Genomic DNA, 282,846 nt, shown 5'->3' with positions numbered 1-282,846 from the left:
TCGTTTATTTTTGTGGTGAAGATAGTCCTAATTTAGTGTTTTTTCAGTTATGGACCAAACTAGAACAACCGTAATTACCGATTATGCCGGCAGCAAAAGCGTGAACGGCCATACGCAAGCAATGCAACGCCCACAAGGCTATGACATGAATCCGCGTCTTTGATCAATATCGGTTTCCAGACGTGATCCTCTGCAACGGCATTATCACAGCAATTGTATCCCTCTCCTTGCAACCTAGGGTTTCATTTTTGGGGAGATCTTTGTTTTTACTTCACCCTCTATGGATACTGCTGAACCTGCTTTTTCCTATTTTTTTTTTCATTCACAAAAAAAAAATCAAGTCTTTTTTGGCTAACCAATTCACTGCTGTTAAAGTCCACTTTAACAAATCTATCATCTTACATTTAAATCAAGTAAGTTTGATTAACTGGCTCAACCACCCTTAAAACAGACAAATTTTACAAAATAACACTAAGTATCAATTTCATATTCACTCAAAAAAAAAATATCTATAAATCTGTACCAATTTGCATCAGTACCATAAATTAACCCTCTTTATAAACACGTGATAAAAGTTTATCGGTTTAAGCCTTTAATTAATGCAATAATGAGCGGCTTTTTAAAATTTCGTGGGAACCTTGATTACCAAAGAAGAAATAATTTGACATGAAACTATTTTTTAGTGGTCAACAATTGCATGTTGTGCTGCCTCGGAACTTTATTGTTATAGATAGTGATAGAAATATATTGAAAAATACTATCAACCGTTAAAATTAATTATTTAATATAAATATATATTAATTAATTTTAATAGTTTTTTTTTTTTTACTGAACATAACACAAAGAAAAAAGACCTAAGAAAAAGAGTAGTACTCTTTTCTAATAATAATGTCTAAATTATTAGGAGGCAGTAACCATTCTAGATACACTTGCTTGTTTAAAACAGCAGTCTTAGCCATTAAATCAGCCGCTTTGTTTGCTGTTCGCTGGATGAGTACTAAAGTAGCTGTCCAATTGCGCTGGAGCATCTCTTTGATTTTGTCAAGCAGACCAGAGTCATTTCTAATCATGCTGGTTGTGCCTCACGAAACAAGAAGAAACGCATCAAGATTATCAGTTTCACATATGACCTCTTTGCACTTGTAATCCCAAGCCATAACAAGCCCTCTCCAAATAGCATGAAGCTCACAACAGAAAACACTAGAAAGAGGTATACTAGCAGAACAACCTTTTATCCAGATTCCCATGCTGTCTCTAATAATACATCTAGAGCCAGCTAATTGCTCATTTTCAAAAACGCTTGCATCGCAGTTCACTTTACAGACATTCATTGGAGGTGGTTCCCATTTATATTTCAAAGAAGAAGGAATAATATGTTTTTGGTTGATAACAACATTAGAGAAATCTCGAGCAGCATGTTTAACTAAGTGAACAATTTTCTCCTTACTCCATGGATCATCTTGGTGGAAGATGTCATTGTTCCTATCCCTCCAAATCCACCAAAAAGCCGCTGCAAAGAGAAACTCATTTTTGTTGAGGTTAGAATGAATCCAAGACACAAATTCCAAACTAAAATCCTCAGCGGTCATTCCCAAATTTAAGCTAATCCAAATCTGACGAGCTTTTTGGCAAGTCCTAAAGCAGTGGTTAATATCCTCTAGAGCAAGATAATATCTCTGACAAAAATTAGAAGTAGAAATACCTCTTTGAAACCGGTAACTAGCTGTGGAAACTCCGTTGTTGAGGCAAAGCCAAAGCAGACACTTTATCTTCTCCGGTATTCTCAAGCGCCAAAGCCAAAGCCAATTTTCATTATCATTCCAGCCAAATTTCTTCTTCAGTAGCCATTTATACCCGCTTTTAGTCGAGTAGGTGAGAGTATTTGAGTTTGTCCAAAACTAACCTGTTTTATCTCCTGCCTGCTTGATAGGATCAAAGAGCATCAAATCAAGTTTAACTTCTTCCGAAATCATTGTGCAAAGAATATCCCACCGCCAATGCCCATGGTGCCAGACATCTTCTAACTTCAAGTGAGAATCAGAAATGTGCACAAAAGGAACCAAATGAGCTAGCGTTCTACATGGTCGCCAAGCATGATACTAAAAGGATTGAGACATCCTACTTGTACACCAATCAAAACCATCACGAAGCTTTTCTATTGTCTTATAAATCGCTCGCCAAGTGCTTGAAACATTATTAGAAAATTTGGGTGAAAAGCAAGAACTCGCAGATAAATATTTTGCCAACATAATTCTTATTCAAAGCTTATCTTTATTATGCAATAATTGCCAAACAAACTTTCCGAGTAAAGCAAAATTTACACATTGAGTATCTCTAATTCCCAATCCTCCATATTTTCTTGAAGTGACAACTTTGCTCCACTTGACCAAATTTAAGCAACGCTCCCCCACCTTTCCCTTCCACAAGAATTGTCTAAGCACAGAATCAATCTTTTGACAAACCGAAGTAGGAAAAAGAGTCACTTGCATCTGATAAATAGGAAGAGAAGAAGCAACAGATTTAATTAAGCAAAGTCTGCCTGCTCTGTTAAGGAGCCGACCTTTCCAACTAGCCAGCCTATTCTTGATATTCTCTAAAGAGTCCGAAAAAATAGATCTAGCAGCTCGAGAATGATTAAGGTTCACCCCAAGTATTTGCCTAGGTCACTAGTAAAAGGAATATGAGAAATACCAGACAACATTTCCTTCCATCTATTAGAGATATTTCTAGAACAAATAGCTTTAGATTTTTCAATGTTAACCTTCATACCTGAAGCCTTACTGAACAACTCCAAGGTGTGCACAACATTCTGAACTTGACTTTTCTTCGCTTTACAAAAAAGGAGGAGGTCATCTGCAAACATTAAGTGAGAAACTCTAGGTCCCCCTCTAGAAACATCCACACCATCCTAAATACCCTCGTCAACTTGTTTGGAAATGAAACACGCCAATCTCTCCATGCACAAAACAAATAAATACGGAGAAATTGAATCTCCTTGCCTGCCCTCTGCGAGGTTGGAAGCTGTCCAATCTATTCCCATTCCAAAGGATGGAAAGATTTGAGGCCTGAACACAATTCATTACAAGCCGAATAATTAGAGAAGGAAAGTCAAAAGATTGAAGAGTGTGCTCAAGAAAATTCCAATCAACTCTATCATAAGCCTTTTCTAAATCAATCTTAAAAGCCATAGCTCCTTTTCTAGACTTTGTCCGCTTAAGAAAGTGAAGAACTTCTTGGGCGACAATAATATTATCAGGTGCTCCTCTACTATGAATAAACCCTCTCTGAGTTGGGCTAACAATCTCATTCAAAAATGGTGGTAATCTATTAATCAGCACTTTAGTCACTAGCTTAATACATGATTATAAAAATGAAGGATGAAAATAAGCGATATTGGTATCTGTTTCTTCATTTTATTTTTTTAACGTACTTATAACAATGGATGTTAGATATAAATCTAATTGAAAAAAATTATATAAGGTTCACAAATTAATTAAACAGTCAAAGACTACTAATAATATTGTAGAGTTAGAAGATTTGGCAAAACAAAGAGATCATAGATACAAGAAAATTGGAATGGAGGTTGTGACATTCGGCCAGCTAAAAAGGCGAATGTTCCTTCAAAATTCACAAGCACAAGCATTGTTCAATTAATGATTCACATTGTTTGAAGATCGCAAATTCGGTAAGCTTTTTTTTTTTTTTCCCGCAATTCTTTTACATTATAATTTTGAGATGTTGAAAACAATAATAATAATTAAGAAGGGTCACTTTACATGAATAATAATAACTCGTGTCTGAATTTTTCGCATCAAATTTGGAAGGGTTGCCGAGGCTTCAGATTTAATGGCATTGGTTCTGTTTGTAGAAGGTTTGATTTACTCAATTCAATTAGGTTAAATGTTGAGAAATCAGAAAACTGAGATGTGAAAATTTGTTGGTTGCTATAAACTACTAGTTCGTTTAGCTACCGATCTATAATTTCATCTTAGACTTGTTAGGTTTTAGTATCTTAGACTTTTTAGGTTTTTAGTAAATGATGATAGCATCTGGAATTTCAAATTGTGCGATGTCTCTTCAATTTTGTGCTTTATATGCTTATTTCTGTTGTCTTATAGAATAGGATAGAAATTAGAAATTACTCACCAGACAGCATAAGAATGATGAGTTAATAGAACTTTGAATTTTTCATTTTAGGCATATCAAAGAGTGTAAAATGATATGGTATTTCTGAAGCTTCACTTTTTTCCTTTTCTTCTTCTAGAAATTAATAAGCATGAATCCGCCCACGATAGACTTCAAGGTGGATCTCAATTCAGAGAGGGTTGAAGAAGAGAAAATGGAAGGGGGTTCTATGCTTTATTGTGATCTTTGTGATACAGAAGTAGTTTACAAGTTGGCGCAAATGTTGCTTCCAGGGCTAGCAACTTCCTGTGTTGATAGCACAGCTGGGAGCTTCAAGACTCCTGGTTCAGTGGCTGTTGATTTGAGAAAGGAAATGATAATCTATATTACGCAGAGAAGCGAAACGTTTGTCGCTGAGTCTATTGTCTTGGATGGTGGTCCTAATGGTGAAGAATCGGATCATCCTTTTGATATCATTTCTAACTTCGTTGATGACTTTGCTATTTCAAAGAGGAATTTATTTACCCGGGTTTCTGGATTGCTACTCACTGATATGAGAGAAGACAAGATTGATGACTTCATGCAGGAGATGGAACTGACTGGTTTTTGGCCACTGGAAAGAAGAGAAACGATTGCAGAGGCGATTCTAAAGAATGTTGACATCAAGAATGAATTTCATTGCGCCATGAAGTTCAGATCTGTAGATGATCTCGCTGTTCATGCTTACCATTGTAACTTCAGACCTCTATTCTGTGAAAACGAGGGATGCAATGCAAGGTTAATTGCAAAACATTTGGAAAAGCATGACTCAATTTGTCCTTTCAAGATAATTCCATGTGAGCAGAAGTGTTCAGATAGCATTATGAGGCGTGCAATGGACAGACACTGTATCACTGTTTGTCCGATGAAGCTTGTAGATTGTCCATTTCATTCGTTAGGTTGTCGATCTGCTATAGCACAATGTGTGATCGAAAAGCACTGCGCAGATGATGTTCGTTCTCACTTGTGGCACTTGCTTAAAGGCATGTACAAGCAAGCATCTGGGGAAGATCTTCAAAGACGGGTACAGCAAATTATACAGGTCAGTTTAGCTAAAGCATTCACTAGGAGAACTCATTAGATAAAGTTTTGTTATATTCAATGTTCAAACATATGGTTTCTTGTTTTAGGCATCACCAGGCAGCAGGTTAGCAGAGGCCCGGGATGTGAGATCTCTAAACTTTGTTGTCAAGGATATTGAAGCTAAGCTAGGGCCGTTTGAGTTGGGTTCTGTGAAGAAAAATAGCACAGAGACTCTCGCCAAAAACAACGGTGGGAAAAATGTTGCCACCAATGCAAATGGCAGTGAAGAAAGCACAAAGACTCCAGATTTGGTAAATTCATCACATAAAGCTGAAGTCAGTGCTGAGAAGAAAAATAGTGCAGAGACTGTCGCTAATAACAACATTGGGGGAAATAGTGTTGCCAATGCAAACGGCAGTGGAGAGAGCACAAAGGCTCTGGATATGGTAAATTCATCAAATAAAGCTGAACGGAGTCTTGAGAAGAAAAATAGCGCAGAGACTGTCGCCGAAAACGACGATGGGAGAAGTAGTGTTACCAATACAAATGGCAGTGAAGAGAGCACAAATGCTCGACATATGGTAAATTTATATACAACTGAAGTGAGTGCTGAGAAAAAAGATAGCTTAGATATTACAACCTATGAGAAGGGCAGTGAAGAGAGCACAGAGGCTTTAGATATGGTAGATTTACTAGATAACGTTGAAGCGCATGGTATCATCCATATGGATAGTTCAGAGAATACTGAGAACAAAGATGGCGAACATAGTCACATTGAAAGCAGGAAGAGCAACGAGAGGGAAACGATTCACATTGAAAGCAAGAGCAACGAAGTTGATAAACAGAATCCAATTATGGCTAGTTTATCAAATGAAGATGAAACTAGCCTTATGAACATGGACGGTGTGCAGATGTACATCAAAACCAAAGATGGTGAAGGTAATGGTGAACATAAATTCAAGGGCAATGAAGAGAGCACCCAGACAAATATGAAAAATTTATCAGACAAAGGAGAAATTAGTGCCGCAAATGAGGACAGTGCAGAGAATAGCACTGTAAATAAACATATTGAATCTAATAGCTTTGAAGATGAAGATAATGAACAAAGGATACAGAATCCAAAAATGGAAACTAACGGTAATGCACAGCACAATGTTAACAACAAAGATATCGACAATGAAGATTTAGAAGAAAAACTACAACTTCAAGCTTCAAAAGTGCAACATTTATCAGATAAAGCTCATGTCATGGATGATAAAGGATATGCTATGGAGAGTGATGTCAGTGAAAGGCAGATATACAACCAATCAAGTTCATTAGACTAGAATTCAGACTTTCGCCGAAGTTCTCTCCTGCTGAATTTTCACTGCAGAGTTTTTCAATCGTACATGAACTTAGTGCACTCGATCTTTTTATTTTTGAGCTATTTTTTCTTGCAGAATTAATATTCTCCAGTTGAGTATTGACCATTGTATCTTTTGCAGACATGCATCTGCCAATAATGTTGAATTGTTTCAAGGGGAAAAAAAAAAGAAGAAGAAAAACCATGGCTTCGTGTTGGAAAGATAATAATAGCCATATTAAACATTTTCGGTCTAAGCAATACTATTGGCAGAATAGTAACTTATTTACTATCAAATGTAGAATTTAACTTTATGTTAGAATGTTCTATCCTTTTTTCTAGTTTCATTAGAATTGATGGCAAACTCATTTTTCTTCACTAACTATTTAACTATATCTTAGACAACCTCCCAGGAAAATTGAACAGAGTTGAAATCGCTAAACATCGACGGACGATTAGTGTGACTTCTTCAGATTGGTTAGCGAGCTAAACCTAGTCCATGAGATTGGTGTCGTGCACTAAATCGTCTCTAAGATTCCAATTGCACCAATTAAGTCCTTGAGATTGACAAAAGTGTATCATATTAGTCCCTGACCCATTTTTAATTAACGTGATGACATGACTTGATGACGTGGACTATTAGTGACACGTGTCACTTCATAGTTTAGACACGTGTAATGGTAGGATAATATGGTGACCAATAACACGTGGCATGCTAATGTGGATGGTTATGCCACGTGTCACAATGCAATTTGGCTATGTATCCATTTGTGCCATGTGTCACAATAATATTCATTCACGTATCATCTATTGTGTCATCATTGTAGATGTACCAAATTAGTCCCTCATTTTGTATTAAGTGGCTCATTTTAGTCTCTGAAATTGAATATCGTGCACTAAACTAGTCCTTTTATCAATTTTTTCTCCTTTTTTTTTTCTTTCTATAAATTCAAAATTTAAAATACCTTTAAATTCATTAATTTCAATTCTATATTTTCACATGTTATTCAAATACAAGTGCTTATCTTTTATAAAATATTTTTCTCTTGCGGATATCCCTAACCGCCGTCTTGGAGTTGACGTGAAGGCATTTCAAGCAGTCTCACTACCATCTCCGACCTCTTTCAATACTTTTATAAAATATTTTTTCTCTTGCAGATACCTCTAACCGCCATCTTGAAGTTGATGTGAAGGCATTTCAAGCGTCTTCACTACCATTTTCGACCTCTTTCATCTAGACTGAAGAGGTCGGAGATGGTAGTAAGGACGTTTAAAATGCCTTCAGTCTAGCCCATTTACACACAACGAAAACGTGTATTTCATAAGAACAAAAAAATGTTTATTTTAATTATTAATTTCTTGTTAAAAACACATTTTTTTATGAAAAATGTGTCTAATCAATCATATAATTCTTTTTTTTATAATAACATACTTGTATATTACAAAAGTTACCAATGTTAAATTATCATAGAAAAAATTATATAATTAAAACTAAAATCTTAAAAATTTTTAGAAATCACTCGTATTTAAACGATATTGAAAAAATAGAATTGAAATGAGTGTATCCAAGATATTAAAAATTTTAAATTAAAAAAATGAGAAAAAACTGGTGAAAAGACTAATTCAGTGCGCGACATTCAATTTTAGGGACTAAAATGAGTCACTTAATGCAAAGTAAGAGACTAATTTGGTGCATTTACAATGATGACACAATGAATGATACGTAGGCGAATACTGTTGCGACACGTGAAAATAATGGACACATGGCCAAATAGCATTGCGACATGTGGCACAATCATCCACGTCAGCATGCCATGTGTCACTGGTCACCACATCATCATACCATTACACGTTGCCAAACCATGGAGTGACACATGTCACTGACAGCCCACGTCATCAAGCCATGTCATCACGTCGTTAATAGAAAATGGGTCAGGGACTAACATGGTATATTTTTATCAATCTAAGGGACATAATTAGTGTAATTAGAATCTGAGAAATGTTTTTAGTTTACGCCAATTTCAAAAATCATTTTGGAGTTTAATTCGAGTTTTAGCATTAGTCTCACTTGAACTAGGCTCACCATGACACCATTAGCCTTCACTTTTTGTTGTGCAGGCTCTTTTTGATGATGACACGTGTTTAAAATTATTAAATAGTAAATATTTTGCAAATCAGTTTTGTTTTTGCTATTGAAATTAAAAAAGATGAGTTGTTAATGAATTCTGAATTTAAATTCAAATTTTAATAACAAAATAAAAATATTATTTTAAATTTTATTTCGCTATTTAGAATTAATTTTAAAATAAACAATTATTTCTTGCATCATATTACAGGATAATGTGGTCATCTATTTTTTTTAATGGCAATTATTGTTGAATAAATTAGTGTAAGAAATTAGAGTAAAATATATTTACCAATCTAAGGGATAATGATTCATTTTTCAAAAGAATAAATTATTGAATAACAAAAATTATTACGGTTTCTTTTCACACAAACTAATTCTCAACAATGTTGTTCCAATAATGTTACCAAGAAATATCAACCAAAGTAATAATTTTTGTAATGATATAAATCTATATAAATTTGAAAGCTTAGAAATTATGTCATAAAATATGAACTTTTGCCAGGTACCAACATTGGTCATTTTGTTTTACTTTAAAAAATGAATATAATGCCGACAAATAAAATTATCCCAAGTAAATTTTAGCAAAGACAAATCTCCATATAAGTATTGCTATCGATGAAAAATTATTCTACTTTAAAGACATTATTTGTTTTACGATATTTTTCAATTCGGCAGACCATAAAGACAAATACTATTTTTTTTCACGGCATTTTTTAGCTCGGCATGCTGAAGACTAATCTATCACGGATTAGAGCTTCATTTAAGGGCCTGCTGCTAGCCAATGGGTTACTACACACACAAGACGGAATTCGAATCCCTAATACTTACTTAAACAAACAAGTAAGATGACCACTCAACCAACTCAAATTGGTTGAGACAAATACTATTTAAAATCAAGCGACAAAGTACAAGTTAATGTAAGAAGTTATACAAAGAACTCGAACAAAGTGACCTTAATGAGATCGGATAAAAAACTAGCGGTAAAAGTAACTTAATAAAGACTAACTACTCGAAGTCAGCGCTGTGAAAAGAAACTAATAACTTATAGAGTTAAACCCCAAAGTGGTCCCTGAGATTCACGGTTTGCACCAATTTAGTCCCTGACTTACCAATTGCACCATTTATGTCCCCGACTTTATAAAAATTGCACCAAAGTCGTCCCTAGCCACATCTCCGGGCAAATTAATGAACGCCGGCAGTGACCTGGCGCCCGCCCAACCTTCTTTCTTTCTTCTCTTCTTCTCTGAAACCCAGCCCAGCCCGCAGACCTTGACACCAACCTTCCGTCCGTCCGTCCGCCCTACCGCCGGCGACCACCGTCGCCAACCCTCCCTCCTCCCTTCTTCCTTTTCTTTCTTCCTTTTATTTCGCTAACACCAAACAAGGAATGAATTCTAAAATTCCAGTTCAATTTGGTGTTAAGCAAGAATATTCACCAAGTGCATAACCAAAATTCAATCTCAATCATCATAAAAACTTATAGAAAACTGCACAATATGAGTTACAATGCCTAATGAGAACAAAATTTGAAGCCTATGATGATCAGACATAAGATTTAACTTTCAGGCAATTTATCGAACAGGTTGTATGCATGATTCATAAACAGCAATTTCAGTTTAATGTAAGCATCAATCAACCCAAAAATTTCAACCAGCCAATACACATTCAGTCCAGAAACATAAATAATCAACTATCCTAAGTCTAACAAGATCAGTAAAAGCAGAATCAAAAGGCACTGAAATAAAAAAATAATTAGAAAAAAAAGAAACAGACACAGAGGATGGAATGGAACCTGCGTTGAGGAGTGAAAAAAGAAGATAGCGTAAAGAGCGGAGGTAGTGTCGTAGCGGCACAGAGTTTCGCCGCCGCTGGTGGTTTTCACCGGAACTGGAAAGTGCAGACAGAGGTGGCGCCACGAACAGGGTTTTGCGTACAGGAGGAAAGAAATGGAGAAATAGGGAAGAAAGAAAAGGAAGAAGGGAGGAGGGAGGGTTAGCGACGGTGGTCGCCGGTGGTAGGGACGGACGGACGGACGGAAGGTTGGTGTGGAGGTCTGTGGGTTGGGCTGGGTTTCAGAGAAGAGAAGAAAGAAAGAAGGTTGGGCGGGCATGGCTTCTCACCTGGCCGGCGTTCATTAATTTGCCCGGAGATGTGGCTAAGGACGACCTTGGTGCAATTTTTACAAAGTCGAGGACATAAATGGTGCAATTGGTAAGTCAGGGACTAAATTGGTGCAAACCGTGAATTTCAGGACCACTTTGGGGTTTAACTCATAACTTATAACTCAACAAAGTTGCTGAGACCCGAAGTCGTGCAAATTATATTCAACTCGAAAAATTTAGCTTCATTTCAAAAGGGTTCTTTGACATACAAAAATTCTGAGCATTACTTTATAAAATTGTGGAAATAACTAAAATAAAAGGTAAAAGTGTTCAAAAAGCTACCAACTATTACAAAAAAAAATTTAAGTGTTATATAAAACCCACAGATCAATCATTTTAGACATCTAAAATAAGGAGAATTCAAGATTTCTCATCAAATAGCTGGTTGAGATCCTCTCCCGTAACAACATCCTTTCCCCTAACACGAGAAGTCGAAAGGATCATGAAAACCGACACTACCAGAATAGTATATTATTATTATTATTATTATTATTATTATTATTATTATTATTATTATTTATTTTTTTCTTACGTTAGTAAATAATATTTATGATTAAAAAAAATATATAATTAGAATTTTTTTAGTTTAATTAAACAAATTTTTGTAAGCATATTCAACTTTTATATATATTAAATATAATAATATTTAATAGTATAGTATTTGTTATAACAATGACTAAAAATATTAACTCAAATGAGCAAGATTAACCTAGGTATATTGTTCGAATCTCAAATCTGAATTTGCTTCATTATCTTAGGACTCAATAGTCAACATAGATGAAGTCTACGTATCCCATCTTAAATTGGCTCAAATTAAATTTCTGTTGTTAGTTAGAGATGATAATGGATATTTGTGTGGGCGCGGCGGACTTCCTTTTTCTCGTCCTTTACTCCTATTTTAAAAAAAAAAATCCTTTGTCTCCTCTATATCTTCGTCGCAAGTCCGTATTTAATTATTCTCTTAGGGAATGCAGATACTCATAATTATCTATAGATAATTTTTGAATTTTTTTTTAAATTAACATAAAAAATCATAATATGATAATCATAAAATAATCAATTCAATATAATTCAACACAATTCATAATATATTCATTATGAAAAATAACATTTTAAAATTAAAAATATGAAGAGTACAGTGTTAATAGCAAATGAGAACTTAAAATTATATGTAAGCAAATTAAATGATGTATTTAATGTGATTTGCAAAAAAAAAAAATTCTTGTTATTCAAATATAATATACGTTTTATTATATTGTACGGAATAATATTAGTTCTAATTTATATATTATTATTATTGGATATTAAAAATAAACCGTGTTTATATTATTAGTATTTTTCTGACCTTCTTCAATTCTAACTGTGATTAGGTCTAAAAACTCGTTCACCTCATTAGAAATAAATATAATCTAATAAGTTTTTATCTGATGGTGTTATACATTGGAATAATCATAGGAGAATTATCTTTAACGAGTTAATGGTACAATGTTTAGTCATCACAGGAGTATTTTTACACAAAATTAGCAATCAATTATGCATGACTTCTAATGAAAATAATATATTCAACATGAATATTGTTTATTAGGTAAAAGATAATAAATTGGCAAAAAAATTATTACAATGAGTATACTCATTTTAACAAATATTCTTCTATCCAATACTATAAAAAAATCAATACACTGGTCACCTTAATTACTACAGATCAAACTTTCATCGGTAGCGATAAGATGCTTAAATTGAGTCATTTCTAAGCTTTAGTATTCATCAAACAAACAATCAATGAAGCATTCATCTATGCCTTCTCTTTTTTAGTACATTTATACATAAAAAAAATTATACATAAAGAAAAAAGAAAAAAAAAAAAGAAGAGTTGAAATAATAAGAGCTTTAAAAATGATGATTTTTAGAACAACTCCAATGAAAACAATTTTAGATATCAATTTTGATCTGTACAGTAAATGAACTCATTTAAAATTGAAACTTGCATTGGATAATAGTATGAGTAAAGAGATACCATATCACTTTACAACAACAAGAATGAAATATTGCCACTTGTTTAAACTCATCCATTAAATAAACATTAATAATGTTACTGTAATGTTGTTTTATTGTAACATTGTAACAAAGACTCAATTAAAATTTACTCAAATAAATTAGATGTACTTATTTATACTTTTCATTTTATTACTTTATTTTTTATTATCTTATCAATTTGATAGAAAAATAGATCCAAATTAATTTAATGTAATTTTTAATTATTTATAAAATTTTAATTTTTCTCTCAATCTAAAAATGGTATATAATTATTAATTTCATAATTTTATACTTTTATTTTAGTTACATTTTCACAATTTAATTAAATTTATTTAAAATAATAAAAAATTTTAAAATTTAAATTAAAATGAAACTAAGTATTGGAGTAATAAATTTTACATTAAATTTTAAACCAAGTCTTATGATATATAGTCCACAAATATTTATGTGGTATCTTGTGAAACCTAAAATAAAATAAAATTAATATCAAGTATTAGAGACGCTCTTATAAATTTGTTTGGCCATCTATATATAAAAGACTAGAAGTTCATGATTATCTAACAAAATTAATTTGTATTTATTACATTCAATTTGAATAAGCAAGATATCATCTTATTTTAATTTTGTTCTTAATTCGCATAATTTGAATTTGACACAATAGATATGATTTGATTTGATTTAATATGATTATTAATTGAAAATATCTCAGTTGCATATTAATTCATAGATTTATTATTTTAATGACTAATAAATTTATCAAATTAATTAATTAATATATATAATTAGTATAATTAATTTGGTTTAATAAATTAAAAGAAATAAATTAAAAAATATTACCAGAATATTAAAAGAAATAAATTAAAAAATACTACCAAAATAAATTGATATAAATTATAATAAATTATGTGATATTTAAATATCTAATCAAATCAATTAGTTAATATAATTAATTTATCGTAGTAACTTATATTTAATGAGTTAAAAAAATAAATCGAAAAAAATTATCAGAAGCATGCCACATCAGCTTCATCATTAGGTGTAGAAACCCGATTTTTATATAATAGAATAGATCAGAAAAATAACATTCAGATGTGCGCATAGAAGTTATAAGATATAATAATCTCATAAAAATATATATGTATAGCCCAAGTGAAAGATTGTTAGGAAATTATTATTTCTTAATATATTTATGGGCAATACATATATTAATTATAATCACGAATTAAATAATTTCAAAATGACTTATATAACGGTGATCTCATTTATTGTCATAAATGTTTAATTAAATAAGTTATTATTACTTTTGATTTGGATAAATGAGATTAAAACTAGAGATAATATTTTATTTGGATTTTAGGGTTTAATGAGTGTCACACTCAAATATAAATAATGACTTCAGAATTTTGGTCTCCAACGTATCAAACCCACCTCCGTAGCTCTTTTCCTACAGACAGAAGATTTTGGTTGACAAAAATTAAAGAACCACAAAAGCCAAGCTCTCTGATCTCAGTCATACTCTCGAATGAAGGGAGGCTTCTGCACTCTCAGTTATATTTTTTAATAATTTAACATGGATGATCTTGAGGTTGAGAAATCCTAAAATTTTTAAATAAAATAGAATTTTTATTCAATCAAATAATGACAAAATCATTTTATTGAATTAAATTATATTAATGTGATCATTGGATGATAGAGAATGTTAGAAAAACAAATAAATAATATTTTAAGAATATAGAAATATTAAATTGTCATTTCAATTTACTTTTTTAATCAATGACAATAAATATTTTAAATTAATTAAATTTTAAAAAATGATATAACTAAAATGATTTTATTTATTCAAAAATCTTTTGAACATAAATGGTTCAATTAGAGGTTGACCATTGAGAATTGAATATAATATTTTTAAATTTGTATTTTCAATAAAAAGATGTATTTAGTTTTATCCATCCTAAATAATTCTATATTCACTATTTCTTATCCATCTAAATTGTAACACCCTACCACACAGAGCTTTACACCTAGAATGTAAAATAGAGGTGGCGATGCACTACGACCTCTAAAATAAAATATATAGTATAATAATTGAAAGGATTTAATATACGAGGAGTCTTGATGAAAATATAAAGCAAAAATCGTAAAATATAAAAGCACAACGTTCAGAAAATGTGGTTACTTGCGTACGAAGAAATCTAAAGTCCACTATCATAATTATACAAAAGATAAGAGTAGAAGATCAAAGGTACAAAATAACAAGTTCCTAATTCAGCTTGCGAAACTAAGGCTGGCCGAAAAATATTTATGTATATATACACATAGTCCCAAGTCCCAAAATGCACATACATAAATCCTAGTTCTCCATAAAACCTCTAAAAGGTACATAAAACAAGCATTCTTATACACAAGAGGAGAAACTATAAATTTACATATAATAATATCAAAATAACAAAAGAAAACTCCAAAGTAAACCACTTCGCCGCAGAAACTCTAGACACCTACCAATGTGCCTCTCGACCTGCATCTGAAAAACGACAACACAGTATGAAATGAGAATCGGAGGTTCTCAGCATGGTAAATGTGCCACGCACATAAGATATAAGGTCTTGGGAATGCCAGAGGCAATTTTAGAATGCCAGAGACAATCCTATAATGCCGACATTCAGATTATAAAATTTAAGAATTAAAAGTGAAACCATAAATAAGGGTGGTTTTCTAAAAATTCCTAAACTTAACCAAATACTTTAACCTAACCCTCCATCATCCTCTTTCCTCCAAAACCTCCATCACCAGTATAATCACATAGACAAGCAAGCAGACAATAACAAACACAATTAGGACACAAGTAATGCAAGGAGCACGTATACAAGTAAGCATATGAAAGTCACATAGGCATTCCCAATTAAAGCATGAACAATCAATTCAAGCAATATGCTTATGATGCATGCCTGTCCTATGGCTGTTTATATCAACTGTCGGTTACTTAGCCATCCCGACATGTCCTGGTAGCTAACCATGGACAGTACACCAAACACGGAGCAAGTGGGACAACGTCGCAACCCTTGCATCTTACCCACGTACCCGGAGCAGGGGACAACTTCACTCTACCTCTTATCCAGGTGGCATATAGCTCTCAACTCGGAGCAAGCGGCGACAGAATTTCACCCTTGCATCTTATCCGGAGCTTTAAACTCTTAACCGGAGCAAGTGGATACACCACTGCATCTTACCCGGCAATCTCGCCTCTTACCTGGAGCAAGTGATTAACACCACTGCGTCTTACCCGGAGGCACATCATAATCAATTTCAGTTTCATTATCATTATAATTCATTCACAATCATCTATAACCAATGCATAATCATCCTTTACAACCACGGCATCACATATACTTCAGTTCTCTGCATTTTTCATACAAAATTCATCATTTTTCAACCTTGTTTCACCCTCAAGTTATCACTCTTTTCTAGTTCCATCTCATCACTAGGCTTACTAACAAAATCTAGGACCAAAGGAATGAAAATAGAGGTTTTGAAGTTTAAAATTAGGTTTAAAATTCAAAAACCAGATTTGCTAAAACAGGGGCCATGCGTACGTGTGGGCGTGAAAAATCTTTGCTCGTGTACGCAAGCCCCTGCTCGTGTACGCATGAATCTCAACCTGAAAGGGTTGGTCGCGTCGCGAGCAGCTAGGCGCGTACACAAACCCCAGCTCACGCGTACGCATGGAAGTACGTTTTTCCAAAAGTTTTGCTGAATCAAAAACTGCAGAATTTCATTTTGGGACACTAAACTTTCGACGCGTATAACTTTTTTTCGTTTTCAATCCTTTTTCTTCCATTCTTTGAACGGCATAAACTTCTCGGACCCAATTTTTATATAAAACAAATTCGAAATCATTTGGAAATTCGGAAGTCAAGTTATGCTTTGCCGAAATTTGGCCAAAAATTAATTTTACACAAAAGCTCCAAACCTTAATTTTCATTAACCCAAACTCAAGTCACACTTCCATTACATATAATCGGCATAGCCACCATATACCATTTATTTTACCAAAGTCATTCACAACCTGCTTCAATCAATTATACATCAATATGTACCTAGTTTCATACTTAATTCTCATGACTTTAGTCACAACATACACCAACATACCACCACAAACTCATGTTCATTCCTTTTCCTACTTTACAAGAACCAATAAGTCATCATTTAACAGCCCAATTCTAACATCAATAGTTAAGCAAAAACTCATCATTTATCATTAAGTACTAATCAATTTACATGCTCATACATTCATTCCTATTTTAAAGTCAACTAGCCTAAGTCTTCAAAGAACATTATATATTATATAAGTGAAACCTAAATCATACTTTAGCCGATTTCCACGTATTACTCAAGACAACCCCGTAAGACAAGCTCGCAAGCCTTCCACACTGAAGTTCAATTCTAACACCAACCAATTTTCCAACTAAGCTTCCAATGGCTCCAAAGACTTCATATCATACATACATACACACCTAATACAAATATAACATATTTATACCCAAAATTCAATACCCAAAGCACTTAAACAATGAATTAGCTAGGGTTCTAGGATTCTCACCTTATCAACGGGAAATTGGGACAAGACTCGACAACTCCACCAAGTTAATTTGATCCTAAACACCGAAATTTAACAATTTTCAACATCTTTACACAGGAATTTTCAAAACTAAAACTGAGAAAATCGAGGAAGAAAATGTGACTTTCTTATCTTACAATGTACCAATTTTTGCAGAGCTCGACGCCGCAGACGCGTGGCCACAAACAGTGCAACGATCGAAGCTCAGAGCGGAAAGTTACGTGGATTTAAGTCAATGCCAAGGGTTTGGAACCTTGGAAATGTTCTTCCTCTCCTCTCTTGCTGGATTCCAGCGTTCTTGCATGCAGAAGGGAGAGAAGTAAGCTGAAGCTCACTTAAGTAAGTGAGTTGGTTGAGCCCACGGGTCCGGTTCGAGTCCGATTTGATTGGTTCGGTTTGTTTGGCCCAATTTTGGGCTAAATTCTTTAAAATTGGTGTCAAAATTTTTGTTTTAATGAGCTCTATCCTAATTTAATATAATATTCATATTTCTAATTTTCTTTATTAAAATTTAATTTATTGACTAATTATTCGCTAATTTTGCGGGATTTACATAAATAATTCTAACATTTATAGACTATTGTTTTTAGATACAAAAAATTTAAAATATATTTATTCTATTTCAAAAATTAATATTTATATTTAACTTAGAATTTCAACAAATATGACAAAAATATTACATTTTTTAGTTAAAAAAGCAAAATATCTATAAATATATTTTTGTGCTTTAGCTTTAGATTTTTTAAAAAAATTTGGCAAATTAATGGAATCAAATCATATTTGTATAACATATAAGAATATATATTACACATAAATAAGAAATGTTAGGTGTAATAAGAACAAATATATAAATTAAAATAAAATTTAAAAAAATAAAAACTAATAAAATATTGAAAGAAAGAAATATAAATAAAAGAGAAACAAAATTATTAGACAAAAGAAAAATAATTTAATAAATTTTATATATATATAAAAGAGGAATAAAAAGAAGAGATACAGTACCTTATTTTTTAATTTAACAAGATTTATGGAAATAAATATATAGAATAAAAAAAATAATAAAAACTAAATATCTAAATTAATATCAAAAATAAAAAAGTAATAAAATAATGATAATCTATTATAATCTTAATCTTTTAATATAATTAATTAATAACAATATAATTAGTCTACCATAATTTTAATATAATATTTTAATATAATTAATTCTAATTAAATAATCAAATAAATTGAATATAAATATGTCTAATCTAATCGTACAAAAAAAATAGTAGATTTTTTATAATTAGACGTATTATATATATATTGGGAATAAAATATCATTTTAAAATAAGATTATTATTATTATTATTAATGACATATAAATATTAAAATTATATTAATTCATTAATTAAAATATATTATTAGAATAAAAAGTTGTAAGAATAAAAATAACTGAAATTTATTAACTTTAATTAGTTAAATTAGCATAAAATAAGAAAAAGATGATTAATCGAATTAAATAAAATAGAAAATATTACTGAGTAAAGCAAATGTCACAATAATTATATTACTAATTGAAAAAAAATCAATTCAATTAATTCAAATTTTTATTTAAAATAGACAATCAAAGATCACCAATGAATAAAAATGAATGGGATATAATTAAGAATAATTTTAGTAGTATAAATAATTAAATTAAATTATTATATACCATTTTTATTTTTTACCTTATTATAATTTAATATTAATGGTAAAAAAATTAATTTTAAATATCCTCAATTTATATTTTACAACATAATTAAAGCACAATTCATAATTTTTTTTATTTTGTGATTAACCAATATTTTTTAAAAATTTTGGTTAAGTCTTCTGTATTTTATGATTGACAAATTTTTCTACAAAACAAAAATTTGTGATGGATTATTGTAATCATAATTAATTAAAAAAATTAAGAAAATAAAAAAAATAAAATAAAAGATACAAAGTAGAATAAAAATTTATTTCGAAACTAAAAATTTGTCAATTGTGCTAAAAATTCTAAGAATGTGTATCTTATTATATAATCAATTTTGTTACTTACTTCAACTTCATTCTCTTTGTATCCAAAAAAGTATATAGTGTCACACTTATTTCAAAAAAAATAAAACTCTTCAAATATATGGTATAATGTATAATTTAAGAACAATAAAATAAAAAATATCTATAATTTTATAATAGTATTTTAAATTTTCAATGACAATAATACAAAGAGTTTAAATCTATCAAAAGAATTCTAGATCTCAATTCAATAGTTGCCCTTTACACATCTTATTTAAATTTGAATTTTAAAATTTAATTTGTATCTTCTTTTTTTTTCTCCTAATAATATATATTATTTTTGACAAAAAATAGGAAATAAATCTATTAGACTAAAAAAATATTCTATAAAAGAATTATTATGAGGAGATTTATAATTAGAGAAGAAAATAATAAAAGTATTAATAATAATCAAGAATAAAAAATGAAGTTCATATTAAAGAATGTTAGAAAAAATAATAAAATTCATATTAATATCAAGTCATAAAAAAAATAAACAACAATTCAAGAAAACGAAAATAACAAGATCAATAGTAATGATACAAATCAAAATACATAGGAAAAAAATAAACTATTATATGATAAAACTATCATGAGTATATTTTATCATTAAATAAACAAAAGTTAACGCAAAATAAAATTATACGTAAAGAGAAAAAAATAAAAAAAAAGAGTTCAAATATCCAAAATGATAAAAAGATTATTTATACGATTTTATTATATTCAATTAATTAATATACATAATATTAAATTGTGTGATATTTAAATATTTAATCAAATTAATTAATTGATATAATTAATCCATCGTAATAAATTATATTTAATGAGTTAAAAAAAATCAGAAAACACTCTCATAAATATGCTACGTCAACAATTTTATCATTAAGTTTAAAAATCTAATTTGTATATAATAGAATAGATAGAATAGATATTGGATATTAAATGCATATTAAATGAATATTATATGCAATCAATTAATTATTACTATATAATAAATAGATATTAAATACAATCAATCATCAATTAAATAAAAATAATATTTATATTAATTAAATATATTACGAGTAAATAAAATCATCATAAATTTTAGTTAACTAATTAATATCGATTAAAGCTGAATCATTTTTTTCCTTATCCTCCTCTATAAATTAAATAGATAGATGCCTTGATATTTGGTAGCGATTAGTTAATCTTATTCTCATCCTCGTGATACAAGAAATAATGAAGAATCAGATTATGTCCACTTCTCTTATAGTTTTGTTTATTATTCTCTCTTTTGCCTCTAGTATGTATTACTAAGTAACATTACTTATCATATGTTTATGATTCATCTTTGTTATGTGTTCTAGAAATAATTAATTATTAATAAATAATAGTTTTATTGTTGCAGATGGTGGATTATTAGCAGAGGCAAAAGTAACTGTATGTCGATCGGAAATACCAATGATTCAGTGCATTCCGACGGAGTGTGAGAAAGTGTGTGATCATGATTATTCAAGTAACAAGGGACGTGCAAAAGGCATTTGCTTGGATAGAACAAGATGCATTTGTATTTACCCGCCCTTCAACGGACGTTGCTTTTGATTTGATTTGCTCCAATCATTATTATGCCTTCCGTAGCCCTTTTTTTATATTATAATAACAATCCCGTAGCTTTAAATACCACATCCTTGAATAAAAAGCATTTAATAAAAGAGCATATGTAGATGGAGGTGAAGATGGTGATGGTGAGATTTAAAGGCAATTGTTAAGGTTGCTTGTATTAACAATAAGTGAATATTCCAATGAAAATATTATAATTATCTTTGTACCAAGACAATTCTTTTATATAACGATAATTTTATTTATTGTTAAAAATATTAAATTAAATAAGTTATTATTATTTTTGATTTGGATAAATAAGATTAAAATCAGAAATAATATTTTATTTGGGTTTTAAATTTTAAAGAGTATCACATTCAAATATAAATAATGACTTCAGTCTCCAATCTATCAAATCTGCCTCTATAGCTCTTTTTCTAGCGTGAAATTGTGCGATTCAACCCTATTAAGAATATAAAAGGTTTTGGTTGACGAATATTAAAGAATTACAAGAGCCAAACTCTCTGATCTCAATCATGCTCTCAAATGAAGGGACGCTTTCGCGCTCTAAATTATATTTCTTAGTGATTTAACATGGATAATCTTGAGGTTGAGAAATCCTAAAATTTTCAAATAAAATAGAATTTTTATTTGATCAAATGGTGATAAATAATTTTATTAAATTAAATTATATTAATGTGATCATTAGTGATAGAAAATACTAGAAAAATAAATAAATAATATTTTAAGAGTATAGAAATATTAAATTATCATTTTAACTTATTTTTTTAATTAATGACAATAAATATTTTGAATTAATTAAATTTTAAAAAAATTTGTATACTTTAAATTATTTCATTTATTCAAAAATCTTTTGAACATATAATAGTTCAATTAGAGGTTGACTATTGAAAATTCAATATAATATTTTTAAATTCGTATTTTTAATAAAAAAATGTACTTAATTCTATCCATCATAAATAATTCTATATTCATTGTTACTTATCCAAAATTAAATGATAAAAAGATTATCTTTACAATTTTATTCCATCATCTTTATATATATATATATATATATATATATATAATAAAATTTTAACTAAATTAATTGATATACATAGTATTAAATTATGTGATATTTAAATATCTAATCAAATTAATTAGTTGCCAATGAGTTATATCTCAAATGGCATAGTCTCTCAATACTCATTTAAGAGGTTGCGGGTTTGAGTCTCTTATATTTGATAAAAAAAAATCAAATAATTAGTTGATATAATTGATCCATTAAAAAAAATAAATAAAAAAATACTGTCAGAAATATGATCTTTATCATTAAGTATAAAAATCATATTTTTATATAATTGATAAAATAGATAAATAGATAGATATTGGATATTAAATACATATTAAATGGATATTATATGCAATCAATTAATTATTAGTATATCATTTTTTCCTTATCCTCCTCTATAAATCAAATAAATAGGTGCCTTGATAATTCTATTTTTACACTAATATTTAATAGTGATTAGTTAATCTTATTCTCATCCTCATACACAATATAATTCTCGTGATACAAGGAAACAATGAAGAATCAGATTATGTCCACTTCTCTTATAATTTTGTTTGTTGTTATCTCCTTTGCTTCTAGTATGTATTACTAAGTAACATTACTTATCATCTGTTCATAATTCATCCTTGTCATGTGTTCTAGAAATAATTAATAGTTTTATTGTTACAGATGGTGGATTATTAGCAGAGGCAATAATAACTCAATGTCGATCGAAAGTAGCTATGCTTAATTGCACTCGGACGGATTGTGAGAAATTGTGTGATCATGATTATTCAAATAACTTGGGACGTGCAAGAGGCACTTGCGCGGATAACGTAAGATGCATTTGTGTTTACCCAAGCTTCAACGGACGTTGCTTTGCCAAACATCATTTGATTTGATTTCCTACAATATTGTTATGCCTTCTGTGTCCCCTTATATATTATAATATTAACTACCACATCCTTGAATAAGAAGTATTTAATAAAAGACAATTGTTAAGGTTTCTTATATTAATAAATTAGTGGATATTTCGATGAAAATACTATAATTATCTTTGTATGAAGACGATTTCTTTTGATAAGTAGATAGAGATTGTAGGATTTAATTGTATGACACATTTTGCATGTTGGCGGGATCTCACAACTAGAAGTGCCAGATCAAAGAAACGCATCACATGTGAATTTCTGCATCAAGGGATTAAGTTTAGGCACCTACTCAAATTAAGGTGTTAAAAATATTTTTTTATAAAGAACTTTGTGGTAAAAGTGTGCTTTGTTTGTTTGGTCACACTTTAAAAAAAATATTTTTATAACATATAAAATCAAATCCTACAATTCATCATCTAATAATAAAAAAAATACATCTTCACATAAAAATAATAATAAAATCTTTATGATAATATCCACCTTAAGTTTATACACCTATCAATTTTCCAGATCCACTGATTTCATACACCTCGTTGGTTTCATAAACATGAACTTATCTATTGTTTTATTTGTAATTAATTGCATGTTTTTTCTTCTCTTGAAAACCCATTATAGGAAGCTTCGGCATTAATCTGTATTGGGGCCATTACATGAAAATCCATTATCTCGCAGCCCATGTGTCCAAAAACGGGACCATATTGTAAATATCAAGTTTTTAACATGCTCATGTATATTATCTCTGGATGGTCAAAATTGAGTTAGACAAGACCTGTTACATAGGCAGTAACCTGTATCAAAAAGTACATGCTAACTATTAACCTTTCAAGTAAGGCTAATGCTAAAACTCACCCTTCAGATCATGTCATCTTAGAAGTTAACACTGACACGACTGAAATAAGCCTACCAAATTATAGAATCAAGCTCAAAAATTTATTTAGTGAAGAGTACAATTAAATAAAAAATAAAAAATAAAAATATTTTATCTTATGTATTTCACATAATAAATTTTTTGGACGAACATTTTTTTACCAAAAGAAAATCTTCACTCCATCATAACCATTTTCCTTATTATTATTTAAAAAAAAAACGTTGATTTGTGAATCAAGTCGAGATAATATACCATTCGTTAAAGCATGCAAGATCTCAAGTTCACTAATGTCACACAACAAATTGCCAACATACCGACCTCACAGTACAAATCCAAAAGTTAAGAGAAACTATCAAATAAAGAAATGGATTCCTCGTTGCAGGATGCAGTTTTATGTAAAATACGAGGCAAAAAAATGAGAGACTGAATGTTATAATACCGCATTAGCCGAATTATCAAAACTGAGCATAGCAGAAAATGTCAATCTTCAAAGATAAACAACGTTGTCAACAATACTTTAAAATAAATACTCTCCGAAGCCTAGCAATATGTAATAATAGATGATAGATTTAAGCACGCACACCCTTGAGGCTAACCATGCGCGATGATACATCTCCATGAGGTCCCCTCAATGAGGAACCACCTTGAGTCCTGCCTGAACCTCCATATGCAGAATCTTGATACCGGCCAGATCCACGTCCTGCTCGGTCCCTTGAATATCCAACCCCACCTGCTTGGCCTAAAGCCAATGGCCTTCCACCTCCACTGCCATATCGCCCACCACCTTGTCTTGTCTGAGAACCCAAGTCCTGCCACCTGCCACCCCCAGTGTTGGTTCCACCGGCAGCAGCAGCAGCATAATCCTGGCCATCCCTACGCCTCATAGGAAGATCCAGTCCACCACCACCTATTGTTGCCTCCATTGCTCTTTCATTACTCTCAGCAAGGATGGATAACTTCTCTGTTAACTGGAATGCCAATGCCTGCAACCTAGAGTGCTCCACATCCTGGAAAATAATGCAGCCAGTTGGCTGGTCCCAGCTTGCATGAAGCTCTTCATTGATCATCATCCTACTAACAATGCTATGAGTATGAGCAACAGAGAGATCAAAAATTTTTGTGAGTTGATCAATGCTCAAAGAATCATAAGATGATGAGAACGTAAAGAGATATGTCCTCAATGCCTCCTCCTTGATCTTATCTTTCAGCATTGCAAGTACAGTATCTCTGTTTCTGACAAACTTCCAAACGTCAAGAGACACAATGATGTCATAAGCCTTGTTGAAGTCTCCTTTGGCAAGAGCCCTTGTGGCAGCCATAACATGGTCTCTGACATTTTCAGGTGGACCAGTAAATGTTTGCTTGTCACTCACCTCAAGTAAGCGGCGGAAATTCTTACTAATGACTTTACGCTTTGCATCATGAACATTGGCTGCCATATTGGGAACTTCAAGAAGCATGGCCGTTGTAAGATGCACTGCCTCCAGGAGCTCAAGATTTATGTGCATATGATATGGCATCTGACGCCTTCTTTCCAACCTTTCCTGGAAGAGGGGAAAATAGGGTATGATGTCAAGTATAACAATGGAAGTTCTACAAATAAATAAATAAATGACGCCTTGGGAAATTAGAAAAAAAAACTATAACAATTTGCAAATATGAGCTTTTGAAAGATATAATGCAAGCGAATCATGCAGAGACAACAATGCCCATGTGTCGAGCACAAATGAAAAGCACTCATTAAAGGAAGTTTAAAAATTAAGCAGTTCTACTTTTAAATAAATAACTAAGAACTATTTCTCACAAAACAACTTGCTCATTTATTTTGGGAAGTGGGCTTGAACAAATATTTGTTGCCCTTGTTAAGTTTTGGCAGACTTATGCAAACACATCATGCAGTGCATATAATAGTTCAATAAAAAAATGGAACATAGAATTTTGCAGCTGAAAATAATCAGTTCTGCTTCTGAATAAGGAACTACAGAGCTCTATTTTTAACAACAAAAAAAACTAAATAAGCCATATGCAGAAAATAAAGAGGGGTAGATTGGGACCTGTTCTGGGGTCTTTTCATGATAACGACTCTGTGACACACCTTGTGCAAGCAACTCCTTCACCCTTCCACCAGAATAAAGTTCAGATAAACAGCCATGTGCTTCGGAAATCAACCCAACCCGAAAAGCACATAGACCCAACTGTGCCATAGCCCTGTTAAACAGTATCTGTGTTGATATGTCCATATGCTGAATGCTGTCTTGCAAGTGGCTCATGAGCAGCAGATCACGGGATATTGAGAACTCGTCAAGAAGAGCATGGTGGTATATGTCACAAAGCATTGCCCGTGCTTTAGTGCGCTCATCACCATACTTGTATATCAGGGTCACCAATATGTCCATTAGAGTCCTGCTGTTCTCAGGGAAGGTAGGTTTGCGGGGCACAAGCTCAGGAGTAGCAATAAATGGAGTGGGAATTCTTGTATCCTCAAACCCTTTCTCCTCGCCAGCCCCTTCATTATCCCCATCTTCAGCCAACTCGGCCAATTTTCTCATTGCATCATAAACCTCCTGTGGTTTGTAGTAAACGAGTTCAACCCTCCTCAAGGCCACCTTAGAAGCAGCTTTGAAATCTCCAACCCTTTCAAGGTATTCCTGGACATTCTGAGCAAGAACAAGAAACATTGGCTCATCCCTGAGTCTCTCAACATACTCACGAGTATGTGGATCTATGCACTGCAAACTCTTGAAAAACTCGGAATCTATTCTTTCCAAGAAAGCGACCAAGTTTCCCCAAATGCGAATTGGTCCATTATGGTCAGGGCCCTTCTGTGTTTCATTCTCATCTGGCTCCACGGCATCATCAACAACTATGTTAGAGTATTGCACTAAAGTGTCAAGAATGACCAGCATGTTATGCACACATTTTTTCCAAACATTAATGGGCATGTGCCCACTTAGGCCAGGGTTAACATCAAACTGGGCAGATACCACACTAAAAAGGATCTCCAACTTCTGTGCAGGTGTTTTAGCAACTTTTGTAAGGAAAGTAAGCTGCTCAACCTGCTCAAACCTTCCAGTTCCCTTCCTGCCCCTTGCTGCCACAACCTCCTTGAATTTCTTGTTGACTGTGTCCCAAGTGATCTCGCTAGGGTCTTTCATGAATTGCCTATCCATAAGTCTGTCTCTCTTGCTAAGTTTTTGGTCCCAGGGTCCATCACCAGCATCCACCTTATCATCTTCATAGTGAGAGACTTCAGAATCTGATTTCAGGTCATCTCTTCCCTTAAGCTGATCCGGCTCGATAATCTCACCATCACTCTCATACTCTTCCTCGGATTCTTCCTCTTCTTTCTCCTCCTCACTCTCAGGGCTCTCCCTGCATTTGTTAATCAGTTCCTCATATTGCTTATTGTTCTTCTTCAACTTCTGCTTCATCGAGTTCAAAGCCTTAGCATTGCTACTACTCATCTTCTTTTTGGCATCCTTATTGGCCAAAGCCTGAGCCAAAAAGTCTTCCAACATCACCAGGGCCTTGATGTAGAGACTGGGGACCTTCTCAGACTCGGTAACACGCATGACCTTCTCAAGCTGCTTGTTGATCTTATCAAAGCTCTCCTGCAAGCTCACCCAATCATTGATCTTCATGGCATTCTTCATCTGATCAACGGTAGAAGCCATCTCCTCGAATCGCTTATCCTTTGCCGACCGGACAACTCGCCGTTGGCTATCCGAGTCATCACTGTCACTCACCTCAGTTTGCAAATACTTGCTATTGGCAGCGGGATCGACCTCACCGGCCGTCGTCTCTTCAACCTCATCAAAGTCACTGCTTTCTTCCTCAGAATCGCTCGCACCCTAGTATTATAAAAAATAACGTAAGAAACGGAGTGTTCTTCAATCCCATGAAATTACAAATTAAACCAACGAGGCACTGAAATTCGAAACAAACCTGGGTCCAAAATCTTGACGCCATCGTTTGTCAAAAGCTCTGGAAAAACGAATCTATTAGAAAACAACGAAGAAAAGCGATATATGCATGCAGGCTTCCCTAAGTGTGTGCACACTCAGATGAACAGAAACAAGCGCTTACGGAATTTATACAATACTCGGATATTTATAACTGCGAAAACAGATTGGCAGGGAAAAAAAAGAGCGATTGAAAAATTAAGAGTGAAAGGATACACACACCTGAGAAATCCGGGGGAGATTAGGGTTTTGCTAGTTGATGGATTTCTGCCGCTGAAGCTCGACACAGTCGATAGGGGATTGCGGGAAATTCAGAAGTTGGGAGGAGCGGTTAGGGCACAATTTCCATTATATACGGATGGCTCTTGGGCTTCATCTTGGCCCAAAACTGTATTATTGCTTTTTTTATATTGTAACAGGGCCAGAGCCCACGAACAAAACGTAAAAAGGGCTTCTCTCCGACCCAGAAGTATCGGGTTTTGTAGACATTTATTCTGTCGGAAAGAGATAAATTGTGTATTAAAGAGTCAATTTAGATTCAACTCCAAAAAAATAAATCAATTTAGATTGGTGTATTGGTTTATTTAATTAAATATCGAAAATTCGAATCTTGACCTGTATATATATTACCTATTTGTTAACCTACTGAGTTAGAGAATATCGTAAAAAAAAAATTGCGCACTAACAATATTAAAAATAAGGGAAAGTATGGGACAATAGAATATTTGTACAATGCGTACAATGGAGGTTTAGAGAGTATTAGAAATATAATTATTAGTGTTACTTTTTTTCATTAGCATAAACTTCTGGGATGAGTGGTATCAGGATATAGTATTAGAGTTCTAGATCTAAAAGGTCAAAAGTTTTATCTTTAGTGAACCCCAAAATCAGTTTAAGTTTTTGGGATGAGTGGTTTTATTAGGGGTGTGCATGGGTCGGGTGAAATTAGGTTTGATGTGACTTAGACCCAATCTGAAATATATACCGTGCCTATTTATTAGATCCGAACCCGACCCTAGACCCGATGAAACCTATACACTTTCGGGCCACGATTATATCGGGTAAAAACCGGGTGAAAACCGGGCCGTTAACACTACATTACCTTGATACCTTCTTATAAGATAGCATGTGAAAATATCCAAATTTCCAAGACTCCAACCATTATTTGACATGGTAAAATTCACTTAGAAAAATATAACAAGAACCAACTATTCTCTAAAATTAAAGCATAACCATAATCAATACTAATATTGTCTAATAACACCAAATATTTAAATCAATATAAATAACACAATATTATGCATTAATCTAAAATCTTATGCATTTTAAATATAAAACATTAACTTATAGTCTTATAATAACTAATAACACAAAATATTAAGGTTTACAATACTTAAATTCCACATAAGAATAGCCATCATCCATCACTAATAACACAAAATATTAATTGTGTATGATGATCGGGCCACCGAGCCGACTTCGGGTGACCCGAGTCATGGCCCGGACCCGACCCGAAATAATGACCGGGTCTATTTTTGAGACCCTTACCCGATCTTAGACCCAATGAAATCACACCAAAATAGCCCATAAAGTGTTCGGGGCCGGGCCGGGCCGGGCCGTGCACACCCCTAGGTTTTATGACATCTCGATGAGTGGTTTTATGACATGAGATGTTTATTATCCCTAGTATTCGGATGATTATTATAGGTGATGTTCATTTTATAACTCATATAGCCCATTGTACACATTGTACAAATAAACCAGCAGGACTCTAAAAATAATACTACACATTCCAAGTTTTCTTGTTAACCAAGTCTAACCAAATTATTTAATATTTATCTTGGTTGGACTGGATTTATAAAAATATTTAAATCTGTATCTTTACTCTAAAATTAAATAATTAAGTAATTAATTAAATCTTTAATTATTACTTGTGCATTGAAATTTTTTTTTAATTTAGGTTAATATCTGTTACAATAAACTTGAAAATGTTAAATTGATAGCCATATAGCTTATTATTTGGTACTTATTTGTTATGCTGTTATCCAATTGACTCCGAGGACATTGCCAAAATAGCAAAAACGTATCATTATTAACATTTGCAAAACCTTTCTCTATATTTGTGCAACTTTCTTCCTTATTCTTCTCATTCATTCTTTGCACCTTCCATTGATTCTCTCACATTTTTTTTTCTTGGCTCTGGCTCTCGTAGAGCACATTTTCTTTTCTGCTCCCACCGGCACATATCAAGGTACGTTATTGACTTATTGCTATTCGAATAGGGACATTTAATTTGTTCTAGGTTTAGAAATGCCAAAATTATTGGTCTTATGATTGATGTATATATGCAATGTCCACCTTCACATTGTGGAATAATCTGCCATTGAAGATATTGAGCATCGTTTCTTATTATAGTGTGCAGGGAAGATGGTATTCAATGAATCACATATATCAAGATCATGCAGTACCTTGTCCGAGAAGAAATTCCAAACACCATCGCAAGTGTCGCGGAGCGAAATGGATGAAGCTGCGCTTAAGTTGCAGAAAGTTTACAAGAGTTTCCGAACAAGGAGGCAACTAGCAGATTGTGCAGTCCTTGCTGAACAGAGATGGTTAGTTTTGAACTTTTTGAGTGATAACATTAAATGATAAAGATGTCTCTCGTGCTTGTGTATGATACTAAAATTGAATTCATATAAAACTCAATACAGGTGGAAAGTTTTAGATTTTGCTGAGCTAAAACATAGTTCTATATCATTTTTTGAGAAGCAGGAGACTGCTGTTTCGCGTTGGTCTAGAGCAAGAACGAGAGCTGCCAAGGTAGCTTTCTTTCTTCCTTCCATTTTCTTTTTTTCTATTACTCTCACTTTTTGGGTATATCTATAAATCACTGTATCTATTATTGTGTTATTCTTGTGGTTTAAAGTTCAAGGATTGTTTTTGGCAGCTTGGAAAGGGTCTATCGAAGGATGAGAGGGCTCGAAAACTTGCTTTGCAGCACTGGCTTGAAGCTGTAAGTCTCATAGCTAATTAAAGTGATGTTGTTTAAACAAAGCTGGAAGTTAAGCTAACTAGTTGTTAAATTTAACAGATTGACCCGAGGCATCGCTATGGCCACAATCTTCAATTCTATTATGTTAAATGGCTCCAATGTGACAGTTATCAACCTTTCTTCTATTGGTAGGAAGAAAATATCAATAATGGATTATATTTTTCTCACATAGTTGATTCACTTTTTTCAACTGATGAGTATTTATCAATGTTGGTATTTATTTGTAGGCTTGATGTTGGGGAAGGCAAGGAAGTGAGTGATGAGAGATGTTCAAGATCAAAACTTCAGCAGCAATGCATCAAGTATTTGGGTCCAGTGAGTTCTATTAGGCCTTTTAATATATCTGAATGCAATTATCTCTAAATATATAAAATTTTCTATTACATAAAAGTTTGCAATTCTAAATGTTGCTTTTTGCAGGTGGAAAGAAAGATTTATGAAGTGGCTATTGAGGATGGAAGACTATTTTATAAGCAAAGTGGGGAATCTATTAATACAACAAGAGATATAAAGTGGATTTTTGTGCTTAGCACATCAAAGACATTATATATTGGGCAGAAGAACAAGGGTACATTTCAACATTCAAGTTTCTTAGCAGGTGGTGCTACACTATCTGCTGGTAGATTAGTGGTGGATGATGGTGTTATTAAGGTATGAAAAGGAAACTAAACTCTTGATTTTCATAATATGACTTTTTTGGACATGATTTGGAAGCTGATAGTGTTGTTGTTTTTACAACTCCAAAGGAAGTTTGGGCTCACAGTGGACATTATCTCCCAACAGAGGAAAATTTCCAGGAATTCATGTCATTCCTTGAGGAGCATAATGTGAAACTCACAGATGTAAAGGTAAAAGAATCAAAACACAGCATCTGTAAAAGAAATGCAAAAAGGTTCAATTAACATGTTGCATACAACAAATAATCCTTCACCTCTCATGCTAATATTCTATTTTCATTGTATCCAGAAACACGGAATAGACCATGAAGAAGAAGATAAAGCCAAAACGAACAACGGAATTTGCTTGGGAGACAATCCTTTAGAGGCAGAGTTAACTTCAGCCCAAGAACTAGTACTACCTGACATGGAAAATGAAGATTGTAATGCTGAGTTAAATTTTCATGCACCCTTGTCAAGATTGACATCAAAACTAGGATCAGAAATGGACAATGTGTCTGACAATATTGTAGAGCAAGTATACACGCCTAATGGCGACGATCCTTCTCTAGAAGAAAGTGGCTATGGGACAGCAGAAGAGTCCTTTACTGATGAGGAGGAATTCATGGTTCCGAAATCCCACTTGTTTGAAGAACAAGAAGAGGAAGAGAATGAAAGACATATCCCAAAAGAAAACATAATGAAGAGAATAGATTCACACAAAGGAATGAAGTCATGTCAATTGGGCAATCACTTATCCACTGAATGGAGAACAGGTTCTGGTTCAAGAATTGGTTGCTTGAGAGACTACCCTGCAAAGCTTAGTTTTAGGATTCCAGAGCATCAACATTTGTCTCCAAGGAGAGGAAGAACTACTCCATCTCATAGTGTCTTACAAGCATTTCATTTAAGCCTTGCACATCTAGATTTTGTCCATGCAATTTCTGCAGCTGATGTTGAGAGTCCTAATTCCAACACATTCAGGCCAATTGCTAGCCTATGAATTAATAAGGTTGCTTCTATTAGGAACCATCATCTGGTTAGAGAAACTAGAATAGGAATTCTTTGGCAATTTGAGGCCTCTGTTCTTTTTGAATGAGGCTATTGTAATGTTTATTAGTTTATAACTTTATATAGTTTCTGTAGGTCGTGTGAATGAGAAGAGCTTGCATATTATAATTCTCATTTAGAAGAGATTAATATACTCCCAATATCATTATTGTTAGAAACAATAGCCCAAACTGGAGAAAGGATTGTTTATTCTTGAGTTGTGTAGAATGATATAATATAGAAGGGTATTTATAAGTATTAAGATAATCGAAATAATAAAGATGTAATATCCTATAATAAATATTTAGATATGTTAAATAATGCTAATTGATCCTAATTATACTCTAACAATTATTAACTGAAATATAGGGTTTTCAAAGTATATTTTTTTATTAATGCTACATATTTAAGTTTTTTTATAAACCAAGTCCAACTAGTTAAATAATAAGACTTAGAATAATGCTAGTCATAACTAATTTTTGTTATGTTAAATCAACTTAATTGATCTTGGTTAACAAAAAGAATTAAATATATAATATTATTCATATTTTTTTGGGTTTGGATTTTTTATTTTTATTCAGTATTATTTTTATGTTGTGTTCAGATCATGTATTGGATAGACCTAACCTAGTCTGAAATTATGTTTAATCACTAAAATATATATATATATATATATATATATATATATATATATATATATTATGTTGATATTAATAATAAAATATTATATTTTTATATTTCAATTAATATTTTTTTTATTATAATGTATTATTTTTACTTTAACGTTTGTATTGTACATAATTTAAAATAATATTATATAATATAAAAAATTTAATATTTTTACTTCAATTAAATTATTTTTACTTTAAAATAAACTCTATCAATATTCACTATTATATATAGTTTAAAATAGTGTTATATAGTATTATTTTTAACTTTAAATACAATCTTTAAAAATAAGATTTTATTAATTATTATATAAAATTTATAAAATTATATATAATTGAATTGATTCATTTTAACCTGATTTATTTAAGATTAATATAAAACGAAATTTTAATTAAAAAATATTTAGATCGAAATCGAATTTAATTAAACTCATGTCCATATTACTACTAATTTACTAAAATAATTGCATTTTAGGAATCATTACAGATTAAACGATTTGTGGTTGAATTGACCTAGGAACAATTATATTGAAGTGTGAGTAGAAAACATTTTCCGTATGCAAATTGGCGTGCATCCTTGTGAACTAACAATCTAACATACAACTCCCATCAAGAAAAATGCTACCAAAACGTTGCGTTTATTTATAAGCATAAAACAATAAAGAAGGATGCGAAAAATACAAAATCACAGTTAATAAGTGAGATATAAACATAGCATTGTGTTATGAAAAATTAATTTAATATATTTTGTGTTATTTTTATAGAAAAATACAAAAAACATTAATAAGAGGCACCACTTATATTTTTATTTTTTTATTGTCTTTATTAAATTTTAATAATTATATTATTTTATAAATTTGTATGAAGAATAAAATGAAAATGAATTAATTTGATAGATAAAACATAGATAGAGACATTGAATTAGTGTATTTTGTATCTATCCTAATAGGAAAGATACAGAGACACTAAGGTAGCGTTTAATAGAGAGATATAGACAGAAAGACTGAGATTAAGAGACAGAGACTAAGAAACAGAGATTGAAATAAATTTCAGTATTCTGTTTGGTGCAAAATGGGAGATAGAAATTGAAATAAGAATAAAATTCTAATTTAATTTGTACAAAGGGTAAAATTAGAATTAATTAATTGAAATGAGGGTATTTTAGGTATAAAATGTTATTAAAGTTTCAGTCTCCATCTCTAAAAATTTTAGTCCCCTTTGTCCTTACTTTTTTGAGGTACGGAAATACTGAAGTTTTGGATATAGAGACATAAATTTTAATACCAATTTCTGAACCAACAAACATGATACTGAGTCTCAATCTCTCAATCTCTGTCTCAGTACCTCAAAACAAACGCTACCTAACAAAGACACAACTTATTTTTTATTTTTTCCTTTATTATTGTTAGTTTTTCATAATTATATTTTTCGTCTCAAATTTTTGTAATAAAAAAATGAGAATAAATTAAATTTTCATAATTTGTTATAGTTTATCACCAAACAGAATACAAGAACACAATTTTGTGTCTTTGTTCTTTATTTCTTGTCTTGTCCTGTTCTCAGAAAGAAACGCAGCCAACAGGTCAAAGACTAATCCGTTGCTGATTTGAGTTTTATTTAAGAGTTTGCCACTAGCTAATGATTTGCTGCATGCACAAGACAATATTCAAACTCCCCACACTTGCTTGATTTTTTATTACACATTGTTTGGTTTGATAGGAAATGGGTGGAAAGAAAATGGATGGAAAGAAAATGATATTTTTCTTTGTTTGATTATGAAGGAAAATAGGAAGGAAAGAAAATTTTTGTATGGGTCCCACTAAAAAAAATTTCTTTCCATCACAAGCAAGAAAATAAGAAGAAAAGTGCTATATTTTTGTGTTTCCAATACTGCCCTTAGTTATATTATTATTAGCAAATATTAATATAAATTTAGTTTTAATATATTATTATAATAAAAATTTATATTTAAATATTATATGTATTAGATAAATAATTTAAATCAAATATATAAAATTATAATATTTTATAATATTTATAAAATATAATAAAACATGAATAAATAAAAATATTTATACTTTATTTTATGATAAGGGTATTAATGTAATTTTATACTATTATGATTTTCTTTCTTCTCACTTTTCTTTCCATCCAAACAAAAGAAAATTTCTTTCTATTTTCTTTCTATCTATTTTCTATTCATCCAAACAACACACAAATAACTTAACTTTTCTTTTCATTTTCTTTCCTCTTATTTTCTTTCCTTCGATTTCTTTTCAACATCCAAACAAACCCTTAGTGTTACAAGGGTATTTTAGTGTTTTTCTTCTTTGGTTTCCAGTTTTTTTTTTTTTTTTTTGTCATTGAGTATTTTTGGTTTTTTATTTTTACTTGAATATTTTTGTTTAAAAATGCCATTTAACATGGACTAACCCTATGATCTTTTGGACCACAAAGTTAAATGGGCCTGGCCCAAAAACAGCGTTCGTGAAATGGGATCCAAAAAGCGATTATATAACAAGTCCAAAAAACAACGATTATATAAATAGCTGAAACTAGGGTTTATCTCACAACGGTGGAGCTGCAACAAGAACGAGAGAGCTTTGAAGCTTAGTGCCGCCTCCTTCTCCTCTTCCTCCTCCACCACGTTTGTGCGACAAGTTCGATTCTCCTCTTCCTTCTGTTATTCCTTTGATTTCTTCTTCCTTTATGGATACTATAGAATTTTAAATATAATCAATATAGTCTTAGAGTTTAATCCTAAATCTTGTAACATGAGAAAGCAATCTAATTTATGTTTGCAATAGCTGATCAGGTTCATTAGGGTTTCCGCTATTAATTCAGTTCTTTTCAAATAGATTGATCTTCCGTGAAATTTCTTTTTTTTTTTTTTTTTGCTTAGAAAAACCTGAATTACTTGTTACCATGTATAGAGTTAATTTTGCGAGCGCAATCGCTTCGAACCCTAATATTATGATTTTGCAGGATGGATTCTGGGATTAAGCATGCTGTTGTTGTGAAAGTTATTGGCCGTACTGGATCCAGAGGTCAGGTGACTCAGGTTAGAGTGAAGTTCTTGGATGATCAGAACCGTCACATTATGAGGAATGTGAAGGGACCAGTTAGAGAAGGTGATGTTCTCACCCTGCTTGAATCTGAAAGAGAAGCAAGGAGGTTGCGTTGAAGTGTTTTCTTTTGTTGCCTACAAATGCAGTCAAAGTAATGTTTTCTTTGATTTTTGTTAGTCAGTGAATCCCCAATTATAAGCTTTCTTTTTATGTTTTTATTGGACCTATTTTTCCATTTGAATTTTGGCTTAATGTGTATTAGATTTATATGAGAGTATGGATTAATGTGTTTTGATTTCTATATAGTGTGTTTTCATATTTAATTCTCGATCATACATGTGGCCTAAAGTCTTATATATCTATAACACAGCCATATAATGTAATGATTTTGTGACCCCCTGAAACAGTTCAATATCTTCAACCAGTTTGTATGGGTTTCAGTTTAGTAGTTCAATTTATTCTCTTATCTCAATCTTAGTCTTAACTCCTTACTATTCCTTTCGTGGGATTCAAGTTTTGAAAAATGGATTTGTCACTTAAGTGGATATAACATTAATTTGACAAAAGTGCTTTACGCATATTGATTTAAACAATTCTTTTGACTATAATCATTACCAGAATAAGTGAGAGTACAATAATTTAATTTGATGAATAATCAAACTTGATTAGAGTATCATAATATTTGTATGAGATGTCAATTTCTTCCATGTTATGATCTACATATCAATACATGCTTCGTATGCTAGTATTTTATATTTTGGGTAAAGTACTAAATTAGTTATCTACGTTTGAGCGAAATTCTGTTTTGGTCTTTAAGGTTTAAAGTGTCTTATTTGAATCTAAAAAAGTTTTATTTAACTTCAATTTAGTCCCATGAGGTCAAAGATAAATAATTAACAAAATGTCTTACATGGCAGTAGTATAAGAACAATGTTAATAATTTGGAGATTAAGTACAAGTTCTAGAGACACAAAATCAACTGTGATGCATCAATACATGTATTTAACATTTTTTTTAGTTTTATAGAAAATATTTCATTTTAATTATAAGAAAAATGATAAATAATGTATTGATGCATCCACGATTAATTTTGTGTTTCTGGAGTTTGTACTTATTTTCTAGATTATCGACTTTTTTCTTTTAGTTTGTACTTATTTTCTAGATTATCGACTTTGTTCTTTTAGTTATGTATGACATTTCGTTAATTATTTATTTTTGACATCCAGTGGGACTAAACTAAAACTGAATGAAACTTTTTTGGATTTAAATAGAACATTTTAAACTTTAAGAACTAAAGGGATTAATTTAATACTTTATCCTATATATTTTTATTTTCCTCCATTCCAAGTGTTAGCATGATAAATTGATAATAATGTTGCCTAGCTGGAATTTGTTCGAAGGCCTAAAGTGTTCAGGGTCAATATTGTAGAATTGGAATTAAAAATATAAGCGTTTCTTGTTTATTCCTTAAAAATATAAGTTGTTGAAAAATGTATTGTCATCATATCCGCCTAGTTACAATTCGGTTCTAACTTGAGATATAGTTAGGAAAATGGTTATATTTTAAAATTCGAAAACAGGAATCGAAAAAAGATTTATGTCTAAATAATGCCAAGTTATATATGTCTATAGGGTTGAATATTCCCAATGTTAGCTCGGTTTATAAAGATTTCCCCCAAAAGAGGATATAAAAATAGAAAAAATTTCAAGTGTACTAGGAACATTAATTTTTTAGTTGTTTTAACCGTTGATTTTAATTAATATATGATTTAAGTATCGTTTTTGTCCCCCAACGTTTGGGGTAAATCCTATTTGTGTCCCTAACGTTTAAATCGTCCTATTTGTATTCCTAACGTTTGTAAAAGTGATTCAATGTTATCCTGTCGTCAATTATACATAATGAGCGCTTGAAGTTAGAATACAAATGTCTGGGATAGAATCGATGATCTACTCCGAAAAATAGCTCATCAAATATTGAAACTAATTCCTACAACATTTACATAATTCACTTTTCTAGGGACATAATTGAATCTAAACACAAATAGTGTGTATAATATTAAAATCGAACACATTCAAGTGAGACTTAATTGAGAATGAATACATCCAAGTGAGAAATTGACAAATATAATCTGATTTGTTAGTATAATTGGTAGTAGGATAACATTGAATCACTTTTACAAACGTTAGGGATACAAATAGGACGATTTAAACGTTAGGGACACAAATAGGATTTACCCCAAACGTTGGGGACAAAAACGATACTTTACTCTTAATATATTATATATATTTTTTATAATTCAAATCAACAGTTAAAACAACTGAAATACGAGTGTTCCAATATGCTCTAATTTTGAGATATATCACTATATTCACTTTTTTTTATTTGAGTTAAGCGTCGTAATATCTTTTACAAATATTCATGTTATTGTGTTCAATTAGCTTACCGCTGAAGTATTCCTCAATAATCAATGAAAGAGTGACTATCTACCCTTTAATTTCCATTGTCTCACGACATTTTAAATTAATTTTTTATAGTAAAGTTTGTAATTAGATTTTTATATAATATTAAACTTTATAATACATCTTTTCTGGTTGTTATTTTTCATAAAAATACAATAGTTATAGAATATTTACTTTTAAAATATCCTATAATTCATCCAAACACAAAAACGAATATTTAAAAAGTATACATTCTTTTAGCAAAAAATAGTTAAAATGTTCTAATTAAAAATTCTAATATAAAAATTTAATTACAAATTTTCAAACCATAAAAATTTAATTAAGAATGTGATAAAACTATAATGAACTAGACAATAATCTTTTCACTCAAGAAGACCACCTAAACCCGGTAAGAAATTTTTAGGGTATAAGGTTGGTCTCTGTCTTGGGAAAAGCCATCTTATATGGGCCGACCCTATGATTTATCCACAAAAACAGTTGTTTGAAGTTTTTAAAACTTTAATGGGCCTAGCCCAAAAATGTTATTCCTTAAATTCTATACAGTTTTTGGGATTCAGAAAACGATTTTATAAATAGCTTAAAACTAGGGTTTATCACACTACAGCGGAGCTGCAACAAGAGCGAGAGAGCTTCGAAGCTTAGTGCCGCCTCCTTCTCCTCAAGTTCGTTACTCTTCTTCCTTCTCTGATTCCTTCGACTTCTTCGATTTATCTAACCCTAACTCACCCTATCTGTTGAACAATTTTCTCTTCAGCCATGGCTGCTGCTGCTGCTGCTGCTCCTCCTCCTACCGAAGTTGATTCCACACAGCTCGACGTTAAGCTTTTCAACAGATGGAGCTTCGACGACGTCCAGGTCCTCCATTCTCATTCCCTTCCGTTCTTGTTTTCCGTTTTCGATCTATTAGAATAATGTAGGTTCTGTAATGGCTTTTTTGAGTTGAATTTTGTTCTGTTATTACTACTATTTTGTATTTATAGGCATTAAACAATATCTGAAATGTTAGATTTGTTTTGGAATTCTGTTGTTGTATTCAGGTGACTGATATCTCCCTGGCTGATTACATTGGAGTCGCGCCGTCGAAGCATGCGACGTACGTTCCCCACACCGCCGGTAGGTACTCGGTGAAGCGTTTCAGGAAGGCACAGTGCCCGATCGTAGAGAGGCTCACTAACTCCCTCATGATGCATGGAAGAAACAACGGTAAGAAGCTTATGGCTGTTAGGATCATCAAACACGCCATGGAAATCATTCACTTGCTTACCGACCAGAACCCTATCCAAGTCATCGTTGATGCCGTTATCAACAGGTAGTGATTATTTGTCTGTAGATCTATGGATTTTTATTGCTATGGCTTACTGGATAAATTTGTTAATGGCTTAATGCTAGGCGAATGTGTAGTGCTGTGTGTGATGAAATTGCGGGAACTGAAGATAATTGTTCTTTATTTTTGCTGTTTTGCCTTAAAATTCTGCTTGGTATTGTGTTTTGGATTCGGAGAATGGAATGAGGATTATTTGTTTCCCTATTGGTTTGATTGCTTGAATGATGGCTATTTTGTATTAGCTCTATCTGACCATTCTCCTTGTCCATTATGCATCGTTTGATTTGAAACTTTAATGATATAAAATATTATCTTGTTAATTGACTGAAGAACAAAAGAGCATTAGTTTTTATGTAATGTTTTTCTCTTGATATGTTTTTATATGGACTGTTATAATACGTTTCTTTGTTTTAGTCTGATAGAATTGGGAGGATGAAATGATGTTTAGTTTTTTTCCCTATTGGTTTGATTGCCTCAATGATGGCAACTATGTATTAGCTCTACCTGATCATTCTCCTCACATCATTTGTTATTATTGCATAATTACTTAGTTGCAGTTGAAAATATATCTAGTTCTGAATTTGATGCGTTTTTATTTTAACTTTTTATGCAACTGGCCATTGTTTAAAATGGGTAATTTTTAAACAAAAAAGTTCAACCCGATATAATCTGTACTGCTGGAGAATCAAATGATGATTAATTATTTCCCTATTGGTTTGATTGCCTGGATGATGGCTTCTTGTATTAGCTCTATCTGATTATTCTCCACATAAAATTTGGTTTTGGATTTTGTTGTTATTACTTGGGAGATTGACTCTATTGCTTTTGTACTAGTGCATTCTGCTGTTATTTCTGTACTATGTGTAATTTTGAAATAAATTTCAACTTAATGAAACCTTTAGTACAGGAGAATGAAATGATGATTAATTGTTTCCCTATTGGTTTGATGGCCTGGATGATGGCATTTTGTATTAGCTCTATCTGATCATTCTCCTAAATTATACTAGTTCATGGGATTGTAGTTTTTCTCCCCTTGTCTGGGAAAATTTTTTGCTTTGTCATGATTGATTATGTAAAATTCTTCTGTGGAATACATTTTTTTTTAACTTTTAAATATGGGTTGTTGCTTGAATTTATTAAAGTGCTCACATTTCACCAAATTCATGTTTCAGCATTTTCATCAAAGAGAAATTCTTTGACACTATTAAAGCTGACTTATATGAATTCTATCTTCTTATTCAGTGGTCCTCGTGAAGATGCAACTCGTATTGGGTCTGCTGGAGTTGTTAGGAGGCAGGCTGTTGATATCTCGCCTCTTCGCCGTGTCAATCAGGCCATCTATCTTCTAACAACAGGTGCACGAGAAGCTGCTTTCAGGAACATTAAGACAATTGCCGAATGCTTGGCTGATGAACTTATTAATGCAGCAAAAGGTTCATCGAATAGGTAATCTATAATTTAAATCTATTAATATAATAGGTGCAATTCTTTGTCTGTGTAGTGACAGGAAAGTTACGTTATTACATTTACTCTTCATCATACACTAATGAATGCTGAAATTAATATTTCCATTTCAGCTATGCTATCAAGAAAAAGGATGAGATAGAGAGAGTCGCCAAGGCTAATCGTTAAGCCGCTTTTGGAAGTAGCCTTAGTGATGAGAATTATTTTGTTTTGTTTTTTCAGCATCATTTATTAAAAAGAGGTGTTATTCCCAAACAAGGTGGATATACTTTTGCGTATGGTCTTTACTCGCTATTATTTTGCTGGATTTACATGTCATGAACAATTTTGTTGCTTCGAGATTTTCGTTTCCAATGTCAGTAGTCTACTAGAGTTTCTTGCCCCTGCTTTCTTTAATTATTACGGAATTGTTTAGTTTATCCCCTGATGGATTTCAAACCTTGACCTAATTTTATAATCATAGTTGTTCCTGGAAAAAAAGTTCATCATTATATTGTGACATTAGGTGTGCCCATTGATTCATAATCATGTCGTTAGAATCAGAACTACAAGTTATAATAGCAGGAAACGAATAATCTCAAAGCAAATGCCTAATGACTTAACAATTAACTTAGTCTTTAATCTTACCACGTGTAACGAATTGCTCCCCAAGAGCACATAATAAATTTAAGTATCTAATCTGTTAATCAAAGTGGAAATTTAAAACATGGACTTTCAACTCAACAGATTGTTTTGTAACAACGTTTTCAATACAGGCTTATCGAGTGGTATAAGAAGTCTTTAAAAAAAGATGAGTTGCATAATTTCAGTTAAATTGACATTGATGTCATTTGATTGAAACTCATGTATAAATAAAAGTTGTCATATTTTCAATTTTTATTATTTATCAATAATTCAAAATAGTTTAACAGTAATTTGAATAATAAATAAAGCATTATTCCAGTGGTCGATGCTATAGATTAAAGTCTTAAGGGGTAAACTATTATTTTGGTCCCCTACGTTTGGGGTGAATTCTATTTTAGTCCCCAACGTTTAAACTGTTCTATTTAAATCCTAAAAAGATTTGATTTGCATCAATCAAGTCCTTCCGTTAAATGGGTGTCAAATTATTGACGCCGTGTCCGACGTGGCAAAGTTGGCAGTTTGCCTGTAGTTAACAGTTGGAATTGGAAGCAGGAAAAAAAAAAGAAAAATGAAATGCTGCCCAGTCCAATAAGTAAACCCTAATCCCCAAAGTTGAATCAAAATCGTCTGCTGAGAATGAGAATGGCTACCCAGTCGTCCTCCCAAGGTTCGCGTAGCAGCACCAAGAGTCGTGGGAGAAGGAGGACTTGCTTCTGTGGAGAGAGACCGGTATTGCGCACGTCATCTACAGCGGAGAACCCAGGAAGAAGATTCTGGGGCTGCGTCAACTTTCAGGTGAGTCTCATCTTTTCTGTCTCCTGTTTGAAAATAGCATTGGGTGTTAGTGTTTGAAGGATCTGAAGTGTTTGGTGTGTTCGTGCTGGTGTGTTCGTGTTGGTTTGGTTGAGAACAGATAGGAGATGGATGCGATTATTTTGCTTGGGCAGAGCCTGAAGGACAAGATCCACAAATTCAAAGACTGAAGAACAAAGCAAGCTCGTTGAAAGAAGAACTGCAGAAAGCTGAAAGGAAGTTTGCATTGGCACTTGGTGTTGGAATTGTTGGATGGATACTGGCTGGGCTGCTGCTATGTGATCGACTCAATTGATGTTTAGGGGGTTAGCATTTTGTTTATTTTTGCCATTCTGTTGTTGTCCCCTGGTTTGTAGGGAATGTCAATTGTTTAGGGATTGAAAAAATTGACATACAGTTGGGTGATAACAGTAATGTAAAGAGAATGAAATTTTTTTGTGGCTGTGTCTGTAAAGCCATTTGCTGTAAACATTGTAAGGTTTTTGATTGAAATGAATAGCAATGAGTTCCTGTATTGTGACATACATTATTTGGCTATGTACAAGTTTATTTCAGTTTTATCTACTAATAAAAACAAGGCTTAATTTGCCAATTCACATAACCTTTGCTGCTGAAAATTCATGTAATTCATTAGATAATGGAGAAGTCTTAAAGTAGCTTCTCTTAACCATAACAATATCCAAACAAGCCTTACATATAACCATGAAAAGGTAACAACACAAAAGAGATCAACATAACAGTAGTAGTCTTAAAGTAGGGTGTCTAAAGTATCACAGGGACATTAGTCCTTGGTCATTGACAGATTCATTACAAAACAGATGGAATCACTAAAATCTACTATGTTCTTCATCCCAATGCCTTCCAGGCCCTAGGTGGTATTTTTGCCATGAACCTCAGGGACCTCCTTGATGGGCTAGTGACTGTTGCTATTGATGGTTGTGGTTGACTGGCACTGCTGCTGCATCTAGCTCTCTTGGATGATGTCTGTGACTCCTGGCTTCCTCCAACTTGTGTACTGCTCTTCCTCTTTGGCTGAAGTCTTGTTGCTGGCTGTGTTGTTGTCTTGGCAGGGATCTTGTTGGATTTTGGAGTCCTAGTTGTGCCAGCCCCTTTCTTGGCCCCTTTCTTGGCTTGTGCAGTTGCATTCTGCTATAAACAGTAACAACAAATTGGGTTAATGGGATAGTATAAACATTCACATGTAAGGAATTGAAATCAAATTGACAACAACAACTTTACCTTTTTTGCTGCAGCCTCCATCTTACGTTTTCTAGGGCAGGTTCTTTTGTTGTGAGCAAGTGCAAAACAATATGAACATTTTTGTTGTTGTCCAGTCCTTGCTAACTTAGACAGTGGTCCATTGTTGCGTGGCTCATCACCAGTCTTGTTCCTCCTCAGTTTTGGGCGCCCTATTGGTTTCCTAAACACTGGTGGCAGCACATCATCATTCTCAGTCCGGGACCAGAGATTTGGTCCATTCAGTGGGTAGATTACATGTTGGTAGCAGTCCACGTAGGTCTGTTTCCTATAACACTTGTTGACATAGTTCTTAACATCTAGACACATTTTCCTAATGCAGCTCATGGCATGCTCACAAGGGTAACCTGTTAGTTAAAATTTTCTACAGGAGCACTCATGTAAGTTTAAGTCCACAACAAACTTGGCTCTATTACCCTGACTGCTAGACACTTCATATTTGTCCCTACCAGCATATATGGCCAGCCACTCCCCACCCTTATCAAACTCCCTTTCAATTTTCTTGTTTATTTTTGGCAATATTTCTCCGGCATATGTTACTATACTTTGCCTGTTATCAGACCACCTATTCATTAGATAAACCCTAATGTCTTCTAGCATGGAAACAATCGGTTTCTCTCTAGCCTCTACAATAACAGAGTTAAAACACTCACACATGTTGTTAACAAGTGTATCCACTCTAGGAAAATAATTAAACCTGGACTTGCTCCAATACTTGGCAGGGATCTCCATGAGATGATTATAAGCTCCTTGATCAACCTGCTGAATCTCCTTCATCCTCTTCTCCCATTCCTGGACATATGTTGCCTTTGCAGCCTTCCACATCATAATCTTTAGCTGAACACCTGGGAACCTTTTTCTGAAGTTGCTATATAAGTGCCTGACACAAAAACGGTGGTCTATGCCAGGCAGCAACTCATCAAAGGTTGGGATCAATCCCTTTGAAGCAGAATTTAAAAACATCACCAGTCAATAACAGCAAGACATGAATTAAAGAAAGAATTAATTACACAAGTTTAGGTTGAGAGTTACCTTTTGTTGGTCGCTCATGAATGTACACCATCTGATCTTATCAACTCCCAAATCATCACACAGATTCAACAAAAACCATCTCCACGAATCTTTCGTCTCTGCTTCAACAACAGCATAGGCAATTGGCAGAATCTGATCATTGGGGTCCCATCCAATTGCTGTTAGCAGTTGACCCCCATATGGAGTCTTGATGAAGCATCCATCAAGGCCAATCATGGGTCTGCACACCATGAAACTCCGTTTACAAGCTTCCAAGCAGATATAGATCCTCTGAAATCGTGGTCTCAGGTCCGTACCAGGAGGTGGTGTCTCTAGCTCAAATTCAGGAGGTCTCTCCACTTGTATCTGAACAGTGGACCCTGGATTAGACCTCAATAACTCCGCAGCATAGTCATAAATCCTCCTATATTGCTCTCCATAGGTACCATTTATTTCATCCAGGGCTTGCTGCTTCACTCTGGCAGCTTTGGTCATTGTGAGATCCACATTCCACTTGCTATGAGCCTTCTTTATCAAACTTCTCAACTTGATTTTCGGGTTTTCACAGATCTTCTTCATAAAAGCCTTACTTAGCCACTGAGAACTCATTATACCAATCTTGGTGGCCTTAGAGCATGTGTGTTTCTTGTAACAGCTTGTCAGTTGCCATGAATCCTCTCGCTTCATCTTATGGCAGTAAGCAAACCACTTGCAACCTTCTTTGCAAACAGCTTTGCACCGGTGGCTATCACACTTCGAGAACCATATTCCTCTGCCACTGTGCACGGCATAGCTCGTTACACATTCCTTAAAAGCATTCCTATCTACGTACATTGTCCCAACCTCCCATTTATACTCCTTCATATTCTTCAATCCCTTATACACCGGGTACCTCCTGAACAAGGGATCCCCTTCATCATCACTTACAGGGACATCCCACAACCCCTCACTGTCATACCCATCATCCTCATCCCTTAATCCAGCAGCCACCACTTGCTCTTTACCCTTATTAACACTGCCACTTTGCTCTCCTTGTTCTCTCTCAGTTGGAACACTCTGTTTCGGCCTTTGAGGATCTTTTGTAGTTGTGACTTCAACATCATACAAACCCCCATCAGCATTCCAATCATCATCGCTGTCATCAAATGCAACATGCAGATCAGTATCTCCAGAGCTATTTTCACTCCATTGTTCATCACTGTCCCCCTCATCATCAATTCCTGGCTGGTAGTCATCATCCTCAGATTCTTCATCACCTGAGAAATCTGACCCCTCTGACCTCTCTTCATCACCATCCTCCAGCACATCATTCTGGGCTTTTGTCACCACATTGGGCTTCTCACCCACCTTGGCCTGAGCAACAGATTGGGCCTTGTGCAACTGGGCCTTGTGCAACACAATTGGACCAGGCCCAATAGTGTCTGCAGTGGGTGCAGCAGCCTCATCACCATCTATCTCTTCAATTTCCTCAATAGTGCAGCCTTTCCTAGTAGTAGCAGCAGCATCTTTGTGAACAACAAAAAGCTCCACCATGTTGTCCCTCATTCCAATTCTAGCCATGTCCATGGCATCCTTGTCTGTGTGAAGCATCCTCAACCCTACATCTGTTTCATCGTTCAGAGACTTATACCACATTGCAGCGATATTCTCTATCACATATCCCTGTTCGAGCACTATCTCCATAGCCTCGAACCTGCTCCACCTATCTTCATCACAGTAGTCCACTATCGAAGTCTCACCCCCCACATAGTGTAAAGGTTCACCATCAAACCCGAACTTTCCCCCATGGTGTATCTTGACACTAAAATAGCTCATCTCTCGACCAAACTGTTACACAAACACAATACACTTCATAAAATTCTCACATTGACCAACAACAACAGAAATGCATAAATAAAATCACTAGGGCAAAATAAAGACTTCCAAAACAGAACAAGAAACGAATATGAAACTACAAAACAAAACAATCACACATCAACATACATCATTACATATAAACCCGCATTAAGATGAAAACCAAATGGGTTCATAAGATTTGACAATGGAATACCTGACACGATCTTCTCCCGGAAAGCAACGGTTTCAAACTCACTGCTGCTGTGGAGCTTAAACGTAACTGAACGACAATGTCACTTCTCTGGCTGCGAATCGCAATCTTTCAGTGACTAGTGGTAGAGTTTCTGGCTTTTCCTCTGCGTTTCGTGCTTCACAAGAAGAAGAAGAAGTAGAAGAAGAAGAGTCAGGGTAAGCAGCATGCGTTATGTCCAAGGGCGGGAAGGCTTACACGTTTACTAACCACTATCAACTCTTCCTTGCCACGTCGGACACGGCGTCAATAATTTGACACCCATTTAACGGAAGGACTTGATTGATGCAAATCAAATCTTTTTAGGATTTAAATAGAACAGTTTAAACGTTGGGGACTAAAATAGAATTCACCCCAAACGTAGGGGACCAAAATAATAGTTTACCCAAGTCTTAAGTGTAATAAATGCTTTTTTCTTTTCATAATTAGTCTTGCTTTTATTTACCTCTTTCAACTCGTTTAGTTTGGTCGCTTAATTTTCCCTCTCTTTTGCAATGTAACTAACTTTGAGAAGAAAATTTCGCCCAAGATTTAGCAGTTGGCAAACCTCAGAATTCTTCTGTTTCAAATACACTTTTAAGTACCTATGTATTCAATAAGGTAATAGAAACCTGTTTCTTAAATATTGTCTTATGAGCAATGCTTAGCAAAATTATTGTTAAAAACTTAAAATTGTAAAAATTAAAATTCCTTGACTTGAATAAAAAGTTTCGACGAGTTTAATAAGGTTTATTTTCTTAAGACGAGGTAAACTACGATTAATTAATTTAATTTGCCTATTTGAAACATATTAGAAAGTTGGTAAGCGTACGAGGCTTCTGGAATTGTTTGCAGTTGGATCAGATCCTCCGTACGCAACCACGAAGCAAGGAATTGAATTTCACAGATTTGAGAAGCTGAATCACGAAATCAGCAACTGAACTCTACAAACAACTCAAACTTGTTTACTTTAGTGCATGCCACGACCCAGAAACATGCGACCCAATATCGTTTCTGAGGTTACCTCTTCTCTCTTCCATTTCTTCCTCTCAATTTCAAATGAATTAGGTTTTGATTTCAAAAATTATTAGCCAATGTGGTAGAATTTGTAAAATTGATATACTTGGTGGACGCAGGCTGGGGTTTCTACTAGGCTGAATCAATATTGGGAAAGCATTCCGTTCCTCACTTCTGCTATTGTGGTTCTTTGTGGAATTATTTACTTGGTTTGTTTATTGGTTGGATATGATTCATTTGCTGAGGTATGCTTTTTGCCGTCTGCTGTTGTATCACGTTTTCAAGGTAAATCATTTTGCTTCGAATCGTTTTGTATTTTATTGATTGGATAAAGCTTAGAGTCAGTTAATTGATTTAGTGGCTTTTTGAATTCTCAGCTTGAACATGTTAAATTCAATTCTAGAAGGTAGTATAGGCTTGGCTTTAATTCTGTTGCTGTAATATTGTTTCTCATTTGTGGTTGCTTACATGTTATGATTTTCGGATGGCTTTGCTTTGTTTCTGTTTTGCATGCAGTTTACAGGATTTATACCTCCATTCTTTTTCATGGTTCACTGCTTCATGTTCTCTTCAACATGATGGCCTTAGTTCCCATGGGATCTGAGATGGAGAGGGTCATGGGTTCAGTTCGCCTGCTATATGTCACGATTTTGTTGGCCACGAGCAATGCTATATTCCACATTCTCGTAGCACTGCTGGTGGCACACAATCCTATTCAATCGTCGGAATACTTCATGAATGAGTGTGCTATAGGCTTCTCGGGAGTTCTGTTTTCCATGATTGTTATAGAGACAAGCCTGAGTGGAGCTCAATCTCGGAGGTTGGTTATATAAATATTGCTGGTACAGGGCATTAACCACTATTGAAAAAGTCAGTTTAATATGTTAGTAATCACCTTTTCCTGTAAGATAATTTGGTTGAAACCACATATAGGGATATACTTATGCTACTTAAAATCAGATAGGAATATTATCATGGAGTAGAAATGATGCTAATGAGATTTAGATACCAAGTGTAACTATGACATCTATATTGTTTTATAAATAGTCACAACCAATTTAGATGGAAATGTTTTTTCCTCACTTGTTTTTCACCATAAAGACAGTATACACTTGATATATCATATATCTGATATCTTAACATCTGAACTTATTGGCGTTTGCTAGTGAATTTATTAACATTCTATTTGAATTCTGCAGTGTTTTTGGCTTGTTTAACGTCCCGGCGAAATGGTGAGCATGATTTTTATTTTTGGGATGATTGCTTCATCTTGTTGATTCACTTTTATGAAAAATTGGCAATTTCTGCTTTAGGTATCCATTCCTTTTGCTAGTGGTGTTCCAGCTTCTCATGGAGAATGTCTCACTTCTTGGACACCTTTGTGGCATTATATCTGGGTTTGCATGTCAGATTTCACTATTTCTTTTTTTAGCATAATGAGTGGTTCAACTCAGGTTTTTATATTGCTGTGTTTAAATTTTCAGATACATATGGCTTGTTCAATATCCTAATACCTGGGACATCTTTTTATTCTTCCATTGAAGCTTCATCCTTGCTTGTACGTATCTTTATATGTCTGAGCTTTTTGTTTCCATTTATTGCCAGTTTGCTGTCTATGTGTTTCTGCTATCTGTCCATGTTACAACAAGTTGTAACTTTTATGTTCAAGAGGAGTTGGTAATAGTTTTGTTATACCAGGTGTGCATGTATGTATTAGCTTGCATTATTCTGTTAAATGATTGGACTTAGCAAACTTATTTTTATTCTCTTGATATGTGACTTGCTTCCTATATTTCCTTCTATTATCGAACATGAAATGTGTTTGACGAATTTGTCTGGCACTGCTTTGCTTGATTGGTGAACTGATGTTGAAGATCTTTGGTATGCTAAATTAATTCATATAAACACAATGTTTCAGCAAATATTGGTTGATTCTATTGTAGCAACAAAAAGTACTCGAGTAATTACTAATGTAATTCTGAACCTTATATTGCCTCAATTAACTACTTGATTGAATTGATGACATGGATTGATGCACTGAGAAAGTTATGATGGAATTGTACTATAAAACATCTGCATTAAATCTTGGTTTCATCCATATTTTTTTGTTTTAAATTAACAGAAAAATAGAAAAAGCATCAAATAGACATTCACCTCATGAAAATATATGCGTACATGCGATATATGTTAACCTTTATTTGTGTCTATGTCCTATTGACTTTCAGTCATCGTGTGTGAGACGTCCTAAATTTATTGTTTGCACTGGTGGAAATACTTCGGGTTATATCCCTACACATACAAGCCGAAATTCAACTTCTGGGTAAGTACTACGGTTTCCAGTTTTCACATTGCACCATGCCAGTGGAACTGGTGTATACTAAGCCTTGATTTAAATCTATGCTTTCTTGGCAGTGGAATACTTTCTGGAAATGTTTGGAGAAACCTATCATCATTGATGCCGCAAAGAGAAGTGTCTGCACAGGTATGCTAGTTATGTTGTCTTAGGTGTGCCAGTGGACTACTTGCTTGTTGGCATGAGCTTGGTTGCTATCTGAATATAAGTATGAAGTTGTGCAGAGTTCATGTGTGCATTATGTAAAAACAATGCAGTGAACAATCATTGTTTCGTATAATACATGTTTATTATAGGCTTAACAGTCTGTGTCAAAACTAGTCTGACTTTATTTACTTCCCGCAACTCTTTCAGTCACTTGATTTTTCCTTCTCTTTTGTCGTGTAACTAGTTCTTGAGAGGAGAATTTTCCCAAGATTTAAATCAGCTGGCAAAACTCAGATAGATTCCTTTGTTTTCAAATATTATTTTTATCTTATAGTTGACTTCTGATTATATATAAGATGATTATGTACTTTTCTTATCTTCAGAAGTTTACTTCATTATTGGGAATGTGTGAAATGTTACATACTTGCTTGAATGAACAATTCTAATTAGGAAGAACTAAATTGGGTTTCTTCTCTCATAAGAAAGAAGTTATTTTGTTGGGGCTATGTCAAATTGGATTGTGATGTTGAAAGCTTAAACTGTAGTATACCTGACCACTTTCTCTACCCTCAATACAAGTTGTTGTCCATTGCTAGTTTCTCTATCCATTCATGGCCATGTTATTCTCAATAAAATTTAATTGTATTCGGTTGATACCTTGAAGCCAACTGAGGACAGTAGGTTCCCTGGGAGGGGAAGGGCCCTTGGTTCTGGTCAAGGTCAAGCAGCTTCTGCTCTAAATTCAGATTCAAGTCTTCAAGCTAGACTCTTGGATAATAGCAGCCCTGATCAACCTTTAGAGTCATCTGCTCACAGCACTGCTCAACAGTTATCAGGAGGAAGGTATGAGAGATAGTGTTGAGCATACTTGATAACTTATGGTGGTTGCTTTATAAGCAAAATTTCAATATGCTGACTGCAATCATTTTGTGTCAATACTAAGATGCTTATGGTGTTAAATGTTTGATAATTTTAATATTGCCCTTTACTCTCAACATGAACAATTATGAATGTAAATGGGAACTATGCCAAAATCAAATTACAATGTTTCTCGCTTGGGCCGATTAGTGATTACTATTCTATATTGGGAAGTTTGTGTTGTTGAGTGTTGACCTGTTTGAATGTTCACTTTATTTTTCCAATTCAATTCAGGAATTCAGCTGGTAATGTAGCAACAGTGGCTGCTAATGTTCCACAGCATCAGGTCCCTTTACATTCCATTGTTACTAATCCTATTTTCTTGTGCTTCATTTGGGTATTTGATATTCATTATGTGGTTCATCTGCAGGGTGCAGCTGCTTCAGAAGAGGAGATTAAGAAACTGGTATCAATGGGCTTTGACAGGGTAAAAAACTATTTCTAATTCTTTTCCAAGATCAAGAAAATAACCTGAAACTTTGTGGCATAATTATATTCACACGTCTGAGAATAAGGTTATGAGATCAATTGTTTAATGTTATCTGTTGTTCAATCTTGGTCTGCCTCTCATATTTATTGCTGGTCTCAAAAATAAGTTCAATCTACTTTTTGACCTAAAGAAAGAATCTGGTTGAACAATATGTGGTGCTGTTGAGTGTTGTCAGGTCATATATGTAATTAAATAACTAACCATCATATTATATTCTCAAATTTGATGAGGTGTGATTCGGATTATGTGCACCAAATGTAGATTAAACCCTACAAATAAGTTCTTTTTATTCATGCATTTGTATTTGGCTGCTTTCAGACACAGGTGGAGGTAGCACTGGCAGCTGCTGATGGTGATCTTAATGTGGCAGTGGAAATACTAATGAGCCAGCAGGTCCTAATCTAATTCACTAATTTAATTTCCTGTTTTATTGAACTTCTTGATTATTTTATGGACTCCTCCATTTTCAAATTTCAGGGTTAAAATTGCAAGGCTGTTTATGTTGGATTCTGAGAGAGACTTGGCTAACACTGTTAATTGATTATCTTACTTATCTCTTTTCATTTCAAACACTCTGTAATCATGGACTCTACTACCACTAACATTTGACTGAAAATCATGCTAACACCAATTAGCGGAGTTGAACATATGTAGACAGTATACAAAGGTTGGATATGATGTTTTCCTTCAAGAGAAGATTGTTTATAGCCAAATTATGAGCCAGTCTTTTTGTACAATTATGATTTCCATTTCAGTGAATAGTTTTACTTATCTAAATTAAATTAATAGAAGCAGAAACTAACCTATTAGTAAATAAGTTATTTACCATTGTTGAACATTTTGAGTTTTATTTATATTAGTTAATTAGTATTTGAGTTTGGCCATCTCAACAGAGAGCTCTTAACTGTAAAATAAATAAATAAATAACAAACCATAGAGAGCTCTTAAAAGATGTTGGTCTCATAATATAATGCTTAAAGTTCTATATGGGAAACTACAAAAATAATATCTTGACAAAATTAATCTCCAAATATAAAAACGACAAATAAATTTCTATAGCTGATTGAATGAGAATTACTCTATGAAGCAAGGACACTTTACTGAGTTGTCGTGTCGGTGTGTCGGACACATTTTGGATACGACATTCGCCGACACTTGTCCGATACACGTGTCTGCTGTATCCAACCGTATCTTAATAAAAAATAAAAAATTTTTTTCCGGACACACTTGGACACACCTAAATATTATCACGTGTTGGCGTGTTCAGTCTTATTCTTAACATATATTCTTGAAATAAATTTAGATATAGTATATATTGTTATTTATTAAAACAAAAAAATATTTTATATTTTATATGTATGCGTGTCTCCGTATTTTATAAGATTTTAAAATTTACGTGTCAGCGTGTCCCGTGTCGGTATCCGTGTTGTGCATCATAGGAATTACTCCTCTTCCAGGTTTTTGGGATCTTCAATATACTGTTAATCAGCTTGATGTAATTTCTAAAGCATGCTGCAGCCGGCAAGTTCCTTCATTGAAATTTCCTTTCTCTTTTAATTATTCTAAAAAAAAAAAATCTCATTTGCTGGACCCTATTTATGATGTAGCAATGGTCCCATTTAATTGTGGACAGACATGAATCTCAAGTTTCAATGTAATTTTACTACAAAAAACGTCATTCCTTACATTACACGATGATGTTACAACACGGTTGACTAGACTTACATTCCCATTCTCCATTCTCCATTCACCTTCTTCTCATTCCACTTTCTTTTCATATTTGCCTTTACAGTTTTCATATCCTTTACTTACTCACAATATGAGTATTAGTTTTGAGACATTCACGTGGAAAATCCAAAACTTCTCTAAACAGAACACCAAGAATCTACAATCCAAGGCTTTCCGTATAGGACATCATAAATGGTAGTAGTACACTTCTTTAATGTTAATTACTACAACTCTTTTAATTTCGTTAATTATGGTGTGCTTCTTAATTATCTTAACAGGAGGATCCGTTTGTATCCATTAAGGAGGGACGTTAACCATTTCTCGTTGTATTTGATGGTTGCGGATTCTCTACCGGCTTATGGTTGGAGCAGAACCACATATTTCAAGTTGGTTGTTACAAATCAGGTTGATGCCAACAAGTCAATTGTAAAGGGTACACACATCCCTTTGTTTTATTTTCTTGTCCAACTTTTTGATCCATGTTATGTGCTTTGTCACTATATACCTACTTAAGAGTGGAACAACTTTGGCTATTTAGTGTGAATCCTTTAGTTGGAATACTTGAGATTTGGGAGATAGAACAATAGAACTAAAACGGTAACAAGAAAGATTAGAGAATATAATAATGCAACTCTTCAAGGCGCGTACTACATGCACTTTTTTTTAGGCTTAATTCGTCCCCACCAGTTTAATATGGTGTGCAAAATGAGTTACTGGTGAATTTCTTGCAAGATACAATGAAGAATACTTGACTTGTTTTTGTACTCACACCGTCAAACCTTATATCAAATGATAATTTACATAATGATATTTTCTATTCTTTCTTCTACGTACAAAGAAAGCGTTGAGATAGAGTTACACAAATAGTAAAAAAGGAAAAGTATAGGTAGATAATGAAAATACTAAACAATGTGAACAATGGATATGTCAGATGTTCAATTCAATAGGTATGCAGATGATTATGTTCATTATTTTTAATTGGATGGTTATTTCTTTTAATTCGATTTACTCATGCACAATTAACAATGGCTGGATGTTCAATTCACTGGGTGTACAGATGGTTAAGGTTTAGGAAATAATTGGGGGTGGAGTATTTTTTTACTTTATTAGGTCAATTCTAGAGCTCATTGTTCACATTGTTTACAAAAATCATTGTCTACCTAACAAAACCGAAAATAAGATAAGGAGAATTTATGGGCACTAAGTATAAGCAACATGCAACAACCTACTTATAAATAAAAACATTTATTTCAGAAGATATAACTATTCAATGAGTTACAATCTCTTAATAAGTTGCAATTTTTGAATAAGTCACAACTTCACGAAGAGATGTAACCTTTTAAACATAGCTTTTCACATTTAGATTTCCAAACTTTGTTGAAGCAATTTTTCAAATTGGGATTGGCCATTTGTCATCTTACAAGAAATATTTGCTAGACTCATTCGTTTGTGTACACTCAACAACAGAAAATGTATCTATCACTCATGATGTTATTTTTATTGGATCATGGAAGTTTAACACCAGATGTTTGTAAAATTTCCCCAGAGACTCAGCAGAAGTTCAATGGAGGAAATCGCAGTTGGGGCTCAACATTCCTTACCCTGAGTGACTTCTATGATCCTAACCAAGGGTATCTAGTCAATAACACATGTATCATTGAAGCTCATGTTTGTGTCTCCGATGTTCCGCCTCATGCTATCAAATTAAGAAAAACCAGTAGTAGCATTAGTCCAGCAAGTGACTCTATCTCTATCTTGCTTGATGATCAAGAAACAGAATCAACAGATGGGAGCGAGACACTTACTTCCGCGACCTGCAGGTCTAGTCGAACCGAAGATGAAGATGAATGTTCAGATTTAACACTAAAGGACATCATAAATTTGGACAGTTTGGGTAAAGAAGAAGCATCTTTTTTTCCATTGGTGGAAGATGCCTGCATGTGGCATCCTGATCTAATACAGAGCCAGAGGAACCGAAGCGAACGATTCAAAATATGGGCATTCACATCTTTAGGCCAAGTTCTGCATTTCCTCAAGACAAGCAAGGTGAAGGACATGGATGAAGATGGATGTAATTATCTGAAAGGTTTATGGGAGGAGCTTGTTAGGTCCTCAGGATTCAACTTAACTTGGTTGGAGCCTTATGTTCAATCTGCACTGGGAATGAAGTCTCATTTGGAAAGAGCAGCGGGTATGGATGATTTAAGGGACAATGTGGTTGCCATTGAGATCAAGATGAAGAATCTGAGGGGAGAACTTGCTGCTGCAGAAGCTGAGTTTGTGGAAGCAAGGAAAGCTTTGGCTGAGGCAAGAAAAGGTTACAAAGAGATAGATATGAATGATGTGTTAGGCTATTCCATGTTTTAGGAAAACAATAGTGTTATTTGGACCCTCTTCATTCCTTATTCATCCACTTTTAGTCCCAAATCATGGTGGGAGATAGAAAATTTAGCTGCCTATTTCCTTGTATATTGTATGATATGGGATTGACTTCTACATTCGGATCCATTTGCACCAGGCGTAATCAATGTCGAAATTTAGAAGCCGGACTATGGTGGTTCCTGCGTCAACAGGACCGCCATAGAAGCCGGACTACCATTAACCATGTAACTTACCTCTGGCATGCTGAAAAATACACAGGACAATCTATTCTTAATAAATAAAAGTAGATACATAAGTTTACTCACATTACTTTGAAGCTATTTCTCTTCTTCTACTAACGCCATGTCAGCAGCAACATTGCTTATTTGGCAAAATGTTAGAATCAACTACTCAAAACTTGTCAAATCAACTATTATTTTCAAATCAACAAAAAATAAAATATACAAAAAAGAAAACTAAAAAATACAATACAATAAATTTTTAACGTATAAATACATTGAATCCATATTCCTATATTTATTATATCTTACCGTTATAAACAATTATAATCCCAACAATTAATTTATTAACTTACTAAAGGTAATAAATATTCATACTACAAATGTCATAATAATATTATTAATTATAATAAATTTTACGTTACAAGTATTCAAATTCCATACTATTTGAACTACTTATATAAGTCTCTTAGCACTGTTCTTTCAAATAACATCAAATTTAATACAAAAAATTTATTTTTGAATTAGACATCTCAACTTATTCAATGGAGCATCATTCTTTCAAGGCAAAATGATTAGAAATCGAATAACTATCCAAGATCTAATAGCCATGCAACGAGAATCTGATGATCTGGTATGACAAAAAAAACACTCACAACATGCATCATACATTCATACTTACTCAAATACCGTATACCTAATGAATACATAAATTGAATATTGGAATAGGAAAAGATCTTCACAATTTTAGCAACTATAAACGAAATTGATGACAAATTTGTATGAAACTGTGTTGAATGTGAAAAGTGTCCGAAAAAAGCATATAAAAAAAACAACTACATTTGTGGCACATGTAATCAAACTCTACAATATCCAACAATAAGGTAACTCTATATACTTTTGTACTATTTCATGGCGAAGCAAAAAAATTATTGGGCACAATTGCTTCAAATCTAATGACACTCTAGAAAAGTAATGGCATTGAAGTACCACTCCATTAAGAGATTAAGAAGAAAGAAAACTATACAAATTTAAGACATATCTTCGGAAAAAGAACATACATGCAAAGATGGAACAAACAACACAATAGAAAGTGCATCCAATTCAACAATTCATAAAGAACATGCCTTCACAAGAATCTACGACAGAAAAAAAGTAACAACTCTAACAACAACCAATAAAGAAAAAAGAAGACGAGCGCTACATAAGAAGACTAAGTCCATCAACTAAAATAAATGTAAAAATTAAACCACCAAATAAAAATGTCACTTTGTACAACTCCTAACATCCAAATCTTTTGTACTATAAATTATTTTAAATAAAACACCTTTTAAATTTAACTTTAATTTACACATATTTAATTTATTTCTACAAAATATAACAATTTTTAATTTACTGTCTCATTCTAGTATTTATAATGACAAGCATAAAAATAATCTTCCAATTATTATGAACATTCTTGGTTGGTTATGTATAATTTGACTTGGTCCAACAACTGCTATGAGGAACTCTCAATAAAAATCATGATATTCATTAACTGATAATCATGTCATGTGATTATTCTAAAATGTGAATTTGAACAAATTTGTATTTCTTTATCTTAGTTTAGCTTTGTTCATCAAATAAATGTTATCCTTCCTAAGTTATCTTTTGTGCATAAATAGAATTACTCATCTCATATCCATGTCCAACCGATAAGTAGACTTTTTATAAATGAAGGTAATACTGAGGTAGTAGCATTCAAATTCAAATATACTTAAATGACATATAATAGTACTAGTATGACTTTTGTGGTGCAAAACAATTAATTCAGCACCTACTCTTCATTTTAATTTATGCACATATAATTCTAATTGATTAAGATATATTTTCTCTCAAGTCAAAACAATTAAACTAATGCTAGAAATATATATAGGCAACTTCCATAATATTGGAAGCACTTTTCTCAGAAATTTCATTGAAGTAATACTTCGGATTATGAAACCTTTAAATTCGTTTGAGGTTCATCAATTATTTCATAGGCCCAATTTAGTTGACTTTTATTGATTTGTTGATAGCTATTGGGATTATGGAGAATTATCAGCAAGGAAAGGAGATTGAGAAGTTCACATGGGTAATTGAAAGTTTCTCAAAGAAGAACACCAAGAAGCTACGATCCAAGTCCTTCCAAGTTGGTGGTTGTAAATGGTAATAGATACTTGTTAATTGTTACATATGGTTCATATATATATATATATAGTTTGGTTTAATTACTCTGTTGGTTTTTATAATTTCTTGAAATTTTTAATTAGGTCCCTATACTTTTTTCTTTTTAATTGGGTCCTTGCACCAATTCTTTTTTAATTAAGTCTTTTTTAGTAGTAATTGGCTTAATTTTATAATCTAACTAAAAAAAATTTGGTACATGGACCTAAATAAAAGGAAAAAAAAAGTGTAGAGACCCAATTAAAAAAAATTGGTATAAGGACTCGATTAAAAGAAAAAAAATATAGAGACCTAATTAAAAATTTTGCGAAACTATAAGGACCAACAGAGTAATTAAACCATATAGTTTTATTTAATTGGAGATATTATATAGGTAACTCAATTTAGAGAAATGTTGATATTTTTTGTTAATCTCAGGCAGATACATGTGCATCGAATAGAAAAAGCAAAAGGTATGGAGTATTTATCGTTGTATTTGAAGGTTGGAGGTTCTGTACCATCATTTGGATGGAGCAAATATGCATATTTCAGTTTAGCTCTAATTAATCACATGGATCCCCAAAAGTCAGTTGTAAGAGGTATGCATGTTACATTAATCAATTACTTTTAATTTTCTTTCTTTATATGTCACTCTTGTTATGATTATTAACCTTGAATCAGAATTCATATTATGATTTACGGTAATACTAGGAAGACAAAAAAATATCCAGAACTTACTTTATTTAGTATTTATTAATTATTGAAACAATTAATGAATGTTGTAAATTCTAACCAACATTTCTATATGATTTTTCAAAACCAAAATTGTTGTATTTGGTGAAACGTCTTTTTGTTGGGGGGAGGGGGAGAGGGGGGGCTGAGTGTTCACAAATAATTTTATTTTGGGTGTTTCAAAGTAAAAAAGTAATTATATTATTGTGTCTTCTCTATCACCGTTCATAATTTATGTCATTTCAATGATGTTAATTTAAGAGAATATTGACTATTTAATTTGTAGAACAAAGAGTACTCACATAAAAATAATAGCTAAAATGTAGACGCATAAATATCAAAAAATTCAATGAATCATAGTTTAATTTTGATACATTGATCCTGTGGTATATTTACATCTGTTTTTTTGAATAACCATTCATGTGGTCAATATAAAAGATTATTATTTTTACTAATGTGATATCACATAATTTAATATACGTATAAAACTATTTTACATTGATGGTATATCAAAATTAAATTCGTATATTAAATCATCTAATATTCATCTTATAAAATACCATGTAGATATACTCATCCAATAAAATAGTAACATTTCAAGATATTATTCACTATTAATTTTTTTTTTTATCTAAAATAATATTATCTAATTGATTTTGAATATAATAATACAATTAGAATAAATTATTTAGCACATTTTAAAAAGATGACAAAAAGGAATAGCCGAATAGAAAGGAGAATACTAATCATATATTGATAACTAAATAAGCAGTTCATGGATTAATTAACAACTTTTTATATAAAATAAAATAAAAAGAAACATTTTTACTTCTCTTATGAAACTTACTCCTCTTATCTTAATTTCTTCCCTCTACATATTAAGGTATGTAAAAACAAGTTCGAAAAAATATAGTGCGACACCATAGATCATTAGATCTTTCCCCTTTAATTTGTTACGAGTGTTTTTCAGCTAGCTAATAAGCAAATAGAATTTGCACGCATACCCTTAATTCATTTCTAAAAGAAAATTGCGGTGTATGTAAACATAATTATGAGTTGACTTTTCACGTGAAAATATCTTGGTATACAAACATTATGTAAAATAAAATATATATTGTATTAAATAACTTAATTAAATATATTAAATCTTCTTATAGTTTTTAATTATCATCTTTATATGAAATATTAGAAGAGTTTAATTTTGATATATTAACAACGTAAGACATTTTACAACAATCGTGTAATTTTTTTAGATGACCATTCAGTTAATGTAAAAAGTAGTTATTTTTGCTGATACGTGGTTATACAATTAGATTTACTTGTAAAACTATTTTATAGGATCAAAATTAAATTCATATTAAAATGTATTTAATTTCTAATGTTTGCAATAATATATAATATTGTGCAGAGACACAACAGAAGTTCAATGCTGGATACCGTAGCTGGGGTTCAAGCTTTGTGGCTCTGAATGACTTCTATGATCCTAAACAAGGATATCTCCTCAACAATGTTTGCATCATTGAAGTCCGAATCTCTGTCTCCGATGTTGCATTTGACACCAACATTTTTAATATTAATAATAATGTCTCATCATCTACTCATCACTCTAATAATCAAACTTCAAATGAGACACTGAGCCGTTCAACTTCAACCACAACCCAAGAAGATGATGTTAATGGAATAACAACATTACAACCTAATTCAGATGATGTAGTACACTATGTGCCTACAGCACCACCTCTATTATATCCTACTATTATATGTGATGATGAACCTTTAGTAGTGCCCTTAAACACTACTACTCTTAGTGAGATTCTAGATGTGAAAAGCTTAGGAGAAGAAGAAAAAGCTTATGTTCCCTTGTTGGAAGAGGTATGTTCATGGCACCCTTCGCTGATCCAAAGCCAAATGAGAAAGAGTCCGAAATTCATTCAATGGGCATTCATAGCATTAGGTCAAGTTCTACATTTCCTCAAGACAACAAAGGCAAAGGACATGGACGAGAATGCATTCAACAAACTCCAATGTCTTTGGGAGGAGCTTCAGTTGTTCGGATTCGAGCTGAGTTGGTTGGAGCCCCATGTTGAATCTGCATTGGACATGAAAGCCTACTTGGAAAGAGTGAAGACCCTAAAGGAGAATGTGATTGGTTTGGAGATTGAGATGAAGATGCTCAAAGCCAAAATGGCTGTGACAGAAATCGATCTTGAGTTGGCAAAGAGAGACTTGGCAATGGCAGAGGTACAAATGGGATTTGAAGAAAAGGACATGGATAAGGAACTGGGTTATGGTTATGGTTATGGTTATGTCATATCTTAATTACTTCCATATTGCACCCACCATACACAATAATTTCGTTCTGCTTATGTATCAATCTATTATATTTATAAGATAAATATTGCATCTGGTATTAAAAACAGGAAAAAATGACACAGCTCAATTAATTTACTAGTATATTAATAGGCACAAAAACTAAAAGGTGATGAGCTTTCTCATATAAATGCTTTCTAATCCTATCGACTTCTGTTATTAACAATGTTCAATAACAAATAGCTACAAATACCTTTATCGTTACAAAGAGAAGGTATATGCAGATTTTACACTCAAGCTTCAAATGGGAATGGATCACAGAATTTAAAACCTCAAAGACAGTTCATTGAAATTACCAGACTTTTATAACTAGCTATGTGCTTTCTTCCTGTCCTCTTCATGAAACACAGTTCTTCATTGGTTTTCACATCTACAATACTCTGTACGATAGTATTCCATCAATTGTTTCAACAACCAACCGGTTCATGCGCACCAAAACCAGCAAATATGATCTTGCTTTAGGACCTGAAAAGCGAAAAAAAAATAAAATACAATGTTGGTGGAAAATGTTAATATAAATTTATGATAACGGATTTTATGGAAAGGCTAATGCATTTTAATGGGTTCAATAAGAAAAAGAAAAAACAGATAAGGGCAGAGATGTAACAGTTTGACTACCTAAATCAAATGAAGGGATTTCATCTTGCCGGAAGTAGTTGCCTCCATTCGTTTTCTTCCTGAGGCTTGAATTGATTTTATCAACAGCTACAACTAAATCCTAGGAGATCAAGTTGAACAAAGAACCCCAAAAAAAAGTGTTAAATAGATCAAGTATATGCACATACGACTGTGAAGACAGACAAATTACTAGAGTTTAAAGAACACTAAAGAAGATAATCCATGTAAATTGTAAAGAAACATCTAGTTAGACACAAAGAACCTCACCTCCCATGTCGCTAGACCCTTCATGTAGCCAGGAAGACATTCAAATTCTCTTTCCGATATCTTTATAAGAGAGCTGGAAGGTTCAGCTGACTCTAAATTCTCCTTGTTTGCCTCTAAATTTAGTTTAAAAATAATACATAAAAAAAAAATCTCTTTGTGGCTTATGGTGGGATTTGAAGTATTGAAGCAAGAAAGAAAACTATTACCATCAGATAAGAAATTCCTCCCCTCAGATGCCACTATTTTGTCTACAACAGGTTGCTGCTGCTGCTTAAACTCTTGTTCCCTGTTCAACCATTGCTCAGAAAATGAGAAACTTGCAGCAATCATCTACAGAAATGTGGAAATAATATTCACAACTTTTAACTTACTTCTCAGGTTCTTGTGGAAATAAATCAGCAGCACCGGTGCAAGAAAATAAGATAGTGGTACAAATAGAGTTAGTAACAAACAATTAATCAAAGCAAAAGTTTTGTTTTCATGAAATCAACATCAACATGACCACAAGACCAGATCAAGTGACACCCCTTTTAACCAGAAAATGAAGAATATTGGAACCAAAACATATGCATGAAATTCTCACAACCAACAAGAATGCCAATGGAGGCAAGTGGCATATCAGTATCACTAACCTCCAGATGCTAACGTGGCCAGACAAGCATCTGAGAGTCCAAGTTGTTTCAAACTCATAGATTCATCAAATCTGAAGAGAATTAGATTAAGGGACAGACACCAATAAAATCAAACGGGATGAAAATATCGTATCGTCATCTAATCTTTTCAGTTTTCATAGCTTCAATACAGAATTTCTGAAAACAAAGTACAGAAATAAATCAAATGGATGAAAAATGTAAAACACAATCATATGTGAATTGATTTTGGTATCATTCAGGGTGGCAGATCAACATAACTTCACTATTTCATCTACAGAATTTTTTATTTTCATTTTTTTCAGTTCTATGTTAAAAATTGTCCAGGAGCCAAAAATCGGAGAAGGATACAAATCATCTTCGTTGAAGCTAGAATCCGGCACAGGAGCTAAAATCTCTCCTTCTTCTTCTTCATCATCCTCTTCATCCTCAAAATCTGGAGCTAATTCCCGAAAATGGAAAATTCTCAATCCAACAAAACAAAGGAAGGAAAAAAATGCAAAGTAAAAATGGAAAGAGGAGCGAGAAGAGGAAGTAAGAAGCACCTGGAACGTAGCCGTAGCTGCTCTTGAGACGATCTTCGAGTTCAAGTAGATCGGAGTGGTTTTTCTTATAGAGTTCGTTGCAGTGACCTAACAGCTCTTCGAAGGAGACGGTGCCGAACGACATCGAATCCAGGAGCTCGAGGTCGGCGGCAGAGGTGGATACGCGGCGGTTAAGAGATTGAACGAAGGTGGAAGATGCAGAATCTGCGATGAACAGTGCAATTGAAATTACAAATTTCAAGTGCTGAGATGGTTGGAGATTGATTTGAATTTGAATTTTGTGAGAAAGATTTACCGAGAGGAATGGGGCGGCGATCTATAGATAATTTGAGAGCATCGGAATTGGACTGAAGATGGTTGCAGAATGATGCCAGCGCGTTGCAGAATTTCCATATTGCATCCTCCGACATCGTCTTCTTCTTCGTTTCTCTCTCTCTCTGCAACAATTGTGAATAATGAATACCCCTTTGCAGCTCCTTCTCGAAGAAGAGGAGTTCGGCGGGAATTTCAAATTTCTTAAAAAGAAAGTAGTAAAGTAAATTGAGTGCTTCAGTTCGTGAAGCGCCTGTAGCTCAGTGGATAGAGCGTCTGTTTCCTAAGCAGAAAGTCGTAGGTTCGACCCCTACCTGGCGCGACTTAGTTTCTTTTTTCTTTTTATATTTAATTAATTTTTAATAAATTTAAAAATTAACTAATTAATCAATTTTTAGTAAAATATTTTAAAAATAAAAATAATAAGCTGTTTTATAAGATTTTGAATTTATTTTTTAATATTCTTGTGTTGTTCTTGAATATCATTTTTAATTTATTATTTATTTGTATTTAATAGTGAATTTTTTATTACCATAAGTTTTTCTATTTCTCTTTTTTAATGGATATGCACTATGGACTACAACCGTCACAACTAATTAAAACTATAACTCCCCATTATTAATTAATTTATTACATATTAATAGTCAATAAAAATATAAAACACTAACTAAATATAATAAATATCTACATAAAAATATCATAATAATAATATCAATCATAATAAATTTTAAATTATAAATATTTAAATTTCATGCTATTTTATCTATTTACATATTCTACATATGACTCTTACTACTAATCCACTGTGATTTCATTCTCAATCAATTTTTTTTAACTCTAATTTTTTTTTTTAATTATTTCTGAACTATAAAGCATCTCAAAGTTACACAATGAAACAATTTTTTTAAACAGTATTGCCAAACAAGCAGATAATTGATTTATCAAAATTTACGTAATTTGTTTATAAAAAATATTTATACCAATAAATGAAGAATAATTTATCTGCTTAAAAATAATTATATTAGATGATAAGATATAAAACAAAAATACTTATTGTATTTTTAAAACAAAATTTATGAAAAGAAAAACACTTTTATTACTTTTACTATTGTTCATACCCTATCCAAGTAGCAATAAGACAGACCCAAAGTAAGCTGTGAGGTCCAATCTAAAAGATTGGCCTTCACTGCGTGTCTGACCTCCTCAAAGAGATCGGAGCCAACCCCAAGCAGACAGTCCACGTTTATCCACAAACATAACTGCTTCCTAAAATCTCTTACCTACTTCTGGAGGAGATATCACAACAACCCTAAGATAAAGGAAAGGTTATCCACCATCAAAGATGGAATGACTCCAACGGTAGTTATTGGATTCCTACTATAGATACACTGACACACTTAGGTAAACCTAAGTTCCAATACACTAAAACCTGTTTAACCCTTTGCTGACTTAGGAATTAGAGTGTCTTTGCAGGTACCACCCCCCCATTTACTGCCACGCGTACGAATCACTTCGAACGGAGGCTCTCGCGCTACAAGCCAGAAACCACCTTCCTCCTCCATTTGGGCCTTCTGTCCTAGTCCAATCCATCTATTTCAGGTACCTACATAACAACTATTTATACTTTTTTTTTCATTATTAATACTTTACATATGTATATTTTAAGATCTTTATAATTATACTTATCTCAATATGCTATTGGTTGCTTTTTGCAATAACTAAAAATTAAACATTAACAAGTTTATTTACTAATTTTTTACTATATTTTATTAAAACAAATGTGAAAATAAAATCAACAAATAAAGATATAACCTTACACAACTTTAATATAAAAAAATTTTATATTACAAAATATTTTAAATAAAAATACATCAAATTTAATATTAATTTATATATATTTTAATTAATTTTTAAACAATATAATACTTATTAGACTAACGGGCGAATCTCACTCTAGTTATTCACAAGAGCAAAAGCACTGACTTGCTATTAGAAACGCCTAAGAATTTCTCATGCTGTGTTGTCACTTCACTTGGCAGGTATGAATAATAATTAATAGAGAAAAACCTAAAACAGTCCCTAACAATTATCTCGAAAGACAATGAGGCCTTTGACAAAAAAAAACTCCAACCCGACTCCTGACAATTACCTTGAAAGGACAACGAAGCTCCTGTGCCAAAAAAAAGTCAATGTTGTTTTTTTTGGCACAGGGCTAATCAGTCCCAAAAAAAAATAAAACCAAGAGCCGGATTGGATGTTTTTTTTTCTTGGAGACCTCGTTGTCCTTTCGAGGTAATTGTGAGGGGTCAGGTGGGGTATTCACTCTAATTAATAAGTGTCCAACCATAACAAAAACTGCTTATATACATACATAAGAGTATATGAAGACATAATACATTAACCTCCCCCTTTTTGAAAGCTAATGTACATTTATAAGTGTCAAAACTATTGGAGTGGAATATTTACGAGCAACTCAAAACATAGAAATGGATTTGCACGAGTTAGGTGAATTCTCCTTTGAGTGCAGAAGCAGCTGTTTGAATGGCTCTTGCAACTCTCCAGATTTCATGTTGAATTGCTGCTACCCTTTCTCTTTCACTTGTTGCCTTTGATGATCCCTGTGTTATTGAATCAGCAATCCCAGGGAAGAAATCTAGCTTGCTTTCTTGGTCCCTTGGAGGCCCAAATACCTATAACAAGCATTCATGGATTGGTGATCAAGTCAAGTTTAGTAACATGAAAGTGATTAACTAAGTCAACTAACACAAGCACACTCACAAGATGCTTGAACCACTTTCTTCCATGAAGACCATCTGCATCAATGAAGCCTTTTTCGGCAAGGATTAGTCTATCGTTCAACGCTCGCTTCCTCATATCTACTATATCACCTGCAGTTTCTTGCAATCTCAGTTGCTGCAATTCAGAACAAAGATGAGTATAAATTGGAATTGAAATGGAATAAGAAGAGAAAAAAAAAGGGATTCTAGCACTAAAAGATACATCATTTGCAAGCATTGTTTGGTTTACCTTTGATTCATCATCAACTTGCTTGGCAGCAGAAGCAAATTCTTGAATTGACATGGTTAATGGATGTAGAGAAACTTGCTGATCTAACAAGTTGCTCAACTTGTTCTTGTAAAACTGCAAAAGTAACATCAGTGTTAGTCTTCTTTTCTTCCATATTAAATAGAAACAATTGATTTGTTAAAGAGATAGTAGCTATCAAGAATTTTTAATAAACTACTAGGTGATTATGAATGCATACCAATAATTGATTCGCATAGGAAATGTAATTGAAGGGAAGAATGGAATCGTCGGCCAGGTGAAGGGCCAGGAGTCCCCAAATTCCAGTAACTAATACAACAAAGAACAGAAGATACATCTTGAGATTACCATGAAATTAACAATATTTTACCAATAAGAAAATCACTCAAAATCGCCAGGAATTAGATGAGAAATCTAACCGGCAACATGTCGCTGAAAAAATGGATCTCCATACTCTGTCATCCAGTTATACGAGTCGTAAGCCGTGTGATAGACAGGAAAATCTGGGGGAAGTGGTGTAGGATTATTACAATGCATTTTATAGAACATGACATATTTAGGCATAGTGTTAGAAACAATTAATTTTGTATTACAAAAATTAAAGAATCTAGGGAGTGGTCTTATATATTTTTAGCCTCTGGTTATCAATGTCCAAAGAGATACAATAACAAATGGTATAACCATAGTAAATGGCTCCATAAGTTTAAAAAGAAGTACCTCTTCCATAATAAACATCAATAGATGGAACCCCTGCATGTTGCACAAATGGAGCAAAATCAGAATCAACTGCACTGAGCCTTTGAATCTGCAATCCACCGAAAAACCACACTTTTTAAAACAAACCTTGGCAAAATCCACATTAATATGATACAATATATAAAATTTTTCATCATTTGAGTTAGCAAATGCAAATAAATACTTGGCAGTAGTAACAAAAGCTTTACATTGTAGTCTTCACCAGTGACAGCCCAGTTCTCATATATTGATGCACCCTCAGAATCAGGATCCTTGACCTGAAATCAATGCAAATGCTAAGTGATGTTCAGGTATTATGATATATAAGTTTATTATGTATGCAAATGCATTTATAAATTACAGTGATCGAAAGATACCTTCTTTGTGACCTCCACGATAAGATTGTCTAGCTGAGGAGTTGAGCCAACAAAGAGGCCAGGCCCTTGAACAGCACAGTCCACATTAAGGTATGCCACAGCTTTGGGACTCAGATTGATAAGGTTTTGTTCAACCCACTCAGTGGATCCTATCTACATAAAACACATTAACCTCATTCATGATTCCAAATCATATTATTACAGGAAGCAAAATTATTAAAAGCAAAGAACTTGACCATGTTTCGGTTCATTCTTCGAGCTGGAAACATCCACAAACTCAAGAGGTTGCTTGCTTAAAGGGAATCATAGTTAAAATGAGTGAATAAGGAATTACTACTACCTACCATTCCGAATTCCTCAGCATCCCAGCTGCAGAGAATGATAGATCTCCTCGGAGTCCAACCGGAACCTAACAGAATCGAAAATCTCCGGGCAATGTCGAGCAGGGCAGCTGTCCCACTGCTGGGATCAACAGCACCAAAAGTCCATGCATCTCTATGGTTCCCAAGCAACACATACCTATCAGGTTCCTCACAACCTTTTATCACAGCAAACACATTCTGAATAGTTGCCACTTTCTTCTCTCCCTGCAAAATACACACACACCAAACTTCATCATAAGGCTTCCCTTTAAAGAACTACTAAGAGAACTTCATAAATCCAACACATGTCTAAAACTACTTTGACAATGCATAAAAATTAAGGTAAGAAAAACATGTCAAATTTCCTGATTTGTAGAGAATGAAAAAAAGTCAATACTCAAAAAATGACACTTCTGAAGGAAGACTCAAAAGTGAAAAAAAGTCAAATTCCAATTACAGTTATGAAACAAAGGTACAAACAAAACAGAACACCAACCTGGTAAGAGAAATTGAGCATGGTGGGACCAGGACCAACGTGCCTGACCTTAGATCCTAGGGTACCCCTCCATTCAAGGGGCACCGGCGCACCACCCAAGGACCCCAAAACAATCTCAGCAACCTCAGCAGACAAGGGTAAAGATGGAATTTTGGGGAACCTCTTCGAAACCTCACTATCATCCAAACCCAAGGTTTCACCGCCATCAACACCAGCCCAACCAGGACTCAAAGGGTCCCCCACACCCCTCATCACGTGACCTCTCTCGAACCCATCACGCCACGTGTCACCGTCCCCGTAAACCAGAACTGCCACCGCGCCATTCTCTTCAGCTTTCTCAACCACCGCTCCCCTCCCTAACCCGTCGCCTTTACGAACCACAACGACGCAGCCGTTAACGTGCACCCCCTGCGCCCGAAGCGCACGGTAGTCCCTCTCCCTGCCGTAGTTCACGAAAACCGCCCTCGCATAAGCCGAACCGGACGGCGAGTAAGCGTGGTAAGGTTGCACTACTGGTTGTCCGGTCTGGTCGCTGAAATGAACGGGTTCGGTGAGCGGAAGGTTGAGAACTGAACCGTTTGGGAAATGCAATGAAACAGAGGAGTGAAGAGGGTAAGAGAGGAGTGTGGTGTAGGTTGTTGTGTGGGTTGGAAGGTTAAGGGACCTGAAGTGGTTTATGACGAGGCGAGTGGTATCGGCGGCGAGCTTTGTTCCGGCGAGGTGAGGGTGGAGGGTGAGGCTGCGAAGGTAGGAGGAGATGGTGGAGTTGGAAGCAGAAGAGAGAAAGAGATCAATGGCGGTTGAAGTTGAAACAGGGTAAGGGTAATAGAGGGTGTAGAAACCCAGAATGCAGAGAACGAGTATGGCCACAAAAGTTTCTAAAGGTGAAGGCTTTCCGGTGATAGTGTTGGTGGGCAAGGGAATAATCCGCACCATTTTTTGGTGGAAAAACAGAGTACACAGAGAAACAGAGGATGCTCTGTTTTGTTTTTCTTTTTATTTTTATTATGGAGAAAGAGAAAGAGAAAGAGACTAATAACTAGTTTTTATTTTAATTTAATAATAGATTCGAGGATAATGGTCGTGCATTTTTTTGCCTTTATGGTGAAAGGGTTTGGGGAAATGAATGAATGATGATGATAGGCTTTAGATGAGTCTAAAAAAATGGTTATAAAAGATTTAGCTTTTAACAAAATTAAATTATTTTATCAAAAATGGTAGTTTATTATTAGGTGGAAATTTAGGTGCAGTCGATTTCACATAAAGTTGATACCTGAGAGTCGTTAAATGATTTAACTGATTTGATTAAATTTTCATCTAACGGCTTTCAGATATTAAGTTCACGTGAAGCCGATTTCACCTGGATTTTTACCTTATTATTATTTATATAAAGATGGGAATGTGAAGAGGTGGATGACAGTGAAGGGTGTCTTCTTTCTATAATTCTATGTGCTATGTCCATGCACGGTGGAGATTTGAGTCACATTGTGAAAAATATTGTAGGCAGAAAAATCCAAAAACTCATCTCATCTAGGACAAGAAGCCTCTGTCACTACTCACATGAAAATCTTTGTTTTTGTGAAAGGACATATCTCTTTTTTTATAGATGCTAAGAATAAATAACCCCAAATCGTGGTGGCCATAAATAAATGAGATAATTTAATTTAATTTTCTTATACTATATGCCTGGTCTGGTCTCTGGTATGAAAAAGAATGAGAATCTATGTCTGAGTTAGTGTTAGTGACACTGAAGCATGCCAAAAGTAGGAGTGGATGTCCACGCCTGGGGTGAGTGGGGAGAGCATTAACTAACTGAGCATCCATTATGTCTCTCCCTCCAAAAACGATATCGGCTCTCATACTACCTGTTCATACCCTGGCCCAATAAATAGGGCCCAAGATCTAAGCAAAGAAGCCCAACCCAAAAGGTTGGCCTTCCTCCAGTACCAGCCTTCGTCCCAGAAGTCGGTACTAAACACGACCTGCTCCAAAGAAGTCGGATACGAGGGTTAGCTGGCAGATAACACTCATTCGAATGAGTAACTGCCCCTAGAAACTCTCTAACCACTTCATAGAGCCATATCTTAACCTCCCTAAGATATGGGAACGGTTATCCGCCTAAAAAGGTGGCACTACTTCAGCGGTGGTTATTGGTTCACCACTATAAATACCCTGACTTCCCTCAGGTATCACGAAGTCCAATACATTCTAAACCTGCTTATACCCTTGCTAACTTAGGCATCGGAGTGTCTTTGCAGGTACCACCCCCCATTCTTTCACACGTGCAAGTCGGACGGAGGAACACCGAGTTTCGGGCAAACGCGATAGTCTCCTCCCTCACACGTTTGGGCCTACCAACGCCATCCGGCCCACCAATCTCTGGTTACCCACAGTAACATTGGCGCCGTTGCCGGGGACCCGAGAGATCAACCAGTGATGGCGGAAAGATCCCCTGAAGAAGGTCATGTGGAGACAGATTCTGATCAAGAGAATTTGAACACCGGAAACAATGAAGCAGATCAGAACCTCCACCAGGAAGCGAATGATCAACATAGGGAAGGCACCTCCGGAATCAAAAATCCGAAGGTGAACTCCTCGGAGGGGCGCGAATCAGAAAAAGAAGGACCCTCCCACACTAGTGAGCTTATGGGATTAATCCATAGCCGCCTCGAGCAGCTAGAACAGGAGCGGGAACGACAAAAGGAAGCTGAAAAGAACCTAAAAGAGGAGATGGAGCGACGAAAAGAGTTAGAAAGAAAACTCTTAAAATTAGAATCCTCCCTCAAAAGTCGGAATTCCCACGGCGATAGAGAAGATTCTCCCTTAGGAGAGAAAGATCCGTTCAGCGAGGATATAATGAGGGCAAAAGTTCCGAGAAACTTTAGAAGCCCCGATATGGACCTCTACGATGGAACCACCGATCCAAAGCATCATCTGAGCAACTTTAAAAGTCGGATGTATCTGACCGACGCTTCTGACGCTACGCGATGCAAAGCTTTTCCGACAACCTTGTCAAAAGCAGCGATGAAGTGGTTCGACAACCTCCCTCCGAGGTCAATTACCAGTTTTGAAGACCACTCAAGAAAGTTCTTGATGAGGTTCTCCATCCAGAAGGATAAAGTAAAGCATGCACCAAGTCTCCTGGGAATAAAACAGGAGGTCGGATAGTCCTTACGGGCCTATATGGAAAGGTTCAACAAAGCATGTTTGGAGATTCAAGACCTGCCCACCGAAGCAGTCATCATGGGGCTAGTCAATGGTCTTAGAGAAGGTCCCTTCTCACAGTCCATATCAAAAAGACACCCCGCCTCTTTAAATGATGTACAGGAAAGAGCCGAAAAATACATCAATATGGAAGAAAACGCTAGGCTAAGAGACCCAAGTTTGCGACTCGGGCACCCTCCCTCAACGAAAGAGAGGGAGAGGGAAGCGAAGAAGAAGGAAGAGCTCGGCCTTGATAGGCCAAGAAAATATCACTCTTATACTCCATTGAAAGTCCCTGTAGTGGATGTATACAGAGAAATTTGTAACACCGAAAGGCTGCCTCCCCCCAGACCTATTAAGAATAAAAAAGGGGGAAGTCGCGGGGATTACTGTGAGTACCATAAGATATATGGGCACTCTACAAACGACTGTTACGACCTTAAAAATGTGATAGAAAAGCTGGCCAGAGAAGGTCGGCTTGACAGATACCTCATAGAAAGGTCGGACAGTCATGGAAAAAGAAAGCGAGATGATATGGACAAAAGAGACCCACCACCGCAAACTCCGGAAAGACATATCCATATGATCTCAGGAGGGTTTGTAGGAGGGGGACTCACGAAATCCTCTCGTAAGAGACACCTCAAGAGAGTGTACCAGATTGAAGAGGGGTCCTCCGACCTCCCAACCATTTCATTCACAAAGGAAGATGGGCGAGGAATAATCCCTGGGCACGACGACCCAATGGTAATCACCATGATCCTGGCAAATGCCCATCTACACAGAACACTAGTAGACCAAGGAAGCTCGGCGGACATCTTATTCAAGCCCGCCTTCGACAAGCTAGGTTTAGATGAGAAAGAGTTGAGAGCCTACCCCGACACCTTGTACGGACTAGGTGACACGCCAATAAAGCCACTAGGATTTTTGCCCCTCCACACCACCTTTGGAAAGGGGGAGAAATCAAAGACTCTGAGTATAGACTTCATAGTCATCGACGTGGGGTCGGCCTATAATGCTCTAATCGGCAGAGCTACCCTTAATCGACTCGGAGCGGTGGTATCGACACCCCACCTTTGCATGAAATTCCCGACCCCAGCAGGGATAGCAACGGTGAAGGGAGATCAGAAGCTAGCAAGAAAATGCTACAACGAAAGCCTAAACCTGAGAGGAAAAGGCAAAGAGGTTCACACAATAGAGCTCGGTGGAGCAAGGATTAAAGAAGAGCTGCGACCCCAGCCCGGGGGAAAAACCGAGGAGATTCAGGTCGGCGAAAAGGAAGGAAAAAATACTCACATAGGAGCCAACCTAAGGGAAACCTTAAGACAAGGGTTGACTAAGCTCCTAAAAGATAACTCCGATCTCTTCGCCTGGAAGGCCTCCGACATACCTGGGATAGACCCCGAGCTCATGTCTCACAAGCTCTCGGTCTACTCAGGGTCCCGACCTGTGCAACAGAGAAGACGCAAGCTCGGCCCAGAACGAGCCCTAGTAGTAGAAGAACAAGTGCAGGCGCTCCTAGAAGCCGGCTTCATCAAAGAAGTCAAATACCCAACATGGCTAGCCAATGTAGTGCTAGTCAAAAAACAAAATGGCAAATGGAGAATGTGCGTCGACTACACCGACTTAAATAAGGCATGTCCCAAGGACCCTTATCCACTACCAAGCATTGATGCCCTAGTAGACTCTAGCTCGGGTTATCAATACTTGTCGTTTATGGACGCCTATTCGGGATATAACCAAATCCCGATGTACGAACCAGACCAGGAAAAAACATCATTCATCACGCCCAGAGCTAACTTTTGCTACGTGGTCATGCCATTTGGATTGAAAAATGCAGGGGCCACATATCAGAGGCTGATGAACAAGGTGTTTTCCCCTCACTTAGGAAACTTAATGGAAGTATACGTCGACGATATGTTGGTAAAGACCAAGAAGGAAGTCGACCTCTTGTCTGACCTCTCACAAGTCTTCGACACCATAAGGTTGCACGGGATGAGACTAAATCCTGCAAAGTGCGCCTTCGCAGTGGAGGCAGGAAAATTTCTAGGATTCATGCTAACACAAAGAGGGATTGAAGCCAATCCCGACAAGTGTAGAGCTATCCTAGAGATGAAAAGCCCGACTTGTTTGAGAGAGGTCCAACAGCTGAATGGCCGACTAGCAGCTCTCTCCAGATTTTTGGCAGGATCAGCACTAAGATCCCTTCCGCTGTTCTCCCTACTGAAAAAGGGGCATCAGTTTGAGTGGACTCCCGAATGCGAGGAGGCGTTCCAGGAGTTCAAAAAGTTTTTGAGCCAGCCTCCTATCTTGACCCGACCTATAGCCGGAAAAGACCTCATCCTATACCTCTCCGTGGCAGACAGGGCTGTCTCAGCAGCCTTGATAAGAGAAGAGGAGGTCAGGCAACACCCAATCTACTTCATCAGTAAAGTTCTACAGGGCCCTGAGCTAAGGTACCACAAATTAGAAAAGTTCGCCTACTCCTTAGTAATAGCCTCTCGAAGGCTACGGCCTTACTTTCAGGCTCACACAATAAGAGTCCGCACGAATCAACCCATGAAGCAAATCCTCCAAAAAACGGATATTGCAGGAAGAATGGTACAATGGGCAATAGAGCTCTCCGAGTTCGACTTAAAGTATGAAACTCGGATGGCGATTAAAGCCCAGTGCCTCGCCGACTTCGTTGCCGAATATGCAGGGGATCAAGAGGACAAACCGACTACTTGGGAACTCTATGTGGATGGATCCTCCAATAAAACAGGAAGCGGCGCAGGCATAATATTGGTAGATGAAAGGGGAACCCAGATAGAAGTTTCCCTCAAGTTCGAATTCCCAGCTTCAAATAATCAGGCAGAATACGAAGCCTTGATCGCAGGATTGAAGCTGGCTGAAGAAGTCGGTGCTACGAAAGTGATGGTATACAGCGACTCCCAAGTGGTGACCTCTCAAATAAGTGGGGAGTACCAGGCAAAAGACCCAACTATGAAAAGGTACTTGGAGAAAGCCTCGGAACTCTTGGGGCGCTTTGCGGAAACCGAGGTGAAGCACATAACTCGGGATCTAAACAGCAGAGCAGACGCCCTATCCAAGCTAGCAAGCACCAAGCCAGGAGGAAATAACAAAAGCCTGATTCAAGAGACTCTCCAGGAACCTTCAGTGGTAAAAATGGAAGACCCACTAGAAGTCCTTGAAGTGGTCGGATTGAACCTCGGATGGATGAACCCCTTAGTCGAATACCTAAAATTCGACATCCTCCCTAAGGAGGAAAAAGAAGCCCAAAAAATCCGAAGGGAAGCACAACACTATACCTTGGTGAAAAATGTTCTCTATAGAAGGGGGATATCAACACCATTGCTAAAGTGTGTGCCGACCTCAAAAACCACCGAGGTGTTGGAGGAGGTACACAGTGGAATTTGCGGGAATCATCTCGGAGCCAGGTCATTGGCCAGGAAAGTGATCCGAGCAGGATTCTACTGGTCAACCTTGCAGAAAGATGCCACAGAATTTGTGAAAAAGTGCCAGCCATGTCAAATGCATGCAAATTTCCACGTGGCTCCCCCAGAAGAGCTCATTAGTATCACTTCTCCATGGCCCTTTGCAAAATGGGGAATGGATCTGTTAGGTCCTTTTCCCCAGGCGCCAGGACAAGTTAAATACCTAATAGTGGGAATAGATTACTTCACAAAGTGGATAGAAGCAGAACCACTGGCCACCATCACTGCACAAAGAAGTCGAAGATTCCTCTACAAAAATATCATCACAAGGTATGGGATACCTTACTCCATCACTACAGATAATGGGACCCAGTTCACTGACTCCACCTTTAGAAGCCTGGTAGCCAGTATGAAAATAAAACACCAGTTCACCTCGGTGGAACACCCACAAGCCAACGGGCAAGCCGAAGCAGCCAACAAAGTCATACTGGCAGGACTGAAGAAAAGATTACAAGATGCGAAAGGAGCTTGGGCTGAAGAGCTCCAACAAGTACTATGGGCTTACAGAACAACACCCCAATCCGCCACTGGAGAAACGCCCTTCCGACTAGTCTATGGCGTAGAAGCAATGATCCCCATAGAGATCAATGAGCGAAGCCCAAGAGTGATTTTCCACGATGAGATCAGGAATATACAGGGGCACAAAGAAGAGCTCGACCTGCTCCCTGAAGTCCGAGAAGAAGCTCAAATAAGAGAAGCAGCGCTAAAACAAAGGATGACTGCAAGATACAACAAAAAAGTCATTCGAAGGAATTTCACCCCTGACGACTTAGTCTTAATCAGAAACGACATTGGAGTCAACAAATCTGGGGAGGGAAAGCTCGCTGCTAATTGGAAAGGACCATACAAGATCGAGGAGGTCTTGGGAAAGGGCTATTATAAGGTGACCGACTTAGGCGGCACCGAGTTACCAAGGTCATGGCATGCTTGTAATATGAAAAGGTACTACAGCTAAGAAGCGAACTCTACTCCCTGATGTACTCTTTTCCCAGCTTCATGATTTTTTCCAGAATCAAAAGGTTTTTTCTGGAGAAGGGTTTTTAACGAGGCATCATAGTAGGGGCTAAGGGAAATAAATTATCAAAAGCCCTTAGTAGCAATAAGGTACCTCCTCAATTAATAAAGATCTTTTTTCATTTTAAATATCTCTTTTAAATTCCCTTTTTTATTTTTCCTTCTACGAAACGCGCCGATTTAAGCTCGACAAAACGTGAAAATCCCATGAACCGACCTAGATGGTCGTCAGGATAAAACGATGAGGTACAAGTCGGCGTAAAGAGGCTATAGAAGTCGATCATGATAAACTCGGAAGCAATCCGACTCATAGGTCGGAAAACGAAGCCGAGTAAAGCTAAAATGAATCGCAAAAGTAGCCTAAGTCACGAAAAACTCAGTAAAACAAAATTGAGTACTAGGAATAACAAAAAGAGATAAGGAAAAACTACGAAAGAATAGCAAGGCTGCCTTAAGGAAATTCAGAAAAGCAGGCAAGCCCCAAAGAAAAGGTTTTTTTTTTCCTAGAAAAGATCAAGGAGTCAAAAGAACCACGAACAGAAAAAGCATGCGCACATAAGGTAACTCAAAACCCTTATCCAAAAAAGGGGTACTTATTTTTTAACTTACAATAACCCTTATAAAAAGGGGTATCATAAAGTGTTTTGTTTACGGCCCTAAAAGGCCAAAAAATTGTTCAAACACTACCAAAATAAATAAAGAGTTTAAAAAGAGGGGCCCACAGGCCGGGCCCCAATAGCCAAAATCACTTCTCAAGAGGATCACCACCAGCAGAGTCAGGAGGAACACCAGCAGCAGGAGTCGAAGAGGAAGTCGGAGGAGCGGTAGAGGAACTCGGAGCATCCTTGGAACGAGGAGGGGACTCTATGATCCTCTGACCCCGAGTCTTTAAATCAGACTCAGACTCCACCACGGGGACAGGAGGATCCACGATGGCACCATCAACTACAATCTTATCAGGGTCCAAAGGAGAAAGGTCCAAGTCAGGAGCAATAACCCCGACCTGTTCCTTGAAAATCCTCCAAGCCTCGTCAGCACCATCCGCAATAGAGTCCTCCAACTCGGTATAGGCCTTCCGAGCGTTCAGCAAGTCATTCTTTACAGACACAAGATCAGCAAACAAACTGTTGTAGCTGGCTTGCGCTGCTTTCCTCAAATCCATCTCCATGTTGCACTGGGATTGCAACTTCTTCCCTTTCTCCCTGAGGCTGTCCCTCTCCTCCGTCAGTTTGGCGACTTTCCCCTCCAACTCCTTCTCATGCTCCTGATATATACGAAGCCTACCCTCCAGCTCCTCGACCCTCGAGGTCGTCCCTAAAGAGCTGATGGGAGTCTTCTCAAATATATCCAAGAGTTTGCCACAAACCCCCGCCGTCTTGAGACTCTCCTCAACCACAGTAGTGAGGTAGTGCCGAACAGAGACATCATCCATACTCATACGAGCATGAGGATAGATGTTCTTTCGGACGAACGCAAGAGCGTCCGCCTCACCAGTAGCGCCAGACTCTAAGGTCTTGCGCTTCTTTGGCTCTGGTTCAGGAGTAGGTCGGACGGGAGGGGGCGGCAGAGAAGAAGCAGAGGAAGAAATTACAATAGGTTGAGAGGAAGTCCCGACGTTCCGAGGAGGAGGAGGGGGAGAGACAACCATTCTAACACCTCCAGACCTGGCTCGAGACTTTGCCTTGGCTTCCTGAACCCTCTGGTAAGACTCTTGAGCATTTTTCTTTGCCATCTCTGCAGAAACAAAATGATAGCTAAAATCAGACAAAGTCGGTAAAAGAAATCGCAAGTCGGAAATAAGCAACAAGTGCAAAAAGCTACCTAATTGTGGCTGGACAAAGGCCGGCGACCCCTGAAGAAATTTTTTAGTATCCAAGTATGGGGCCCTCCCCCACACTTCTCGGAGGAACCCCACAATGGCTACCTCGACCTCATTTAGGTCATCTAGACCATATTTCTCGCAGGGGGAGGCCTCCAGCCAATATAAAGGAAATCGGGGAGAGGAATGCTCATCCAGGAAAAAGGGGTGGTGACCCTCTACAGCTTGCACTTTGAAAAAGTAGTTCTTGAAGTCGTGAAAGGACTCGTCAAAAAGGGTAAAAAGCCTCCGACCTTGAATGGCTCGAAAGGACACCCACTGTTGCTTATTGTTTAGCCCACTGAAGGGTTTGGTCATATGGAAAAGGTAAAAGAAAATCCTTAGAGAAGTCGGAAACTCTAGAGCCTGGCTGATAAATTGATAAATTTTTAGAAAACCCCAAGAGTTGAGGTGAAGCTGGGTGGGAGCCACTCGGCAATGACGCAATACAGACATTTCAAACTCTGAAAAAGGGAGGAAAACGCCCAAACGAGTGACCATACTCTCATACATAAAAAAGAAATGAGGGGCCGTCTCGTCAGCCCTCCCGAAACAAACCCGGTCTTCTGGACCCGGGACTACCAACTCGTACTTGGGCTCATCTTCTTCAGAAGTACAAATTCTATAGTGAGTACGAAGGTGGGTGATAAATTCAGTGTCAACGGAGGGCTCCTCCCCTAGAACCGTAACGTCTACCCACTGGGAGAGAGCATCTACGGAAGCCATTTTCTTTTCTTAAAAAAAGGGGGTGACAAGAAACCTACAAAAGAAAAGAAAAATCAACACACGGTCTCTAAGGGAAGGGGCACGGAACTAAAGCCTACAAACCAAATCTACCTACAAGATAAAGGCACGCAAATAGAAAACATGTCACAGAAGGGAAAAAACTAACCTTTGAGTCTGAAATCAAGACAGGAGGAAGTAAGAACCTTCGAAACGCAACAATACAGCACGAACAAATGCAAGGGAAATTTGAAAGATTGCAGAAACGAAACAACGAAAGAGAGGGAAAGTATTTATAAAGACGTTAGGGGCATAATGGTAAAATGGGGGCAGTCATTAATGAAGATGCACCGTTACCAAGGCCATTAAATCTCTACGCACACCCAACGGACACGACGCTTGATTAGACGTAACTGTCAGAACCGAAAGGTCAAGAAAGATCACGTCGGTTCCTAAACCATCACGTCGGTCCTCCTGCAAATCGGCCAAAACCCCGAGTTGAATACTCGAACCCAACTCTTAAAAAGAAATTGGGCTCGAGTAGGGGCACTGTTCATACCCTGGCCCAATAAATAGGGCCCAAGATCTAAGCAAAGAAGCCCAACCCAAAAGGTTGGCCTTCCTCCAGTACCAGCCTTCGTCCCAGAAGTCGGTACTAAACACGACCTGCTCCAAAGAAGTCGGATACGAGGGTTAGCTGGCAGATAACACTCATTCGAATGAGTAACTGCCCCTAGAAACTCTCTAACCACTTCATAGAGCCATATCTTAACCTCCCTAAGATATGGGAACGGTTATCCGCCTAAAAAGGTGGCACTACTTCAGCGGTGGTTATTGGTTCACCACTATAAATACCCTGACTTCCCTCAGGTATCACGAAGTCCAATACATTCTAAACCTGCTTATACCCTTGCTAACTTAGGCATCGGAGTGTCTTTGCAGGTACCACCCCCCATTCTTTCACACGTGCAAGTCGGACGGAGGAACACCGAGTTTCGGGCAAACGCGATAGTCTCCTCCCTCACACGTTTGGGCCTACCAACGCCATCCGGCCCACCAATCTCTGGTTACCCACAGTAACACTACCATTTAACATGAATCTGGGGTGTAAGTCACCGAACCGAAATTTACCGTAAAACCGAGCTGAAATTTATAACAATCGAATAGAAAAAAAAATCAGTTTTTTTATTTTTTTTTTTGAATTAAACTGATTGGTTCGATTTAATTTTCAGTTGGTTCGGCAAAAATCAAACCGAACCAAATTGAAGAAGTGGCTTAATAATGCATTGAAATATAAATTTTAGACTTAACAAATGTGTTTGTTTTATGTTTAGTTGTTGGAATGAGTTGAAATTATGTTGAATTTGAATGTAATGTAATGTTATTTCAGTTTATTGATTGTTTTGAACATCATTTTATTGAGATTAACTTTCTATTAGTTAGGATTTAAAAACCGAAAAAACCGACCGAACTAAACCGCTTTTAGTTTAGTTCAGTTCAATTCGATTGTTGTACAGACAACAAACCGATTGGTTGGTATTCTGTGAAAATCGAATAAATTGATTTGATTGAATTTTAGTCTAAAATTGAACCAAACCGAACCGATAATACTCTTAATGAATCATGCTAGATGAATATTACAGTGGACTACTAAAATTTAAAATTTAAAATATATATTATAAATGAAATAAACTTATGCTTTTATATATATACAAATATAGAATGATTGATTTGGTTATTAATTTTTGATGTGTACGTAATATTTTTGTATATCTGAGTTGCTTTTTACTCTAAATATATACTTACTTTGGTCACACCCTAGTTGTTTCCTTTTTGATTCTCCAACTCCAAGTTTAAGCACAAACCTTCCACGTGCGATATATTTTGTTTTTATTTTCATTACCAAAATACTTAGTAGCTCATCACAATGTGTTTTATATTAGGTTCAAATACAATTTTACAAATCAACTTCCCCAAAATTGGCACAATGTATAGAAAGTTTGAGTCCAAATACAAACCACCTTGCCCAAAATTGCAAGATTGTGGAGTGTGGGTTCAAATACAATTCACCTTGCCCAAAATTATACCATAATCGCATAAAAGTTTGGATCTAGTTTCGACTTTATTTTATTATTATTATTATTATTATTATTATTATTATTAAGACAAATATTGATGATATATGCTTTAAATATTAGTGATATTAAAAGTTTAAATGTTATTTAATAATTATTAATTTATATTTGTAAGCAATAGTATATTTAATTTAATATATTTTAATTTTATTTATTTAGTTAATAAATTAGACTTTATGTTAATGAATTTAAGAGTTTTTTGTAATTTTAACATAATATGAGGTTATAAATATGATTAAGTACGATTTTGGTCTTTAAAGTATAAGCCGAAAATTTTTTTCGTCCTGAACCTTTATTTGCATACAAAATCATCCCTAAAGTTTAACTTGGTTTTAAAATTGTCCTTACTTTAGGGACCAAAATCGTACGAAAGTAGCGGTGGAAGCAAAGACAGAAGTAGATCGTGGACAGCTTTTTCTTCTTCCCTTCCCTCTTTTTCTTCTTCCCTTCTCCCTTCGCAAGAGCAGAAACACTCTCTTTCTCTTATTTTTTCTTTTTTTATATTATAATTTTTGAGTAAATGCCCAAAATGGTCCCTGAAATTCAAATCGGTATTCAATTCAGTCCTTTATTTTTCTAAATGACCAAATAAATCCCTAAAATTGAGAAATGTGCGTCCCCGTTAGTCCCTGCCAGAATTGCCGTCTTAACGTTGCTGATGTGGAACGTTAACTGCCATGTGGACATTCTATTAAACGACGTCGTTTGAGTTGTGGGTGCCCTAAGCCTGTAAAACGACGTCGTTTGAAATAACGTATTCTCCCCCTTTGAATAAACAATTGTTGTTGGTCCCCCCTTCCACTTCAACGTTTCCCACCAAAATTTCAGAAAAGCTTTCTCTTCTCCTACGTCCCTTCATTCTCCCATACTTCCCACTCAACATTTCATCGGCGAGGATCATCCTTAGAATCTGTTCTCTCCGGTCAGTGAAGAAGTCATCGACGAAGCATCACCTTCGTACACTGCCGACGGTGAGAGGTAACAGTTCGACTTGATCATTCTCTTCCATTTTTTTGGTTTTCATTGAGGGTTGTTGATACTTATGTGTGAATGCGTTGTTGTATATGTAAGGGAGTGGTTTAGAATGTTGTGGTTGTTGATGGCGCAAATGTTAGGGTTTAGGGTTTCTAATATGAAACTTGTAACCACATAAATCATAATCTTGTTTAAGTTATAGTCAGTAGGAAGTAAATATATGCATCCTTATTACAAATATAGTTTGATTTCTAGTTCTTTGCAATATGGCTGTTTTGCGACAAAATGAATAATCCTGTCTGTTTTGTGCATTGTGCTGTAAACTTCAGATGCCTGATCGATTGAGACTTGTTTTCCACCATGGTGGAGCGTTTGAGACAGATCCTAGGGGAAATTTTATCTACACTTCTGACTTGTATGAAGAATGGGTTGGAGTTGATGAAGACTATCTTGACGTGTTTGCGGTAACAGGTTATTATAAAGAGTTGGGGTATGATAAGGCTGAAGCATGTTGGTATCTGGAGCCTAAACATGTGTTGGAATTTGGTCTTAGGAGATTGAAAGTGGACCAGGACCTTGTTGATATGATCAAGCACTGCCATGAGAATAACAACGTCATCCACATCTATTTTGAGCACGGAACTTCGATTCCTGAGATAATTGATGTAATGAATTTGTCTGAGGAGGATGGTGATATAGGCCAGAAGGTCGGAATGGAAGGCATGGAAGAAGATAGAGTAGAAGGTGTTGAATCTGTAAAGAAAACCAGCACAATATTAAGTCAACTTGAAGAACCAGTTACCTTTATCCCAGTTGAACTGAAATCCACTGCACCAAGTCCACTGTCCACTACCCACTGCCCCATCTCCACTGCTCCCCAAGCCACTGCCCCCCAAGCCATTGCCCCCCAAGCCACTGCCCCCCACCCCACTGTGACACAGCCCGTTGCTCCCAAGCCCATTCCCCCCCCCCAACCCACTGCCTCCCAGCCCAGTGTGACACAGCCCGTTGCTCCCAAGCCCATTGCCCCCCAGCCCACTGCCCCCAGCCCACTGCCTCCCAGCCTACTCCCTCGAAGCCCAGTACACGAAGTTCAACTGCCCTGAATTTTAATGGTGACAAATCATGTTCACAGGCGAAGTCCCCTAAATCTCTATCCCAACCAAATCCCATTACATCCAAACCTGTATCTCAAAAAGTTTGGTCTCAACCCACTCCTTCAACCAAGAATGCACAAATTAAAAAAAAATAGCGCATCAAAGAAACAATCCAAGCCTATTAACTTTAAATTCAACACGTCTACCAAAATGCCTAGAAGGTATATCACAAGATCACAAGGCTGGAGAAAACAAGCAAGCAAGGAGCCAGTTCAGTTGAATGTTGATAGCTCATCTGATTCTTATGAGTCTGCAGAGGACAGTTTATACAAGCCACACATGCCACTTGACTCTCTCGACTCAAGCAGTGACAACAATGATGATGTTAGTCCTAGCAGCGATAGGAGAAAAAGGAAGACTGCCAGTGACAAAGACAAAGGCAAGAAAAAGGTTGTTAATGATGAAGATACTTCTCGTCCCCCATCAATGGATGCATCTGATTATGAGAAGGAGGTAGATGATGATGAGAACGAACAAAACTTGCAATGTATGTACCGCATATTATAATTAATGTGCATATGTATTGATTTTATTCTGTTTCTGTTGGTGATGTAATGTATGAATTTGTATGGCAGTGTCTTTCTCTGATGATAGCTGGAAATCTGATGAACTGAAGACTCCACCAGACTCTGAAGATGAAGCAGACCCAGCTGCGAATCCCATCTTCAATGATGCCGCCAAGTTTGGACATGTGAGATTAGAGCTAGGTATGGAGTTTACCACTAGGGATGCCTTTAAGAAAGGGGTTAGAAATTATACATTGCAAGAGGGTAGGGGTGTAAGGTACAAGAAAAATGATACTACTAGATGTAGGGTGGTATGCAAGAATGAAGATTGTCCCTGGATGGTGTTTTGTTCTTATAGCAAACCGAATGGATGTTGGCAGATTAAGACCTTTAATGATGATCATACATGTGAGAGAACTTTCAAGAATAGATGTGCAACTAGGTCTTGGGTAACTGACATACTTGTTAAGAAGGTTAGGAAGCTCCCAGCTTTTAGACACTGTGAGGTGTTTAATTACTTTAAAGCAAAAACTGGAATACAACTGTCTAGGACTACAATTACAAGAGCTTTGGGTGATGCAAGGAAAATAGTGAGGGGTGATGAAGCTGCTGAGTATGCTAAACTCAGAGATTATGCGGAGGAGCTGTTGAGGTCTAATCCGGGCTCAACTGTCAAGTTAGGTGTTAGTCCAATGCCTAACGGAGAAGGTGTCTTCGAAAGGTTTTATGTGTGTTTGCATGGATGCAAGAAAGGTTTTGTGGGTGGCTGCAGACCCTTGGTAGGACTTGATGGGGCTTTTTTGAAGACCTATTATGGAGGATGGCTGCTGTGCGCCATGGGTCAGGATGCGAACAATCATGTGTATCCAATTGCATGGGCAATTATTCATATTGAGAACAAAGACAACTGGAAGTGGTTCTTGGAGCTCTTGCAGGAAGACATTGGAGATCAGACAGAGCATGGTTGGTGCTTCATCTCTGATATGTAGAAGGTAACCTAACCTATATGCTTTAATTAGATGCACGATAAATTATTTTAAGGACCATTTTGGATTAATGAACCAAATTTGAAGGACTATTTTGGAGAATTGCAGAATTTAAGAATTTAAGAATTTCAGTATATAGTAACCTATATACTATTGTTATGGCAATTGCAGAATTTAAGAATCCTTAAGCGCATAAGTTCAAAATAGAACCTGTTTTTCAATTTATTATTATATATCTGGTAAAAATCAAGAATCTGTTATTTGCTCAGGTTTGTAGGTGACTACTTTGTTATCTTGTAGGGTTTAATCCCAGCATTGCGTGAAGTTATGCCAGGTGCGCATCACCGCTTCTGTGCGTGGCACCTTTGGCAAAACTTTCAGAAACAATGGAAGGACTCACACTTGAAGAGTTTGCTTTGGAAGTGTATTAGAGCCATGACTGTCCAGGAATTCAACGGACATATGCAGTCTATAAAGAGGGTGAATGAGAAGGCGTGGGCATATTTAGACAAGTTTCCTAGGCATGCATGGACCAGGGCTCACTACAAAGACTTTCCAAAGGTTGACAATGTCTGCAACAACATGTGTGAGGTATTCAACGCTGCCACCAAACCATACAGATGTAAGCCCGTCTTGACTTTACTGGAGGAGGTTAGGAGGTATGCCATGACTAGTATGGCAAGGAACAAACTGAAACTCTCTAGCCATATGGGATACTTACCTCCGATTCAACAAAGTAGACTTGCAAAGGAAAGGCATTACAGCAGGTACTATATACCAATGTGGTCTGGAGATGCGGCTGAAGAGATGTTTGAAGTGCATGGTGAACCACATAATGTGGTGGTTGATTTGGGAAACCAAACATGTAGCTGCAGGTCTTGGCAGTTATCGGGTAAGTACTATTTTGTTTGATTGTTTTTATTTTTTTGTGTAATTGCACCGTAGTATACCTATCAAGACACTTAGTTACTCAAATTTTTTATGTGGTAGGGTTACCTTGTCGTCATGCAATAGCTGCGATTTCAGTCATGAATGGTAGACCTGAGAATTATGTCCATGCATGGCTAACAATGGGCTCATACAACAAGACTTATGAGTACCATATCAACCCGGTAAGAGGCCAACAGTTGTGGGAAACATCAGAATACCTCCATTGCTTACCTCTTGTAAGGAGCAAACCCCGTGGCAGGCCATCACATTATGCAAGAAAAAAAGATCAACATGAGGCACCTGTTCGGGGGAGCCAAGAGCGCACAGCAACAAAATTGAAGAGAAAATATGGCAAATTCACATGCGGGACATGTGGGGATGTTGGTCACACAACAAGGAGTTGTAGAATATCAAAGAAACAAAAGGCTGATGAGCTAGCAGCTGCTGCAAAGGCTGCTGAAGATGCTGCAGATAAGGGTGACACTGGTTCTAAAGGTAACAAAGGTGAGGTTGTTACTGAAGAATGTGAGGTTGGAGCTGAAGGAGGACAAATTGATACTCAAACAGAAGTTGCTGCTGAAGGGGGTCTAGGAGCTGAACAAGAACCTGCAACTAAGGTATTGTTGTTATTGATATTGTTGCTATTGATAAATCTGGAAACAAACAAATCCATATAATGACACTTGTATTGTTGTTGTTGATATCATAGGCTGTAAAGACTACAAAGACTGCAAAGAAAGGCCATCTGAGAACTAAATGTGAGAGACGCATAGACAAACTTCCTGTCAAGAGGACAACTTCATCCACTGCTGCTACTGCTGCGGCTGCTCCACATCCGACTGAGATTTCAAGAGAGACTATTCAGGGAGCTAGTGCAGCAACCTCTGAAAAACTTGCCTCCTTCTTGAAATTTGTTCCAAATCCAGGATTCAACCCACCAAGGAAAACTGTCTAACCAGCACAAAGTGTGGTGGCTTTTTGAGTTCATGTTGTTGTAGCTGAATGTTATGCTTAAAGAATTCTGCCTTTTTTTAATGTAACCTATCAAACTTGTATGTATGGCCTTTGAATGTTGTTATGGCCTATGATGCTTTGGGTTGTGATACTATATTATGCACAATGTGCTTTAGCACAAACAACACTTGTTCCATGTTCCAGTATTAGTTATCTTAAATTAATGAAGCTTTTGGTTTAGTTCATGTTGTGATTTATCTCTTTCTGGTTTAGTTGAACACAATTTTTAGCAGAATAAGTGCAGCATCAAGAGTTGAACTCATGTCAAATTAGTGTTTCATTTCATTTCATTCCATCTTCATCAAGACATTACATACCACTTAAGAAATTTAAAATTTCATAACATTATCATCATTTGTTGAATATAAACCCCAACAAACTAAAACCTAAACACACACCAAAAGTAACAACAAAAGCCAGCAGCATCATTGTCATCATCTTCACGGTCTTAACATCACTCTCCAAGCTTGTCATCCTCCAACTAAACTCATGCAAAACTTCTAGTGGAATGGGTGCTGCAGAAACTTGATCTTCACATCCATCAGCCCAGCGAAAAAAATTACAGTGAATTCCATACTGCAAAGTAAAAAATGCAGGTGAATCCAAACTCAAACTCAAACCATCTTAACATTTTCTTCACAGCCATAACCTTACCTCATAGTTCGGACAACCATAAAATGCTCTACCAGGATTTTCTGCAGTTGTTGAGTGCTTCATCACCGTTCGAAGCCCGCAATAACAGAAAACACCGTTCTTACCTCCCCTATTTCGCATTCCTTTGTTGCCATAAGGTCTGCCTGCAGCGTTGTTCCTACTTGAGCTACTTTGGCTTTTCTCGCCACCACCCATCATCACTCACACAGACAAGAAATCAATTTGGGTTTTACGGCGAAGAAGAGAGGTCGAACAGAAGAGAAGGAGAGTCGGAGAAGAGAAGGAGAATCGAAGAAGACAAGAAAATTAGGGTTTTATAATTGCAATGGACTAATTTGGGTAATATTAGGCAATTCCAGATACCAATTTGAAACAAATTCAACCTTGGCACACATCAGCATCCAGCTGGAATGCCCACATGGCAGTTAACGTTCCACATCAGCAACGTTAAGACGGCAATTCTGGCAGGGACTAACGGGGACGCATGTTTCTCAATTTTAGGGATTTATTTGGTCATTTAGAAAAATAAAAGACTGAATTGAATACCGATTTGAATTTCAGGGACCATTTTGGGCATTTACTCTATAATTTTTTTATTATGGGTAATTTGGTTCAAACTTTTAATATTTAAGTAAAAAGGATGATTTTAAAATTGGTTTTGAACCTTATGGACGGTTTTATATGGAAAAGAAAGTCATAAATGAAAAAAATTTTGACCTATACTTTAGGTACCAAAATCGTACTTACCCTTTATAAATGCCTCCTAATTTTTTGTAGTCATCATAGACAGATTAAAAAAAAGTGTCATAAGTATTTTTTGGTTTCATGATAAAATACCATAGTGTGAAAAAATGAGGTTGAGTGAATTTCTCTCTTATTGTATAGAAAAATTGAATAAAAAGTTAAGTGATGTTTTTTTATTCAATACCCAATCTATGATGTGGATAAGTTAAGTTGAGTGAATTATTTTTTTGTTGCATAAAAAAATTGAATAAAAAGTAGAATGATTCTTTTTGTGTTCAATTTAATCCATCTCTTTTATTTTTTATTTAATTTCAATTATTGTCTTTTTGTTTATTAGTCTTCCAGTCTCATTTAATAATAATATAAATTTTAATTATAAAAATATATTCAAAATTATTTTTTACAAAAAAATTTATTAAAATATTTATTTATCTATATATCAATTATAATGAAAAAATGAGATATTTTGACTAACTATTTGATATTTCTCTAGACATAAAAATAGGTCAGGTGAATCCTCACTTAGCTTTTAACAGGTCATGTCTTACCTATTAACAAATTTAAATTCTTAAAAACAATTTGGGCACAAGCCTATTATGTAAAAGGTTAGAAAAATAAAAAAAGTTAAAATTTATTTTATTTAACTTTTGTTAAATACACATGAGTGAATCTCCAATACTTCAAAATGACAATAAAATAATACATTGTTTGCTTATTCCAATCACTCTTTGTAACTATTAAAATGAGTGAGATTAAAGGGTCCGAGCAAAACTTAGCATTATAACAGAGTCCCTTTTTTACTATGAGAAATTTCCATGGATCTTATCCATGCCATTTTCTGATGAGCAGGATCCTCTGCAGAGACAATCTCAAAGCATACTTTATGGCATTGGATTGAGGAAGAAGGAAATAATACTAGCTAAGCTTTCAGAGAGAGAATGAAAATTTAGAACATTTTGTGAGATAGGAAAAGTGGATATATTACAATGTTTATTGAGATCTGATCACAAACTGAGGTGAGTTTCTCCTTTTATAGAGGTTTCTAAATAACATCGATATCTTGTGGAATCTAAACAAGCCTATCATACAATGCCAACTGGAGGGTAAGGATAAACCTTATCTCTGTATGGTCTTTCTTACACATGTGACAGAGGTCACTTTATTTTAAAGCACTTAATAATTATACATAGTGGGGTTACTGCTTTAATAAAGGGACGGCTTGAAATAATCTTCTGGAAGGTCCCATCACCATCTGAGAAGGATGATGTCTCATCAGAGGCCAAATTGACAGCTCTAAGGTCCATATCCGGATCTTGCAAATATGCAAGCGGGTCTTCAGTGTTTCCTTCATTCGGGTCTTAGGCATATTTTAGATACGGATCATATGGATATGAGTATGGGCCTTCAGTGTCATTGGGTATCCCTGCATCAACCCTTGTTGGGCTTGGTGGTAAAGCATATACTCTTCCATTTAGATCTTCAGAATTCAGATCTTCTTCAGAATTTCTATTTGGAATATGGGTAGACGTGCTGGGCTGGTCTCTTGGAGTATAAAAGGAGTATTGTCCAAATTGTTTAATTATTCCTGAAGTTATGGATCTGGACTGAAACTCCTGAAGAGTTATTGGTGGAACATCTATTTGAAACGGGAGTCCTTCAACTATATCTCTCTCTCTCTCTCCATATAATCCAGGTTGCCAAAGTTGACAAAGGTATTTGGCCAAGGCATTTAGGATTGTCTTCTCATCCGTGGGCCATATGGTAGAGTATCCAACAATATCGACTCTGTTCATGGTGTGAGGGTCTCTTCCAGTGAAATAATTCTTCTGTAGGGTGACAAAACAACAGAATTTCCGTTGTGTCTTAGAGGATTTATCCCATAGTTGGTGCATGTCAAGCATATTACATAACATTCCTCTCCATGCATCAAGTGGGGCATACATAGAGAATAACCGGACTAGATGAGATTGGGCTTGAGTGCGATTACACAGGATGTGATACACAGGAAAGAGTGGTATTATGATAGCACACGTATACATGGAGGAAAGAGCCCAGATATACCACATCATTTCTTCTGGTATAGGTCCTTGGATTATTGGTATAGTGCAAAAATGGGTATCCATGTTGAAATACCTTGGATTTGGATAGATTTGGGTTACGATAAGGAGCTGATGTAGCTAGTAAAACAAGGGTTGTCTGGCTAGACAGTCTATTTGGAACTCTGTCTGGGGTTTTGCTTTGAGTGGAAAAGGACCAACCTTTCTTCTGTAAGAGCTTCTGTGAAGTGGACAATCAGGGAATGAAATGGTGTACGGAGGATTGTATGTGCTCATGGTGCAAATGTAATGGATTGGTTTGGGGAGTGATTCTTTGGTAGGTCTGGAGAGGAAATCAGCAAGTGTATTTTGGTGTCCTTTGATGTGTTTCACCTCGAATTTATAGCGAGAAAACCAGTCTTTCCACCTTAGCAATTGAGAGTTTGGCAGAATTTTTTTCTTGATTTTCAGCATTGATGGGAAAGAGGTGTTATCCATTTCCACAATGAAAAGATAAGAACTGAGGTGAAAATTGAATTTTTCTATTCCTCTTTTAACATCAAGAATCTCTTTGTAAGTAGCATGGTAATGTTTTTCAGATTCTTTGAATTGTCCACTAGCATGCACACAGTAATGTCTTATCCCATCAATTTCTTCAAGTAGCACTGCTCTCCAGAATTCATCACTAGCATCTGTCTACAGTATCCTTTTCCCTGTGCTGGGAATCTTTAAAGGAGGGGGTCTTGTGTTATCTTCTTCAGGATTTTGACAGCTGTGGTTTGCTCAAGTCCCCATGGTGGGGGGCTTCTTTTCTAGTAGGGGTGTCCGCGGATCGGATCGAATCGGATATGGCCGAAAATTCGATTCGATCCGCACAATTTTCATCAGATCAGATCGGATATGATATCCACACTTTTTAGTGCCGGATCCGATCCGATCCGATCCGCAAATGTGCGGATCGGATCGGATATCGGATATCGGATATATCCGCATAATTAAACCTTCTCTTTTTAATCATATTTCAATGTAAAAAAATTCAATAAAAATATTTCTTTTATACTTTTCAACTTATTTATTCCTAAAATATTTTTAATCAAACTCTTTCTAAATAACAAAAATAAAATAATACAATATATGAATAATAATTACTAACTAAAACATACAAACAAGTAAATATAATACCAAACATATATATATTTATTTTTTTTTTAATTATTATTGTGCGAATTTGTGGATCCGCAGATCGGATACGCGGATGTAGAGCAGATATCCGCGATCCGATCAATTTGCGGATCGAATTGTATCCGCAATTTTCGGATCGGATGCGGATATTTACCGTAGATCTGCGGATACAATCCGATCCATGGACACCCCTATTTTTTAAGAGTTTTGACAGCTGACTGGTGTGTCTGGTCACATCTGGGATAAAGTCTCTGATGTAGTTGACGATTTCCAAGAATTGTTGGACTTGTTTGACTGTCATATTTTCATCAGGAAAATTGATTAATTCTTTGGCAATATGATCTCCTGGTTGAAAGAATCCATCTTCGAAGACCATCCCAAGAAATTCAATCCTTTTATTGGCAATAGAGCTCTTTTTTTATGATAGCATGATTCCCTGATCTTTGATAATTTGAGTGAATTGGGCCAGGAGTGCCTTGTGGGCTTCATCGTCTTTTGAGAACAGTAAGATATCATCAATGTAGATGAGTGTGGAGTGTAATATGGGCTCAAAGATTTTGGTCATTGCCTTTTGAAAGAGGAATGGTGCTACTTTGAGTTCGAATGGCATCATCGTCCACTGGTATTGGGCTTCAGGTATACAGAATGCTGTTTTGTACCTATCTTCAGGATGGAGCCCAATTTGTCAAAATCCAGCCTTTAGATCAAACTTGCTGAATATTTTTGCTCCACTTAATCTCTGTGTAATAACTGAGATTCTTGGTAGAGAAAACTTGTCATCTTGTAAGAAGACATTAAGTGGTTTATAATCAATAACAAGCCTCTTCTTTCCTCTATTCTGTTCGGCCCTTTTTTCAACATAGAATGCTTGGCACGCTCAGTTAGAATTAGTTGGTTCAATGAGCCCTTGAACAAGAAGGGCTGCACATTCAGCTCTTGCTAGTTTAAGATCTTCAGGGTTCATTCCTGAATGTGTAGCCTTTGTCGGGTTGACATCCTCATTCTTTTTGAAAGAGAGGCGAACATAAAATTCTGGATTCTTCCACAAAGGTGCAGGGTGGTTGAATTGATCATGACTGTCACAACAGACACTAAGGAGTAGCTGTTGGATCTCTTTATATTCTTCCGGAGCCTCTTGGATTTCAAGGATACTTTGTATTCCTGAAAAAGGCAAAAATTGCCCTCTGTAACTTAGGCCAGTAGGTTTGATATGCAATCCATGGGTTCGGAAGAATGCATCAAAGCCGAACAAAACATCTTTATCTGGGAGATAGCTTCCCAGTACCTTGAGTCAAGTAGTTTAGCCTGCAAATATTTCCAAACCAATGGATTTTTTGAAAATAAGATTGATGGTGAAGATCTCACTGTTAGTTGCTATAAACCTTTTTGAAAAAGGTGCCCACATTTCTTTTGGTAAGACATGTGGTCTTAGGACAGTGGCACAAGACCCAGTATCCATTAGTGCAACAGCCTTTGTTGGTTTGTCATAGACGGATGTCTTGACTTTTAAATCGAAATGAGGACGAGGAGTACCATCAATCTGTTTCAGTCCTAATGATCCAAGGTATCCAAGTTCTTCTTCTTCTTCTGGGAAGCTTGATCCTTTAGGAATTCTTGTTGTGATAGAGGCAATGGAGGATATAGAAAAGATTGACCTTCTTGGTGGGAGGTCTTCTTCTGAATCAGAGTCTTGGAAGACATATTCGGTTTCTCTATCTTTTCTTTCTTGTTCTTCAAGTACTGATTCAAGATCTTCTTCATCTTCGATGGAAGCTGCATCCATTAAAGACTGAAGTATTTTTATCTCATTTTTTTGTCTTATGAGGACATGATTTAGCAAAGTGGCCTTGCTTTCCACAAATGAAGCATTTGTTTGACTTAGTATGGGGTGTTCTTCTTTTGAAATAACGGTATTTTTGCTTCTTTCTGCCCCTTCTAAATGCCTTCTGGTGAAATGACTTGGTTGGTGGTTGCCAGTGTGTCTTTTTCTTTGGCTTACAATCACACGTGCTTGACTCCTTGCATTTGATCTTCAAATAAGATTTATTGCATGCTCCCTTGAGTTTGCCTGAATTTTTGTTGAGCTGTTTGAACATTTGTTGTTGTTCGCATAATTTGTCAAGAGCAGCTAGAGCCAATTGATATATTTCTCCAATGGTAGTAGTAGCTACTTCTTTGCGAAGAGCCATCATCATCCGCTGTAATTCTGGCTGGAGTTCATCTGACAAGAATGCCATGATGACTTGTTTGAGTGGCGGGTTATTATTTCCTCCTAGAGAATAATATTTAGCAACCATCTTCTTGTAATGCCTTTCCAAGACCTTTCTGTTAAGTGAACAGCACTTCATTTTAAAATATTCTTCAAAAATTTTTTTCTGGATAATTGTAATGTCTCCCAAGAATTTTTGATGTATTATTCCCAAAAACTGAGTAGGGGTACCATTAATGAGCTGGAGTCTTTCATACTCAGAAAGGTTGCTAGCCCATTCTCAGAGATTGCCAGTCATCCGATTTATGAAATCTGCAAGGACTTGTGTGCTTGAAAGATTTGGATTGGCCATGGTAGTTTCAATCCAAGCACTGAATTCATTTAACCTTTCCCTGTATCTTGCCAGTGGAATATCATCAAAGGTGAACCATTTGTTGGGTGTTTTTACTTTAAAGGATCCTGCAGGTGCAGGATTAGCTGAAGTTGCTGGTTCATCTCTTTCAAAGATTACTTCCTCTTCTTCTTCTTCTACAGGGTTAACCATGGCTATTGCTGATAGGTTTGCCTCATAGTCTTCTTCAGACCATTCAGCAGTTTCTTCACTGGATTCAGTAGTTTCCTCATCAAGATCAGATTCGTCAGTGATTTTCTCACTGCGTGATTTATTCAGAGTAAGGGTATTAATTGACCGTCCTGGAGCAGGTGACCCTTCCTTGATACGCTTATCTTTTGTAGGGACATTAAAAGGTGTTTCTTCTCTGAAAAAATTTTCTGGTTTTCAAGGAGGATGAGGCCTGGGTTGGAAAGAAGGCTGAGACTGTGGTGGTTGTGGCTGAGATTGAGACGAATAACGCCATCCTTGGGGAGAGATGGATTTTTTGGTGTTTACTTGTCTGGCTAAATGATATGTGAATTTGAAGATGGAGTCATAATTTGGGATCTCTGGTGGTGAATATGTCGAAGGAAACAAAACAGGTGAATATGAGGGATATGGTTTGGGATACATGGATAATGGGTCTATAGCCAGTGCTTAAGGTACAGCTGTTTTGCTTTTGTCCATCTCAATTTGTCGAAGTTGGGCCTTGACTTGATCCAGTTCTCTATTCTTCTTGTGGAATTATGGGCCAAAGTATCGATTATCTATATAGGCCTTGAGTTCTTGATCAAGTTGAAAAGCTTGTGCAGAGAGCCGATCTCTGAGTTCAGCCACTTGTTCTACCACAGAACCTAATTGTGCTGAGAGACCTTCAGTTTTTTCTACAAGAGCATCAAGAGTGTGATCTATCCAGAGTAGTACTTTATTTTGGCTGACTGCATTATCTGTATGCCAATTAAGCACTTCTTCTTGAGGAGTTGTTGCTTGATGTCCATGTGGAGTGATTCCTTGAGGTATCACATAAGGTCTCCTAGTGATTTTCTTTTCATCAGTTTGGGTCACTAAAGGTGGGAATTCTTCCTCATAAGATCTGAGAGTGGCAATGCATGGGATTGTACTAACTGGCTGATAAAGATAATCCATGGAGTCTTTTCGAGATAGTCTCGTCTTCCTGATCATTGGTTTCTTTCTGAGCATTGAAGCTGTTTCAGTCAAGGTTCTGAAAATCGGACCGATCATCAAACCGTTTTAGTCACTGGTTCATTGGTTTACTGGTCCAACCGGTCTAACTGTGGTTCAACCAGAAAAACCATTTTATAATAAAATAATAAATAAATTATAACTATATGAGCATAATTAAGTCACAAAATTGCATAACACAACAGCAGCATAAAAGTATTACTCTCCCAGCACTTAATACAAAATTGTGGAGTACTAAAATGTAGAATCCATCTCAATTTCCACTATAATACAAGATTGGAAAAGAAATTTTAAAGAGAAAATACAGCTACAAAGCACTTAATTAATATTAAAGTCAGGCAAATTGACAAAACACACAACCCTGAGCTAAATAATCAAATAATCATCTACAAATTTAACAAAAACACAAAGCAGCAGCAGCACAGTCGAACCAGAACCTAGAAATCAAATAACCATTCAATGATTTAAACAAAAATACAAAACAGCAGCAGCGCAGCAAAGCCACAAAAAATTAGTAGTTCGTTCCACTTGCTTCAAGTGTATTGCTATAATTAAAAATTGATACCACACAACATTACAGTTCGACATAGTCTAGTATTTCACATTATGGCATAACTAACTCAACAATAATGTAATCAAACACACCTCATGGACCTTCTCAGTCTCATAATCATCGTACAACTGCACAACAACTCGCCCGCAGTCAATGAGACCGATCATAGAATTAAATTTGCTTTTCTTTATCTCCTCACTGCAACAACCATGTTAGCGTGGAACAATCAATCATTTACTAGTTCATTGTACTTTCAAATGCAAACTCACATGGTTATCTCAACTACCGGAAGCTCCGATATCGATTCCGCTGAGTCAAGCGAATTCTCCACGAGCTTTCTAACAGTAGTATAAAGAGATTTTCCTGGCTGATATGAAATCCACATAATATAAATACAAACAAATCACAAAATCAATAGAAACATAAAAATCAGACACGCCACTCCTACATTATCAAATCCTGCAATGTTCTTGTTCTCAGCAAAGAATTCCGGGGACATTCTGCAAATTTGAACAAAGACACAAAACCATATAATCAATATAATCATTCAATGATTTGTTGATTTCAGAACAAAGAGTCAGAGAATAAAATGAAAAACGAAGAACAAGTGCACACCAAAGTCACTGACCATCAAGAGGGCGACAAGCAGGACGAATCCAATGGAGGATGGGGAGAACTTACTTTCCCATCAGGCAGTGAAATAGCAGACTCAGTTCCAGAACAAATAATCACCCTAACCTTCAAATCAATAACTATTTTAACAAAAATTCAGAAACATCATACTCAAAAATTAAAAAATGGCAGCAGCATGCTAGCAACATAACAAATCCATTTCAACAACATAATTTCAACAACACAAAACCAATGATTTACGTCATTTCAGATTCAGAAATCACTAATTATCATACATTCAAGTTTCAACACAGACTCAACAGAGCATAAAAGGGAATCACTAAACAGTGCCACTAACCTTCAACTGAGAGCAAGACGACGACGACGACACCACGGCAAGCATCTCGAACTCGAAGCCTCGAACAGCGAAGCTAGAAGACGACGCGACGACGACGTGCTGAGCTAGGGATTTGGTTTGGAACAGGGGGAGGAGGAGGCCGCGGAGGCGCCTACAATGATGAACAGCGGCGTCGAATCCGTTGAAGAGGCTAGGTTTTTGGTTTGGGTTCTGAATTCTTGAAGAAGCTAGGGTTGGTGAGTGGTGAGGGAATGAGGGCATTTGATTCGCGAAGGTGTTTGGGGGAGGGGGGTGAGTGACGCGGTGTGGGTTTGTTTTTTTAAGAACCGGCCGTTTTTCGGTCTGGCCCAACCGGCCGATTTTTTGTCAGTTTGCCGGTTTTTCAACGGTTTTGAAATTGGCGTTTTTAGGAGGAGAACCGGACCGTTTTTCTCATCGGTTCCCGATTTAACCGGTTCCCTGTTTAACCGATTCAACTGACCGGTCCAGTCCGGTTTTTAGAACATTGGTTTCAGTATCATCAGGAAGCTCAGGTCGCTTAAAGGAGCAAGGGGCCTGTAGTAACTTCTTCTTCTTTTTCTTGTTCCTCTGTCTTCTAGCATAATCTTCATCATCAGTGTCTCTCTATTGGTCAGCACAGTCACAGTCAGAATCACACATAGAAGGATCAACATCCCAAATGAAGTGGTCATTTATATGAGAAATATAAACAGTTTTCCGTTCTCATAAAAGTGCATAGGTGGATCATGTTGATCGTGAGTTGTTTGCACCTGAACAGGAAAAATCATATTAATCCTCCTAAAAGATGGTCTTCGCAGTGAAGTTTGCTAGAAAGAGTAAGGACTTGTAAGAGGGTATTCAGTGGCTGGGGTTCGAGAGTCTTCTGGAACATGAGTGAATTCTACTAATTGATCAATTTTATTCCCAAGGATTTTCTTTAAACTAGAGGGTAATAAAAATAATTTTATGTTTATTATATTATATAAAAATAATTAATAAAAATGAGACTTGACAAATATATTATTCACCAAGATCCTAGTATTAATAGTGTTAACGAACGTTTTAAAATTTAAATACATTATTAACTAAGCCCTATAAATAATCAATTTGCGTTGGTCGAGTGGTCAGCTCATTCGTCCGTTTAAATAAGTATCGGACAAATTTCATGATTTTCGATTCAATCGATTGAATAGGGTAAGTTTCTTTGAATGATGATCAATTCAATAATTTGTTCCGAATTCTTGGGCCGTAAGAGGACGATTTGAGCTTAAGAGCCTAGTCATCTTTAAACCGTTGAGGCCATGACTCGAATCCGTAACATTGATGAATAGCAAATAAAAAATTACTCATATAAATATATTTTTTTATAAAAATATTAATTAAAATATAAACACCTATTATGTCAATCAATTTAATGATTATCAACTATCATTTTCTTACATAAACATATCTTCACCAAATAAATGTATCACAAGTGTCATTATTCTTGTAGATCTTTGAGCTATTAAAGTGAATTATTGTGATTTGCTAGGGGAAATTTGGTTAGGGGATATGAGATATCTTATCCACTAAAGGGATTGGAATAGAAACAGTAGTGGGTTGCATAATAATGGTGTGTGATCTATTAAGCCTTGTTGAGTAAAGTCCATAAGATGACGAAAGAAGAATGATGAAGTGACCATGCACAGTTATGGAAAGGAAAATGACTTGATGCCATAGAAATGGAGTTATTATGTGGATAAGATTACCACAACATAAAACAACAACCCTAATGCCTATCAATGTGTCCCAGCAAAGTGCTGAGTAAAGCTATAAACCTTAGTCAAGACAAAAAACAAAGTTGCGGCTTCAATAGTAATGATGAATGCAACCAAATTTTGTTCTTGGTGTTTACTGTTTCACTTGTCAGGTCAAGTGTTATTGCTTTTGTTTTTATGGTTAATAATTGTTTTGTCACTTTCACTTTCATCTATAGGTGAACATAAAGTGGATAGTGGATCCTACCATGGTTTAATAAATTGCATTCGTGATTTCCTTTATAATTTGCTAGACTAAAAATTAATTTATTACGGATTAAAATTTTATTTAAAAATTTATTATTGATTAATAAATTGTTACATAAACAAAATAAAATTTAAATTTTTAATATTTATTTAAATAGATTTAATTATAATTGCCTTTTGATACAAGAATTATTAGAAAGTAATATATTTATAACTAAATTATTAAAAATTGATATTTTATGTATAATCGAAAGAGTAAATTAAGTACTTAAAACAAAATCATAACATGATTTAGTAAAAGTTATTTAAAATTGATTGGTTTATTTAAAATTATAATATAAAAAAGATTTTAGAAATTAAATAAAAAAATCTAACTATTGCATTTACAGCAGTTGCAATAATTACGAGTTAATTATTTTTTATATGATGGATAAAAGGGTGTATTACGTTGGTATGAATTAAAATGGGTGTATTTCACAAGTGTGATGCACAATACAAATCGTTACTTATGATTTGCATAACAAAAGAAATCGTTATTCACGATTTTATAAATCACATTTTTTTAAAATTAAAAAATTAAAATCATGACTCACAATTTCTTTTTTTTTTGTCTTATTTAAAATCGTAATTCACGATTTCTATTAACTTTTTTTAATTTTTTTTGTCTTATTTAAAATTGTTACTCACGATTTCTTTTTATCCTATATCACTGTATTACACCAAAACATCATAATATTAATGAAAAACACTAAAATAACCCAATATAAAAAAAAAATTAGCCAATAGTTACAATTAACAAAAATGTCATATATTTTTATATCATACAAAAATGCTAAAAAAAATAATAAATCAAATAATATTATGAATTTATGATCACAATTAAAGTTAAAAGATATTGCAGTTGAATTCACAGATATGTTGTTGCAATTGGACCACATAGATTCAGTGGAGAACTCTACAAAGCAAATCTTTAACTGATAGGGAATCAAATCAAATCCTAATTGATAGGGAATCATTCATTCATATTTTGATTATTTTCACATGCTGTCATATTTAACTGTCACAAAAGAGAAAGGTAACGTATGCTAACATTAACTCATGACGGCTTGATTTTAAAGAACAATAAAACGAAATAAAAAACAAAAACAAAACAACAAAAACTCACATCAATGTCTAATTAATGCCCCAAATAAACACCCCAGGACAGGTGTGCTTCTTTAATAGTAGTTTGCAATTATAGTGCTCCAATAAAGAAACAAGAATAACTTAACCCGTGCTTTTAAACACCTTTTTTCCCTCAATGTAACTCATGGTATGTTTGATTTTTGTTCATACCCTGCCCATGAGATTATAGTCAGGTCTAAAAGAAATGAAAGTCTACTTAATAAAAGTAATTTTTTGTAGTTCATTTTTTTAGATATTAGATAAGAATTGCTATAATTCTTTAATATTGGAAGCTATGGTGTTTGTAAAATTTTGGAGACTATAAAATTTATAGAAGGCGGATTGTTAGATCAGATTTATTTTTTAATTTATAAAGACAATACATAAATTGCGTATTGTATTATTTTAATATTAAATTATAATACACGAATTGCGTATTGTAGATACACAGACTGCATCAGTATAATACGTGTTCTGCGTATTGTGCTTGCACAGAACAGCGTCTCCGAATACTGTGAAACTCCATTTTTTATAATATTAACGTAAGACTATTCACTCTTCAATATTAAAATAAAAAATCCAAAAAAATAAAATAAAATAAAATAAAAGTAGCCTCATTCAACTTTACTTACTTAAATGAGCAACTAATACCTAAGATATCACCTGTCTTTGTAGGAGAGAGATCTTAATAACTTTTCTAGAAAAAAAGAACTACTCTAAAAAGTGGTTATCGATTCTACTATTCAATGACACCTTCAGATATATTCAGAACCTAATCTATTAAAAATCTGCCTAAAACTTTTACTAAATTAAGTATCGGAGTCTCTTGTAGGTATCACCCGCCACCTTCTCACGAGAAACTTGGACAGCAGCACCTCGATACCATACCAGCACAAGTCGGATACTGCCTTAGAAAGAGTCTAAACCTCATGTTCAGGCCCAAATCACCATTTCAAGTAACTCTCGAAATAATTTCTATATTTGCTTTTAGTTTTTCTTGGTTACTAATTTTCTAATTTAATTTTCATTCACAAATTTAGATATAAAAAAGCCACTAAAGCTTTTTATCAAAAAAAAAAAAAAAAAAACACTCATAACCATTAGTCAGAATATATGGGAACTATAAATCATGTTACTAACATACATGGATTGATCAGATGGTCACTTCACTCGTTCGTTTAAATAATCGTCAGAAATTTGAATTCTATCTTATATGTACAACAATTCATTGGCTAACACACTTCACTTGTTTGTTTAAACAAGTGTCGAAAATCTGAATTATATCTTATATATACAACAATTTATTAATTAACGGCAGACTTTTAAATAAAACTCAAATTCGCGACCGATTAGTTTTTAACATATTGAATTGAGAAATATCGTATCGAATAAATAAAAAAAGTTTATTGTAAGTATTCATCTAATTATGTATGCTACTTGTATTTGTTGAGTACCCATGGGTATTCTTTGATCATGTTTACAATAGAAAAATATGGTACAAATATAAATTATTTTTGAAATATCAACTCTTGAAGTTAAATTAATTATTTTAGCTTTTAATGAAACAAATTGGTGGCTTGAGAAGGAGTTGAATGTAATTTAAGTAAATATAATAGCCTTTTCTCTTTGGGATTGATAATTTTATAATCTAGTAGTTATGCATGGTAGAACAAATTTCCTTTTTTTTTTTTTTCCTCATCCATAGCCTCATTAGTTCATCCCAATGTGAGGATTTAGAGTGAAAACTCATTTAAACCCAACAAATAATTGGAAGACTAACAATGTCCTTTTTTCCTTCTAGATTTACAATCCTCTTTAGATATCTTTAGGTTAGGAGTATATGAAACACTCTACTATACAGATTAAAACTCTATATAAAGAGAATATAAATTCTTTTTATAATTATTTTTTATTATTTTATTGTTGTTCGGATCCTAGCTTTTTCAATCTCTCTTTCATCCCATAAAAGGAAAGATCTGTAAACTTACATCTTTACCGTATAATTCACCCTATAACATTTATGCTACAAGCAAATTACAAACTTTAAAACATCTTCAACCTCTAGAAGCATCAAACTCCAACCACTGTGTTGTAAGTGCCATAAATAGCAAAGAATAATCCACAGAGTAACACAATAAAATCTAAGGCTTTCTGCCAAGTGCTTAGAGAAGGGCCAAACAGTTTTAGGTGAAATGTGGCTGGCAATACAAATGACATCATTGAACATATAGTACTCCCCACAAATGATGCAAACACGCCGAATTCTGGCACGAAAGAAGCCAAGACTGCAAGCACAACCACCACCACTGCACGGCTGATGTATATCACAATCTTTCCTACTCTTGCCGATTCATCATTGTCCCTCCGGACGATTTTGTATTTACCTTCAACAATCTCATTAATTGGATGTAACATGATTGGGAATGTGAATACAAGCCCCATACATAATCCTACCTGTTATCAGATAAAAGGTTAGATGTCAGACTCTCCTTATAAGCAATGCAATCAAAGGCAAAATTTGAAGACAGAATAAAAAAGATAAGAATTTCCTGAAAACAGAAATATAAATTGGCCTTTTTATGCACTCTTTGCAATGCTTAGTACTTGACAAGCATGTATTAGGGATGAATCCTCAATGTGTACACAGCCAGTAAAAAGTACACAAGAAGATATAATAAACTTAATACAGACACAATTCAGGAATTGTGCTATGAGGTAAGAACAGATTCCTTGATATGAGTCATATGACACCAAGCACAAATACGAAATGAAAGTGATATCAATAGTTATAATTACTAGACACCAAGGAAATGTACAAGGATATATCCACAAGTGGATCAGGTATTATCCACTTCAAATATAAATTACTGGAGGAAAGAAAACAAAAATTGTGTGTTTTGTTTTAACTTTGTGTTTGAAAATATATATATATATATATATAACTGTAGATGCACTGTTTAAGAATAAGCATTTTATGTCAAATATGAGTATGAGAGCTGTTTACCTGTACTGCAAGAGATGACCAATCTCTAGGGAGGTTGAGAGTCACAATGTCTCTGGTTTCTTCGCCAAAAGCCATGTAACCACAAAACCCAAAAAGAATGTACACAAATGAAATCCCACTAAAAGTTTGAGCCAGCAATCTTGGGAATTTGGATTTATCCCGCATAGAATTCTCTAGGGCTAGTGTCATTCCAAAACCCTCAAAACAAAAAACCGCCATGCCTGCTGCAAATGGCAATCCCCCAATGTTGGATGTGATTGTGGTCCTTTGTCCAAACGAAAATTCACCCTGTAGGATCTGTTGTATATCTTCCTTCACCACAATTCCAATGGCTAGGACATTGCAAACATCAGCAAAAATGCTAAAGGGTGCTAGAGCAGATAAGCTGCCTATCCACGACAATCCAATTTCAACTGGCACTAACATAAATATAAAGCTGCTCATCGCAAATCCATAACTTTGGAATACAGAATGGAGATTTTGTCCAATAAATACCAAATACGCAACCGATCCTCCACTCTGTGCCAGCAAAATCAAAATCTCTGTCATATAGCGACCCGAGGTTCCAAAGCTCCTATAACCCAGGTCTCCATAAGTTATTGCTTCCACTAGTGGTTCTTCTGAAGCCAACTTCCGTCTGCACGTAACCTGCACCACAAAGCATAAAGCAAAACTATCAGATAACAAGGCATGTGCACAACAAAAGCAGCAGCAAAAATAAACGACATATCATTGTATCATGAAACTTTGATTCATCCACTTGCATTGTGGTCTCTTTTTCTTTTTGTAATGATATCATCATATCATCAAAGCTAGACAAAGTTATTGACATAGGACCCCACCAGGAAAATTTATGAAAGTAGGCAAAGAAAGCATTCATTAGTAAACCAAATCGAAGAAAGCCCAAACCATCATGATGTACAAAAAGTTCACAATTTTCTTAGCTAACAACAATTTCAACATAAATATGATTATATACATTCCTTAAAGTATCACCAATCACTGAATTAGATCCATCTCTCCTAAAGATTAAAGTTGTAATTTAGATTCACTGGATCTAGCTTAACAAAGATCTAATAAAACATAAGATAGGTCAAAGCATTTACACAAACAGGTAGCATTCATTGTGCATTTTTTTTTCTCATAAAGAGTGGAGAAGAAAGATCACTGACAAGAAGGAGCATGCAATAGTAGGTGGCTACGCCGACGATTGCAACACCAAGCGACCCAGCAACCCATCCAGCGATCCGAAAAGCAAAGGGGAGACTTAGAACTCCAGTTCCAACAACAGAGACTATGATGTTCCCCAAAGTTTGAAGCTTTGAAGCTTTGGTTGAATGACGAGGCTCCAAAAGTTGTTGTGACACAGTTCCGGTGTCAAGATTTACCATCTTCTCGAACCTCGATTCCCCTAAAAAATTAGGGTTCCGGTGTTTATACGACAAAGGTGACAGTGGAGTTGGATGTGTGACCCCAAATGATTACGTGATCTCTTTTTGGATTTTATATAATTTTATATTGGGTAATTGAAAGTTACTTGGAAACGATTGGAAGCAGTGGAGAATGAAAATGGAAAGGAAAGAAGTAACAAACATGGTTACTTGCAAGATGGGAGCGTTGGAACTGAAGTGTGAACAAACGCGGTGAGACAACTAATTTAGCAGATCTAGACAAGTAGTCAATCATTAATAAGTTATGATACATGTACACCAAAATCAGCTACTAAAGTCAATATAAAATACATGTTAAAATATAAATATATATTAAAAATAAATTAAATCATATATATATTTATATATAAATATATTGGTGGCTGATTTTAATGATTAATTTTAATGTACAAATAATATTTTTGATAATATTATAATGCTCTTAGCTACCAACATTCATGAATTGTTCCCCCATCCCTACTCTTATTTTTTTTTTTTTTCATTTGAATACATGCTAAGAATATCAACTAAAAAAGCTTTTATAAAGCGTTGAATTAAAACGTGCCTAAAAATACATATTAAATTTTAGAGTTAATCCTTAACATTTAATTTTATAAGTTGAATTAGTTTTTGACCTACTTTCCTCTATCAACTCCTTAATAAAATTATTCTACATATCACTTTAAGTTGCCACATAATCACCTTAACGATAAGTGTTTTTTATATGAAGAAAATAAATTAATCTTTAAATAAATTATAATTAATTTAATTTCTAAAATATTCATTATCAGACAAATCAGTTTTTAAATTATTCGTTAAAGGATGAAACAGTCTCCAAAAATATTTATTATCAACAGAAATTAGGCTATTATTATTATACTGGCCGTTTCATTGCTAACATATCTCTCTCTTGTTCGTTTAAGAGCAAATTCAGGTACAATAAACTTCACGCGAAATTGAAAACTGAGAGCCGTTAAATGAAAATTTAGTCAAATCAGTCAAATCATCTAACGGCTCTCAGTTATCAGCTTTATGTGAAGTCGACTACACCTGAGTTTTCACCTTGTAAATTATTTTATTACTGCAGATCACATTAAATTCAATCGTTATGTAATCAAATGCTTCTCATGTGTTAAATAATGAGGCTGAACACGGAGCCTTTTCTCCAACTTGATTATCACCAAACTTTGATGAGCCAGGTTAGATTCAAATTTTCTTGCATAAGTGTGATTTGGATTATAAGTTTTGATTTGAAAGCAGTCTCTTATACTATTCCAAGCACAATAAATGAGTCATGGACATTCATTCCTTAAATCTTGTACATTATTGATTGCTACAGGATTTTGAAATTGAGGTCCTCCACTTCCAGCTTTCATGTGTTCCAGTCTCAATTACCATTTCATGTGCTTCAGTTTCATTTGCTTCTCCCTATATTCTTTCATTATTTTTTGGTGAAACTCCATTAGCATTATTTTGTCCAACCTTCTCATTTTTCCTTAGTCTTGAATTTTGTCTTCATCACTTCTATGTGATTGCCTATGCTATAGTAGATACTAGATACTAGATAGTGAGACCAATGAGAGCTAGAAGTGATTTTTGGAGCTATTGCAAGATGATTTAGGTAACTGTACTATCGAAGGGTGAAACTTTATCTCTATAAGTAAAAAATAGATATTATAGCTTAATTTTTTTTTATGTTTGTGGTAGCCTAATTTTCTTGATAATAAATATTTTTGGAACTGATTTGTCTTATAATAAATAATTTTAGATATTAATTTACGCAATAATAAATATTTTAAAGGATTAAACTGATTGTAATTTGTCTAAGGATCAATTTGTCTTCTTCATACCCTAATACGACAACTTAACATAACACGTAGGATAGTTTCGTTAGGGGTTAACAAAGCGAAGTGGGTCATTGACTAATGTAATTTGCAAAATTAAGTGTTGGGAACTAATAAACTAATTAATTTTAGTGTAGTCTAAAATTTTTTGGAAAGTAAAATGAATAAATACTCTCAAATTTATAAATAAAAATGTTGAAATTTTTTATTTTAATATACACACATTAAAAACTTAAATTTTATATTTTTTATATAAAATTAATTGATAACTACACGCATATTAGTTAAAATCTAACCTTGAAATCTAACCACTTTTATTTTTGGCAACTACTCAAATGAAGATGGCAAAAACATCTTTTTATGAAGATGCTTTGTTAAAAAGTGTGATTTATTTATTTAGCCACACTTTAAACAAAAACAACACTTTTATAAATATTAAAATCTAACCATTCAATCTATCATCCAAAGGTCAAAAGAGTATATTTTCACATGAAGACAATTATAAAGTCTTCATTATAGTATCCACCTTTATTTTTTATATACGTTGAATCAACCCTTTTTAGTTTCTACTTGGCGTTTTATTGAGTAGCAAAATTTATTAATAAATATATATTTTAAAGATTAAGATTCTCTAAAATGAAAAAGTTGATAAAGTAGTAAAATAAAGAGTTAATCACTCTTAAATTAAGATAGTTAAGCACATATTTTATAAAAATTACAAAATCCATCGTAATTTACATATAAATCATATCAAATAATCTCCTAAATTAAAAGGAAAGTGGACAAGATAGAATAAGGCAAAAATTAAGTCTCAATTTTTTTTTTCAAGTTTATTATTCTATAGTAGAATATTAACTTTGCCACATAGGTGCTTTCGACAAACAAAAACTATTTAGCAACTAGCAAGAGAACAATTTTTTTTTTTTATTTTACAGATTTAATAATTATTATTATCACACGTTTAATCCAATAACAATAATCACAGAATCTCGGCATTGTCATTTGTTGTCCTCATCCTTTAGCCATTTTCACTCGTCCTACCACATCTTATCTTATCACCAACACAGCCTACTTTTTCCATTTTCCACCAATGTTTTCCTCGAGCTTTTAGATATATGACCATCAAGGAACAATTGAGATATAGGTAGATCCTAAGTCTTGTGATTGAGATTCTGAGTGAAACACTGAAACCCAAGCAGGATGCAGTGAAATAGTAGGCTATGCTTACATTTATTTACAAAAGTACAAATCTCTGCAGATAACAAGGCTGGCCCAAGCATCCTCTTTGAGGCTAAGGTACTAGGCATTAGCAGGGGCTTACAGCGACCATGTTTTACCAAAATTAAAAATATCCCTACTAACTTCTATAACGCCTCAAAACAGTATGGTTGACAAACACAGTCGATGGCATGTATGAGCTTCCGGCGAGGGCCCACCGCATTGGCACCCATATCCTTGAGCTTCTTCATGGTTAAATTTACCAGCTGATACTTGTTGAGACTCTTCCCCTGAAAAATTCTAACAAACTGGCCTAGTCCAAGTGATGTCAGCCACTGAGTCAGCCCACCAGCTCGTTCAAGCTTTCTCTCAAGGTTCGATGCTCTCAGCCCTTGATTTAAAGAAATTACCAAATTGCAAGATCTTCTTGGTGCAAGCAATGTTCTAGGCTGCTTAATAGCTTTCGATGTATTAGATAATCCCAGTAACTTAGGTGACTTCATCAGACTCACTTGATGTGGATTTTGTGAATTGATTCTGTTAACAACCCTTGGCTGCTTGACTGAAGTTGCTTTAGGTATGGAAGGAGGACCACTTCTCACATCCAAAATCTCCTTTGGGGCGGTCAATAAACTTGTATTCTCAGGTTCATTGCCTGAAGGATACATGGTAGATGTCTCCATGGGTAGTTGCATGTGATTACTTGCTGTTTCGGGGGGCATAGGATGCATGTCTTTTGGTCCTGGGCTTGCCATTAAGGTTCTTTTGCTACAAGGTGCGGCAGGCACCAAAATATTGACTATCTGCTTCTTCACAATGATCCAATCACCATCCACATGCTGATTATCAGAGTCTGGAGAATGTGAAATACCACCTTTTTTACCAGGAACTTTTCCTGTGCGACTTGCCTTTGTCTTTGCCATTAGCTAAATACCTGATTTTTGTACAGAAGGATATAAGCATTAAGCCAAAACTCAAGATCTCATTTGATCAAACAGTGATGTAATCAGTTAGAATACTTCAAAATAATTTGAAGCCATATTAAACACACAAGCAAAACAAGTCGAAATTTCAAATTAAGATGGATGCAGAAATCAAGTAGAAGAGAATAATCATCTAGCATAAGGGGGCACAAATGTAATGCAGCAAAATCTTTATAGTTGTAGAGTACTAGTAAGATTCTTTCTTTCAATGAGAATATTAAAACTCACGAGAAATCATCTATCCTCCTGAGTCATCCTCCTGATTTCTAAATGACAAAAGCCTGTTAGTGTGTGTGTGTTTTTTTTTTTTTTTGCATTTGTGTTTTCCGGATATTAATGCATTTAACTTGCAAAGCTCATATCCTAAGTCGCAGCAGATACGCAAACTACTAGGAGTAGAAACAGTTCAATCCCTAATAATTTCACAAATTCAAAAGCCTAAAAAAAATAACAAATTAAAATTAGATAACAGTTTCACAGATTTAAAACTAACAGAAGAAAACGTAACCCTAAAAAGAAAACAATTAGAACAATGCTAATAACAACCAAAATTCACAAGCTATTACATCCATAAAACATCAGGAAGGCATGAAATCCAGATAAAAACAAGCGAAACAAGTGTATCAATAGAAAACTTCCAGTTAAATATAAATAATCAATTTAATCAACAAATACAAACCAGCAGGCGGATCGTGACCGGAAGATGTTGCTGCCGCGACGACGAACAGCATGGAGGAGCCGCTGTGGGATGCTGGCCGGGCGGTCTGGACGCTGCTGCCACGACAGCGAGCTGCGACGGCGGCGGCGTTGGTGGTTGGGTGATCTACAATATAAGAAGGATGCGCTTCACAGCGGTGAATCGGAGGAGCGCATCGGCCGGTGAAAGAGTCTGAGAGAAGAGAAAAGAAAGGGATGGTGTGGGAATTGGGAATTTGGAATGGCGAATTGGAAATTGGGATTAGGGTGTTGCTCTCAAATTATTAGGGTTTTCGAAAATATCAATTCCAGTTTTGGAGGGGAATGGACCTCGGAGTTAAAGAAATTCATTTAGGGGCTCTAGATGAATTTTTAGGAAAAAAATTTTTACGTGAATTTTTTAAAAAGAGAAAAAAATTATGTTCAGATATTTTATATAAAAATAGAGAAAGTATGGATATAAAAATAGAGAAAGTATGGAAACCAATCAATTTATTGTACAATGTGAATAATAAGAAATTAAATTAAAATTAACATCAAATAATAATTAATTAATTTTTAATAATTTTTGATTTAAAATTTAAAATAAATAAAGATTTGCAACTTTAACTCAAAAAAAAGGCCCCTCTCTCTCTCTTATCTAATATGACTTCTTTCTTGCCTAGTCTCCTCCTCTCTTCCCAAGTAAACACCAGCCGCAGTCGCCCATAGCTACGGCTGATGCCAATGTACGCACTGCAAACGCCTAACAGCACTGTCACGTCGTTTTCGCATTCTCGCTACACCCAACAATAATTTTGACATTTTAATTTCAAAAATGTCAAATATAATGGATGATCAATTTACTGGGTACAGATAGTTATTTTAATTCTTAATGGGATTAGGGGTGTCCATGGATCGGATAGTATCCGCAGATCCGCGGTAAATATTCGCATCCGGTCTGAAAATTGCAGATACGATCTGATCCGTACTTTTTGCGGATCGGGATCGCGGATATCTGCTCTAAATCCGCGTATCCGCAGATCCGCACAATAATAATTAAAAAATAAATAATATATATATTTAGTATTATATTTACTTATTTGTATGTTTTAGTTAGTAATTATTATTCATATATTGTATTATTTTATTTTTGTTATTTCGAAAGAGTTTGTTTAAAAATATTTTACGAATAAATAAGTTGAAAAGTATGAGAGAAATATTTTTATTGAATTTTTTTACATTGAAATATGATTAAAAAGAGAAGGTTTAATTATGCGGATATATCCGATATTCGATCCGATCCGCACATTTGCGGATCGGATCCAGCACTAAAAAGTGCGAATATCATATCCGATCCAATGGAAATTGTGCGGATCGGATCGAATTTTCGGCCATATCCGATCCGATCCGATCCGCGGACACCCCTAAATGGGATACTTTGGAGGAGAAAAGGGTATTTGGATAAATTCTTTTGGTAAATTAGAATTGAGATGGTTAATTTTTTGAAATAACTGGTTGAATTTTTTTTCTTGTATTAGACCAAATTCAAAATCTACTGTACTTCTTCATTATCTCCCTAGCGGAATTTTAATAAAAATATTTTTATTTAATAATTATATTTGAGTATAATAATATAAAAATTATTTTTTGTTTATTTTTTTAGTTAAGAATAAAACTCAAATCTCATAACTCTAAATAAAAATCGAATAATTATGCTATTTGAATTATAATTTATTGATTTTTTTTGTTTAGTAATTGTATTAAAAAATTTAAATAATCAAAATTTTTAAAAAATATATATAATTATAACTTCTAAAAAGTATATTTTTTATGTTTTTAATAATTTTAATTTGATTCTTTATTTTTATTATTTAATTTGACAATAAATAATTATATAAAACATTTTAGTATGTAGAAAAATTAAATTTATATAAAGTTAATTGAATAACAATAATAATAATAAGATAAAATAGTTTAAGAAAAAAGATAAAATAAAATAAAAAGGACAAAGCGTGGTTGATTGACAAGTATTATTTTTTTTTTGTTACGTTGGGACCAAGAATAAGTGAATAACGAAAAAACAGAATTTTCCGAATAAAGCGCGCTTCTTTTCATTCTTTTGTGGCTTCGAATTCAATTCATTCTTACTTGCTCCGTTCTCTACTCTCTTATTCACATTCACATTCACATTCGATTCCTTATGTTTCTCACACCCAAACCCAACTATCATGCTTAGCTTCTTCTCTTTTCAACCATCAGAGACACACACTTTGCGATACGTAACCCTAAACGCCTTCACTTTTCACCGTTATCTATTTCCTCTTCTTTTTTTCAGGTACCCTTCACAAACAAACACGTTATTTTAATAATTTTGTTTCTCATAATTAATTAATTAATTAATCTGTTGATTACTACTGCGTGTTGTTTTAATTAATTAGCAGAGATGAAATTCGGGTGCTTGTTCACGGAGTATCTGCAGGAAGAGAGGGAGTTGTTGGATGAGAAATGCGCGCACATTGAATATGTGAGGTTGAAGAAAGTTCTCAAGAGCTGCCAGACCTGCAAACCATTGCACTCTTCTTCTTCTTCTTCTTCTCCTTCCCTTGTTTCTGATCTTCCTAACCATCAATTGTGCCAATGTCAATCCTGCCCAGGTCTGCAATTTTTGTTTTTTAAAGAATTTTCCAGGAGCATTTTACATACACTGATTTTTGTTGGCAATAAAAGTTTAGGTAGTTTCTGACACTTAGAATTGGATGCTCTTATAGAGTTTGACCATGCTTCTAGGCTCTTTGACCGCTTAAATATTGTACTTGTGGGGTAAAAGGCCGTATTATTGTTTATTTAATGAATAATAATATAGGAAGCAGAACTTTCAGATGTATTTTGTTGTTTGGCTTTTAACATTTTGTGGTGATGATGAGATTCAGGAATGAGTGTTAGTTGGGAGAGAGGGTTAGTGTTGTGCATATAGAAATTTTCTGATTAAAGCTACCTGCATCAAAACGTAGATGATTCTCTTGTGATCCTAATAATTTACTTGGAAATAGGTTTGAATTTGATTGTTGCTTATGTCAATTGTTAGCTGATATTTGTATTTTTTTTTAGTGAACATTTTACTCAGCAATCCTCTAATTTGGGTGTTCTATGATTCCTAATTTGTTGTTTTCCTTGTATTTGATCATCTTAGTTCTTTGCAATTGATCAGAGCTTACACTACATGCCATTGGGTTTTTAATGTATTTTAAGCAAAATAATACTTATTTAACATTATTGTGCGTCTTCTTGTTGATCCTGTGAACATTATTTTATTTTCTAGTAATTTATTTTCGGTTCCCATATGCGTAGTGTGTGATCAGAAGTTCTTCTCGGAGCTGATGAAGGAAGCATCAGATATAGTAGGGTTCTTCGGTTCAAGGGTTAAGCATCTTCTTGATCTTCATGTTGCGTCTGGAATGCAGAGATATGTATTGCGCCTACGACAGTGCTTTAAAAATGATAGGCAAGCCCTCGCACAAGAAGGGAGAATTTTAATTGAGTACATTGCAATGAATGCTATTGCCATGAGGAAAATACTTAAGAAATATGATAAAGTATGCATCACATTAGTCCATTGCCACATTACTGTCATTTCCCCCTTTCCCTCTTTTTTTTTTTTTTTTTTTTTTTCATTTGTACTTCTCTACTTGAGTGTTATGTAGTTAACTCCTGTCATTGATATTCTGTTCTAGGTTCACAGCTCTGTGAATGGAAAGAATTTCAAATCTAAGATGCACACTGAGCACATTGAACTTTTACACACACCTTGGCTAATTGAATTGGGTGCTTTTTATCTGAATTCTAGTGGACGAGATTGTTGTGAACTCAATGGAGTGTATGGTCACTTTAAGTGTGATCTAAATGTTAGTGACGCTGTAATGACGTTGATTCTTCCAGATTCTATCAAGCTCGAGTATAATCTAACTTGCGCAATATGTCTGGTGAGATCCTATTTATGTGCTACATTAGGGAGGCTGAAAAAAAAAAAGCAGCTATTTTGTGTATCATTATCTCTTACATATATGCTTGGATTGTGATATGATAGGATTTGGTTTTCAACCCCTATGCTTTGGGTTGTGGTCATATCTTCTGCAAGTCATGTGCCTGTTCAGCTGCCTCTGTGATGATGTTCCAAGGCCTTAAAGCTGCAAGTCCTGAGTCTAAGTGTCCCATATGCAGAGAGGTAAGCATTTTGCACTTAACTTTCAGTATTTCAAATGAAGACAAATGAACAACTCTTTGCATTGCCTTCGCCACAGATCATGATTGAAAAAAGGAAAATAAATAAATATTGGTGAAGGCAGAGGCAGAGGCATAGGCATAGGCAAGGCAAGGCAAGGCCTATTTCTTTAAGGACCATGGCTTCAATATATCTGTCTCTATCAGCAATTTGTTAGCCTGGTTTCCACAGTATATAAGATGATGAGAGATTGTAGCCTATATTGAAAATGTGGAATAAGGCATTCTGCCAATAACATAACCAACATTGCCTTTATTTCCTTTATACACAAAGCATGGGCACAATATGACTACAGATATATTGTGATTAATGTCACTTATCTTAGTTAGAATATAGAGCTTTAAACCATATTCCATTTGCTTTTGTGTTTAAATTACTTGCATTGTTTGTGCAGGATGGAGTTTATCCTAAGAAAGTACGCATGTTAGAACTTGGTCTACTAATGAAAAGAAGGTATCAATCCGTTTCATGGTCACATTTTATATCTTATGTGAACATTGCCATTACAATCACAAGAAAATTTCCCAGGTACAATGATTACTGGAAAGAGAGGCTACTTAGCGAACGAAACAACATGGTGAAGCAATCCAAAGAATACTGGAATATGCAGTCTGCATATGCACTTGGATTACACTAGGATATCATGCAATTGGATTCCTTAGATAGAATTCTAAGGGAATAGTAAATGATTCTGAGTTGGTCTTTCTGCTAGTGAGTTGGGATTGAATTAGTACTTAGGACCTTAGAATAAACAAGAGAGTTTTGGAGAGTTGGTTGATGAGTGGAAATTATTAGATGTCCCATGAAATGCGACTTGAATTGTGTTCATATGAGTATATCTAATGATAGAATGACATTTTAGGATATGATCTCTTTCATTTGAAATGTCATTCTATCCATAGTAGAGCACAATCTATGAGTATGTAAAAACTTTCTGAATTTATTAGTCCAATTTTTTATTTTTAGTTATGAATCTAATTTTTTAGTCTAATAATTTAATAACATTTTTAGTTTACTTATAAAACAGACTAAAAATAATAAATTCTGTTGTTTTTCTAATATTTTTCTTAAAAAAAAAAAATCTAAGTAGCTAGTAATTTTTATTAAAAAGAGAAAAACGTTGGTTGAGATTATTTATCCTATCAACCTCCTATTATCATATTCTTATTCATAAAAAGTAGACACTTGTTAAAAAAATATAAAATTATGAAATTAATAATAAATAATAAAAATTTAGATTCTTTGTGCTACACTATGACAAATACTTAATAAATAAATAAGTGGAAAAGCGTGCGTGAGTGTTTTGACCTCTTTCAAGTTTCAGCAACCATAACTCACTCACTCTGTAATGAATGATTCATATTCTTTGTTCTCTGAGTCTCGACCATGTCAAATTTCTCGTCGTGGTTCTCTCGCTTGCGCTCTTCTTCCAACTACTTCTATCGCACTATCCATAATATAACAACTCACTCGAATGCAACCAATGTGCTGACCTCACACCGTCCAAGGATGACGTGGACAGGTTCCGTGCTTCCTCTTGCGGTGGCTGTATGCGGTGCTTCATTTGCGCTTCATCCGCACTTCAATCCTTCCTTGTGTGACGCCTCTGTTCCCTCTGATGCCATTAACAACAGGTGTATGGATTCACTTTGCTGTAAAAATCTTACTTTTTTATGTGTTTGATGAAGATTCAGATAAAGTTAGGGTGCAAAAATCGTTTTTTTTTTTTTTATCTTTTAAATTTTAATTTTCAGGTTTTCACATATTATTTGCATTAGATAATGTAATTAACAAGTATGGGCATAAATTAGTGAAGTGCTTGAATAGGCTCCTCTGTATTAGTGATGAACATAAATTGATTCAAGCATTTTATAGGAGACAAGTTACATTATTAGTTGATTTTGTACTCATCATGTATTGCACAGTTTATTATGTTTCACATCAGTGTATAGATTAGCCTCTGAACCAAGCAAATAATTGGTTGACAATGAAATGCAATTTCTTGTACTGAATGTTATATTTGTTAGCTTTGGGGGCAAAGGTAGCACCCAGTATGCCGTTAAGGGATCACACAAAGAATTTCCGCAGGAGCTTCTCCACGAATTGAAACTCATCTGTCAGGTATGAAATCTAAAATTCTCTGATATCTCAGAAATTTGGATCACTGAAAGAAGCACTAAGAAATACTCGAGCTGGTTCTGATTTGCATGGCAGTTAGATGAAATTTTCTTTTTGCTCTTGCTAAAACTTACTGAGATGATTGGTTGTAATATCGTGTTAGAGAATTTTAGGAAAGCAGGCCACCCTTCTGAGTTAATTGGTTGTGTTTAAGAATAATATTTGTTTTTTACTGAAATAATAATAAACTCATATCATTTGCAATTTGGAGCTGCATCTGTGTGACTATCAAGCATTCAGCTTCAGCTTTTCACAATACTTATTTCTGCAGGATAACTTATCACTTGATTATGATGAAAGATACCACCATGGAAAACCACAAAACAGCTTTCATAAGGCTGTTAATATCCCAGATGTTATCGTTTATCCAAGGTGAGACAATCTCTGAATCTGTAGTTGACATTTTTGTTTGCTTCATCATTTGTATCCTCATAGTTCTTGAAATGCTGCCACAATTCAATGTATTAGCTTTGGACATTATTTTCAAGACGCAGTTTCATAAGGCTTAAATATATCTTTTTCACTCTCCTTGTTACTGTTGATTTCAAAGTATGCATCTATTTTATCTATTGTTTTGACTGAAACATATGTAAAAAATACATTTCCACAGAATCTAGAAAGGATGTGAATGAGCATTGGGGGGGGGGGGGGGGTATGTGTGTGGCAAAATTCAAGGCATACATATAATTGTTCTCTTGCATTGTGCACTTATATGCAGATCTGAAGAAGAAGTTTCCAAGATTGTAAAATCATGTAACGACTATAAGGTTTGAGTTCCTCCCACACACTTTGAGTAGGGAAAATTGATTTCTTATACTATTTGGTTTTTGAAAAAAAAATATTGGGTGCATAAATGTTAATAATATTATAGTACTGAGAAATTGTTAATCATGGTTTACTTATTTTTTCAGGTTCCTATTGTACCTTATGGTGGAGCTACATCAATTGAGGGTCACACCTTATCGCCTCACGGAGGGGTTTGCATTGACATGTCATTAATGAAAGTATGTACATGTTCTGTTATGGTACCTGAATATCCATTCATAACTGTTTCAAATTTCAAGTGGGAACATTATGATTATTAAATATATAGGTCCCTGTCTACTCATGAATTGATGAATATACTTGACTTCATATGTTCCAGAATTCATCAGAAAGTTTATGATGCCCTTATGGGATTTGGATGGCGTATTTAATATATAGTTTTCCTTATCTTTCCTCCCATTTCAGTTCTCTCCACAAACTATTCTGAGGATATCATATCCTTCCTCTTTGCTTTCATCACTTAAGTTGTGATAAAGAAATAAAAGATAAATAAGAAGACAAGGATTCAAACTGAATAAAAAGATACATTGAAATTAAAATAGGAACAAAAAAGATAAGTTGAAATTGAGTACAAAGCGAATCACTCTACTTTCTACCCAATTTCTTGACGCAACAAGAAAGGGACTCCTCAACCTAACTTGTCAACGCCATAGTTTGGAAATTGAATCGAAGGGACTCCTCAACCTTCTATTCAATTCCCCGATGTAACAAGAGAGGGACTCCTCAACCTCAATTGTCCACACCATGGTTTCATCACGAAACCAAAAAAAGGTTTAAAACCTCTAAATCATTCTATGCTACGACTACAATAGCTAAGGAGGTATTTATAACCTCTTATTAGGTTAAAACAAAGAAAACCCTAAAGCCCATAAACATAAGGCCCAATCTAGTAATTAAATAAACAAAATCAAAATACATTAAATAAAATATTCTAAAAATGTAAACTAAAATATCTTCTAAATAACTCTTGAACTCTTCATATCACGAACATTTGAAGCACGTATCATTCTCCTCCTCTTCAAAAAAGATTCGTCCTCGAATCTTGTAGGTGAAAAAAAATAATATATGAAAAGGACAATAATTATAAGGAAGATAATTTCTTTCTTTTTTTTTTTTTGGTTTTTTTCTTCTTTTTTTTGTTTTTTTTTTTCACTTTATTCTTCTTCTTCTTTTTTTTTTTTAAATAATGAAACACAAACGAAAACAAGAACACAAGAACAAAATGAAAGACGCGACAAATACTGGACTCTTTTTTTTTTATGATAAAAGAAGAACAAATATAGATTAATAAGAATTAATCTAATACCTGAACTCTGATATCAAATGATAAAGAAATAAAAGATAAACAAGAAAATAAGGATTCAAACTGAATAAAAAGATACATTGAAATTAAAATAGAAACAAAAAGATAAGTTAAAATTGAGTACAAAGAGAATCACTCTACTTTCTACCCAATTTCCTGACGCAACAAGAAAGGGACTCCTCAACCTAACATGTCAACGCCATAGTTCGGAAATTGATTCGAAGGGACTCCTCAACCTTCTAACCAATTCCCCGATGCAACAAGAGAAGGACTCCTCAACCTCAATTGTCCACATCATGGTTTCATCACGAAACTAAAAAGGGGTTTTGAAACCTCTAAAAATTCTATGCTACGACTGCAATAGCTAAGGAGGTATTTATAACCTCTTATTAGGTTAAAACAAAGAAAACCCTAAAGCCCATAAACATAAGGCCCAATCTAGTAATTAAATAAACAAAATCAAAATACATTAAATAAAATATTCTAAAAATATAAACTAAAATATCTTCTAAATAACTCTTGAACTCTTCATATCACGAACATTTGAAGCACGTATCAAGTTGCTTCTCTTATGCATTTCTGCATTTCATGATTGTTAATGCAGTTTCAACTGCAGTATCGTTTTAATAATTCGGTTCATCTGTGCAAGTACCACTACTTAGACTCATCATCTACTGCAACATATTTAAACGTGCAGACTATGGTCCATGTGTTCATATAGGTACAGATTGAACATATCCTTTTGGTGTCATACACTGACTACTGGTTCAATATGCAGAGAGTGAAGGCATTACATGTTGATGACATGGATGTCATTGTTGAGCCTGGAATTGGATGGATGGAACTTAATGAGTATTTGGAACCTTATGGTCTATTTTTTCCACTTGATCCAGGTTAGTTGAATATACCATGGTAATTCATTTTGTTTAGGAAATTTGATATCTAAGTATACTTTTCTAAATAATGTTGTTTTACTTGTAACAACAGGTCCTGGTGCAAGCATTGGAGGCATGTGTGCTACACGCTGCTCTGGGTCTTTAGCTGTGAGGTGGTCAACTTTTGTTATATTCATTTTTTCATTTATCACTGGAAAACACATGGTTTAAATGTTTCATCTGTCTGGTTGCCAAAAATGTCGGAGTTCACAAGGTCTAATACTTGGCTCTAAGCTTTTTTGCTTGAGGCATATTGGTTCATTAATCATTAATGATTATTAGACTTGATTTGATGTAATTTATTGGCCAAATGTATGGAATTAATATGCAATATTTTTTTTTTCAGAAAAAACTTTAAAGTTCTTCTATGCTATTAGGCGTGACATGTTATTCTTACTAATTTGCAGATATGGAACTATGCGTGATAATGTGATCAGTCTCAAGGTTTGTTTTAGTCTCAGTTTTTGGTCTCTAATGTATTGATGCGATGATATATTTATTCTGCTGATTGTGTTTTCAGGTAGTTCTTGCCAATGGAGATATTGTGAAGACTGCATCTCGTGCTAGAAAGAGTGCTGCAGGGTTTGTTATATTTGTATCTCTTTAAATATTAAATCAATATCACTTGTAATTCTCTCCCCTTCATGATCATTTTGAGAGCTTACACAAAAGGTATAAGCAAACTTAAAGGCAAAAAATTTGGTATATTTGGAATACAAGACAGTACAGGAGCCTATTCTATACTGTCTTATCACCCACCTCTTTGCTGGCTGCACGTTAAATCAATATATTTTATCTTTGATCAGTTCAGTTTTGTGAAATTTCACTCATTATCCACTCTCAAATAAGATATCATCAGCAAAGATAATGCACACTTAACATTGAATCTACTTATTGAGCTGAACTTTAGTAATGAAAAAATGATGGGCTTCAATGTTGAACCATGATTAAAACCTATGTTGTATCAGAAACTTACACCAGTGTGTCTGAACATTGTCCCTGCTTCATCATAGATGTGCTTGATCATTTAAATGCGTGCTACACAACGTGTTGTTGAGGCAGACAGAAATGGCATGTTTTTTGAGTTATTTTCTTTAAATTATTGTAGGTATGACCTGACCCGTTTGGTGATTGGAAGTGAAGGAACACTTGGTGTTGTTACAGAAGTAACACTAAGACTTCAGAAAATTCCCCAGCATTCAGTGGTAGGTTGATCCTTTCTTTCATTTTTATACCTCTCCTTTTCAGATCCACTGACCCTTTTTACTTTGATCAATTTATGACATCTATATGTTATATTTCATTGTTATTCTATTTTCTTAGTGATCATTAAAACTTGCTGGTTCAACGGTTTCTGGTATCTGTGATGTAAAGTTTTTAATATATATAACTAGCTGAGATGATAATCAGTGCAGCCTGCAAAGTTGATGCGTCAATATTCTGAGCTGCCGCTTCATGTTTATCATCTAAGTTGTATGAAATTACATGGATTACCTATTACCTAACTTATCAAAGTACAGGTTGCCATGTGCAATTTCCCTTCTGTTAAGGATGCAGCAGATGTTGCTATTGCCACTATGATGTCTGGTATACAGGTAGGATTCTGACTTCAAATGTTTTGATATTTCTTGCAGTTTAATTGTGAAAATTCTGTTTATGCTAGTTAGGTGTCAAGAGTTGAGTTATTGGATGAAGTTCAGGTGAAAGCCATCAATGTTGCTAATGGGAAGAATTTCCCTGAATGTCCAACGTTAATGTTTGAATTTATAGGAACAGGTGACTTTATATAGATTTGATTGTTGTTTTATTTTCTTTGTTAGTAATTATTTCACACATTTTCTCAAAAAAAAGAAAAAATCATTTTACACGTCACTTTCCTTTTTAATGGATGTGCCAGATTTTCCCAAATACTGATAATTCCTAACCTACTGATGATATCTTTCAGAGGCATATGCACGTGAGCAAACACAAATTGTTCGGGGAATTGTTTCTAAGCACAATGGATCGGACTTTGTATTCGCGGAAGAACCTGAAGCTAAAAAAGAACTTTGGAAGGTAGTAACTTATTTCTTTTATAGAGAACATTTTTCATTTTATTAATGTATATGATGTTTCATCAAAGACATATCTACTTGTGATGGCATCTTACAATCTTTTGAAGTTAGTGAGATCCCTTCCCCGATTCATAGTTTTCAATCTATCTTGTTCCTTGAGATGTGTTAAAAGTTATCTAATTAATTGTACATTTAAGTCAATTCCTTGTTCCTGTGCAGGTAAGGAAGGAGGCACTTTGGGCTTGTTTTGCAATGGAACCTAATATGGAGGCAATGATTTCGGTGAGTTACTATGAAATATTTATTTTGATTTCTATATAGTTGGGTTATAATTAAATTTATAGGAGGGTTTCTATTTTGTTGTTATACCTTTTCAATTTATAGGAAGCAAGTAAGCAGCTTCTTCAAGCACTTACAAAAACATTTTGATTTGACTTAATATAAAGATAATATACCAAATGTGGATCTAGAATGCAATGTGCTTAATTTTTTTTCAAGACTTTTATTTTGTGTATTTTATTGTTTCAATTTTAATTTCTGCAGGATGTATGTGTTCCCTTATCTCACCTTGCTGATTTAATTTCAAGGTCTAAAAAGGAGTTGGATGCATCACCACTGGTTTGGTATGTCTGATCAATGTTATGTGATTCTGGATGATGAAGTTGATGATGATAGATGATCAAATAGATTGATGCTCAATGCGTGTACCTGTTGTCTCTTGCCAGCACGGTAATTGCTCATGCTGGGGACGGTAATTTCCACACGGTAATTCTCTTTGACCCTAGCCGAGAAGAACATCGGAAGGAGGCAGAGAGACTCAACAGCTTTATGGTTCATGCTGCTTTGTCATTGGAAGGTATTCATAAAACATAATAACTTGTTGACACATTCTATTGCATCATTAGTATCATGTATGAGGTGCCTTTTGGTATTCACTATATTGTTTGCTCGAATTTCTTCACCATGACATTGGCAAACCAGTAACTTTTTGTAAATTTTGATTATGATGCTTCTAACCAGGAACTTGTACCGGTGAACATGGTGTTGGAACTGGGAAAATGAAGGTACTGGAATGTTAGTTACTCATGAAACTACCAACATCACATAAGCTAACATTAACAAATGTTAAAGCTTATGGATATGTTATGTTAGTCATAATTTACATGCGAAGATTGGCAAGGAACAAACTTCTTTTATTGTTAATTAGATGGTCATGGTACTTTGTTTTCAAGTATGTTATGCCTTATTTTGAATTTATGAGTTCAGCTCTAGAATAACAAAATCTCATGCTTCCCCACTTTTTTTTTTCCTTTTTTGACCAGTACCTTGAAGAAGAACTGGGAGTGGAAGCATTAAGGACAATGAAGAAAATAAAACAAGTGTTAGATCCCAACAATATCATGAATCCCGGAAAGCTCATCCCTCCCCATGTTTGCTTGTAATGATATATCATCATTCACTCCAAGTATGTTCTTCTCAAATTCCATATCTGTAGAATTCGCTTTTGTACCATATAAGGGCTTTAGTTTACTCTATTGTTTTGTTCATAAGAAATGCTTCATAGGCCATTTGATTTTGTGGTCTTATGTTTCTCCTTTGTCTCAGGAATTTCTGTATATCTACTTTTCAAGTGAGAAAAATAAACATGAAGTTAAGAGCTTCTCTTATTTTGGGAATTTTTTTTGGTCCTTAATGTTAATTACGCCCAACTAAATTGGGTTGAATGAGCTTTAATATGATATTAGAATTGAGAAATAGCCAAAGTAGTGTAATTTTTTATTTGTTAGTGATTAGTGAATACATCTAGAAAAGAATGAAAAGAAATTAAAACAAATATACACTACATACTATAAAGACTTAATTAGATAAAGAAGTAATTTTTAATTAGACATCATTGGTTAATTTTTTTACTCTCAAATTAGTTTTTTCTTAACCTTCACTCCTTGGAGAGTTTAAGATTTATATGATTAGGATTTAGAATTTAAGATTTAAAGTTTATAATTTAAGATTTAGATTTTAGAATTGAGAGTAAAAGAAATGTTTGGTATTAGTAATATTTTTTCAACGTATAGCTTGTCAAGAATGTGATTCATATAGACATTAGGTTGATCAATAATATTTAATGTTATGACTTGTTTAGTCAGTGATGGAGCTTGAAATAAAATTTTGGGGGCCACATAGAAGATAATTGTCAATATACTTTTGATATGGATCCCATTTAAAATAAGTTCGCCTAATCTCATCTTTCTTATTTGAGTGATATTGTCAAATTTGAAGCCGTTTTTTAAGGTCTCGTTCCAACGAATTAAGGTTAAACTCATCAGATGCAACTCTTTGAACTTTTGAAGGTTATATCTTCTTTCTTCGTGATTTATTAAAGTAGAAGAACTATCTACAGGTGTTGATATTGTAAAAATTATGTGTTGTCTTTCTTGAATATTAGCCTTCCTCTTAAAAATGCATCAATTCTTTGATTTTTCATGATTATTTTATATAAAAATTTGAATATATATCCTGTAAAATATGTAAAATAAAAGTTAGAAGGACAAATATTAAAATTTATAATATTTATTGAATTTTTTATCAATTTATACAAATACAATAATATCAATACTTATTAAATATTCTAATATTTTTTATCATATAAAAAATAAAATTAAATAAACAGTAAAATATAAAATAATATTAAATTACATAAATAGAAAATACCTAATTTTTTATATTTGAACTCAAAGGTAGAGGGAGTATTACTTATTGAATAGAGAGCTACGAAATAATATACTCAGTTCAATCCAAATCCAACATGTTTTGAATGTTTAAAACTAAAAATTATTGTGCAATAAAAACAAGAGATGAAGATTGAACTTTGGTATTTTAAGTCATAATAAAGGATTTGAGCCAATTGAACTATTTTTTATTTTTTGAAAAAATATTACTAATTTTTTTAATAAAAGTATGGGACATGGCCCTTCTTGTCTCAACTAAGCTCCGTCCCTGTGTTTACTGTTTAGTCATTAGGTTGACAATGAAGATTAATAAAACTGTCGGTTACAAGTTGAAAAATAAAAATGAATGATAATTAGGGTTGGGTTATAATTCTTATTAACGAATCAAGGGTAATTTTTAAAAAGTTGTTGAAATTAGTTGAAAAATAGTTGATTCTTTAGTTAAATTCTTGAAATTTTTATTCTATTTAAATACTTGATTATAGATATTTTTTAAAACTATATAGATCTAATTAAAGATTAGGTAAAACTATAAAAGAGAAAGTCTAAGACTCAGTATTTTTATTAAAATTTAACTAATATTTAACTAGCAAAAAAGAGTATAATTTCACATAATTAGATGTAATTTCACATTATTAAAAATACTAATAATAACTAATTAATAATTATAAATCACAAAATATACTAACTCTCTAATACTACTGACTATAGAAACTTACGAATAAATTAACACCAATATATAAATAAAGATAATACTTTAGTTGTGGCTACTTCTGAGTTTATACATTTGTCGTGACTAATTACTTTGAGACCATGAAGTGTGGATAAGATTAGGAATTAAGATACTAAATTACTAACACAAGGTAGCTTAAAATTATAAACAATGGCGTAGGTAAACCAACTAATTAATAACTCGTTCATTTTTATTGTTTTCTTCAACAATGAATGATGAGTAGTTAATATGCATGTAAATTAATCTGTTGCCATATCATGACACACAAGACGATTCTATAAAGTTAACGAGGAATTAGCCACTTGCACAATTTTATTAATTAAGGAGACAAGCATGAACTACAAATTGATTCTTAGAATAATCCGTTAGGTAGCGTTTGGTGGAGAGACGAGAGATAGAGACTGAGAGACAGTGATTGAAATAAATCTCAGTATTCTGTTTGGTGCAAAATGGGAGATAGGAATTAAAACAAGAATGAAACTCTAATTTAATTTGCACAAAGGGTAAAATTAGAATTAATTAATTGAAATGAAAGTATTTTAGGTATAAAATGTTATTAAAGTTTCAGTCTCCATCTCTAAAAATTTCAGTCCTCTGTCTCTACTTTTTGAAGGTACTAAAATACTAAAATTTTAGAGATAGAGACAAAAATTTTAGTACCAGTCTCTGAACTAACAAACACGATACTAAATCTCAGTCTCTCAGTCTCTCAGTCTCTGTCTCAATACCTTAAAACAAATGCTACCTAATGCGCTCTCTCTCTCTCTTGTAATAAAATGCATGTGTTGTAATTCTCAATGCAAGTTGTGTCTAGATCCATTAACGTTGCATCACATTCACATTGGTTAGTAATCTAAATTCTAATACAGCTACTATATATGGTTGGTTAATTTAACTAGCCCAAAATTCAAGGGCTAAATTATCCGGTGACAATTATATATATGAAAATTTCGATTTTAAATTAATTATCCTTAAAGAAAAAAAAATTATTAGTAAATTATGGACTCATTATGTCCTTCTATCAATTCATTACATAAAACTTAACCGTTGTACTTATATATACTATTAATTACTGTGACGTCTCTATTTAAAAGAACGTTACGTAAATAACAATTTTTGGAACAAAATTTTTTTTTTTTGGATAAAAATCATAATAAATAAAGAACCGTTGATAAAGATTATATAAAAACTTAAAAAATAATAAATACTTACTATTCAAAACTACATTATTTCTATATTTATGTGCCAGCAACAAGATATACACTTGCGTAAATAACAAAATCATAAATATACATATTCATCATTTATTATTATAAAAGACCTAGTTAATATTCTTTTATTTCACTCTACTCTAGATTTAATTGTATACACACATAACACGGACGCGAAATAAATTTCGTTGTGTATTTTATTTGAACTCGAACGCATATTATAATGCTTGAATTAAAATGTAATTAATTATCATATTGCGTTACTTCTACTGATCTTATAGTAATATATAAAACTAGTAAAATAGTTGCATAATTTTAAAGTACAATTAATTAGTTTATTAAACCTTTATTTTTGTCCAAACTACAATTTCGATTGATTAAAATTATTATTATTATTTCATATATGAAAACGTATAATAATACATTGATAGAAAATAATTTATCAGTCAATTTCTAGAATATATATATATATTAGAAAATGGAGAGTTATGTGGTTAAATTTACCTGCCATCTTTTATTCACAAATCCAATAACGACCTTCAATTAATTAATTAGTTATTGAATGACATAGCTTTTAGCGGCAGATCATGTTGGGCAACATATATTGGACTAATCAGGATCTTTTCTATTTTATCCTTCTTTTTTTTTTTCCTGTCCAATTCCACACATACATGGAACATGATTCTTCCACTTTTCTAAGACAAATTCCCTACGATAAAAAATTAAAATTAAAAAGAAAAAGGATCTTAGACTACAATATCGATAGGACAAAACAGGATCCAGCCGACCCCTATCCTCCTTTTTCTTTTTTCAAAAATAAATAAATGTTGTTAATTGAAGTTTAGTGAACTCACTTGTACACCAAAATATGTTGGAAGAAAAAGATAACACTATTGTTATTGTGGCTCAGATGCCTCATTGACCCCTTATGCATTGACATGTGGATTGTGCTTGTCTTCTTCTTGGTCCATAACCATAAGTCACATTGAATCTTTATGCCTATCATCCCATGTTATGTTTGGTTAATTTTGAAAATAGGTTACAAGTCTAGAGAAAAACAAATACAGAAAAAATATGTTTAACTATTATTATTATATCCTATCACTAAAAACAAACGTAGCCTAAGGCTGCCGTTGAATCAAGACGAGACAAAAATAAAAGTTGAAGAAAGTAGGTTTGAGACAAAATTTAAACATGTAAATTGCATATATATCAAGTTGGTTTTTTTAGTATGCTTTATCTTTTTGTTTTTCCACGGTATCTCTCCATCCGAAAAGTTAAAGACTAATTCGTCACGCATTGGAATTTTATTTAAGAGTTTATCGTTGGTTAATAAATTAATCCGCAGATATCGAACCCAATCTAACCCGGTCGAGTAGGGTTGTCAACCGATTCGTAGCGAATAGGGTAGAGTACGGGTTGTGTCTCAACCCTACCCGATTAACCCGTACTCTATATATGTATATGTTATATATTTATATAAAAATATATTTCAAGTGGATGTTGAACCAAAAACTTCTCAATAAATGCAACAGATTCTTACCCATTAAAAGAAGATCATTAATTGATAATTTGATACTTTTTTATCTAAGTTTTATAATAATGTTTCATCTTTTTTGTAACCCGCAGGTAAGATACTCGCAGGTTAAAAACTAGTAGGGTTAAAGTTAATATATTCTCAACTCGCAAATAAGATAAGGTTGAATTTATATAAAAATTTCAACCCATAAATAGTGTTAGAATTAGATCCAAACCTTACCCAACCATGTTCATTACCACTTCTACCACACACTTACTTAATCTAACTATACTGTGTAGTTATGCTTACAAGCAAGTTACATGTGCCTTCTCATTTATGGGTAGAATTATTTTGATTGAATATTTTTTATTAGAAGTAAATTATACTAAAAGTATTTTTAATGATTAATAATATGTTAATAATTATAAAAAAGAATGCCAAAAAATATTTAACTTTTTACAGTCAATATTAATATATCAGGAAGAAAAAATAATTCTTTGACAACACTTTTATTAATACTTTTTGGATTAATGTCAAAATCATCATTAAAAGATATAAATATAAATATGGAGTGAATTAGTTATTTTATCAGTTAGATAATAACATATAGTATAATTATTTTACCCCATATCATCATTTAATTAGTAGAATGACCAATTTAATTTATTATAGTATTTTTTAAGAATTAATTTAAAGTATTTGATCTTTTAAGGATTCAATTGACCAAAACTATTTTGTTAAATAAACCATATTTTTTTTTACCATTATTAATGGTAAGTTAAGTATATAAAAAATTGTAAATAACTTTTTAATAACCATAAAAAATATTCTTCTTACAATAAAACTTAACACCATCTTTACACAAGTAATTGGTTAGATTAACTTTTTGAATCTTGATGTAAAGTGATGCAAATATCCTTAATTTGAAGATAGGATGATTTATTATTGTGCCTATGTAATAAGTCATGGCAATAATAAATGCCACTTAAAGATATACTAATTAATTAAATGGCTTATTTCATTAATTAATTATTGTACGTTGGTAGTAGTGAGATCATTAGGATAAGCTATTTTCATGGCTACTACAGCAGCCACTAACAATAGCAATATTATTATTAGTATCACCATAAAAAATGGAACATACCTACATGGATCCAACTCCAAGCTTCAAAGCACCAATCACTATCTCTTTTAGTGTTTCTATCTGATCTAGCTAGTTCTAATTCTCTATTTTGGTTGAATCATCCTCACAATAATTCATGGATACATATATTATTCCAGTCCCATTTTAGTAGCAAATCATGACTGGATTTATTTTAATTGAGATTGTTATCTCTTCAATATATTTGTAAGTAGTAGTATTCATTATTCAACACTTCTTTTTTTCAAAAAATGTAATTATTATAAATACTTTAAGTAAGGTATCAGTTGTAATTATTATATTCATAAGATCATGCATGATATTTAATTTTATTATCATTTCTGTAACTATTTTTATTGATAATACTAAAAAGATAATAATTTAAAATTATTTTATTTAACTTAATATTCACAATTTTATATATTCTAGCGATAATTAAAAAATATAAAATAAGATAAGAGGTAATTAAAGAATATAAAATAAAATAATTTTAAATTATTTTAGACTGATTTTTTATTTTGTTTTGAATGTTTTTGTATTTTTATTAACTATAATGTTATGGATTGAGTACATGGATTGATATGCTTTGTGTTTCAATAAATCTCTACAAATATAAAAGTACGACTATATATAATAATATAGTAGTAGTATTAAGATTTAATGTAGAAATTAAGAATTAATTACCAAAGAAAAAATATGAGGAAATTAAAAGAATAATAACTAAACAAAAGTAGAATAACACAGCACAACACGGTTTGTCGTAAGAAAATTCCAATAACAAAACTTAGGAACTAGTTTAATTTCACACCTTTTTTCTAATATTGTTTTATATGCAAAAGCAAAAATCAAATCATAAAAGTTGTGGTCAATGTCAAGGAATATATATTTATTCAATCTTCTTAGCGGACAAACTGTAAATATATCCAAATAATGAGGCACTATCGTCTATCATTATCTTTTGGCAATTTATTAACTTAATTAAATTATATATACTTATTCTATGATTTCAAACCAATCTTAATTACATTTTGAATGAATCACGAGCAAATTCAGATAGTGTCTGACCTGTAGAGTATACAATAAATGTGTATATCGATTACGCAGCCACTTTAATTTGTTGATAAATTCTATACTATGATTTTGAATATTTACTTAAGGTGTTTGTTATATTGTTAAAAAAATTGGTACTTAATTGTAAAAAAAAATAAATAAATAGTATTTAATTTAAAAATATAAAAATTAATAAATTTTAATTATAAAAAAATTAAATAACTAATTTTTTTAGTCAATTTTTTAACTAATTAGCTAACTTTATAACAAAAAAAAATATTTGAAACTTAATAAAAAAATCTAAAATTATTAAAAAATAACCTTCAAAATCTAAAAAAAATATTTAAAATCATTAAGAAAGAACATCTGAATTTGTCAGAAACTATTGTATGCTAGAGGCAAGAACAACATATTCGATTGCGAGTGATGCTTTTTGTGCCACAGCAACGACTGTTGTTTTGGCGATAAACAACAACGCATTCAGAAACTATTGTATGCTAGAGGCAAGAACAACATATTCGATTGCGAGGGATGCTTTTTGTGCCACAGCAACGACTGTTGTTTTGGCGATAAACAGCAACGCTAGACGAGAAAAAAAATCAACTTAAAAAAATATTTAAAGTTATTAAAAAAATTTAAAATTTAACAAAAAAAATTCAAAAACTAATAACAAAGAACATCTAAAATTATTTTAAAATAGAACAATTCAAAATCTAATAAAAAGTAACATCTAAAACCTAACAAAAAAATATGTAAAACATAATAAAAAGATAATCTTCAAACAAAGAAAAAGATACTTTGACAATGACGCTGTGACAAAAGTCACTCTCACAAAAGTAAAAAAAAAAAGTTTTTAGATAATAATAATAATTAGACTATGTTGTTTACTTTTACCTTAGTTACTTAACGTAATTGATAAAAAATAAATTGGATAAAAATTTGACATTAATTGATAGATAATGTAAAATTAGTCATACCCGAAATAAATAGCAAGTGTGCATGTATAATTCACAAAATTTGAAGGAGGGCGATTTTTTTGACAAAAATAATTAACTAAAAAGATAAAGTATACAAAAAATTAATGTATATGATATTTCATCACGGTAGAATCTTTAAAAAGTTATGTATTTTTTCTTCACTATATAACACATAACTAATTGAAATTAGAATGTCTGAAAAAATAAATAACTATTCCTATATAATACCAGCATCATCACCACATACATAGAAACGTGGATCTAAGACAAACACACAGTCCCCTGAAATTGACAGCCATATTGCATGGTCATACTCACACATCATATTAACTAGTTTACCAACGTATATAATAAAAAGTTTTCACTAATTATGTTCATTTTATTAATAGATAATTTAGATATATATAAAAATATTATTAATATATTTTTATAAATAAATATAAATATAAATATAGTACTCAAAAAATACTTTTGTATATATTTATTATTAAAATAAAAAATTATATAATATTTTTATATATATTTAAATTATCCATTAATACATTCCATCCTCTTACAAACAATATTCAACAAATTAAGTAATTAAATATATAATATGACGAACGAGTATCCAACAAATTAAGTAATTAAATATATAATATGACGAACGAGTATCCAAACTAAGGTCCATATTCAAAGCGAAGAAGAATAAAAATAAAGGAAATAAATTAACCAATAGCCATGTGCCACCAAAACTCAATAATAATACACTGAAATTATCAAATTGCCCTTAACATGGCATGGTAATAACAACACAATGCCCTACCTCAGATCCATTCTAGCTCTATAAATACCTGCCTCCTTGGTGGTTGCGGCAAGACCAGTGTTATAGGTATCAGACTCGAACCGGCAATTGATCTGGTAAAAATAATTAACATTATGGGTTCTCTTCCGAACATAGTAGAGGACTGCATGGGGTTCCTCAAACTCTACAGTGACGGTTCCATTTTTCGATCCAACGACATTAAATTCCACGAAACTCCAATCGAAGACGACACCGTTTCATTTAAAGACTGTCTTTACGACAAAAAGTTTAACCTCTTTCTCCGCCTCTACAAGCCTCAGTCCAACAACAACGTTGTTAGAAATTCGAAGCTGCCTGTGGTGATGTTCTTCCGAGGTGGAGGCTTCTGTTTTGGGTCACGCACGTGGCCGCACGTGCACAACTGCTGCATGCGCCTCGCATCGGGGCTAAAGGCGGTGGTGGTCACGCCGGATTACAGGCTGGCGCCGGAGCACCGGCTACCTGCGGCGGTGGAGGACGCCGTGGAGGCGGTGAGGTGGCTGCAAAAGCAGGCCCTGAGTGTTTGTGGCGATGCATGGCTGAGTAACGGTGACGTTGACTTTGACCGCGTTTTTATAGTGGGTGACTCGAGTGGCGGGAACATTGCGCACCACCTAGCGGTTCGGTTCAGACCCGGTTCGAAGGAGATTAAACCGATTCGAGTACGAGGTTACGTGCTGTTGGCGCCATTTTTTGGCGGGGTTGTTCGGACCAAGTCCGAGGAGGGTCCATCGGAGCACATGCTCACTCTTGACTTACTTGACAGGTCACTCTCTCACTCAAATTTATCATGTTTTTTTATTAGTTTAAATTAAATTAAAAAATAAATTTTTATATATTTTAATACGATAAAATATTACATATAAATTTTTTTAATTATTATATAATATTTTTTAAATAATTTAATAAATTTAATTAAATTATTATATAATATTTTTTAATTATTAATTTTATATAAAGATAATTTATAGGTAAATGTTAATTTTTTTAACAATTACTTGCATGATTTTTCGTTATATTAATATATGTTAAATTTTGTAGACTAGTCTTGTTCATTATAGCTTCTCACTTAATTTATTTTTTATTTTTTTATCTAGAGTAGCTCATCTCTAATTATATACTAATTATATGAATAAAATATTTTATTTAATCATTTATTAATTTTAAAGTTTTACAAATAAAAATTTTCTATTTTACATTGTGATGAATATATATAGAATTTGTTTGGGTGTTATTAAGTTGTTAAAAATTTTTTAATAAATTTATTTTTTTTATTTTGTAGTATGTATGACAAAATCTTAGTATAAAAGATAAAAGTACTCAAAAAATTTTAAAATATATATTTTTTATTAATTACAATTTACATTTTTTTAAATATATTTTTTTATTTGAAAAAAAGATACTTTTAATATTATAAATAAATAAATAAATATTTTTATATAATCGTACTCAAATATATAATTATTAAATAAAAAGATATTTTTTAAATCAAATATTTAAATATAAATTTATTTTTATTTTTAAAAATCTTTTTAAAAAATTACTTGAAAGAAGATATGTTTATAGAAATTCATTCAAGTAAGTACATAGTTTAATTTTTAATCCACTGATATTATAGAATATTTTATATACCTTGAGTGTGAAGACAGTGAATTATTTTATAATCTATTGATAATATCAATATTATATTTCAATTTGGTGTTAAATTATATATTATATCGTTTTGGTAATAACTACTATTTTTTATTGTAAACTTTAACTAACACACAACCCAAAATTCATACAAGTAATAAGTAGCATTATATTGTTTTGAATGTAAATACTCAATATGGCAGAGTTATTCATGGACATGCAATTATTTGTCTATATTGTTAGGGTTAAATGTGGGTTTTCCAAATTAGGTTTCAGATGAGCACTTTAAGAATATAGGAACTTGGAAGCTAAGTGGTTCCACTCCTTGTGGAGAAATTCGCTTTTACCATTAGTGAATATGGTTTTGAATAATAATGAAACTAATATAATTATATAATCCACTCAATTCATTAGTTTTGGACTCCTTGTAGGGTATATATAGTGATATGTGATCTTAAATAAATTTGGTGTTCCACTTAATTAATTATCAAATGTTTTCCACGTCCAATATTTAGGCAGCTAGATTTATACTTAAGACTATTTACGAAAATAAATTCTCTGAATTGTTTTATAAAATATAATTTTTATTATATATTTTTTAAGTAAGACAAAAAAATATATAAAAAAAATATTGAATAATAAAAAATTACACTTTATTAAAGAATTAATTTTTCTTTTGAAAAATTCTATTCCCAATGTATAAAAATCTTGTACGAGAATATTCATTTTATTAGGTTTCAGATTTTCGTATTAATCTTTACTTTTATAAAAATTTTAATTAATGATTACATTAAAATGCAAGTTCTGTAACTTTTGTTACCTAATTACATGTAAAATAATGATTTCAAAACGTTGTTACCTACCTTGACCTTGACTCTAACAGGTCAACTCATCATCTCACTGTTTCAATTTCTATATGCTTGATAAAAATAGTGAATATTCATATACAGTAATTTTAATATAAAATTAATAATTAAAAATTATTAGATAATAATTTAATTAAATATATTAAATTATTTAATTATTTTCAACAAATAATTTTACATATATAAATTTTTACTGAATTTTTATCGATAAAGAAACTGAAAGAAACTGCGTAATAATTGCACTTGAGATGTGATGAGTGAATCAAAATGGCAATGATTGCTTGAAAGGCCAAAATTCACGGACATGAATCATAGAAATTAAAGTGATTAGTGATAACATTTGGGCAGTGCCTATCGCACCCTTTTAAATGTTATACGGCTAGTGGTGCCATTGTGCCTCGTGAATAATTCCAAATCAAAAGAAACTTGTCTATCACATTGTGGAGAAGAAGAGAAACGTCATTTTCAAAACCTTTTTCTTTTATATTTTAGGCTTTCATTTTTTATTCATTTTTCATTAGTGAGGTTTCCATTACTTTTGGGGTTACAGTCCAATTAGAAATTACAATGTCATCCAGAGAAAAAGTGGTAAAAAAAAGGACAGAAAATAAAGCATAGAACATTAACTTTTAATTAATTAATATTAATTAATTTTTTAATTATAAAATTTTTATTTTTAGAGAATTTAAAATTTATAATGTAGAATTTACTTAGAATTAATAAAGATTTAAAATTTATATTCTAAATTTTAAAATTTTAAAATTAATTAATATTAATTTTAAAAAATTGACTTTGTAGTTGAACCCTTATTATTATCCACCATATGAGAAACAAAAAATAGGTATGAAAAAATCTATTACAAATATTAAAGTGAGCAACAAAAAGGACTTCAATTAAAATGTTTTGGAAGGATTTATGTTTCATTATTAATTTATATATATTATATAATACTAAAAGAAAAGTTATACTATTAACACTATTTTAATTTACTAAGAAACTGCTAATCAAATTTTAGTGTGGGCAAAATTGGTATAGCTTGAAATATTCTTATTTAGAAAGTACTATATATGGATATTATTACCATACGTGATGAGTCATTATTGTTATTCATACAATAAAAGCTTTAATTATATTTCTTCGAACTGATTTTGTTTTTTTTAATTAGAGTAATTATTTAATTAAATCGTATAAAAAATGAGATTATATATTTTCTATATACTTTATTAAATTTTAAAGGTATGAAAGTCATTATTTCATTATTTCCTTACAAACGAAATAATCCAATAAGCCATCATCAGCAAAAACTTTAGATTCCATTCTTAAATAACAAAATCCATTAGAAGGTTTCCCACTTTGTAGAGAGGATATACCTAATCCAACATATAGCATATAATTGTACGTAGTTTAATTTTTTATTCCGAACCTTATCCAATATGCTTCAAATAAATTCTAATATTATAAAGCTTACATATATAATATATTCTATATAGAAAGTGACAATGAAATCTAAAGTTAGCAATATAGATCACGGTGATTTTGGAAGAAAAAACAATCAAGTTATATTATTCTGACACTAAGAGTAGTAAAACTGTACAATAACTGAAAATCAGAAGAAAATAAAATGTCTAGTGCTGTACACATATATCTTTTAGATTAACTTTTCTTCTATTCAATTATGTAACTTTATATAAAAAAATAAAATTAATTTTCGTCCACGACTTAAATAATAATTATTTAAAATAAATATAATAATTAGATAATAATATAAATTTATTTGTACTGCATAAAAATTTTAATTTTTATTAGATATTATACTTACTCATATTTTAGTTATATTATTAAATATTAAATAAAATATGAATATTTACTAGAAGAATGCCTCTTTCAGCATATAACTTTTGAGGTTAAAATATAAAATTCAGTTAAATGAGTATTTAAAGTAATTATTTATTATTATTATTATATTAGTCTCTATAATTTTATCAAATTTTTATTTAAATTTTTATATATTTTTTTTAATTAGATCTTTATATAGCTTTTAATTTTATAATTAAGTATTTTTTATGTCAAAAATATTAAAATTAATAGAATATTTTAAAAAAAATGTGATAAAAAAATCTAATTAGATTTTTAATTATAGATAACTTTAATTTTTACGCTAATATTTTTTACACCAAAAAGGATCTAATTATAAAATTAAAAATAATGTAAAAATTCAATTAAAAAAAACTAATTGAAATTTAGTGAAATTAGATTAATAGAATAATTAAATATTATTATTATTATTATTTAGTATTGTGTTATGATGAGTCATCAGATGTATTAAAGTGATAATGATAGTGTTGATAATTTTTTACTCAATAATTAAAAACAGATTTTGGAGGCTTTCGCTGCCTGTTGGAGAGAACAGAGACCATCCATTTGCAAATCCATTTGGAGTTTGTGGAAATAATCTTAGAGAATTGAAGCTTGATCCTATGCTTGTTATGGTTGGTGGTAATGAATTGCTTAAGGATAGGGCACAAGATTATGCAAACAAGTTAAAAGAATCCGGGAAGAACATTGAATATGTTGAGTTTGAAGGGTGCCAACATGGTTTTTTCACTCATCATTCGTACTCTCAAGTGGCAAATCAAGTCATCCAAATCCTTACAAGATTCATGTTTCAACTCAATTAATTTCTAGTTAGAACAAGAAATTAATTTATTGAAGACAGGCCTCAAAAGAAGAAACAAAATAAATAATTAATAATCAAACAAAGGCACCTAATATATAAGCCATAATATTTGTAGTTTTTTAGTACATAAAGTACGTAGTTTATATATCACTTTCATGGGCATATCATGGTATATAGGTTATTGATCAAGCTTATTAAGGTAGTTTGTGGGAATGAATTATGTCAATTGTATTGGTATGCATATTGACCTTTAATTTCTTAAATAAATGGAGAAATATTGGAGTACTAATATTATTTTTTGTTAAGCTAATGTTTTTTATTAGAATTTTATTTTTATACTATTTAAAATAAAAATTTAAAATTAGTCCAATCTTATTAGTGATGTAAATGATGCACGGACACTGACACGGACACGGACACGTAACACGTCCACACGCCAATTTTAAAATCTTATCAGACACGGGGACATCTATTCATATAAAATATAAAATATTTTTTAAAATAAATCGTAATGATATTTTGATTTTTTTTATATTAAAATATAAATTTTTTTAATTATTTTTAATGTCTTATTTTAATTATATCAAATATTTAAAATATTTTTTGTTTTAATAAATAATAATATATACTATATCTAAATTTATTTCAAGAATATATATTAAGAATAAGACTGAACAAGCTGACACGTGATAGTATTTAAGTGTGTTCAAGTGTATCCAAAAAAAATTTTTATTTTTTAGCAAGATACGCTCAACAGCAAAAACGACAACTCAATTAAGTGTCCATACTTCATTAACTATTCTTATAATTTATTAGGCTAATTTGGCACTACTCTATGAAGTACTATACATGCAATGATAATTTATTATTCTTCTTGTTTTTTATTTTTAATTTATCTTATACTTAACTTTTCGAATTTTAGGTCATTTTAATTATAAAACATTTGATATTATATTATAAAATTAATTACTCTAAAAATTTAAACTAATAAATAAAAATATATAAATAATTATATATTTAATATTTGCTATAACAATATTGTTATATTATTATATGGACAATTTGTTATGGACAGAAAAATACTTTAACAAAAGTTGGTGGTGGTTTAAATTGGTTCTCCCATTATATATAAGATTTTGTTAACTTGTGCCTAGGAACATAGGTTAAACATATCATATAAAAAAATATTTTATAAAAATTAATTTTTTCACGTTTTTTATGCATTAAATATATTAAAAATATTAAAAAATTATTATTATATTTTTAAAGTGTATCATTAGAACAAAAATTAGTTAAATTCTTATAAACAAGAAGAGTAATAGCGTTGTTCCAAATAATAATAATAATTAGAATTGAAGTAGAAAGTCAGTTTTTTAATATTAGTTAAAAATTTTTAATTTTAATTCTTAAATTTAATCTTAAAAATATTTTTAAGTAATATTATTTGAAAATAATTAAAAAATAATAATTTAATATTTAAATATTTATGAAAAAGTACCTTTTAATTTATTAATTATATTTGAATACAATAATACAAAATATTTTTTATTTACTTTGTTATATTTAAACATCTTTTTTCTAAATTTTAGAAAAGTAATAAGATAAAAATTATAGCTTAAAAAAATAATTTTTTATTTTATATACTTCTACTTTTATATAAATAAATTTATTAAATATACTAAAAAATAAAAATAAAAAATTTAATTAAAAATATTCTCTTCCTGGTGATATAATCATTCCTACTTACCAAACATCGTTTATAAAGATATTTCTAAAGATAGAACAAGAGAAAATAAGATGAATGAGTAGCATATATATATATATATATAGGGATCAGATTGTGGAAGTAAGTAGGAATCTTGAAGCTTAAGGTCATTCATGTCTGTACAAAATTAGAAGCAATGAAGCATCACATAGTGCACAAAGCTGACGAATAACAGCAATAACATCAGTTTCTTTATTCTATTCAAAACTTAGTGATGAGGGGAAAAAAATATCTTGTATCTAAATAAGTTCCACTACTGGACACTGCTGTATGCCTATATATATTATTTTTGTTTATCCTTCTCTGTTTTGTTATAATTATGTGATTAGTTTAACTGTTAATAAAAGAATAACAAATATAATTATACATGTATGTACTCTAAAAATATTTATTAAAAATACCATACAAATTTATTAAAAATAAATTATTAAAAGGACAAGCTAAGTTTTATTAGTATTTTCAATAATGCATTAAAAACTCCCAAAGATTTTATTATTATCTTCTTATCAACAACCAAATTATACAACAGTTTTTTTTTGAGTCTACTCTTTGATAATACAAATATATTAAGTAAAAATTCATGTTTTTTATGTAAAATTAGTAGTTAAAAATTATTAAATAATAATTTAATTAAATATATTAAATTATTTAATAATTTTCAGTTAATAATTTTATATGAATGCAACTACATACACATGAGTATTTGCGATAAATTAAACTGAACAATATACCATCACGTATTACACGTGCGTCTACAGACGTTTCCATTTGCATAATGTTATCTAACTTTTAATGAATAATAATAATAATAATAATAATAATATTGCGTGGATTTGGTGGGTCCAAGAGTCTCTAAATGACTTGAATCTAGCTACCTTCATTTCTCATACTATTTATATGGTGGCACTTTGTGTCCCATGCATGCATGTTTACTAAGCCAGAGTTAATTTAATGTCCATGTTTTTTGGTAAACATTAATTGTTAATTCTTTCTCTATAAAAAAGATAATGCTAACTCCAAAAGATACATCAAATTTTGGTGGTAAGTGAAACACCCGAAATTCCGGGTTTAAATCAATATATGTTAGTTCAATGAATCTTTTTCGGACACGTTATTTATTTGATCAGATCAAAGTATAGTAGTAGTTACTATTCTTTCAAACTCACATAATATAAAAATAAATATATATTATATAGTTGATCACTTTATCCTCAATGCTATTCCAAGAGCTTTTGGCCTTTATCCAAAAAGAGATGAGGTAGATATGTTTAATTATCTTAATAGTTTAATTTCTTTATTTGGAACGTTTGTAATTATTACACTAACTGATGATATTATTTGGATACTTTTCAAAAATAATCATCACAACAATTAATCTAAGTGGGATAACCCCTAATGTCCACTATAAAAACCAGATTTGGCTGCACAATTTTTTTGTTAGAAGACTCGAATTTGATTATCAAATTTTCACCACATTTTATAGATAGTTATCCAAAATTTAATTATTAATAGATAACAATAAACGGTCAATGCTGAAATCATTTCATAGCCACGCCAGTCAACGGACTAAATAAAAGGTGAACAAGGCAAAGTCATTTTTGCATCAAACTTATCTCTAGGCAAGCATTATATTGGATTTAATATTATTTCAAAAGAGAAATTAGGATAACCTCGTAGTCTTAGAACACTGAATTATAAAATTGAAATATGAGATTACAATAGATTTTTTTTGTTTCGGATTCACATCTTAATTACAAAAATACATGTAGGGGCGTACTTACAGGACACCAATGCTCAAATGTAATAGTCCAAAAGATATAAAAATTTGAGATAAATGACATCTCCAAAACATATGTTATAAGCTTTTTACATAAATAAATTAAAAAATCTTAAAATTACATGTTATAAGAAATATCCAAACAATATGAGAATAATACAAATCGATTAATTACATGTAATAATACAGAACTATGAACAACCACGGAATATCAACAATAATAGAGAATTTGTAGAAGGTTTGGATGAAATAAGTCTTAACTAAGACGATCCTGGATCTTTGGATATAGACATAACAAATGAGAATGATAAGGTGATAACATAACAGCCAACTGCATGATGACCCTTTAGTTGTGAATGTTAAAAGTATATGCAATTTCAATTTCAATTTACATAGAGAATACAAAAATGTTTAAAAAATGAAAAAATCTAAGATATCCTAATGTACAAGATGTCTCTGGTACGGGTTGAGAGATGGATCGAGAACTTGCAGGTTGAGGCAGATGCCGGATCACTTGACTGGAGCAATGGGGGGTACCTGCAAAGACACTCCGACGCTCAAGTCAGAATGGATCTAAGAGGTATAAGGTGTGAGGAATGGATGAATACCTAGAGAGACCTGGGTCCTCTATTTATAGGTGATGGTGAATATCTTATCTTATCTTATTTGGCTAAGATAAGTGAGACGTTTGAATTATCTTATCTTAGCTTATCTTATATTATTTGGCTAAGATAAGGGAGACGTTTGAATTCGAAAGTTGGTTAGGAGCTCTAGTGGGCTAGTTCCAGGCCTTCTGGAAGGGCGAAGCAGGTCAGACCCTGGTAACTGGGTTCGGGGACCGTTCCGGGTGTAGGATCCGTGGGCCGGATCCGTAACAGTTGCCCCCAGAGCGAGAGAGTGAAGGTGCTCGGTCTCATCGCTGGAGGAACCTTTTCCTCGCCGTTGTGGTTTGGCAAGGAGATCGTTGTTTGGTTTTTTCGATCAAGGTCGAGAATTTTGGGGAGTTTCTAGCCGTTTCATGGTCAGGCGAGGACTGCGTTTTTTGTGCGTCTCATCACATGCCGGGTTTGATGACCGTTCCGAGGAAGGGCCCGGATATCGGGTCTGGAACAGTTTTCCCTGGAGCATGAGAGCATGCTTACTTGGTCTCAATGCTAAGTTGTTTGGAGAGTCCAATTCTCTGTAGTTCGGGAGACTCTGAGGAGCCTAGAAAGGGCGTGACGTCACCCTGCACTGATTGGCAGGATGTTGGTCAGTCCGGTTTTCTGCGAGTTGGAAGACCGTCAGCTCATGCTTGTTTTGTGTGGCCTTTTCTAGGCCGTTATTGTGAACTTATTTTAGACCTCTTGGTGGACCGATTTCAAGACTTTGTTTATTTAGCTTATTTAGATTTCCGTTTTGTTGGCCTCACGGTGATCGATCCCGGGCCGTCATTTTTTTTGTTGTTTGGATACCCGTTTTATTTTATGGATATCTGTTTTGTTGGCCTCGGGGTGATCGATTCCCGGGTAGCCATTTACTTATTTGGATATCTGTTTGGTTATTTGGATATATTTTATTGGCCTCTGGGTGATCGATTCTCGAGTAGCCGTTTACTTATTTGGACATCCGTTTTGTTGTTTGGATATCCGTTTTATTGGCCTCGGGGTGATCGATTTTCGAGTAGCCGTTTACTTATTTGGATATCTGTTTTATCCGTTTTATTGGCTTTGGGGTGATCGATTCCCGAGTAGCCGTTTACTTATTTGGATATTCGTTTTGTTGTTTGGATATCCGTTTTATTGGCTTTGGGGTGATCGATTCCCAAGTAGCCGTTTACTTATTTGGATATCCGTTTTGTTGTTTGGATATCTGTTTTATTGGCTTTGGGGTGATCGATTCCCGGGTGTTTGGCCGTTTTACTCTTTTTGCCGTTACGACAATATGGGACGAAGCAGGGCAAGTGCGTTTTTAAATGAAATTTTATTAAATTTGGGCCTCGTTAAAACCCTCCGTTTTGGAGGTAGGGGAAGAGTACCCTAAAATAATACAAGGAGAATAAAATAAAATAATATAAGTGAAAGACATAGTTTTAAGGGAGGGAGTGTTCCTACGTGTAATATCGCCGTAAGTTGGCGGTATTCCAGGTTCTCGGGATCTCGGTTCCGTCGAGTTTTTTGAACTTGTAGGCTCCTTTCCCGATTATTCCTTTGATTAGGTCGGGCTTTTGCAGGACTTGCCTGACCGCTTGGTCGGTTCAGACCGTAATGGGGTGAGCCTGGAAATATTGTTCGAGACGACGGGATGTCGTGAGGAGTGAAAAGGTGAGTTTCTCGAGGCGTGAGTAGCGTGATTCCGTGTCTTGTAACACTTCGCTTATGAAGTATATGGGTCGTTGGGCCTTATTCTCGTCTTCTCGGATAAGCGCTGCTGCGAATGCTTCCTCTATTATAGATAGGTATAGGTAGATGACCTCTCTTGTTTGGGGTTTAGCGAGAACCGGGGGTTTTGCTAGGACTTCTTGAAATGTTGGAATGCCTCTTCGCATTCCACTTCCCATTTGAAAGGGGTTCCTTTCTTCATAAGTTTGAAGAAAGGGTTCGCCTTTTGGGCCGACGCGCCGAGAAAACGAGATAGTGCGGTTAGTTGGCCGGTAAGTTTCTGGATGTCTTTGAGATTTTTTGTGCTTGCCATTTCGGGGATGGATCTACATTTTTTGGGGTTAGCTTCTACCCCGCGTTGCGTGATCATGAAACCGAGGAACTTTCTTGCTTCCATCTCGAAGGCGCATTTTGTCGGGTTGAGGCGCATTTGATGTCTTCTTAGGGTGTTCATTATAAGCTCAAGGTCGCTGATGAGTTGCCCGCCAGATTCGGTCTTGGCGAGCATTTCATCTATGTAGACTTCCAGCTTGGTCCCAGACAGGTTTTGGAAAAACTTGTTGACGAGCCTTTGGTAAGTGGCTCCGGCGTTTTTTAGGCCGAAGGGCATGACTGTGTAGCAGTACGTGCCGTCGGGAGTGATGAAGGCCGTCTTCTCCTCGTTGGGTCGGTGCATGGGTATCTGATTGTATCTGAATTTGATGATTGCTCTTCTGGGTTATCCGCCATGCTGCCACAACGCTGCAAAGTCCCCACAGACGGCGCCAATGTACAAGATGTCTCTGGTACGGGTTGAGAGATGGATCGAGAACTTGCGGGTTGAGGCAGATGCCGGATCACTTGACTGGAGCAATGGGAGGAGGTACCTGCAAAGACACTCCGACGCTTAAGTCAAAATGGATCCAAGAGGTATAAGGTGTGAGGAATGGATGAATACCTGGGTCCTCTATTTATAGGTGATGGTGAATATCTTATCTTATCTTATTTGGCTAAGATAAGGGAGACGTTTGGATTATCTTATCTTATAAGGGAGACGTTTGAATTCGAAAGTTGGTTAGGAACTCTAGTGGGCTGGTTCCAGGCCTTCTGGAAGGGCAAAGTGGGTCAGACCCTGGTAACTGAGTTTGGGGACCGTTCCGGGTGTAGGATCCGTGGGCTGGATCCGTAACACCTAACATTTCTAATCATAACCATCTAACTCAAAAAATCGCAATTACAAAAAATATTTATATTACTTCTTTCAAATAACTCAAGAAATTTATAGCTATCGCTACTCATAAAATAAGTCTTGTTGCATATAAGACTAATAACTTCAAAAATCTAACATATCCTACAATCCAAAACAACCTTCTTAGGTACCATTTTAACTCATCAAAATCTAACCACCTAATAGTTTAGTAGCTTATTACTTCTAACATACACTTATATTAAAAAAAAAAATTTCCCTAACCAACTACCACACGATTTATGTTAACATTACTAGAATGACTAATCTATGTTTAAAAAAGAAAAATATCTTTACTAACCTCGAGGTGGATGGCACCAGTAATATGCGCGACTCCATCTAACCGATATAGACGATTCAAGTCGTCCTCCATGTGTCCAGCTTCGATTTTTCCTGTGCGGTTTTTCGATAATTTCGGATCTGCTGGTGGGATGGGGTGAAATTTGTATGTTTTGTAGTTTGAATGAATGAAATTTGATTTGTATATATAACAACATTGAGCATAAATCGAAGCCATTGGATTTGAACTACTTGAGGGAGATGTTACTTGTAAATCGAAACTGTTGGCTTCGATTTACCATGGGTTGCTATTCTTGTGTCTATTTACATGCAAATAAAAATCGAATTTCATTGTTTCGATTTAGTGTGGATATTTAATTCGAAGTCATTAGCTTCGATTTTTAAACAAATTCTATTTGCATGCAGTTCGAATATGATGGATTCAATTTAGTACATATTTGCATAAATCGAACTTAATCAGTTCAATTTATATAAAAATGCAACTTAAAATATTCAAGTAGTCTATTCCATTTTAAAAAATCTAAGTAATTTTGAATTGAACTTGGTTTATTATAATAATTTACTTTTTTAACTGAGCTTGATTCTCTAGACTTTTTCTTAAATTAAACTATAATGATTAATTTGCAGATGAATAGTTTGGATGACATAAGTTACTGTGGAGGAGGCAAAGGCATCACATGGGTTTGTGCGTCCTTTTTCCGGCAATAAAAAGACGATATGTTAAGAAACATACAAGAGTTTGTAAGGAGATTACAGAGTAGTTGGCGCACGAGAAACCCTATTCCTAGTCAATGCAGTGCAATAGTAAGTCAAATAATATATGTAGTTATTGCATCCCCATTCTCCAATTGGAAATCCAAGTACACACAAATACACAATATAGTGGGAGGGAATGAGCACTTTGGTCAACTCATTCATCACTCTGCTGGCTAGTCACAATGTATCAAATCAGTGTACAATTTTGTGTTCTCCAACGTCAACAAGGATGATCCACATGAACAAAAAAATATCCTTGAGAGCAATCATGCCATGTTCATGCCTCACATGTTTGAGCATCAAAAATACCATAATACCCCCCTTTGTTTCAAGGAAAAGTCATCACAAAGCTAAAGTGATGACTATTTATACGTGGCTAATTTTTTAAAAAATAAAAAAAAAATTGTGTAATTCAGTATCATAATTAATTGGTGTGTTTTTTTAATATATATTTCAATTTTTTTATTTTAAATAACAAATCAAACACTTAAATCTAAAGATCAAATTTCATAATGCACCAAATTAGAGAATTCAATTTATAGTAAAATATTTTTTTTTTATTTTTTTTGTAAAACAAATCGGAAGAACCAAAAGATAAAATATCCCATGCCACTAATTAATTAAAGGATCTCTTCTAACTAGGAAATCAATTTTTTTCAATAAATAGCCATCAATTATTTTAATTCTAAATTCAGCCCAGGCACGTACCAAGTGGGTCTCGAAAGTGGATTTCTGCACTATCTGTACTTAGTTACTCATTTTCTATAAACCTAAGTTACTAGTTTAGTATAAAAACTACTTTTAGAGATTCATTTTGTACCTTATGACATTTTACACTTCATATTGTATCTTCTACGGCATGAGCCTCTAAACCCCATAGGTGGGGGTGAGGAGCTCTGCTGTGTTTCAATGGATTAATGCAATTACTACTGTTTTCTATTCAATCACGCTTGATTCTATTCTAAGATACTCACTCGTACTTCAATATAGAGAATATGATGATCCGTGACACTCATCATTATCCTTGTTATTATCCTCAACCACTCCCGTTCTATCTTAGCTCAACGTAGTCATTGGGCGACAGCTTGAGTGCGTATCTCTTGGGTTTCTAATCCACGGACCGAGTCTGGAGGTTAGAATCTTCGTGGTAGAGGCTAGAACCAATTGGCAGCATTCTTGGGATCCGGAAAGTCTAAACCTTGTCTGTGGTATTTTGAGTAGGATCTGGGAAGGGATGACTGTGACAAGCTTCAAACTCATGAATGTTGGGTGCAGTGACAGTGTGCAAAAAGATAAAAGATTTATCGCTTGTCAATGAGTTACTGCATGTACAAAATAGAATTCAAACCTCTAATATTTACTTAAACGGATGAAAGAACTAATTAGTCGAGCAAGTAAGTTAGTTTAATCTTCAGAAACCTTTCAGCGGTAAAGGAAATGCAACAAAAATAATCAAGGGAGGAAGAGCCGAAGAGATAATATTTTGACCCAAACATTTTTAGTAATTGATCCGGATCCTCTAAAATTGTATTGTCACTTTAGATATAAAAGTATACCATTAATTACCACTGAATTAAGATAGTGGGACTCATAGATAATAAATATTACAAATTTAAAGGTGATTAAAATATCACTTTAACACTTTACTAATATTGTTATTTTAGAGGATCTTTTTCTCTTAATAATATGTCTTCTTTTTTTATTTGGTAATTCGTAATATGTCTTCTAAAAGTCGTCCACATATATAAAGTCCAATTTGCAAGCCCAACAAGTATTTATTGTTGGTATTTTGAACACTATATTCTCTTATGACAAAAAAAAAATCAGAACACTATATTTGCCAAATCATATAGTGTAGTTGGAATTTCCATCTACAAACTTTTTTTATTTTTTTATAGGATGGATTGGACAGTCCTAATTTTTTCCTAACTAATAATTAAAAAAATAAGGCATATGATGTCATTATTATTTGTTTTTGAAAATAGAGATTTCTTTTATTTATACGCATAAAGAATTCATCAATCATCTAAAAAGTATAAGCAAAAATAGATGAATTTTATAGTGCCTTCAAAGTTCAAATTAGTTCCTAAAATGGTCAAAATACTAAAATTGGAGCAGTCAAATTTACAAACATGAGATAAAAAAGAAACAACCTGCGATTAATATAGTTGAGCGAAGCTGTTCTAATATATATATGCACACCTCAAAATTTTAATTATTTAGTAAACTAAAAGTACAGCTATGCTGAAGAAAATGAATCTCTTATGTCTTATCTTCATTTCTTTCCCTTTCCTGTCTTTAATCGATTTCCACTTGTTTATTGTGAAAAAGATGTAAAATTCTTCTTTTGATTTTGAAATCAAAAGGTGTGATTACAAGTAGTAATAAGTGTAAGAAAATAAAATTACCAAACATGTATCTTGACAAGCTTAGAAGAAACAAGCTAATAAGGTAGTAGTTTGGATAAAATTTTGACTTGGTTAAAATTTGATAAACTAGCTTATTAGTTGAGTTTTTTTTTTATTTAGTCAAACAAAAAAAAGTTGCCAGCTAATCATATATTAAAAACAAATTATACATGATTACAAGATTAAATTGATATTTATCAATTTATTATACAACTTATAAAATTATACAAAATAACATAACAATTTGATAAAATTAAGTTGATATTTATTAATTTGATATCATGACAGTTTGAACAAGTGATGATTTATTTATTTTCTAGTAGTTACTTCTAATAAATCGTAATTATTGATTACGACATTTTTTGATGTATGTCAAATTTTGCATAAAATTAGTGAGTAAAAATGTAAGAGAAAATTAGTAAAATTTTGTATATGTGTAATACTTTTATATAAATTTTTAAAATATGTAAAAAATTATTATAGACTTTTCGTTGTATTTTGAAAAATGATAATGCTTACCATTTAGTCATATTATTTTTATTATTATTAGTTTTTCAATTTTATCTATTTCTCATTTATAAAATTTAGTTACGTTATTATATCTCGTTAACTCTAGTAGACTAGGATTGTATTTTGTATGTATGTTTGTATTATACAAAAAATTAAAAGTAAACGTCCTTAATGAAAATTCTACAAAATAAAATTTAGAGTGAATACCCACTGACTCCTAACAATTATCTTGAAAGGACAACGACGCGCTCAAAAAAAAAAATACCCAATTTAGCCACTAATTTTTTTTTTGGACTGATTAACTTATGTGCAAAAAAAAAATAACATTAACTTTTTTTTGGCACAGGAGCTTCGTTGTCCTTTCGAGGTAATTGTCAAAGACCGAGTTGAGTTTTTTTTGTCAAGGGCCTCGTTGTCTTTCGAGGTACTTGTCAATGACTGTTTTGAGTTTTTTTCTAAAATTTAATTTTTTCACATTTTTTTTCAAAACAAAATTTGTGAACACAAATTACAAGTGTGCAATGCAAAAAAAAATAATATTACATATTCAAGCTTTTTATAAACTAAGTCAAATTAAATTAAACAATAAAATTTAAAATAATGGGGTAATGCTAGACAAAAAAAAGTCAAAATTTGCCTTATTTAGCATTAATTAATTATCGCAACAATTAATAAATATTAAATAAGACAAGTTATAGCTGTTTTTGGCTAATTTTCTTTGGTTACCAAATATTTTCGAAATAATGTTAGTCATAATTAATTTTTATTATATTAGACTAATTTTTTTGTGACTAGACTAATTTAATAATAATAAGAAACGAAGAAGAATTTAGTGAATGTAGCATCCTCCAACCTAGAAAAGGAAAAGGAAGAAGATATATAGTTAGTAAAGGGCGGTAAATTAGGGTTGTAAACTTGTAATAATATAAACGGATAAAGAAAACGCGGTAAATAAATAAATAGATTTTATAACTTGCTATTTAGCTGCGACATAATACGAACAAAGTTGCTTGTTTTTTCTTTTTCTTTTTCTTTTCATTTTTTTTAAATTCTTCCTGTGTTGGTCTTCCCTCCAAAAACAAAAGCACCCGCATTCTTTCCTCCCAAGAAAGCGGGTTCAGCTCCCTCTTCTCCCTTCTAAGGTCAATCTTCTTCTCTCTCTTATTCAATAATCCCTCTGTTAATAACCTACATTGTTTAATTTTGATTTGTTTTATATTATTATTTAGATGATTTTATTCTTAATCAATTTGTTAATAGGTTATTGTTAATTAATTTGCTAATAGGCTTGTGTTTATCGATCGGAGATGAGTGCTTCTTGGCTTGGAGGGGAGGGAGGGGACGAAAGAGAAGAATAATTCCTTTTCCACAATTTTTTGTTTTCATTTCTTCAAAACGCTTTTGATATATTTTGTTGTTGTTGTTTTAATTTCTTCTGAAAATTTGTTGATAATTTGCATGCAATTGGATTTAATTTATGGATTCGGAAACTAGCACCGATTCGGCAAAATGTTGCCAGTGCTGGAACTGCATCTGCGGCTGCGATTGCTCTGTGGCGGCGACACTTCAATCTTCGCGAAGCACGAAGCGGAGGTATGATTCTCGACCTGCATCGCCGGAATCAGTCGCCAAGGTTGAAACATTGGACGAATGCAGCGCACTGCGGGAGGCTCTTAGCCGGCAGCAGCAGGCGGTGAAAGATTTGGCGGCTGAATTGGAGGAGGAGAGGAACGCGGCGTCGTCGGCGGCGAACGAGGCAATGTCGATGATACTGAGACTGCAGAAGGAGAAGGCGGAGGTTCAGATGGAGGCGAGGCAGTTCAAGCGCATCGTGGAGGAGAGAAGCTCTCATGATCAGAAAGAATTGTTGGAATTGGAGGATTTGTTGTATAAAAGGGAACAAACAATTCAATCTCTGAATTGTGAGGTTCAGGCTTATAAGCACAGATTAATGAGTTTTGGCCTCACAGAATCTGAGGCAGATTGTGAAGAATTCCAGGTTGCCTCTTTTGATTATCCTCAATTGAAATGCAATATACTGAATTCCACTGCCAATGCTGATAACAATGATGCTGATGTTGAGAAGTATATATTTGGGGAAACTCCTAGAGATCGTTTGAGGAATTTGGAGAATAGGATCTCTCAGATGGAGAGGAGTCCCACCTATAGCCAGATGGAAGGGGATTTTCCAGGCAAGAATTTCCTAGAGAAGGTGGTAGTTGGACAGTCGCCGCGACGATCCAGAAGGAAGTATTCCTTTGATTCGGCTTCATTTGGCCCCGAGCTTCTGATGGATTCTCCAAAGATCACTGGTGGTAACTTTAGCAAGATAGAGGAGGAGCCATTTTCCAATTTGAAGAAGGTAGAGAATAATGCATCAGAAGCAGGTGATGAAATATATGACAAGGTTTACACAGTTGACTCTGGTTACAATTGTTTCAATCAGTTTAAAGGTGCTCTTTATGATGATTTTCCTGTAACCACTCCAAGAGATTTTGGGAATAACATTCATGGTGATTTTGAAGATCCTTACATTAAGAAACTTTACATGAGGCTTCAGGCACTTGAGGCTGACAGGGAATCAATGAGGCAAGCAATCATTTCAATGCGCACTGATAAAGCACAGCTTGTGCTGCTGAAGGAGATAGCTCAACAGCTGTGCAAGGAAATGTCACCACAGAGAAAAAGGACAGCAAGAAAGTCAGCTATGGCTCCATTTTCCTCGGTTTTTAAGGTAACTATATCACTCTATCATTGTTGAAGATTTTTTTTTTTTTTGGTGTCATATCATTGTTGAATATTGATAGAGGCACTTATGCATTCAATTTCATTTTTGTTTTTGTATGTACAGTGGGTCGTATCAATTGTTTTCTGGAGGAAGAAATCTCATGAGATCAGGTAAGTGGATGATAATTAACCATAGTTTCTTGGCATATATTAATGCATAATCCCTACACACAAAGTGTATGGTTTCTAACAAATTCAAAATTTCAATTTAATTTGTTCTGAATGTTGATTATGCATAGTAGTTTGTAGCGGTTGAATCTTGAACGATTGGTTTTGATGATTGTAGGTATATATTCGGGGTACCATCTGAGAGTGTTGGATTGCTAATGCTAATTAACAAGGAACCACGTGTAAAGTCATGGCGATATATTGCAAGAACACAATTGGAAGATTAATACTCCAATTCCAGTTGGATTCTTACAGGGTATAGCCTCACTGTGGGATCACCAACTCAACCTTAATCACACTGTATAAAAACTTTTTTTTTTTGTTCTTTCTTTCTTTTTTTTCTCCCCCCATAGTTTTTTCCCCACTTTTTTTCCCTTTTGCCAAAGAAATTCAATTTAATTTGTTGATTGATCGGTGAAAGTTGGTCATGCTTTGCCCTTGTGAGCAATCCACTTGGATTCATGCGTTCCTTAATTTCCCACGCAACTTCTATATTGCCTTGCTTCATACAAAATTCTTGTAATTTTTTAAGGGCTATCAATGAAAAAATTAAAATAAAATATAAAGTTAAGTTTTTAATACATATATTATGAAAAAGAGCTCATAGACCAGTAATTTTTATTTATAGAAGTCAGCATTTTTAGTCGGTATTATATTTATAATTTTCTATTAGCATTCTGCTAATGTATTTAAATTTTTTTATATTAATAAAATTATTGACTAACTATTGGTTAAAAATAATAAATTATATTAATCATATAATACTGTTATTATGTATTTATTAAAAAAATTATTAATAGTAATTTTATCATTATTCTTAAAACACATGGGAGAAAAATCCACTTTTAAAAATCTTCTGCAATTTCTTTTTCTAAAACAAAAAGGGGTAACAAAAAAAAGAAGTAAAATTAGAAATAAGAACAAAAAAAAATGTTACTTGAGTTAAAATTAAAAAAACAAAAGGCCTTACGCGAATTTCTATAGAGAAACGGGTTTTCGAAACGTTTCTATTTTGTAGAGAGAAGAAACGCGTTTCTTTGGGTTTAGGACTTTGGGCTTTCGTACCCTACGCCGTCGCTGCAGAGAGAGGGTGGCGGCAACAATTGAAACCATGAAAGGGAGCTTGAAGATGACGAACTTGTTGTCTCGCATCAGAAACTCCTCAAAGAAAACCAAAACTAGCACTAACAAACACAGGAACAGAAAAAGATTCAATCTTAGAAACCAGAACGCCATTTCCATTCCCAAAGACTTGCCTTCTCCCCATGAAGAAGAAGATGAAGAAGGAGAAGAGAACGCTGAAGAAGGTTTCAAGCTCAAAAGCTCTGCCCCATTACTCACACATGGCGTTCAACCCTTGGGGAACCTCTACCTCAACCCAGGTTCCATCAACTCCAGAGACACAGGCTTAGGTAACCTTCATACCCTTTCTGACGAGCTTGTTCTTGAGATTCTAGGGTTCTTGGATAGTACTAATTTGGGGGTTTTGTCCACTGTGAGTAAGTCCTTTTATGTTTTCACAAACCACGAACCTCTTTGGAGGAACCTTGTGTTGGAGAATCTCAATGGTGGGTTTCAGTTCAATGGGGCTTGGAAATCAACTTATGTTGCTGCTTCCTACCCTTCATTTGATATATCAAGTAACGCACTTAAAAGCTTTAAAGTTAGAGACTTTTATTCTGATTATCTCTTTCAGAGTTGGCTCTGTGCTAATCTTGAAATGAAACCTGAGTGGTTGGAGAGGGATAATATTGTTAGGAAGAGGGGCATTTCAGTTGAAGAGTTTGTGTTGAATTTCGAGGAGCCTAATAAACCGGTGTTGTTGGAAGGGTGTATTGATAATTGGGATGCACTGGAGAATTGGGATAGAGATTATTTGATGCAGTTGTCTGGTGATGTTAAGTTTGCAGTTGGGCCAGTTGAGATGAAGCTTGGAGACTATTTTCGCTACTCAGATCAAGTTAGAGAAGAAAGGCCATTGTATTTGTTTGATCCGAAATTTGCTGAAAAAGTTCCGAAATTAGGTTCTGAATATGAAGTCCCAGTGTATTTTCGAGAGGATTTGTTTGGTGTATTAGGCAGCGAGAGACCTGACTACAGGTGGATCATTATTGGTCCTGCCGGGTCCGGATCATCTTTTCATGTTGATCCGAATTCAACTTCAGCTTGGAATGCAGTGATCAAGGGATCAAAGAAATGGATACTATTTCCTCCTGATGTTATCCCGCCAGGCGTTCATCCTAGTCCTGATGGTGCAGAGGTTGCATCGCCAGTTTCGATAATTGAGTGGTTCATGAACTTCTACGGTGCAACAAAGAATTGGAAAAAGAAACCTGTTGAGTGTGTATGCAAAGCTGGAGAGGTTATCTTCGTACCTAATGGATGGTGGCATTTGGTGATCAACCTGGAGGAGTCCATTGCCATAACCCAAAATTATGTTAGTAGGTAAGCTTTTTAATTTTTTATTGCTTTCGGGAGGTTTCAGAACTATGATAAACAAAGTACTAATTGAACTTTTATAGAGGTATGTGATTGGCTGATTGTAACTTGCATGATTTATTCTTGAAAATACAAATCCTATTAACAACAGCTTGCTTGTACTATATGTAATATATTATTACTAAATCACTTATGAATTGAATATGTACCATTTGAAATTTGGGCTAGCTTTGTATTTTGCATGCGCCTTGGATAATCCAATTCCAATCACAAATGTTGATTGAATGTTTTTGCAGGAGAAATTTGTTAAATGTGCTAGATTTTCTTAATAGGCCAAATGCTAGCACACTGGTGTCTGGAACAAGGGATCGTGTGAATTTGTATGATAAGTTTAAGAATGCTATTGAGGCTTCTTTTCCTGGAGAAATGGATGAACTGGCCAGAAAAGAAGCAGAGAAAAAGATCCAGCAGAAGAAACTCTCATTCTGGGATTCTGTCTCAGATTCCAATGCCGGAGCTTTCAAGTTCTCTTTCTAGAGAGATACATTTTGCTGAATTCCGACGATCAATTTTGACATTATGATCGGTTTTTCATTGATTGTACTCTTTCAATTGTTTTAGGTGCTACATTGTCTTGGCAACCTTCCATTTTGGCTACCTGTTGTACTAATTGAGTATCAAAGCTGAAAAAAACATGGATTCCTCTATCCATATATTGATGGAGGATGAACCATGAATTAATTGTCATTATGAACCCAACTTCTTTTTCCTGAGGTACTTGAAGTGAGTAGGGGGTCTTCACAACCCAGCAAGTTTGTTCCTTATCAAGGTTTTAAGTTCAAATTTTAGAAATGGAAAAAAAAAATTCAAACTTTGATTTATGAAACTTGTCTGATAACAGGGTAGATATTGTAGCAAATACACATCCAGTAATAATAAGGAAAGGAAGAAAGCTCCAAATTTGTCATGCTTTCTGCATGAAGGCATAAAATTTTGTATAGTAAATTATTATTTTTATCTATGAAAATTTAAAATGCTAAACAAATTTAATTTTGTATGGACAGATTTAACGACATTCTAAACTTGGGTAACAATGCTAGTTTCCTGAAAATTATAGTTTAGATGCATTGCATTATGATTGTCTCCACCAAATCGAGAACATGAGAGGGTGGGAAAATGGCGTTTGCTTCAAACTCGGTTCTGAAAACGCTGAGGCTGAAGAATCCAAAGCTGGTGCTTTTGGAATCATGCAGCAACCTGATCGACCTCACAATTATCCACGCCCACATGCTCCGAACCCACTTCTTCTTCGACGTCTTTGCCGTCAGTCGCCTCATCGCTCTCTGCACAGACTCCAACAAGAACCTTCTCCACTACGCCATAAGGCTATTCCCCCAAATCGAAAACCCAAACCTATTCATCTTGAACGCCCTCATACGAGGTTGTTCCACCAGCGATGACCCCGCTGCTTCCTTTCGCTATTACATCCAATCGCAGCGCATTGGTCTCTTGCCTGATAACATCACTTACCCGTTTCTGGTTAAGGCTTGTGCTCAACTTGAGAATGCTATTATGGGCACGCAAGCACATGGTCAAATCATAAAGCATGGATTTGAACGCGATTGCTATGCCCAGAACTCCCTCGTTCATATGTATGCCACTGTTGAAGATTCAAAGTCTGCAAGATGCGTTTTTGAAGAGATTTCTGGGTTTGATGTGGTGTCTTGGACTTCCATGATTGCTGGGTACCATAAAGGGGGGGATGTTGACTCTGCACGCGAACTGTTTGATATAATGCCGGAGAGAAATTTGGTGACTTGGAGCACTATGATTAGTGGGTATGCCCGAAACAATAGGTATGATAAGGCTGTTGAGCTGTTTCATGTTCTTCGGAGTGAAGGGGTGATGGCTAATGAGCCTGTCATGGTGGGGGTGATATCCGCTTGTGCTCATCTGGGTGCTCTTGCTATGGGGAAGGAAGCTCATGAGTATGTGGTTATGAATGGCTTGTCTTTGAATCTGATTCTTGGGACAGCTCTTGTTGACATGTATGCGAGATGTGGAAACATTGCGAAAGCTATTCGGGTTTTTGAGCAGTTGGCCGAGAAGGACACACTTTGTTGGACAGCTTTGATTGCTGGACTAGCCATGCACGGCCATGCAGAGAAAGCGCTTTGGTATTTTTCGGAAATGGTGAAATCCGGGCTAGTTCCGTGGGACGTTACATTTACGGCGGTGTTGACAGCTTGCAGCCATGGAGGATTGGTAGATAGGGGCCTAGAAATATTTGAGAGCATGAAACATGATCATGGAATTGAGCCAAGATTGGAGCATTATGGATGTATGGTTGACCTACTTGGCCGTGCAGGGAAGTTGGCGGAGGCAGAGAAATTTGTTCTTGAAATGCCCATAAAGCCGAATGCTCCGATATGGGGAGCATTGCTAGGAGCTTGCCGGATTCACAGAAATGCAGAGGTTGGGGAGAGAGTTGGAAAGATTTTGATAGAGATGCAACCAGAACACAGTGGTTACTATGTGCTGCTTTCAAACATATATGCTCGCACAAACAAGTGGAGAGATGTTACCATTATGAGAGAACTCATGAAGGAAAAAGGAGTAAGAAAGCCTCCTGGGTATAGTCTCATTGAGGTAGATGGAAAAGTTCATGAATTTACAATTGGAGATAAATCACACCCAGAAATTGAGAAAATAGAGAGAATGTGGGAAGATATACTGCAAAAAATAAGGCTGGCAGGATACATTGGAAATACTGATGAAGCTTTGTTTGACATAGATGAGGAAGAAAAGGAAGATGCACTTGACAGGCATAGTGAGAAGCTGGCAATTGCATATGGAATTATGAAGATTCGACCTCCTTCACCAATTCGGATTGTGAAGAACTTGCGGGTTTGTGAAGATTGTCACACTGCTACAAAGTTGATTTCAAAGGTTTTCCAAGTAGAGTTGATTGTGAGAGATCGAAACCGATTCCATCACTTTAAAGAAGGCACGTGTTCTTGTATGGATTACTGGTGATGAACTATATAACTGGTTTCATATGAAAAATGTTCGTGAACTCACTTAAAAAACTACAGGTTAATGACTATCATAGTCCTAAATACATTTAGTAGTTTGAATTTATTATAGAACAAGAGAAAATTAAGTAGTCTTAAAGATAAAATATGTTGTGATCAGAACAAAAGATATTACATGTCCAAATGGCAAATTCCATGTCCAAGTGACTAGGCTTAAAGATATAATGAAGTCATTGATTCATCTCCCCTTCAATGAGGTGATTGACAAACGAACTGCTAGATTTCACAATTAACTTTGATATTACAGTTCTTGGTCCGAAATATGCTCCTCCAAACTGGAAAAGACTACAAAATTCCTACTGTTTTTCATTTTCTGGAAGTTAAGGTAATCAATATAAATTAACAATCAATATGATGATGAGTTCCTTCTTGAGGATCATACAGGGGATAGAGAAGCTGTATAAGAACCATCACAGTACTTTAAGCCTTTTAATGAACTTGACCACAAGGAAGAAGTGACCGCAGCTTCTGGGATGCCGAGTATCTTACTGCGGTTTTGCATACTTTCACTACTGACATCTTCAGATTTCAACTTCTCACAAATTGATTTAAGAGCAACATTCAAGCCAATTGAACTAGGTTCCGTCACAAAACTGTACGACACAAGATAAAACAAGACATTATTTCTGTTTAAAATAGCAATGCATGATGCAACTGGTTAATCATTAGATACCATATAACAAGTACTATCAAGGCTACCCATACCTAGCCTCAAATCTTCCTCCTTCAGAACTAAGCAATGCACATATACCACAAATAATCCATGGTGGAAGGAACGTGTCGCTGATTTCAAGGCTGCAACTAAGACCATCTGGTGATCCTTGTGCAGGCTCACCATCACCATCTCTCCAATCAGATCCATTATAAGAAGCAGCAATGTGTTCAGCTCTTCTCATCTCCATACATTTGATCTGCAAATCAGAAGTGTAACGATTCCAACAAGTGTTATTTCACAGCTAACAAAATAAAAGCAACTATTGCTGATTGAAACAAACGGAATTATGACATACATCAGGGGAGGACAAAGCAGCGTTTTGGAAGGGCACAGAAGAGCACAAGACAGGTACATCCATAGCAGACAGTGAAGTCAAGAGAGGTCTGCAGTGTGCAGACAATTCAAGTCAGCAACATATTAAAAATGAAATATGCCGGGAACTGGAAATCTAACAAGTGAACCCATTGATTATTGACCTGTAATTTAGTAAAAGGTCATATAAACCATGTACATCATTGTTGCCACTGAAAACCAGCAAAGATTCTGGGCTGTTATCAACATCAGAGAACGATCTTAATCGTCGTGTCTGCATTATTTCAAATAAACTACACCAGTGAATAACCCAGAAGTAGGTCAAGACTAATTGCGACAAATACAAACTAGGAACCATTGAGAGACTGTACTGTTACACTATCAGTAATAATTGATGAGTATAAAGTTATCCATAAATCGCAGAGATAAACTCAATATGTCAGGAAATCGTTCAAGTTCAATGACAGACAAATTATATACAAATAGCATATAGATACAAACCTGCCCCAGATTTTGCTTCTCTATCTCCGAGAGCTCAACCAAATCTTCAGTACTAGCTTGTTCCACTTTCGAACGGCAAAGAGGCATCGAGAAACAAACATCCTAGTTGCCATAAGTATAATGGTTATTCACCAAAATAAATAGTAATTGGAAATTCTAGTACAATAAGCTACTAAAACAACCCTTTGGATAAAAAGCAAGCTCTGGTAGCACAAAGAATACCTAAAGTTTTAAGTAGTTTTAGATAAACTGCATAACTCAGGATTAACCTTGGATGCTTCAGTCAAACTATGGACCCAAAAAGGCACTAAGGGCCAGAAAATAAGAGAACTATATTGCTAAGCAAAGAAAAATGTGAAATTGAGAATATACGTAGTTAAAGCAGTATTGCATACTAAGTGCATAATTCATGAGGGTTTTTTTTTTTTTTTTTTCTAAGATGCCTCATAATAAATTTTAGTTTTAGAATATCCCCAATTATTTTCCAACCCATGATCTATTCAAAAAACAAACAGCCATGTTGAATCGAGATCAGTGTGTCTGAATAACTGTACATAATATGGGTACAACTTACATGCTCTTTCAACAATGATCTTAAACCTCTGGTTGACTGAGACATATATGCATTGCACGAGTATTTGGAGCTACCCGAGCCATCGCCACCAATAAACATCACCACAAACTGGGAAGTGCAAACTAGAAAGCAAGAAAAAAATACTTGAGAAAGTTTCATGCAGTATTCCTATATGAATATAGATATATGTTAAGGTTCTTAAAGAAATAAGTAAAATGCTTAATGAATCAGAATAGTTCAGAGTGTGGCAAACTTTCAAGTCTATGCATTAGTTAACCATAGGAAGATAGTAAGCTACATCAGTAGAAGGACGCAAGTTTTTATCATGTTAATTGATCATAATGCAGAAACAATTTGGATTACATAATACATTTTCAAAAGAATGGACACTGAAAAGAGAATTCAGAAGATAAACAGCAATGAAAATGGTATTGCATAACTATAAACAAATTTCGATTCAAGCACCATCAGACTACAAAGAGATATAGTTATGTTTAATTACCATAAAAAAGGCCACATATGTTTTTTCGAAGCATGTAATAGAGATCTCGGAAGGACTCTTCCCAAGCTGATTGCCGTTTACTTAAGAAGTCCAATTCTATTGACAAGAAAAGAGAGGAGAGAAGATGAGGAAAAAAAGAGACGTAAGGGAAATTGAAAAGGAATAAGACAAAGAAGAGGCATGAAATGGGATAAGTTTAAAGATGCTTGTTCACCTCCATCTGCAGTTGATGAGCTCAAGGCTGATATGAGAGACGGTGGTAGAACAGATTGAGGATACATCCAGGAATGTAAACCTTTAAAGCCCTGGGAACCTGTCATGTTTTGATTAGTGGAGAAACAATGTTGGAAGAAAGGCATTGTACCGCATACAGCTGACCTATGTATCCTGAAATTAGAAAGCCACAATAGCCAAATCAAAAAGACAAAAAAAGGATATAGATGATGGTTGAAACTTGAAACTGAAGCAAGCAGGTAATTATGGACCCAAATATTGAAACCATGAATCCCAGTCTAAGATCATTTTTATTCACTCCACTCCAGTGCATCCTAAGCACTCACCAATTCACTGAAGAAGAGGATACTACCCGAATACTGGTTTTTAGAGTAAGATCCAGAGGAGCCTTTTGGCCAGGTACTTGGCATTCTGACACAAAATTTCCAGTGAAGTTTGATGACAGATCACCACATTTTTCAGAAGAATTAGCAGCTAAACCACTCGATGCCTGAGGTTCAAATGCAGCTAGTCCTTTTAATGCTTTGCCCTGTTGGGGAAAAGAAAAAAGTGAAGCCTTAGCTAAGATATAGCCTACAGGATCTGAAATATAAGTAAACATCCAACATCTGCCATTATATACCATGTCAATAGTTGCTGCAGAGCCAGAAGATCTGTCAGCGGCTGATGAAAGCTCGGCAACATTAAGAAACTTCCCTTGACTGCACTTCTCATTTGCTTGCGAAGTTTGCGAAGCAACAGAATTCTCCAAACTGACAACAATTAGAAATAGAGTAAAAGGAGGAAAATTGACCGCAGGCAGGAGATAAAGAAAAAGCATAAAGCATAAAGCAAACCATGAAATTCCCTGTTGTCTCTTGGTATCTGATGCAGAAAAAGCTGCAATATTATTCAGGTTGTTGGTTTGCTCCAAAGATGGACTTTCCTGAACACAGAAACAAGCTTACTTTGTTAAGTGTCAACAACATCAACAGCCAGGGAACAATAACATAATAAATCTTAATTTGGGAAATCTATTAACCTTTGCATTGTCCTTTCCAGAGACAACCCTAAACCTGGACTTTTTGGCAGGAAATACTCCATCAACTCGTGTCTCCACATATCTTGGGGCCCCTGTCAATCCCAGTCTTTTAGGCCTTTTTTCAACCCCAGCAGTGCTGCAAATATAAATAAGGCAAGTTCTTAGCAGATTATGGAAGAATATAGTGAAAGGAGGAGAATAAGTGGAAGAATATTACTTAGTCAAATTTGCGGAGGGTTGTGAAGATTCATCAGTATGATCCACAACACTTGCCCTCTTTAACTGCTCCCCCTGTCATGCATCTATATATGTGAGAATTTTTTCCTCCGCAGACATTTCCATGCTAGTTGTCGGTATGAAAAGTAATTATTCTAGGAAACTTTAAACTATTCTACAGCTATACACGGTTGCGCAGTGTTAGAATAGCAGAATAAACTAGAGTAATATGAAAATAACAAATATTTTATACCCTTAGACTATTTCAGTCACAAGCATAAGCATAACTAACATCTTAGTTTGAAGATAACTCTAACTAGCTGCTATAACAATCAAACCCGAGCAGCTGTCATAGCTGCTAAGTGATAACTCTTAGCAGTGAGTTCAACTAGACAATAACCAACTATTTCTAACTGGCAACATTAGGATACAATCTGGTTTCAATTGTAGGTTACTATAATCACACTATTGAACTCTTGAATAGAGATGCAGAATCCAGGTGCACAGAAAGTAAGCTGAGGAGGAGGTTATTGGGAAGGAACTTACCCTAAGTTCAGACGGTGTCTTTCTTTTAGCCATGGATCCAGCTTTTAAAGGCACAGAGCCAATTCCAAGTGAGCTAGGAGGCACAGAACTCGCCGTAGCCACTTTTGCCATCCCTTATTTCAGAGAAACTCCACCGCCGGCGCCACTGCAACTGCTTCACCGACCAAAATGCATCGAAGAGACTGTAGATTTGGTAAGAATGCAAGAATTTCAATTAGATTTGAGGAAATCAGAACTCGTACAATCAAAGAACGAGCAAAATATCAAGTGATCCTGAATGCACAAATTCGTAACTAGAGCTGAATGGAATCGGATGAAAACAAAATATAAAAGAAAAGAGGAAGGGAAATGAAGAAGGAGAATATGGTGTACCGTTGAAGGTCTCGCGTCTCCGACGATGAGAGGATTTCGGAGGGGAAAGCCAAAACGACGAGATTGAGCGGAGAGCGATGTCGTATCGGTTTCTGGCAGGGCGGAGTGCGAGACTGCGAGTGTTGTGTTTGGGCCGCGCATGAAACCGAGAGACCAATGTGGAAATTTTTTGCGGTAAATAGACGTGCGTTTACAATTTTAAAACGAAAATTTGATTTCCCTCCTGTTTGTCACGGCGTTAGTGAACGTTTTGTCGTTTTGTGCTTTCCCCTAATTCGAGTTCAGTTCAACTGTTCAACAGTAAGTATTATTTAAAAGTAGTCTTTTATTCAATTTTTTATTGTAATAAGTAATAACTTTTAAAAAAATTAAAACAAACACATTTGGATAGATTTAGTATTTTTTTTAAAATTAAATACACGTTTAAAATATAAAGTAAATAAAATTTAAATTTAAATTTTAAATTTTAAAATTTTTAACTATTAATAGATTACAATTTAAAAATTAAATCCACATCTAAAAATTAAATTAAGTAAAATTCAAAAATAAATCCTAAAACTTCTATTTATTAACCCACACTACATAAAATCTTAAAAAAAATCAGATTTCAACTGTCATCCTCGGCTAAAATTAGAGGTGCACGCTTTCTGTGGGTTTTTTCTTTCGTGCCGCCGCAACATCCTCAGCGTTCGCGTCGCCATTCTTTCGCGCTGCCTCCCTCCTTGGCGCTTATCTTCGTCATTGCGTTCCTCTTTGTTATCGCCATTCCTCGACGTGGATTATTATAATTTAGGATGTGTTTATATTGTTCCCTCAATTTTAGAAATGTTTTTTGTCAAAACTCTATGTTTAACTTTATGATGTGAACACTGAATTTTGTCTTTTTTATATGACTTTTGGATGTGTTGATGAAATACTTAAGAATCCTTTTTAATAATTTTAGATGTGTATTTGAGTATAGTTTTTGTCTTATATCCAATATGTAGTCTAGAATAAGAAAGCCAGTTAAAAATAGTGAACTTTTGGAAGGACAAAATAAAGGAACTAATTAAATATCATTTCAGGACAAAATAAATGAACTAGATTAATATAAAAAACATATAAATTTTTTAAAAATAAAAATATATAAAAATTAATTACAAAAACAGGTATGTTATACATACAAGCTTTTTCGGCTTACAAGTCTTACAAGTTGGCACAAGCCCAACAAAATACACGCGCATTACACTCCCACATTCAAGAGTAAATACACGCGCGTTACTCAACCACTTTCTGTTTCCAAAGCGCGCTACTCACCATTATGAATGAATCTTCTTCTTCTTCTTCAATGAAAACCACAACTGTCATTTTTCTTTGTGTTTCTCCTCCTCCTCTTCTTCCTTCTTCTTCTCCTCCTTTTTTGTGTTTCTTCTACTTTTTCTTTGCGTGTTTCATCTTCATCGTCGTGTTTCTCCTTCTTCTTCTTCTGATTTTGCAACATTATGTATTTTTTTCTTCTTTGTTTGATTTTTTCCTCCCAAAAAGAATTATGAGAATATGAAATAAGAAGATGAAGAAGAAGAATCAGCAGAAGATGAGGAGGAGGAAGAGGAAGAGTTCTGAATTATGCAGAACTCATCAGAATAAAAATACACCCAAATATCTTCGTTTTTACATCCAAATTTGCTGCAGATACAAAAAATGAGTTATGTTACGTGTACACTAAAATCAGCTACTAAAGTCAGCAAAGGCGGCAAAATACACCCAAAATACACCACATAAAGGCTGCAAAATACACCCAAAATACACCATATTAAAACAAGCATAAACTATAGAATACAAATACAACTATAAAACCATCATAAAAAATAACAAAAACTAGATTCATGAATCGTAACTAAACAGAAACTAAAACAATTCAACTAAAAGAATAAAACAATTCACCCTCCATCAGATGAAAAGTCATAAACTGTAAATACACCCAAACTTTTATAAAAATACACCCAAATATTTCTGATCTACATCCGAACGTCTGATATAAAATTGACAAGATTATATTAATTCTAATCAGAAGTAGTACATTAGATTCAATTCAAACAAATAATAATTAACAGCAAATTTCACAAGCAAGGTTCACGCACTGGTTCATCTGACAATCTGAAGTTGAATTATCCATTATCTTCAAAAACGATTTCAAAGCTTGATGTCAAAAAAATAATGGAAATCGAGAATAACAAAGAAAGAGAACAGGGAGAGAAAAACACGTAAATGAAGAAGGAGAAAGAGAAGGCAAGAAATTCGAAAAAAGAAACGGAATCATTTCAAAAATTAAAAATCTGTTAGAGGCGCGTGAAACATATGTGCATAACAAGTGCGTTTGAGCGTAATATCAATTAGAGGACTTGTAAGACTTGTATAACAAAATCACTTGTATGTAGAAATTAATCCTTAAAAAAAATATTTTTAAATTTAAACTTAACAAAAGGTCATATTTAATAAATTTCATATTAAATTTGTTTAATAATCTATTATAATAATAGTTGAAATTAACTATTATAATATTGATTCCCTAACGTTAGTCTTCAGAAACAGAATTATTCTTCAAGGAATTATTTTGAATATAAAATATTTTTTACACACACACAATTATGTATTATTACTTTAAATCATTAAACAATTAATCCCTTATTATTATTTAAAAGCCATACGATATAAATATTTAGTTTTTTTTTTTTGGTGACTATATAAATATCTAGTTTGATGATATGTGTTGTAAAATAAAAGAGATATATATAAATAAAGATGTATAAATAGAAGACTCTAGTATTAAAATAATTAGCTCAATAATAATTTATATATATATAATAAATTATATGTTGTATTGTGTATATATATACAAAGATAGAAAGAAATATTAAAAATAAAGAGAGAGAGAATCGCATTTGTTTATTATTACAAATGCAATATAATAAAGATGATTAATATTGCTATTAATATTATATGTAAAGAGTAATAGGAAATAGAATTTAAAATACTTATAAAATAAAAGAAGAGAAAGAATTGTAGAAGAAATATAAAGAGAAGAGTATTTGACTGTAACATAAAGAGAGAGTATTTTTTTATTTATTCTTGTGTGTCCATATCATGCACTGAGGATGTCTATTTATACATGCAAGGAGGCTATAATTTTCAACTATCATTAAATATAAGGACATTGATAATGTAGCCATTCAGCATGGAAAATATGATCTGCTCATGGTCATCCATTTTTATCCTTATCGCAACACTCCCCCTTGGATGACCATTAAGGATTATTGCCTCATTAAAACCTTACTAAAGGAAAACCCTGTGGGAAAAACCTCAGTGAAGGAAAAAGAGTACAATATCCTTTGTGATGGGGACTGCCTCATTAAAAACCTTGTCAAGAAAAACCCAATGGGAAAAAACCTGACCAAGGAAAAAAAAAGTACAGTCTCCCCCTCTTGCCGACATCATCTAATGTCTCGAAATCGGCGCATCCCAATCTCATGTACCAATCTTTCAAAGGAGGATTTCGGGAGTGACTTTGTGAATAAATCTGCCAGATTGTCACTTGAACGGATCTGTTGGACATCAATTGTCCCTTGATTTTGAAGGTCATGAGTGAAGAAGAATTTGGGAGAAATATGCTTTGTTCTATCACCTTTGATGTATCCACCCTTAAGTTGAGCAATGCATGCTGTATTATCTTCAAACAGGACAGTTGGAGCTATCTTATGATCAATCAGTCCACATGATGACAGAATATATTGAATCAGACTCCTCAGCCAAAAACATTCACGACTAGCTTCATGAATCGCCAGTATTTCAGCATGATTAGAGGAGGTTGCTGCAATCGTCTGTTTCGTGGACCTCCATGATATAGCTGTACCACCATATGTGAACAGGTATCCTGTTTGAGATCTCCCTTTATGTGGATCAGACAAGTATCCAGCATCTGCATAGCCAACTAGTTGTGACTTGGATCCGTAGGGATAAAATAATCCCATATCAACCGTTCCATGAAGATATCGAAAGATTTGCTTGATTCCACTCCAATGTCTTCTGGTTGGAGAGGAACTATACCTTGCTAGTAAATTCACCGCGAATGATATATCGGGTCGCGTATTATTAGCAAGATACATTAGCGCTCCAATGGCACTAAGATATGGTACTTCAGGACCAAGGATATCTTCATTTTCTTCTTTAGGACGGAATTGATCCTTTTTCACATCCAAAGATCTTACGATCATTGGGGTACTTAATGGATGTGACTTATCCATATAAAATCTTTTCAAGATCTTTTCTGTGTATGTTGTTTGATGAATAAAGATCCCACTTTTTATATGCTCAATCTGCAGGCCGAGACAAAATTTAGTTCTTCCAAGATCTTTCATCTCAAACTCTTCTTTTAGAATTTTTATAATTGTTGGAATCTCTTCAGGAGTTCCAATGATATTTAAATCATCAACGTACACAGCAATTATAATGAATCCGGATGCAGATTTCTTTATGAAAACACACGGGCAGATATCATCATTCTTGAATCCGTTTTTGGCCAGATACTCAGTAAGACGATTATACCACATTCGTCCAGATTGCTTTAGACCATATAAAGATCTTTGCAATTTGACTGAGTATAACCCTTGCGAATATTCATTGGATGGTTTAGATATCTTTAGTCCTTCGGGGACTTTCATATAGATATCACGATCTAATAAGCCGTATAAATAGGCTGTTACCACATCCATTAAATGCATATGCAGTTTATGATATGCAGATAGGCTGACCAAATAACGCAAGGTTATCGCATCCACTACGGGGGAATACGTTTCTTCATAATCTATACCGGGCCTTTGTGAAAAACCTTGTGCCACAAGTCGGGCTTTGTAGCGCACAACTTCATTTTTCTCATTTCATTTTCTCACAAATACCCATTTGTATCCAACAGGTTTTACATCTTCTGGTGTACGGACTACAGGTCCAAAGACTTCACGTTTTGCAAGTGAGTCTAATTCAGCCTTCATGGCTGCTTCCTATTTTGGCCAATCATTTCTTTGTCGACATTCTTCAACTGATCTTGGCTCAAGATCCTTACTTTCATGCATGATATCTAATGCCACGTTATATGCAAATATTTCATTGACAATTGTCTTATTTCGGTCCAATTTCTCTCCTGTAAAGACATAATTTATCGAGATCTCGTCATTTTCACAATTTTCAGGTACCTGAACGTCTTCTGGCGTTATATCAAAATTTTGGACAACTGCAGGTGTCTTTACTATGTCTTTTTCAACAGGAATCGTATTTACCTCTTTTCTCTTTCGAGGATTTTTATCTTTGGAACCGACAGGCCTGCCACGCTTCTGGCGTGTATTTGCTTCAGTGGCAGTTTGTCCAACTGGGACATCAATTCGAATTGGGGCATTTTCCGCCCTGCCACGCTTCTGGCGTGAATTTGCTTCAGTGGCTACTTGTCCTACTGGGACATCAATTCGAATTGGGGCATTTTCCGCTGGTATATACGACTTGGTTATCCTCTTTGTATCGGAAAATGCATCGGGCAATTCATTTGCTATTCTTTGCAAATGTATAATCTTTTGAACTTCCAGTTCACATTGCCCTGATCGAGGATCTAAATGCATCAATGATGATGCATTCCAATTAAGTTCCTTTTCAGGAAACTTATTCTCTCCCCCTAATGTTGGAAATTTTGATTCATCAAAATGACAATCCGCAAACCGGGCTTTAAACACATCACCAGTTTGTATCTCAAGATACCTCACTATAGAGGGAGAGTCATATCCAACATATATCCCCAATTTTCTTTGGGGTCCCATTTTGGTGCGATTAGGTGGCGCAATGGGAACATATATCGCACACCCAAATATTCTTAAATGGGAAACATTTGGCTGCTGGCCAAAAGCTAATTGCATAGGAGAGAACTGATGGTAACTCGTTGGCCTCAAACGAATAAGTGCTACAGCATGTAAAACTGCATGCCCCCAAACCGAGGTTGGGAGATTTGTTCTCATAAGCAAGGGTCTAGCAATTAATTGGAGACGCTTAATAAGTGATTCTGCTAACCCATTTTGTGTGTGAACATAAGCTACTGGATGTTCAACACTTATTCCATTAGCCATACAATAAGCATCAAAAGCTTGGGAAGTAAATTCACCAGCATTATCAAGACGAATTGCTTTAATTGGGTTTTCTGGAAATTGTGCTTTTAATCGAATAATTTGAGCTAGTAATCTCGCAAACGCCAGGTTGCGAGAAGATAATAAGCACACATGTGACCATCTCGAAGATGCGTCTATCAGGACCATAAAATATCTAAAAGATCCACATGGTGGATGAATAGGTCCACATATATCACCTTGAATCCTTTCTAGGAATTCAGGGGACTCAAATCCAATCTTTACTGGTGATGGCCTTAAAATTAACTTCCCTTGAGAACATGCAGCACAACAAAATTCACTAGTTTTAAGAATCTTCTGGTCCTTTAGTGAATGTCCATGAGAGTTTTCAATAATTCTTCTCATCATGGTTGTTCCCGGATGGCCCAAACGGTCGTGCCAAGTTATGAATTCATTTGGGCTAGTAAACTTCTGGTTTACAGTGGCATGTGATTCAATTGCACTAATCTTAGTATAATACAACCCAGATGAAAGAGAAGGTAATTTTTCTAATATAACTTTCTTATTTGAATCATGAGTTGTTATACATAAATACTCATGATTTCCCTCATTCATCGTCTCAACATGATATCCATTTCGGCGAATATCTTTGAAACTCAACAAGTTCCTCAGAGACTTGGTAGATAATAGTGCATTATTTATTATAAATTTTGTTCCTCCAGGAAACAAAATTATAGCTCTTCCGGAGCCTTCTATCACATTGCCTGAGCCAATAATAGTGTTAACATATTCCTCTTTTGGCACAAGATGGGTAAAATATATATCACTTTTGAGAATAGTGTGTGAACTTGCACTATCCGCAAGGCATACATCTTCATTACATATCCTTGCCATTCTCTTCAAAAACAAATAATAATTAAATGAGTAGTATGCACAGTTAAATTGAATACTTGATCAGAATTATTTTTCTAAGAAATACTGTACATAAAATAATGTCATATACTAAAATTTTATTTTAAAATTTGACACATTTAATAATTTCACAATTCATTAATATTTCATTATTTATGTACATCACATTTGAAACTTAAATACATAGAAAATAAAACTTAACAATAAGTTTTTTTTTTTACATTATTTATTTACATATATACTTCACAATCCCACATATTAAACTATTCCATCATTGATCAAATGACCAATATTTCCTTCAGGGTCCTCAAAGAAATCAGATACATCATAATGAGTGGTGGAGTTCTCAGCATCATTTGAAACAAAATTTGTTTCCTTTCCTTTGTCGTTCTTTTTCAAAGATGCCTGGTAAAGATCGACTAGGTGCCTTGGGGTACGACAGGTACGTGACCAATGGCCCTTTCCACCACAGCGGAAACACTTCTCCTCGGTTGATTTATTCTGCCCGATATTCTTTTCTTTGTCCCACTTCTGGTGAGATCCTCTCTTTTGAACATAATTCTTTTTCCTTCCATAATTTTTCTTGTTATTAAAAGCTTGCCATTTACCTCTTCTGGGGTAATGATTTGCCGCATTTACTTCAGGAAATGGGGCGGCGCCAGCTGGGCGCGCTTCATGATTTTTTAATAACAACTCATTGTTGCGTTCAGCAACAAGAAGGCAAGAAATTAACTCAGAATATTTTTTAAACCCTTTCTCTCGATACTGCTGCTGCAGGAGCACATTCGAAGCATGGAAGGTTGAGAAAGTTTTCTCCAACATATCATGATCAGTTATTTTTTCCCTACACAATTTCATTCGTGAGGTGATTCGAAACATTGCAGAATTATATTCATTTATAGATTTAAAATCTTGTAAACGCAAATGCGTCCATTCATATCGGGCCTGAGGAAGTATCACCGTTTTCTGATGATTATACCTTTCTTCAAGGTCTTTCCAAAGATCTGCAGGATCTTTTAATGTAAGATACTCATTTTTCAATCCTTCGTCAAGATGACGACGGAGAAAAATCATGGCTTTAGCTTTATCCTTCTGGGATGCATTATTTTCAGCCTTAATGGTATCTCCAAGATCCATTGAATCAAGATGGATTTCAGCATCTAGTATCCATGATAAATAATTGTTTCCAGATATATCGAGAGCATTGAATTCAAGATGAGAGAGCTTCGACATAATGAAAATTTGTTACCTGAGTCTTCCTAAAAATTTGATCAGAGTCTCGTGCTGATAACGTGTTGTAAAATAAAAGAGATATATATAAATAAAGATGTATAAATAGAAGACTCTAGTATTAAAATAATTAGCTCAATAATAATTTATATATATATAATAATTATATGTTGTATTGTGTATATATATACAAAGATAGAAAGAAGTATTAAAAATAAAGAGAGAGAGAATCGCATTTGTTTATTATTACAAATGCAATATAATAAAGATGATTAATATTGCTATTAATATTATATGTAAAGAGTAATAGGAAATAGAATTTAAAATACTTATAAAATAAAAGAAGAGAAAGAATTGTAGAAGAAATATAAAGAGAAGAGTATTTGATTGTAACATAAAGAGAGAGTATTTTTTTATTTATTTTTGTGTGCCCATATCATGCACTAAGGATGTCTATTTATACATGCAAGGAGGCTATAATTTTCAACTATCATTAAATATAAGGACATTGATAATGTAGCCATTCAGCATGGAAAATATGATCTGCTCATGATCATCCATTTTTATCCTTATCGCAACAATATGTTAATTATACTTAATTTTTAACCGATTTCTTTTTAAATATTATTAAGCAAGCAACATCAATTACAGTTTAAGTATTTGTTTAAATTGTGTGGCAAATTATTAAATAATGGTCCCCATAGGCGTTGCAGTTTAAGTACTTAATAAACATTTTTTCAAGTAAAACTTGCAATATTGTTATACACAGAAATAACAATGGCAAAAAGAACAAAAATAGGTAAGGACAATCCCTAATTAGTACGTGTCCGTGATTCACATAAATTTGAGTGTGCACCGGTAATACGGAAGTTAAGTGTAGCCACTGAATTTGGTCATTCCTACTCATCCTTAGGGGTGAGTAGACTCGGCACGTATAACGGATATTCGATTACTTATCTGAATTCGAATCGAATTAATTAAATTAATCTTGGAATTAACAGGTAATTGGATTTACTTGAACCAAATTGATAGTCTTTATTAGTGATTGGTTTGAGTATTAATTTTGGGGGTGCAGAATCCGAACCAACCCACAAATTCGATCATATATTAATTAAATATATATATATATGACTTTTCTATTAGACAAAGGTTATTCACTATTAATATGTTTAGATTTTAATGAGTTTAGTTTCTAGTGTATTTGGTATTTAACATGTTTGAATTATTTTTATTAATGTCACATGTTTATTGTACTTGTTGAATTTTTAAGATAAAAATTTGATTTTTTTTTAATGAATTTCAAAGTCATCGGGTACCTAATTACCCGAACCGAACCAATCCGTACTTACTCGGTTTGGTTTGGTTCGGATACATGTAAAAAAAATACAAATCCAAACCAAACCGAATTAATTATATTTTGATCGGTTCGATTCTAATTTTACCATGAACTCAAACCAAACCAACCCGTGCTCACCTCTATTCATCCTTATTATGGAAACATCAAACACCATAGTATTCTCTTATATATTTAAACTTGAACTAGTACTTTTTTTTTTTTTAGTTTTTATTTTATTTTATTTCTCCAATTACATATATTTATTTTCTCATGGACAAGAGATTTGATTAAAGACTTAGTGATAGATGAAAATTGAAATAGCAAGTGGTTGTAATAGTTATTAGGAAGGGTTACAACTTACAAGTTGCTGTTATCTGACATTATTATTTTTTTATATACTTATTTGGCATTATTATTAAGGCTTATGCACTTTAAAGATGTGTTGTTTATTTTTTAAAAATAATAATTAAAAAAACACATACATGTAGTGTGTTCAATAATCAATACTATTACTATTATTATTATTACTACAAAGATAAAAATATAATTAAATATTAGAAATAAAAAAGTACAAGAGAGATTAAAGAATTCAAAATTTACTTATTGTTCACTTTACAACAAAATAAAACTAATAAAAATAACAAAACTAATAAAAATATTTAGTTTGTTACCCAATTCATATTTTGAGATTTTTTTTTTTCACAAGAGTTGAATTAATATTTTATATTGTATTAGTTCATAATATCTATATTATAAATATTTTTCCATTTATCATTTATGTATCATGATATGTATGACAAAGTAGGTTGAATTAAATGAATTTTTTGTCTGACTTCATATATATATATATATATAATATCCTACTACACAGAATTTTATGCTTAAGTTATAAATCGAAGTAAGAGATTACGACCTCTAAGGTTATACTTGTTTAAAGGGAAAATGGAAGAAAATAGGAAGAAAAATTATTATTTTTTATTGTTTGGTTGAGCAGGAAAATTAAAAAAGAAGAAAAAATGATGGAAAAAAATAGGTGAGACCATAATTTTTTTCCAATGGAAAAAAAAGGAAAAGAAATATTTTTCTCTATACTTCCAATATTATTCCTTCACTTTTTTCAATATATTTTATAATATAAGAATAAAATTATCTTTTTATAATATTTCTTTTCTTCTTATTTTTCTTCCAACCAAACACATCTAATGAAAATAAAAATCCACTCAATTTCTTTCCTTTTCTTTCTTTCATTTCTATTTCCTTTCTCTTTATTTTTTCATTCCAACCAAACATAGCCTAAACGAAAAGTACATACATATATATTTGGAAGATAGTTTAACTAGGAGCCTGTGAAGAAAAGATAAGTAAAACGAGAATCGCGTCTTACTAAAAAACGTTAAGCAATATAAAACGTCGATACCGAAAACTAAATTATATACGTATAAGATTTCAAAAGAGATACATATAGCAAGTACTAGTCTCGACCTGCGAAGCAAAGGCCGGCTAAAAAATATATACAGTCCAAAAGAAAATCAAAACATAAATATTGTTTCTCCAAAATCAACATCTAAGAGGGATATATAAGATACATATACAAAAGTTGAGAGTATACATAAACTAAAATACAAAACATAAGCCCAAAAGAGTCTCCACTTTCCAAAGAGAATCCAACACTCTTAGCGAGGTGCTTCATTTCCTATATCTGAAAAACAGAGATTTTTAAAATGGGTGAGAACCAAATATTCCCAATAGGGTAACAGTTCCAAATAGAGACAATATAAAACTATACTAACCCACTAGGCAATTATAAACTCCAAACAAACAAGATCTAAGCCTAGAGTCATACTAATCCAAACAGGATAGTCATACTACATACTTTGCTATACCAGTGATCCATAGTCCTCAGTTCTCCAACACACATCTCAATCTTGTTGTCATTTTAGTATAACAGTCCAACAACATTCAGTTCAATAATATATTCAGCTGAAGCAAACACAAGTAATAAGATGCAAATATGATTAAGAACATTTACAACATATAAAGTAATTAGTAGTCAAACAGAGGTATACACATAGGCAATTCAAGTACAAAATGCACATTCAAGCAATTACACATAAATGTACATTATGCATGCTTGTCCTACTGGCCATGAGTTCACGTGTCAGTTACACTGCCAGAACCCGACACATCCGATAGCTAACCTGGACATTGTCTCTTAGCTTGCGCATCTCCAGGAGGCATATAATCCAGGGATTATGCCCTACCACCTTCTCCCGGAGACATACATCAGGGGAATAAATTCAAGGAGAGTGCTCTACTACCTTCCCATATAAGATCATATCATATAGAGTCATGGATTAGTGCCCTACCACCTTGCTCACAGAGAAAATCATGAAACAAACGGAATCAACCACCGTCCTTGTTTTGGCATAACTTAGCTCAGTGCGCAAGCAAGATTCACCACTGTCCTTACCACATCCTTGCCAAGAGTAAACATAAATCAAAATGCAAGTAAAATTAACTACTGTCCTTGCCAGAATACATCTCAATTCAATACGCAAGCGAGATTAACCATTGTCCTTGCCAGTACAATAAATCAGTTCACAATCAGTAGTATTATACATGCCTTTACTCAATTTGTACTCAGCAGTTTCATTAGCCATAAGCTTTCACCAACTCATCATTAACTTTGATCCTCCAACCCAACTCCTCTTTTCAATTTACCAATTTAATCCACTCAATACACTCGCACTACTTTCAAAACCTAAAAACTAGTTATCGTTCCTTAATAGGGGTTACAGAAGTGAAAAGGCTAGTTGGAATGGCTAAAATAGTTAAAGCTCAACATTTTTTGAAAAATAGGATAGTTGTGCGTACGCATGCCTTGTGCGTAGACTGCGTATGCACGAGTTCACTTTTGTGTCTACGCACGGATACATGCATGAAAAAGGTTCAATTCTAAAATGCAAGTCGTGTGTATGCATAGTTATACGCACGGAACCCTTTCAATTCTATAACACCCTTTATGCGTATGCAGGACCCTAGTTTTCTGCAACTTCTGGAGAATTCAGTTTTAAACCCGAATCTTTAAATTTTTATAACTTTTTTCGTTTAAAATCGTTTTTCGTCCGTTTTTTGAATGCCACAAAATAGATAAACCAAATTTTAATTTAAAATAAATTCCACAAAATTCAAAGGTTTGAGAACCAAGTTATATCCGTCAAAATTGGCTAAAATTATGCTTTTTTACCAAATTTTACACAATGTTCATTTTGACAAATTTTCAATCCACTTCAATTCCATACCATTTCAAAATCACTTATAAGCATCATCTACTCCCAATCATCCATTTTCAACTATTCCAAACCTAACCAACCCAAATTTTGTTTCTTTTAACTCATTCTATCAAGCATATTCATTCACAGCATCAACACAAAATCATCATACACCCAACTCATTATTACTATCTAAGCAAATTATAACGTAATATACTAATGCTTACCTCAACTTACCAAATAGAAAAAAATCACTCACTCCATCTCAGCCTCTGGCTCAAATTCTACAATCACTATTATAGGCAAACCAAATCACACCTTTATAATCATACATACATATACATATCATAATTCAAACTATCATTCAACCAATTAATCACCACAACAATCAATTTCATTCAATCCTATTCTAGAGGTAATTAACCTAGGTTTTCATATAACTTTACATAATGCCTACCCGAAATCGAAACCCGTACCTCTTAGACAATAGTTCCAAACCCTTGAATTTCCTTTTCGACTATACTCAAACCTCAACTGAATCCTCCAAACCTCTACTAATTGTTTCGCAGCCATACCAATTCAATCTAATAAGTTAAACTAATCCATATAATTTAATCACAATAATTAACTCAACATTTACACTAGGATTTTTATTTAAAATTATGGATAACGAAAGGATTGAACTTTCTTACCTTAACTTACTCGAAATTGGAATAGAATCCACTTAAAATCTATGATAAAATATCTCTAAAGAACCAAAATCACAATATTTCAACAATATAAAAAAAACTATGCAGCAATATGAGGAAACTCTCGCTAGCTTCATAACTATTTTGTAACATCCGATACCACTCTTAACCTTTTTCTATTATTGAAGTACCTATTATACTCTTATCACTCTATAATAGATTTAAGTTATTATTATTAAGTTGTTTCATTTATTTCATGCATTATATATACGAACATAAAATGAGTAAACTTGATTTTTTACTTTTATTTAGTCTTGTATTAACTCATGTTAGTTTTAGGGAAAATTATTGTAAAGGACCGTTAGGAAGATTTAATTATTAGAAAGGACATTTAATATTAAAATTATTAAGAAGGACTAAATCTTTTTATAATATTTAAAAAGAAGAATCAAATCTTTCTATAAAAAGACAAATATATCTTTAATTATTTTTTATTTATTTTTTATAATTTTCCCTTAAATAATAAAAATTACTAAAATAATAATAAAAAATAAAATTTTAATAACAGTTTTACTAAATATTATTTTCTAAAATTGGTCATCTAAAATTTTAAATTAATAATTATTCTTCAAATACTTATACAATAATACTTATTTCGTGTTATGTATTATAGTAAATCGAGTTTATGAACTGATTCAATTTATCCTGTATTTTCTATAATAATAAATTGAATTGGATTGATTAGATATTAAAGTATTTAGTGCCGATATATTTTTTCACTTGTTTTAATAAATTGAAATGGCCTAATTCGATTTATTTAGATATTTTATCTTATTAATAAATTAAATTTATCTAATTTAATTTATATAGATATATTTAAAACATATGTGTAATCAAATAATTTTATGTAGGACATTTGTATAATTTTAATCTCTATTTATTAACGTAAATTACCTTTGAATTTATATCATGTTTTATTATTATAATTCAATGGCTAAATTAACATGAATGCTTTTTTTTTTACCAAAGATAGGAGACTCGAACCCGCGACCTCTTAATTGAGTATGGAGAGACCTCTTAAAAAAAATTAACATGAATGCTATACCCCAAAGAAAATATAAAATGCAGGGTCTCTAAAAGTTATAATCTTTATGTTGATAAATTTTATTTCTCTTAAAATTTTAATAATTTTTATTAATAATTTTTATTTATTTTTTTATTTTTGTGATCTTTACCCAACGAGAAAAATAAAGCTAAAAGATAAGAAAAGTAAATAAATAAATAAATAAATAATAAAAATTAATAAAATTTTAGAAAAAAAATTGTTAATATAAAAATTATAAAAAATAAATAAAAAATAATTAAAGATATATTTGTCTCTTTATAGAATGATTTGGTTCTTCTTCTTAAATATTATAAAAAGATTTGATCCTTCTTAATAATTTTAATATTAAAAGTCCTTTTTAATAATTAAATCTTCTTGACGGTCCTTTACAATAATTTTTCCTTAATTTTTTTATACCTTTTTAGGAAAAATTAAAAATTTAAAAAGTTTATATAATAATTAAATTTAAAAATAAAATAAAAAAAATCAAAATCAAGTAATTTGAAGTTTAACTTGAAGTGGTACTCCCTTAAAAATCGAAGAAAATCAAAACAAGCGTAACTTACAACCCTATTTAACATGTTTTTTTTCGGTGAGCCTCGGGTTAGTTTATATTTTTACTTGTTATAATATTTAATTTTAGTTTAGGCTAGTTTCTTTTTATGATATTTAATTTAATTTAATATATTTTTAATTTAGTTAAAGGATTGAATTTTATATTTATAGATTTATGATTAGATTTTCTCTCAACCTAATATAAAATCTATAAATATTACCTATCAAACTATTGTAGCATTTGTGACCAAGTATATATACAATGCACAAATAAAACTAAATGAATCATTTTTTAATGAGGTAAAGTGATTTTTTTCTATCTAATTTTATCTTATTTTTATTTTAATTTACTTTATTTTTTTATTTTAGTATTTTGCCATATATCCTTAACCTAAGGTTAGTCCAATCTTATTTTTAAGAAGTAATTTGATTATTGAAAACAGAAAATAATGTGAGAATGCTATTGTTTGTGAATTTTTAAAGAGTCTATTTACAAATTATATAAATCAGATTCAAAAATGCACCATCTTCGTAGTATTTTTGTTCGGTAAAATCCATTTTTTCTCATTGCAATTTTTTATGTGTTTTGCTTTTTTTTTATTTCGTAATAACATAAAAATAGAGCCTGTGTATATAATATGTATAAAAATAAAAATATTATCTACATATTAAAATTAACAAATTATTTTAAATAAATAAAATAAATATTTTATTTATTTAAAAAAATCCTAAAATGAACTATTATATATTTTAATTTATATTCGTAACTGATTTCAAATATCACTAATATGGTTGTTATCAAAATAATTAGCATGGTTGTTATAAAATCAGCAAATTTCACCCTTAAAAATAACAACTTCACTTGCTTCAATAATCGGTGTTTGTCTTCTCCCCATAATTATTACTACTTGAGAGTGATGACTAAAATGATCAGATCCCTCTTCCAATGTTTCTTTGTATGCCGGATGAGGTAAGCCATATTTCGTTTTAGAAAAGTTTAGTGACTAGCAGATTTGTTAAAATCTGGCCAACATTTAGCTAGCAAAACAAAAATGAGTGATTCTCCATTATTAGATGAAATTTCATACTATTAAATATACTATTGATGGCTAATTGATAGCTACAACTCATAAAATCTGCTTACCCCTAGCACTCCTCGTTTATTTTTTTATAGAATAACACAAAACAACACCGTGAATTTTTTCCTTTCTCTTTTTTCTGAATTATTTTGTACTTAATTAATTGTCAGGAAACTCCAAAAACGAAAGTCTTGTTTTGCCAGTCTTCCAGTCGATGTAATTACCGAAATTTTTGTTAGGCTTCCTATGAAGTCTGTTCTGATTTGTAGATGTGTTTGCAAGTACTGGAACACATTTATTTATGATTCAAACTTTGCCAAATTACTCTTTACTTATACACCTACGTGTACCATGATCCGACACTTGCATTCTGGAATCTTTCACCTTGTTGAATATGACCGAATCGAGTGGCATGAAAGGAGAAACAATCCATTATGCTGCAGTGTGTTTGAAGTCCTGGATCCCAACAGTAGTAACAGCATAAAACTTGATCCTAAATTTGAGATTCCTATCCCTGATCCCAAATCAATCCAGGGTAGAAGAGTTTATGTTGATGTGCTTTCTTGTAATGGTCTTTTCTACTTGAGTTGTTCAATGGATAGAGACATTTCACTTGTTTGCAACCCAATAACAGGTGAGTTCATAAGACTTCCAAAACAACCTCCAATCCTGAGGCCCTATGAGCAAATATCTTGGGGTTTTGGTTTTCATCCAAAAACAAACCAATACAAGGTAATGAGAATATATATCTTTAAACATGATCGTCGTATGGTTGTTGAAATGCACACAGTTGGAACTTCCACATGGATAAATATTGAGGTAGATTATCCCAAAAATTTGATACATGTGTTAAATCATTCTGCTTATTTCAATGGAGCACTTCATTGGATTGGTATAGATGTTGATGGAAATGACTCGATATGGGCCTTCAATTTTGACACAGAAAGGTTCCAATCCTTTTCTATGCCGCCGAAGGATCAAGGTACAAAAGTCCGGATATTTGAATTCAGGGGTTCTCTCTGTTTGATATATTTTAATGATCTACTCGTCACAATGTGGATGATGAAAAGATATGGAGATGGAAAATCTTGGGCACCTATTTTTCAATATACTAATTCTTCCATAACCACATCTCAATTACCTAGCTGCATTGGCTCCCTTGATCGTAAAAATCAAGAGTTTAGGATTTTTGTGACTCCTTGGTGTGATTTCAAGGCTCATGGCAAGTTTCAAATAATTCACCATGTTCCTACTCTTATCCCACTGAAAGATATTATTATCGGAGATAATGTGGAGGTGCAGAATATTTACTCACCAGATAATCCAAATTAAGGTTCAAATGTTTGTTTGTAAGTTTTTTTTAAAAAAAAATTCATTTCGATATTTTTTTATTAATAGAAAACTTCTGTTTAATTATTTTAGATTCACATTATAATGCTCACATCTCATTTGGTTGCTTAATTATTGTCTCTAGTTATTCAATGGTATTTGCAAAACTGTTAGTAAAATTCGTTTTTTTAAACTGTTATAATTTAAAATATAATTAGCTGCAATATGGTTGACTATTAGGTAATAATTGTAAAAAAAAATATTCAAGTTCATGCAGTGTTAAATTGTTATTAGTGGAATATGAAATGATACACAAAACTAATAAATAGAATCTCCTGCCTCTTTTTTCTGCCAAGTTAGCTTTTGCTTAATTAAACCACCATATACTACTAATTAATCACGTAAATGACATGTATTGTTAGAAAAATGTACGTGTATGTTATCTTTTAATTTGAAAGAATGCAAGCTGTGATCATATTGATAGAATTATTAACGCATCAGATAAGCCTTTTGATTTTTTAAATGACCAAATGTATTTTTATTCTCAGAAGAAAAGTAAATATTTGTTAATCTAAAAAATACTAGATATTGTACGCTGATATAAATATACAATGAATTTAATTTAAATTGGTATTTAAAATTTGGTTAACATACTTAAATTGATCCATTCACACTTATAAAATTCTAACTTCCAAATCTTCATCATCATCATATATTTTTCTTTGTCTTCACTTCTCTTTACTGTTGTTCATAGTATTCTCTTGTCAAATTTTAAAAATTCATTCTTTTGAGTGAGCCATGATGGGTGGTGATAATAGAAATCAAGAAAGCTCAAACAAGAACAACTATAATAAAAGAAATTACAGTAAGGGACATTTAAATTAGGAGTAAGAACATTGTATTATTATGCAATTGTAGGTTGCATACAGTGATGAAGTACCGAGCGAAACTAGAGAATTTAGGAAGACCTTTTTATGAGTGTTCTAACTATGAGGTAAAATTCTCTATTTGATGGAATTATTAAGTGGATACGAGTTTAAAGGGATGATTTGGTGATTGTTGATTCAATGGATTTTTTTGCATTGTTGTAGTTTGAAGTTCATTGTAATTTTTTTCATTGGGCTGATAGATATAAAGAACAACAAGGTATATATGATTTAGTTTATACAAGGAATTTTCAATGAGCTCAACTAGAGAATAAAAAATTTAGAGAGTGGTATTAGTACATTAAAAATGCTGATGATGATGCTGATGTGAGTTGTAATAATTATTAGATTTGGTTTTAGTGTTTAGTTATTTTGGTTTTTAGTTAAGAAATAACTAGAATGTGAGTATGTTGATGATTATTAAGAAACAACTTGAAGAACTTTCTAAAGATGCAAGCTTATCCAGGTGTTGTTTTCTTGTTTTTTTTTCCTGTTTAATGTATGCTAAATGATCTTGAATCTTGATATGTATGGGGTTTGTTAATTATTGCAGTAGGTTCATTCAAGAAATTCTACCTTGAAAACAATTCAAACAGATGTTGAAAAAGTTTATGAAAAGTATGAGCCCTATCAGTTCCTAGCATACTAGTACATAACAAGATGTCCAAATCTAAAATCTTCATGTTTTGTTGGTGTTTTATGAAAGTTGTTTAAACATCTGTCTTTGAACAGCTCCAAAAGATTTGGCAAGATGAATGAAATGCTTCCTTCTAACTATAAACTTGTAACAGCTAGTAATATGAGAGGCCATGGTGATGGCACAAGAAGGAAGAGAAACAGACCCTCCTCAAAATGCTAATATAAACTTGAACAAGGTGTATTATCATCATCACTTAAGAAATGATTTGTCCCCATTGAAGAAAGCTCCTTGTTTCGTGTTTATAATTATTTAATATTTATAACATTTTGTTGCCTGTTAATAACAGTTGAGGTTGAGGGAACCTCTAAATGTGTTATCACTTCTCTTTTTATAAATGTAATAATGCGGCTACATTTTACATGGGATGTAAAATGATGTATTTCCATGTTTTCTGAATTCTAAATAGTAATATTAGGTCAAGTTCCTATGGATTATTGGTCTTATTTTATTTATTTGTTCTTTCTAGTTCTGACTTTGATGAAAAAGTAAAAAACAAGAGAATCGATTTCACTTTAAGGATAAATTTTACAATTAGGAGAAAAATGGGCTGAGCCGAGTTGAGCTTTGATTTTGACAAGCCTGACCTATGTTATAAATAGACGGCCTAAATCTAGACCTGTTATCTCGCACATATCTTTTTTCAAGCTTAAATCCGGCCTGTTTAAAACTTGATAAACCCATAAGTCTATTTGAAAAATTTTTTTTATGAATTAGAACTCAAAATATAATAAATTTAAAAAATCTAAATTGACATTAAATGGATTCTAAAATTTATAAATCATAATTTGTAAAAAAATATATTTATATAACAATTTTTGGTCACATATAGTAACCATACATATAATTTATAAACTTTTTATTTGAACAAAAAAACTACGATCTTAAAAACTACGCCTATTGTTGGACTTGTTTGTTATCAGATAGCCACCAATCAGCATCATGATGTAACATCTGGGATACTGTCAGAAGGTGGTTGGATTGGTAGTCTGTGGAGGCATGTGCAGGACTCAGTCCCGGAGCCACATCAACTTGATGCTAAATGACTCATTCCTTTGGGCAAGTGGTAGTGGCTCCCTGTGCGTAACCTGAAGTGGTACGCAACGTCTTGCAGGGTGATGGTGGACTCACCACATGGCAGGTGGAAAGTGTGGGTCTCCAGACGCCACCGTTCTACAAATGTAGTGATTCGAGAGTTGTCAAATACAAAATTTCTGAGTTGCAATGTGTCGCTGAACCCAGTTTCCTTCAAGTCTCAAAAAAGGGACAATGGCATATGGGGCAAGTGTATGACTAATCCGCCTAGATAGTAGCAGCCTAGTAGGCGAGATCTCTTTTTAAAAAAAAAAAATTTTTTATGAAGATTCCATTTTGTACTAAGTTCTTTAGCATATTAAAATCGTTTCTAAAAAAAAAAATATAAAATACAACTCATATAAACATCACAACATAAAAAATGATACAAAAAAATATTTGCGAAAAAAAAAAAAAGATAATCAAACCTTCTAAGTAACTAATCAAATTAAAGTAATTAACTATTTAACTTTTACTGTGAATAAATTATACACCTAAGAATTATTAATAACTTGACAACTAACCTACTCTGTGATATCTAAACATCATCCAATTTACTCATGTGTTAAAACATTAGTTCTATAAAAGTTTTCTACTTAAAATCGCATAAACTTATTAATTTAAACGATAAAAAATACACTAACCTCAAAGTTCATAACTCCCGCAATGTACCAACTAGTGTTTAGGCGATTGATGTCAGTGTTATGTGCCATAACGTCTGGAAAATTAATAAATATCAAAAAAATATTGTGAAAAAGAGAAAAATGAGATAAATGAGAGAAGAAGATGGGACCAGAAATGCTGTGATGACACGTGTTTGTGTCTTATCTCGTTTATACTGTAAAAAGATAAGACACAAAAAAAACTCTAAAAATAACATATTTTAGTAATTAAAATGTTTATTTTATTTATTTAAAAAAAAATTCCGCACTTAACCTATTATAAAAAATGAAGTGGATTGTTTGAGGCTAATTTTTTTTTATATTGTTTAAATATATGTGTAATACATCATTATTGGAAGATTAGGTATTTTTTTTTGATATGGTGTTTTATTCAAATCGGACGGTCCGATTTGTTTGAAGAGAAAAATAAATTACAAATCAGAGGGTCCGATTTGTTTGGAGAAAAAAATAAGCTACAAATTGGAGGGTCCGTTTTGCATTTTTTATTTTTTTTATTTTTTAAAATAAAAATCGGACGGTCCGATTTTAACATTAAAAATTTTTTTATTTTCGAATTCACAAATCGGACGGTCCGATTTGTGATTGTTTGTTTGAAAAAAAAAAATAAAACAAACAAATCGATTTGTACATCCCATACCAATGTGAAACACACTTCTGCTCACAGCTTCTTGTTATACACTTCTCTCTCTCCCACATAAAAAATAACAAGCGATTGTTTGATGTGTTATAAGAAAAAAAGTTTAGTGAATTACCCTTTCTTAGTGATTATTTTATTCACACGCACAAACTATATAATGTAAATATAATATCTCTTTAACTAAAGTAAATTAGTGACAAAAAATAAAAAAAGTAAAGTAAATTCAGCTAAGGACACGAAGACAAAATACAAAGAAAAGAAACAAAAAGGAAAATGAAAAACAAAACAAGATTAAATAATCGTATCTTGTCTTCCCCCCAATTTACACTCACTTTCACACACAGACGCCAAGAAAGAAACCATACGCCAAGAAAGAAAGAAAGAAAGAAAGAAACCATTTTTTCACATCCTCAGTAGTAAAAACCCTAATCTTCGATCGCTCTCCTCTTCCTCTCTCTAAAACCCTAATATCCGATCCTCCAGATCGCTTCGCCCATCAAATCCCCGCTCCCCAATCGCTAAGCTTTCCTATTGCGCCACCAATTTTCCTCCTAGGGTTTGTTCTGATTGAAATTCCGTCAAGGCTGGCGGCTACCCGGGTCATGTAAATGGCGGATCCGCCAACAATCCGCCCCTGCAAGCGTTGTGTTACAGTTATAGATACAGTTACGGGCGGTAGCATAGGAAGCAGAAGCAGCAGCAGAAGGAGAAGAGTGGTGTTGATAGGGTCAGAGAGCTGTGAAGATTGCGAAGAGTGAAGCATGCTGAGCGTGGTGCGAGTGCACCTCCCTTCCGATATTCCCATCGTAGGATGTGAGTTAACACCTTATGTGCTCCTCCGCCGCCCTGACAGGACCGTTACCACCGATGATGTTTCCGAGATCAACCCCTTAGATGGCCATTTCTTGCGTTACAAGTGGTTAGTGCACTTCCCTCTATTCGCATCTTCTTTTTACCCTATTGTGAAAGAATTATTTATCTTTCTTGATGATCTTGAATTGTGTTTCTTGTTTCTTAGAAGTGGGTGTATGTAGTTTTTGCTGTTAGGTTTTAGCTCATTTAGCTATTTTGGTGTATTAAACTTGAATCTTTTAGTGTCTGCTATTTGAGATCACCATTTGGACCTTCCTTTTGGCAGGTATCGTGTACAAAGTGATAAAAAAGTTGCTGTTTGTAGCATACATCCATCCGAGCAGGCCACACTGCAGTGCCTAGGTTGTGTTAAGGCTAAAATACCTGTTGCCAAAAGTTACCATTGCACTCCAAAGTGTTTTTCAGATGCATGGCAGCATCATCGTGTCTTACATGACCGTGCTGCAAGCGCAGTTAATGACAACGGAAATGAAGAGGAGGAGTTATTTGGGCGATTTAATAATTCTGGTTCTGGGTCTTCCAATACCACCTTATCTGCCTCTGCTTCAAGTGCTAGCCTGACAAATGGAGCTGCACCTGTGTATCCGGCAGCAATTACACAACGAAGTGGTGGTGAAACGTGGTTTGAAGTTGGACGTTCTAAGACATACACCCCTACTGCTGATGACATTGGTCATGTACTTAAGTTCGAGTGTGTTGTAGTTGATGCAGAGACAAAACTTACCGTGGGGCATTCTAGCACTCTACTAACATCCCGTGTCATTCCTGCTCCTTCGCCTAGTCCACGTCGAATGATACCTGTTGATGGGATGGGGCATTTAGATGCAGAAGGGCGTATAACATCTTCAGGATCTTTTACGGTTCTATCATACAACATATTGTCTGATTCATATGCCTCAAGTGAATTATACAATTACTGCCCTTCGTGGGCTCTTTCGTGGCCTTATCGCAGGCAAAATTTGTTACGAGAAATAGTTGGTTACCGTGCTGATATTATTTGTCTTCAGGAGGTATGTTCATGTGCTGTTAGATGCGATGATGATTTTTTTTAATGTTTTTTAAACTTTTTATTCGTTGAATGGTTCTGAGTAAATAGCTCTTTATGTCAACCACAGGTTCAAAGTGATCATTATGAGGAATTTTTTGCCCCTGAACTGGATAAACATGGTTATTATGGTCTTTACAAGAAAAAAACAAATGAGGTTGTTGTTGAACTTTACTTCGTTATTTACATAATTTTAAGTTTTTTCTTTTGTTGTTAAGCTGAGATGATGGGGGTCTTGCAGGTATTCCTTGGTAATGCCAATACAATTGATGGTTGTGCGACATTTTTTCGTAGAGACAGATTTTCACATGTGAAAAAATACGAGGTGAGGAGTTATTTTATGGGTATAGACTTCTCTTAAGTTTCTATACAACTTAAAATGGTGTTTTCTTGCATGCAGGTTGAATTTAATAAGGCTGCACAGTCATTAACAGATGCAATGATTCCAACCTCTCAGAGGAAAACTGCCTTGAATCGGCTGGTTAAGGTTGTTTATTGCATGAAACATGATACTTTGAATGAATAAATTATCTGTAATAGAGCTGTTGCTTAACAAGTTTCCTTTATTTTTCTTTTAGGATAATGTTGCACTAATAGTTGTACTAGAAGCAAAGGTAAACAATCAGCCTGTTGACAATCCTGGGAAAAGACAGCTTCTTTGTGTGGTATGCTTTTCTTACTTTGATTTAGTCATCCCCCTTGCTCACTTACGTGGGTCCTCCTTTGTGGTTCTTGTTGCCAATATTACTTATACAAATTGTGCATGGATTTCTCTTATTGTTTTCCATTTCTGTGTTATGCTTGCAATATTTAATTGATGATTGGGCTGTTTTTTGAATTTTTCTCTATGGACATTTTTTTGTTCTTAGTATTCAGTTATTATTAAGGCTAATCATTCCTGATATATGTTTAAGGCCTCTTTCTTTTAATCATTATTCTTATGGTTTATTGTTTTACTCGTGGATTTTGGCTCTGTTAATAAAAATTTGGGTAGCATATAAATAAACCATTGTAACACCTTGTCACACCTAGTTGAGTTGTATTGAAATTCTCTATAATAAGGTCTGTTATTATTTCACCTAAATTTTCTTAACAATAAGAGGTTTAGTATAGTATCCTTGGCTTGGCCAAACAAGATGGGTTCTTGGATATTTTCAACATATTGGGGTTATTAAATTTACAAGATTGGTGAGCCAAACGATGTCTGTCATCAGTAGACGCAGTAGTGTTAGTGTTTTTTTTCTTTCCCCGTGAATTAACTCTGAAACCTCATATAAAAATGACCAACATAATTGTCTTGTTTCAATTTTTTTTATTGAAATCACTATCTGGATTTATCTTTATTAAAGATATGCTTTTCCTCCCCCTTCCCTACCTTTACTACTGTTGGTTTATGTTCAACTTCATTTCTTTTAACTAATATCTAATAGCTATTACTAAATCTTAGTTTTTATTTGTGGAGTTCAGGCAAATACACATGTCAATGTGCATGACGATTTAAAGGATGTCAAACTCTGGCAGGTTAGTAATTGCTTTGACTTGTTCATATTGAATAGGAAACAGTGTGTACTTCGAACTCAATCTTTAATAATTTCTTCCTCTCTTTTAGGTGCATACACTTTTAAAAGGATTGGAGAAAATCGCTGCCAGTGCAGACATTCCAATGTTGGTTTGTGGAGACTTTAACTCAGTTCCAGGAAGGTTTGGTTCCTTCCCTTTACATTTAATGTTCAATAAAGTTCTTCAAGGGCCATTTTATCGGTGTCAGTAATTTTTTTCCTAAGGGCTATTCTGACTTTGCTGCAGTGCTCCTCATTCTCTTCTTGCAATGGGAAAGGTAGATCCTTCACATCCTGATTTAGCTGTTGACCCACTTACTATATTGCACCCTCGTACCAAGTTGGTTCACCAATTGCCACTGGTAATGCATTCGTTCAAGTATATTTGAAGTTATATATAATCTCTCTCGCTTTAATTCTGTATTTCCTTGTCAACTTTTCTTATTAACTTTAACTTTTTGGGTGTGGCATCCTTTCTGTTTTAGGTCAGTGCATATTCATCTTTTGCAAGAACAATTGGTGTTGGGTATGAGCAGCATAGACGGAGATTGGACAGCACAACAAATGAACCTTTATTCACCAATGTCACTAGAGATTTTATTGGATCTCTAGATTACATATTCTACACAGGTAAGCTATCTTGCCATATTATCTTACTAATAAATCTAACATCCTGGTTTCTTGCTTGTGAAGTAACATCATTTGTTTTTTCAGCGGATTCCTTGGTTGTGGAGTCGTTGTTGGAGCTATTGGACGAGGAAAGTTTGAGGAAGGATACAGCTCTTCCTTCACCCGAATGGTCCTCAGATCATATAGCTCTGTTAGCTGAGTTCCGCTGCTGCAAAAATAGATCTAGGCGCTGACTCATAAGGTACTATTTACTAATATCACTCCTTATTCCCTTGATAAATGAATTGTCCTTTACACCCTCTTATGTTTTGATTTGTGTTGGTGTATATATTTTATTTTATTCATAATTTTTTAAAAATAATAATTTTGTTAGATGTTGAGAGACGTGCTAAGTAGGGGACATAGACCTAAAACTTCTCCTTCCATTTTATCATAATTCCCACATAGATAGACCCTTAATGACTGGCAATCTCTTAAGTTTTCTCCTCTTGTTAAATATGAACACTGAGCCCAATAGGTATGTACCAGTTTTGTTTGAGTCTCTTTAAAAGTTGAAGGACTTTTATCAGCTGGAGTAATCTCTTGGTGTGATGAAGGATTTCCCCTATCTTATATGCCATTGATATTTTTTTCTCCAGGATTTGACTGTTTCACTGATGATTTTTACAATCTTATTGTGTCTGTACTCGTCCTTGATGTGTCTTGTTTCCATTCCCACATTGAATCGTTCTTGTCTTTGATCGTTTTGTTCCACTACCACATTGGGTAGAGTTTTGGTCCTTTTTATGTCTTTATGCTTTACTACTTTTTTTGTGGTGATGGCTCTCAATTTTTGTAGGTCGGATCCGGATATACGTAAACAAAAAGGTTGAAAGAATCAAGCATTTAGTTGACAAGATATTGTAAGAGTGGTAGATCATGGCCTTTGTCTTTTTTCCCAGGTATCTCCCATGTGGGGGTCCTTGCAATGATCTGCTTTGTATCATGCTACCTTTGTTTCATAGAAAATTTATCATCCCTTTTACTGATTTGCTTACTTCACCCTCCTCTTCCCTAATATATATATTTTTTATAAAGTGAAAGCTTTCTTATTTTCCCACGGGCTTTATACATCTAAAACTCAACTAACTAATCAATCTTTCCATTCTTGAAGTCCTTCTGATCAAGTGACAGCTGAGTGCTGAGTCCAGGGCTTATAGATATCTGTCTCCATTAAATTATAATATATCTTGAAAACTGTTTATCTCATTTGCTAACCTGAAAGTTTACTAGTTTAGGATGGCGTATTGATTTAAGTTTGTGAATTTTGTCACATACGAGGTGAGTTGCCTAGCATGGGCATAATTAATGGAATAGTAGGTTTTCGGCTCTACCTCATAATTTCTGGTAGATAGCAAATACAAATTATTTGCAAGAATATCATCAGCATTTTCTTAAATTAGAATGATGTAACTGTAATGATGCATTTCTATTATTTAATTTCTGTCCATTGTTAATGTAAAGAGTTATAAATTGACAGTTGATAATGCATTGTCATGTAGACACAAAGCTCTCTCTTCTATTTTTATTATATTTTGTTGAGATTATGGATATTAAGTACAAAAGTCAATTTCTTCTGCTCACTTGGCAGCATATAAATATATAATTGTGTTAAACTTTTATCGTATTACTATTTAGTTAATTTGATTTTATGCAAGTTATTTCAAGTTGTACATAGGTACTTGAGTATTGAAAATTAAAGTTTGTGCCATAGTATAATTGTAAAGAGATTACTACTATTATTGCTCATGTATTAATGGCCAAAGATCCAATAAAGTATAGACGATATTTCAAAGATACTCTGATGATGAACGAACTAACGAAGTCGGAATGAACCTCATGATACCATCAACGACGTGTGAATATAATTATTGCACTGGTTAAAAATTCCACCAAGTGAAGGAGGGGGTTCTTCTAGTTCAACTCTGAAACTCTTTTGCACTTTATTTCTATCGGCTTGTAGTGCATGTCCCCTGTAACATTAACTGCTCGTTGAAAAGGAATAAAGAAAACGAACGTAATAGTATTGTAGTTAATTTTATATTGACCTGTTTCTTCTGGTAATTATTACAACTGTTAATCTTTGATCACTTTCAGATAGTGATATTAAACACTCGTTAAGTAAGCAGTGAAGATTGTAATGATGGTATGATAGTAAGATGGGAGTAACAATATTCATTTTATAAGTACCAATGTTCTATCCCCACTCATGATTAGTGATACTAACGTGGATGATTGATATCGTTTGGTGCGCGATATACCTTACTCTTGATAAGGGATATTTACAAACACATAAATTTTGCTCCTTAGAACATTATTAGTTGAAATATTAGTTAAAATTTAAAAATGGCAACTAATCCTTTCATAATTTTTAACATGTAATAATAGAGTTTAATTTAATGCACTGATAATATAAAATGTTTTATACAGTTGTGTAATTATATGTTTTTTTATGATCATTTACGTCAATGTGAAAAGTAGTTATTTTTACTGATATAATATTATATAATTGGATGCACGTATAAAATTTTTTACACTAATAATGTATCAAAATTAAATTCGTAATGATATTTAATTTTAAAATTATATAACTATTTTTATTTTTATAAAAATAAAAAATGTGTATTGAAAAAAAATATCAATACACGCATATTAATAACAACTAACAAAGGAGAGAAGATAGAAGACACTATTTTTGTGTACATTTTTGTTTTCAAAAAAAAAAATATTTTTCTTTCTAACTTTGATATTATTATTTTTTAAAATTATTTTTCATTCTTATTATTTTATTCTTCATGATAATATAAGAAATTTTTTATCATTAATAATAATGATTTGGAAACAATACATGGCAAGAAAATAAGGTTATTAATTAAAAAGTGATAATATATATTTCCTATTTTTTGATATAAAAAAGAATAATGGTATCTTTCTCAGTTTCTCTCTCTTGTCTAAGTGTTTCCCCCCAAAGGCAGAAGACAACTCGACAAGACACAAACTCGAACCCATTTTGCGATTACTTCCACTGTTCCCTCCACATCCTCCCTCAGTAAAACCCTAATCTTCGATCTCTCTTCTCTTTCTCTCTCTAAAACCCACACTTTCTCTCTCCCCTCATCGATTCCCCTCTCCAATCTCCTATTCTCGTAAGATCTCCTAATTTTCCGCCTAGGGTTTCTTCGGATTGGGCCTCCGTCAAGGCTGGCGGGTACTCGAGCCATGTAAATGGCGGATCCGTCAGGTATCTGCCCCTGCAAACGTCGTATTACAGTTACAGTTACAGATACAGTTACGGGCGGTAGCGTCAGAAGCAGCAACAGTAGCAGCAGGAGAAGAAGAAGAACATTGGTGTTGATAGGGTCAAAGAGTGAAGCATGCTGAGCGTGCTGCGAGTGCACCTCCCTTCCGATATTCCCATTGTAGGATGTGAGCTCACGCCTTACGTGCTCCTCCGCCGCCCAGACAAGACCGTTACCACGGATGATGTTTCCGAGACCAATCCCTTAGATGGCCATTTCTTGCGTTACAAGTGGTTAGTGCACTGCCCCTATTTGCAGCTTCTTCCCCTCCCCCCTCTTCCTTTTCTACAAAAATTTGACCTTTTCTGGGTGCTATTTGAATTGCCTTTGCTTTTGATGACTTTGGGGGTAGTTGCGTATACATGTGTAATGTGGGTATTTGAGCTTCATTGTGCGTGTCGGAGGATTACTTTATCTGCTTGTTTACTTTGGTTATCTGGAGATAGTGTTTGCTCCTAGGTCTTGGCTTGTTTCATATATTGTGTATTCTTTTCTGATAATATGAATTGAAAGTTCATTTTATGTAGAAAGCAGTCGGATTACTCTTATTAAGCGGGATTTCATATTGTTTGGTTTCACCATTAGTTGATATCATTTTTGCTTCTTTTTTATTATATCTTCATGTAAGTATTGTTGTTTTCATTTTAAACAAAAGTTAAGAAACAGAAATAATAATAGTAGTACAAAACCTGTTCAGCACAATATGAATTGACTGAAGTATGTAGTGCTTAGAGAATTGGGTGCAGTATCAAAAGAAATTTTTATGATTGTGCTGTGGTGCTCACAGATGCCTGTCTGGCTGTCCAAAGAATTTGTTCTGATATTGCTACGCCATTCCTGTACTGCATGATGTAGTCATATATGGCTCCTTGGGTATTTGCATCTATGCCCTTGTCAGCTAGTCCTCTAGACAGTATTGGCCTGCACAAAATTATATAGATATATAGGGAACCTGGGACTTCAACTTTGTTACATTGTGATATGTTCTCAACAAATCACTACATTTAGATTTTGTTTCATAATCTCTAATACAGGACTGTGGATTTGTCTTCCAGTGTATCATTGTGATGTTTGAGATTTTAAGTGCATATGTTTATGTTAGTCACTTAAAGGTATTTTAACGAGTTCATTTACTAGTAAATATAGCATATAGGTTCTAGATGTAATGAAAAGCTCAACATAAATACCAAATTTTATGTTAGGTATTGCAAATGATTTCTTTGATAGTTTGTGCTGATGTTTAGTTATTTCTTAAACAAATCTAGTTTAGTGTTAATTTTTGTGGAAAATTGGCATGCAAAATGCATTTTTTAAGGAGAATGTGACCATCACTTTCAGTTTTTACAATGGGGAGCTGTTTACTGTTGCCTCAAATGCAAGAAAAATGTTAAGTGTTCTTTTAATTTATGATTTGCAAGAATGTTTATGGTGTCACTTTGTTTATCACCAAAAGTAATCTCTACGTCTTAATAGTATTCTTCTATACATAGTTTTTTTACAAAGGTGATTCTCCAAATAGTTGCTCTGTTTTTTGACATGATCATTTCGACATTTCTTATGGCAGGTATCGTGTACAAAGTGATAAAAAGGTTGCTGTTTGTAGCATACACCCATCAGAGCAAGCCACCCTGCAGTGTCTAGGTTGTGTTAAGGCCAAAATACCTGTTGCCAAGAGTTACCATTGCACATCAAAGTGTTTTTCAGATGCATGGCAACATCATCGTGTCTTACATGACCGTGCTGCAAGTGCAATCAATGAAAATGGAAATGAAGAGGAGGAGTTATTTGGGCGTTTTAATAATTCTGGCTCTGGATCATCAAATACTAGCTTATCTGCCTCTGCATCAAGTGCTAGCTTGACAAATGGATCTGCACCATTGTATCCGGCAGCAGTTACACAGCGAAGCGGTGGTGAAACGTGGTTTGAAGTTGGACGCTCTAAGACATACACCCCTACTGCCGATGACATTGGTCATGTCCTGAAGTTTGAGTGTGTTGTAGTTGATGCAGAGACAAAACTTCCTGTGGGGCATGCTAGCACTCTACTAACGTCCCGTGTCATTCCTGCTCCTTCACCTAGCCCACGACGAATGATACCTGTTGATCCGATGGGGCATTTAGATGCTGATGGGCGTATAACATCTTCAGGATCTTTTACAGTTCTATCATATAACATATTATCTGATGCATATGCCTCAAGCGATCTTTACAATTATTGCCCTTCATGGGCTCTTTCGTGGCCATATCGCCGGCAAAATTTGTTACGAGAAATAGTTGGTTACCGTGCAGATATTATTTGTCTGCAGGAGGTATGTTCATCTGCTTTTGGCTGTTATCTATACTGATCTTTAATGACATCTGTTTTTCTAAATTTATTTCTAATTTTATTTTTTTAAAAATTGTTTTGAATAAAGTACTATTTGTTTTATTGTACTGTTGCAGGTTCAAAGTGACCATTATGAGGAATTTTTTTCCCCAGAACTGGATAAACATGGCTATTATGGTCTTTACAAGAGAAAAACAAATGAGGTGGTTGCCGTGTTTTAGTTTGTTTTGACAGAATTTTTAAATTCGTTTCGAATGTTTAATTATGCTTTGTGAACTTGCAGGTATACAATGATAGCAACAATAAAATTGATGGTTGTGCAACATTTTTTCGTAGAGACAGATTTTCACATGTGAAGAAATATGAGGTTAGGGATTATTTTATGTGTACTTTGTAGTGTTTCCAATAATTTTATACTCAACTCAGTGATATATGCACACAGGTTGAATTTAATAAGGCTGCACAGTCATTAACAGATGCCATGATCCCCACCACCCAGAGGAAAACTGCCTTGAATCGGCTTGTTAAGGTGACTTGTTGAACATAACTTGTCACCTTTTGTATGCCGAAGATAGTAATAGTATCTCATAGAAATGATGCTTACCGAGTTTCCATTTTGTCTTTTAGGATAATGTTGCACTAATAGTTGTTCTAGAGGCAAAGGTTAACAATCAACCTGTTGATAATCCAGGAAAAAGGCAGCTTCTATGTGTGGTATGTTTTTTCTATTTTTTGATTTATTCATGTTCCTTGATCACTTAGGTGGTTGTCTCTTCCCTTTTGGTCCTTGATGCATCTAGAATCTGCTCTGTGGAATTATTCTTCTTAATATTCCATTTTAGTCAGAGTGGTCATCCCAATATATGTTAGGCATGTTTGTGTCTTTTAAGCATGCTCCTTCTGAAGCAGCTTTTTCCACTTGATTTTCTTCTTAGTATTCCATTATTATTAAGGATGGTAATATGTGTTGGAAATTTGTTTGTTTCATTTAAGCATGTTTCCTTTCTCAATCAGCTTCCACTTTGATTTTTGATGGCCTATTTTCTTAGCTATGTGTTTTTACCTTTTAGGCTGGTTCAAGAACTGTGGATTAGGCAGATGCTGAGGTGTTTACTTTTTTTCTCTAAATAAACTCTAGTCTCATTGAAAGACTGGCATAAATGTTTGGCTTCAAAATTTTGTTGATTCTCTTTTAAATGAATTTTGTTTAAGGGTGAATTATTATTCCTTTAAGAAAGAGATGGTATTGTCTGCCTTACTTTTCTTGCTTAGGTTTGAATTCAAAATACAATTTTTATCAAAATAATTGCTATTGCTAAAATATAATTTCTTATGGATGCTAGGCAAATACTCATGTAAATGTGCAGCAAGATTTAAAGGATGTCAAGCTCTGGCAGGTAAGGCATTCCCTTCAAACGTTCATGTTTTACATTGTGTTTATGATGAGTGTAATGGTTAAAAATTTTCTTCCTCCCTCCGTTAGGTGCATACACTGTTAAAAGGATTGGAGAAAATAGCTGCTAGTGCAGACATTCCAATGTTGGTTTGTGGAGACTTCAACTCAGTTCCAGGAAGGTTGGATTCCCTCTCTTTATGCTTAATTTCAATGCATTTTTGCTCCACAAGGGAATTTTTTTATCATTATGTGTAATTTGTTTCTAAGTTGTATTCATACTTTGTTGTAGTGCTCCCCATGCACTTCTTGCAATGGGGAAGGTAGATCCTTCACATCCCGATTTAGCCGTTGACCCACTTAATATTTTGCGCCCTCACAGCAAGTTGGTTCACCAGTTGCCACTGGTAATGTATTCATTCATTCAAGTACAATCCATAATGTAATTCTTTTTATTTTGTTGGTTTTTTCTTTGTTGTTAGGTACAGAACCTATGAAGTAGTATGGTCTCTCACGTTGGTTCTATAAATTCCGCCCTGTTTTTTCTTCCTGACTCATCTTACTTTGAATTTCAGGTCAGTGCATATTCATCCTTTGCAAGGACAATGGGTCTTGGTTATGAACAGCATAAACGTAGACTTGACAGCACAACAAATGAACCTTTATTCACAAATGTCACTAGAGATTTTATTGGCTCTCTAGATTATATATTTTATACAGGTAAGCTTTCTTGCGGTATATGATTTATAAACCTAACATCATGGTTTCTTATTGTGACGCATTATCATTTTTGTTTTCTTTTCAGCGGATTCATTGGTTGTGGAGTCACTATTGGAGCTATTGGATGAGGAGAGTTTGAGGAAAGATACCGCACTTCCTTCTCCAGAATGGTCCTCGGATCATATAGCTCTCTTAGCTGAGTTCCGCTGCTGCAAGAATAGATCTAGGCGTTGACTCATAAGGTACTATTACTCCTCATTCCCTTGATAATTCATTCTTCTTACTTCCCTTCCTTCCTGTGTTTTTATCTTTCCTAATTTAAAGCATAATTGTCATATTGTGCATTATGGTGTATCAATTTTGTAATGTGTATCATAAGATACTTAAATATATATGTGAACTGATGCCATAAAAATTTCATAAAGATATAAACAAATAAATATATGTTCAAATTGCAAAAGCAAAGCAGAATTTTGCATGTGATGAAGGATTTTCCCCATCTTATGTCTTTGAGCCATGTTATGTTGAGGGTTTTCTTAATTGATCATGGATCTCAATTTGTGTAGGTCAGATCCAGAGATACACTTAAACAAAAAGGTTGAAAGAATCAAGTATTTAGTTGACAAGATATTGTAAGAGTGGTAGATCATGGCCTTTGTCTTTTTCCCAGGTATCTCCCATGTGGGGTTCCTTGCAATGATCTGCTTTGTATTATGTCACCTTTGTTTCATAAAAAAAAAAGTAATTATTATTATTATTATTATCCCCTTTTACGAATTTCCTCCTTTACCTTCCTTTTTCTTTCTTTATAAAGTTATAGCTTTCTTATATTCTCCAATGGCTTAATAGATCTAGCAATTAACTAATCACTTTTAAGTCCTTCACATCAACTAACTGCCGAGTTTATGGTTTAAATATCTGCTAATAATGCAGCATTATATTACGTATGTCTTCAAAACTGTTGTTTTGCTAATCAAGTGCGTGGCTAATTGTACTGACAAGTTTGAAATGGGCATGGGGACTGAACTGAAAGGGTAAATTATCATTTTGGTTTCCAAAAGATCTAATTTTTGACAAAATGACATTTGATTTTCTAAAGATAATTTTAGTTTGATAAAATGCACTAAATATAAAGACATTTGAAAGAACTCTAGTGACTAGATTTTAACGTGATATTTTATAAGTCTATTTAAAAAAGGAGATTTTGTTATCTATGTGAATTTGTTTTTGTCACTTTTTGTGTGTGTTGAAAAAGGGTCTAGAGGTTGAATTTTATTGTTTTTTAATGTATTTTCTAATTAAATTTCTAAATGTTTCAATAAAAGGTAGACCAAATATATAAATGAGTTTAATTTTGATATATTGATTGTGTAATTATATTTGGTCTCTGGGATGATTAGTTACACGGTTAATGTAAAAAGTAGTTATTTTTTCTAATGTCAAGTCATATGATTGAATGTACGTGTAAAACGATTTTATACTGAGACATCAAAATTAAATACATACTTGAGTTGCTTGTCAAATGTGATGAAATGATGTTTTTTGTAAAATCAGAATCATTTTTAAAGGATTAAAATGTCATCTTTTAGTTATTTTATTAAAAAATTATTTTTTTATGCCACAATGTCTTCTCTTTCATAAGGTACTATTGGTTATGGTAGGTGCATCATTTAAGGGCTTACTATCCAACAATGAAAGAGAAGACATTAATTTGCCCATTATGGTTAACAAGATAAAACATGACGTGCGGTTGGGGGAGTTAAAAGTGTACCTCACGAATATCATAAGTGTTTTGGATGTTTGTGAAAAGAGTTCAATTTTTGGGCAGAATTTTACTTCTTTTGAATTTTGTCCTCTTTTCTGGGCCCTGGCCCTGATAGTTTACCAAAAACAAAAATTGTTATTTCATTATGGGAATTAATTTCTTCTCCAAGATATATATGTATTATATATTGTTTTCTGTTTTGTATTTTTTAATTTTAAATAAATGGATGAAATCACCGAGTGAAGCACAAAAAGTTTATTCCGTGAAAGATGAACGAGATGTCTCATCATTCATATGGCAAAACTTGCACAAACAGAATGACAATTTGAAAATATTCTTTTATGGTGGAAACTCAGGTGCAGTCGACTTCACATGAAGTTGATACCTGAAAGCCGTTAAATGATTTGACTAAATTTTCATCTGACGACTCTCAGGTATCAACTTCACGTGAAGTCGACTTCACCTGAGTTTTTACTTTCTTTTATATCAGATACATAATTCCCCGTAAAGTTGTATGTGGTATCACCAAAAAGGAACAAAAGATTTCAATAAATTAGATTACAGACTTCCAAATGGAAGTGATATCGCATCACCACCTCATAAAATATGATATGATAAGATAAGATACGTTAACATTAAACTAAAAAATGTTTCTAAGCCCACCCAAAAAAAAAAAAATTCTCGACTCAATGATGCTTCTAACTAGCTAAGATCACATAATTGTGCACATGGATTCTAGATCATGAAATGGATGCTTGTGTGGTGGTGGCAATGGTTGAGAGTACGCCAAAAGTGGAGACTCAAAGTAGTGTGTTCCATAGCTTGCATAAGGATCCACTCTTCCCTGAATACCATAATTTCGAGAATTATGGTAATAATAGGGATAATAAGGCCTCCTTAATCTTGCATCAAAACATGAACCGTCAAAAGGGTAAGGGTTTCTTTCCACATAGTTATTGTTGTTGTCGATTATATAGTGTTGCTGATGTTCACAATAACATGACGGGTAAGGATATGAACCCTCATGGCAACAGTAACCTTGACTCATCTACAATACAATATTATTTGTCACAAGAAATGTTATTGGAACCCCACCCATTAAATGGAGTGTGAATTCTACATTGTCTAGGTAACACTATTCCAACAATTCAATTTGCAGCTTACAAGATCAAACAATAACTAGTTATTAGCATCAAATAGAAGAAAAAGAAATTGAGAGACCAATAGCAAGATAAAAGAAATTAAACTAAATATTTGAATGTTTATAGATCACTTACCATACATGCGGGATACATAGTTGGAGCAAGAGCGACCAAAAAGAAATACTTGGGTTGAGATGATGAATGATGATAGAGAAGTGGAAGGGAAGATAGCAATTATATATAATTTCCCCTCAAAAATTAACTTGAGCGAGTGGTGGTTTATTTCTTTTCCTAAATGGTATTCAAGACCGGGTATCATTCTTATTTAATGAAATTATTTTGCATGGGATATTATTTATAGAAATTAAATATTTTCTTGTCATATTAATGACTTATTGTCTTATTCTTAAACATACTTTTTTTTTTGGAAACACATTAGCATATTTCCCATAGTGACCAATATATATGTTTAATAGTCGATATGATACGTATGGTAATATTTCCATCCAATTTGAAGCAGAACCCTTTTTTAAGAAGTAGAACTTTTTTTTTTTCTGATTGGATTTGTTGGCATGGTGCAAAACAAAACATGAAAAATAAGAGAAGAAAATATATATGCAAATCCTTTTGATTTACATCAGTAGCAAGAAGAAACACACAGAAAAATAAGACAATTATTTAGATGAACTAAAATCATCTATCAATAATAATATTAATCCATTTTCATACTCACCTTACAAAAAGATGCAAATAACTAATAAAACTGAATTGAAATACTTATGAACTGGAACATAAGAAGCAAAACTTTTGCCTGGACTTCTCCCCATATGCCACCAAAAAGTGGTAGTTCTTCAACCCATTCTTTTAAGTCATCATTACTTTTCTAAAGTAATGCATGCATGCCCGGATGAGCATAAAGATTGTTCTACTTCTTGCTTTTTATAGCAATGTAGATACATATTAAGCTACTAGCCATAGAGTGAAGAAGAAAGCTGATCATGTCAAATGAACCTAAACCTCTGTGAATGTCTGTCCCATATCTCTAAGGCCTGTACGGTGATTGATTCGGGACACAGAAAATATGTCCAAACGGTCCCCCACTGACCACTGTCCCAATATTTTGGAATGAACAGAAAAAGGCAATGAACGTCTATTTGATCCACTCTCTCTTATATATCTCTTCAAATAAATTTGTGTCATCTATCATCTTTCTATTTCATTTTTGAAGCAATCTCTAAATTCAGCCTAAGCAGTGTGGTGGGGGCATAAGCCAACTAACAAACTGTTATTGGCTCCTTCGTACCTATTTATGAGAAGAATACTGTGAGGGTAGATGATCATCTCTTACCGTATTAATGTACAGAACATGAAGAGGGTACTGCATTTATGCAGAAGATTGAAAGGACTACAGAGAGAGGATTTTTCGCAGCTATATGTTGGGGCATGAGGGGGTAATGATGGGGGTGACTTTGGTCTATGGTTGAACAAATATTTTTATGATCTTTTGTTTATAGAGTTTGGGAAAATAGGAACAATCTTGTCTTGTCATTTCAAACATGAGGTGCCTTCAGAAAACAGAGGAATGGGACACACACAAAAGAGTTTTGAATTTCTTCTGGGAACACCAACGAGAATCTGTGTGAGATATCCTTCGTGAACGTGAGTGACTCTTGCAAAGACATATCTTGTCACTTGTCAGAAGAATTATGCTTATTTTGTTTATTATGCTTGAGTTTGAGTGAGTGAACTGTGAAAGTGCATGTGTATTCCTTCTGTTTGAACCATTTCAAGAAAAAAAAAAGAAGAAAGAAAAAAGGAGACATGAAAAGACAATGGCATTCTTGGTGAACGCTTGCTACAAGCAAGGGATCACCCCTCATCTCATCTGATCTTCACCGCGTCCTTTAATTTGATTGATGATGTTATTATTCTTATGCTATGCGATACAGAAAAGAGGTGATGAAGCATGCAATGCATCAAGGGTAAGAGAATATTGACCATGCTGGATTATCCAACAGAAAAAAGGGAACATGTTCTTTTGTTAGTTAGAGATATAAAGGTCTCATAGTCTATTTCTCTTTTCAAATGACTATTATGGCTTTCTGAAAAAAAGGGGATATCTCATACAAGATATTATTGCGAAAGAAACTCGTTAAAATTTTGGAAAAAGACAACCAGAATGACTAAATACTGACATAAGTATCTCACGAGGCTTTTGGTGAGAACATTGTTTATTCACCGAAAAAAACAAGGATCCCTTTTTTTTTTTTTAATGATAAAAACAAGGATCGCTTATCTCTAAAAAATTAGACATCATTCTTAACATAAGCATAGTTAAAACTGGATCTGCTTCTTTCAAAAGTGCAGAGACTTTTATAGTTTTATGCGTCTCAATAGTCAAAACTATCATCAAAGAACCCATTTCTGTGACAGGGTGTGTTACAAACTTCTCGTTTTTTGTTTCAATTTGATTTTTTTGTTTGTAGGACCATAAAAGACTTGGATCATACTTGACACCTCTGTTGGGCCTTTAACAGATCCTCTATTGCTGTTCTACAGTTCAATTTGATAGGCCTAGAATTACTCTATAGCTTATGTATAAATTTTGTTCACTATTTTAGAAACCAAAAAACACTTATTATTTTGCGGACGAATTCTTGTAAAAATGTTGTGCGACTAGATAACAGTCTGCATTTTTAACAAGTAAAAATATCTTCACAATGGTGCAATGTTACTTATTCTTAGGTTTTCACCAAAGAGCCATTTACAAGTGTTTTTTTTTTGGACTCCAGTCCATAAACGTTGGCCCATTATCTTTCTCTGATCACACTCACTAGCCAATTATGCTTAAAGCAAGATTATGAGCATCATCCCCCGTGCCCGGCGCCCCACCTCCCCCTCCCCCCAAAAAAATCGCCACCGAGAAAAAACCATAACAAAAACAGGAGTGCTAGGGTTATATTGGGTTTTTTGTAAATTATTACCTCCAGAAGCGTTTCCCTGCAAGCATGAACCATTTCGGAGACAAAAATTGCGTTTTTCAATTTCTCAAGCTCTGCCACCACCACCAGCAGCAATGGCGGCGGAGCATAGTGAAGGTGCGGCTCAAGTGGGTGAAGAACCGAAGCCTCGACCACATCATCGACAAAGAAACCGATCTAAAAGCCGCTTGCCTCCTCAAGGACGCCGTGAAGCGCTCCTCCGCCGGATTCCTGACGGCGAAGTCCGTCGCCGACTGGCAGAAGCTCCTCGGGCTGACAGTCCCCGTCCTCCGTTTCCTCCGCCGCTATCCTTCCCTCTTCGAGGAGTTCCCGCACCCTCGCTGGCCATCCCTCCCCTGCTTCCGCCTCACCGACACCGCAAAGCTCCTCGATTCGCTCGAAGAAGAAATCCACCAGAGCCACGAAAACGACGCCGTGGAGAGGCTCTCGAAGGTGCTGCTGATGATGAGAACCAAAACGGCGCCGCTGCACGCACTCCAGCCTCTGAAATGGGACCTCGGCCTCCCCGATTGCTTCGAGAAAACCCTAATCCTCAAATTCCCCGAACAGTTCCAGCTGGTAAAGTACCCTAACGGCGTGAGCGGACTGAAAATATCGCAATGGCGGGAAGATCTGGCGGTTTCAGCATTACAGAAGATGAATGAGTGCAGAGAATCGAAGAGAGGAAAAGCGGCATTAGTATTTCCGATGAGGTTCCCGAGAGGTTACGGATCTCAGAAAAAGGTTAGGAGTTGGATGGAAGAGTTCGAGAAGCTTCCATACATATCTCCGTATGCAGATTGCAGTAAAATTGATCCTGAAAGTGATCTGATGGAGAAGAGGGTTGTTGGAGTTCTGCACGAGTTTCTGAGTTTGAGTATTCATAAGAAAACAAAGAGGAACTACCTTCGCAGTTTGAGACAAGAGTTGAGTCTTCCGCATAAGTTTACAAGGATTTTCACTCGCTACCCTGGCATCTTTTACTTGTCTCTCAAGTGTAAGACTACTACTGTCACTCTCAGAGAAGCCTATCAGAGTGGCAAGCTTGTGGATCCTCATCCACTTGCTCGCCATAGAGACAAGTTCTACCATGTCATGAGAACCGGCCTTCTCTATCGGGCCAAAGGCGCCCTAGTAGAGGAGGCCGATCCTCATGCTCATGGAGGAGAGGATTCTGAAGAGGTTGAATCGAGTGATGAGTTGTGTGAGGATGAGGTTTCGGATTCAGAAGATGAATAATTTGTTTTAGTGTTGGTTAAACACATTCTTTGTAATTTAATCTTCAGATTTTGTTTTTCCCATTCTTGAATCTTCAGGCATGCATATGCCCATTCATTTTCAGGTAGTTTCTTGTTTATAAAGAAACTCAGGAAGACAGGGACAAATAATAATACAAGTGTAAGTAGGAAAAAATCTCTAAACAAAAACATTCCAGTAGAAGTTAAAAGATTAATCCTTGAAACATTACTTGTGAGTAAAGCCAGAAGTCAGTTACCTTATACACTGACTAGCAACTACTCAGTACTGAGTGGTAGTAGCTCAAATTCATTTACATATTTAGATTAGATTTCTAATTTCTTATTGATATACTTAGTCATCGGTTTTGCGCTTCCGTTTGACCGACGGCAAAATAATAATAATAACAAACAGAATAATGTAGTGAAGTTCATAAACATAAAGCTTGGCTATCAACAAACAAGAGCCACGAGTCCCACCAATATACTTGGAAAATTGATGACTATGTTGCATTTCATCATAAAGTAAAAGAGTTAACTGATGGAGAATCTTTCTCATAACTTCATTCAGTTAATTCAAGTATCAATTTGTGCACAAAAGATCGATGATATAATTTAATTAACATTCACATACAAAATTAAACTACAAAATATTGACAACATCTTGTTATATAAGCATTATTAGTACACATGTCCAATTCAAAATGATCATTGATTTTTATTTCTTATACAACTTAATTAAAAAGGACAATAAAAAATAAATAAACAAGCCAAATTTTAGAAGACAAAAATGAGAGAAGAGAACATCATCATGATCAAGAGAAGTTGAATCGGCACAACAAGAGTTGAAGCAAAACCTTTATCGTTATAAGGCACGTAGGTGTAAGGATTTGGAGGTGCATAACCACCATAGGCATATGGAGGAGCATAAGCATTTGGAGGACCATTCTAAGTATAGTAATAGGGAGCAGGTGGTTGGGTACAGCACTCAACACCGCCACCCCCACCACCAGAACAAGAAAGACATTTATTACTCTGTCCTCCTTTCTCGGGTGGTGGTGGTGCACCATATATAGAGTAGCCGGAAGATGTCGAGCTCCATAAGTAGGGTTCGGTGGAGATTGTTGTTGACATGGAGGCGATTCAAACAAGAATTTGGTGATGAAGGGACATCATTTGATGGATCTCCATAAGCTTCAAGATGAAAATGGGGTAATGATAACAAAAAGGGTATGGCTACTACAACAAATAGATACTTTAGTGGTGGAATCATTTTTTTTTTCTTTTGTAACAACTTTTAGTAGTGTATTCTTTCGATATGAAAATTCAATGGTGCGGAGGACAAAACTTTATTTGTAGACATAATAGAATTGTCCTTATATTATAGTACTCATTAGTCATTACTTGATAACTATAACATATGAAGCAGGGGAAAACAGAGTGTTCTAGATTCTGTGTTTTCATTATAACGAACCAGCATAAGCATGTCATAACTTTATTTTGATATCTATAATTTTTTTTTTATGCATTTCGTCTATAAATATTTAAGAATTTTGATTTAAAATGCAACAAATTAAATATTAATATAACACATTTTATCATCTGAATATTCCACATTTTATCCGCTCTTAATCCGCGGGTACCCGACCCTACCCGTGAGTTACAAAAAATATACAACATTATTATATAACTTGATGATAATTTAAAATAGAATTGATTTTTATATAAAAAAAAATTAAATTATCAATTAATAATTTTTTTTAGTGGTTAAGGATCTTTTGCATTCAGTGAGAGGTCTTTGATTCAACATCCACTTAAAACATATTTTTATACAAGTATATAACATAAACATATATAGAGTGCGGGTTGGTCGGGTAGGGTTGAGGCTTAACCCGCACCCTACCCGACCCGCACGAGAACTCTACCCGCACCCTACCCTATCCGCTGCGGATCGGGTTGGCAACTCTACCCGATCGGGTGGGGTCGGGTTGGGTACCTACGAGTAGGGTACATATTGCCACCTCTACTTGTAAGACCTTTGTTCCATTCATACTTTTTAATGATGATTTTTTCTTGATTTTAGTTATTTCTTAAAATCTGTTTATGAAATATTACCATTTCTTAATAAAAATGCAGCACAATATAAATAAGGCAGAAACTCGACTGCAGGTGAAGTTGCTTCTGGATGGTTGACACGTGTTACTATATGGTTTAAAAAAAATCGGTTTATTTTATACAAATGATTTATTTAAAAAAAATCGATTTGAATTGGACCAAACGGTTACTTTTATTCCCTTCTTCTTTGTTTTCACACGTTCATTCTCTTCCAATCCCTTTTTCAGAACTAATATCAAACTTTTAATTAGGTATGTTCTTCTTATTTATATTTCTTAATCAAATTTATTATTTCAAATATATTTGGAATACGTAGAAAATATTAGTTTTGAAATTCGGTGTTAATGATTTTGTGGGAATCGTGTTTAACATAGTTGGTTAATATGAAGAAAGAAAAAATGAATTCTTTACAAGTCTAAGGAAGATATCATAAATGCCAACATAATTCATCGCAATTTCATGTGATAGAAGACAAAAATGTAATTATGGTATAATGTAGACTATTTGATAACATGAGCATAGTTGAAATTTTGGCATGATCTCTTCCATATTTGTTGCATGTCTCTTTAGTTGGTGATGTTATAATTTATTGTGATGATGATAGTTTAATTGTATGAGTTAGGTCCTTTTTATTTGGTTGGATTTTTTCTATGGCTATCCTATTCTTGATGGCAATGCCAAAATAAATATTTTCATTAGTTGTTCTTTTTTTTCTCTATTTTTGGGTTGATTTTATTTTAAAAAATTTGATTAAAAATTTTTGTTGTAGACAAATTAATAATATTATGTTCAATTATTTAAGGAGACCAAATTAATAATTTGATTAGATACTTTTGTTTTATTGAAAATAAATTCTAATTTCATTAAAAATAAATTCTAGTTGGTAAGTAAAAACACAAAAACGTGCATGACAATGAAATCATAATTTTTAGGCAAGTAAATTATCGTCTTATTATCTTAAAAAAATAATTTATTTATAGAATAATATTAAAAAATCAACAATAATTTACATGAAAATAATTTATTAGTAAAATAAAAGTTAATTGATTGCATAAAATTTAATTTAATGGTAAATTTGTAATTGAACATATTTTTAAAGCTTAATTTAAAATCTGTTTACAGCTTAATTTAAAAGCAACTGTAAATGTAAGTTATGAGAAACAAAACAAAGCTCATCAAGAAGATAGAAAGTAGAGACACAACAAAAAGGACAGATGATACCATTTATGCCATTTCTATAAAAAAAAACGTGAATTTTGTTTTTTTGTTTTTTTCAGAATACTAAATGTTACTTTTTCAAACAATTTGTATACATATATATTTGACGAAAATTAAATAAATAAAAGTTTTAGATAAATTTAAAGAAAAATTGGTCAATAAAAATGAAAAAGAAGAACATACCAAATTCATCAGTTAGGAATTTAGGAATAACACGCAGAAAAAATTGAAATTATTTTAAAGCTAGTTATTTGATCTACTTAAACCGATTTTTTTAAATAAACCATTTGTATAAAATAAACCAGTTTTTTTTAACCATATAGTAACACGTGTCAACCATTCAAAAGCAACTTCACCTACAGTCGACTGCAGGTGAGTTTCCACCTATAAATAAATAATAAAATTAAAATCTATTAAATATCAAGTATTACACAAGATGAAATCAAAGTAAAGCAAAAGCTAAAATATCTATGTTTAAAGACAAGCTAAGCTCTCAACGTACTCAAAGGCTCTGTACCATCCCATAACTCCTGTAGAAGAATAATAAAGACGGGGATTTTTTTGTATTTTCAAGTCAAAGTCAAACACATCGTAACGGGTATGATCCTTTAATCTCAGAGCAATAACTTTTGTTTCTATCTGCACAAACAAAGCCATCTCATCATCATCTTCACCATCTTTAATGAGATGGAGTATGCTGTAGTTTCCAGCAGGATCTGTATTCAAAACACGTTTAAGAGTTGTACGTCGAAGATCAAAGCTGTGCATAAGAACCCATGACCTTGATGAAGAATAATCATCTTCCTTCAACCGGAATACGCGCATACCGAAATCAAAGTCAGCTCCAACCAAATTCATGTAACCGCATGCAGGTGCAAGAATGTATCCATATCCATTATAAGCTAGTTTTAAGGGACGTTTCAAGTCATCCAAGTAACTAGAGCCACCAATATTAAGATCTTGAGGCGCCGGAGGCAAAGGAGGCATGTCATCCTTCACGCACTCTGTTTTCAGATCAAAACGCAGCGTCGTTTTGCTTTTGTTACCGATCCAGTAAACTGAGTCCTTGAAATAAACACCATGTGCAAGATCCATGTCTAAGGGAGCCGAGAAGGAAGAACCGCATTGCTTCCAGGCACCGGATTCCGAGGAGTAAATCATGGTTTGGTAACCGTCTTCCTTTGAAGACTTGCCACGGAAGATGCAGATCAGCTTATAACCGAGAAATCGCAACGGATCAAAAGCCAGAGAGTACTCCGGGGAAGGTGATTTATCAAACAATGGAAAGGGTGAGAGCAAGCGTTTCTTGTCTCCGGTGGTGGGATTATAGATAAAGGTGTCACCGAATCCGCGGAGAAGCATCAAGCCGTTGCAAGACTGTAACATAGATGAACAATCATCGGGAACTTTGGGACAGAATATGCGCCGGCGGCGGCACGGTCTACGAATCTTCTTATTGAAGTAGAAGAATGTTAATTCACGATGTTGAGGATTGACGGTGTCGGGATCTACGATCAAACCGGAGAATCTTGTTCCTTGGACGGTGGCGCGGCGGCGAGAGAAGTAAGGCTCAGAGATGAGAGAGAGCCACCGCTTGGAGACACGTTTGAAGGTTATGACATCTCTGAGGGGAAGACGAACAAGGATTTCAGTGAGTAAGGCATCGCTTCCTTCAATTACTTCCATTGAAGAAGAAATTAACTCTGTTGTGGCTCATGGCTTTCAATGTTCGACGAGTGTTACTGTTTATATAATCTCAATCCCAGATAAGATACCAGCTAAGCAAGATAAGTAGATAACTTTTTAATTTTTTATATAATGAATTGAAAAGATAGTTATACATTTTTTTTAATATCTTAGAGATTTTAAGATATTCAAGTTCAAAATTTAAAAAGGTCGAACAATCTCATTACTCATTAGTTAGTTAATTTTAAAAATAAAAAATTTAAAGTTGAATCATATAATTCCGTTGTTAACTTGGTTCTGAATCCGTTTATTTCTGACTCCCTAATGGCTTTGTCGAAGGTCTTTTTTCTGTTAAAAAACGTTGCAAGTTAATAAAAGCATTTAATCATATGTCTTCATATCATATTATTGAATATCATATTATCTATAAATGTAATTTAAATTTATATTTATATTTAGCAATTAGCAGTAAAATATATAAAAATTTAAATAATTTATTTAAAAATTTTAGAAAATAATAAATATTATATGAAATGATAACAGCAACAACGGAATAAAAATGTATTTTAAATAGAAAAAATAATGAAATAAAACGACTAAAATTTGTTTGGATCAACTTTTGAAAAAAAAATTTTAAGTGATTTTTATTAATTTTTAAAAAAATAAAAATAATTTTATATTTGAATATCTCATATAAAAATATTATTTATTTATTAATTATATTTGAATATAATAATATAAAAATATTTTTTATTTATTTATTATGTTAAAATATTTTAAAAAAAATAAAAAATCTTTTAAAATGATATCTTTTAATACTTTTATTTGTCAAAAAAAATAAAAAATATATTTTTAATAACTTAATAACATCCAAATAAATTCTACAAGTAAAAGAAATTTTTAATTAACATGGATAAGATGAAACAAAAAAAAATAGAATGAGAATGAGCAATACTGTAGAAAAAAAATAGTCAAAATACTTGTACCATTCCTCGAAACGCATTCTTAATTAGAAGAAAAAAAATAGTCAAATACTGTAGAAAAAATAGTCAAATGCTATTTTAATAGTTCAAGAATCAAGATTTGTTAAAAAAATTTGTTGACAATATTTTATGGTAATAAATAAAAGTATAGACTTCATGTATTGTATGCAAGAGTTGAAAAAACATAATTAGAAGACTTCACCTTGTTAATTACAAGCAAGCCCCAACTTTGGTACTTAGAAGATTAGGAAAAGAAAATGATTCCAAACAATAATCTACAACTGCTTAGTGAAGAGATGAGCAACAAAATCAATCCAATATTACTTGTACTAAATCGCTTTAAAGCAGTATGTAAGATTGATCGGGTTGGACTAAAATAATATTCGAAATTACAATTATACTAATTACATTATTGATATGAATAAAAGTGCATTCGAATATATATGGAGTGTATGATTCGTTAAAGCTGGCATTGCAGGTCAAACCGTCAAAGTTGCAGGACACAGCTGGGAGTGAGAGGTGTCTATTGGTTTTATTCGCCAAAGTTGGAGTGCAGGACATGTACCAACCACAAGTGACTTTTATGTTTCAGCATTTTTTTGTGTAAAAGATTTTGGAAAGTTTTAAAGTATGTCGTGTGTTTTAGTGATTTTTAATAGTTGATCTTAATTATAAAAAATATATATAATATATATAATTAAGATTAACGGTTAAAAATCACTTATAACATGATGTGGCTTGTTCATAGCTATTGAAACAATGAAACTCTGGATGAGTGAAGTTTGAAACTTGTTCATTGGCCTCCTCCCAGCTAGTGTAAACACGAGGGACATGGCCCTTTGTAACGGCGAAGAAGAGAAAATGCTTCATGCACTCTTCCATTTTTTGTCAAGTAGCACAAACCCTGTTATTTCTTTTTCAATTTCATTGCATTATATCTTGAATTGTTGAAAGTTTAGGTTGTTGCTGAAATAATTATTCAGCTAATTTTGTTTTGCTGGAAATCATATTTGGAGAATTGGAGTTTAAGTTTTTGTTGCTGGAAGTTATTATAATTGAATTTGTTGGTAGAAGTAGAATTTGTTGCCGTAACTAGAATTTGATGCTGAACATATCACAGGGTAAATTTTTTTGTTGCTGGAAGTAGAATTTGTTGTTGCAAGTCTTTCGTTTTTTCTTTTTTTTAGAATCTTAAAAATCATGTTGCATGTGGTTTTTTAGAATTGTGGAAGCTGAATACTAGGGATTTGGAATGGTGTTTCTTCATTGTGCACGGTATTCAGCTTACAGATTTTCATTGTGCAAATTTACAACTTTGATCATATTATAGATTTTCATTGCATATGAATCTAGCATGCTAAAAGGATTTTCGTAACAACTCTGCATAATAAGTTAGCTTACAGATTCAGATTGAAGCTGAATTCATAGCTGCTGCTGCAAACTGAGAAATTGGATAGACATCTTAGCAATTTCTGAGATGCTTGTTTTTGCTTTTTTGTTCACTTTTTAGCTGTGGGAAAATTCAAAATTGACTCTTCGACCCAAGACACTGGTAATTAGGGGAGATGTCAATAAGCTGCAAGGTTTGATTGGCTTCTTGCTTTGCATTCGCTCAACTAAGTGCAACCATACCTTATCTGCTCCATCCACTGCTTTGATAGCAACATAGGGTTCCAACAATATTCAATTTGGCCTAACTTTCATTAGTTTATAAGTCCTTAGATTAATAATTCTCAGTTTCTCACATTAAAAGTTTTAAAAAGAAAATTCAGTCCAATTGGTAAGTATGTGTGACTTAGAAGTTAGACTTTACTACTAAGAGCACAATGGAAGGGGAGAGAAGTAAAGTTTGTAAAGAAAAAATGTTTGTCATGGTGCTATGGCTTAACTATGTAACTGCACTTGTTTAGTGTCTCAGTTTGATTTTGCCACTCCATTGGTAATGGTGGCTCTTGCTGGATACTTAAAAGTTCTTGATTTTTCATCCCTGTATGTAACTTACATTGCATCAAGTTTCTTTGAGAGGCTAATAGTTCCTTTTAATTTGTCAAGGAGAGTTTTCTATTCTTATGCATGCTCATTGTTTTGTAAATGGGTTTATGTATGTTCCTCTTTAACAATTTCTTTTTAATTATAATTTTGCATCTGTTTTTTTAATCTGCAGACAAGGACAGCAGGATTTCATAATCTGCGTGTGTATCAATCATTGAAAAGGTTATCAAAGCATGAAGGATTTCTAGGACTATATAAGTAAGACTCTGATATTTTGTTATTGAATTTTACTTGGTTATTTTTTCTTCAATGCTCTGTTTTCTTTACTTAAAGGACAAATTCCATATTGTTCTTATATTTGATTACATATTTCATATAACATGATGCAGCTCTCTTCTTGTGAATCGCTTGTCGGTAAATTCCAAAGCATCTAGGAAATATTACTACTCTCACATACCTGTATGTTTTGAGCTTTAAGTCTATTCATTCATATAGTGTGCCTTTTTCAATATTCACTGAAATGGTAGTTTTCAATCATTAATTAGGATGCTGGAAGCAAACAATTTTTCTGGAGTTGTTCTACCTGAACTTGGGAAGCTGATCAACTTGCTGACCTTGTAAGTAGGGGGTGGCAATGGGTAGGGTTTGGATTCAATCCTAACCCTACCCGCGGGTTGACAATATTCCAATCCTAACCATACCCGCTCTTAATCCGCGGGTACCCGACCCTACCCGCGAGTTATAAAAAATATACAACATTATTATATAACTTGATGATAATTTAAAATAGAATTGATTTTTATATAAAAAAAAATTAAATTATCAATTAATAATTTTTTTTAGTGGTTAAGGATCTTTTGCATTCAGTGAGAGGTCTTTGATTCAACATCCACTTAAAACATATTTTTATATAAGTATATAACATAAACATATATAGAGTGCGGGTTGGTCGGGTAGGGTTGAGGCTTAACCCGCATCCTACCCGACCCGTACGAGAACTCTACCCGCACCCTACCCTATCCGCTGCGGATCGGGTTGGCAACCCTACCCGATCGGGTGGGGTCGGGTTGCGTACCTACGAGTAGGGTACATATTGCCACCTCTACTTGTAAGACCTTTGTTCCATTCATACTTTTTAATGATGATTTTTTCTTGATTTTAGTTATTTCTTAAAATCTGTTTCTGAAATATTACCATTTCTTAATAAAAATGCAGCACAATATAAATAAGGCAGAAACTCACCTGCAGTCGACTGCAGGTGAAGTTGCTTCTGGATGGCTGACACGTGTTACTATATGGTTTAAAAAAAATCGGTTTATTTTATACAAATGGTTTATTTAAAAAAACCGATTTGAATTGGACCAAACGGTTACTTTTATTCCCTTCTTCTTCGTTTTCACACGTTCATTCTCTTCCAATCCCTCTTTCAAAACTAATATCAAACTTTCAATTAGGTATGTTCTTCTTATTTATATTTCTTAATTAAATTTATTATTTCAAATGTATTTGGAATACGTAGAAAATATTAGCTTTGAAATTCGGTGTTAATGATTTTGTGGGAATCGTGTTTAACATAGTTGGTTAATATGAAGAAAGAAAAAATGAATTCTTTACAAGTCTAAGGAAGATATCATAAATGCCAACATAATTCATCGCAATTTCATGTGGTAGAAGACAAAAATGTAATTATGGTATAATGTAGACTATTTGATAACATGAGCATAGTTGAAATTTTGGCATGATCTCTTCCATATTTGTTGCATGTCTCTTTAGTTGGTGATGTTATAGTTTATTGTGATGATGGTAGTTTAATTGTATGAGTTAGGTCCTTTTTATTTGGTTGGATTTTTTCTATGGCTATCCTATTCTTGATGGCAATGCCAAAATAAATATTTTCATTAGTTGTTCTTTTTTTTCTCTATTTTTGGGTTGATTTTATTTTAAAAAATTTGATTAAAAATTTTTGTTGTAGACAAAATTAATAATATTATGTTCAATTATTTAAGGAGACCAAATTAATATTTTGATTAGATATTTTTGTTTTATTGAAAATAAATTCTAATTTCATTAAAAATAAATTCTAGTTGGTAAGTAAAAACACAAAAACGTGCATGACAATGAAATCACAAGTAAATTATCGTCTTATTATCTTAAAAAAATAATTTATTTATAGAATAATATTAAAAATTAACAATAATTTACATGAAAATAATTTATTAGTAAAATAAAAGTTAATTGATTGCATAAAATTTAATTTAATGGTAAATTTGTAATTCAACATATTTTTAAAGCTTAATTTAAAATTTATTTACAGCTTAATTTAAAAGCAACATATTTTTAAAGCTTAATTTAAAATTTATTTACAGCTTAATTTAAAAGCAACATATTAAAATATTTTTACAGTTTAATTTAAATGTAAGTTATGAGAAACAAAACAAAGCTCATCAAGAAGATAGAAAGTAGAGACACAACAAAAAGGACAGATGATACCATTTATGCCATTCCTATAAAAAAAACGTGAATTTTGTTTCTTTTTCAGAATACTAAATGTTACTTTTTCAAACAATTTGTATACATATATATTTGACGAAAATTAAATAAATAAAAGTTTTAGATAAATTTAAAGAAAAATTAGTCAATAAAAATGAAGAAGAAGAACATACCAAATTCATCTGTTAGGAATTTAGGAATAACACGCAAAAAAAATTGAAATTATTTTAAAGCTAGTTATTTGATCTACTTAAACCGATTTTTTTAAATAAACCATTTGTATAAAATAAACCAATTTTTTTTAACCATATAGTAACACGTGTCAACCATTCAGAAGCAACTTCACCTACAGTCGACTGCAAGTGAGTTTCCACGTATAAATAAATAATAAAATTAAAATCTATTAAATATCAAGTATTACACAAGATGAAATCAAAGTAAAGCAAAAGCTAAAATATCTATGTTTAAAGACAAGCTAAGCTCTCAACGTACTCAAAGGCTCTGTACCATCCCATAACTCCTGTAGAAGAATAATAAAGACGGGGATTTTTTTGTATTTTCAAGTCAAAGTCAAACACATCGTAACGGGTATGATCCTTTAATCTCAGAGCAATAACTTTTGTTTCTATCTGCACAAACAAAGCCATCTCATCATCATCTTCACCATCTTTAATGAGATGGAGTATGCTGTAGTTTCCAGCAGGATCTGTATTCAAAACACGTTTAAGAGTTGTACGTCGAAGATCAAAGCTGTGCATAAGAACCCATGACCTTGATGAAGAATAATCATCTTCCTTCAACCGGAATACGCGCATACCGAAATCAAAGTCAGCTCCAACCAAATTCATGTAACCGCATGCAGGTGCAAGAATGTATCCATATCCATTATAAGCTAGTTTTAAGGGACGTTTCAAGTCATCCAAGTAACTAGAGCCATCAATATTAAGATCTTGAGGCGCCGGAGGCAAAGGAGGCATGTCATCCTTCACGCACTCTGTTTTCAGATCAAAACGCAGCGTCGTTTTGCTTTTGTTACCGATCCAGTAAAAAACTGAGTCCTTGAAATAAACACCATGTGCAAGATCCATGTCTAAGGGAGCCGAGAAGGAAGAACCGCATTGCTTCCAGGCACCGGATTCCGAGGAGTAAATCATGGTTTGGTAACCGTCTTCCTTTGAAGACTTGCCACGGAAGATGCAGATCAGCTTATAACCGAGAAATCGTAACGGATCAAAAGCCAGAGAGTACTCCGGGGAAGGTGATTTATCAAACAATGGAAAGGGTGAGAGCAAGCGTTTCTTGTCTCCGGTGGTGGGATTATAGATAAAGGTGTCACCGAATCCGCGGAGAAGCATCAAGCCGTTGCAAGACTGTAACATAGATGAACAATCATCGGGAACTTTGGGACAGAATATGCGCCGGCGGCGGCACGGTCTACGAATCTTCTTATTGAAGTAGAAGAATGTTAATTCACGATGTTGAGGATTGACGGCGTCGGGATCTACGATCAAACCGGAGAATCTTGTTCCTTGGACGGTGGCGCGGCGGCGAGAGAAGTAAGGCTCAGAGATGAGAGAGAGCCACCGCTTGGAGACACGTTTGAAGGTTATGACATCTCTAAGGGGGAGACGAACAAGGATTTCAGTGAGTAAGGCATCGCTTCCTTCAATGACTTCCATTGAAGAAGAAATTAACTCTGTGTTTAGGCTCTTTCAATGTTCGAGGAGTGTGTTACGGTATATATATATCTCAATCCCAGATAAGATAAGCAGCTAAGCAAGATAAGTAGATAACTTTTTAATTTTTTATATAATAAATTTAAAAGATAGTTATATTTTTTTTTAATATCTTAGAGATTTTATTGAATATTATATAGTCTATAAATGTAGTTTAAATTTATATTTAGATTAGTAGTAGAATATATAAAGATTTAAATAATTTATTTAAAAAATTTTAAAAAAATAAAATATTATATGAAATAAATAACAACAACAATGAAATAAAAATGTATTTTAAATAGAAAAAGTAATGAAATAAAACGACTAAAATTTTTTTGGATGAACTTTTGAAAAATATTTTTTAAAATAAAAATAATTTAATATTTGAATATTTTATATAAAAATATTATTTATTTATCAATTATGTTTAGTATAATAATATAAAATATTTTTTATTTATTTATTATGTTAATATATTTTAAAAAAAATAAAAAATATTTTAAAAGAATATTTTTTGTACTTTTATTTGTCAAAAAAATAAACAATATATTTTTTAATTATTTAATGACATCCAAATAAATTCTAATAAGTAAAAGAAATTTATAATTAATATAGATAAAAAAATGAGAATGAGGGATACTGTAGAAAAAAAAGTCAAATACTTGTACCATTTCTCAAAACGCACTCTTCAAGTCTTCATACATTGAAAATATTATAGTTATCAAAAACAAACCAATCATTAAATCAAAATTATGTTACACATTTAAAGGTTTAATTGATAACTAATTATAGTAGAATAAATATAATAAATAATATATTATAAAAATATTATTTTAAATAAGATCATTAATCTTTTTACTGGTTTTTAATAGATTTATTTATAATAATTTTTTTGTTTTAATCAATTTTCAGTTAATCTAATTAAAGCGACTAATTCAATACGGTTTTCATAAATATGAACAATATCTTGTGATAATAGTTTGTTAAAGAATTCAATTTAATTTCATATATTTTAATTTAATTTATTTAATTAGTAAATTAGACTTTATGTTAAAAGATTTATATATTTTTTTAATTTAATATGACGAGTATAAGCTAAATAATTGTAGTCGTTAGAAATTGGACGAATGAAAAAATATTTTTTGGTTTTATAATAAAATTATAATCTATAATAATATATCTATAATAATATACAAAGAAAATAGAAAAGTTTGGTGTCTAATTTTCGCTTTTCCATCTTAATCCTATTAATAAAAAGTTATTGATATAACTTTTTATTTTAAAAATGGTCAAAAAAATAAATTATCAATTAACTTTTGTCATTCAGATTGCGATTACTTTTTTATTCTACGCATAATTTTTAATTACTTCGTCTTCTTTCTTATTTTATTTTCTTTTTCATGTCTTTATCTACTTTTATTAATTTTTTTATGTTTCTGTATTTTTTTTATTTATTAAATTAATTATGTATTACTTTTATTTTTTTATCTCTAAAAAATTGTAAGATAAAAAGGACTCATAATTAATCATGCCAAAAACTCCTTATTTTAATGATAATTATAAAAAAAATAGTTATAATCTTTTAACAATTTGTGGCCGTATAAGAGATATTTATTTATACTAGATTAAGGTACAGTTAAAGATAGATTGAAAGTAAATGGAGTATATATTTTTTGCATTCATATAGCTTACATAAAAAATTAAGAATGAAGCGACTTTTAAAGGAAGAAAAACAAAGATACAGCTATACAGCCATACAGGGATAAAGACAATAAAAAATAGTTTTAATTTATATAGTTTAGTACTCACTACGTATTTTGGTCTAATTTGCTGTTTGCAGTTTCTATAGATATATGAAACAATATATTTGCGTATTCATATTTGAAAGAATACAATTGCGTAACTTTGAAGGGCAAACAATTTATTTATGTAAATTGTCCTTAATTTAAATTATATCTATTTAAATTTTAAATTACAAACTAATACAAATTTTTTAATTTAAAATTCTAATTATTTAAATAAAATTAAATTGATTAAAAAATAAAAATATACTAATACAATTCAAATCGTATTAAAACGTAAACAAGTTTGCTGAGTCCATAAACAAACTTTGCGTAAATAAATAAATTTAGTCAATATGATAGTTGAATTTTGTACAAACTTTATGAAAACACAGTAAAAAAAATTAAATCCTAAAAAATAACATGATTTTTTTAGAATTATTATTTTTTATTTTATAATAAAAAAACCTAATTAATATTGAGTTGGTCCAATATATTAGATAATTTTATTTTTTTAATAATTTTTAATTATAATTTTGGTTAAAAAAATTATATAATAAATAATTAATTATAATTTTTCAATTTAAATTAATTAATTTATTTTTAAAATAAAATACAATAAAAAATATAACATCATAGCTATATCAATTATTTTTTAATTAAATTATTTGTATAAAATAAATCTATTTTTTTTAAAACCAAATGATAATACGTATCATCCATCCAAAAATAATTTCATGTAAAATCGATTGCAGGTAAGTCTCTATCGTCATAAAAATATCTAGTCGCATTTAAAAATTTTCCTTTAATGCATTGTGTCTTTCACTCATACAATGCGAATTCTTAACAAATGGATAGTAGTTTAATTAATTTTTTTTATTTTATGCTTTTATTTTTTTCCTTTTATTTAACTAATTTTTTTTTAATTAATCTTTAAATTATTGAACCAACTGAAATTTAATTATTAAAATAATTTAGTTATATAATATTACGTATTTTAAATATGAAAAATTTATAGCGTTATTCAATTAAATGTATCTACTCAAATAATATTTCAAATGATAAATTTAAAAATTAAATTTTTATGATATGATCATCTATAAATTATATTTTTTAACAATTTAATAATATCCAAACAAATTCTATAAATAAAAGAAGCTTATAATTAATTTGGATAAGATAAAATTAAAAATAGAATGAAAATTAATATACCTAATATATTACAACTGGTTGGGTTTGAAAAGTTAATACTATATATCCAGAATGAGTACTAAAAATATTTTTTGTCAAATAAAATAATCAAATATCAATGAATTTAAGTTGGTCGAGTGATTACTTCACTCATTCATTAAATTCACTCATTCATTAAATAAGTATCGAATGTCTGTATATTATTTTGTACATATAATAATTTATTAATCAATAATAAATTTTTAAATAAACTCTAAATTTATAATAAATTAATTTTTGACTAATATTAAGCTGAGCAACACCGTAAAACAAAAACATACTCAAATACTCATATCATTTTTAATAAAAATTAGTTATAACTAATATTCTTCTAAATCCAAAAATATTATTTACACACTGAAATAGTTACTAAAATTAATCATTAATATAGTTGTGTATAAATACATATTTAGTTTAAATTATTTTTAATGTGTATTTATATTTTAACATGTATTTTAGACTGATAGCCAATTTTAATAATCATGAATAATAGTCAACAATCAGGAAGAAGGAGGACGATTGAGTGCACAAATTGGAGGGTTGCCATTAAAGTTGCTGGATATCCTGAAGTAGAAGTCAGTTGCTGGTTCGTATAGGTCTGATTGCTCTAAAGACGGAAACTATTACTGAATGTACTATTGAATTATACATCACAGATTGAATGTTAGCATCATGAATAATAACTATGTTACTTCCTCTTTTTTTTTGGTGTGTGGTTATACTACTCTTATAGGTTGCCATTTCAACTGCATATGTTTGATTTTCATTTTTTTTTTAATAAATTCACTTGGATTGTGAAGTTGTTTTTTGTTAACTTTTTGTTTGAGTTTGGAGGATGCGACTGTAGTGAGGTAAATTGACAAAAATTTTGTTCAAATTTAGAGAGTTAAATAGTGAAATAGTGAAGCAAGAACCATACGAGGGAGAGATTTTAAAAAAAGAGAAAAAATAGTTGAGGACTAAAAAGTTTTATTACCTTTGTCATTACTAATTTTCAATGACAAATAAGTGTTTCCTTTTGTAGGTGATAAAGAATAAATCACTTAATCCAAATTTGATTGACATAGAACTAAACCATTCACACATGAACTTGATTCTAACTTGATCAGCCACTAAAATCAACCACCAATATATTTGTATATAAATATATGTGTGGTTTAATTTATATTTTAACATGTATTTTATACTAGTGGCTGATTTTGGTGTACACGTAACATAATTGGTAAATGTACAAGATGTCTCTGGTACGAGTTGAGAGATGGATCGGGAACCTGCGGGTCGAGGCGGATGCCGGATCACTTGACTGGGGCGATGGGGGGTGGTACCTGCAAAGACACTCCGACGCTCAAGTCAGAATGGATCTGAGAGGTAGAAAGTGTGTGGAATGAATGAATACCTGGAGGGGCCTGAGTCCTCTATTTATAGGTGATGGAGAATATCTTATCTTATCTTATTTGGCTAAGATAAAGGGGACGTTTGAATTCGAAAGTCGGTTAGGAGTCTGAGAATGCCGTTTTCGGGCCTTCTAGAAGTGAGGAACGGGTCGGACCCGGGGAACCGGTGTTGGGTTCGGTCTTGGATCCGGGATGGTGGGCCGGATCCGTAACAGTTGCCCCCGCAGCGGGGGAGCGAACAAGGTCGGTCCGTCGCTTGAAAGGCGCGATGCCTGTCCGTGGGCTTCGGTTCGTCTTGGGAGTTCGTTTGTTTTCTGGAGGGAGGTCGGTGCCTTGGTTCCGGTTTCGCTGGGGGGCTCGTCTGACCGTTTCTTGGTTTGACGAGACTCCTCCGCTTCTGCCGTGTCTGTTGCGTTCTTCGATGCTTTATCAGTTTCTTTTTTCGAGGGAGGGTCATTAAATGTGAAGGGACGTTTTCCCTTTTCTACCCCTACTAGCTTTATCTGTTCCTAGGGGTAATTGTGTTAGTTCACCCCTCTCTTTGAAACCGTTTTGGATTTTTATTTCAGTTCCCTCGCTCACTTCCCTTTCTTTTTCCTTTTTCCATTCTCTTCTGAAGAATCTCTCTCTGAACAGAAAGTCCCTTCCTTTCTCTGTGGTCTTTCGTTTTTTGGTTTTTGCTTGCTGCTTCTGCTTTTCAAGCTTCCTCAAGTGTTCTTTCTGCATTTCCAGGTTAGCGCGTTTCGTTTATTCTTTTCCTGTTATTTTGTGAATGCTGCTCTATTTTTTGCCATGCATTGTTCTGCCTGTTTTTAGTTTTGCGTTGAACTAGTCTCTTTTGGGGGGGTGGTTGTTTGAGTTTTTGGAGGGGTCGAGCACCGTCGTATTCGTTCGGTGATGGCGGTGTACCGCCGCGTTGGTTTGGTAGTGGTGTGTAGGTTTCTGTCTTGCTTCTGTCTAGGGTTAGCAGGCTGATGGTGGTGCTCCTCCCTGTTTTAGGTATGCAACGGCGGAGAAATGAGGGTGTGAGGGCTCCAGTAGCCCCTTCCAGGGGCGTTCCCAATCGTTATGGTTGGGTGACTAGTGATGTATGGGGCGTTCCGTCGCGGATGACGGAGGGCGACCTTCAACGGCTCCGTGATCAGGCGGCCATCTGTGGCGGTGGTGATGAGGAGGGGCGGTATGAGCTCGTCCTCCCGGATGCCGACGAGCGCGTTTGTTACTTGAATCTGCATTCTCCCACCGTTCCGGATTGGATGTGGGTTTACGAGTCGATGTTCACTCGGCTTGGCGTGCGACTTCCCTTCTCGCCGTTTGTTCAGGATCTGTTGAGTCGGTGTTCCGTGGCACCGTCTCAACTTCACCCGAACAGCTGGGCTGCTGTGCGGTCGTTTGAGTTGGTGTGCCGGTATCTCGACCTTCCGGCTTCCGTTCCTGTTTTTCTTTTTCTTTTCTTATGCACTCTTCCGACTAAGGAGGGGAAGCATAAGAAGGGGTATATGTCCTTCCGGGCTCAGCCTCATCGCCGTATTTTTGGTTTATTTGAGGATTCTTTTCATGGTTTTAAATGGGAGTATTTTAAGGTGCGTCTTGTCCAGGGGCACCATCCATTCTGGCTGTCACCGGAGGGCGTTCGTCGGTTTCCGACATACTGAAATTTTCAGGCTGGCCCGTCGGTTCTAACTAAATTCACCTACGATGGCTTGTCCCAGGAGGATAAGGACGTTGCCAATGTTTTGTGGCATTTATTTGGTGAGCGTCCGTTGAATCCTCGGGAAGTTATGGGTGATCCCGAGGCTTGTCGGGCGTATATCGGTGTGTGCTTTGTCTTCTTTTCCCGATTTCGTATGTTCTATTCTTGCCTTTTTGTAATCTTGTTATTTTTTATTTCTTTCAGTTGAGATGGCTGGTGGGCTGACTTCTCTGGCTAGGTTGAAGGCGGCGATGGGTCGGGAGGAGGGATCCTCGTCTCCTTCTACCCCTGTCTCCAATCCTGCCGTGGAATCTCAACCGGTTTCCCAGGAGGTGATTTCCTCGGCTGCTCGGGCAGAGGTTCAAGTTTCCCCTGGCCATGTGAACTCTCCTGAGGTTGTGGTAGTGTCGGCTGCTGAGGCTTCTCGGAAGAGAAAGAGGCCCGAGGACCCGAGCAGCGAGACCTTTGAGGAGGGTTTGGTGCCAAGTGTGATGGATCGTCGTTTTGATGCTCCGGGTTTTATTGATCAGCATTTGATGCCTGGTACGGAGCCTTATTTTGATGGCTGTGATGTCTCGTTCCAGGCCAAGTCGGTGTATCGTGCTCTCCTTCGCTCTGCTGTTGTTGTTCGGAAGGCTGAGCCTGTGATGGCTCAGGTTGGTTTATTGGATAAGAAGCTTCGCCAATCTCAGGCTGAGGTGGCTAAGTTGAAAGAGGAGCTCGATGCTGCCGAGATTGCGAGGGGGAAGGCGGTGAAGTCTTCTGAGGAAGCTGGGGCGGAGATTCTCCGGCTTTCCGAGGTTGAGACTTCACTCCTTTCTCAGCTGGGCGAGGAGCGGCGCAAGGCTTCCGATGCGGGTTCCCGGGCTGCCGTACTTCTTGGTGAGATGGAGGCTCTGAATGCCGAGGTTACTACATTGAAGAGGGAGAAAACGGAACTGTTGGCCGATGCTAAGGATGCAATTGCTGCTACTGAGGAGACGATGAAGGCGCAGGCCCTGGTGCTTGCTCCGGGAGTGGATGTGTCCGTGATGGGAGCATTCAAGACCGTTCGTGATGGCCGGATAGTCGACCTCGAGTAGCTTTATCTTTGTAATCTTTTGTTCTCCCGCTTTTTTAGACTTACTTTGTTTTTGGATACTTTTGGTTTGGCCGTGGGCCGTGTAACCGTGACTCCGTAACTTTTGGTTTTTTGTTTTAACAACTTTTCGAGCCGTTCGGGCTCTTTTCGTATGTTCCGTTTAAAAGCTATTCCGTTTAATTAATCTTTTTCCCGTATTTGGGATGAGTGGACCGTCGTGTGGTCGGGTTTATATGAATATCCGCGGGTTGGGCCTGGAGGGTGATCGGTCCTCCAGTTGTGGCCGTGTTTTTGTTCCGTATTTGGGACATTGTGTGAGAAAAAATAAAGAATTTAGGGATAGCTTTGTAATGCGATTTTATTGATGGGTGGGCCTCGTTAAAACCCTCCGTTGTTGGCGGGAAAGAGTACCCGAGTTTGATACATAGGCGTAGTTTTTGAAATGTAAATGTAATTTTGCAAATAAGTAAAGCGAAAGCGTAAAAGGAAATGGGGGAGGGGGAAATGGAGACCTGGGTTGGTTTTAGGAGTAGTATCGCCGTAAGTTGGCGGCGTTCCACGTTCTCGGGACTTCGTTACCGTTAAGCCGTTCGAGCTTGTAGGCTCCTTTCCCGATTGCAGCTTTGATTCTATATGGTCCCTCCCAGTTGGGGGCGAGTTTTCCTTCTCCCGAGGTTGGGGGACCGATGTCGTTTCGCCGTAGGACGAGGTCGTCAGTTGTGAACTCTCGCCGAATGACTCCGTGGTTGTATCTCAGGCTGATTCTTTGTTTTAGGGCTAGCTCTCTGAGGTGGGCTACGCTTCTTATTTCGCCAGTGAGGTCTCGTTCTGCTTCTTCGTCGTTGCCTCCGATTGTTCTTCGCGGGCTTGGGTCGCCGATTTCAACTGGGATGATAGCTTCCGTGCCGTGGGTTAATCGGAAGGGGGTTTCCCCGGTAGCTGTCTGCGGGGTCGTGCGGTACGACCATAAGACCGATCCGAGTTCGTCTGCCCATAGTCCTTTGGCTTCGTCGAGTCGTTTCTTGAGGCCTTTGACTATTATTTTGTTTGCTGATTCCACTTGTCCGTTTGTTTGGGGGTGTTCTACCGAGCTAAAGCGGTGGGATATGCGTAGCTCGTTTAGGAATTCCTTGAATTTGGTGTCGGCGAACTGGGTTCCGTTGTCCGAGATGACGATCTCGGGGATCCCGAATCGGGTGATGATTTGTCGCCAAAGGAATTTTCGACATTGGGTCGCCGTGATAGAGGCTAGCGGCTCGGCCTCGATCCATTTGGTGAAATAGTCTATGGCGACGATGAGATATCGGAGTTGGCCTGGTGCCGTGGGAAAAGGTCCGACAAGGTCGATCCCCCAGGTGCCGAATGGCCGTTCTGCCGATATGATGCTGAGCTGATGTGGGGCGGCTTGGTGGATGTTGGCGTGTCGTTGACATTTATCGCAGTTTTTCACTAGTTGCATGGAGTCCCGGATGATTGTGGGCCAGAAGTAGCCGGCGCGGATGACTTTTTGGGCAAGGGTTTTACCTCCGACGTGGTGGCCGCAACAGCCTTCATGGATTTTGCGTAGTATGTATTCCGTGCTCCCGGGCTCGTCGCATTTGAGCAGGGGTTGCGAGAATCCGCGTTTGTATAGTTGTCCTGCGACGACCGTATAACCGGCGGCCTCCCTTTTTATTCGTTTTCCCTCTTTAGGGTTTTCGGGCAGTTCCCTGTTGAGGAGGTACTGTAGGATGGGGTAGGTCCATGACTTGTGGTGGGAGTGTGTTAGGTGGGTGTCGGCTGTTAAGGATACGGACGGCGTTTTGACGACTTCCTGAATTAGCGATTTGTTGCCGTGTCCTGGTTTGGTGCTAGCAAGTTTGGAGAGGAGGTCGGCTCTGGCGTTTCTTTCCCTGGGGACGTGCTGTATGATTACCTGGTCGAATTCTTCTTTTAGTTTGTTGACCTTGGCGAGGTATTGTTGTAGTAGGGGATCTCGCGTTTGGTAGTCTCCGTTGATTTGGGAACTGACTACTTGCGAATCCGTGTTGATCTCCAGGACTTTTGCCCCGACTTCGCTGGCTAGGGTTAGGCCTGCCAGGAGGGCCTCGTATTCTGCTTGGTTGTTTGAGACCGGGAAATCGTATCGGACTGATTGTTCGATCACGACGCCGTTTTGGCTTTCCAGAATGACTCCGGCGCCTCCGGAAGTGACGTTCGAGGAGCCGTCGACGTGTAGTTTCCATGCCTCGGGAGGGGTGTTTCCTGGGGTCATTTCTGCGATGAAGTCGGCCATGGCCTGTGCTTTGATTGCGTATCGGGGTTCGAACTTGATGTCGAATTGGGATAGTTCGACGGACCATGCTAGCATTCTACCCGCTAGGTCGGGCTTCTGTAGTACCTGTTTGACTGCTTGGTCGGTTCGAACCGTTACGGGGTGGGCTTGAAAATATTGCCGCAGGCGTCGGGACGCCGTGAGGAGGGCAAAGGCTAGTTTTTCTAGGCGCGAGTAGCGGGTCTCTGCGTCTTGTAGGACTTTGCTTGTGAAGTATATAGGTTTTTGCTCCTTTTTCTTGTTTTCTCGGATGAGTGCCGCCACGAGTGTTTCTTCCGTTATGGAGAGGTATAAGTACAGGGTTTCCCCTGTTTGGGGTTTGGCGAGGATTGGTGGTTCCGCCAGGGTTTTCTTGAAGTGTTGGAATGCCGCTTCGCACTCTTCTTTCCATACGAAGGGGGCTCCTTTCTTCATTAGTTTGAAGAAGGGGATTGCTTTTTGGGCTGATGCTCCGAGAAAGCGAGATAGGGCTGTCAGTCGACCGGTGAGCTTCTGAACGTCGCGTAGGTTTTTTGGGCTCGTCATCTCGAGAATGGCGCGACATTTCTCCGGGTTGGCTTCAACTCCGCGTTGTGTGATCATGAAGCCGAGGAACTTTCCTGCCTCCATTCCGAAGGCGCACTTTGTTGGGTTGAGTCGCATTTGGTGTCTTCTTAGGGTGTCCGTTACGGCCTTGAGGTCGCTGATGAGTTGTTCGTCGGAGTCAGTTTTGGCGAGCATGTCGTCTATGTAGACTTCTAGTTTGGTTCCGGATAGGTTCTGAAATATTTTGTTGACGAGCCGTTGGTATGTTGCTCCGGCGTTTTTCAAACCGAAGGGCATGACTGTGTAGCAGTACGTGCCGTCGGGGGTGATGAACGCCGTTTTTTCTTCGTCGGGTCGGTGCATGGGTATCTGATTGTAGCCGGAGTACGCGTCCATAAAGCTGAGATATCGATGTCCGGATGCGGAGTCCACTAGTCCGTTGATGTTCGGTAGGGGAAAGGCGTCTTTTGGGCAGGCTTTGTTGAGGTCCGTATAGTTGACGCACATTCGCCATTTTCCGTTGGATTTCTTTACAAGTACAACGTTTGCTAACCAGGTTGTGTAGGGAAGTTCTCGGATGAAGTTTGCTTCGAGCAGGGCTTGTACTTGTCTCTTGACTTCGGCCGCTCGGTCTGCTGACATTTTTCTTCTTCTTTGTGCTACGGGTTTGGCTTTGGGGTTCACGGCTAGCCGGTGGGACATGAAGTCAGGATCTATCCCCGGCATGTCGGCTGGAGTGAAAGCGAACAGGTCTCTGTTTTGTTTTAAAAATTGGGAAAGGTCTTCTTTCAGGTCATAAGGGAGGTTCCTGTTGATGAAGGTGTATTCGTCCTTGGTCTGTCCTATTTGCAGTTTCTCCATGTCGCCTTCTGGTTCGGGTCTAGGTTGGCCGTCTTGTCGGGCATCTAGGTCGGCCAGGAATATCCCGGCTGCGTCGCGGGATTTTTTCCGTAAAGCCAGGCTGGTGTTGTCGCATTCTGCCGCGATTTCCCGATCTCCGTGGATGGTCCCGATGGAGTCGTCCTCCGCTATGAACTTCATAAGGAGGTATTTGGTAAAGATGATGGCCGAAAAGTCATTGATCGTCTTTCTTCCGAGGATGACGTTGTAGGCAGTGGAGTCTTTTAGGACCACGAATTCGGCTATGAGTGTCCTCCTCTTGTCACCGGTTCCTATGGTGAGGGGGAGTGTGATGGAGCCTTCCGGTTTGAGGAAGTTGTCCCCGAGTCCCGTGACGCCGTTGCGGTGCGTTTGGAGATTTTCGTCGCGGAGCCCAAGCTTGTCGAAGGCCCCTCGAAAGAGGATGTTGGAATCTGCGCCGGTGTCTACTAGTATTCTTCGGACTAGTCCGGTTCCGATCTTCGCCGAGATCACGAAGGGTGCGTCTTCGGCTGCGGTGCCGTGCTGGCAGTCCTCGGGTAGGAAGGTTATTGCTTTGTTGGACACGGGAGTTGGGGCTTGGTTTCTGACGGCCATTACCTGGAGGTCCTTTTTTATCTTGGATTTTGACTTGCATGGTGCATCTTTGCCCGTGATGACGTTTACTATGATGGTCGGGTCTTCTTCTGGACTTTCTCTTGGGGGTCGCTTTTGGGTTCTCGGGTTACGTCCTTCTCTCTCCGGTGACCTGTCTCTCTCCGCGCGTCTCGGTTCTCTGATGATTTTGGTAAATTCTGGGAGTTTGCCGTCTCGTATGGCTTGTTCAAGGGCGTCTTTAAGGTCGAAACAATCCTGCGTTTTGTGACCGTAGCCTCGGTGGTATTCGCAGTAGAGGGTTTTGTTGCCTCCTGTCCTTTCCTTGAGTTGTCGGGCTTTTGGAATGATGCCTCGGTCCGCTATTTGGTGGTATATCTCGGTAATTGGTGCAGTTAGGGGTGTGTAATTGGAGAATTTGCCTATTCTTGGTGTCCGGTTGGTCGGCCTCGGGTGGTCTCGTTGATTCTCTTTGGGTGTTGCGTTATGGTGAGAAGCCGAATTGCCGCGTTGGTTGTTGCCGTGCTGCCGCTTGTTGGCCGCGACGACTTGGCTGACTTCTTCGTCGTTGATGTAGTCTTTGGCGACGTTCTGGATCTCATGCATGGTCCATACCGGTCTGGTGGTGAGGTGTTTGCGAAAGTCTTCGTTCATTAGTCTGTTGGTCAGGCAAAGGCTTGCGACGGAATCCGTGAGTCCGTCGACCGTTAGGCATTCGTCGCTGAAGCGATCGAGGTATTTTCTTGTGGATTCGTCTTGTTTTTGTGTGACCCCGAGCAAGATGATGGGGTGTTTGGCTTTAGTGATACTTGTAGTGAACTGGGCCATGAATTTTCGTGTGATGTCGTGGAAACTGGTTATGGATCCGTTTGGGAGGGCGTTGAACCATTTGATTGCTGGCCCGGCGAGGGTTACCGGGAAAGCTCTGCATCGGACCGCGTCGGCTGCTCCTTCTAGGTTCATTCTGGCTTCGAAAGCCGTTAGGTGTTCTTGGGGATCCTTGGTTCCGTCGTACTTCATATCGGTAGGTTTGTCGAAGCCTTTGGGGAGTTTTGCTCTTAGGATTCTTTCTGTAAAGGGTGTAGCGCCCATTATTATGTGGTCGTTTCTCGTGCGCTTGGTGTTTCGGTCCCTCCGATCTTCGTCTGAGTAGTGTTGAGAACTCAGATCTCGAGAGGTGCTACGGTTATGTTTCTTGTTGTATCGCCGTTCTGGTGATTTCTCGTGTCTGCGATCGCGTGATGGACTGCGACCGTTTCTTCTGTCGTCTCTTCGGGTTGGCGATCTACCGCGGCGAGATCTTGATCTGGAGGTTGCATGGCTTCCGTGCTCGTTGTTGTGTTTTCCTTTGTTGGTTATCTTGCCTTCGAGTTCCTGAACCCGGAGGCAGAGATCCTGGATGATCTGCGCTGCTTTGTCGCTGGCTTTCTCATGATGTCGTCTGTCCGTGACGTCGTAATTGTTCGCGTTTTGGACCGCACTCGCTATTCTCGCTTGGTTTGTGACTTCACGGTGCTCGGGGGTCGGGTTAATTGGTTGAGAGTCATCCTGGCTTGAGGGGGTTTCCTCTAGGACGTCCCCCATCGGGCCCGGTACGCGCAGGGTTCCCACAGACGGCGCCAATGTACAAGATGTCTCTGGTACGGGTTGAGAGATGGATCGGGAACCTGCGGGTCGAGGCGGATGCCGGATCACTTGACTGGGGCGATGGGGGGTGGTACCTGCAAAGACACTCCGACGCTCAAGTCAGAATGGATCTGAGAGGTAGAAAGTGTGTGGAATGAATGAATACCTGGAGGGGCCTGAGTCCTCTATTTATAGGTGATGGAGAATATCTTATCTTATCTTATTTGGCTAAGATAAAGGGGACGTTTGAATTCGAAAGTCGGTTAGGAGTCTGAGAATGCCGTTTTCGAGCCTTCTAGAAGTGAGGAACGGGTCGGACCCGGGGAACCGGTGTTGGGTTCGGTCTTGGATCCGGGATGGTGGGCCGGATCCGTAACAGTAAAGAATTCGATGGTCTCACAAAGTTTCTACTATTAAATGGTCCCATAACAAAACATGTTTTTTAAATTTTTTAATAACTGCTAAATAGTTATTATTTAATTTTAATTATAAATTAACCTGTTATATATTATTTAATTATAAAATCTATTTTTTATTTTATAAATTATTATTTTATCATCCATCTATCATGTTTATTGATAATAAAAAATTAGATTTTCTATTAATCGTAATAAATATTTTGCATCGATCATAATTTTATCATTGATCCGTTACATAAGTATTGGATTGGAAAAATCGTGTTTGTCAATCGATTGGATGCACAAATCAATCGATTAAAATTCAAAAATTCAATCGATTGGAATTGATACACAATCGAATTTTGCAAGACATGTGGGGTTTTTCTTATTCAATACCCAATTAATTCAAGTCTTCAAAGCAATATAGATTTTCACAATTCAATCGATTGGTTGTGTTACCCAATCAATTGAACTGTGCATTGCGTTATATGTTACGCTTCTCTACATTTTTCTGCTATTATAAATTATTATTTTATTATTCATCTATCTTATTTTTAAAATTTTATCTTCAATTTTTAAGTTTTTATTTTGATTTAGATACTCTAATCTTATCTTTTCTTTAATATTAAGATTATAAATTGATGAACTATCAACAATTACTCAATCCTATAATTAGAATTGTTTATTAATACGATTGATTATCAATTTTTTTTATTATTTTTGTTCATTGTTTATCCATCTACTTAATATCTAATTTTTCTTCATTGTTTATACATCTCTTTAATATCCAATATTTGTTCATCATTAATTGATAATCAGAGTTGACGATAGAGATCCAATCAATTTTTCACTGTAGCTTTTAGAAAACAATCTATTGTTTTGATTACAAAATTGAGATTAGTAAATATAATCTCTAATTTTGCAATTCTTTGTTTCGATTATTTATTCATGAAATTGATTGTGTAATGAAAAAATATTTTTTTATCTTTTAGTAATAAATTTTTTTAAAAATAAAATTAAAAAATATTATTTTTTAAAACCCAATTTTTTAACTTTAATTTTTCAAATACGAATTTTTTTAATGCAAGGCGAACTTCACTTCAAATTCTAAAAAAATTGGCTAATTTAAATTATTAAACTTCACAATAGATAATGGCAACCATTATCAGAACAGTACACATGAATAAGTTTTATTTTTATTGAAAAAATAATAATTTTTTTTAATTTAGAATGAAGAAAATTATTGTTAAATATGGTTTATTCCCGTATATTTATGTATTTCTCAAAATGTTTTGATGATTTCAATCGATTGAATAAAAAAACCTACATGCAGTGCAAAATTCAATCGACTGTGTATCAATTTTAATCGATTGAAGTTTAAGAAACCTGAATTTCAATCGAGTGGTTTGTGCATCCAATCGATTGAATTTCTAACAAATACAATTTTTCCAATCCAATATGTATGTAATAGATTAATGATAAAATTATGATCGATTAAGATTGCAAAATATTTATTACGATTAATGAAAGACCTAATTTGTTATTGATTTAGTTTTTTATTATTAATAAACATGATAGATAAATAATAAAATAATAATTTATAAAATAAAAAATAGATTTTATAATTAAATAATATATAAAGAATTAATTTATAATTAAAATTAAATAAAAATTATTTAGCAGTTATTAAAAAACTTAAAAAACATATTTTATTATGAGATGATCCAAACCGGCTGAGATCATCGAATCCAGTGCCGCATAACCCCAAATCAAATTATTTAACTTCATAAAAAATTTGAATGTATAATATTACTCAAAGTTTATATTGCCAGTGCACAATCCTCCTCTTTTTTTTTTGAAAAAAATGCGGCATAATGTAAATAAATCATAAAATTAAAATTGATTAAATATCAGCCATTCACGTGATGAAATCAAAGTAAAGCAAAGGCTAGAATCTATGTCTAAACACAAGCTAAGCTCTCAACGTATTCAAAGGCTCTGTACCACCCCATAACTCCTGGAAAACTACAATAATGGCCGGGATTTCTTTTTATTTTTATGTCAAACACATCATAACATGTATGATCCTTTAACCGCAGACCAATAACTTTATCCGGTCTCTGCAACAACAAAGCCATCTCATCCTCACCATCTTCAATGAGATGGATTATACTGTATTCGTACCCTACAGAAGAGTAGTTTTCAATAAGATTTACATGAAAAATAGTTTCCAGATTTGTCCGTCGAAGATCAACACTCTGCATAAGAATCCACGACCTTGACGAAGAAGAATAATCTTCCTTCAACCGGAACACGCTTATACAGAATTCACAGTCAAATACAACTAAATTCATGTAACCGCATGCAGGTGCAAGAATGTATCCATATCTATTATTACTTAATCCTGAGTAAGTTCTCATGGAATTCAAGTAACTAGGAGCAGCAACATTATGATTAGGAGGTTCCGGCGGCAAAAGAGGCATGTCATCTTTCACGCACTCTTTGTTCAGATCAAAACGCAAAGTCGTTTTGGTGATGATACTGATCCAGTAAACTGAGTTCTTGAAATAAACACCATGTGTAAAATCCATGTCGTAGGGAACCGAGAAGGAAGAACCGCAGTGCTTCCAGACACCGGAATCTGAGGAGTAAATCATGGTTTGGTAGAAGTCTTCCTTTGAAGACTCAAAAATGCAGATCAGCTTATAACCAAGAAATCGCAGGGGATCAAAAGCCAGAGAGTAAAACGCGAAAGGTGATTCATCAAACGATGGAAAAGGCGACGGCAAGGGTTTGTTGTCTCCGGTGGTGGGGTTATACATAAACACGTCTTCCCCCTGGAAGAGCATTATCAAGCCGTTGCAAGATTGTAATATCTGTGAAGAATTATCGGGGATTTTGGGACGAAATCTGCGAATTTTCTTATCCAAGTAGAAGAATGTTAATTCAGGATCTACAGGATCCATGCCGGGATTTAGGAACACACCGGAGACTGTTGTTCTTTGGATGTTGGCGCGGTAGCGAGAGAAGTAAGGGTCGGAGATGAGTGAGAACCACCGCTTGGAGACACGTTTGAAAGTTATGACATCTCTGAGAGGCACGCGAACAAGGATTTCAGTGAGTAAGTAAATGTTTCCTTCAATTGCTTCCGCTGAAGAAGAGATTAACTCTTTGTCGTCGCTCATGTTGTTCTTCAATTAGCTTTGAATCTTCTGCGCGCGTTACTGTTCTTATATATCTCACAATTAGCATAATTATCTAAGTAAGATAACTTTTAAATTTTTATATAATTAATGAATTTAAATGTTAGTTTTTTTTATTTCAATTTCATAATTTATTAATTTCAACATTAAAAATCCTAGATTTATTATTTATCCGTATCACTTCTTCTTAATGCTACTAGGTTCTGATTCGGTTTCTCCCTAATGGCTTTGTCAAAGAGTTTTGTTTTTTGTTTTTTTTTTTTCTCTTTTAAAAGGATTACAATTTTTTAAAAACATTTATTCTAAATTTAAAAAAAACTTTTTAAAAAGGTAGTTTATACTTATCAAAATTAAAAAATCTAATATAACTTCATACATTAATTAATAACTAAATTTAATTATTACATTAACATTTATTATAATATCTTTTAATTTTAAAAGTTATTTGATCAAACACATTTATTTTTATTTATACTTATTAAAAAAAATTATTTAATTTACCAAATATAAATATAATAACTTTTAAAAAGTTATCTTTTGAAAGCTAATTTTTAAAGTAAATAATCATGTTTCACCATCAAATTGAAAAAACTAAACATAAAAAAAATAAATTAATATTATATTCATAAAAGATAAATACCTTTTGACAAAAATAAACTATTTTACTCAAATTTAATTTAATTAAAGTAAAATAATTTATAAAAATATAAGTTTTACCAAATTAAGTCATATTATATTATTGAATATCATATATCATCTATAAATGTAATTTAAATTTATATTCAACAATAAACATATATAAAATTGAATTTAACTTGAATTTTATTTTTATTAGCGGATTTTTTTTGTCTGACGCTAATTGTCGGCAAATTTTTCGTCGGTGTTTTCAATGGATTGTCGAATCTCGCCATTTGACCATTTCGCTTGAAATGACACCAAAACTTACCGTCGGATTCATCCGCCAATAGGTTTTTTCTATTTTATTTTTCTGGCAAGTTTAGCCACAACAAACAATCAAATCAAATTAAAACTCTTGTTAACAAAATTATTATTGAAAATCAACAAATTATTTTATTAAAAGTAAATAGTATGAATACAATAAAATGTCATAGAAGTAGAGTACTGTACCTAAAAAAACAAAAAATGCACAAAATCCTAACCCCTACAAATCTTGATAATTGTTGTCATCAACTTTGTGGTCCCTTATTGAGGCGGCTAAGATTATTGGGTTGCGGCCTTCAATTTCTGCTGATACTCCTCCTACGTCACACACGTTAGTTGTGATTAGGATAATAGTTAAATAATTGAATTTTAAACGAAATAAAATTGAAATTTATGATTAATTTAAATTTACATAATGGACCTTTGACTGCTCATGGTTCCACCAGCAAATCTTTTGACTGCTTATCAGCAAATCTCTCCTTATTTACTTTCAAAGTATAGGTATACTTGAAGATCTCCGCTAGTATCGCCTCACGATTTAAGTACTTAGACTAAAAATTAATATATCAACTAAACAATAAAATAAACGAACAAATTAAATAATAAGAGATAAATATATATGAACCAGAAAATCTTAATTCTAATTTTGAATAATTTTAATTTTTTTATTTTACTGAAAATCTTATAAAAATTTCGATAGTCTCCCCTAAAATTCGGATTCATCCACACTTAAAGGGTTCCATCCAAACCAAATATCTATTATTATTTTCACAGTCAAACATTTTTCAAACAATTTAAGCAGCTGGAATTAGTAAACAGTTGTTAATCGGGTTTAGATTGGATAAAAGTCTAAAAAATAGGTCCGACCAATATTTAAAGTCGAGTCTAATTCAAGATAAATTCGATTTCATTCGGTTCATATACACTTCTGATTATCATTATTATTAACCTGCTTTTTTTTTATATAAATAAGATAATAATAATAAAATTTGATTTTAGTCAAGATAATAAATAATAAAATATTTTATTTTATAAATTATATACAACGAAAGACATTTTAAAAAACTAATTTGGACACCAAAATATTTCCATATCTTATTTATATCATAGAAGATAAATAAATATATTAATAAGTCTTATGCATAATTTAATAATTATGCAAATATATATATATTATATATATTACAATTAAAAAAAAAAGAAAAAATAAAGTGGGCCCGAATTCAAAAATTCGGCCGTTAACAAAATGCATATTCCCTCTCGTTTTTCAGCTCGCCCCTCCACTCGCTTGCTCACTCACTCCCACACGCTCTCTCCATTTCACACTAACATAACAAAGCTAGGGTTCCCCTTTTCCTCTGAAATTGAAAATCAACCCTTCAAAAATTCCTCTTTCTCTTTCGCTACCATGAAACCCCTCCCTCTTAATCTTCACCACACCATGCTAACGGAATCCATTACCCGTTTTCTAACCCAATACCGAAACGGCGTCGTTCAGTTCAACGACTTCACCTCAATCTTCTCCCGAACCCTTCACTCCCTCCCAAACCCACCCCTTCACCTTCTCTGGTTCTACTCCGCCCTCGAATTCCACACCCTTCGTTTACAACCTTCTAGAACACCAACACCATCACTTTTAGAACCTTCTAGAGCTTCTCCTCCTCTGCTCCCTTCCGTTACTAACCTCAAGGACCTCTTTCAGTTGCTGGTTTCTTGCTCCTCTACCTGCGGCTCCACCAAAAGAATCGCTGCACTCGCACCTTTGCTGTCTCAATTGTACCGTTTGCTGGTTCGCGAGAAGGGATTGGTAAAGAGCGAGGAGGGTCAGGGTTTGATCGAAGGGATCGTTGGTTATTGCAGCCTTGCTTGCAGTGACGCGATTCGTGGCCATGGTAATTCATTTTTTTACTCTCTGTGAAGTTTAATTCAATGATGTTCAACTTTGTCTCTTGCCCTGGACACCGATTATTATGCTTAAAAATTATCGGGATTATTAAGTTTTTATTTGTTTGTTACTATTTGTTAGAAATTGTTTTGTAGTGACTTTGAAGTAATTAGGTTATAGCCGGTCAATTACAGTTACGTGTTGTTAAGCTATCATACTTCATAACACATTGATTTGTTTAGCGTTATATAGGAGGTTTAGGTGGGTGGCTTTTGTGGTCATTATTAAAGGACTCTAATAGTAACTCTTCTGCTTATTATTATTATTATTATTATTATTATTATTGTTATTATTATTAAAAGACTAAAATAACTTTTAAGTTTTTATGTTGCTACTGTCATTGTATAATGTATATTAATGAGAAATTCTTTGGTGTCTATGATTTTTGTATCTAAAATTCTAAATTGTCTAAAAGTAGAAATAGAAGAAGATGGGACTCACTCTTTTATTTTTGAATTTTATGTTTAAAATTTACACACCATAAAAAGAACCTTAATTAATTTTGCTACTTTCATTGTATAACTCAAAATGTGCTTACCTAAGCATGTGTACATTATTATATTATTTATGACTAAGTATCAAAATCAATTTTTAATTAGTTAATATTAATTAATTTTATTTATTATTATAAAATTATTCTTTTTAATTTTGTTTTAAAATTTAGTAAGATTAAAATTTAAAATTTAAGATTTAAAATTTAAAATAATAAATAATTTAAAAAATTGATGTTATTAATTAAAAAAGCTAGTTTTCTAGTTGAATTCGTTGTTTATATATATGATATTTTTTCATGCTGTCTTCATGTAAAGTTAATATTTAAAAATTGTTTGATAATTTAATAAATTTAATTAAATTATCGTTTAACAATTTTTATTTATAAATTTAATATGAAGATAATAAAAACAACTGTATGTAACTATTCACCTTCTAAACAATACAAGACAAAACAATTACTGACCGACTGTAATTTCATAACAAGAAAAGTAAAACCTAAAATTGTTTATTTTTTCATAAGTACTTCAAAGTCAACCACTAGATACAAATACAATATGTGCTATCTTTTGATTGGCAGTTTGATGCAGAATAATTTATGCCGCTAACATACAAAAGTTGATTTAGATGTTTATAATTAGATAATTGAACTGTCATATACTCATTACTTCTTCGTTCACGAATAAAAAAGTCACAGATAAAAGAGAAAGAAATACAGAATATTACGATTTTTTAAAAATCTTTTTAATGATGATTTATTTTGAAACATCGTCGATAACAGATTGCGATTAATTAACAATAGGAACTATTTTCTTCTGATTCTGATAAGAGTTTATTTATCTTATTCTTCTAACAGTATCGCTTTTTATTTGGATAAATATGTAAAAAATATTTCATTATTTATTGGGGATCAAAATTAAATGAACATTTTTTTTCAGCCATGATTTGTTTCTTATCACTATTATTTTATATTTGGGATTTATTTTTATTCTTTTATTTTTATCTAATAGGTGGTGATGAAGATGAAGTGGTGGTTTTGGACTCGGATTTTGTGGATTTAATTAGGGTTTGGATGGTCGATGATGAGGAAAGTGGGAGTGATGATTGTGTGAGGGCGTTCTTCCCTTTGGTGAGTGAGGGGTTTCTGAAAGAGATGATGATGATGAAGAATGGTTGCGAGGTTGGGTTCTTGTCTGGAGTTGTCATGTGCCAAGCTCTGTTGTTGAAACTGTGCTTGGAGTTTGAACCATGTTCAGAGAGATTGGAGATGGAGAAGAAGCTTCAGGGTTGTGCTGTTCAGACCATAACAGGGTTTAGGAATTTCTGCCTTTTAGGTAAGAACTTAAAGAGTCTCGTTCCGCAAGTGGCATTTATTTATTTGATTCAAGTTGGACTGTTTCTTTATTTATATTTTTATCAAAAAATAAATTAAAGATAGTCATGCATTCATGCTATTTATTTATTTTTAACCAATTAAAAATAAATGATACAAAATAACTGATCACCAAAAAAAAAAAAAAAGAAAGGAAATTTATATGTATTGTTTTATTTTTTAACCAATTAAAACAAAATGTATTAATTGCTCCATAGCCAATAACTTAATCACACTCATTTCCTTTTTTCAATATTTTTATTTGTTTCATGAACTAGTGCCTAATGGTTACTTGTGAGCAAAGACTCCTATGCCATACTTTCATGTTCATTATTTACTAAGTTGTTTGGAGTGTGGGTTCTTTCAGCAGTTTAGGCGGTTGAACCTGGATGTATGCAGTTCTGTTTTAGTTCGATCCTTTTCTTTTCTTTACTTATTCTCTCCTCCCCTCTCCCAAAAAAAAAAAACCACCAGAATACTCACATTTGTTCTTCCTGGTTTTGATGCCGTTCTAATTTATAGACGTCTCCTTCTATGGGCCAACTGCCAAGGTTCCAAAATGATCAGATCATACATGCCATTTCTTAGATAAATCACTATACTACCCATAGTTCTTTACTTTTCAGCTTGATGCTCGTTGAATCCTTGTACTTTCTGGGGTGATCTCATTACAATTTTCGTGTTTGTACTACCTGATTGCTCATTGGTGCATATCAGATATTCTTTTCAGGATGATGTTGGAGCCAGTTTTGCCAGTGATCTCCCTATTGGTCAGTACTACATCTTCTTTGCTTTAATTTTCCTTAATTATATTTTGAAACTAAGGGCTTTTTAGGCAAACCCTTTTCTCGAAAACTATCTGGTGTAAAAAATAGTACATATATATGACTTATGGTTGGCAAGTCTGACGTCACCATTTATTCAGAGAGTTTCTCATTTGTGATTATCAGTAAGATGTCTTAGAAAAAGGCTTAACCGTCGTAAGTTCTTCATTTTCCGTTCAAGTACTTATATATGATTTATGTTTAATGGAGGCAAGTCTTATGTCTCCAATTATTCATGAATTCCCTATTTGTGATTTTCAGTAAGTTTTCTTAGAAAAGGCTTAACAGGTTAGCTGCATTAATTATTCGATTGCCATATTCAAGGGCATTGAGCCCAATACTGGTAATATCTTCTATTGGTAATATCAACTCCTTTGTTTTATTGAATGACTCATTCCAATTCCCCTCATCAAGTATATGTTGTATTGCTTGTTTCTAATATTTATTGTTAAAGTCAAAGACTAATTGCTTGTTTTACTATATAGGGTTTGGAAAATTCAGTTCTTCTAAAAGATGTCCTGTTCAATTCTGTGATGATGATAGAGTATTCATTCATCAATCCTCAAGCAGGAGTTTCACTACATGCCAAGAACTTGAAAGATGTTGCTATAACCTGGTTGTTTGTTGCTGACTTAGCTATACATTCTGCTAGGTATGGGAAAAGTCCTTTGTGCTTGTTATGGATGAAGAGGTTCCTAGAATGTTTTTCCTGGTTTAGTCTCATAATCTGGTTGGTCACAGGGAAAAGGGCGATCATGGCAAGGCTATGTCTTATGTAAATGGCTTCTCCAAATCCTGCATACCCGTTCAGTTGATCAACTGGGTTATTAATCAAATTGGCATAACTAGAAAGATCAGCAGACCAAATGTTTCCACCCCCATAGCCCTTATAAGTGAGTTCCTTTTGAAACCTCTTGCAGGATTTTGTTCCACTTCCTTTTGTACCTAGAGGCTGTTACATTTACAGAAGCATATATTTGTACGTGGCTGCACTCAACTTCAGATTGTATCAGTAACAATGCTGGTTGAATGCAGATACAGATAGTTGCTAACTGATACAAGTTGCTTATTTTGTATATTTATACATTTTATTTTATGTATGCATTGCTTGAGAAATTTTACTTTCTATTTCCTCACATTAACTAATGACTAGTGATTTTGTATTCAGAGTGGCTTCTAGATGTTCAGGATCAAGGATTGGCGGTATTTGGGGGTGCCAATCATCGTGCTAAAGCTAACTTTTTTACTTCAAGATCTGAGTGTATGCTCCCAGTGATAAAACATTTCTTTAACAACCTGGATAGGAATCTCCCTGCTAATTCCATTAATGGAGTGATAGAGCCTGAAAAACCAGATGCTGATATAGAGATGGTTGATAGTTTGGATGTATGTTTTGCTGACGATGATAATATAATGAGCACACCCAACACTGATGGAACGAGAAAACGCAAAGAATGGATTGAGGATGAAACTAAAATGCAGTTAAAGTTTATGAGATGCCACCAGTTTCAAGAGAATTCAGTGAGAGAAAACTCATTTGTTTTCAGGCAATAGCTTTGGGATAGTGGAACTGTGGAAGCATTACTTGGGTTTCATGGAGTTTCCAAAGTAATGGAGCAATGTGATAATGTTGAAAAGAAATACTCGTGATATGAGGACGCTGCTGCTAACAAATTTGACTATTTTTTTTGTCCCACTTTTGGTGCTAGTAAAATTGGAGACACCAACTTTAGGGTATATTATGGAAATTCATCATACCCTGGTTAGCATTATTTGGAGAAAAAAAAAGGGTAAATGGTCTTTTAAATTCAAACTCAGAGAGGCCATAATAGATAGTATTATTAACTGGTAAGACTTGTTTGGACTTATTATGTATTATGTAATTAGGAGGAAGTAGTTTAAGAGTGAGCAGGAGAAGGCTTTGGCCCTTTTCATGATGATTAATGATTAGTGATAATGAAAATTCTTGATTATGTAACAAGATAAATCAAAACATCCATACTTTGTTGTGGGCAAAATTGTCTTTTCCTTTGTTATTGTTATTTACTTGGTAGACTTTTGAGATCACTCAGTTTGCATTTTGTTAAGTATTATTATTATTGCCACTTATACTCAAATCGTATACTTCTAAAACATATCTTCACAAATATAGTTTCAGATTTAAATTTTTTCTTTATTTCTATATCTACTATGGTATAAATTCTTATATATGATTAAGAAATACCTCCAAAACCAATATAAGAGAGATAAAAGATGAAAATTTAGGTATAGTCAACTTTTGATAATTAAGAGCTATTAGATGAAAATTTAGTCAAATTATTCAAATCATTTAACAGTTCTCAAATGACCTTTAGACTTTTAGTATCTATCGTATCAATATGAGGATATAAATATATCATAAAATTACAAGTTATTAAATATCAAGTATTCCATATCATGAAATCAAAGATCTATGTCTAAATTTAGATTCTCTAAATTTTATAACGTAAAAAAATAAAATGTGATTTCTCATTTTTAAATATTTTTTTTCATGTTTTTTCTTAGTCTTACAGAAAAATAAATGATGAGAGATGTCTAAAGTCTAAACACAAGCTAAGCTCTCAATGTACTCAAAGGCTCTGTACCACCCCATAACTACCCGTGGGAAAGAATAATGCAAATATGATGATCTTACTTTTGGTAAGTCAAACACATGGTGATAGGTATTATCTTTTAACCGCAGAGCACTAACTTTGTCATGTGTCTGCACCAACAAAGCCATCTCATCTTCATCATCTTCAATGAGATAGATTATACTGTATGCGCGCCGTACACTTCCGTTTTCACGAATAACTAAAGGTGTAAATTGAAGTTCAACGCTGTGCATGAGTACCCACCTTGATGAATAATCTTCCTTCAATCGGAAGACGCTTACACACAACTCAGAGTCACCAAATCCAACCAAATTCATGTAACCGCATGCAGGCGCAAGACCGTATTCATAATAATTATGAGGCTCCGCCGGCAACGGAGGCATGTCATCCTTCACGCATTCTTCCTTCAGATCAAAACGCAGCATCGTTTTACTTCTGTTGCCAATCCAATAAACTGAGTTCTTGAAATAGGTTCCATGTGCAAAATCCATCATCTCCAAGGGAGTCCAGAAGGAAGATCCGCACAGATTCCAGACTCCGGATTCAGAGGAGTAAATCATGGTTTGGTAGCAGTCTTCCTTTGAATATCCGCCATGGAAAATGTAGATCAGCTTATAACCAAGAAATCGCAAGGGATCAAAAGCCAGAGAGTAATGCGCGAAACGTGATTCATGAAACGATGGAAAGGGTGAGGGCAAGGTTTTTTTGTCTCCAGTGGTAGGGTTATAGATAAACACGTCTTTCGATTTGTGGACAAGCATCAAGCCATTGCAAGATTGTAATATCTGCCAAGAATGTAGATCGGGGATTTCAGGGAAGCAGGAAGATGAAGATGAGGTGTCGAATGAGAAGAATTTGAATTCGTAATTTATAGGATTGGTGAAGTGATATAGGAACAAACCGGAGACTCTTCTTTTTATGGTGGCATGGCAGCAGCGGAAGTAGGGGGCGGAGATGAGAGAGCGCCACTTCTTGGAGACAAGTTTGAAGGTTATGACATCTTTGTGAGGCACGCGAACAAGGATTTGAGTGAGTAAGTCATCGTTTAATTCAGTGGCTTGCGCTGAAGAAGAGATTAACCCTCTCATGGTTGTTCACTACTTTACTTTCAATTTTCCACGAGTATGTTTATATGGACTTGTCTTGAGTTTCTAAAAAAAAAAGATTTTTTTTAGTTATCTTTTTTTATCTATCAATTATATTTGGATATAACAATATAAAAGTATTTTTTATTTATTTATTATATGAAAAATATCTTTTTTTAAGAAAAAAAATCTTTTAAAAAAAGATGTTTTTTTATTTTATTTTTCTAATATTTTTACTTTTACTAGTAGAAATTTGTCAAATACGTTAAAAACAAAAAAAAAATTCATTAAAAAATATTTATTTTTATCAAAATAATCGCACCTAAACAAACACTATATCTGAATAGATTCTAGCTAAGATATTCATGGTTCATGGGACCATTAATTTCAAATTCAAAATTAAAAAGATAGACTTTGGATTTTTAAAATTCTCCCAAATCTTAAAGGGATTTTTTATTCCAAACATTTAGAAATTTTTAAAACATATATTCATATTGGATTTTTTTAATAAATAAATTAAATATTATATTTATAGATACTAGCAGCTCAACAGACATTATCAGTCGCTTTTCTATTATTGTGAAAAGATTAATTTTTATAATTTTATTTTTAAAATTATAAATTTAATAAAATAATCTAAACATTAAGAATAAAAAATTTAAAAATAAAAAGAAAAATTTTATAAATTATTTAACTTTTAGAAGGTATAAAATTTATAAATTTAAATTAAATAAGATATTAAATAAATTTATTATATTGTTATTATGTGTAACAAAATAAAAATAAAAATTTAAAAATATTATTTACAATTAACTATTTAAAAACGTTATTAAGTTTATTTATTTATTTTTAATAGTATTTAATTTAAAATAAAAATAAAAATTTATATTCAAAACACTCTTTATCTTCATACATAATTTCAATTAATAAAAAATATTTTTTTAATTTTATATTTAATTTTTTAAACTATCTTTAATTGTATTTTTTTAAATTATTAATTTATATTTGTATTATATCGCTTCACTGTATCAAACACTATTCTTTCTCTTACTATATATTGTTCTTTATAGACATATCCATGTCATTGTCTCATCATCACTATTATATTACCTTGTTCTCCTTTCTCATTTTTTTTCTTCTCCTTCCACATTCTCTTCTTCCCATCGTTATTAATTATTACCAAGTATCATCATTGCAACTTTTACTCTTGTCTATCACTTTAATTTATAACTATCTATTGTGTTAACTTTTATGAGTTGTTGAAGTTTTACTAAAAGAATTAAGACATAAAGCATTTAAAATTTTTTGAAATTATCAAAATTTGATGTTAGTAATCCTAAAAAAATAATATCAAAATATATTATTTTCAACCAAAATAATAAAAAATAGTACATAATTATAAGTTTTTTAACTAATAATTATAAATTTAAGTCACAATTTAATATAGTACCTTAGAACAGAAGACAACCATTGATATCCACATTTGACTGCTATTTTATAAGTTTCATATTTATTTTATTGTGCACATCAATTAAACTATACTTTATTATTTCATTTTACATGTTTTGAACTAATGTCATCGTATTATAAAGATGAGATTAATTTTCATAAGGATTAATCTCCATATACAAGCCTTTTTACTATACAAGTTATACAAGTCCTGAAAACCCCTAATCTCTAAAACGCGCATCTTATGGCATGTATGTTTCACGCGCCTCCTTAATAGATTTTTCAATCAATCAATGCACAAATATATAACTTCCTTTTTCGAAAGGATTTCGTTTCATTTTTTGAATTCCTTTTGCATTTTCTTGTCTTCTCTCTTCGATCTCTTTCGTGCGTTTCTCTCTCCCTTCTCCTTCGCCGTTTACGTAAGTTTCTCTCTCTGTTCTCTTTCTTCGTTTTTCTCATTTTCTATTGTTTCTAAAATTAAGCTCTGAAATCATTTTGAAAATAATGGATGATTCAACTTCAGATTGTCAGCTGAACCAGAGCGAAGTGAATTTTGAATTTGAATCCAATGAAGTTCCTGAGGTGTGGTTTAATTCCAGTTAATAATTGAATTTGAATTTGAATCCAGTTAGTATTTTATAATTGTGTAGTTGAATAATGCGCGAACCTTATCTGTGAAATTTGTTGTTTATTATTCCTTATTTGAATTGAATCTAATGTACTAGTTCTGATGAATTTTCTGCATTTTATATCAGACGATCGGGTGTAAATCAAAAATATTTGGGTGTATTTTAGGAAAGTTTGGGTGTCATTACAGTTTATGACTTTTCATCTCACTGAGGGTGAATTGTCTTATTCTTTTAGTTGAATTGTTTTAGTTTCTATTTAATGATGATTCATGAATCTGATTTTTATTATTTTTTATGATGGTTTTATAGTACTATTTGCATTCTATAGTTTATGCTTGTTTTAATATGGTGTATTTTTGGTGTATTTTGCAGCCCCCTCTATGGTATTGATGAGCAGCTTGTTCTCCACATACAAGCATTTTTCTCATACAAGTCTTTACAAGTCTTCTCCTCCTTTTATTGTTTTGAATCCAATCAAGTGGTTGAGGTGTGGTTCAATTCTGAAGAAAAAATATAGTATTAGAGGAAATATTTTTCTGTACAAAAATACTATTTGTACACTAAAATCAGCTACTAAAATCAGCCACCAATGTATTTATGTATAAATACATGTGTGGTTTAATTTATTTTCAATGTATATTTGTATTCCAGTATGTATTTTATACTGGTGGCTGACTTTGGTGGCTAATTTTAGTGTACACGTAGCATAACTCATTTATGTATTTGCACCAAATTTGGGTGTAAAACGAAGATATTTGGGTATAACACGAAGATATTTGGGTGTATTTTAAAAAATTTTGGGTGTAGTTTTATTCTGATAAGTTCTGCATAATTTAGAACTTTTTCTCTTCCTCTTCCTCATCTTCTACTGCTTCTTTTTTTTTTCATCATCATCGCCTTATTCTTCTTCTTTATTTCTTATTCATTTTTTTTCTTTTTGTTTTACATTCTCAAGTTTCTTTTTGTTTTACTCTCTTAACAAGAATAAAAACAAAAAATTAAACAAAGAAGAAGAAGAAATACATAATGCTCCAAAATTACTTGGAAAATGATGAACTTACATTCATTTAACTAAAAGAAAGAAAGAAATAAGGAAAAAAAGAAGAAAAAATACAGCATTAGAGGAAACATTTTTCTGTACAAAAATGTTATTTGTACACTAAAATCAGCCACTAATGTATTTGTGTATAAATACATGTGTGGTTTAATTTATTTTCAATGTATATTTGTATTCCAATATGTATTTTATACTGATGGCTGACTTTGGTGGCTGATTTTAGTGTACACGTAGCATAACTCATTTCTGTATTTGTAACAAATTTAGGTGTAAAACAAAGATATTTGGGTGTATTTTAAGGAATTTTGGGTGTATTTTTATTCTGATAAGTTCTGCATAATTCATAACTCTTCTTCTTCCTCCTCCTCATCTTCTGCTGGTTCTCTTTTTTTTAATCATTATCACCATCTTCTTCTTCTTTTTTTTTATTCATATTTTTCTTTTTATTTTACCTTCTCAAGTTTCTTCTTGTTTAAACAAAGAAGAATAAGAAACACATAATACTGTAAAATTACTTGGAAGAGGATGAACTTACATTCATTTAACTAAAAGAAAGAAAGAAATAAGGAAAAGAAGAAGAAGAAAAAATGCAGCATTAGAGGAAAATTTTTTCTGTACAAAAATGCTATTTGTACACTAAAATCAGCCATTAAAATCAACCACTAATGTATTTGTGTATAAATATATGTGTGCTTTAATTTATTTTCAATGTATTATTTGTATTCCAGTATGTATTTTATACTGGTGGCTGACTTTGGTGGTTGATTTTAGTGTACATGTAACATAACTCATTTCTGTATTTGCAGCAAATTTGGGTGTAAAACGAAGATATTTGGGTGTATTTTTATTCTGATAAGTTCTGCATAATTCATAACTCTTCATCTTCCTCCTTCTCATCTTCTGGTGTTCTTCTTCATCTTCTTATTTCATATTCTCATAATTCTTTTTTGGAGGAAAAAATCAAACAAAGAAAAAAAATACATAATGTTGCAAAATCAAAAGAAGAAGGAGGAGAAACACGATGATGAAGATGAAACATGCGAAGAAAAAGGAGGATAAACACAAAGAAAAAGGAGAAGAAGGAAGAAGAGGATGAGGAGGAGAAACGCGAAGAAAAAATGAAAGTTATAATTTTCATCGAGGAAGAAGAAGAAGAAGAGTCGTTTTTAATGGTGAGAGAGCGCTTTAGAAACGTGATGCACGTGTTAACACGCTTTTGTGGGTGAGTGTAGCTTCTGTTGGGTTTGTCCCAACTTGTAAGACTTGTAAACCAAAAAAACTTGTATATGTAGCATGACTGTTTTCATAATCTAATACGAATCTTCTTTATTATTTTGTTCGCTATTTGAATACTATACATAAAAAATAGTTAGTTAAAGTGAAATACTATATAAAGAGAGATAAAAAACTTTTAGATTTATCGTTCTGATTTGCTTCTTAAACCTCACTTAATATACTCAATTTTAATAGCTTTAATGGTGGTGATTTTTTGTAATTAGTTAAAAAATTTTAACTTTCTGTTTCTCTTTCTAACTCTCCCTACAATTTTGAACAAATTTAATTTTATTATTAAATAATTTTTTAAGTTTAGAATATTTTTAACTTCCTATATAATAAATATCTTTTAAATTATCTCATGCATAAAAGGTTACATCTTTTCATGTATCTTGAAAGTTAAAAATTAAAGTTAAATGATATTAATTTTTTTATTAAGTACAAAAATAAACATTAAGTCTAAATGATACTAGTTCTTTTATTAAGGCAGAAAAACTCCATAAAAGGATAATATTAAGTCCCATGTTCTTATATATGAAAACATGTACCATTATTATATTATATATAATCTTTGTACCATATAACAAAAGGTGAAAATCTATAAAGCCAATACAAAGAGTTGACCACGACTTTAGTTTTTAATTTTTTTTTTTACTGTATTTACCCTCTAACAAACTATTTCATAAAACAAATTATAAAGACAAAATAGTCATAAAATTTATTTAAAAAAATCTAATAACTTCTCACTAAAATAAAAATAGTTTTATTACTCCTATAATCATGATAACACATCTCCTAACAAAAAAAATACAGAATGTCTGCAAATTATTAATAAATCAGAAAATGGACTAAGTGAACATCAATATCTTCACATTTTTTACCATCTTCATGTTTTGTTTAATTTTATGTTAATTTTAGTTTATATCTTTTATTTTATCAATATCTTTATATTCTTTACCATCTTTATGTTTTATTTAATTCTATATTAGTTTTAGTTTATATCCTTTTGTTTAAACCACCCTTGTACTCTCACTAGTAGTTTGATTTTACTCTAATTATTCTATTAAAGTTTTTTTTTAATTTTTTAAAAAATCTACCAATTTTATTTTTCATGCACACTTTTATGTGTTTCTCTTACTATCGCCCTTCTCCTTTTTTTCAACACCCTCAATTACATCGCCTCCAGTGTCTTACATTGCCTTCATCTACTGCAGTTGCAAATTTTATTCGGTTTCACGCATAACTTCCACTTACATTTTCTCTTCTCTTTAGTTTACTTATTTAATTTATATTTTCAGTCATTTTTCTATCCTTTTAATTTATTCCTAACTCTTCACGTAAAAAATAATTTTGTGTTTTTCTTTTATCAATTTGATGTAAAAAAAAAATTTATCTTATTAATTTGATGTAGAAAGAATTTTTTTTATCTGATATGTGTTCTTATATTTTTTTATTAATTTTTTTATAATTTTTTTATCTAATTAAGCAATATTTTATTTAACATGTCAAGAATTAAACTTAAATTCTTTTATAATGAATAATTTTTTAATCATCTAATTTATAAAAAAATTACATCTTTTTATCTATTCTAAAAATTTAAAAATTAAAATTAATATTAATACTTTTAGACTAACTGAATTAAAATAAAATACAAAAATAATTTTTGAATAAACATAAAAATACAAAATTTTAAATCTCAAAATATAAAATAATTATAAAATAAAAAATTACTTAAACATAATTTTTGTAAAATAATTTATGAATTGACATAAATATAAAATGAACTTTGAAATTATGATGTAAACACTACTTCTGTACACCACCACAAAAATAAAAGATGACATATAAATACACAATTTTTTTTTAAAAATTCAATAAATATATACCCAATGCTTTTCATTAAAAATAGTTATTTAAGTTCAAATTCATTCCCTCAAATTGTTGATATCATTCAAACTGAATATACTTTAAAGTTTTATGACGACTTTGAATAACAGGCATAGAGTTTCTCTTCCAATATTGAGAAGGTTTCATATCCATGGTTAGAACAAAATAAAATTAAAATTTACATAACCCAAGAGATAGAAGAAGACAGAAAAAAATTATGTAAATGTTGACACAATTAATACCTATGTATTAATTATAGTAAAAGATTTGAGTTTGATAATTATACTTTGTAAATACGAGGCTAACAGGATTATCTTAAAGATAAAAGAGAGTACTACCTGTATGTAGTGGAACGAAGAAAAGGACACCATGAGTGGGAGTTGTGCGTAAAGTAAGAAGGTAATCATAATATGAACGAAGGAAAGTTAATGGTAATTACATTTTATACCAATTTTTAAAATGCAGTTACGTCAATCACTAGTTATTAATAAGGTTAAAATGAGAATACGAAAATTGGACACCATTCTCTCTGTATTCTCTTTATATATTGTTATAGATAGGTAATTTGTAGTATTTTTACCGATTTGCATTGCATTACTTATCTTGTTTGCTGTGTAAACGAAATAAGGTTGTGTATATATTGTTTACATTGTAAACGAGATAAGACACGTTTGTTGTTGCACCTGTCACGTAGTCTCAGACTCGACAATTACAAATACCACAGGAAGGATGTTACTATTACCGTCTTGTGTTACTACAATCAGCAACACACTATCATATTTGCTATACAAATGCATGTCATCGATGGAGACGAAGGGCTTGTAATGTTTGAAAGTCTCCACACAAGGAGAAAAAATCCAGAATACGTTATCAAATTGGCTGTAGTCGCATACCACCAAGTGCCCATCATAGTACAATACCACTCTGAAATCACATATAGTTCCGAGAAAACAAATCTGCAATGTTTATTTGCAGCAACATCGGCACCTTATTATATAACTCCTCCTAATCACCGTATATTTGCGCAATTGCCTTTTATTGCACCATCTAAACCTTTTTGTATGAAGGTTTAAAGTGATAGTTTTGCCTAATTGTACCTTGTAGAACAGGGATATATAGTAACTGATGGGTTGGATTGTATGAAGGGCACAATGATATTACAAATGAGGTTGATATATGTCCAACTGTTGATGGTCTTGGAACATGATGGAGGCTAAACAGGTGTGCGCACCGCCAAATTTACGCACCTCACTAATGAAATAAAATATAATTGGTAGGCATTTATAACCAAAATAATCATCATAAATAAGAATATACACTACAATTAAACTTGACCTTACCAATATCCGAGATTCTGTCGGATGACAACACAGAGACTCCAAGAATATTCTGATGCAAATTTTCTGCAATGCACATGGTATTTTGATTGATTAAACTCCACAACTCGAAACTCAGCACTTCTCCAAATGCTGTAATTCTTCATACCTTGCATGACTGTCTCTCTACTTTTGAATTTGTGACTAATGCAAAACTTCACACTATCGTCTATATTATAATCATCCCCACCCATATTAAGTAACTGAGTACAGTGAATAAGGTTAGAATTGATTGCAGGACAGACAAAACATACCGAACTGAAGCACCGATGGAGTCTCTGGTACAAACTCCTCCTCATTATCATCCTCAGAAGAACCACTATCATTGCTATCGGCAACATACTTCTTATCAGACTTCTCACCGTCCACATCCATATCACCACTGGACTAGTACAGTGCAGTGGTGGACTGGTGGTGGGGCAAGAGGTGGGTCATCTTGGACAAAATTCAAGTGGCCAGATTCACCACCACCACCGACATCACCAACCTTCGCAGAAAGCTCCATCACTTGTTCTGCCATGATTCTCTCGTAGTGTGTAACAAAATAGGATTATCACACTCAAACATAACAACAATGTTACTATTTTTTATATGACAATTGAGATACACACTTACAATAACATATCTACTACCACTAGACATTTTTACTAATTTTTTGAAGAAAAAAATGGAAGAAAAGGAGAAGTGAAATGTTTGTGAACAAAACAAATGTTGTAGATCTTTTTATAGCTACTCAAAATTTGTCATACTTTATCTCGTTTATAGTGTAAACGTCATAACTGCTCCAATATCTCGTTTACAGTATAAACAAAATAAGTTTGTGTATATCTTGTTTACTGTAAACGAGATATGTGTTGATCGTTCTCTCCAATGTATCACATATGCAAACGTGATGCGTGCAACGATAAATGTGTCTTATCTCGTTTACAGTATAAACGAGATATACACAAACTTATTTCGATTATACTGTAAACGAAATAAATAATACAATATAAATCAATAAAAATGCTACAAATTACTTATATTCATAAAATATTTAATTAATTTATTTTAAAAAAATCCTAATCATATCTCATCATAGGATTTCTCGTTATATAAATAAAATAAAATAATTATTTACTTATTTGGATTCTATCAACTTGAATTGAATTACATTAAAAAAATAAAATCAAATTGATATGATAAAAATTATCTTTTAGAGTAGATGGAAAAAATACATATAAAAAAATTTTAGGATCACAAAAATACACGATAGAATTAAAATTTTAATATACACATAAAAAATGACTAACGATGGATAAAATTAATTTGCCGTTAAATAAATTTTGTTTTCGTTAAATTTAATGTATACATGGCCAATAAAACGGTAATGTGACACTCTTTATTATTGTTTAGTTAGGATATTTGATGTAGAAAATAATAAATTCTCTTATTTTAAAATTAACAAAAATATTTTATTAAAATTTTATGTGTTGTAACTGAAATTTTAGTTTTAATTTCAGTCTCAGTATGTTAAAATAAATGCTACCTAAATATATTATAAAACAATCACTAAATTATTATATAACATATATGTTAAAATATAAAATATATTTTAAAAATAAATTAAATAATATATATTTATATATAAGTACGTAATAACTAATTTAGTGACTAATTTTTATGATAGATATAATTAACTGGTAAGACTTATTTGAACTTAAGTTACTATGTATTATGTAATTAGGTGTAACTAGGCTAACTCTACATGAAGAGATGTCTGGATTTATATTAATCAGCTGATGCATGGCAGAAAGACAAAGCAAAAAAAAAAAAAAAAATAGATAAAAGTACACATAGATTTTACATAATGGATAAATATATATTCTAATTTTTTAATAAGTCATTTTACACATCAATATCAAATTCTGTTATCATTTCTATTCTTCTATCGTTTAAGTAATTTTTTTAGCGATAGTGACTACCAGTAGCTCTATGCATTGTGTGACGTGGCCCTTTTGATGATACAGTAAAAAATAAATGATAAATTATTAAATTGGTAAAATTTGAATAAAAAAAATTACATATGATTTGAAATCTTCATTATCTTCTTTTTTTCTCCAAAATTTATTTCGATCAGAGCCCTAACCAGAGAGGGAATAAAAAATATTTCATTTTCTTCTTTCTATGAGATTAAAAAGAAATTCCCTCCCGAAACCTTTTTCGCGTCTCTCATAAAGGGATTTGTAAACCCTAAGGTATCAAAATGTCACAATCTCAACGAAAAAAGAACATATCACATGCTTGTGCGAGTGGTTGTGGTGGCTCCTCTTCTGCACCAAAGAATAAAAAAAGAAAAAAAATTTAACTACAACAACGACAAATGTTTGCATGGACTTGATGCAGTGGTGCTTGAGTTTGCGACCGAGTGGAATCCTGGGAGATTATTTCTTTATTGTCTGTTATAGAAGGTAGGTAATTTTTGATTCTGTTTATGATGATAAATACTATGCATCTTATGTGAAAAGGGGAGGAAGCATTACCTTTGATCGCGTTTGCTGCTGAACTCTCCTCGTTCGCTTACTACCCTGCGTATAGATTTCTACCCTTCTCGCCCTATCAAGTTTGCTTTTAGAATGGAACGAAATCCATGAATCGCAACAAATTCAAATGCGAAAACTTTAACAATTCACTCTCATTGTTTACTCTTTATTAGAGTTTTGTTATTCAAAGTAATTTTTGAGAAGGAAGAGAATGAAAAAATGTATAATTTAAAAAAGTTTTTTTTTTAAATTTAACATATTTAATAATTTAACCTTTATTTTATATTGTGTCATCAAAAGAGTCATGTCACACAATAAGATATCATCTAGCAATCACTACTGTCAAAAAAATTACGCAGAAGATAAAAAAATAGAAATTATAACGTAGCTTGATATTAATATGTATAGAGAACTCATTAAAAAATTAGAATATATATTTATTCACCGTATAAATTTGTGTGTATTTTTGTTTATTCTTTCAAAAAAAAAAAAGACAGAAGGTTAACTTGATTCAACTCCGACTTGAACTTTATTTTATATAATAATATTATTAATATGAGTCTAGCTAGATAATCAGTTAAAAAATAGTCAACATCCATCTCTATTAATAATTTAAAAAAACTGAAAACCCATTTATAATCTTTCAAAGATTATCCTTTTATCTTTTTCTTTTTTTTTTTACTCTGTAATTTTATCTACTACTGCAAACCACCCACCTTCATTATTATCAGTCATCGGTGATTACCGTCAGCTATCATAGTTGGCTGTCGCCGACCATAACCACTGTCGTCACTGGTGACCACTTCCAATTTCCTAAATAGGAATGGGGAGCGAAAAGAAAATCTACGCCCCTCAGATATCTATTGTCATTTCCAATTTAGTTAGCTAACAAAAAAAATATCAACATCTCTATTAGTAATTTAAAAAACAATACCCATCCAATTATAATTTTTTTGAAGGATTATCCTTTATCCTTTTATCCTTTTTTCTTTTCTTTTTTCCTCTTAATACCTTAATTTCATCTACTACCACAAACCACCTATCTCTATCCACCGGCAACTACCACAGTCAACTGCCGCCAACCATCATTGTCGTCACCCGCAACCATCTCCGACCATATCAGATACCCTAAATTCTAAATTCTAATTAAATATTAATTTTTAGACTCTATATTCTAAATTCTAAACTCAAAATTTTGAACATTAAATTCCAAATTATAAATACTGAATCTTGATTTTTTTTATTTAAATTTTGAATGTTTTTATTATTTTTAATTTTAATTTTTTTATTATGAATTGTTAGCTACTTTGTTGACTAAAAATTATTGATTACTAATAGTAGTTTTCCTAATAATATATTCTAAAAATGCATACTAATTTACATTATAGTGTTTTTTTTAAATAAATATATTTTAGAAAAAGTTTAAACATTAAAATAAATTAAAGATTTTATTTATATATTAAAATTAACTATTAAAATAAATTATTATTATATATTTGTGTATAAATATATATGTATTTAAATATTTTTTAAAATATATTTTATATTTGTGACTGATATTAATAATTAATTTTATATTATTTTAGTGTATAGCTATCGTGATCGAAAATGGACAATAGATGTAGGATAGATGTTATATGGACTTGGTAATATATAATGTTGGAAGAGTTTTAATATATAATGTTAGAAGAGTTTTAAGTATATCGAAAATTTCAATTGTTTTAACCGTTGATTTAAATTATAAAAAATATATATAATATATGTTAATTAAAATCAATGATTAAAACAACTGAAACACCAATATTTTCGGTATACTTAAAATTTTTCTTATAATGTTATGATAATGAAATGAAATATTTTGTTAACGACTTAACGTGCTCAACTGTCTCCTTAGCTTAAGTGAGGTGGCATAGGTGCAATCTTAACCCTAAAATAAGGCTGAATCTGAATGTTATTTTGGCAAACTTAAGAGGGTTTATTGTTTTGACGAATTTGGTAATACTTTTATTTTTACAAATAATTTATCAAATATAATTTTTAAATAAAATTTTTTAAAAATGGTATCATCTAAACTTTCTAAATCAAACAAAAAAATAATATTTAATAAATATAAGTAATAATAATTATATTTGATAAAATAATTTTTAAAATTAAAAAATTTAAAATAAACATAAATATAAAAATACATTTAGATATTTATTAATATATATAAAATTATATTAAAATTTTTATTTTTAATAAATATAAATTAACTTTAAAAAATATCTCATTAAGAATTTTTAAAAGTATCGCTAACTACTTTTTAAAGCTAATATAAGTATATAAATTTTTTTATTAACCAAATAAAATGGCTGTGACTCTGTGAGCACATTCCTAAAAATAGGGGTGTGCATGCCCGGCCCATTTCGAACACTCAGTTCGATTCCGAACACTTTAGGGATTATTTTGGTGTGATTTTATCGGGTCTAGGATCGGGTAAGGGTCTCAAAAATAGACCCGATCATTATTTTGGGTCGGGTCCGGGTCATGACTCGAGCCACCCGAACTCGATCCGGTAGTCCGGTCATCATACACAATTAATATTTTGTGTTATTAGTGATGGATGATGGCTATTCTTATGTAAAATTTAAGTATTGTAAACCTTAATATTTTGTCTTATTAGTTATTATAAGACTATAAGTTAATGTTTTATGTTTAAAATGTATAAGATTTTAGACTAATGCATAATATTGTGTTATTTGTATTGATTTAAATATTTGGTGATATTAGACAATATTAGTATTGATTATGGTTATGCTTTAATTTTAGAGAAGAGTTGGTTCTTTTTATATTTTTCTAAATGAATTTTATCATGTCAAATAATGGTTGGAGTCTTGAAAATTTAGATATTTTCACATGCTAGCTTATAAGAAGGTATTAAGATAATGTAATGTTAACGGCCTGATTTTTACCCGGTATAATCGTGGCCCGAAAGTGTATAAGTTTCATCAGGTCTAAGGCCGAGATTGAGTTTAATAAATAAGCTCGGTATATATTTCGAGTCGAATCTAAATCACATCAAACTTGGTTTCACGCTACCCATGTACACCCTACCTGCAAAACTTTATGAAATCAGGCCTTAGTATTATAAGTGCAAATACTTTTATGTATTTTCAAATCATTAATTAAAAGACACTAAAAAAATTTCAAATTAAATTATTAAGACGGTTATGATTAGAACTGTACTCTTTTTATAAGATGTTTGGATCATCTAAGTTTGAATGAGTAATTATGGTATGAGAAATAGTGAAAGTGTAATTACTGTTAGATCATTTAAGAGTAGTAGTACTGTTCTGTGATCATTGTAATAATGATGATATAGAACATTAAAAATGTGTCCAAATTAAATTGACCGTTTTGTTTATACTCATCTTATTGCGTATTCATTTTGTTATTTCCATTAAGCGCACAAACACGATAGTTAATCATAGTTCTTTAACTAATATGCTGTTCAAAGAATCTTACTTTATAAAAGTGTATGAAATTTTAAAATTAAGATGTGCTTGTATAATACGTTTGGTTAAAAACGGAAAACAAAGTTAATATAAACCTTTTCAATTCACAAATGTAATCTATCTCAACATAATCTTCTTAGCATAGGCAACAACTCTGTCGGTTGAGAAAATAATGATAATAATAATAATAATAAATTAAACCTTTTTTTGTTGATTCAATCTTTTTTTATTTTTCCATGCATGGTACCGAATTATTGATTTGCATATACGTAAATTGGAATGCCATTGTAGGGACAAAGTATGCCAAAATTTCAATGGAAAATGATATGTCTGTTAAATGCATGAAAGTGGAGCCCAATTTTCATTTTCCGAAGCCACAAATGTCACAAACTATAGCGTTGCATGGTTGTTGGGAGCTGACTTTTTATATTCATTAATAATTAATGAATAATATAAAGGTGTTTTTCCCTTTTCAAAATAAAAAATTTAAGCATTTTAATTAGATATTTAAATGTATAAATAAATTTAAAATACATGTATAGAGAAAAAATATCTATTCTCTTATATGTTTGTCACTTTGTCCTGTATAGAAAAATAAAAATACTCATATATTATATCATATAAATAATTAGACGTGTCTTAAAAAATTACACCCGAAGAAAACAAAAGAAAAAGAAAAGCAATGAAATGCTTATTATAAAATTTTCACTTCAAAGTACAAAGAAAAGGCACACTAAATTTGTCACAACATAATTACGATTGCATATCGTCATTTATTTATTTAATTATTTGAAAAAGCTGTACAAATTTTGCTAATATTCAAGAACAACAAAGATAGAGTATTCACGTATGATTAAAAAAAATAAAGAATTCAAGTATTAAAAAAATTAATCATATATATTATATATTGTGTGTTTTAATATATAATATTCTATTCTATATAAAAAATTGAGTTTAATTTTAATGCATTAACAGTGTAAGCTATTTTACAATATCTTTCAATCATGTATATTCATTTTTTTAGATGATTATTTATACGTTGAATATTAAAAATAATTATTTTTATTAATATGATAATATATAATTGTATATATGTGTAAATTAGAGTTCTTTTATATTTTATCAGTGAATCAAAATTTAATTTTAAATAATTAATTAATTTATGTATTTTTATGGGACATATGAATTAAGATGTAAAAGGGAAATTAATAAAGGTAAACCACTAGTGTACTTATAATAAGATAAGAGGAGGCTTGTACTCTTTAACAAAGAAAAAGAATACAAAGAAAATAATCACCCATTAATCAATAATTTTTTTTTTTTACTAAAGATAGGAGACTCGAACCCGCAACCTCTTAATTGAGTATGGAGAGACTATGACATTTGAGCTATTATTCATTGGTAAAATTTGGCAAAATCAATTACATGTAATCTTTTATATATATATATATATATATATATATATATATATAATTAATGTATATTATATATTTTAATATAATTTTATGTATATAATTATATTATTAACAGTTAACTTTTAGTATACATATTACATAATTATTTCACTTATAGTGACTATGATTTAGTGGTTATCTCTTAAATTTTTTAACCAAACGGTGAAAGTTGGATATTGTTTTTTGTATTACATAAATATTGTTTTTTAATTCTTTTAATTGATTTTGGTCATTATGATATTATATTATATATTATTTAAGTGATACAAAAAATGAAAAAAAAAATCTATATAATAGAAATCACACTTTATAAGGTTAATTAAAATAAAAATATTTTTTATTTAATTATTAAAAAAGGAAAAAAGGGACGGAGGAAGTGTCGGCGTAGGAGAAGTGCGGCTAATTCATAATTCAACAAAATTGTCAGGTTTCATTGAAAATTGAAAATTGAAAAGCAGCCCCTCATTACTTATAAATTTATAATTTCCTCCCTTCCCAATTCCCGATACTTATATATATATATATACGCACACTAATTAGCGTCGGTGACTCGTTTTGGACTCGCTCGAACTCAGTTGTTTCCTTCCTTCCTTCCTTCATTCACGAACACACATATTTTTCGTATTTTCTGAATTTCTGATATTCCCTCATAACATAACTCTTCTCTTTCTCTCTCTATAAAAAACGAACAACACGAAGAAATTATTCAATCAATTAACAATTTCCAAATGCAAATGAAGATGAGAGAGCGGGAAATGGCGGCTTCAACCGATTCTGTTTCGGTCGACATTGATGCCTTCTCTCCTCCTCCAAAGGTATTATTATTAATTTATTATTATTATTCACGTTAACGTTACATTATTTACATGCTGCATTCTATTTTCTTTACGTTAATGTTGTTGTTAAAGTGTGAGTGTTTATGTATTTCAATTATCAAGCAAGTTAATGAATTCGTATATAATTTTTCTCTTGTCGTTTTGTTTTCTTAGAAATATTTTTATGTTTAAGATTCTACTTGTATTCAGGAGAAAAGAAAAATATTATTATTTGATCATATAAAAGTGAACATGATATGTAGAAGGTATTACAATGATTGGAATTTCTGTCTCAAAGATGATGTTCATGAGATTATAATCTTGTGCTTCACATTGTATGTTATCATATATTATCATCATTATGATGATGACGGCAAATACAAGCATTTGGTTTAAGTAGTTTGGCAGTTTTTTTTTTTTTTTTTCTTAATTATAATTTAAAGTAATGTGGAGAAATCAGTATTTTAGTTGGGTATATAGTAAAATTTTGGATATTGAATGCTCAAATTAAAGAAAAAAAATGTTATTATTTTTTAACTTCACTTGTTGGTTAAATAAATTGATTTTCCTTGTGTTCTGGTTAATACTTTTTATTTAGTACTGCTATAATAAAAGTTAACGAAGTTTAGTTTGATTGTTCAATATATAATCTGAGATTGTGATGATGTAGGTGTTAAATGGTTACTTTAAATTTGGCAGACAACTTGATTAGTATTGCTATCAGATTATTAATTTGCTGGAATTTGGATATTGGTTAGACTTTAGAGATTTCTAATTTCTAAATACTTTTAAAATTTTATACGGGTGAAGACTCTTTGCGTTATCAAGCTTTGGATGGGTTAAGAAATGTGATTATTTAAGGATTAATTTTATAAGCTGATCAAATGTGCAGATTCTGTTGGATTTCCCATGGTTTCATAAAAAAAGGGGGGAAATGTAAAAGAAAGACATGTGATTTTGTTTTGAGTTTTACTTTTATATTTTCTATCGATGGTAATATTGTGGCCAGAGTGAGATAATATACTATTGAAAGTTATCTCTTCACATGCAATCTGCATTTCCTTGAAAGTTTTGTACCTTCTATGTTATGAATTGCTTCTTCACATTGACTTGTATTTCGTACCTTGAAAGTTTTGTACCAAAGCATTGCGTTTTTTGCTGGAATTGCAAAACGCACTTACTCTTTATTTATGGGTTGTTTTAATTTCTTATAGAATGTCCGAATAAAATGCTGACTTCAAATGCTAATTGAGAAGTGTTAAGGGAGCTTCAAAAAATGATTTTCTTTGCTGCTGACTGTTAACCAGGCAGGGTATAAAACATCTATTGCTCTGCTTTCCTTGTTTTGAAAATTTAGAGGTGGTGATTTATCATGAGTTTATGGTTAACTTAATGTTCTTTTTCTTATTAACATGCCACTGTGACGTCTGCAGGAACATATTGTAAGAACACATTATGGTTATGTCTCTGTTGCTGTATATGGAGACCCAGAGAAGCCAGCTCTTATAACATATCCTGATTTGGCTTTGAATTGTAAGTTAAATGTATCTTAGATTTTAATATTCCCTTGCACCTAACTCTATATCTTTCATTAAGCATTTCTTTTTCTTCTTTTTATTTTTATGATATAACATTTATGGTCTGCTTAACCTGCTCCCCCAGTTAATTTAATTTTAAACTATATACCAATATCTTCGTCAAAAATTCAAATAATTGCTATTTTTGCTCATGAAAAATATGGCTTAGTTCCTCGTGAAGTTTTTCTTAAAAAGATAAGGTTTGATCTTGAAGAGGTGTATGCACAGCAAAAGAAATCTAAAAATGGTTTTTTGGTAGTCCAAACATTGATCACTTTCTTAACATATCTCTTCTATTGACATTCTAATAACCTAACCTTTTGTTTTCATGCATGTGGTTTCATCAGATGTCTCCTGCTTTCAGGGGTTATTATTCTGTCCCGAAGCATCCACCCTTTTGCTCCACAATTTCTGCATATATCACATCAGTCCCCCCGGACATGAGGTCTGTAGCTTTATATCTTTAAGTCATATTGCAGTCTTACTTGATATATATATCTCCTCACTGTTATAAATTCCTTCATTGATAATATTTTAAGTTCTTGCTTTCTTATCATCTTGTACTTTGTTCAAGAGTTGTTGCAGTTGGGAGCTCCTGAGATTGTTCCAGATTATCCAATTCTTTCTGTTGACGACCTAGCAGATCAAATAGCCGAGGTTCTCAACTTTTTTGGGTGAGTAAGTTCAAGCTTAATCTGTAATTGATTTCCATTTAATGACATAAAGAAAATTAGTTTACACCAATTTCCATTAGGCTTTGAATATTGGCATTTCGTTTTGAGAAGGCAATCTGACCCCAACATTCTTTTTGTCTGCAGTCTTAGTGCAGTAATGTGCATGGGAGTAGCTGCCGGGGCTTACATTCTTACCTTATTTGCTGTAAGTTATTATGTTGGTGCTATGCAGCCTCTCCCCTTTTTAAATTACATTAGAGTTTCAATGATGGATCGTCCAATTTTTCTAATGTTTTTATGTGTTTACTGTTTACAATAGATGAAGTATAGACAACGTGTACTTGGTTTGATACTTGTTTCACCTCTATGCAAAGAACCATCTTGGACTGAGTGGTTGTGCAACAAGGTTCTTTTTCTATACCTAAAACACTATGTTGTCTTGTAAAAATAAATGTTACTTCTTTCTTATGATTTTGGTAACATATGCAGGTCATGTCAAATTTACTCTATTTTTGTGGCATGTGCGGGGTGGCAAAGGAAATGTTGCTGAAGCGGTACTATAGCAAGGTATACTTTTTGCATCCAAATTCCCTCTTTCTACTTCCATTTAGTGAGGCTGAGTTATTTGCTTTTATTTATGGTGATAGGACATTCGAGGTGGTGCTCAATTCCCAGAGTCAGATATAGTTAAAGCTTGCCGAAGGGTTAGTGAATATTTTTTGTTGTTGTACAACAACTCTATTATGGCTGGTTGCTGGTTACTTGAAGCTGACCACTACTCCTCTTTGTCTGATGTAATATTTTCTGTCTTCTGACAGTCACTGGACGAGATGCACAGTTTGAATGTGTGGCGGTTCCTTGAAGCTATTAATGGGTAAGATTACTTTCTCACTGCAAGATATTAATTCTTGCTAGGGGTGCAACTTCATTTGAATATAGTTGTGGTTAATCTATTTCCATCAACAAAATGGATGAGCCTAGTCGCCTACACTTCAGTTCAGTATGTCTTCGACATCATTGTGCTCGTTGCTCTGTGATAATCACTTTTGTCCCACCCTTAACTCTGTATTGTCGTGTAACAGGAGGCCGGATTTAAGTGAAGGATTGAGAAAATTAAATTGCCGTTCACTAATTTTTGTTGGGGATATGTCTCCTTTCCACTCAGAAGCTCTCCATATTACTTCAAAGTTAGACAGGCGATTCAGTGCCCTAGTTGAGGTGTGTAATATCACTCGACTGGATGAAATTTGAATGTGTTAATGAGCTATAGATTTGATGGCTGTATTTTTTGTGTAACTACAGGTTCAAGCATGCGGGTCAATAGTGACAGAGGAGCAGCCTCATGCTATGTTAATACCAATAGAGTACTTTCTGATGGGATATGGCTTGTACAGGCAATCCAAGAGTCTCAGCCCTAGAAGTCCGTTGAGTCCATCTTGGATCTCGCCGGAGCTTTTTACGCCAGAGAGCATGGGTTTGAAATTGAAACCGATAAAGACACGAATTCCCACGTAAACCCAGTAGATGAATGAGGTTGCTTCTGATTTTTGATCTGTTTAATTGAATTCTGGGGTTAGTTGGATATCTGATGAATGAAGTGATTCCAGATTGCTTGTAGATAAAGGTGATGATGAAAATAAGAAATCAACCACAAAAGAAATGGGAAGAATTTGGTTGAAATCAACAGATAGTAATTCTTTGATTTGTAATCATATAGATATTTTAATTGATGATCTGAAGCCTGAATGGTAGATAAAGCTTCGGAATTGTCGTTTTTGGATTACCAAAAAGAGAAACAAAAGGATGTTGTGGTTATGATTGTAAAGCAAACATGGAGGGCAAATTGTTACTTCATGCAAATGTCTTGTTTCTTAAGTAATTTCATCATGTTGAAATAGAATAGCGTCTTTCTTAATTGAAGGTATGAACATTTATTGGAATTTTAATATGATGTATGTTCTTTAATGATTAAAAAGTTTAGAATGAAAATAACTTGAAAAGATATTCATTTTCCACGTCATACTATTTGCTTAAAGTCATTTTTTTTGCATCAATCATAAGTGCATGAAGAGTTAAAAAACCAGTATTAACATTTGACATGGATTATATGAAAGCACATTTTTTAGAACAACTATATCTCATTATGTAATAATATACCAAACTGGTGGCGAATCATCCACTAAATAAAATCAAAAGTTTTTGTTGATCACATTGTTCTTCAACTTCAATTCATATTAAAGTAATGATTGTTCATGCTTAGCCTGCTTCTATGGCCATCCTCCATCCCTTCTTCGATTCGACAAGCTTTTCTTCTATTCATTTCAGCATACATTTCCTCAATCATAGGTTTCCATAACCGGACACGAGCATTTATGAACCAGTTAGATACCTGATCAACCAACAACAAATTCAGTTCAAAACACAGTCAAATACCAAAATGTTCCTAACTGATTTTCATACTCTGTCCATGTAAAATGTTTCACCTCTATCAACTAATCAAATTAAATTATCCTAAATTTTTTCTAGCAAGAGTAAGAAATACCTGACTTCTAGTTAACCCACTTTTTACAGCAAGTAAATGCTTTTCTGCATCTCTAGGATACCTGAAATCCATCACATCATCAATAGATTCAACTTGGGCAAGTTCTTCAATGGAGAGAAGAATATAAAAGTTTATTTCTTTGAGTATGGAAACTCACGGATGGAGGAAGTTCTGGAACATCCAAGCACGAAGAACTGAGACAGATTTTTCAGGCAAGCCCCTTTGAGGCCTCCAGAGCTGATCTTTTCTTTTCAACTGCTGGATAGCCCATTGCTTTTGAATGAATGAAGTATCAACAGACCATTCCTTATCTTCCGAGCACGACTCGCCGAAATTGGTCCCTGTTGCAAGAATATGATTGCTGATCCTCTCCCTCAAGTCCTTGTATAGTACAGAAATTGTTTGGAGCGCAAAGTGTGCGTGTATGCACGGATCGAGCTCTGTCGCCGCGTGGAATGCCGATACAACAGTGTGTATCTCATCCAAACACTGACTGTATCGGCTGTCCACCTGCGAAAAATGATTAGTATCATCACTTTGGATACTTAACATGTTAGTACTTATACGGTTTCCTATTCGAATGAGCACACCTAATCCTCAAAAGATTAGTTCTTCTCACAAAATAATGATTATTGGCAAAATTGTTTAGCTCTAAGGCCATAACAAAGAAAGTTTGTTTCTAGATTTTCAGGATTTAACACAACTTTATGTATGTATCTTCATTTCCATTCTCATAGAGTACTAAAACTCATTGGCTAACACTAAATTAAAGTTAGAATTGTTACCAGCTGTAAAAGTGTCAGCAACTGGGATTTGTTTGATTCAGCTGCATGTCTTTGCAATGGAGACTCTGCATGAGCTTCAAACATAGAAGAATTTGCATTTGAATTTGTTGCTGCTGTAGTCTTTTGCGCAAAACCTGATGTTGATTTATTTCCTCCAGCTCTATCACCAGCACCTAAATAATTCACCTCTTCTACATTCTCAATCGAATATGCTGCAATTTGAGCCAGTACCTCTTGAATTCCTACAAGGTACTTTGATCCAAGTATCACCGGCGAAAACCGGACATGTTTTTCAGAACCTAAACTCATAGACAGTTCCCTACTGCTGCAAGAACCTTTCTCCAATCCTGTCCTTGTTTCATTCATGCCACAGCTCACATCGGAGCAGCTAATCTCCGAGCACTGAGCTGCAGCCGGCGAAGTAGCAAGACTCAACGATAGCTCGTTGCTATAACTCGAAGAATTGTAAGCATGATTAGCCAAATTTGCACCATTCAATGATGTCCATCCATTAGGATCAAGATTCCCTATGGATGCATAAGGTACCAATCCACTTCCTTCAACCTCTGGTGCTTTTGGAAACTTGTTAAAGCTCCACTTACCATTACTAGGGACTTCATCGTAGCCACGATCGCCATAGAAAGTCGCCGGAAAAGGGCTTGAATTTGAAGTAGTATCATGCCAATTATTGAAGACATATTGTCCTAGTGCCTCAAATGAAGGCAACAAAGTTGCTGAATTCTCTAGATTTTCTTGAAGGCCAATTCTAGCAGCAAGAATGGTTGTCAGCGGAGAAGCCAGCGCGCCGTTCGGCTGCGTTCCTCCGGCTAAATTCTCATGAAATTCGCCATTTCCGGTTGCATTTAAGGTATCTCCTACAGTAGTCTTTCCTTGTGATGAAGTAACAAATGAATTAGAATTAAGAATACTTGAAGAATTTATGAAGCTATTACCATCAACACCTCCTTGGTCTAAATCAAGCATTGGAATTCCATTTATGATGTTGTTTTGGTTATTAAGATCAAATGAATAGCACTGAAGAAGTGGCTTTGGTGTAGGATGATGCTCCATGTTCAGTGAAGAACTGTAGAAATCATTCTCCATTGACAAAATCAGTTTGGTTAATGTGAAAAGATAGAAGCTCTTGGTTCTTCAATGGATCTTTCAGAACAACATCACTTCAGAAAAATGACATGAATACCCTCTTCATAGAAGAACCATCTTATCTTGAAAGATCCATGCTACAAACAAGAAAACAAAATTTGAATAAGAAATCAAGGAATAAGTAAAAAAATATATTATTTTGTTTGGCAGCATGTGAACTAGTTAAGCATCATTTCAAAAAGTTCATATAATGCAAGACAGTGAAAAGATGAAAAGTGGGAATAATAATAAAAAAAAAATTCCCTTATTATGCAAAAAAATTAACAAGCTATATCTATCACCTGCCAAAGCAAGTTGAAGCAAATTAAATGAGACTTAACATAACTGAAATCTTCAAGAACTTGCCCTCCAAGAACCTTAAGAGGAAAAAAGAGAGAGAGAGAGAGAGAGAGAGAGACATGAAAAATAAGCATTGTTTGATTCAGTTCCACATAAAGTTTCAATATGGTTGTAACATCATGAACTCTTTTAAACTTAAAAAGATTATTCATAACCAAAAAGCAGCATTACAATGCTAAAGAACAACTATTAAATTTGCTTTAAAAAAATGGCATATAAAGCCAACATCAAAAGGTAGCAATGTAGCATTGTTTCATTCTGCATGAACATAAATAAAGCACTATTTTTTAAAAATCCAAATATAATCCCCAAAACAAAAAAAAACATATATTCTCATTTTTGCAGATCCCATCAAGAGATTCATTGTATTATAATACACAAAAACACGACCTCTCTAATCTCCTAGAACACATAAAAAACCTCAAATACATCTCATTTTCTGTCTTATCTTCCATCATTCAAACGAATGAGTTTTTATTAAAAAAAGGGTTAACCAGTAAGTAACCTTCTCAAGATTCAAGAACACCAAAAGCAAGAAAGATAAAAACTCCTTGTTTACAGGACCAAGTAAAACAATAATAATAATAATATTATTAAAGAGAATAAACAAACATTAAATATATAAACCCAAAATAAAAAAAATATAAAAAAAAAGAGCTAAGGTACCTAAAGCACAAGCAAAATGCTCCTATGTGAGAGTGAGTGAGTGTTTCAGTGTTTGGAAATGACCGAAGAACAAGAGAGCATTAATTGTGAGAGATAGATAGATAGAGAGGCAAAGAAGAAGAACCACAGAAATGAGTAAAAAACAAATAGAGAAAGAAAAAAAATATATAAAAATTTAAAAGAAAAAAAAGGAAAGAAAAAGGGTAAGAGAGAACTATGGTGCAGTGTGCCACTCATTTCAGTTGCAGGCTTTAAGGGCCCCATTGTAATTTCCTCATTCTCTTTCTATTTCTACCATCCCTTGTTATCATCTTCTGCTGCTTCATCACTGCCACCATCACCACAATCAAAATATCTGGATTCTCTCTGTTCAAACTCCTGTTCATGGCAGGCAGAGAAAGTGAGAAAGGGAAAATAATAACAAGAAAACTTTCAAAAGAGAGGAAAAGGAAAAGGGAGGCTTCTTTTGTTGTTTGGTTTTTTAACTATTTAAAAACAAGAAGCTAACGTGACTAGAAAGGTGAAGAAAGGAGTTGTTGTTTTTATGGTTTTTAAGTCATTATGTTTTGTTTTCTCAAAGGGGTTAGAAATTGTCAAGCTTTCTCTTTAGAATGTAACAAGTAAAGGGACAAGGAAAGAAAGAAAGAAAGAAGAGAGAGAGTGTTTGTGTTTAAATAGGGTTAATGTAGCTTTGTACTTTCTTGCTCATAGCCAGACACACAGAGACCAAAGAGAGAACAGATATCAATTTGGTGATGTAAGCATAAACACACTCTGATCACACAAATACATCCACTCAACTTATTTATTATTTATTGCTTCTCTTCAATCCTTCTCCCAAGTTATGACAAATCATTTGTGTTAGACTAACTTGTTACTTGTTACTACTCATCCAAAGATTTTGGTCTTCACAAAATAAATATTTTTTATAATTTAGATCAACGCTTAAAATTACTCGAATACCGATATTTTTGGTACATTTGAAATTCTTCCTAAATCAACTATCTTTTGATATATAATATAGGAAGAGTTTTAAGTTATCGAAAATACCGGTGTTCCAGTTATTTTAACTGTTGATCTAAATTATAAAAAATATATATAATATATATTAATTGAAATAAACAGTCAAAATAACTGTAACACCGATATTTTCGGTATACTTAAATTTTTTCTTATATTATTACTCCAAATATTAAATATGAGGGATGTTCTTGCATGGCCATATACTCTGAATACTTGGCATAACTGGAAGCACCACTTCTTTTATTTTCATTGTGGAAAGTGGGAAAAGCAACAGGGTTTATTAGGTGACCATCATGAAATATTTTGGTGCGTTAGATTAAATAATATTTGGATTGTAAAGGAACAGTTAAAGTCAGAAAATAGAACCAATGGAGAAATCATTATATTATTATACAACATGTTGCATTTTTTTTTTTTTTAATTAGAATTGAAGCTCAAATTTGAGATTTTAGATAAAGTATGGAGATTATGTTATTTGAGTTATAGTTCATTGGTTACAATATATTGTATTTTTGCATCAAATATACTAATATACTGCTTTCTGGTATCAATATGTTTGCCTATTCTGTCTTTTATTTCTTATTTTCGAAAAGTATTAATTTTAAAATAATTATATTTATTAGCATTTAATAATTAATTATGATAAAATTTGTCAATAATAATATTTTATATTATATTTTTTTAATAATTACAATAATTCTTTCTTATATCTCCATAAGTATTAGATATAGTGTTTCATTTATAATGCATCACATACATTACGCTCTATCTCAAGAGTTGTTTTTATTGATTTGGGTGCTAATTATATGAATGTACAAATTCTATAAAGTGAAGGTATTGAACTTCATTTTGTTAAAGAATGGTTAGATCTTCTTATATACTATGACAAACTTAATAAAATGTGGGTAAAGTTATCTTCTGAAAAAAAGTTGAATTTATCATAGAAATAAATATGGTTATTCTTGTTTTGCTACGTTATATGGATAACAAATGATAGAGCATATTTAACAAGAAAATGGTATAAATTTATACAAATTTTACATATTTAATTTGGTTAAACTATTTTTATTAGTTGTCATTATAAAATTAATTCTAATGTATATATATGTAAAGTCTAAAATTAAACACTATAGATATTATTTAAATAATTTAATTCTAATATTAGAATTTAATTAGTTTAATTTTAAAAGAATTTAAAAATTAATATCACTTTATTAGTTAAGTCTATTTAATTTAGATATGAAATATTTAATTTTTATTTAATTTTTATTATTTATGAGTCTATTTTACCAGTAATATATCTAAGTAATTTCGTAAAAAATACTATTAATATGATAATATGTCATATAATTTTGATACGCATTCAATATACCAATAATTAAAAATTAAATTATTTAAAATAATAATTATATTTCTTTGTCAATAATAATAAACGTGTTTAAGAAAAAGAAAGCTATCAAATACGTGTTTTATATAATATTTTACATATATTAATATATTATATAATATTAATAACCAATATTATTTAATAAACGTGGATATTAATATCTTGTTATAAGTAAGATAATATTTATATATTATTAAAATTAAAATGTGTGTATTAATAATTTAAATTAATTAATGGTAGAAATATATATAATTATATTATTAGAAAAAATTAATATTCTAATTTAATACTAATTATACTAAACATAAATTATACAAATTATATTATAATTATACATAATTATTTGTTTTTAAATTATAAAATTAAATTATTATATTATTAATTAATAGTTTCTTTAAGGTACTATTTTGAAATTTTATTTTTTGATATATTTGCTCTCTATTATATCATTAACTAAAAATTTATTTTTTAATCTTAAAAGCATTATACTTATCAAAAGAATGTATATATTATTAAGTTAGAATGCGTGTAATAATGTTTTAAATTAATTAATAGTAAAAATATATATGATTATATTACTAGGAGAAACATAATAATCTAATTTGTTACTAATTATACTAAATCTAAATTATATAAATTATACTACAACCATAAATAATTATAATGATTTTTTATTAAATATAAAAATAAATTATTATATCATTAATTAATAATTTTTTTAATCATAAAAGTATTATAATTAAATGCATAAACTCACTTTAAGAGATAAATATATTAATTTGTTAAACATAATTTTTAAATTAACTTTTGATAATAAAATATAATTTTTTTATTTTTTTTGTTGAAAGTTCATAATTAGTTTATTTTAGATATTTATTTCTGACATATTGGGTATGATTTTATTTTAATGCTCTTTACTTTTTTTTTTTTTTTTATCAAAGATATGAGACTCGAACTCGCAACCTCTTAATTGAGTATGGAAAGATTATGCCATTTGAGCTATTACTCATTGGCTAATGCTCTTTACTTTCTCTTTATTATTTATGCATCGACATTCTTTGAGCCTACAATTATTAAGAAAAAAAAAGAATATTTTTAATAATATTAAATATTTTCAAAATTTATTTTATACAAAATCGTAAATAGAATAACTTCTCCGTATGACTATAAATAATGAAAGAAAATAAGATAGAATAATCCTTAAATAGAATGTATATTAGTTAAATCGTTACAATTAGAATAAAATTTTAAAATACATATAAGATATTGAAGGTATAATCAATTTTTTATTATTATTATGATTTTTCATTTTATATCATTGTTTGATATTTGTATAAATTATAAAAGATATAAAATTCTTTTATATAAATTAAATATGTTCATGGTAATTTTTTTAAAATATATTTTAGATATAAATACAAAGAAATAAATATTTATGTGCATTACATGGGTACATATATTAGTATATATAGATATAAAAAGTTTGCTTCTTAGTAATGTTTAAAAAAAAATGGACATTGTTACTATGCTGAAACATTGTGGATTATTGCTGAAAAAGCTTTACATTTTTATAATAGAAAAGTTTTGTTTTTATATTTATATCTTTAGCTAAATCGTTTTTTCCAAAGCATATATGATGAGACAGGAAATTGTTAACGAAGAATAATATCTCAACATTTTTTATTTAAAAGATAATTAAACTCAAATAATCTTATTTAAGGATTATAGTTTATTTTAGAGTAATATTATATGTATTATCTCTGCATTGTGTACATTACTTTTGTATATTTTTTATTTTTATTTTTGAGAGTAATTGATAAAAAAAAAAGATAAAATATTTATTTTTTATACCATAAATAAAAAATATACAAAAGAGATTTATAAAAAATATAAATATAATTTATTTTTTATAATATAATATTAAAATTTTATAACTTAAAATATAAACAAATTATATTATTAGAATTCTTACTACTCTAGTATATATTTTTTCAATCAATTTTGTTAAATATACACAAAATATGTATCATACACTCAATACAAATATATGTATTTAATATCTCATAGTTATATTTATTTGATTACTATAAATAAGTTTGATTATTAGTCTATCACAAGTTTAATTATTTTACTATTTTATGTTTGATTATTTTTTCCTAGCTGATTATTTAGTAAATACATGTATGAATCAATATATATAAATATATAAATACATAATAATTAATTTAATGATTATTTTTAATATATTTTTAGTATACATTTAGTACTTTTATTATATGGCCAAGAGGCCTTTGTATGAAGAAAATAAACTAAATAGAAATGTATAATACATTTTTAAAAATTAATAAAAATAAAATAATATATTTTATTAGATAAACATCTAATTATCTATAAAAAATATCTTTATTCTCTTCAAGATTTTTTCTCTCGGCTATATACCATGCTTCTTATTATATATGTCTCAGCTTCATATTTTGCATGTGTCTTATTACATCTTCCTTTTCTTATTAATTATTTTAATAATGGGAAGAGTGACATGTAATAATAAATCAAAAGTATAGGAGCAAACAATTATTATCTTCGCATGAGAATTTCCAAGTATTTTTCTGGTTATATTCTGAATGCTGTCTCTGATATTGGTGTTTGTTGGCCTCCATCTAGGTTAGACAAGGGAAATTACAATAACTTATAAAGAAAGGAAAGGGGGGAATGATTATAATAAGGTCTATACCTTTATAAAATCTAGTATAACTTATTAAAAGTTGAGTCTTTATTTGGAGCAATAGAGACAGAGAAGAAAAAAAGATTGAGGGAAGAAAAATAGTGTACCCACGTGAAAAGTTATTTTCTACTATGGAATGAAGAGAAAATGGGTAAATATAAGTTTATCATCATCATTATAATAGCCCTGTACCTTTATATATATATATATATATGAAACAATTAATACAAAAGTTATTTTAGTTTGAGTAAAATATATTTTTTGTCTTTAAAATTTATTAAAAAATTTAAAAATATTTTTAGAATGTATTTAACAAACACGTTAAAAAGAAAAAAAAAAAAACACTTACAGCTTTTTGAAATCTTTCATTTTTTGTTTGGCTAATTTTCTTCTCTAGAAAAGCAGAAGTGATTTTGTTCACAAAACTGCGTTTACAAGAAGCAATAATTTATAGCTTTTGTGTTGTACTAAGTACTAACGACTTTTTAACCACTAATTTATTATTATTTTTACCAATTTTAACCTTTATACATGCTATTGTATTATTTATATAATTCTTATTATTTTTTTGAGCTTTTTTTTCTATTATTTATTATTTATATTTTTTATTAATTTTTTATTTGACATTATATGTTTTTATAATTGTGATTTTTGTATATTATATTTATTATTTTTTATAATATAATTTATTGATTTTATTAGGTAAAATAAATTAAATAAAAAATTAACCATAAATAATAATAATAGTAAAAAATTATAGCATACTAAAAAAGAGTACTAAGAGTACTAAAAATATACTATATAAAAAATGTATAAAAAAAAGTATAAAAAAAATTTAAACATGTATAAAAAAATAACATTATAATTTAATGTAATGTCTTTTTTTAGTAATTATCTATCTAAAAGTAATTTTAACTAATATTATCCAAACTAATAAATAATGGTAATCGGCCTGTTTTCTCTTCGATACAAACTTTCATATATACAAACTTTCATATATATATATATATTCTAATCAACAAATCACAGCAAATCTTTTTTCAATATAACCGCTTGATTTGTTATCCTAATTTATTCCCACAAAAAATATATATGACAGATTTTTATATACATAAATAACCAAACCTTCTAATTGACATTTCTATTTATAACTTATGTTGACCGTTGTTACCCCCCTCAAGTTGGCGCGTGTAAATTTTGAATGCCCAACTTGACTAAGAGTTTTCCAAACTGTTTTGTCCCGATAGCCTTGGTGAAAATATCAGCTAGTTGGAGATGAGTAGGAACGTAAGAAGGTAATAGTCGATTGTGTATGATTTCATCCCGGACAAAATGACAGTCGACTTCGATGTGCTTGATACGTTCGTGGAAGACTGGATTTTTAGTAATGTGAAGCGCCGCTTGACTGTCGCAGTGCAAACGAATGGGAGCAGGATGCGACACGTGCAGCGAGGACAGTATATCCTTTATCCATATTAATTCCCTGGTTGTCTTGGCCATTGAGCGGTACTCAGCTTCAGCAGAAGAGGCGGAGACCGTTTGTTGTTTCTGTGTTTTTCACAAGATAGGGGCAGTACCGAATTGAATGAACCACCCTGTAAAAGATCGGCACGTTAGCGGATAGCCAGCCCAATCATAATCACACCAGCCATAGAGTTGCAAATCATTTTCTTTAGGTAGAAGTATGCCCTGCCCCGGATGTCCCTTCAGATACCGAATAACCCGTAAAGCGGCGTGCCAATGTTCAGTACGTGGATTCTGCATAAACTGGGACAAAACATGAACACTATAGGCGAGGTCAGGTCTGGTGAAGCACAAATATATGAGTCTTCCAATGAGGCGGCGATACATGTTAGGATCAAAGATAACAGGGCCACCAGCGGATGCCAACCGGTGATTTTCCTCGCACGGAGTAGCTGCGGGCTTAGCAGCCAGCAAACCTGCTTCAGTGATGATGTCCAAGGCGTATTTCCGCTGGCACAGAAAAATTTCCTTGGAAGATCGGGCAACTTCAACCCCCAATAAATATTCCAGGCGCCCTAAGTCTTTCATGTGAAAGCACTTGTGCAAGTACTGTTTGAATTTGTTAATTGCATCACCATTATTTCCTGCAATCACAAGGTTATCAACATACACCAAAACAACCAGGTGGACATCATTTTTACAGAGACTAAACAAGGAATGGTCTTTTTGTGACTGCTGAAAACCAAATCAAGTAAGGGCAGAGGATAATTTTGCAAACCAACAACGCGGAGCTTGTCGCAAGCCATAGATGAATTTTTGAAGTTTACACACTAAGCTTGGCTGAGACACTTGGAACCCGGGTGGGAGCTTCATGTACACATCTTCATCAAGGTCGCCATGCAGAAAGGCATTATGGACATCCATTTGGTGAAGTTCCCAATCCCGGGCTACTGCAACGGCAAGAGTTGTTCAAATGGTCACCATCTTTGCCACTAGAGAGAACGTTTCATTGTAATCTAGTCCTTCCACTTGTTGATTTCCTAAGATGACCAACCGTGCTTTGAATCGCTCGACTGACCCATCAGAATTGTATTTAATTCGATAAACCCACTTACAACCATAAGCTTTCTTTCCTGGAGAAAGAGGTGTGAGTTTCCACGTGTTGTTAACTTCCAGTGCTTGAATTTCTTTGGACATGGCATCTCGCCATCGCGAATCTGTGACAACTTGGGAGAAGGACCGAGGTTCTTGCTCGTCTTGTAATGAAGCAAGAAAAATGCGGTGTTGGTCAGAGAAATTGTTACAATTCACAAAGTTTTGTATAGGATAGGACACACCTGAGGAAGTTGATAAAGTCAGATTCTGGATGGAAGGGCTCTTTTGGACAGTGGCGGTGGTGACAAAGTTGCACTGCTTGATGGAGGGCATTTTCACACGGTGTCCACGGCTAAGGGGGCTTCGGTTGCGGCTGGTGGCAAATCGGAGATCGGCACCGTTTCCTCGGCGCTGATTTTGGAGGGGATGATGACGTCCTCGTCTGGGTCGTCTCGGAGCTCATGTCCCCCCTGTCTTGGATGTCAGGAGCAGTGGATGAATGTTCTAGAGTCTCATTTTGATTTGGAGGAATGGGCTCAGCTGTGGGAGAAGTGAAAATTGACCTAATTGGAGTGTCATCTTCAAAAACATGCTCCAGCATTGAGGGCTCAATTTGGTCAACTCGTGAGTTTGCTCTTTGGGCTTCATGAAAGGAAAACACACCTTCAATGAAATGGACATCACGAGAGACAAGAAAAACTTTCTTTTCCAAATCAAACAACTTCCATCCTTTTTGCCCAAATGGATACCCGACAAATACACATTTCCTACTTCGACTGTCAAATTTGTCATTTTTCCTACTTTGGTTATGAGCATAACACAAAGAACCAAAAATTCGCAGGTGTTCATAACTGGGAGCTCTTCCATGAATAATTTCATATGGGGATTTTTCTTTCAACACTAAGGACGGTGTGAGATTGATTAGGTGCCCGACAGTTAAAACGTATTCTCTCCAAAACTCAATAGGGAGATTACCTTGGAATCGCAAGGACCGGGAAACAATTAGAATATGCCTGTGCTTGCGCTCTACTCTTCCATTTTGTTGTGGAGTTCCGACACATGAAGTTTAATGAATCACTCCTTGTTGCATAAAGTACTGCTTTAAACACATGAACTCTGTTCCATTATCGGATCGCACCATTTTGACGCATTTATTGTATTGTTTTTCAACCAAAACAAAGAAAATTTTCAATGTAACAGACACTTCCGTCTTTTTTTTAACAAATATATCCAAACAACCCGTGAGCAATCATCCATAATGGTTAAGAAATACGAGGCTCCACATGATGACGGAGTTTTATAAGGCCCCCACAAGTCACAATGAATCAAATAAAAAATACTCGAAGCATAACTATCACTTAATGGAAACTTATCTCTTATTTGTTTGGATTTTTCACAAATTTTACAAATTTTATTCACCTCTTCGCTAGTACATTTGTCACTCACATTGGGGATCATTTGCACAATTTTAAATGATAGATGTCCCAATTTCTTATGCCACGGAGTCAATTTATTTTCAGCTTTGACATGACTTGCTTGAGCCTTGTGCACACCACGATACCAATAGAGCCCATCCTTCCGTTCACCCGCTCCAATCATCTTCCTCGAAGTGCAGTCCTGCATAATATACAGCTTGTCAGTGAATTGTACAACACAGTTTTCTTCATCAATCAATTGTGGAACAGAAAGGAAGTTGCATTTTAATTTTGGTACATAAAGGACATTTTTCAACTGAAGTCCTCTGTCAAGAACCACAGTTCCTTGTTTTCAAGCAAGCACCTGCTCACCATCAGGCAACCCCACTGGGCATCCTGAAATGGTCCTTTTTTCACACAAATTTTTCAAGGTACCTATCATGTGTTAGAAGCACCACTATCGATGATCCACAAATTCAAAATTCTCTTACCAGTCATTTTCTCAGATTCAGCTGATTTTTGTTTGCTGATCATATCAACCAATACCTTCCATTGCTCACTAGTTAAACCTGTCATGTCAAGATTCTTTTCTTCTAGGTTATTCACACGACTTCCACTTTCTCCAGTACACGCCACATTAGCACGCGTTTGAGCCCCTCGGTTGCGCATCCCTTGTCTTCCTGATTCTTTGCCAGTGCCTCTTCCTTCGTGCCTTGGCCGGTCTCCCCACCATTCTGGGTAACCCACTATTTGAAAACACTCTTTCACATCATGCCCATTTTTGCCGCACTTGAAACATGTCACGGCCTTTTCTCCATGTTCACCTCTCCTTCTAGCCTTGTTGCCGACATGCGCCGCAAGTCCCACAACCAGTCCCCTTTCATCCGCCGACTTGGTGATTGTCTTCACCCTTTCCTCTTGAATTAACATCGCGTACACACGATTAAGCGAAGGTAAAAGATCGGTTGCAAGGATACTCGACCTCACAGTGGCATAGCTGACATCATCAAGGCCCATGAGGAGTTGGTGAACCTTTTCTTCTTCCCTCCGCTTCTCAAGTTGAGAGCCAATTGAACACTTGCACCCACCACAGGTGCATTTGGGAATTTGGTCACAATTTGCAAGTTCATCCCAAAGTATTTTCAACTTTCCATAGTACGCAGTCATGGACGCACCTTCTTTCTTACACCTTGTCAAATCTGCTTTCAACTGCTGTATTCGAGGTCCATTCACAACAGAGAAGCGTTCTTTGATGTCCTTCCACAGCGTCTTCGCATTCTCTGCATACGCCACAGTGGTCCGCAAGCTTGACTCGATCGTATTCAAAATTCACGAAACAATCATGGATTGGACCATCTACCAATCTTCAAGTTCAGGTGCATCCTTTCCTGGTTCTGTGTGAGTCCCGTCAATGAATCCCCACTTTTTTCGAGCTCGAAGAGAAATCTTCACAGCCCTCGCCCATTCGTCATAATTTTTCCCACGCAATTGCACCTGCGTGATTATGTTTCCTGGGTTATCACTCGCGTTGAGGTCGTACGGCGAGTGAGTCTTCTTCTCATCTCCTCCTGATGAGTGTGGTTTGTCTCCGATGGTCTTCTCTGACTCTACCGCCATGGTTTCTCAGGTCGTCCTCTATTTTATGTGTTTCTCAAGTTAGGCTCTGATACCATAATAAATAATGGTAATCGGCCTGTTTTCTCTTTGATACAAACTTTCATATATATATATATATATATTCTAATCAACAAATCACAGCAAATCTTTTCCTAATATAACCGCTTTATTTGTTATCCTAATTTATTCCTACAAAAAATATATATGACAGATTGTTATATACATAAATAACCAAACCTTCTAATTGACATTTCTATATATAACTTATGTTGACCGTTGTTACAAACAATATTTATTTTATCAAAATCAATTTTAGTATAGAGTTGTCCAACATAAATCATATTGACACAAATTTACTTATACCCAAAATCAATTCTATAAAATCATTTTTATTCAAACTTCAGTTTGATAAACCACAATCCAAACACACACTTAAGTTTTAATTTATTTTAGTTTTGACCCTGAAATTTTTTGTTTATATCAAATATATCCTGACAGTTAAATTTTCAAAAAGTTTAGAATCAATTTAACAATAATATATAATAACTATATCTGATTTATTTGTGTTAGAAAGTTGTTCTTGTGATGTTATTACTGAATTAATGCTAAATTTTTTAAAAAATTAACTGTCAAAAATATATTTGATATAAATAAAAAATTTTGGGACAAAATTAAAATAAAACAAAATTTAAAAATATTTTTAAAATTTTTAATAAATTTTAAAGACAAAAAATATATTTTATCTTTTTAATTTTAATATAATTATATATTTTTTTCTTTTCTCACTTTTTTTTTCTTTGTTTTTCTTTTCTTCATTTTCTTTGTTGTTATTTTCTTTCTATATCCAAACATTGGGTTATTGAACAATTGTTTTTGTTTTGGTTACATTGGAATTCAAGAGCTCTGAAGGGGAAGGAAATCTACGTGAAATCTAATGTTATCATATGAGTCCTTTTTTATGATGATAGAATAAATGTCACCGGTGAAAAAAAGGTGGTAATTGTCACTAAATTCTCCACTTTCTTTTTCTGGAGAAGATCTAAGGAAACTATTATTACTTTTTTGACTTTTCCATTATCATCTCTTCCGGTTCTTTCGGTCAGTGTTGTTTGGTTGGTTGGTTCATTAAATAAAATAATGAACTGATCTTACAAGACATGAAGACAAAGATCATGATGCATATGATATGGGCCATGTATAAACCTTTTACTATGATAGGCCATTAACTGGATCAGTGTGTCAGAAAAATGCTACCCATTTCTCATAAATGACAAAACCATATCTATGATATGTGGGCCTCATGATTGAAAAAAAGATGTGGGCCTAACTTTGAGCCTTATTTTTAAGTTCTATTACTTTACATCCATTAGCATAATTAACTAATTATAGTGTACACACAAAAAAAAAAGTAATTATAAGAATGTTTAAAGTATTATGTATATAAATATATAATGCGGATAAATTTGTGATATTATATAATATTTAGAATTGTCTAACTCATCTAACTAAAAAAAGAGTAAAAGTCTTTTTCGACTTTTACTCATTTACTTGATGGACATTGTGCCCCTTAACAATTATAAAAACACAAATTGGTGTCCATTCACTTTCGTATTTGTTCAATCCATCCCCTAGAACCAATTAACAACAGGTTAATACTGATGTGTTAGGCAATGTCTCCTTCGTGGTAGGAACAAATCGCCCACTAAACTCTTCAATCATCTTCTTCCTTCGAAACTCTTTCTTTCTCTTCTCCTTCTTCTTCTCCACCGTCACCGCACTCACACTCCTCCCTCTCCCTCCAATCCTCCCTCTTCGCCACTCCACCGGAGTCACAATCATCATCATCATTAATATCATTACCACCATTTATGCATGATGATTAATGAAAAATTTATATTTTTCTAAACTTTCTCTTCCTTCTCTCCTCCCGTTTGTCCCTCTTTACTTTTTTCATTTTTTTTCATCATTTACCACTATCATCAAGTTCATCACCACCACAACAACATCATGAGTTTCATTTATTTTAACATTCAAATTTTACTCTTTTTTTTAGTCTTTATTTTTCTGGTAATTTTTTCAAAAAACAAATGAATTTTTTCTTCCAAGTGACCAGGATATTTCTTTAGTGTGATTATGTTTTTGTTTTTGAATTTTTGGATTTTGATGATAATATTATTGATGACGATAATAATTGTGATGAGGATGAAGAGAAGTGACTACAGTCATTTGATGATGATTTTTATGATGATTCTAGAGAGGAGGTGAGGCGGATTGGGAGTGTTAGGGTTTTGGAGTTGAGAGAAACAATGGAGAAAAGGAAGAAGAAGAGGGAGATAGAGTTTGAGAGAGAGAGAGGGAGGAGGCGATGACAGAGAGGTCAGGTGAAGCAGAGGAGAGAGATGATTAAGGAGCTTAGGAGCGATTTGTCCTATTACAAAAAAACAAAGCCATATAGACACAGTTATCTGATATATCAATGTTGACCTGCTGTCAATTGGTCTCAAGAGCTGGATTGAACAAATACAAAAACGAATGAGGACTGATTTGTGCTTTTATTATTAGGGGACGTAATGTCCATCGAATAAATAATTAAAAATTATTAAAAAAAATAATAATTCAACCTTAAATAAACTTAGCATAAGCTTAAAACCCTCTCCTCTCCTCTCCCCCCGAACAAAGTTTTGCATAATATAAAAAAAAGTTGAGAACCAAAATTCAGCTAATATTCAACTTAATAAAAAATATTTAAAATTTTTAAAAATAAAAATATCTAAAATTCAATTAACAAAAAACATTCAAAATTTAAATTCAATAAAAGTTTATTTTTTAGTGGACTTCATAATAAACTTGTTTAATAATTTGTTATAATGTTGGCAAAAATTGACTGCTATAATATTGATTCTCTAATATTGCATCTTTTCTTTAATTTATAAACGAGAACTTTATTTTGTTTGATTAATATTTAAAAGCAATAACCAAAGTACATTAGATTGGTACACCAATGTTTTGTGTGGGTGAGATAATTTTAAAAGGTAATGTAATTTTTCAGGGCATTTAATTGATTTCACATAAAATACTTCGTTGGAATAATAATTTCAAATGAAGTTAGAAATTCTAAGAATTCTTTATGAGGTTATTATATATACCTAAAGTACTGGACTTCAAATCCCACTTGCACCAGAGAGAATTTTGAAATTACCTATTTACTTCTCTTTTCAGTTTTCAATATCCTAAAACTTCCCACCACTCGTTACTGGTTGTCACCCACCGGTATCCCGGAACTCATAAATTTCGAATCAAATAATCTTAATTTTGGATATATTATTAAGGTTTTTTTTTTTAAAATATTTTTTAGTCTTAATAAAGAGCTTTTTTTTTTAGTTATTTTTTTATGGTATTTTTCACTTTAGTAAATTAAGAATTAATTTATCACAAAAGTTGTGCTTCATTTAAGGATTTATCGCATGCTGATAGGTTATTGTATGTACAAATAGAATTCAAATTTTCGACTATTATTTGAGTGGACAAATAAACTAATGAAAAAAAGACAAATTGATATGATTTTTAGTTTGCAGACATTTAAATCTCTGATGATTTAAAAATATATTTAAATCATTGATCTCTTCAAATTTTGGACATATTGATGTTTAAATCTAATTTATCTAATTTTAAAAACTCCCTCACGTATGCATCCGTATCAACCAGGTCAATACAACAGAAGTAAGTTTAATTTTTTCGTTGAGTCTAACAGACCCAAGTGAACATAAAAAATTAATATATCTAAATTTAAAAAAAATAAAAAATTTAAATATATTTTTAAATTTTCGAAAACTTAAATACTTGCCCATTAAAAGGACAAAGATCCGCCTTTTTCTTCTAAACTAATTATTCGACCAAAGTTATTATTATTATTATTATTATTATTATTATTATTTATTTTTTTTGTCATGAGTTAGCTTTGTCTTAGTCTTCCTATGTAAGTCATTGTCCATCTTGTTGAAAGTTGAAACCCAAGGAAGAATAGTTCAAGCCCATTTACATTAGCATTTTTTGTTGGTAGCTTAATAGAATATAAAGTTTGGATAGTATTCCTACAATTATAAAACCTTAATTACCGATAACATCAATGGCAAATTTGGAAATTAGATATATATGTGTTTAAAAAGTTCGGTATCAGAAATATTTAAGTACCGATAAAATAGTATTTAAAAAATATTATCAATAATTCTTCATCATTTGATTCTATTTTTATTGACAGAAAATACTTAATTGGTAAAAAAAATTGATGAAATCTCTAATTTACTATTGAATCTATTGCAATTCTCTCTTTCAAAAACTCTTCTTTTTCACAGATAAAAATGGAAGATCATTACTATCAATCCTGCAGCATCACTATCAACAGGTCAAACTCATTCATTTTTTTAGAGAAAAAAATTAAAATTTTAACAATTAAATAATAATCAAAATTTATGAATGAACAAATTTCTTTATCTATAATCACTCAAAAAAATTCCAAGAATAGGAGACGAGAAAGAAGAAGAACGGAAGCAGCAACTTATAATGTGGTCTTTGCTGTTGACTTTTGACATTTAGTGGCACAAAAAGTCTTTAACTAACTAATTAATCTAGCTCATTAACATTATCATTTTTTAGTTTGGACTATTGAATTTGAAAATACTGTGAAAAATAAAAAATAATATTAAAAAAATAAGTGAAAAAAAAAATAAAAAGGAGGGCCCCAATGGGAAAACTACTCATTAATTCAACATTTGTGTCAATAATATATTATATTATTTGAATAAATGATTCAAATAACTAGTACTAAATTTTATTGGTAAAACTGAATATTTTCATATTATATAATATAATTTTTCGAATTCAAGTACTTGAAACTTGAAAGCCCAAAAAAGTTACAACCTAGAAGCCCATTAATTAATACTGCTATAGTACGGTGCAAATGCAAGCACATTGCATGGCACCTTTCCAAAGTGAGTGTCAAATTATTTTTTGGTGGGATCACAAATAAGTTACACCCTAAAAGCCCATTAAATAATACAACTATGCAAATGCAAGCACATTGCCATGAGCCCATGACCAAAAAAAAAATGCAAGCACATTGCATGTCACATTTCCAAAGTGATGGTCAAATTAGTTTTTGGTGGGATCACAAATATCTGTCAATTTAATAGATCATAGTCAATCAAGTTGGGTTGGTTTGGTCTAATAGTTAGACCACTAATCCGCTTAAGCAAGTGCGACAAACTCTTAAATGGAGTATGTACAAATAAATTTAATTTTTACCGTGTACATAATTTTTTTAAGAAAAAAAGCTTAGTTATCTAACCAAATTCATGAAATGGTATAAAGCTAAGTAAAACTATATATTGCTGTTTTTTCCATGAAGAAGAATTAAAAGGGGAGACAGAAACAATAGAAAATTGCAGGAATGACCTTGCATTAATTTATGCTAACCAACCTATATGAACTCAGAAATTCTAAAATAAAACTAAATTAAAAACCTTTTATTATTATTGTGGACGCAAAATTTGTCAACTAGCCATGGCAACCACACCAAGTTTCTGAAGGTTGAGCTTAACAACGGTATCAACAAACATCTTGGTATCTTCTTCGGTGTTCCCTTGTGGTATATCCACAATATAAGACTCCAAAACAATTGTATAAGCCCTGTTTCCTATGTTGAATTCGTTAACCGACGTTACCGAGCGGTAGTTTTGGAGGCGATGTTCGCCTCCAACTACCTTAAAGCTCAGTATGTGGAGGTCATCGTCTAAAATTTCGAGCCTCTCAGTACTGGTTGATGCTGGGAGGCCCGAAACGACGGTTACCTCCCTGATGCTGCCAACGCCGCCATCTCCTCTCATATTGCACCCCTTTATGAAGTGCTTGTACTTCTGGGGATTCTCGAAGCTTCGGACGAACGGCCATACCGCGTTCGCCGGAGCTTCGATCCGGTAGGTTATTATCGAAGTGCACGTGTTTGGGGAGGGATCATTGAAAATGTGATATTTTTTTATGATTGGGTCAAGTTCAGCCAATTCTTCTTGTGTTAGAGCTTGCAAATTAGAGTAGTATATTTCTGAAGAGGCCATTATTTTTTTGTGGGTGTAATTATCATGAAGAAGAACAATGTGAAGAAAAAAAAGGGAGGTGAGAATTGAAGAAAAGCTAATAGAGGAAGAGGTTTAGTATTAGCATGTGATATTTTGATATATGGTGATGTGAATAGTGGACAAAACATTCATATGATATGAAAAAACAACACATGAGGATGTGCACATGCTTATTAATATTGTTTATCTTTTAGGCGAGTTGTCATATTTTAATTTAAAGAAATTCTAGGGCCAACACTTTTATTAAAACAAAAATGTTTGGTAACCAAAGAAAATTAGCCAAAAATAGTCATAATTTGTTTTATTTAGTATTTATTAATTGTCGCAACAATTAATGAATGATAAATAAGACAAGTTCTGACAGTTTTTTTTGTCTCCATAACATTGTCATGACTGATACTTAATAAAAAAATAAATAATTTTATATTATTGGCTGAAATCTTACACTATTAAAAATACAATAATAACTAATTAATGACTCAAATTATAAAATTTGCTGATCTATCACTCTTTTTTATTTTATTTTATTTTTACGTTTTTATTTGGACATAATGCCCTGGGCAGTTCAATTTTAATATTTTAATATTTTATATATCACCCCAAGATTACGTCACTACTCAAGTCAGGACCATATTGATTGTTTTGTAGTCTCAGTAGATTTTATATGTCATCATTTTAATGTGGATCTTGTTAATAAATAATTTAAAAATATTAGTTAAACTTTTAATGATATATATATAAATTAAATATTTAAAGTGCTAGATTGTTTCTAATATATTTATTTAAAGAATAATATTATATATTTATACTTTTTTATTAATTAAATCTAATTAAATTAGTCTAATAAAATAAAAATAAATTATGATTAATATTATTTTAAATTTTATTATTTAATTTAATTATATTTAATTTATAAAAGATATGAATGTGTAACATTATTATCATTTAAAAATTATTAACTAATAATAACATGAAATTAGAAAATGTTGTATATTTTTATATATATTTGCTTACTTGTTAAGTAAGGGGGAATTTAAAGGTTGGAGTTTGGACCAAGACTTTAGCTATATGAGGAAAGGGCTTAGCTATGAAATGAAAGAAAGTAAGTAAATATTTTTATTGATTTGTATTTGCATGGACACCTTTGTCTTGTGGTGGTTTGAAGTTGATTCGGTGGTACTTTTAAGGCATAATTCTTTTCCTTTTTTAGGGTCTACCATTTAAACTAAACTCTGCGTCTTGTTGACTTTTACACTTTCCATTTATTCTTAATCTCATTTCTTTTCGTAGAAGTGAATGGATACTGGATATGTGAAAGATAAGGGATAACATTATTTATTAATATATTTCATTTTTGTTTTTATTATTATTATTATTATTATTATTATTATTATTATTATGCAATTCCATGCCTGCACCTTTGTGCGTGCTTCACAACCTATTTATTCATAACGGTGGATAATAATATAGAAAGAATTTTAAAGGTATCAAAAACACCAGTATTTCAGTTGTTTTAACCGTTAATTTTTATTAATATATATTATATATATTTTTTATAATTCAGATTAAATTAAAACAATTGGAAAATCGGTGTTATTGATACACTCAAAATTTTTCCAATAATATATAGTTGTTTCACAACCTATTTATTCCATACCACTTATTTGAACTATTTATAAAATTAATTTTTATTTAACCATGGAAGTATAAAAGTTGACTTTGCCTATGCTTTTATTTATATTACTTATCCCAAATTGAAACAAAAATGGAGAATTATATACTTCTATATATATGTGTATAATTTAAAAAAAAATTGTGTTTGAATATTTAATTGATGATTGTATTTCCATATTTTTTAATTTTCAATTGTCACCTAACGAAGGAATTATGATTTTCTCATCTCTCAATAGTCAATAACATTTCTAAATGTATTTATATGCATTAATTAATATTTAGAACTAATAAATGATAAAATTATTTACATATTTATTTATTATATATTATTAAATTTGGATTTTTTAATTAATAACATAATTGATGTGGCATATTCTTTAAAGTATTTCCTGAGTTATTATTTTATTTAATTTATTTAAATACATTAATTAATTATTTAATTTAATTGTGATAATATTAAATTTTTAATATTTTATTTGACCACATTAACTATAACTAATGAATTACATTAATTATTTGATTTGACTAGAATAAATGAGTTAATTTTATTTTAATTTGTATTAATTTTTTTGTCTTAAATATTTTAATTAATAATTTA

General features: G+C 33.2%; 37 protein-coding genes, 1 long non-coding RNA gene and 5 other non-coding genes across 56 annotated transcripts; 26 read left to right on the top strand and 17 right to left on the bottom strand.

Annotated features, from left to right (window-relative positions):
• Positions 1–3,472: 3,472 nt before the first annotated feature.
• On the top strand, positions 3,473–6,845 carry LOC107605540 (uncharacterized). The gene is made up of 3 exons (XM_016307444.3): positions 3,473–3,685; positions 4,265–5,206; positions 5,295–6,845. Exons 2-3 carry the CDS (start codon positions 4,277–4,279, stop codon positions 6,510–6,512), a joined length of 2,148 nt encoding a protein of 715 aa, XP_016162930.1. The 5' UTR covers positions 3,473–3,685; positions 4,265–4,276; the 3' UTR covers positions 6,513–6,845.
• A 17,527-nt stretch (positions 6,846–24,372) lies between these two features.
• LOC107605539 (eukaryotic translation initiation factor 3 subunit C) lies at positions 24,373–28,246 on the bottom strand. The gene is made up of 4 exons (XM_088489763.1): positions 28,140–28,246; positions 27,901–27,939; positions 26,010–27,806; positions 24,373–25,499 (listed from the first exon to the last, which is right to left on the bottom strand). The coding sequence occupies exons 2-4, from the start codon at positions 27,922–27,924 to the stop codon at positions 24,525–24,527; spliced, it is 2,796 nt and encodes a 931-aa protein (XP_088345889.1). The 5' UTR covers positions 27,925–27,939; positions 28,140–28,246; the 3' UTR covers positions 24,373–24,524.
• Positions 28,247–30,304: 2,058 nt separating this feature from the next.
• On the top strand, positions 30,305–32,808 carry LOC107647716 (calmodulin-binding family protein). The gene is made up of 8 exons (XM_016351770.3): positions 30,305–30,529; positions 30,629–30,737; positions 30,865–30,930; positions 31,009–31,097; positions 31,197–31,284; positions 31,390–31,620; positions 31,716–31,817; positions 31,936–32,808. Exons 1-8 carry the CDS (start codon positions 30,345–30,347, stop codon positions 32,626–32,628), a joined length of 1,563 nt encoding a protein of 520 aa, XP_016207256.1. The 5' UTR covers positions 30,305–30,344; the 3' UTR covers positions 32,629–32,808.
• A 3,084-nt stretch (positions 32,809–35,892) lies between these two features.
• LOC107605538 (small ribosomal subunit protein eS28) lies at positions 35,893–36,856 on the top strand. 2 transcript variants are annotated; one of them, XM_016307442.3, is made up of 2 exons: positions 35,893–36,003; positions 36,329–36,856. In XM_016307442.3, exon 2 carries the CDS (start codon positions 36,330–36,332, stop codon positions 36,525–36,527), a length of 198 nt encoding a protein of 65 aa, XP_016162928.1. In that variant the 5' UTR covers positions 35,893–36,003; position 36,329; the 3' UTR covers positions 36,528–36,856. The 2 variants fall into 2 exon arrangements, with proteins under 2 accessions (XP_016162928.1, XP_088347970.1); XM_088491844.1 differs by having other exon boundaries at positions 35,899–35,994.
• Positions 36,857–39,488: 2,632 nt separating this feature from the next.
• Positions 39,489–42,041, top strand: LOC107605537 (small ribosomal subunit protein uS7). Its single transcript, XM_016307441.3, has 5 exons — positions 39,489–39,533; positions 39,626–39,726; positions 39,909–40,180; positions 41,438–41,641; positions 41,773–42,041. The coding sequence occupies exons 2-5, from the start codon at positions 39,628–39,630 to the stop codon at positions 41,825–41,827; spliced, it is 630 nt and encodes a 209-aa protein (XP_016162927.2). The 5' UTR covers positions 39,489–39,533; positions 39,626–39,627; the 3' UTR covers positions 41,828–42,041.
• On the top strand, positions 40,371–40,453 carry LOC148563122 (small nucleolar RNA Z102/R77). The gene has a single exon (XR_015888435.1). It is a non-coding gene; the product is annotated as a small nucleolar RNA Z102/R77 (small nucleolar RNA).
• On the top strand, positions 40,626–40,709 carry LOC148563121 (small nucleolar RNA Z102/R77). Its single transcript, XR_015888433.1, has one exon. It is a non-coding gene; the product is annotated as a small nucleolar RNA Z102/R77 (small nucleolar RNA).
• LOC148563120 (small nucleolar RNA Z102/R77) lies at positions 40,878–40,959 on the top strand. Its single transcript, XR_015888434.1, has one exon. It is a non-coding gene; the product is annotated as a small nucleolar RNA Z102/R77 (small nucleolar RNA).
• Positions 41,105–41,186, top strand: LOC148563119 (small nucleolar RNA Z102/R77). The gene has a single exon (XR_015888432.1). It is a non-coding gene; the product is annotated as a small nucleolar RNA Z102/R77 (small nucleolar RNA).
• A 1,771-nt stretch (positions 42,042–43,812) lies between the features above and the next one.
• Positions 43,813–44,701, bottom strand: LOC148563118 (uncharacterized). Of its 2 annotated transcripts, none has more exons than XM_088491843.1 (2): positions 44,336–44,701; positions 43,813–44,245 (listed from the first exon to the last, which is right to left on the bottom strand). In XM_088491843.1, the coding sequence occupies exons 1-2, from the start codon at positions 44,678–44,680 to the stop codon at positions 43,943–43,945; spliced, it is 648 nt and encodes a 215-aa protein (XP_088347969.1). In that variant the 5' UTR covers positions 44,681–44,701; the 3' UTR covers positions 43,813–43,942. The 2 variants fall into 2 exon arrangements, 1 of the variants encoding a protein (XP_088347969.1); XR_015886130.1 differs by having other exon boundaries at positions 44,180–44,242; positions 44,336–44,476.
• Positions 44,702–44,707: 6 nt separating this feature from the next.
• LOC110263862 (uncharacterized) lies at positions 44,708–47,179 on the bottom strand. Its single transcript, XM_088491842.1, has 2 exons — positions 45,386–47,179; positions 44,708–45,292 (listed from the first exon to the last, which is right to left on the bottom strand). The coding sequence occupies exons 1-2, from the start codon at positions 47,177–47,179 to the stop codon at positions 44,708–44,710; spliced, it is 2,379 nt and encodes a 792-aa protein (XP_088347968.1).
• Positions 47,180–48,050: 871 nt separating this feature from the next.
• RBL15 (RHOMBOID-like protein 15) lies at positions 48,051–53,067 on the top strand. 2 transcript variants are annotated; one of them, XM_016307440.3, is made up of 13 exons: positions 48,051–48,448; positions 48,566–48,731; positions 48,963–49,266; positions 49,646–49,678; positions 49,760–49,851; positions 49,931–50,004; positions 50,672–50,766; positions 50,859–50,928; positions 51,611–51,789; positions 52,099–52,150; positions 52,235–52,291; positions 52,673–52,747; positions 52,832–53,067. In XM_016307440.3, exons 1-13 carry the CDS (start codon positions 48,407–48,409, stop codon positions 52,835–52,837), a joined length of 1,245 nt encoding a protein of 414 aa, XP_016162926.1. In that variant the 5' UTR covers positions 48,051–48,406; the 3' UTR covers positions 52,838–53,067. The 2 variants fall into 2 exon arrangements, with proteins under 2 accessions (XP_016162926.1, XP_020960923.1); XM_021105264.2 differs by lacking the exon at positions 52,832–53,067 and having other exon boundaries at positions 52,673–52,759.
• A 912-nt stretch (positions 53,068–53,979) lies between these two features.
• On the top strand, positions 53,980–58,223 carry LOC107605535 (uncharacterized). Its single transcript, XM_016307439.3, has 4 exons — positions 53,980–54,277; positions 54,361–54,515; positions 55,629–56,602; positions 58,092–58,223. Exons 1-3 carry the CDS (start codon positions 54,174–54,176, stop codon positions 56,447–56,449), a joined length of 1,080 nt encoding a protein of 359 aa, XP_016162925.1. The 5' UTR covers positions 53,980–54,173; the 3' UTR covers positions 56,450–56,602; positions 58,092–58,223.
• Positions 58,224–58,638: 415 nt separating this feature from the next.
• LOC107605533 (uncharacterized) lies at positions 58,639–62,198 on the top strand. Its single transcript, XM_016307436.3, has 3 exons — positions 58,639–58,869; positions 59,305–59,465; positions 61,007–62,198. Exons 1-3 carry the CDS (start codon positions 58,751–58,753, stop codon positions 61,915–61,917), a joined length of 1,191 nt encoding a protein of 396 aa, XP_016162922.1. The 5' UTR covers positions 58,639–58,750; the 3' UTR covers positions 61,918–62,198.
• Positions 62,026–64,492, bottom strand: LOC107605534 (uncharacterized). The gene is made up of 9 exons (XM_088491420.1): positions 64,344–64,492; positions 64,049–64,252; positions 63,855–63,945; positions 63,494–63,556; positions 63,225–63,260; positions 63,060–63,139; positions 62,854–62,966; positions 62,587–62,686; positions 62,026–62,433 (listed from the first exon to the last, which is right to left on the bottom strand). Exons 1-9 carry the CDS (start codon positions 64,456–64,458, stop codon positions 62,339–62,341), a joined length of 897 nt encoding a protein of 298 aa, XP_088347546.1. The 5' UTR covers positions 64,459–64,492; the 3' UTR covers positions 62,026–62,338.
• A 117-nt stretch (positions 64,493–64,609) lies between these two features.
• TRNAR-CCU (transfer RNA arginine (anticodon CCU)) lies at positions 64,610–64,682 on the top strand. The gene has a single exon. It is a non-coding gene; the product is annotated as a tRNA-Arg (tRNA).
• A 1,787-nt stretch (positions 64,683–66,469) lies between these two features.
• Positions 66,470–70,556, bottom strand: AMP1 (Peptidase M28 family protein). Of its 2 annotated transcripts, none has more exons than XR_015885840.1 (10): positions 69,376–70,556; positions 68,862–69,104; positions 68,518–68,670; positions 68,350–68,418; positions 68,123–68,210; positions 67,825–67,908; positions 67,626–67,714; positions 67,388–67,501; positions 67,139–67,248; positions 66,470–67,050 (listed from the first exon to the last, which is right to left on the bottom strand). XR_015885840.1 is itself a non-coding variant. In XM_016307434.3 (10 exons), the coding sequence occupies exons 1-10, from the start codon at positions 70,309–70,311 to the stop codon at positions 66,862–66,864; spliced, it is 2,100 nt and encodes a 699-aa protein (XP_016162920.1). In that variant the 5' UTR covers positions 70,312–70,556; the 3' UTR covers positions 66,470–66,861. The 2 variants fall into 2 exon arrangements, 1 of the variants encoding a protein (XP_016162920.1); XM_016307434.3 differs by having other exon boundaries at positions 67,139–67,273.
• A 7,276-nt stretch (positions 70,557–77,832) lies between these two features.
• Positions 77,833–78,819, bottom strand: LOC148563117 (uncharacterized). The gene has a single exon (XM_088491180.1). It carries the CDS (start codon positions 78,817–78,819, stop codon positions 77,833–77,835), a length of 987 nt encoding a protein of 328 aa, XP_088347306.1.
• Positions 78,820–82,304: 3,485 nt separating this feature from the next.
• LOC148563116 (uncharacterized) lies at positions 82,305–84,213 on the top strand. The gene is made up of 2 exons (XM_088489818.1): positions 82,305–82,781; positions 83,108–84,213. Exon 2 carries the CDS (start codon positions 83,108–83,110, stop codon positions 83,882–83,884), a length of 777 nt encoding a protein of 258 aa, XP_088345944.1. The 5' UTR covers positions 82,305–82,781; the 3' UTR covers positions 83,885–84,213.
• An 18,016-nt stretch (positions 84,214–102,229) lies between these two features.
• On the bottom strand, positions 102,230–105,125 carry ANT1 (aromatic and neutral transporter 1). Of its 2 annotated transcripts, XR_015886122.1 has the most exons (4): positions 104,639–105,125; positions 103,467–104,114; positions 102,451–102,916; positions 102,230–102,332 (listed from the first exon to the last, which is right to left on the bottom strand). XR_015886122.1 is itself a non-coding variant. In XM_016307433.3 (3 exons), exons 1-3 carry the CDS (start codon positions 104,855–104,857, stop codon positions 102,533–102,535), a joined length of 1,251 nt encoding a protein of 416 aa, XP_016162919.1. In that variant the 5' UTR covers positions 104,858–105,125; the 3' UTR covers positions 102,356–102,532. The 2 variants fall into 2 exon arrangements, 1 of the variants encoding a protein (XP_016162919.1); XM_016307433.3 differs by lacking the exon at positions 102,230–102,332 and having other exon boundaries at positions 102,356–102,916.
• A 2,762-nt stretch (positions 105,126–107,887) lies between these two features.
• LOC107605529 (Sterile alpha motif (SAM) domain-containing protein) lies at positions 107,888–109,759 on the bottom strand. Its single transcript, XM_016307431.3, has 2 exons — positions 109,621–109,759; positions 107,888–108,892 (listed from the first exon to the last, which is right to left on the bottom strand). Exon 2 carries the CDS (start codon positions 108,879–108,881, stop codon positions 108,105–108,107), a length of 777 nt encoding a protein of 258 aa, XP_016162917.1. The 5' UTR covers positions 108,882–108,892; positions 109,621–109,759; the 3' UTR covers positions 107,888–108,104.
• A 1,983-nt stretch (positions 109,760–111,742) lies between these two features.
• Positions 111,743–114,834, top strand: LOC107605528 (SPX (SYG1/Pho81/XPR1) domain-containing protein / zinc finger (C3HC4-type RING finger) protein-like protein). Of its 2 annotated transcripts, none has more exons than XM_016307429.3 (7): positions 111,743–111,954; positions 112,058–112,273; positions 112,968–113,212; positions 113,351–113,599; positions 113,704–113,841; positions 114,293–114,351; positions 114,427–114,834. In XM_016307429.3, the coding sequence occupies exons 2-7, from the start codon at positions 112,063–112,065 to the stop codon at positions 114,533–114,535; spliced, it is 1,011 nt and encodes a 336-aa protein (XP_016162915.1). In that variant the 5' UTR covers positions 111,743–111,954; positions 112,058–112,062; the 3' UTR covers positions 114,536–114,834. The 2 variants fall into 2 exon arrangements, with proteins under 2 accessions (XP_016162915.1, XP_016162916.1); XM_016307430.3 differs by having other exon boundaries at positions 111,819–111,954; positions 112,061–112,273; positions 114,427–114,672.
• A 313-nt stretch (positions 114,835–115,147) lies between these two features.
• On the top strand, positions 115,148–122,869 carry LOC107605526 (FAD-linked oxidases family protein). Of its 2 annotated transcripts, none has more exons than XM_016307427.3 (18): positions 115,148–115,532; positions 115,926–116,019; positions 116,348–116,448; positions 116,795–116,843; positions 116,988–117,080; positions 118,983–119,097; positions 119,192–119,252; positions 119,547–119,583; positions 119,660–119,721; positions 120,248–120,344; positions 120,660–120,734; positions 120,807–120,915; positions 121,085–121,194; positions 121,413–121,475; positions 121,737–121,816; positions 121,919–122,049; positions 122,214–122,257; positions 122,516–122,869. In XM_016307427.3, exons 1-18 carry the CDS (start codon positions 115,285–115,287, stop codon positions 122,633–122,635), a joined length of 1,689 nt encoding a protein of 562 aa, XP_016162913.2. In that variant the 5' UTR covers positions 115,148–115,284; the 3' UTR covers positions 122,636–122,869. The 2 variants fall into 2 exon arrangements, with proteins under 2 accessions (XP_016162913.2, XP_088346331.1); XM_088490205.1 differs by having other exon boundaries at positions 115,193–115,532; positions 120,840–120,915.
• Positions 122,870–131,402: 8,533 nt separating this feature from the next.
• LOC107605525 (alpha/beta-Hydrolases superfamily protein) lies at positions 131,403–136,815 on the top strand. Its single transcript, XM_016307426.3, has 2 exons — positions 131,403–132,139; positions 136,246–136,815. Exons 1-2 carry the CDS (start codon positions 131,469–131,471, stop codon positions 136,547–136,549), a joined length of 975 nt encoding a protein of 324 aa, XP_016162912.1. The 5' UTR covers positions 131,403–131,468; the 3' UTR covers positions 136,550–136,815.
• An 11,838-nt stretch (positions 136,816–148,653) lies between these two features.
• Positions 148,654–151,134, top strand: LOC107647715 (myosin-binding protein 7-like). Its single transcript, XM_016351769.3, has 4 exons — positions 148,654–148,791; positions 148,936–150,383; positions 150,501–150,547; positions 150,723–151,134. Exons 2-4 carry the CDS (start codon positions 149,127–149,129, stop codon positions 150,829–150,831), a joined length of 1,413 nt encoding a protein of 470 aa, XP_016207255.1. The 5' UTR covers positions 148,654–148,791; positions 148,936–149,126; the 3' UTR covers positions 150,832–151,134.
• A 448-nt stretch (positions 151,135–151,582) lies between these two features.
• Positions 151,583–153,820, top strand: LOC107605524 (transferring glycosyl group transferase). The gene is made up of 2 exons (XM_016307425.3): positions 151,583–153,049; positions 153,340–153,820. Exons 1-2 carry the CDS (start codon positions 151,716–151,718, stop codon positions 153,578–153,580), a joined length of 1,575 nt encoding a protein of 524 aa, XP_016162911.1. The 5' UTR covers positions 151,583–151,715; the 3' UTR covers positions 153,581–153,820.
• An 88-nt stretch (positions 153,821–153,908) lies between these two features.
• Positions 153,909–156,224, top strand: LOC107605522 (Pentatricopeptide repeat (PPR) superfamily protein). Its single transcript, XM_016307421.3, has one exon. The coding sequence runs from the start codon at positions 154,220–154,222 to the stop codon at positions 156,077–156,079; it is 1,860 nt and encodes a 619-aa protein (XP_016162907.1). The 5' UTR covers positions 153,909–154,219; the 3' UTR covers positions 156,080–156,224.
• Positions 156,190–161,355, bottom strand: LOC107605523 (uncharacterized). Its single transcript, XM_016307422.3, has 15 exons — positions 161,132–161,355; positions 160,760–160,941; positions 160,215–160,288; positions 159,998–160,133; positions 159,813–159,901; positions 159,599–159,728; positions 159,303–159,505; positions 158,957–159,129; positions 158,743–158,838; positions 158,241–158,362; positions 157,667–157,768; positions 157,330–157,439; positions 157,149–157,236; positions 156,844–157,049; positions 156,190–156,731 (listed from the first exon to the last, which is right to left on the bottom strand). The coding sequence occupies exons 2-15, from the start codon at positions 160,868–160,870 to the stop codon at positions 156,515–156,517; spliced, it is 1,857 nt and encodes a 618-aa protein (XP_016162908.1). The 5' UTR covers positions 160,871–160,941; positions 161,132–161,355; the 3' UTR covers positions 156,190–156,514.
• Positions 161,356–177,293: 15,938 nt separating this feature from the next.
• On the top strand, positions 177,294–178,778 carry LOC107647714 (F-box protein At2g23160-like). Its single transcript, XM_021105718.2, has 2 exons — positions 177,294–177,337; positions 177,617–178,778. Exons 1-2 carry the CDS (start codon positions 177,294–177,296, stop codon positions 178,776–178,778), a joined length of 1,206 nt encoding a protein of 401 aa, XP_020961377.2.
• Positions 178,779–183,074: 4,296 nt separating this feature from the next.
• Positions 183,075–187,927, top strand: LOC107605520 (carbon catabolite repressor protein 4 homolog 1). Its single transcript, XM_088491390.1, has 12 exons — positions 183,075–183,711; positions 183,931–184,675; positions 184,781–184,867; positions 184,952–185,035; positions 185,111–185,197; positions 185,289–185,375; positions 186,178–186,231; positions 186,320–186,411; positions 186,517–186,631; positions 186,755–186,899; positions 186,984–187,140; positions 187,738–187,927. The coding sequence occupies exons 1-11, from the start codon at positions 183,554–183,556 to the stop codon at positions 187,130–187,132; spliced, it is 1,803 nt and encodes a 600-aa protein (XP_088347516.1). The 5' UTR covers positions 183,075–183,553; the 3' UTR covers positions 187,133–187,140; positions 187,738–187,927.
• A 1,911-nt stretch (positions 187,928–189,838) lies between these two features.
• Positions 189,839–195,433, top strand: LOC107605521 (carbon catabolite repressor protein 4 homolog 2-like). Of its 3 annotated transcripts, none has more exons than XM_016307420.3 (12): positions 189,839–190,470; positions 191,802–192,546; positions 192,680–192,766; positions 192,847–192,930; positions 193,006–193,092; positions 193,191–193,277; positions 193,907–193,960; positions 194,047–194,138; positions 194,249–194,363; positions 194,532–194,676; positions 194,762–194,918; positions 195,243–195,433. In XM_016307420.3, exons 1-11 carry the CDS (start codon positions 190,313–190,315, stop codon positions 194,908–194,910), a joined length of 1,803 nt encoding a protein of 600 aa, XP_016162906.3. In that variant the 5' UTR covers positions 189,839–190,312; the 3' UTR covers positions 194,911–194,918; positions 195,243–195,433. The 3 variants fall into 3 exon arrangements, 2 of the variants coding, with proteins under 2 accessions (XP_016162906.3, XP_088347515.1); XR_015885991.1 differs by having other exon boundaries at positions 189,884–190,470; positions 194,762–195,071; positions 195,146–195,272; XM_088491389.1 differs by having other exon boundaries at positions 189,884–190,470; positions 195,248–195,433.
• Positions 195,434–196,974: 1,541 nt separating this feature from the next.
• Positions 196,975–197,862, bottom strand: LOC148563115 (uncharacterized). The gene is made up of 2 exons (XR_015885673.1): positions 197,719–197,862; positions 196,975–197,489 (listed from the first exon to the last, which is right to left on the bottom strand). It is a non-coding gene; the product is annotated as an uncharacterized LOC148563115 (long non-coding RNA).
• A 2,362-nt stretch (positions 197,863–200,224) lies between these two features.
• On the top strand, positions 200,225–201,865 carry LOC107605519 (protein WHAT'S THIS FACTOR 9, mitochondrial-like). Its single transcript, XM_016307418.3, has one exon. The coding sequence runs from the start codon at positions 200,592–200,594 to the stop codon at positions 201,801–201,803; it is 1,212 nt and encodes a 403-aa protein (XP_016162904.2). The 5' UTR covers positions 200,225–200,591; the 3' UTR covers positions 201,804–201,865.
• A 3,741-nt stretch (positions 201,866–205,606) lies between these two features.
• Positions 205,607–206,818, bottom strand: LOC107647713 (F-box protein At5g07610-like). The gene has a single exon (XM_088491179.1). The coding sequence runs from the start codon at positions 206,816–206,818 to the stop codon at positions 205,607–205,609; it is 1,212 nt and encodes a 403-aa protein (XP_088347305.1).
• Positions 206,819–212,747: 5,929 nt separating this feature from the next.
• Positions 212,748–213,962, bottom strand: LOC107647712 (F-box protein At5g07610-like). The gene has a single exon (XM_016351765.1). It carries the CDS (start codon positions 213,960–213,962, stop codon positions 212,748–212,750), a length of 1,215 nt encoding a protein of 404 aa, XP_016207251.1.
• A 6,346-nt stretch (positions 213,963–220,308) lies between these two features.
• LOC148563114 (uncharacterized) lies at positions 220,309–221,181 on the top strand. The gene has a single exon (XM_088489356.1). It carries the CDS (start codon positions 220,309–220,311, stop codon positions 221,179–221,181), a length of 873 nt encoding a protein of 290 aa, XP_088345482.1.
• Positions 221,182–229,477: 8,296 nt separating this feature from the next.
• LOC107647711 (F-box protein At5g07610-like) lies at positions 229,478–230,701 on the bottom strand. The gene has a single exon (XM_016351764.3). The coding sequence runs from the start codon at positions 230,699–230,701 to the stop codon at positions 229,478–229,480; it is 1,224 nt and encodes a 407-aa protein (XP_016207250.1).
• Positions 230,702–232,941: 2,240 nt separating this feature from the next.
• On the top strand, positions 232,942–238,312 carry LOC107605518 (SNF2 domain protein). Its single transcript, XM_016307417.3, has 6 exons — positions 232,942–233,553; positions 235,109–235,432; positions 236,188–236,240; positions 236,780–236,946; positions 237,036–237,187; positions 237,463–238,312. The coding sequence occupies exons 1-6, from the start codon at positions 233,070–233,072 to the stop codon at positions 237,846–237,848; spliced, it is 1,566 nt and encodes a 521-aa protein (XP_016162903.1). The 5' UTR covers positions 232,942–233,069; the 3' UTR covers positions 237,849–238,312.
• Positions 238,313–238,822: 510 nt separating this feature from the next.
• On the bottom strand, positions 238,823–240,015 carry LOC107647710 (F-box protein At5g07610-like). Its single transcript, XM_016351763.3, has one exon. The coding sequence runs from the start codon at positions 240,013–240,015 to the stop codon at positions 238,876–238,878; it is 1,140 nt and encodes a 379-aa protein (XP_016207249.1). The 3' UTR covers positions 238,823–238,875.
• Positions 240,016–255,685: 15,670 nt separating this feature from the next.
• On the top strand, positions 255,686–260,139 carry LOC107605515 (protein NDL2). The gene is made up of 11 exons (XM_016307414.3): positions 255,686–255,973; positions 257,407–257,506; positions 257,898–257,995; positions 258,136–258,224; positions 258,369–258,429; positions 258,544–258,630; positions 258,714–258,791; positions 258,872–258,928; positions 259,043–259,098; positions 259,307–259,442; positions 259,527–260,139. The coding sequence occupies exons 1-11, from the start codon at positions 255,887–255,889 to the stop codon at positions 259,737–259,739; spliced, it is 1,062 nt and encodes a 353-aa protein (XP_016162900.1). The 5' UTR covers positions 255,686–255,886; the 3' UTR covers positions 259,740–260,139.
• A 160-nt stretch (positions 260,140–260,299) lies between these two features.
• Positions 260,300–264,491, bottom strand: ATH1 (homeobox protein ATH1). Of its 5 annotated transcripts, XM_088491402.1 has the most exons (7): positions 263,721–264,491; positions 262,997–263,071; positions 262,505–262,792; positions 261,552–262,426; positions 260,924–261,276; positions 260,767–260,827; positions 260,300–260,613 (listed from the first exon to the last, which is right to left on the bottom strand). In XM_088491402.1, exons 3-7 carry the CDS (start codon positions 262,653–262,655, stop codon positions 260,449–260,451), a joined length of 1,605 nt encoding a protein of 534 aa, XP_088347528.1. In that variant the 5' UTR covers positions 262,656–262,792; positions 262,997–263,071; positions 263,721–264,491; the 3' UTR covers positions 260,300–260,448. The 5 variants fall into 5 exon arrangements, with proteins under 5 accessions (XP_088347528.1, XP_088347526.1, XP_088347527.1 ...); XM_088491400.1 differs by having other exon boundaries at positions 261,552–262,792; XM_088491401.1 differs by lacking the exon at positions 262,997–263,071 and having other exon boundaries at positions 263,721–263,856.
• A 7,272-nt stretch (positions 264,492–271,763) lies between these two features.
• On the bottom strand, positions 271,764–274,443 carry LOC148563113 (uncharacterized). Its single transcript, XM_088491177.1, has 5 exons — positions 274,187–274,443; positions 273,318–274,132; positions 273,191–273,261; positions 272,845–273,028; positions 271,764–272,386 (listed from the first exon to the last, which is right to left on the bottom strand). Exons 1-5 carry the CDS (start codon positions 274,441–274,443, stop codon positions 271,764–271,766), a joined length of 1,950 nt encoding a protein of 649 aa, XP_088347303.1.
• A 5,413-nt stretch (positions 274,444–279,856) lies between these two features.
• Positions 279,857–280,662, bottom strand: LOC107605516 (abscisic acid receptor PYL2). Its single transcript, XM_016307415.3, has one exon. The coding sequence runs from the start codon at positions 280,551–280,553 to the stop codon at positions 279,993–279,995; it is 561 nt and encodes a 186-aa protein (XP_016162901.1). The 5' UTR covers positions 280,554–280,662; the 3' UTR covers positions 279,857–279,992.
• Positions 280,663–282,846: the final 2,184 nt, after the last annotated feature.

Source organism: Arachis ipaensis, chromosome B6 (genome assembly GCF_059453495.1).
Source record: "Arachis ipaensis isolate K30076 ecotype BB chromosome B6, ASM5945349v1, whole genome shotgun sequence".
Classification (NCBI taxonomy): domain Eukaryota; kingdom Viridiplantae; phylum Streptophyta; class Magnoliopsida; order Fabales; family Fabaceae; genus Arachis; species Arachis ipaensis.
Note: the sequence above shows the minus strand (reverse complement) of the source record. Positions and strands in the feature narration are given on the sequence as shown.

Excerpts from the sequence above, each read along its gene's own strand:
- LOC107605540 (XM_016307444.3), top strand. The coding sequence starts at position 4,277 with ATGAATCCGCCCACGATAGACTTCAAGGTGGATCTCAATTCAGAGAGG. Across the intron at positions 5,207-5,294 it reads GGGTACAGCAAATTATACAG|GCATCACCAGGCAGCAGGTT; the intron begins GTCAGTTTAGCT and ends TTCTTGTTTTAG.
- LOC107605539 (XM_088489763.1), bottom strand. The coding sequence starts at position 27,924 with ATGGCGTCAAGATTTTGGACCCAG. Across the intron at positions 27,807-27,900 it reads CGTCAAGATTTTGGACCCAG|GGTGCGAGCGATTCTGAGGA; the intron begins GTTTGTTTCGAA and ends TTATAATACTAG. Across the intron at positions 25,500-26,009 it reads ATGAAAAGACCCCAGAACAG|GAAAGGTTGGAAAGAAGGCG; the intron begins GTCCCAATCTAC and ends CCCCTCTTCCAG.
- LOC107647716 (XM_016351770.3), top strand. The coding sequence starts at position 30,345 with ATGGTATTCAATGAATCACATATATCAAGATCATGCAGTACCTTGTCC. Across the intron at positions 30,738-30,864 it reads CAAGAACGAGAGCTGCCAAG|CTTGGAAAGGGTCTATCGAA; the intron begins GTAGCTTTCTTT and ends TGTTTTTGGCAG. Across the intron at positions 31,621-31,715 it reads TGGATGATGGTGTTATTAAG|GAAGTTTGGGCTCACAGTGG; the intron begins GTATGAAAAGGA and ends ACAACTCCAAAG.
- LOC107605538 (XM_016307442.3), top strand. The coding sequence starts at position 36,330 with ATGGATTCTGGGATTAAGCATGCTGTTGTTGTGAAAGTTATTGGCCGT.
- LOC107605537 (XM_016307441.3), top strand. The coding sequence starts at position 39,628 with ATGGCTGCTGCTGCTGCTGCTGCTCCTCCTCCTACCGAAGTTGATTCC. Across the intron at positions 40,181-41,437 it reads GTTGATGCCGTTATCAACAG|TGGTCCTCGTGAAGATGCAA; the intron begins GTAGTGATTATT and ends CTTCTTATTCAG. Across the intron at positions 41,642-41,772 it reads GCAAAAGGTTCATCGAATAG|CTATGCTATCAAGAAAAAGG; the intron begins GTAATCTATAAT and ends TTTCCATTTCAG.
- LOC148563118 (XM_088491843.1), bottom strand. The coding sequence starts at position 44,680 with ATGAGCTGCATTAGGAAAATGTGTCTAGATGTTAAGAACTATGTCAAC. Across the intron at positions 44,246-44,335 it reads TGGAGGCTGCAGCAAAAAAG|CAGAATGCAACTGCACAAGC; the intron begins GTAAAGTTGTTG and ends TACTGTTTATAG.
- LOC110263862 (XM_088491842.1), bottom strand. The coding sequence starts at position 47,179 with ATGAGCTATTTTAGTGTCAAGATACACCATGGGGGAAAGTTCGGGTTT. Across the intron at positions 45,293-45,385 it reads TCATGAGCGACCAACAAAAG|GGATTGATCCCAACCTTTGA; the intron begins GTAACTCTCAAC and ends TCTGCTTCAAAG.
- RBL15 (XM_021105264.2), top strand. The coding sequence starts at position 48,407 with ATGCCACGACCCAGAAACATGCGACCCAATATCGTTTCTGAG. Across the intron at positions 50,005-50,671 it reads TTGAAGCTTCATCCTTGCTT|TCATCGTGTGTGAGACGTCC; the intron begins GTACGTATCTTT and ends ATTGACTTTCAG. Across the intron at positions 52,151-52,234 it reads CTAATGTTCCACAGCATCAG|GGTGCAGCTGCTTCAGAAGA; the intron begins GTCCCTTTACAT and ends GTTCATCTGCAG.
- LOC107605535 (XM_016307439.3), top strand. The coding sequence starts at position 54,174 with ATGAGTATTAGTTTTGAGACATTCACGTGGAAAATCCAAAACTTCTCT. Across the intron at positions 54,278-54,360 it reads CGTATAGGACATCATAAATG|GAGGATCCGTTTGTATCCAT; the intron begins GTAGTAGTACAC and ends TTATCTTAACAG. Across the intron at positions 54,516-55,628 it reads CAACAAGTCAATTGTAAAGG|AGACTCAGCAGAAGTTCAAT; the intron begins GTACACACATCC and ends AAATTTCCCCAG.
- LOC107605533 (XM_016307436.3), top strand. The coding sequence starts at position 58,751 with ATGGAGAATTATCAGCAAGGAAAGGAGATTGAGAAGTTCACATGGGTA. Across the intron at positions 58,870-59,304 it reads CAAGTTGGTGGTTGTAAATG|GCAGATACATGTGCATCGAA; the intron begins GTAATAGATACT and ends TGTTAATCTCAG. Across the intron at positions 59,466-61,006 it reads CCAAAAGTCAGTTGTAAGAG|AGACACAACAGAAGTTCAAT; the intron begins GTATGCATGTTA and ends AATATTGTGCAG.
- LOC107605534 (XM_088491420.1), bottom strand. The coding sequence starts at position 64,458 with ATGTCGGAGGATGCAATATGGAAATTCTGCAACGCGCTGGCATCATTC. Across the intron at positions 63,140-63,224 it reads TTTCCACAAGAACCTGAGAA|GGAACAAGAGTTTAAGCAGC; the intron begins GTAAGTTAAAAG and ends ATGGTTGAACAG. Across the intron at positions 62,967-63,059 it reads GAGGAATTTCTTATCTGATG|AGGCAAACAAGGAGAATTTA; the intron begins GTAATAGTTTTC and ends AACTAAATTTAG.
- AMP1 (XM_016307434.3), bottom strand. The coding sequence starts at position 70,311 with ATGGTGCGGATTATTCCCTTGCCCACCAACACTATCACCGGAAAGCCT. Across the intron at positions 68,211-68,349 it reads TCACTGGTGAAGACTACAAT|ATTCAAAGGCTCAGTGCAGT; the intron begins GTAAAGCTTTTG and ends GGTGGATTGCAG. Across the intron at positions 67,502-67,625 it reads CCTATGCGAATCAATTATTG|TTTTACAAGAACAAGTTGAG; the intron begins GTATGCATTCAT and ends TTACTTTTGCAG.
- LOC148563117 (XM_088491180.1), bottom strand. The coding sequence starts at position 78,819 with ATGGCAAAGAAAAATGCTCAAGAGTCTTACCAGAGGGTTCAGGAAGCC.
- LOC148563116 (XM_088489818.1), top strand. The coding sequence starts at position 83,108 with ATGCCTGATCGATTGAGACTTGTTTTCCACCATGGTGGAGCGTTTGAG.
- ANT1 (XM_016307433.3), bottom strand. The coding sequence starts at position 104,857 with ATGGTAAATCTTGACACCGGAACTGTGTCACAACAACTTTTGGAGCCT. Across the intron at positions 104,115-104,638 it reads ACTATTGCATGCTCCTTCTT|GTTACGTGCAGACGGAAGTT; the intron begins GTCAGTGATCTT and ends TTTGTGGTGCAG. Across the intron at positions 102,917-103,466 it reads GGTCATCTCTTGCAGTACAG|GTAGGATTATGTATGGGGCT; the intron begins GTAAACAGCTCT and ends ATCTGATAACAG.
- LOC107605529 (XM_016307431.3), bottom strand. The coding sequence starts at position 108,881 with ATGGCAAAGACAAAGGCAAGTCGCACAGGAAAAGTTCCTGGTAAAAAA.
- LOC107605528 (XM_016307429.3), top strand. The coding sequence starts at position 112,063 with ATGAAATTCGGGTGCTTGTTCACGGAGTATCTGCAGGAAGAGAGGGAG. Across the intron at positions 113,600-113,703 it reads TAACTTGCGCAATATGTCTG|GATTTGGTTTTCAACCCCTA; the intron begins GTGAGATCCTAT and ends GTGATATGATAG. Across the intron at positions 114,352-114,426 it reads GGTCTACTAATGAAAAGAAG|GTACAATGATTACTGGAAAG; the intron begins GTATCAATCCGT and ends AAAATTTCCCAG.
- LOC107605526 (XM_016307427.3), top strand. The coding sequence starts at position 115,285 with ATGTCAAATTTCTCGTCGTGGTTCTCTCGCTTGCGCTCTTCTTCCAAC. Across the intron at positions 119,098-119,191 it reads ATTTTTTCCACTTGATCCAG|GTCCTGGTGCAAGCATTGGA; the intron begins GTTAGTTGAATA and ends TTGTAACAACAG. Across the intron at positions 119,253-119,546 it reads TCTGGGTCTTTAGCTGTGAG|ATATGGAACTATGCGTGATA; the intron begins GTGGTCAACTTT and ends ACTAATTTGCAG.
- LOC107605525 (XM_016307426.3), top strand. The coding sequence starts at position 131,469 with ATGGGTTCTCTTCCGAACATAGTAGAGGACTGCATGGGGTTCCTCAAA. Across the intron at positions 132,140-136,245 it reads ACTCTTGACTTACTTGACAG|ATTTTGGAGGCTTTCGCTGC; the intron begins GTCACTCTCTCA and ends AATTAAAAACAG.
- LOC107647715 (XM_016351769.3), top strand. The coding sequence starts at position 149,127 with ATGGATTCGGAAACTAGCACCGATTCGGCAAAATGTTGCCAGTGCTGG. Across the intron at positions 150,384-150,500 it reads CATTTTCCTCGGTTTTTAAG|TGGGTCGTATCAATTGTTTT; the intron begins GTAACTATATCA and ends TTGTATGTACAG. Across the intron at positions 150,548-150,722 it reads AAGAAATCTCATGAGATCAG|GTATATATTCGGGGTACCAT; the intron begins GTAAGTGGATGA and ends TGATGATTGTAG.
- LOC107605524 (XM_016307425.3), top strand. The coding sequence starts at position 151,716 with ATGAAAGGGAGCTTGAAGATGACGAACTTGTTGTCTCGCATCAGAAAC. Across the intron at positions 153,050-153,339 it reads ACCCAAAATTATGTTAGTAG|GAGAAATTTGTTAAATGTGC; the intron begins GTAAGCTTTTTA and ends ATGTTTTTGCAG.
- LOC107605522 (XM_016307421.3), top strand. The coding sequence starts at position 154,220 with ATGGCGTTTGCTTCAAACTCGGTTCTGAAAACGCTGAGGCTGAAGAAT.
- LOC107605523 (XM_016307422.3), bottom strand. The coding sequence starts at position 160,870 with ATGGCAAAAGTGGCTACGGCGAGTTCTGTGCCTCCTAGCTCACTTGGA. Across the intron at positions 159,902-159,997 it reads CTGGAAAGGACAATGCAAAG|GAAAGTCCATCTTTGGAGCA; the intron begins GTTAATAGATTT and ends TTCTGTGTTCAG. Across the intron at positions 159,729-159,812 it reads AGACAACAGGGAATTTCATG|TTTGGAGAATTCTGTTGCTT; the intron begins GTTTGCTTTATG and ends AATTGTTGTCAG.
- LOC107647714 (XM_021105718.2), top strand. The coding sequence starts at position 177,294 with ATGATCAGATCCCTCTTCCAATGTTTCTTTGTATGCCGGATGAG. Across the intron at positions 177,338-177,616 it reads TTCTTTGTATGCCGGATGAG|GAAACTCCAAAAACGAAAGT; the intron begins GTAAGCCATATT and ends ATTAATTGTCAG.
- LOC107605520 (XM_088491390.1), top strand. The coding sequence starts at position 183,554 with ATGCTGAGCGTGGTGCGAGTGCACCTCCCTTCCGATATTCCCATCGTA. Across the intron at positions 185,198-185,288 it reads CCTTGAATCGGCTGGTTAAG|GATAATGTTGCACTAATAGT; the intron begins GTTGTTTATTGC and ends TTTTTCTTTTAG. Across the intron at positions 186,632-186,754 it reads TGGTTCACCAATTGCCACTG|GTCAGTGCATATTCATCTTT; the intron begins GTAATGCATTCG and ends TTTCTGTTTTAG.
- LOC107605521 (XM_016307420.3), top strand. The coding sequence starts at position 190,313 with ATGCTGAGCGTGCTGCGAGTGCACCTCCCTTCCGATATTCCCATTGTA. Across the intron at positions 193,093-193,190 it reads CCTTGAATCGGCTTGTTAAG|GATAATGTTGCACTAATAGT; the intron begins GTGACTTGTTGA and ends TTTGTCTTTTAG. Across the intron at positions 194,139-194,248 it reads TTCAACTCAGTTCCAGGAAG|TGCTCCCCATGCACTTCTTG; the intron begins GTTGGATTCCCT and ends ACTTTGTTGTAG.
- LOC107605519 (XM_016307418.3), top strand. The coding sequence starts at position 200,592 with ATGAACCATTTCGGAGACAAAAATTGCGTTTTTCAATTTCTCAAGCTC.
- LOC107647713 (XM_088491179.1), bottom strand. The coding sequence starts at position 206,818 with ATGGAAGTAATTGAAGGAAGCGATGCCTTACTCACTGAAATCCTTGTT.
- LOC107647712 (XM_016351765.1), bottom strand. The coding sequence starts at position 213,962 with ATGGAAGTCATTGAAGGAAGCGATGCCTTACTCACTGAAATCCTTGTT.
- LOC148563114 (XM_088489356.1), top strand. The coding sequence starts at position 220,309 with ATGGCTGGTGGGCTGACTTCTCTGGCTAGGTTGAAGGCGGCGATGGGT.
- LOC107647711 (XM_016351764.3), bottom strand. The coding sequence starts at position 230,701 with ATGAGCGACGACAAAGAGTTAATCTCTTCTTCAGCGGAAGCAATTGAA.
- LOC107605518 (XM_016307417.3), top strand. The coding sequence starts at position 233,070 with ATGAAACCCCTCCCTCTTAATCTTCACCACACCATGCTAACGGAATCC. Across the intron at positions 233,554-235,108 it reads TGACGCGATTCGTGGCCATG|GTGGTGATGAAGATGAAGTG; the intron begins GTAATTCATTTT and ends TTTATCTAATAG. Across the intron at positions 236,947-237,035 it reads TTAGCTATACATTCTGCTAG|GGAAAAGGGCGATCATGGCA; the intron begins GTATGGGAAAAG and ends GGTTGGTCACAG.
- LOC107647710 (XM_016351763.3), bottom strand. The coding sequence starts at position 240,015 with ATGAGAGGGTTAATCTCTTCTTCAGCGCAAGCCACTGAATTAAACGAT.
- LOC107605515 (XM_016307414.3), top strand. The coding sequence starts at position 255,887 with ATGCAAATGAAGATGAGAGAGCGGGAAATGGCGGCTTCAACCGATTCT. Across the intron at positions 257,996-258,135 it reads TCAGTCCCCCCGGACATGAG|TTGGGAGCTCCTGAGATTGT; the intron begins GTCTGTAGCTTT and ends GAGTTGTTGCAG. Across the intron at positions 259,099-259,306 it reads TTCCTTGAAGCTATTAATGG|GAGGCCGGATTTAAGTGAAG; the intron begins GTAAGATTACTT and ends GTCGTGTAACAG.
- ATH1 (XM_088491400.1), bottom strand. The coding sequence starts at position 262,655 with ATGGAGAATGATTTCTACAGTTCTTCACTGAACATGGAGCATCATCCT. Across the intron at positions 261,277-261,551 it reads TGCTGACACTTTTACAGCTG|GTGGACAGCCGATACAGTCA; the intron begins GTAACAATTCTA and ends CATTTTTCGCAG. Across the intron at positions 260,828-260,923 it reads TTCCAGAACTTCCTCCATCC|GTATCCTAGAGATGCAGAAA; the intron begins GTGAGTTTCCAT and ends GATGGATTTCAG.
- LOC148563113 (XM_088491177.1), bottom strand. The coding sequence starts at position 274,443 with ATGGCGGTAGAGTCAGAGAAGACCATCGGAGACAAACCACACTCATCA. Across the intron at positions 273,262-273,317 it reads TGAATCTGAGAAAATGACTG|GTACCTTGAAAAATTTGTGT; the intron begins GTAAGAGAATTT and ends AACACATGATAG. Across the intron at positions 273,029-273,190 it reads GGTTGCCTGATGGTGAGCAG|GACTGCACTTCGAGGAAGAT; the intron begins GTGCTTGCTTGA and ends TATATTATGCAG.
- LOC107605516 (XM_016307415.3), bottom strand. The coding sequence starts at position 280,553 with ATGGCCTCTTCAGAAATATACTACTCTAATTTGCAAGCTCTAACACAA.